At 50.1% G+C, this 288,358-nt stretch overlaps 1 protein-coding gene, 1 non-coding gene and 1 pseudogene across 3 annotated transcripts; all 3 read right to left on the minus strand.

Annotated features, from left to right (window-relative positions):
* Nucleotides 1-19,260: 19,260 nt before the first annotated feature.
* Nucleotides 19,261-210,598, minus strand: pxdc1b (PX domain containing 1b). Of its 2 annotated transcripts, none has more exons than XM_072509994.1 (5): nt 209,887-210,598; nt 182,051-182,142; nt 179,745-179,862; nt 175,316-175,427; nt 19,261-19,435 (listed from the first exon to the last, which is right to left on the minus strand). In XM_072509994.1, the coding sequence occupies exons 1-5, from the start codon at nt 210,134-210,136 to the stop codon at nt 19,297-19,299; spliced, it is 711 nt and encodes a 236-aa protein (XP_072366095.1). In that variant the 5' UTR covers nt 210,137-210,598; the 3' UTR covers nt 19,261-19,296. The 2 variants fall into 2 exon arrangements, with proteins under 2 accessions (XP_072366095.1, XP_072366096.1); XM_072509995.1 differs by lacking the exon at nt 19,261-19,435 and adding an exon at nt 154,740-155,915 and having other exon boundaries at nt 209,887-210,589.
* Nucleotides 36,887-37,219, minus strand: LOC140425826 (large ribosomal subunit protein eL37 pseudogene; annotated as a pseudogene).
* Nucleotides 210,599-213,235: 2,637 nt separating the features above from the next.
* On the minus strand, nt 213,236-213,427 carry LOC140425899 (U2 spliceosomal RNA). The gene has a single exon (XR_011948057.1). It is a non-coding gene; the product is annotated as a U2 spliceosomal RNA (small nuclear RNA).
* Nucleotides 213,428-288,358: the final 74,931 nt, after the last annotated feature.

The following is a 288,358-nucleotide window of genomic DNA, read 5'->3' on the forward strand; positions in this document are numbered from 1 at the left end:
AAATTGTGTCAGGCTAAGCCTGGCGCAAGAGGATAAAGAATTAACCCTACCCAGGGCATCAGCCCACAGACCCTCATCTATCTCCTCCCCAAGCTCCTCCTCCCATTTACCCTTTAGCTCCTCCACCGAGGTCTCCTCCTCTTCCTGCATCTCCTGATAGACCGCCGAGACCTTGCCTTCTCCAACCCACCCCCCGAGAGCACCCTATCTTGAATCTTATGTGCTGGAAGCAGCGGAAATTCCCTCACCTGCCGTCTCACGAACGCCCTCACCTGCATGTACCTGAAGGCGTTTTCGGGGGGGCAGCTCAAACTTCTCCTCCAGCGCCCCAAGGCTTGCAAACGTCCCATCTATAAACAGGTCACCCAGCTCAGAAACCCCGCATCCATTCTCCGCGGGACGAACCGATGGTTCTCTCGGATCGGGGACCAAACCGAGGCCTCTACCTCACCCCTGTGGCTCCTCCACTGCCCCCAAATTTTCAGAGTCGCCGCCACCACCGGACTCGTGGTGTACCTTTTCGGCGGGAGCGACAGCTGTGCCTTCACCAGCACTCTTAGACTCGTGCCCACACAGGACGCCATCTCCAGTCTCTGCCACACCGCCCCTCCCCCTCCATTATCCACTTATGGATCATCGCCACATTGGCAGCCCAGTAATACCCACATAGATTGGGCAACGTTAGCCCTCCTCTGTCCCTGCTACGCTCCAGAAACACCCTTTTTAACCTCGGGGTCTTATTCGCCCACACAAATCCCATGATGATCCTGCTGACCCGTTTAAAAAAGGCCTTAGGGATCAGGATGGGAAGGCACTGGAACACAAAGAGGAACCTCGGAAGGACCGTCATTTTCACCGACTGCACCCTACCTGCCAATGAGAGTGACAGCATATCCCACCTTTTAAACTCCTCCTCCATCTGCTCCACCAGCCGTGTCAAATTGAGCTTGTGCAGGGCCCCCCAACTCCTAGCCACCTGGACCCCCAGGTACCAAAAACTCCTTTCCGCCCTCTTCAGCGACAGCTCGTCCATCTCCCTTCCCTGGTCCCCTGGGTGTATCACAAAGAGCTCACTCTTCCCTACGTTAAGCTTATATCCGGAAAAGTCCCTGAACTCCCTGAGGATCCGCATAACCTCCGGCATCCCCTCCACTGGGTCCGCCACATATAATACCAGGTCATCAGCATACAGCGACACCCGGTGTTTCTCTCTCTCTCTCTCTCTCTCTCTCTCTCTCCCCCCCCCCTTCCCCCCCCACCCCACCAAACCAGTCCCCTCCAGTTCCTGGACTCCCTCAGTGCCATGGCCAAAGGCTCAATTGCCAATGCGAACAACAAGGGGGATAGGGGACACTCCTGCCTCGTCCCCCGGTACAGCCAAAAGTATTCCGACCTCCGCCGGTTCGTGGCCACACTCGCCACCGGGGCTTTATAAAGTAGCCTAACCCAACTGATGAACCCTTCCCCGAACCCAAAACTCCTCAGCACTTCCCAAAGATACTCCCACTCCACCCTATCGAAGGCCTTCTCCGCATCCATAGCCGCCACTACCTCCGTTTCCCCCTCCACTGCAGGCATCACTATTACGTTGAGGAGCCTCCGCACATTGGTGTTCAACTGCCTACCCTTCACGAATCCCGTCTGGTCCTCGTGAATCACCCCCGGGACACAGTCCTCAATTCTGGTAGCCAACACCTTCGCCAACAACTTCACGTCGACGCTGAGGAGCGAGATCGGCCTGTACGATCCACACTGTAATGGGTCCTTGTCCCACTTCAGGATCAGCGAGATCAGCGCCCTGGACATTGTTGGGGGCAGGGCCCCCCCTCCTTCGCCTCATTTAAAGTCCTCACTAGTAGTGGGCCCAACAGGTCCATGTACGTCCGGTAGAATTCCACCGAGAACCCCTCCGGCCCCGGGGCCTCCCCTGCCTGCATGCTCCCCAACCCCTTAACCAGCTCCTCCAGCCCAATCGGTGCTCCTAGCCCAACCACCTGCTCCTCCTCCACCCTCGGGAACCTCAGCCGATCCAAAAATCGGCGCATCCCCCCCCTCCCCTGTTGGGGGCTCAGACCTATACAGCTCCTCATAAAAGTCCCTGAGTACCCCATTTATTCCCACCGCACTCCGCACCGTGTTCCCCCCTCTATCCCTAACTCCCCCAATCTCCCTCGCTGCCTCCCGCTTCCGAAACTGATGTGCCAACATCCAGCTCGCCTTCTCCCATATTCGTACACCGCCCCTTGCGCTTTCCTCCACTGCGCTTCTGCCTTCCTGGTAGTCAACAGGTCGAATTCGGCCTGGAGGCTTCGTCGCTCCTTGAGTAATCCCTCCTCGGGGACCTCTGCATACTTCGTATCCATCTTTAATATCTCCCCCACCAATCTCTCCCTCTCTCTCCTCTCCTTCCTCTCCTTATGGGCCCTAGTGGAGATTAGCTCTCCCCTGACCACCGCCTTCAGCGCCTCCCAGACCACCCCCACCTGCACCTTCCCATTGTCGTTAGCCTCTAAATATCTTTCAATGCACCGCCGGATCCGCCCACTCACCTCCTCATCCGCCAACAGTCCCACAGCGAGGCGCCACAGCGGGTGCTGGTCCCTCTCCTCTCCCAACTCCAGCTCCACCCAAAGCGGGGCATGATCTGAGATAGCTATGGCCGAATATTCCGCGCCCTCCACTCTCAGGATTAGTGCCCTACTCATAATGAAGAAATCTATCCGGGAGTAGGCTTTATGGACATGGGAAAAAAAGGAAAATTCCCTGGCCCCCGGCCTGGCAAACCTCCATGGGTCCACTCCCCCCATCTGGTCCATAAACCCCCTAAGCACCTTGGCCGCCGCCGGCCTTTTACCCGTCCTGGACCTGGAGCGGTCCAATGCTGGGTCCAACACCGTGTTGAAGTCCCCCCCCCCATTATCAAGCTCCCTGTCTCCAGGTCCGGAATCCGACCCAACATGCGCCTCATGAATCTGGCATCGTCCCAATTCGGGGTGTATACATTCACTAGTACCACCCGCACCCCCTGCAGCTTACCACTCACCATCACGTAACGGCCTCCATTATCTGCCACGATGTTCAGCGCCTCAAATGACACACGCTTTCCCACCAAGATCGCCACCCCTCGATTCTTCGCGTCCAACCCCGAGTGGAAAACCTGCCCGACCCACCCCTTTCTTAGCCTAACCTGATCTGCCACCTTCAGATGTGTCTCCTGGAGCATAACCTCATCTGCCTTCAGTCCCTTCAGGTGCACGAACACCCAGGCCCTCTTGACCGGCCCATTCAGGCCTCCCACATTCCAAGTTATCAGCCGGATCAGGGGGCTTCCCGCCCCCACCCCCACCCCCCACCCTGCCGACTAGCCATCTCCCTTTCTAGGCCAGCCACATGCCCGCGCCACCCGCACTTTCCATTACCCCCAGCGGCCGCCCCCCGCCCCGACTCTCTCCGAACTCCAGCTCCCCTTTGGCCAATGCAGCAGCAACCCATTCCTCCCCCCCCCCCTCCCCCAGCTAGGTCCCCCCCTAGCTGTATTGCTCCCCCCGTGGCACTCCCGTAAGTCAGCTGACTCCTGCTGACCCTGGCCTCTCCCGCCACTCCGTCGACCCACCAGTGTGAGAATCTCTCCTCCCCCTCCTGGCAGTCAGCGGGCGCTCCTCTCCAACACCGCCCTTCCCTCCGGCCCCGCCCCCTTCCTTCTCTAGCGCGGGAAAAAGCCCGCGCTTTCCTCAAGCCGGCCCCGCCCTCTCTGGCGCAGCTCCCTTTTGCGACCTTATCTCAGCTCCCCACCTCGGGCCTCCCATTCCCCCTCCCCCTGGCGGGGCCCCGGCCTTCCAACCACCGACGCCCACACTCTCACACAACCCCCACTTCGAACCATTTACCCAACCCCACCCAGCACCAAAGAAAACAGAACAGAGCATCCCCCAAAACACAATACCCACAATAACCCCCCCTCGACACCCCCTCCCCACAGACCCTCAGCCGTGTCCAACGTTTCGGCCTGGATAAAGGTCCACGCCTCCTCCGGCGTCTCAAAGTAATGGTGTCGGTCCTTAAGCGTGACCCACAATTGCACCGGCTGCAGCATCCCGAATTTCACCCCCTTCCGATGCAGTACCCGACCCTCTTCTTGGCCACCTCCGCCCTCCAGTCCTGATATATACGGATCTCTGCATTCTCCCACCTGCTGCTCCGCTCCTTTTTAGCCCATCTCAGGACACACTCCCTGTCCACAAAGCGGTGGAACTGCACCATTACCGCCCGCAGCGGCTCGTTGGCCTTGGGCCTCCTCGCCAGGACTCGGTGAGCCCCATCCAGCTCCAGGGGCCTCGGGAAAGCTCCCGCGCCCATCAGCGTGTTCAGCATCGTGACCACATATGCTCCAGCATCCGACCCCTCCACTCCCTCCGGGAGGCCCAGAATCGGAAGGTTCTCCCTCCTCGCCGATTCTCCATGTCTTCAAACTTTTCTTGCCACTTCTTGTGCAGCGCCTCGTGCGCCTCCACCTTCACCGCCAGGCCCAAGATCTCGTCAGATCTCGTCCTCGTTCTCCGAGGCCTTTTGCCGCACCTCCCGGATTGCCACCCCTTGGGCCTTCTGGGTCTCGACCAGCTTATCGACCCATGCCTTCATCGTGTAATGGGCGAGGCGTTTTCAGAACCCCAAAATGTATCATGGAGTTCAACCAACCTCTCCCTTTAATGTATTTGTTGCTTTTCCTAGCACACGGCTTGTTCCCTAGGAGTGGGATTACAATTATGGACACGTGGGTTTTTAAACACAAAACAATGTTTATTCCATGAACTCAACTTAACATCTTAAATAAACATTGGATCTCTTAACACCCCTTACTTCAAAGATAACTCAGAAAATATTGCAACAGTAAATAATTCCTCAAAATGTTCCTTCAAACTTCCAAGAGACTTAACACCTTTAAACAGAATCATATCAGGTTAAAGGCTTTACTATTATGAGTTTAAATCACCCAAATGATCCAGAGATAGTCTTTCATGGCAGAGATCCAGCTCACTGCAAACACAGATGCTCCTAAGCTCTTTTCAAACTGCAAAACTAAACTGCAAAATGGCTGACCTGACCTCAGCTCCACCCACTCTCTGACATCACTGTTTTCTTAAAGGTACATTGCTTAAACATCCATGTCTTAAAGGTACTCTCACATGACACCTCCCCCCAAGAAAAAAAAACCCATCAACTTCAAGATGGTTTCATTTTTCACTTTTGCACCATCCACTAAGAAATGTACACAGTAAATATACCTTTTCGTTTAAAAAAAAACAAAAAACAACACATGCAAACGGGGATAATAATATAGTCCATTTTTCTTTGTTCTTCCTCCTCCAACCGAAATCCTTTTCGATTGACAGTCTCTTTGAATAAAGTCTCTGCACAATCCATCCATTCCTCTACTCCTCAGCATTTCTCTTCAGAATCAGATAATTTAGTTCAATCTGACCACAGAGCCCCTTGCAATTCTCCAATACAGGAACATTGGTTACCACAGCTTTCAGGCAGTCAAATGCCTGTTGAAAGTCCGCTGTCCATTGAAGTTTTTTACGTTTCTTTAGCAAGGCCATCAGTGGAGTAAGCACGCCACAAAACCTTTGCACAAATGTTTGATCAAATCCACTCATGCTAAGAAATCACATTATTTCCCTTTGTCTTGAGGGTATCGGAAACTCCGCAAGGAAAGTGATTCGGGCTTCTCCAAATTCACTTTCGGCTAGGTTCATCACCAAACCCACCTCCTGAAGTCGATCGAAGAGCTCCATACGATGTTTTAAATGTTCTTTCCATGTCTGGCTGAAAACTACCAGATCGTCGATGTATACCGCACAATTGGGTAATCCTGAAATAACTGTATTAGTTAACCGTTGAAATGTTGCTGGGGCGTTTTACATGCCAAATGGCATAACTTTGAACTGGTATATACCATCTCGAGTCACAAAAGCTGAAATCTCCTTCGCCCTTTCAGATAAAGGTACTTGCCAGTAACCTTTCAGTAAATCCAATTTGGAAATAAAAGCAGATTGTCCCACTTTCTCAATGCAATCCTCCAAACGTGGGATAGGATTAGAGTTTGTTCTTGTAACTGCATCCACCTTTCGATAGCCCACACACAACCGTTGGGTACCTTCTGGTTTAGGTACCATCACTATGGGTGAGCTCCATTGGCTGCAACACACTTCAATTATGCCATTCTTCAGCATACTCTCATTCTCTTTGTTAACCTGTGCCAATTTTAAAAGAATTAAGTCTATATGGATGTTGTTTGATAGGAACAGCATTTCCCACATCTACTCAGATATAGCCATTTTAGTACTTCCCAATTTATCTCTACAAACTTGCCCATGTGATATCAATAACTCTTTCAGGTCAGTTCGATTTTTCTCTGGAAGGTAACTTAACAATTCATCCCAATTTTTAAGAACATCCTCATTTTACAATTTAATTTGAGGTATGTCAAATTCACAGTAATCTGGATTTGGTTCATCACTTTGAGTTAGAATCATTAAAACCTCCTTTTTCTCTCCTTCCCTTTCAAAGGACCTTTTAAGCATATTCACATGACACACTCAGTGAGTCTTCCTTCTATCTGGTGTTTTTACCACATAATTCACCTCACTTAATTTCCTTTCAATCTGATACGGTCCACAAAGCCTAGCTTTTAAAGGCTCCCCTACCACTGGTAACAACACTAAAACTTTATCTCCACTGGCAAAACTACGAACTTTGGATTTCTTGGCCGCTACCCGTTTCATCACATTTTGTGCAACTTTCAAATGTTGTCTAGCCAATTCACTTGCTCTATTTAATTGTTCCCTAAAATTTGACACGTAATCCAATAGTGTAATTTCCGATTTCTCACCCACCAATTTTTCCTTAATCAATTAAAGTGGTCCTCTTACCTCATGACCAAAAATTAGTTCAAAAGGACTAAATTTGATAGACTCATTAGGTGCATCCCTAATTGCAAACAATACGAATGGAATTCCTTTATCCCAATCCTCTGGATAATCCTGACAATACGCCCTCAACATTGTCTTTAATGTCTGATGCCACCTTTCTAATGCTCCCTGCGATTCTGGATGGTACGCAGTTGATTTAAATTGTTTTATTCCTAAGCTATCCATAACCTTGAAGTAAAATTTGATCCTTGATCCGATTGAATTTCTGTGGGTAGTCCATATCTAGTAAAGAATTTAAGTAACTCCTCCACAATCCTTTTAGCTGTAATATCACGTACTGGAATGGCCTCTGGAAACCTAGTAGACACATCCATTATAGTCAAAAGATATTGATTCCCACTTTTTGTTTTAGGAAGCGGTCCTACACAATCAATTATGACCCTCGTAAAAGGTTCCTCAAATGCTGGAATGGGTATTAAGGGCGCTGGTTTTATCACTGCTTGAGGTTTCCCTATCACTTGACATGTGTGACATGATTGACAAAATTTAACTACATCTTTATGTAGTCCAGGCCAATAAAAATGTTTCTGGATTTTAGCTTGAGTTTTCCTTATTCCAAAATGACCTCCCACTGGTACCTCATATGCAACTCGCAACACCTCCTTTCTATACCCTACCGGCAATACTACTTGATGAACTTCTGCCCACTTTTCATCCGCCTGCATATGTACAGGTCTCCATTTTCTCATCAAGACATCATTTTTATGGTAATAACTCTCTGGTATACTCTCAGATTCCTCTTCCCTATATGCTTTCTGATATATCCGTTTTATTTCTACATCTTTCCATTGTAACTCCGCCAATTTTCCTGAACTAAAAATATCCTCCACCTGTTCTTGTTCTTTTTCAACTATCTGATCAAAAATCGTTTCTGATAATTGCACTTTAACTTCATCTTCACTCTTTGATTTCTCCTCTTGTCTTAACCTGTGACTTTGCGACCTTGTTACTACACAATGCGGAAAAATCCCAGGATATTTGTCCTTCAACCCTTCAGTTGTCTGATTTTCCACTGGCTTATCAACCACAGTAGGCATCACTCCCACCTGCGATCCAGCTATATCATTACCCAAGATAAATTATCTTGTCCAGGAATACAGTTTATCTGTTACTCCTACTACCACTTCACCACTCTTCACTGGACTTTCCAACCTTACCTTATATAATGGAACGCTACTCCTCTCACCCAGAATTCCACATATCACCACCTTTTCTGGCAACATTCTTCCCAAACTACATAATTCCTCATCTCTTACAATTAAAGATTGACTGGCCCCTGTATCTCTTAAAATTGTGACTTCTTTACCTGCTCCTCCTGATACACATGAGCAAACTTTACCCACACAAGTAAATTCTTCATATGCATCTGGCACCTTCTTAGCAATTACTTCTTGAACAGGCTGTACAATCATTTGCACCTCCTTCGCTTCCCTTGGGCTTTCCTTTACCACTCTAACAAACCCCACTGTCTTATCCTGTTTTACCATATCTGCCTTCCCAGTGCTTTTCTTCAACCACCAACACTGTGACTTTACATGGTCTAGTTTATTACAGTGAAAACATTTGAAACTTTTCACTTCTTTTCCACCCTCCTGGATTTCTTTTTTAATCTGAGGTACACTCTCTTTATTGTCTCCCATCAGATCACCTTTACCACTTGAGTATTTCTCATGTCCCCCGTTTCTATCCCTCACTGGCTGAAACTGATGTTGGAAACCAATCTTTGATTTATGAACTAATTCATAATCATCTGCCATTTCCGGTGCTAATCTCGTAGTTTTAACACTCTGTTCTTCCACATGAGTTCTCACTACATCAGGAATTGAATTTTTAAACTCCTCCAAAAGTATAATTTCTCTGAGTGCTTCATACGTTTGGTCTATTTTCAAAGCCCTTATCCACCTATCAAAATTACCCTGTTTGAGCTTTTCAAACTCCATGTATGTTTGACCAAATTATTTCCTTAAATTTCTAAACCTATGTCTGTAAGCTTCAGGCACTAGCTCATATGCACTTAAGGTGGATTTCTTCACCTCCTCATACGTTCCAGATACCTCCTCCGGTAGTGATGCAAACACTTCACTAGCCCTACCTACCCGCTTTGTTTGAATCAGTAATACCCACATGTCCTGTGGCCATTGCATTTGTTTAGCTACCTTCTCAAATGAAATGAAAAAGGCTTCTACCTCCTTCTCGTCAAACCTTGGCAATGCTTGGACATATTTAAATAGATTCCCACCAAGCCTTCGACTATGACGCTCTTTCTCACTATCCTCATCACTATCATCCAACTGTACGTTTCCCTTTATGTCTGCCAATTTTAACTGATTGTCATGTTTCATGGCCATTTTCTGAAGTTCAAACTCCCTCTCTTTATCTTTTTCCCTGATCTGTATCTACCTTTCTTTTTCTTTTTGTTCTGCTAAGGCTATTCTTTCTTTTCTCCTTTCTTCTCTCTCCTTTTCTTTTTCCTCTCTCTCTCTTTCTCTTTCTTTTTCCTCTCTCTCTCTTTCTTTTCCCTCTCTCTCACTCTCATATCCAAGCCGCTTTAATTCTTTCTCATGTTCCATTTGTTTAATTTGCAACTGAATTTTTGCCATTTCCAATGAGTCAAACTCTATCTCAGGCAACTTTAAGTGCTTAACCACCGCCATAATTACCCCATCTTTTCGCATTTTGTCAGGTAATGTTAACTGCAATGTTCTTGCCAAATCTAACAGTCAGCTTTTTGTTTCTGTCCGTAAAGTACTACGCGTGACATTCTCCACCCCCAAGAACTTCTGAGCCTCTGAAAGAGCCATTGTTCACAACACCCTCCCCACTTAAACTAAAATACCACACCGGAAAGGCAACAATCCTTCACTGTCTTTAAGTTCACAAAAGGCAATCCAATAGATAGACTTTTATCACCCTCGAGCCCCCAATTGTTATGGGCGAGGGGTTTTCAGAACCCCAAAATGTATCATGGAGTTCAACCAACCCCTCCCTTTAATGTATTTGTTGCTTTTCGTAGCACACGGTTTGTTCCCTAGGTGTGGGATTACAATTATGGACACGTGGGTTTTTACTCACAAAACAATGTTCATTAATTCCATGAACTCAACTTAACATCTTAAATAAACATTGGATCTCTTAACACCCCTTACTTCAAAGATAACTCAGAAAATATTGCAACAGTAAATAATTCCTCAAAATGTTCCTTCAAACTTCCAACAGACGTAACACCTTTAAACAGAGTCACATCAGGTTAAAGGCTTTACTATTATGAGTTTAAATCACCCAAATGATCCAGAGATAGTCTTTCATGGCAGAGATCCAGCTCACTGCAAACACAGACGCTCCCAAGCTCTTTTCAAACTGCAAAACTAAACTGCAAAATGGCTGAGCTGACCTCAGCTCCACCCACTCTCTGACATCACTGTTTTCTTAAAGGTACATTGCATAAACATCCATGTCTCAAAGGTACTCTCACATGACAATCGGCTCCAGCAGCTCTGCCTTCAGGTCCGCAAAACAGCGCTTGAGGAACTCCTGCTGCTCTTGCGACCATTGCGCCTACGCTGTCTGGTCTCCACCCGCCGCCATCTTGGTTCTCCTCCCTCGCACTTTTCGCTGCACCGAAATCACTTTTTTCACCGCTCCACTCCTGGTCCAATCCATACACTGCCGGGGGAATCGTACTGTCGCCTTCCCACACTGGGAACCGTTGAACAAATGCCGCTGGGGCCCCTAACAGGAGCCCAAAAGTCCGTTTCTGACGGGAACTGCCGAACGTGCGACTTAGCTCAGCATAGTCGCAACCGGAAGTCTGAGGCTAAGTGTTGACGCCGTTGGAATCGCCGTCGCATTTCTTGACGGCGTCAACACGGCCTCAGGATCAGCAATTCTGGCCCCTACAGGGGGCCAGCACGGTTGATCCTGATCCTGGTGTGAACTGAGCATCGCAGGGTCCGCGCATGCGCAGCGGCCCCGGCGCCAACGCGCGCAGTGGCTCTCTTCAACACGCCGGCCCCGACGCAACATGGTGCAGGGCTACAGGGGCTGGCGTGGAAGAAAGGAGGCCCCCAGCCAGAGAGGCCGGCCCGCCGGTCGGTGGACCCCGATCACGGGCCAGGCCACATCGGAGGCACCCCCCCCCCCCGGGGTCGGACCCCCCCCCCACGCCCCACTGTGTTAACCACTTATCTGCTCACGGAATATATCAGAGGTGAACCTGATTGCATCCTCATCCAATGTCCAAGCTCCTGGCAGAGTTGCTGAATAACCATCAGGAAATGGAAATGGGAAGGAACCATGGCAGCTTAATTGCTCCAGGAGCCAAGAGGCTGATTTCAGTGCTCCTTGCTAATCTAACAGCACAGATTGGCAATGTGCATAACTCTGCAATACAACACACCTTGCATTTTACCCTCAAAGTCCCCCGGGTGATATCGTTCTCATATTCTGACAAGTTTTCTAATCTACTCCAAAGTTAATGATAAATATGATTCAGACCTCAGGGTATCTGGTCGCCACATAAATATTAAACGTAGCTGATTCATCTGAGCAACCCAGTGAACTATCCCGATTTATGCTATGGTCATCATCCCTCCATGTCAGTCTATCGATTTCAGAATATGAAACCGAAGCAATACTCGGTCGGCAGTAATCAAGGAGGCCTTGCATTATATTTACTCTTTTGCATATGACCAATTAGGCCTCTTGTTATATAGGGTCCAGATGTTTGATTGCTAAGTGAGTTTTCAATTGTCAGTTTTGTTCAGCTTGGAGTTCATGTGTAAACTACACTCCCTTCGCCAGGCAACTTTGAAAGGTACATTGCTGAATAGATGCAATCCTTTGGATGAGGTGTTAAACTAAGGCCCAGTCTAGCTAGTCCAATGGTTTGGGTAGGTCCTGTGGTGCCATTTCTAGAAGTACGGATAATTCTCTCAGTGCTCTGACCAATCTAACAAAAAAGATCTGGGCCGGGATTCTCTAATAATGGGGCTATGTCCCCACACCTGGCAGAAAACAGGCGCGAATCACTCCGGATGTTTTTCTAAAAAAAGTCCGGAATGATTCTCTGACTTTAAGGGGGCTGGCAGGGCCCCGGCGTGCGCCGCACAGCTCTCGGTGCCGATACGAAGCCCTGCACGTCCAGCCGCGGGTCCGCGCCTGCGTTATTCAGCTTTTCTGTGGTCCTTGTACTGTAACCTTCCTCTCCTCTATCCCTCCCTTTACTTTGTGAACACGCAGTGGGAAGTTGCAAACACTCTTTATCGCGGGCTTTGCATGTGTGAAATGCAAATCGGGTTTACTGTGACATTATTTGTAAAATCGTATCACGCAAAACTGAGGAGTTTGAAAATATGTCACCACTTATTCTAAAAAAACTAATTCAAAACATCTTGGTACTGCCATGATAGGGCAGGTGCTGAGGTGCGGAGTGGTGTGGGAGCAGGTACCCATGTAGATCCAGCAAGTTTGGTTGTTTCTGATTTTCACGTTTGCTGTTTTCTTCAAATGTTCCCTGAAGGACAGGGTCCTATATAGAGTCATTTCTAAATTTGTTGGGTTGGGATTTTGCTTTGTCCTTGGTTAGCACAGTTGCTTCACAGCTCCATGGTCCCAGGTTTGATGCCCGGCTTGGGTCACTGTCTGTGCGGAGTCTGCACGTTCTCCCCTTGTCTGTGTGGGTTTCCTCCGGGTGCTCCGGTTTCCTCCCACAGTCCAAAGATGTGCAAGTTAGGTGGATTGGCCATGGTAAATTGCCCTCAGTGTCCAAAAAGGTTAGGTGGAGTTACTGGGATAGGTTGGAAGTGTGGGCTTAAGTTGGGTACTCTTTCCAAGGGCCGACTCGATGGGCTGAATGGCCTCCTTCTGCACTGTAAATTCTATGATCTTCTGCGTAATGGGCAGGCGGTAAGAGGAAAACAGTTTGATTTGAGCTGACCCTTTCTGTACATTCCTCCGATGGTTTAAACGCTTTGCCCAGGAACAGATGCAAACCTGTCAAAATGTGTCAAATAAAGATTGCTTATTTAAATCACCACTACTGTTAATTAAAAGACCCATAATTTCAAAGGTGCTGATTAATGGCAACATTTAAACATTAATGCTCATATCCAAAAGATTCAATTATACCCAGACAGATGTTATTAAAGGCAGAGTTTTCTACAGCCTATATGTCATGAAGTATTTCATCTATATGTCATGAAGTGCAGATTTCAATCTACTCCTGGTGAACAGCAAGCAACGGCTCCAACTTCCATGACGTCAGTATTGGCCTAAGTTCAATTGTGTACTTCTTGTTTGACTGAATTTCTGTCAAGATTACTTCTATGAAAAGGCAGGAACAGCCTTTTGACAATAGCCTGCCTGGATGGTTGATGGTGAAGAGGGAAACAGTTCACAATAAAATGTTTCCTGCTGGTTGACCTTTACACTCGAGAATTTGATCAGAGTGTTATACTTTGCAGCAGCGTCCTCAACAAGTGTTGCCATTGTCGAGTTGAATAAGAGATAACCTTTGTTCATAACCTTATTTCACCCATTCCTTTGTTGAGATCTGTTATTTCCCCCTCTCCTCCTTGTAGTCCTTCTATGCAATGCAACATCTTCAGTTGAATCTACCATTACAGACCTTACGATCAGACCTTATTGTCTCCTTATGTTTCTGGGCAATCTTTTACTTAAAGGCAGGGTGATGCGGAGAATGCCCAGTGTCAAGAGCAGCTCCCTTCTTGTGAATACAAGTATTTACTGTCTGCACTAGTTTGAACTGGTACCACAGCATGCATGGCATTAAAAGCATTTTTGACTGTCAGCTACGAAGTTCATGTTGAATGGTGCAGCAGGCTCGAGGGGTCGAATGGCCTACTCCTGCTTCTATTTTCTATGTTTTCATGTTTCCATGTGCAGAATTAGGGACAAATATCTTTGTGAGAATGACCATCTCAGGGTGCAATTCTCCCCCAAAATTTCGAAGTTAACTTGTGGTGGATTATTCAGGGAAATTCCTGCCGGGAATTCAGTCACTTTTTTGGGCCCTGGGGGGTTTCTCACCAGTTTAGGCCACACTTCGAATTTTGTTTAGCATTGGGGAGCTGAACTCGGTGATTGCGTCGCCATTTTGAAAGGGTGCCCCAGTCTCTAAGTGAGTCCCCCCCACCCCCCCCACCCATGGGCAATGTCACCCCCACAAACATGGACACTACCCCACGCACCCCAAGTGAGGACATCCCGCTATCGGGTTCCTGGGGGTCCCCTCTCTTCAGGCCCCCCCAAGCTCCCTTACCTGTCCCTTCTAGGACCCCACCCATCACCCTCCAACCTCCCCGGAGGTCCCTACTTTCATGCCCTGCGCTCCCCCACCCTTCAAATACCCCCTCCACCCTCGTTTCATGGGCATGCCCCCCCCCATGGCCCTTGGCAGTGCCATCCTGGCACTCGGGCACCCTTGCACTGTCGCCCTGGCACCCAGGCAGTGCTCCTGCTGGCTTGGCAGTGCCATTCAGGCACCTTAGCAGTGCCATGGTGGCAGTGCCAAGGTCCCACATTACAGGGGCAGGGAGCCACCCTGCACTTACCCTGACCACCCAGGGGTCTCCAATGGCCCGGGAGACCTCCGGATGCCATTCTGCCTGGTCCACGTTTGTGTTGACCAGCACTGATCGGCGCCTGGCTGCAGCCTCCCTGGGGAGGCCAGAGAATCGAAGGAGGCTGCTGGATCCCATGCAGATAGGACTTTCTTTTATTTAAAATAAATTTAGAATGCCCAATTCTTTTTTTTTCCAATTAAGGGGCAATTTAACGTGGTCAATTCACCTACCCTGCACATCTTTTTGGGTTGTGGGGGTGAGACCCACGCAGACACGGGGGAGAATGTGCAAACTCCACACAGACAGTGACCCGGGGCCGGGGTCAAACACGATCCTCGGCGCTGTGTGGCAGCAGTGCTAACCACCGTGCTGCTCCTGCGCAGGAGGGTCTTAAGTAGGGATTACAACCTCCTTCGCGAGCCCCATTTGGGGCGGAGTCCCATCTCCGATGTCTCACGGGACTTCGGAGAATCTCGCGAGGCGCGGAGCCTGTCGGGAAGCTCGCTTGCAGGCCTCTCCCAGGACTCTCTGGCCGCGTTGTACTCTCGCTCGAGCGCAATGCAGTCGGAGACTCGCGCCCTCAGTGTTTTTATTTTATTGCTCCTTCACAGGTGTTGCTCTGTGTTTGGAGCACGGTGTGCATGCTATGGCCAGAGAGTATATTGATAAACTGGGAATTGGCCTTGGCATCCTTCCAGTGAATGGTTTACCGATTCCTCCCGGGGTGTATCAATGTCAGAGGCTCCTAAAATACTTCCTGTATGTTGTGTTGCAGTCAGGTGTGACCTTCGACCCCACATATGACTGCAAATCACTACCGGAAAAGGAAAAACAGCAAAAACGGGGAAATAGGAATACTGGTCTGAACTGGTCTTGTATACCTGAAAATGGAGCACCAGTAAAAACTGGGAAATAAGAGGACTGGTCCAAACTCTTTTTTCCTATTGGGTACCCTCCCCCCGATGAAATTCTTCCCACTGAACATTAAAATTTTCTTTCATGAAAGGGGCCTACTAGTTCTGGTCACATTTCCTGGTCCACTTTCCACAGCTGACCTGGACAATTACCTGGGGTGAAAAATCTAGCTGCCTGGCAGTGGAAACAGCAGCTCCTTGAGAGTGGCTGGTGTCCGGATTCCCTGTCCATTGTCAAACTGTTGTGTTCAGAAATGTACAGAGGGAGCGTATTCAAGTTACATTCATGAGCCGACTCGACTCCCCAAACTAGAGCTCTTGAATTTGGCCCCATCCTTCTTTCAACAGTAGAGCAATTCCGAAAGTCAGACCAATTGAAACTACTCTAGGATGTGACTTTGTCATTGTGATTTCACCTCAAAATAACAGGGGGTGTGGTTCTCCGATCTCACCTGTGGCGGGACCCAATGCGAGTGAGAAGGGAAGATTTGGCATTCCCACTAAAACCCCACCCACTGTCAGCGGCACCGGAACATCCCAACCGTGAACGAGGAAAGAGGATTTTTTAAAATACATTTACAGTAGCCAATTTTTTTTTTCCAATTAAGGGGCAATTTAGCGTGGCCAATCCGCCTAACCTGCACATCTTTGGATTGTGGGGGTGAAACCTACACAGACACGGGGAGAATGTGCAAACACCACACGGACAGTGACCCAGGGCCGGGATTCGAACCCGGGTCCTCAGCGCCGTAGTGCCAGTGCTAACCACTGCACCACGTGCCGCTCTCGGAAAATACAGTTAGCGCCTTCTCTTTATTCCTCTTTTGCCATGCAGGTCCCCCAATCTTAAAGGGCTGTCGTGGCCTTCAAATGGTTATTCCATCAATCAGCCTATGTGTCGCTGTAACTTCCAAAGAGTAGATAGTCCTGTTACAGGTGCATTGTTTGAGGCCTCAAAGGCTTTTACTTTTGCTCATTTTCTTCTTCGCTGAAGATATCAACATCCTGCTGGGATACAAACCCACATAGCAGTTCTTCTACCATATTCCTTACACTTGTGCTCTTTGTGTGTCAATCAATGTTGACTGCATATATTGGCAGGATGTTAACCAAAGAGGCCATTGATGCTAAACCTGATCCTACCATCAGCCACTACATAACCGTGCTGCCCCGGAAGGAGGATTTTGACCAATATCCAACACAACTTATTTATTTTCCATTTTTCCTGAAGCCCATAATTTTTCGTTGAATATTTGTTTTTAGGCGTTGCTGGAAAGGCCTGCATTTAGAGCCCACCCCTAAGTGACATTGAGAAGGTGAAGGTGAGCCACCTTCTTGATTGCCATTGAATGGCTTGCTAGGGCCAGGCCATCTAGAGGGCGGTTGAGACATAGGAGTCAACCTCATTGCACATACCGGCTGGACAGGGTGAGAATGGCAGATATGTTTCCCACAAGGTCCTTGGCGACGTAGATGGAGCTTTTAACCACAATCTATGCAGCTTCATGCTCTCCATTACTGACACTAGCCTTTTATTCTGGGTTAATTTCATTAATTGAGTTGAAATATTGCAGCTGCTACTGTGGTGGGATTTGAACTCATGTCTCCAGCTCATCGTTTAGACCTGTGGATTACTAGTCTTGTACCATAACCACCATGCTACTGTACCCCATGTTTCCACATCTGGTGATAGCCCTCTGATGCAGAACGGCCATGATGGCAGGGTGACAACGTCTACTTTACTCTTGGCCTCCCCCAGTTTTACAGCAGGAGTCACTGGATTTTGAGCTTTGGGTGATTTTTATGATCATAGAATTCCTACAGTGCAAAAGAAGGCTATTCGGCCCATTGAGCTTGCACTGACCCTCTGAAAGAGCACCTTACCTCAGCACACTCCTCCACCCTATCTCCGTAACCCCACCCAACCTTTGATCACTAAGGGGCAATTTAGCATGGCCAATCCACCGAACCTGCATATCGTAGAATCATAGAATCCCTACAGTGCAGAAGGAGGCCATTCAGCCCATCGAGTCTGCACCAGCCTGCCGAAAGAGCACCTCACCCAGGCACCACACCCCCGCCCCATCCCCATAACCCCACCCAATCTGCAAATCTTTGGACCGTGGGAGGAAACCGGAGCACCCGGAGGAAACCCACGCCGACACAGGGAGAACATGCAAACTCCACACAGACAAGGCTGGAATTGAACTGTGAGGCAGCAGTGCTAACCACTGTTTAATGATGAGAGATTCTGAAGCCAATTGCGTGAGTTCAGAACAAACGCCTTGCTGGTCTGTATTACCCACTGCCTCACATTTACCAACTGAGCTATTTGAATATCTTTGCTTTATATTATGTTCAATACAAAATAAAGACCAGGGAGCAAGTCACAAATCTGAATCGTAGGAACAGAGTACTGCAATATAAACATCCGAACATACAAATTTGGAGTAGGAATCAGCCATTCCCCACCCACCCCCGAGCCTGCTCCACCATTTGACACGGTTATGGCCTCAACTCCACATTCCTGCCTACCCCTGATAACTTTACACTTCCTTGTTAGTCACCTATCTACTTCAGTCTTAAAATGACCCAGTCTCCACTGTCCCTTGGGGCAGAGAAAATTCCAGAGGCTCATGATTGCCTGAGGGGGAAAAAATAATCTCCATCTTAAATACCGGAGACCCTGCGATCTTTAAACTGTATTCCCTAGTCCTGTTCTCTCCCATAAAGGGAAACGTTCTCTCCGTATCCACCCTGTCAAATCCCCTCGGAATCTTGCATGTTCCAATGTGATCACCTCTCATTTTTCTAAACTCCAAGGGTTACAGGCCCAACCTTTCTTCATAAGACCATAAGACATAGGAGCAGAATTAGGCCACTCGGCCCATCGAGTCTGCTCCGTCATTCAATCATGGCTGATACTTTTCTCATCCCCATTCTCCTACCTTCTCCCCATAACTCCTAATCCCCTTATTAATCAAGAACTATCTATCTCTGCCTTAAAGACACTCGGTGATTTGGCCTTCACAGCCTTCTGGGGCAAAGAGTTCCACAGATTCACCACCCTCTGGCTAAAGAAATTCCCCTTCATCTCTGTTTTAAAGGGATTGTCCCTTTAGTCTGAGGCCCTTGGGTTCTAGTTTTTCCTCCTAGTGGAAACATCCTCTCCACATCCACTCTTTACGACACACTTCCCATCCTAGGAATCAGGCGATTAAAAAAATATATATATATGAATAAACACAGCTCCTCAGTTGCTTTGAAACAACGTCCAAGATTTCAGCTGAGGTTTTCCAGCCCTTCCCGCTGGCAGGATCTTCCAGTCCTGCCGATGGATTCCCCCAGCCTGCTCCGCCTTCCCTGGAAGTGGAGAGGCCTACAAAACCCAAAACCCTAGACTTCAATGGGACTGGAAGATCCAGACACCAGCCAATGGCAGGCTGCCCCCACTCCTGGGAAATACGTCCTGGGGGGGGTCAGGAAAATCCCTCCTGTTGCATCCAACTTCCTAACTCCAGATCTATTGTTTCCTTAGTCAAGTGGGCGGCTTTTAAGCTACGAATACAGCCTCACAGCTCAGTCGGAGGTCTGTTATTCTGCAGGTACATGGTTTTCTCTGCCTCACACACATGAGAACACCCTGTTGTACCTTTTCCAATCTTCCCAGTTTTTGTACCAAGAATGTCTTTTTCCTTTAAGGGCCGTTGACCTTGAGGAGCTTTGCTAAACGTTTCACCTGGCAATGAACACCAATCAATCCTTATGTTTATTTGCATAAAAGCCTTCACCATAGCAACAAACATTTCAAAAAGAGGTGTTTCCAGGTTGCAACTGAATTGTAAGCAGACTGACGTTGAATAGAAGGGGCAACTTATTTGCATGCTTTTCTGGAGTCTGTTTCTCAGAAACCTCCATTTTCAGGTAAAAGCAAGACATTGGAAATCTGAAACAAAAACAGAAATTGCTGGTTAACAATAATCTTAATTAGTATCACAAGTAGATTTACATTAACTCTGCAATGATGTTACTGTGAAAAGCCCCTATTCGCCACGTTCCAGCGCCTGTTCGGGTACACAGAGGGAATATTCAGAATGTCCAATTCACCTAACAAGCATGTCTTTCGTGGGAGGAAACCGGAGCACCCGGAGGAAACCCACGCCGACACGGGGAGAATGTGCAGACTCCGCACAGACAGAGACCCAAGCCGGGAATCGAACCGGGGACCCTGGCGCAGTGAAGCAACAGTGCTAACCACTGTGCCGCCATACTCAGCAGGTCTGGCAGCATCTGTGGGGAGAGAAGCACAGTTAACGCTTGAAGTCCATATTACCCTTCTACAGACCTTCTATCCACGAAGTGGAGATGTCATACCCGCAGCCTAGCTTCTTGGGGTGAGTTCAAAGCTCTTGGTTTCTCATTTTAGATCCCGAACATTTCAGTCAATGGCCATTTAATAAATTTTAAATTAGGCACTGGTGTGAGCAGAACAGTCCTGTCGGACACAGACCCGTGACTTAAAGACCATCTGGCTTCAAACAACAGACATGTCACTCAATGAGCCCGGAGGAGTCCAACATCCAGTCAGAGGCATGATTCCCACTAAGACATGGCGGCAAACAAATCTTGGAGCTGATGTACGTCACCCGCCACCAGCCTTTCTCTCTCTTGAACAGAGGTGCCTGTGTAGCGCTAAATCTTCTCAAAATGCAGAAGATGTCAAGACAACAACTGTCATTATTCAGACAGAACTGCAAGTTCCTGGGTACTGAAATGAAAAAGAACTTCCTGACGGGGACCTCAGCTCTGAACCGTCTTCTCTCTTCGTAGAGCAGGTTTGTCCATTCTTGTTACAGGTGCTGGAAAAACCTCTGTATCGGACCAGCCAACCACCCTGGAGGTAACCACGATGCCGCCAGTGGAGGAAGTAAAGAGGGTGATCGGCAGGCCGATGAGCCTCAAACTCCGGCTCTGATGGCGGTACAGCAGGTCAACACTGCAACCTCTGAACATACACTGGGACACCCAGCCTGCACGTCAAAGCCTCAGAAGCTGCTGGAGCCAGAAAGCAGCTGTCCATGGCCGACAGCGGAATGCAGAGATGAGCGTATCACTAAACTTCATTCTAGTCACAGGAATGCTCGACCCCCGCCGCAGAGGACATCGGCATGACCCACACAACACCAGAGAAAGCACAAGAAGCGACAAGGGGCTGAGCGCAATGTTCGTCCACACCACAAGAAACAGGTTTGGTTGGCACCACTGGCCAGCGCTACAGCCAAACCGACCGAGTGCAGTTCAACATGAAGGAAGGGTAGAAAAGGATAGAAAGGCTCCCAGAAGCCAGAACAGCCTCCATACCTCCAGAAAGAACCAGCGGTGACAGAGCCTACCTCTCCTTCAACTGTATGAACGGAACGTGGAAGAGTTATAAGGCTTCCAGGCTGAACCTGAACCTTTGAATTCAAGGACTCAAAGAGGGGAGATGGGGTAATGATAATGATGTAAGATGGAAGATTTTGTAAGGGCCTGGAAGAATCCAGCACGAGTTTATAGAATCGAAAGAAATAACTTTATTAACAATTACACATATACAACAGCAGCAGTACACCACTGCTCTCTCGTCTCTAGCTGGTTCCACACTGGCCAGCTCTATTTATGCAGGCGACTCTGCTAATGATTTCTCCGCCCTCCTCATTGGGAGAGCACGTACTCACTAAGGATTGTAGGATAGGCAATAGTCCCCAGCCAGTAGTAGTCAGGCAGGTTGTAACATAAGGTAAACTATAATAACTTATAGACTTGGGGGGAGGTGCAGCATAAGGGTCTGGCTCATACAGGGTTAATGTGGGGCTGAATACAGTACCGCGACACAATGATGTAAGAGAGCACATGACCCAGACCAGGGTCGGTCGAGTGTTAGCCGTGTGTACCAGCAAGCATGGAGATAACTCCTAGTTTGTACGCTTTACTCTATATTTTGAATAGTTCTAGAGTCAAGAAAGACCTACAGTTAACCTAAGTATGGCTCAGAGGACTTCTTCATACCTACAAACTGTGTCCGACACCCTACAACACGTTGTGGCTGGAGCAGGTTCTGGGAGCAGTGGCTGTAGCGAATCTGACCTGGGGAAGAGTGAGGAATGGCTCAACAGGGGAGAGAGCAGACTCCAAGGTTTTCACACTGAAGATCTTGATGGAGGAGGTGGAAAGGAGAAGAGATATCCCTTATTTGCTGGGTGGGGGAGGATAGAGACCCTCCAGACACATGGGGCGGGATTCTCCACTCCCACGCCGAAGTGGCCGTGCCGTCGTGAACGCCGTCGAGGTTCACGACAGCGCGGAACGGCCCCGGTCCCGACCGATTCAGGCCCTGACAATGGGCTAGGATTGAGGCCGCGTCATCTACCCGCGCCAGGCCTTGTCGCCCGCGTAAAAGCGGCGCCGCATAGATGACGCGGCCGGCACCGCATAACGGGTGTCATCCGCGCATGCGCAGGTTGGCCGACGCCAACCCGCGCATGCGTCGTTGTCGTCCTGTCTAAATCCGCACCGCAAGAAGATGGGGGACGGATCTTGCGGGGCCGTGGAAGGAAGGAGGTCCTCCTTCAGAGAGGACGGCCCGACGATCGGTGGGCACCGATCGCGGGCCACCCCACATTCCAGCTGAAGCCCGGTGCAGGATCCCCCCTCTCCCCCCCCCCACAGGCCGCCCCCCCCAGCTTTCACGCACCGCCCACGACTGCAGCGACCAGGTGTGGTCGGCGCCGGGGGGAACCCGCCGTTTTGGCCTGGCCGCTCGGCCCATCCGGGCCTCAGAATAGCGGGGGTGCCGGAGAATCGCCATTTTGGGTGTCTCCGGCGATTCTCCGGCCTGCGGCCCATGAAACTCGACCGGGCCATTCCTGCCTCTTGGGAGAATCGCGGGAGGGCGTCGGACCGGCGTCCCCGGAAATTTTGGCGGCCCAGGCGATTCTCCCAACCGGCGTGGGAGTGGAGAATCGCGCCCTCGGTCAAAAGACAATGGGTGTAGATAACAGGAGGACAATGTTAATATTAAATGCTAGAATATGATGGAGGAATAATACAGCAGCTTGTCTTTTACCTTCAGCAAGTTTATTGTGCTTCCAACTTTGTTGGGGTACAAACTGCATATAAAATCCCCATAGCAACTGTTCCAGCTGTGTCGACTTATACACCTTTTGAGTTGAGCCAATAATCATTACCTATTTTTAATCTATCAATTAGCTTAAAAATGTAACTGTCACAACATGCACTTGTTGATACATTGACTGACAATGCGAGGAGTCCAGCCCCAAGGGCCCTGGCGCAGTGGCCCAAGTGTGACCAAGGCCAGTGAATCCATCTTAAAAACCTTTTCCTATCAGGTGCAGCAATAGCCGCAGCCTCGACACAATTCACCTCATCGACTAACTATCTCTACCAATCAGGTCTCTTACCCCACCATCCTACCTCTCACCTCACCCTAATCCATTTAGCACTGCTCAAGCCTTCCACTTGCATTTCAGAGGCGAGCAGCCTCTCTTTCATAGGCAGGGAGCCTTAAGACCAGGAGGATGGCCGGATCATGTGACCAGTAACCAATGCTGCCAGGCCCCCTGCCGAGTGCACAGGCAGCTTTGAAGATCAGAAAAGCAGCGGTTGAAGCAGTGAGGCAGCCAGTCAACTCCCGCGCCACAATCAGGGAAATGGGACGGTATAAAGTTTCATTGTAGGAAGACGTCTGGTGGCGGCCATGGAGCGTGTGGTCGCACATTTGGCGGCTCCCTCTCAAGGCAGATGTTTTCAGCCTTTTACCTGCCCAAGGGGTGAAGTATTTGAGGGTAAAAGATACAGGAGTGCCCGGGGAAGGTAATACTCCTCTGGTGCGGCTGGTGGATGGATTCGGAGGCAAGGAGTGGTGCAAGGAAGAGCTGCAGGAGCAGGAGAGTCTTTGCGGTGCACCGCAGGAAAAGATGGCGGAGGGTAAACGGAGCGCGCTGCCCGCCCAGTGGCAGACGGAACAGTTGGTAGAGTTCCTCAACAATAAGTTCTTGCAGAAGAGGAAGGAGGCCCTGGAGGACAGGCCAAGATGCTGGAACCGCTGAGATCTGGGATTAAGTGAGTTGAGCAGAGGCTGGGGTCCCAGGGCTGGGTGATCCAGAAAGTGGAGGAGGCGGTGGGGGAGCAGAAAGAGCAGTGGCGGAGGTGGGATAACCAGGAGAGGCCGGGGGAGAAGGTGGAGTATCTGGAGAATCGCCTCAGGAGGCAAAAATTAAGGATTGTTGGGATGCCTGAAGGCATCGAAGATGCGGCGGCTGCTGTGCACGTGGCGAGGATGCTGGAGAAATTGATGGGGGAGGGGGCCTTTGATCGGCCTCTGGAGGTGTAACGTGCGCACAGGGCGCGGAGGAGGAGGCCGCAGGCAGCGAGCCGCCGAGAGCGGTGATGGTGCGGTTGTACCATTTTCAAGACAAGGAGAAGATCCTTTGATGGGCTAGGCAGGTCAGGAAATGTACCTGGGAAGGAAGCAAGCTGCGGATGTAACAGGATCTGGGGGCGGAGCTGGCAAAGAGGAGGGCCGAGTTTCACCGGATTAAGGAGGCCCTCTTTGAAAAGGGGGGGTGAAGCTTGGGCCTGCCTGCGGGTGGCTTTCCAGAAACAGGAGCTTTATTTTGACAGGCCAGAGGAGGCAAAGGAATTTATGAGGAACAATGAGGAGGAGCGCGAGGACATTGAACTTTGGAGGAGTTTTGTGTGCTTTTTAAAGAGTTTGATGGTGGTTGTTTTGGGGCAGTGTTTTGGCGGGGGAGCAGCGATGGTAAGTGTCCCTTTTGTTACTCTTTAGGGGTCGAAGGTTGGGATGGTCGGGGTGGGAGGGAAACTGTAGGCGGAGGGTTGTTGGAGGTCTTGGGTGGTGCCACTGTGCTAGCTGACAGGCTTGTTAATGGGAGTTAAGTGGGGGTTTGCCAGGAGGAAGATGTGGGGGGGGGGGAGGAATGGGGTTGGTTTTTGTTTGAAGGTAGGGTGAGGGGAGTGGGGGGGGGGGAAGCTGCTGACATGGGTGTGGTTGGTGTGGCACATTTGGGAAGGGATCGATGACGGTGGGCATTCGGGGGTGGGCTTGGAGGGGTGAGTGACGCAGGCCGGGGGCTGGCGCAGAAAGGGGTATGGCTGATCGAAGGGGAAGGGGACAGCGAGCCCCCTGACCAGGCTGGTCACGTCGAATGTGAGGGGGCTGAATGGGCCACTTAAACGATCATGTGTGTTCACTCATCTGAGGAGTTTGAAGGTGGACGTGGCATTTCTGCAGGAGACGCACTTGAAGCCAGGGGACCAGGTGAGGCTGAGAAAGGGATGGGTGTGGCAGATGTTTCATTTCGGGCTGAATGCAACATCCAGTTTAAGGTCATGCAGTTTAGGGTTCATATGATGGTGGCGAGGACGAGTAGGTTCTTTGTGGGGGTAGGGGATAGGTGTGGGCGGTGCGCGGGGGCGGGCTGCGAATCATGCCCACATGTTCTGGGCTTGTCCGAGACTGAGGGGCTCCGGCAGGGGGTCCTCGGACGTGATGTCTGAGGTGCTGGATATGGAGTTGGTTCCAAGTCCCGAGGTGGCGATGCTCGTGGTGTCAGATGACCCGGGGTTCCAGGGGCTGATATTCTGGCCTTTGCCTCTCTGATATCCCGGAGACGGACTTTACTAGGATGGCGGGACTTGGTGCCGCCGGAAGCGGGAGTGTGGGTGAGCGACCTGGCAGAAGTTCTGAGGCTGGAGAAGGTAACGTTCGGTTTGAGGCGGTCGGCAGAGGGGTTCACCTGGAGGCGGAAGCCATTTATCGATTTCTTAAAGGAGGATTGAGGTGTCAGCAGATGGTGGGGGGGGAGCAAGCGAGTTAAAATGGGGAAGGTGGGATGCGATGTGGGGCTGGCGTCAGGGGGCAGGTGGGGTGTGGCTGTTCATTGAGTTGTTCTCTTGTTCTTCTGATTTGTTTGTGTGTGTATGTGAAAATGCCTTGAATAAAATATTTTCTAAAATTGCATTGTCCCACCTCAATTAGCAACTCCTATACCCTAAAATTGGCGCACATCAATTTTGAACCCTATTTAATTCTATGTATGTTTTTGGAAAATTGCACACAGCCCGGTTCCAATTTCCCAATACAGGCTGCTTCTGGATAATGGTCTCTGCTTCCTCCTCCTTAAAGTTCAAAAATTACTGCTCTGACTTCCACACACTTCTAGAGTGTTCATGGGGTCCATTTCCTGCAGGAGGTGCGTGCACCCTCGCTGTGCAATTGTGATCAGAGAGAAGATGCTTTCCCAGAAAGAGGAAGGGAAATTTCGGAGGACGATTTATCCTCAGCTGTTACCATTCAGTGTCTGCCAGTCAACACTGAAGAGGCCTTTCGGCGGACAAAGGTTACCCGGGTGGATGGGTTAATGAAGGAGTGTTGGATATCTAGGCTTTTTACTGTTGTGTCAGCTGTGACTCAGCTGGTAGTGCCTCTGTGTCAGAGGATTCTAGTTTCAAGTCTCACTCCATTATATGATTCTATAAATTGAAGCCTTGCTATGTAACTCTGAAATCCTGTGGACTATAGCTGATTTCAAAGTGCTGAGCTATGAAATATGCTGCCTGGCTGGACTCAGCTCACCCTTGCAGCGTGTTTATTGATTCAAGTTTATGTTTTGACATTCCACAAGTCAGATTTTTATTGTGATAAAATTTAGAAGTTATTTTGCTGCAATGCTGGAAAGGTTCTGTTGTGTAAATGCACGCTCTATCTGCACATTAGTCTCGACAGACTGCATTTTCCAATTACATCTAATTTTCTTCCCATTTGAGGCAAAGAATTTAATTTGATTTAATTCCATCCCTCTATCCTGAAGGTTACTGATGATTGACACCTTGGCCCCAGGATCACTTGGGCCACTGATTGCTGTTGGTTATTTGACCATACACGACCCTCCAGTCTTATTCTCATTTGATGTCCACACACTTTCCAGCCAGTGGCAGTGAACAGTTTGGGGGGCAGGACTCCCCAAAGCCCATCCAACATCGCTGCAAGGTACAAGTCAAGGGTGTGATGGAATACTCTCCGCTTACCTGGTCAAGTGTAGCTCCAATGATAACCAAGAAGCTCAACACCATCTAGGACAAAGTAGCCCAACCATCAGAACCCAATCCACTATTGATTAACAGTTACAGCAGTGTGCACCATCTACAAGACGCACTTACAGTAACTCGCCAAGGCTCCTTCGATAGCACGGTCCAAACCCACGACTTCTACCACCTAGAAGAACAAGTGCAGCAGATGCATGGGAACACCACCACCTGCGAGTCCGCCCCCTCCCCCAAAATGACCCGTCACCCTGACTTGGAGCTATATCACTGTTCCTTCACTGTCGCTGGGCCAAAATCCTGGAACTCCCCCCACCCCCCCCCCTCCCCAACAGCACTGTGGGTGTACCGACTGTCCGTGTGGAGTTTGCACATTCTCCCCCTGTCTGCGTGGGTCTCACCCCTACAACCCAAAGATGTGCAGGATAGGTGGGCGCCTTGCCCTTATGTGGTTTGGTGCAGCGCTCCTCAGTGCAGGAAATGAAGGTAAGTCTGGCCTCGGCAGGGCTGTCCCATTTGGTTTGACAGCTGGTTCATGTTGCGGAGAGAGGACACCAGCGCGGGTTCAGTTCCCGTGCCGGCTGAGGATATTCATGAAGGCCACGCCTTCTCAACCTTTGCCCGTTGCCCGAGATGTGGTGATCCTCAGGTTAAACCACCATCAGTCAGTTCTCCCCCTCAAAGGGAAAGCAGCCTCTGGTCATCTGGGACTATGGCCACTTTACTTACGTTACTATTTATTTAAAGGGTGGATAATTTATTTTGTTCATCTCTTCATGAGGTTATGTTTTCCCTTTTAGGTTTGCCCTCCCTTTCCCCTCTCCTGAAGTCACTGCCCATACTGGAGTCTGGTTTCATGTTCTCTTTCTCCTTATAATAGTCACGCCTTTCCACAAATGATTCCTCATGAATCATACGGTGTCCAGATTCACCAGCAGTATATGGATAGTGAACAATTGAGATTAGCCAACTCCGCACTAAACCAAGATTGGATGTGGCACCCTTCTGTCTTTATGGCCCAATTCCACAGAAAATAGAGCAGTTGCCAACTGAACCATCGGGAGAATTGTTTCTGGATATATCTGCGGTTTGCATTATGAAATAGTTCTGCTTCTGTGCAATATAATCTCAGTGCCATAGAGTAAACCTTCAGTAACAGAGCCAGTGGTGAATTTGTCGAGTGCCGCATTCATTGTTCTCATAGAAACGGGATTTTTACAAACCCACCCCACCAGCATATTTGCAGAGCAGGCGAGACAAGTGAAATATGATGGTTGGCTAGCCCACTGCCTTTTTGCCCAATCCCTCTCCCTCCCCCAACAACCCACCCCCTCCCTGAACTGTTCCCCATAATACAGTGGGCTGGGAAGGAATCAGCCAGCCCACTCTTAGGCCTTACTGAGGCCCTTATGTTAGACGTTTTAGTTGCTGTGATATGAAGAGTCTAAAGTTCAGTTCCTTTTTCACAAACACACATTATTTTCATTCCAACAGCCTTTGCACAAAACTCTCCGTATACATCACCTGACAGAGGCCACCTGAAGCCCCTTTACATATCAGTGTCAATTAATGGATACTTAACATAAATGAGACAACTAATTGCAATGTCTCTTAACCCATTACTTAACAGTCTCCCCTTCCTTGGAGAAAAAAAAAATTAGGTGAAAACAAAATTTCAAGAAACTCAAAAACACACACATGATTTCCCCCCCCCTTTTTTTGTTTGGCGAGAAAGAAGAAAAAAAAACAGTCACAGAAACAAGCGCCCTTCATTAACAATATCCAAAAGTTTCTGTGAACTCGCCCCTCTTTTCATAAACAGTCTGACAGTTGATAGCTCCTGTCGACCCATTTAATTTTTGTTATTTCCCCTCTGTCCAACATCTGCTTCAAACTTGCGATGTCTATCCGTAACCTCGTTTCATTGACACTTTTTGTAGAGTGCATATTTTCCCATAGGGATTTATTGTCAATGTGACAGTCAATAGGTATATTATCCAAATCCCCTAATCCCAAAATTTCTGTCAATATCATACTTATATAAAAGGCCACATCCACCGCCTCTACAAGACTTAATGTCTCAGCAGCCAAAGTGCTTTTTACCACTCTCCTTATTTTCTTTGTTTCCCACACAAGTGGGCAACATTTACCATTGTTCCCCAAAAGGAAAATTATAAAACCTCCTGCGCTTGAAACCCCATCACATAAATTTGCGTAGGATGCATCACTATAAACTATGAGTTTCAAGTGCCTAAGGTCACCTAAAACCGGGAACTTCAAAACACACTCCTGCATTTTTAGTTTGGCCAACGCTTTATTTGCTCTTATTATGTCTTCCACTTTGGGATCATTCATTTTTGTACTCAACTCTAAGACATCAAAACTCACGTCCGGTCTAGTCTGTCTACCTAACCAGTTCAGTTGCCCAATTAAACTTCGCAGTTGCTCTTTTTCTATCTTTGAAACCATTGCATCTTTTTGTGAAACTCGGCCACTACTAATTGTTATTGGGCTGAAGCTTTCCAAATAAGATTGCTGACGTAAAGTTGCCCCTAATTTAGTCTGTCCAATTTCCAGTCCAATATATTTAAATGCACCGGAAGCCTGACTTCCAACCGTGAATTCTTTCCTCAAACCAGAGATTACAATAGCTTCAAAATCACTAGTCCCACCCCACAAAAAATCATCGACATGCATCATAAAGATGCCAGAATGATTTCCTTTATAGTGCCAGTCAAACATTGCAGGATCTGCTTTCAACTGGCAACAGCCTAACTTTAACAAAACTGACCTTACCGAAAAATACCAGACTCTAGATGCATCATTTAATCCATATACACATTTGTTCAGCTTCCAGAGTACCCCTTCTGTGTTAGCTGCTTCTTTAGGAGGACAGAGAAAAATGTCTCTCTGGAGCTGATGCCCCTGCAAAAAGGCAGCTTTTATATCTATAGATTTGCATTCCCATGCCTTTGTGGCTAATAGAGCCAAGAAGATCTTTAAAATAACCTTTCTTGCTGTAGGTGAATCTACCCTTAAATCCTGATCTTCTAAGTTTTCTTCAAATCCCCTTGCCACAAGCCTGGCCTTTGCCTTATAAGTTCCATCTGGAAGAACCTTTTCCGTGCAAATCCATCTGTGGGATAGAGCTCTTTGTCCCCTATCCGGTACTTCTGTGTATACCCCAAATTCACTCCAACTATGCAAGTCTTGCTGTTTAGCTTCTTTGATAACTTTTTCATCTAATTTATTTGAAGCCACCAAAATCTCACGTGCATGTGGGCTTCTACTCCTATTAGTATTCGTAGTCTTACTCATGTTCTGAGATCTTGATAAACTACGTCCTCTCTCCCGCCTGGTATCTCGTTCTGCACTGCTACTGCTTGATCTTTCCCTTCTGCTGTGGGATGTCCTTTCAATAGTTCTCGACCTTTTCTTGCAGACCTGTTCACTATCCGATGTACTATCTGAACTGGCACTGCGTTTCTGTGCCCTCCATTTTTGAACTTCGTTTTCCCAATCCATTGCCTTGACTCCTTCCCCTGAATGCTGTACATGTTTATGCTGTACCAATGTTTATACTTTCCAGTGGTCTTCCCTGCTCTACTAATAACAGTTGCATCCTTCCATTGACTAGACCCTTCAGGCAAGTATGCCACTTTTGTACCAACTTTTGGCAGTTGCCCTTTCGGAAAAATGGCCTGTTCTAATTCATCAGAAGTGTTGTGTTCCTCCACAGAAACCCTGTCTATATCAGTGAATTGGTCCTCACAGTTCTGTAACACATGCGTATCAGATGACTCTGGTTCCTCATCATGTCTGTCTGTTCTGTCTAAATTTGAAAATGTGTAATCTGTACCCATTATCCTTGATGAATGTACCCTAACAGTTTGATTACCATGTTGCAAAATAATTGTTTTGCTATCTATACCTATGATCTTCCCTGGGCCTTTCCATTCATTAGAATTGTCTCTCTTATAGTATACCATGCCTCCTTGCTGAAAAACGGCATCTGATGGTCGTACGTTATGTCTTAAAGCTCTGCGAATTCTTTCAGAGACTTCTGCTTCCTAAAAAGCTTTTCTACTGCTATATAATGCATTTAAATGTTCAGCAAAACCAGAGATAATTGTAGTCCCCTCCCAAGCTGGAGGCTGGTCATCCAAAATGGACGGAATTTTAGGATTTCTACCAAACACTAATTGATAAGGACTATAGCCCCCAACCATCTACAATTAATTCTTTGCATGTACTGCCCATGCTAAAGCTGAATTTAGCCTGCAATTTGGTCGATCTGCCACAATTTTCCAAAGCATGTCATCGATGACAGCATGATTTCTTTCACAGACACCATTACTAAATGGGCTTTCTGCAGCCATATTCATAACTCTGATACTCATGTTTTCACACATATCCGTAAACTCATCATTAGCAAATTCTCCCCCATTGTCCGTAAGGAATTTTGCCGGTGGACCCATTTCTGTCCCTATCCACTTTTCCATGATTTGATCCAGAATTACTCTCTTTTCTTTACTTCGTACAATCGTTGATTGACTAAATCTGGTTGCTAAATCTACAAAATGCAAAATAAATATATTATTTGCTTTATCCCAGATCTGAAGATCCATGGCCACAATGTTGTTAAAATCCCTGGCCAAAGGTAGGGTTACTATCGGTCGTGCTGGTGTCCTTCTGTAGTTCCTACAAATTTCACAGCGGTCACTAACCTGTTCTATCAGTTTAGTTTAGTCGTCATCCCTTACCCCTGCATCCTTTAATACATTTTTCAGCCTCCGAGGAGACAGATGTGCAAATTGCCTATGCAGTTTTAATACCACAAGCTTTTTATCAGCTAAAGTCCCATTTTCAACTGCCATTAACACATCCTTAACCACTCTACTTGAAATATTATTTGTCAGTAATGGAATACAATAATGTCCCGACTGTGTAAATTGTAAGTCCACCGTCTTTCCAAAAACTGTTGCCTTATCCTGTTCCATATCCAGTTTCATGTGTGCTTTCTTCATCGATGGTCTGCTCAGAAGCAAAGGTATCTCACTTGATACAATATCCGTGCTAATGAAATGATTCACTCCGGCAATATTGCAAGGGATCACCACTCTTTTCAGCGACTTCAGAGTATTATCATCCCCAAACCTGAAACTTGTGGAACTTTCAAATTCCTTAATCTTGTTACGATTTTCAGCATTCAAAGAGTCCAGGTAACATTTTAACCAGTCAATTCCACACACAGTAGATGTGCAGCCACTGTCCAATACAGCACGGTTGAAGGATTCTGCAACCAACACCCTCATCACCGGCGTAAAACTGCTTGTCAATAGATCAATGCCTTCTTTCTGGTCACTATCTTTTTCCTCTTCTGACTCTTCCGTGTCATGTGTTGCTTCAAACACTCTATCATAACGAGTTGGACAGTTGAAAGCATAATGGTATTGAGAGTCACATCAAAAACATCGATTTATCATGCCCCATGCATTTCTGGGGTTCATCTTCCTATTGTAGGTTCTAACTGGGTTTCTGTCTTCATAATTTCCTTGTCTCGGTCTCCTTCTACAGTCTTGAGCCCTGTTCGTAGCCATACAATTTCACCATCCTGTTAGTAGTGTATCTTCCATATTCTGCCTTATTGCAGGCTGACCTATTTGGGTCATCAGAGCCATCGGAATCGAATGTTTCCCCAGAAACTTTTGTAAAGCTTTTGTCATCTGTTCGAATAAGGTATCCTTATCAGTAACCTGAACTCCTGTCAAAACCAGGAGCCTATCCATGTTGCTCACTCTAGCACAGTCAAGTAATTTAAAGGCCAACACAGACTGTGGAAATTCCAGGTTGTGTTTCTGCAGCCTTTTATATAGTCTGCCAAATTCCATTACATAGTCTTCCATGGAGATATCCTCCAATTTCCGGAACTTATCAAAATCCGACCATGCTTCATACGCACTTAACAAGTCATCTTTCTTATCAATCTTATCCATATAATGTAATAAAGTCTCCAGACCTTCTTCTGAGTCTAACTCTTCCAATTCCAGCTCAGAAAGCACTTTGTTTTGGATTTTACTGTCATTAGGTAGAGAAAGAGCCAATGCCATACCTTATTTTCTCTTTCCCAAAGCAGTTACTTAGTCCACATAACTACTGCACTTCTCCATTGGTTGTACGATTCCCTTTCAGAAAATAAGGGAGGATAGTCATATCCAGCCATCTTTATCCTCGGTTCAGCCATATATCACTTTTTCTTTTTCTTTTTCTTTTCTCACTCACTCCTTCGTTTGATCTGGAAAAGTTGTATCTTTCAACCCTTCAGATTTACACAGCAACCATCCTCTGCTACCAATTGTTAGACGTTTTAGTTGCTGTGATATGAAGAGTCTAAAGTTCTGTTCCTTTTTCACAAACTCACTTTTATTTCATTCCAACAGCCTTTGCACACAACTCTCACTATACATCACCTGACAGAGGCCACCTGAAGCCCCTTTACATATCAGTGTTAATTAATGGATACTTAACATAAATGAGAAAACTAATTGCAATGTCTCTTAACCCATTACTCAACACCTTACACCGGAGTTGATTGGTAAATTAATTTTTTGTTCTGGATTTTGAGGTGATGTTTACAAAGTAAATCTGAAATGAGGGAAACCAATCAGATGGAGGGTTATACAAAAAGTGGTCGGGGCTGCGGAAATGTTGAGTGCGCCGGGAATGGGGGAGCTGATTCTGGTGAAGTGCTCCTCCATGGTCCCCGCTCTGACAGCTCCGGTGGTTCTCGGCTTTCTATCTCCCCCTCCTCCATTTCCTCTTTCCTCCCTTTTGTTGTGATCCTGCCTCTCGTGTCACCCAGGTGGTCTTAGAGGCCCACCCCTCGTGACTGTAAGGCATGCTGTCCGGATGGCACTGGTCAGGGGACCTTCCTGCCGGCTAATGCCATATTGTGGTAACCATGGTGACTGAAGAACTTGGTCATTCAAATACTGGCACTGGGTCACGCAAGAAACGCAGAACTCTGATTTTCTTAAATTATTTTTCAATGATTTCCAGTAAGTTTAACTAATCAAGGGATTAGTGCCACATCAGAAGTGCTCTTTTAATTAATTATTTTTAATGCAGATACTAATTGACATGATGACCAGAACATTGAGATAAACCAACTGACAGTTTATAATGAAACAACCTTTGGCCAGCCACTTAAACATTTGTTCATATTGCTACACTTTAAGGTTTTCGCTCTCGTTACGTTCCTCGTGTCTGTGGTTTTGGGTCACTCCCAGGGGTAATCCCTTTCTCCCCCAATACCTGGCTAAATTGTTACATATCCCAGGAACTGAACAGAAATATTTCACTTTGCTGATTATATCACATGTCATTATGTGACTTACTTCAAATTTGGTAGGCTAAAGAATAAACAGTTCATGAGACTGTGACTTAGGCTCCGACTGTCAAACATAATTTCAAACGGTAAATGGATAAATGGTGATGTAACAGTGATACATTGTCAATTTTATATTGATTATAAGTTTTGGGTGTAATAGTCACATCCACTGTGTTAAACTTCAATGTAAGTATTAACCTTATCATGGCAGCTTCTTTGCTGAGCTCCCACAGAGTCTCTCGGCCAGTGGGCAGGCTGTGGCCCAGGGACTACATGCAGCCCATCTGGGTTTTGAGTCTGGCCCATGAGACATTTTGTTGACCATTGCCCCCGTGAAGTGTTGCCACATTCTGCTGATTTACATCCGTATGACTGAAGTGATTCACACATAAAAGAAGGGGAAGTGAAGCGAGGTGCGTGCTGATTGCTCACGACATTGACTGTGAGAGCCATGAGCTCCCACTGCATTCAAAGTGTAAATATTTATTTTGTTTTTATCATTTGAAGCTGATGACCGTTCTATTAATAGATAAATGATTAAGCATTTTATATAACTCGCTATGAAATATTCAGCGGGTATTAAATATACTTAATCTTATTTACTTAATATATATATATATATCCTTGTGGCCCACTGAGATAAAGGAGGACCACTCGTGCGGCCCACTCACCAGCTTCGCTTGTCCATAATTGCTTTAGGCCATTTTCATCTCTTTCTGTTTGCTTCACCGACTATTTAACCTTATAATAAAGGTTGAGAGGTGTTTTTCAAAAAGGACTGTGACAAAGCAAATCTTCAAAAGAGCTGGAGTGATACCAGTCAACATTGCACAGAAGCAGGATAGGGACCTGCTGATAATTGTATTTGAGTTCAATGGCATGTCCCCCCCGAAATCACCCAGATTCCCAGTCCAGGCATTAACACTGGGTAATGCGCCAAAATAAACCGGGCCTTTCATGGATAATAAAACAGAAAATGCTGGAAGCGCTGAGCGGGTCTGGCAGCATCTGTGGAGAGATAATCAGAATTAACGTTTTGAGTCTGTATGACTCTTCTTCAGAGTTAAAGAGATGGAGAACTGTGATGGATTTTATTCTGCTTGTCCTTGGCAAACTCTGGCAAGCTGGCATTGTGCGATGTCTTCCTCCAACATAACTGTCATGATATGCAGGCACACACACACACATAATGATATACAGACAAGCAGCTAATGGACACAGAGAACAGGACACGACCAATAAGCAGGCAGGACACTCAGGGGTGCGATCTGACTATAAAAGACACGAGGCACTCACACTCCGCCTCTTTCCACTGATGAACATCTAGAGAGTCAGTCAAGAGTGTTGTTACAATCTCACACCTCCACCACATGGCTAAGAGGTAGTCTGGTTCAGTCAGACAGAGTAACCACACTTAAGTTAGCAGAGAGTCGAGCTCACAGAGAACTGTGCTAACTGTGCTACTGGTTCAATAAACCTGATTGAACTAACTTCAAGGTCTGGAGTATCTTTCTGATCTAAGCTGCATCCTGTTGCAGCCAGTGTTAGACCAGTGTACCTAACACGACAATAACCAATTGGCACAGTTTTACTCTGCCCCCACCCATGATGACAAGCTCACTGTCTTTGAGAGGGAGAGAGGATATTCGGGCAGATCAAGTTGCTTGTGGCCTTCCTCTGCCAGAAAGCAGGAAGAGGGTTGGTGAGAGTGAATGGAGAATGTGTCTGCCATGGGGCAGTTTAGCACAGGGCTAAATCGCTGGCTTTGAAGGCAGGCCAGCAGCATGGGTCGATTCCCATAACAGCCTCCCCGAACAGGCGCCAGAATGTGGCGACTAGGGGCTTTTCACAGTAACTTCATTTGAAGCCTACTTGTGACAATAAGTGATTTTCATTTCATATTTGTAAAATGAGTTGCGGCCAAGTGAGAATTGTAAAAGAGATGAATATGTGAGGATGAGGAGAATGGTGCAGTGATTGTGGGGTATAAAGGGAATAAGGAAGGGGATTCCTGGGTGTAATTGGATTGCTAAGCTATCAAGGATATTTTCCCCTTCACCATATGAATATGCATAACCACAGAGATGAAAAGCAGGGTTATGAGAATTATCAATATCACCATCAGAAAACTAATCTATCACCCTCTTTCAAAGTTACGTAACCTGTTACACATTTCCAGCACTTTCTGTTTTACAATTTTTTTCTCCGGCTTGAGATTTTTCTTTTTCTTTGTAACAAATTTATGTTGAAAACCATCTTGTTTTTAAAAATAAAATAAAAAAATTTAAAGTACCCAATTCTATTTTTTTTGCCAACTAAGGGACAATTTAGCATGGCCAATCCGCCAACCCTGCATATCTTTGGGTTGTGGGGGTGAGACCCACTCAGACACGTGGAGAATGTGCAAACTCCACACAGACAGTGACCTGTGCCGGGATTGATCCCGGGTCGTCGGCACCGTGGGGCAGCAGTGCTAACCACTGCGCCACCGTGCTGCCCTTTGAAAACCAACTTGGCCTGAGTTTCCCGTTGCCTTGGAAACCCTGGTGTTGGGACCAGATGGAGGTTCAGAACCTGCATTTGCTGGAGGCGAGACCAGCGCAAGGATAATCCCGAAAGTGGACTCCTAATTGGCTGCCTCTGAACTCGCTGCCCAATTAAGGGTGCGGAGGTGGATGCGGCTGACGCAGGTGGGAGATCAAGAGGGTGCCTCTGAAAAATTATTTGGACTTGTCGTTGGACTGAGGTACAATTTCAAAACATGCAGATGATGTCACGTCGCAGGTGATTGGTGATTAGTACAAAAGTAAACCGTGACAAAATACTGGAAAACATTATTTAATTTTTAAAAAAATGTTTCCAAACTTTATGAAAAAATGTGTAGATACACTGGTAGTTTATGCAGTGCTGGAGGAGGAAGCCATTGCGGAACGTCTGGGCTGCGGGGTGGTCCCTTCACGGAATCCATTCCGGAATCGGCGATACACCACCTTCAGGTGCCTCATACGGCCTGTACCAGTTGTGTTCCTTCTTTTGGCCTTGGCACTCCAGTTATACTTCCTCTTTCTCTTGGCAGGGTAGGCACATTTACCACAGGTTGATTTCTGCAGGTGAAATGCTTTAGCCCCACATCGCCGGCAAAGAGTGTGGGTCTTGTTCCGCCTCTTACCAAATGACGATGTTCCCTTCGTCATTTTCCCTGCCCGCCCGAGAGCTGGAAAACGTTATTAAACTTGCAGAATGGATGTGCAATTGGAAAATGAACTTCACTGTCGCTAAGTGTGGTGTAGTCCAGTTTGGTAGGAAGAATAAGGGGAACTATACACTTTGGAGGATACAAGCAGTAGCACAGACTAATGAACCCCAATGCTTTGTTTGCTTTCCTCGTGGCCTCAAGGGATAGAATTGAAAAGCAAAGTTAAACTTGTAGAGAACATTGGTTAGAGCACATTTTGAATACTGTACGCACAGTTCTGGTTCCCATATTGTTAAACGGATTGAAAGGCACTGGAATGATAAACGGAAATAAAAGCTATCAGGAAAGGTTGGACAGGCTGGAGTTCTTTTCCCTTGAAAAGAAAAGATTTCGGGGTGACTTGATTAGGTCTTTGAGACTGTGAAATGGCTTGATCGGGTAGAGGTCGAGATGCTTTCACTTGCGGGAAAGACAATAAATATTAGTTCGGTAATAGTAAATCCAAAAGGGAATTCAGGAGAAACTTCTTGACTGAGGGAGTGGTTAGAATGTGAGACTTGCTATCACAAGCTTTGGCTGAGGCGACAAGCAAAGGTTTATTTCAAGGCAAGTCAGATAAATATATGAGGGATGGAGGAATATAAAGATATGTTGATGGGATTAGATGAAGAACGGTGGTTCATGCAGAGGATAAACACAAGCAGGGACCTGTTGAGTTGAACGACCTGTTTCTGTTCTGTAAATAACATGCATCTATGTAATGCTATGTAATGTTTCTACATCATGGCTGCGATTAAAGGTTATTTCCAACTCTGCAATCAACTCCGGGGAGGTATCACAGCAGGCTGAGTGACTCAGCCTCTGAGACCTCCTCCCTCTCCGTCTGGAATCTCCCAGCTCCTTTCCAGTACCTCGTGCTCTGCCAAATGAAAGGATTCACAGCTCAGGGGAGGCGGGGAACACCCTGTCCCCTGGCGGTGGCCCTTGAATCGGCCTCACACTTGCGGTAGCAGCAAAAAAGCAAAACAAATGCAACAAGGAGGGCGGGCTGAGCAGAACATTGGAAACTGGAGCATTAGAGACTTGAGGTGCCAGAACTATGGCACCAGCAAGGGAATCTGAGGCAAGTGGAAGAGGGGGAAAATAAATTGATGATCCATTAAGGAATGGATGTCAGAGACAGTTGGACTAAACATTGCGTCTGTCTTCATGCAGGGAAATACAAAAAAAACACCCAGAGCACTTGAGAACCAAGGGACTAGTCAGAATGAGGAACTGAAAGAAGCTGCTGTTAGTAAATCGTATTACTGGAGAAATGAATGGCGCTGTTAAATCCCTGCGACCTGATGATCTACGACCCCAGAGATCGAAGGAGGTGGCTGAAGAAATGGTGGATGCATTAGTCGTCATCTTTCAAATTCTATAGGTTCTGGAATGGTGCCTGCAGATTGGGAGCTGACAAATGTCGCTCCACTATTTACAAAAAGAGGGAGAGGGAAAATGAGAATTGCGAGACTTGTTAGGCTGACATCAGTTAGGGAAAATGCTAGAATCTATTATAAAGGATGTGATAACCGGTCAGTTATGGATTTATGAAAGAGAAATCACGTCTGACAAATCTGTTGGACCTTTTTGAAGATGAAACTATCAGAATTGATAAGGGAGAACTGATGGATGTGATACATTTGGGGCGGGATTCTCCACTCCCACGCCGAAGTGGCCGCGGCGTCGTGAACGGCGTCGAGGTTCACGACGGCGCGAAACGGCCCCAGTCCCGACCGATTCAGGCCCTGACAATGGGCCAGGATCGGGGCCGCATCATCTACCCGCGCCAGGCCTTGTCGCCCGCGTAAAAGCGGCGGCGCATAGATGACGCGGCCGGCGCCATATAACGGGCGTCATCCGCGCATGCGCGGGTTGGTCGGCGCCAACCCGCGCATGCGTGGTTGCCGTCCTCTCTAAGTCCGCCCCGCAAGAAGATGGCGGACGGATGTTGTGGGGCCGCGGAAGGAAGGAGGTCCTCCTTCAGAGAGGACGGCCCGACGATCGGTGGGCACCGATCGCGGGCCATCCCACATCTGAGGTACCCCCCGGTTCAGGATCCCCCCTCGCCCCCCTGCAGGCCGCCCCCCCCCCCCCCCCAGCGTTCACGCACCGCTCACGACTGCAGCGACCAGGTGTGGACAGCGCCGGGGGGAACCCGCCGTTTTGGCCTGGCTGCTCGGCCCATCCGGGCCTCAGAATAGCGGGGGTGCTGGAGAATCGCCATTTTCGGTGTCTCCGGCGATTCTCCGGCCTGCGGCCCGCGAAACTCGACCGGGCCATTCCCGCCGCTTGGGAGAATCGCAGGATGCCATCGGACCGGCGTCCCGGTAAATTTTGGCGGCCCTGGCGATTCTCCCAACCGGCGTGGGAGTGGACAATCGCGCCCTTGGTATTTCAGAAGACTTCCATAAGGTCTCAGACAGCGGGTTAGTAAACAAGATGGCGGGATTCCCGCTGGCTGGTGCCGAAATCGGGGAATGCGATTGGGCGGAGAATAGGTTCCGACGGCAAAGTCACGCAGGCGGCGATTTGATTCCAAATCGCAATTCCCCGTCACCTCGACAGCGGCGTCAATGCGGCCCAGGACACATGAACAGTAAACACCGTTTGCATGTCATTAGCGAGCCAGACCTGGTATTCTCTGGGGCCTCCATGATGCTCCGTCTCTGATGGGCCGAGTGCCCGACTCAGGGCACGGTTCGCTTGTACTTTTAAAAAATCGTGAAAATGGCATTGTGGCTGCTGATGGAGAGAGGGGGGGGGGGGACGGAAAGTATCCAACCAGTTGTGCCGCTGGCCGGTGGGGCTTTTGTCAGGGCCGGGAGGGGTGGGGGGAGGATGGCCAGGATGTGGGCTGTGAGGTCCGGGCGGACGGGCATGGAACACCATTGATGCAGCTGCAAGGCCGCTGACAGCCCACTGTGAACAGAGGGCCACAGGTCGTATAGCTGCCCCCCCAGGCCACCCCCCCCTAGACGCCCTCTGGTCCTAGCCGACCCATCAGCTATATGGGCGTACTCCATCACAACCAGTGCCACCTAGTTGGCTGGGCTGAGTGTGTGTGGGGAGTGAAGTGTGTCTGTGCGGCTGCAGCTTGTCAGCCTCCCGAGTGTAAATCACGGACCCGGTGAATCCCGCACCGTTTCTCATTGGAATCGATGTAGCGCCAGTGTTGCCCCTCCCCACTTGCTGAATCATCTGAAGGTTCAGCGCCAGTTTGCTGTTGCGAAAGTCCACGAATCCTGCATTGGCGTCAACACTCAGTCTCAGAAACGGAGAATCCTACCCAATAGGTCTAGGGTTGAGAATTGGTTAATGGACAGAAAACAGAGTACAAATAAATAGTTCATTCTCAGGTTGGCAGGCTGTGACGAGTGGTGTACTGCAAGGATCAATGCTTGAGCTCCAGCTATTCACAATATATATCAATGATTTGGATGTGGGGACCAAATGTAATATTTTCAAGCTTGCTGATGACATAAAACTAGGTGAAATGTGGTGGGAATATGAGTTGTGAAGAGGATGCAGAGGCTTCTAGAGGCTTCAACTTAATCAAGTATGGCCACACACACAGGTCAATAAGTGGGCAAGAACATGTGCTCCAGTACAACCAGTGCCATCCTATTGGCTGGGCTGAGTGTGTGTGGGGAGTGAAGTGGGTCAATGAGGCTGTATCTTGTCAGCCTCCCGAGTGTCAATCACATACCCGGCGAATCCTGCACCGTTTCTCATTGGAATCGATTGTGTTCCCCGTGGCGCAGGTACTAGCCCCTCAACGGTAGCAGAATCAGCCCAGATTCGGCACTAGCTTTGCTGTCGTGAAATTCCACGAATCCTGGGTCTGCGTCAACACTTAGTCTCAGGAACGGAGAAACCGTCCCCAGCTTAAAGACTGTCCACAGACAATTCACAAGACAGAAAATTGAACACTGGACAGAAAGAGGGGAATCCCAGGGAAGACTAAAATCACAGCCAAAGAAATGCTTTTTTTTAAAGGTTTATATTACTAGTCAAAACAAAGGTCTTGTGGTTACTGTCTGTGCATTTGGAGATAAAAAAAGATCTATATCAATATCATGACCTTCACAGAGAAAAGAGGACTACAAGCTGATCTAGGGCACGATTCAACCAAGCAATTTCTCTCTGGTTTCCGCGGTTACTGCAGCGCAGGGAAACACCCCAATATTCCACTATTCAACGGCACTTAGAGTGATTTGAAAAGCTCCTCGCAGATTGGGGCGCTGTTATATGTGGAACTGAGATGAGAAGGCATTTCTTCACCAGAGAGGGTGGTGAAACCCAACTGCCATGAATTAGTGCTCGGACCGTTTTCGAAGGCAGCACCCCCATTTTTGCCACCCCAACCTTGGGGAGGCCCCTGGGAACACCCTGTCACCCTTCTCCACCTGGTAAGGCCCACCTTGGGCCCAATCCCTGGCAGTTCCAACCTGGCACCCAGGCACTACCAGGACCCATTGGGTCTCGCGAGACATTTTGGGCGTCTCAAATCTTCAACAGCCTCACCCTAACATCCAAGTTGTGTGCAGCGAAGCCGCTGAATTGCACCCCTAAATACAATGGGAGATGGTCCAATTGATAGATGTCTTTTAATGTTGATCAATGTACATCATACATATGAATGGGGCAAAACTATGCATGTGTATGTCACAGGCTTTATATGAAATTAAAGTCTGTTGCATGGGTTAGAGAGCTATGAGCTACACAACTCTGGGGAGAACCTTATACAGTGACAGTGGCGTTGTGGTAAAGTCGCTGTTTCTTCACACAGTCGAAGAGTCTGTGGGGCCATCCCCAGCACCCAAAGAGTCGATGGGGAATGCATCCTGCCAATTGGGCTGTGCACAGCCATTTTAACATCCACGGGCTAAGGGTGAGACATCCCCCCCTCTCCCCTCCCCCCCCAATCTGGGGAGGAAGTCCCACCTTAAAGATCTGTAGTCCAAGCTTAGTCACTCGGCAGCCATCACTGGAACATCATGCCAGTCCCCGAAGAAGAGGAGTTACTGGGGGGCCGGACCTCAAGTGAGCCTGGGGTATCGACAGGGGAGTGAGGGGTTTGGTAGGTCAGGAGGGATAGGGTTAAATGGCATTGTGTGTGTGTGTGGGGTGGGGGGGGGTGGTGCTATGACCTTGTGGGCTCTCGCTGGGCACCGGGGACCCCCAAAAGAAGTGCCACCCTTGCCCAACATCAGCTGCCCAATTGGCATGGGTCACTCCTGCTGCGGGTAAAATAGTGGCACAGCCACCTCAGGGCCTCTATAGGTCCAATGCCTCATTTCCACTGCCCCAGTGGGTGAGAAAGGGATTTTCCAAATCCCCTCCTCCACTCCCTGCAACACTACTAGTTTACTCTGCTGCAGGAGATTACAGGACACCTCAAAGTGGGAATGCTGGGAGCCACGATGCCTTGCCACATTGTTACTGGGGCAGGCTCGATGGATGCCCGTCTTTCTCTGCCCAAGGGTTTTTTTTTTTAATTTAGAGGACCCACTTCATTTTTTCCAACAAAGGGGCAATTTAGCGTGGCCAATCCACCTCGCCTGCACATCTTTGGGTTGTGGGGGCGAAACCCACGCAAACACGGGGAGAATGTGCAAACTCCACACGGACAGTGACTCAGAGCCGGGATGGAACCAGGGACCTCGGCGCCGTGAGGCAGCAGGGCTAACCCACTGCGCCACTGTGCTGCCCTGCCCAAGGGCTTTTGATAAGAGGGTCAGCTGACTGATTTTGAAAGAAAGTTCCAGAGGGGAAGCAGTGTTTGAATGATCAAATCCCAAAAGTGAAAGAGAGGGGGCAAGATTCAGGCAGCAATCTGGAATGGGTGCAGGCACAGGGCAGATAGCTGCGGATGATTGCACACATACAGGTGTTGGTGGGGGAGAGTTGAGGCCTGTTAGGAGGGTAAGGACACACGTCACAAAATGGATTGACCAGAGCACAGGAAAGCAGTGGAGCTTGACAAAGGTTGTGAATAATGGACTGCAGGATTTTACATCGGCAAGGGCATGGACCACGGAATCTATGAAGGGCATAGGTCAGTTAAAAGAAGATTTGAAAAGTCGAACTTTGACACAATAAAGATGTGGATGAGAAAATTCCAGTGTCCTGTTTTCTTCAGCTGTTGTCTTTCCCTCTAAACTTGAATTCGAATCAAATATTCGTCCACTTCTATTTTTAAGGAATTGCTAACACTGCAGCCTGAGGATTTGCTCAGGGACAGAGAACATGCACCTGGTTGTGTGTTCCCCAGACTGAATTTTACCTCCTGGAAATGATTGAGACCTGCAGCCTCTGCTACCCACTCCATCTATTGGCCTCGCGCCTGTTTTAAGATGCCTTCGAAAGGCAGCAAACATGGGCAGCATGGTAGCACAGTGGTTAGCACAGCTGCTTCGCAGCTCCAGGGTCCCAGCTTCGATTCCCAGCTGGGTCACTGTCTGTGCGGAGTCTGCACGTTCTCCCCATGACTGTGTGGGTTTCCTCCGGATGCTCCGGTTTCCTCCCACAGTCCAAATATGCGCGGGTTAGGTGGATTGGCCATGCTAAATTGCCCTTCATGTCCAAAAATGTTAAGTGGGGGTTACTGGGTTACGGGGATAGGGTAGATTCGTGGGCTTGAGTAGGGTGCTCTTTGTAAGGGCCGGTGCAGACTCGATGGCCAAATGGCCTCCTTCTGCACTGTAAATTCTATGATCTATGAATAACTCTTTAAACCTCCTGTAGGGCCGGTGTATCTGGCTGCAGACGGGAGGAAATGTTTGGAAGACGGAATGCAAAAAAGGTTCACCAGACTGATCTCTGGGATGGCAGGATGGTCCTGTGAGGCGAGATTGGGAAAACTGGGCGTGTATGGTCCAGAGTTTAGGAAAATGAGAGGTGATCTCAATGAAACTTTTTCAGGGCCCGAAGAGCAGGCGCAGGAAGGATGTCTACCCTGGCTGGTGGGGTTCTAGAAGTAAAGAACAGTCTCAGAATAATGGGCAGGTCATTTAGGACTGAGATGAGAAGGCATTTCTTCACCAGAGAGGGTGGTGAAATCCAACTGCCATGAATTAGTGCTCGGACCGGGTGCAGGGCTTCACATGGCGAGGAACATCCAATGATGTTCACCTGCTGCATGACCCCACCTCCCACCACTACCCCCTCTAACCTACCCAAATCAACTCCTGCCCAAAACCCCAATGGGAATGTCACTGATAGTTCAATATATTCTTATATGTACAGAAGATTGTTGTTTGTGATGCTTGTGAAGTTCAAGTCTTTTGGGTGTTGCTGTCTGGATATTGCATAGGATCTTATTCAAAGAAACAGTGATAGTTGCATAATATAACTGTGCCTGGTACTTAATTGACTGTAAAACACTTTGAGATGAGGAAGCAGAAACAAAAATGGCACCTCTCTCTCCACAGTACTATTGAAATGTAATTATGTTTTATAATAGGCAATGGATACCATTTTTACCACTTTAATTCTATCAATTTATTTTCATGTCTTCCATCGATACGGTTTCCCCTCACCATTGTCTACTCTCCCGCCTCCTCACCCCACTTCACACCCCCCCCCCCACTCCACTAGGACCAATATGTTCCCTGTTCCAAGTTCTACTTTGACACACTGCTGACCTCTGTTCTGCCATTAACACATTCTGATCTCTTAGTGTGCAACTATCAGCCCCTTCTTAGTCTTGATCACCGCCATTTACATTTCCTTTGTCTTTCTGTCCACGACATCTTTGTCAATCTCTCCCTAGCCGCCATCGATCGCTGGTCTTCTATCCAGCCTGCTGCTCTACGTAGCCCCTCTCAACCCCCCCCCCCCCCCCACACCACCACCACCTCCGCAACAGTATAAATCTGAACCTATTTCCAGTTCTCTCTAACTTTGACAAAGTCGTCCCGACTCGAAACGATAGTTCCCTTCTCTCTCCAATGATGCTGTCAGGCCTGCTGAGGTTGTCCAGCGTTTTCTGTTTTTTGTTTCTTTAGAGCCCTGTGTAGCACCATCGATCACACACGAGGCGTAGAGAACTTCAATCGAGGCTTTATTGAGCAGACTTGTTCAGACTAGGGGCAGCACGGTAGCATTGTGGATAGCACAATTGCTTCACAGCTCCAGGGTCCCAGGTTCGATTCCGGCTTGGGTCACTGTCTGCGGAGTCTGCACATCCTCCCCGTGTCTGCGTGGGTTTCCTCCGGGTGCTCCGGTTTCCTCCCTCAGTCCAAAGATGTGCAGGTTAGGTGGATTGGCCATGATAAATTGCCCTTAGTGTCCAAAATTTCCCTTAGTGTTGGGTGGAGGTGTTGACTATGGGTAGGGTGCTCTTTCCAAGAGCCGGTGCGGACTCGATGGGCCGAATAGCCTCCTTCTGCATTGTAAATTCAATGATAATCAATGACTTGTTCCCCAGCAGCTCAGTCACAGAATGCAGCTGCGGGGAGTAAACCGGGTTCTTATACCCCGCCTATCTGGGTGGAGCCCAGTAGGCAACAGATCCAATCGGGACCCAGCATCTGTCCTCCAATAGCTCCTCGGCATTCATGGTGTACCGTATTACCCCTAATACATACCACCACACCCTGTCTTTGTCAAGTACATCTGGAAGAGAGCATGACAGCCCCTTTTAACAACGTGTAAAATATCAACGTCATTTACTGAGTTTCAGAAACATTCCAATGCACGATTTGTGAAAGAAGTTAAAATGCGAGCCAGTCCAGGAAGACATGTTCTGTCCCCAGGCCAGGCAATTATTTCTGAGATTTCAGCTTGTGCTCCAAAAGCTCATTATAGCTATAGTAATGATGCCGAGGCAGTGAATGTCGGGCGGCCAGTTGACCTTACCAGGATGTTAGGGTTAAACCTGGTAATCTGACATCCATGTGCACTTTCCACAGAAGGAATAATAACGAGGAAGCGAAAGCTGATCACCCTACCTTACCCGTGAGAGGAAGTCTAACCAAATTGTCCATTCACTAACACTGAGGAAAGTTCACCCTCCCCCACCCCTCCCATCCTACCCCACGTGGTTGAAACAAGTTAACTCAGCACACAGAGGGGCAGCACGGTAGCAACAGTGGTTAGCTCAGTTGCTTCACAACTCCAGGGTCTCAGGTTCGATTCCAGATTGGCCATGCTAAATTGCCCTTGGTGTCCAAAAAAGGTTGGGTGGGGTTACTGGGTTGCAAGGATAGGGTGGAGGTGTGGGTTTCGGTAGGGTGCTCTTTCCAAGAGGCGGTGTAGACCCGATGGGCTGAATGGCCTCCTTCTGCACTGCAAATTCTATGATTCTATGAAACGTGACTTCAATCTTCCTGATCCATATGGCTCAATTATTCATCGACTGAGGGGTAGGGAGTCCTGAATAACAATGGAATCCCATTTATATAGTGAAATCAGCATTTCACTATGTAAATAGTAAGTACCTTTAAGTAAGTCAATCTTGTACCTTTGAAGAACAGCATTAGGCCAGTTAGACCAGTGCTGCAGATACATTGAATGTGGAGATTGTCTCAGAGGAGAGGGAGAAATAGGGAGAGTGTAAATTTCCAAAATCATTATTGCAATTTCAAAGATCAATGTTGAAATAATGGCTTCGTTGCAAAGCTAGGTATCATTAATTTTTGAACAAACGTTTTACCTTCCAGAAAAATACGCAATTTTAGTACACCACCACCTGCTGGATATTTGTGAATAAATGGGCAGTTAATAGTCCTCCAACAAAGTGCCTTCATTTATTACGGCAGTGCATCTAACAGTGTCTGTCATGAGTTAGACCTGCACTTGTACATTGAAGTTTTAAAAGTTTTGCGCGTCTAATTTGCTGTAAGTGCGAGTTGCTGATTATTTTGTTGTTTTATGAATGTAAGGTACCCAATCCTTGTTTTTTTCAATTAAGGGGCAATTTAGCGTGGCCAATCCACCTAGCCTGCATATCTTTGGGTTGTGGGGGTGAGACCCACGCAGACACTGGGAAAATGTGCAAACTCCACACTTAGAGTGACCGGGATCAAACCCGGCTCCTCGGCGTTGTGAGGCAGCAGTGTTAACCACTGCGCCACCGTGCCTCCCCGTGAGTTGCTGATGTGACAGTGAGGAAACAAGGTGTCTGGCACATGAGTCAGCAGGGCAAGTAAATCCTTACTCATTTAGGTTAAAGGATTAGAAACAAAAGCAAATGTTGGCGAGTATGCTGGAAATCTGAAATAAATGCAGAAAATGTTAGAAATACTGAGCAGGTCAGGCAGCAGGGTGGAGAGGGAAACAGAGTAAACATTTCAGGTAGATGATCGTTCACCAAAGCGTGAAATACAGCAGGTGAATTCAGTGTGAAATCAGGTACAGAAAGGAAAATAAACTGAGGGAAAGAAAGAGTGGATTAAGAGCGAAAGAAATATTAGACAGTAAAGGTAAAATATATTTTATTAATTTTCAATGACATGTTTAAAATATCTACAACAATTAAAATCTGGAGAAACAAGTCTCATCGACATGTTTAGTGTCCGAGAGATTGGCTGGCAGTAATTAACTTGTATCAGGTGATGAACAAGTACCTAGACTTAGAATGATTTGAATTAACTTTCTACAGCGAGTTTAGTTCGTATCTGCTATGCAAGGTAGATTGGCACGTGTGGGGAGGGTGGGAAAGTGATATTTACACTTTTCCCCATGGCTGGCAGGAAGTGGACATGGGACGGGATTCACTATGGAGCCCCCGTCAGATTTGGGGCACCCCCTCCACTGGGATGTTGGAACTCCAGAACCCCCGTTCCTTCCCTCTGACCTATTCCCGATGCTGCTATTGCGAATGCTGAACGCTTGCCATCTTCAAAATTCTACCCCAGGAATTAGTCTTCTGATAGAAGGGACAAAGCGATGGCAATGTAACCCATGGCAATGAGCTTTTCGCAAGAAATCCACAGACCACAGTAACAAAGAACACAGACTGAAGGGCTACCCTGGACTGGTCCTTCAATCTTCTCTGATGAATAACACATTTTGTTTAATTGCATATTACATTAAAGCCCATAGCCCTCTCATGTTTTTCTATGTAAACAATAGCCCACTTAATTGCGCCTGTTTAAATGCGCAAACTACCTTATTGCTTAAATCTGTGGCCACTTGCATTCTCATTTGTAAGGACCCTCATCAGAAGTACCATGTCCCTGTGAAAAGTAACCAACCATTAAGATTCAGCCTCACCATGCTATTCCAGGCATCACTATTGCAACTGTTTCATTAGAGATGTAATTGCTAACTCAGAATGGCTAAGATACATTGAAGTACGCCTTTATGGTTTTAGCATTCTCATAGTTCCACCCTACAATTTCTAAAATTTAGCATTTTATCAATTTCCAACTTGACATTATTATAAAGCCCAGACCAGCGCCGCCAGACTGCTGTGATGTTTTTATTAATGCTGCATTGGCAAAATTAGAGGAGCTCTTTGGGTATTTTAAATTTAAAGGAAGTCATTGGCTGACAGAGGAAATTAACTTTTCAGCATGGGTTTGTGGTTTGAAGATCAACATCCTGGCACTGTTTCAGAATCAACCTGACTGCAGTGTGGATTATCCTATGCTGCATTTTACGATTTATACAGTCAGGCAGCTGTGCTAACCCAATTGACCTCTTATTCACATTGACCAACTCATGTGAAATATAATAAGGGAATCTTCAACTGATTTGCGTGGAGGGGGTGTTGATAGTGGCCATGAGACCAGGGTGGGGATTTGGGGCCGGTGGGGGGGGGAAGGTACTGGTTGCTAGAAGAGTGAAGGGTAGGGCTGGGGTGGAGTGGGGGGTGTACATTGGGCCACCAGAACTTACACCCTATCTTGTGGAGTCACCTTGCTTTTCAAACTTGCATTCCTGTCCAAACTCCCCCTGGTGGCCAATGGCCACATGTGCACATGCTCGCACAAAATAAAATCAAGGAGGCAAAGGTAAGAAGGGACTCCCAGGTTCAGCCACCCACAGACCACTCTAGAAATAGTAGACACAGTGAGTCTCTTAAGGGACAGGGGGGAAACAGTCAAAAGAAGGGGCAATCTCTTTGTGGTGCCTGTCCCTTTAAGGGTAAGAGTAAGGGTCACCAGGTCTGGGTGACCAATCTGGACTCAGAGCGGGGAATCACCCCAGGGGGACGGGTTCTCCTCTGCAGAGGTATTTTAGGCTGTTTCTGGCCTACTTTTGTGTGCATGGCTTCTCTTATTTCATTTTCCTCCGATGCATTTGTTTTACGTGCAAGCAGGTGATGCGTAGGGTAAGGGTATACTCAAGCCCAGAATCAGTGCTTATCCAAGCGTGGGTAGTACCGCCTTAGCCAAGCCAACATGCAGCTCTTTGCTGTAATGTTCACAGTAAGAAGTCTTACAACACCAGGTTAAAGTCCAAGTTAAAGGCTGTAATGTTCAGATACAGAGAAACCCAGGATGCTCTTGCTGTGAAATGGTAACAACATAAATTCCTGAACAGAGCCAAGACTGCATTTCGCCATTGAGTTGAGGGTGGGACAAGAGCAATTTTAGTCAATTCTAGCTTTGACAGAGGGCTATATTCATCCTCCGTGATAGGTACCTCTGCAACGTGCCATTTTTATTGAGAGTCGCCTTGGCATGTTCAGCAATGTAAATGAGTAAACAAGCAATATTTAATTAAATAAAACCAAGGTGTCGGAAAGGGCCCAACTAACATATGGCAGAGAAGAGACCAGGGAGATGAGTTGAAGGACGATGTGGAAGAGATCTTCGGGTTTGGGAGGTACAATTTTACAAGTCTACTCTATCCAGGGGGATGTTTGTCAGCCAATAATTCAGGACAAGGAGATGAGGAAGCAAGGTATGGGCAAGGTACTCGTGCAGGATTCTGCATCAATGTACAATCCTTCCGTAACAGTCCAAAGAGCAATTTTCTTTGCCTCATAAACCTTTCAGTACGTTTTCCTTGGCTCATGAAAGTTAGCACTTTTTAAAGGACAGATGGTGTACAGAGATAAGTCACAGCGGTCTTCAGAGGCACAGGTAATGTTTAAAATAATAACAAACTGATGAAAAGACTGATTGAAAGACTTGAACCAATGGGGAGCCAGACACGCATTGTTACATTTGACAACTCGGGTAGATGAAAAATCCGAGGCCAGCTGGTGCACCCCCGCGATAGGGATGGCAGAATTACAACTTAATATCCAGAATTAGAAGGCAAAACGGGTAATGATGGTTCCAGCCTTCCCCAGCAGTTTCCATGCAGCCGTGGACAGAACTTCTGTCTACTTTAAAGAAGAAAGTCCTTATTGGAGAGGTATGGTCAGGCAGAAGAGGTGGCCGAAGTCCTGATAGAGAGTGCATTGTCAGAGGAAGAGGATTGGGTCCAAGGCCCTGATAGTGAGGTCATTGTCAGAGGAAGAGGATTGGGTCCCAGGCCCTGATAGTGAGGGCATTGTCAGAGGAAGAGGATTGGGTCCAAGGCCCTGATAGTGAGGGCATTGTCAGAGGAAGAGGATTGGGTCCCAGGCACTGATAGTGAGGGCATTGTCAGAGGAAGAGGATTGGGTCCAAGGCCCTGATAGTGAGGGCATTGTCAGAGGGAAGAGGATTGGGTCTGAGGCTCTGATAGTGAGGGCATTGTCAGAGAGAAGAGGATTGGGTCCAAGGCTCGGATAGAGAGGGCATTGTCAGAGGGAAGAGGATTGGGTCTGAGGCTCTGATAGTGAGGGCATTGTCAGAGGAAGAGGATTGGGTCCAAGGCTCTGATAGTGAGGGCATTGTCAGAGGGAAGAGGATTGGGTCCAAGGCTCGGATAGAGAGGGCATTGTCAGAGGGAAGAGGATTGAGTCCAAGGCACTGATAGCGAGGGCATAGTCAGAGGGAAGAGGATTGGGTCCAAAGCTCGGATAGAGAGGGCATTGTCAGAGGGAAGAGGATTGGGTCCAAGGCTCTGATAGTGAGGGCATTGTCGGAGGGCAGAGGATTGGGTCCAAGGCTCTGATAGAGAGGACATAGTCAGAGGGAAGAGGATTGGGTCCAAGGCTCGGATAGAGAGGGCATTGTCAGAGGAAGAGGATTGGGTCCAAGGCTCTGATAGTGAGGGCACTGTCAGAGGGAACAGGATTGGGTCTAAGGCTCTGATAGTGAGGGCATTGTCAGAGGGAAGAGGATTGGGTCCAAGGCTCTGATAGTGAGGGCATTGTCAGAGGAAGAGGATTGGTTCCAAGGCTCTGATAGAGAGGGCATTGTCAGAGGGAAGAGGATTGGGTCCAAGGCTCTGCTAGAGAGGGCATTGTCAGAGGGAAGAGGATTGGGTCCAAGGCTCTGATACAGAGGGCATTGTCAGAGGGAACAGGATTGGGTCCAAGGCTCTGATAGTGAGGGCATTGTCAGAGGAAGAGGATTGGGTCCAAGGCCCTGATAGTGAGGGCATTGTCAGAGGAAGAGGATTGGGTCCAAGGCTCTGATAGAGAGGGCATTGTCAGAGGGAAGAGGATTGGGTCCAAGGCTTTGATAGTGAGGGCATTGTCAGAGGAAGAGGATTGGGTCCAAGGCTCTGATAGAGAGGGCATTGTCAGAGGGAAGAGGATTGGGTCCAAGGCTCTGATAGAGAGGGCATTGTCAGAAGGAAGAGGATTGGGTACAAGGCTCTGATACAGAGGGCATTGTCAGAGGGAACAGGATTGGGTCCAAGGCTCTGATAGTGAGGGCATTGTCAGAGGAAGAGGATTGGGTCCAAGGCCCTGATAGAGAGGGCATTGTCAGAGGAAGAGGATTGGGTCCAAGGCTCTGATAGTGAGGGCATTGTCAGAGGAAGAGGATTGGGACCAAGGCCCTGATAGAGAGGGCATTGTCAGAGGAAGAGGATTGGGTCCAAGGCTCTGATAGTGAGGGCATTGTCAGAGGAAGAGGATTGGGTCCAAGGCCCTGATAGTGAGGGCATTGTCGGAGGGAAGAGGATTGGGTCCAAGGCTCTGATAGAGAGGGCATAGTCAGAGGGAAGAGGATTGGGTCCATGGCTCTGATAGAGAGGGCATTGTCAGAGGGAACAGGATTGAGTCTAAGGCTCTGATAGTGAGGGCACTGTCAGAGGGAAGAGGATTGGGTCCAAGGCTCTGATAGAGAGGGCATAGTCAGGGGGAAGAGGATTGGGTCCAAGGCTCGGATAGAGAGGGCATTGTCAGAGGGAAGAGGATTGGGTCCAAGGCTCTGATAGAGAGGGCATTGTCAGAGTGAAGAGGATTGGGTCTGAGGCCCTGATGGAGAGGGCATTGTCAGAGGGAAGGGGATAGAGCCCAAGGCTCTGATAGAGAGGGCATTGTCAGAGGGAAGAGGATTGGGTCCAAGGCCCTGATAGAGAGGGCATTGTCAAAGGGAAGAGGATTGGGTCCAAGGCTCTGAAATGAAGGGCATTGTCAGAGGGAAGAGGATTGCGTCCAAGGCTTTGGTAGAGAGGGCATTGTCAGAGGGAAGAGGACTGGGTACAAGGCTCTAATGGAGAGGGCATTGTCAGAGAGAAGGGATTGGGTCCAAGGCCCTGATAGTGAGGGCATTGTCAGAGGAAGAGGATTGGGTCCAAGGCTCTGATAGTGAGGGCATTGTCAGAGGGAAGAGGATTGGTTCCAAGGCTCTGACAGTGAGGGCATTGTCAGAGGGAAGAGGATTGGGTCCAAGGCTCTGATAGAGAGGGCATTGTCAGAGGGAAGAGGATTGGGTCCAAGTTTCTGATTGAGAGGGCATTGTCAGAGGAAACAGGATTGGGTCCAAGGCCTTGATAGAGAGGACATTGTCAGAGGGAAGAGGATTGGGTCCAAGTTACTGATTGAGAGGGCATTGTCAGAGGGAAGAGGATTGGGTCCAAGGCCCTGATAGAGAGGACATTGTCAGAGGGAAGAGGATAGGGTCTGAGGCCCTGATAGTGAGGGCATTGTCAGAGGGAAGATGATTGGGTCCAAGGCTCTGATAGAGAGGGCATTGTCAGAGGGAAGAGGACTGGGTCTGAGGCCCTGATGGAGAGGGCATTGTCAGAGGGCAAAGGATTGGGTCCAAGGGTCTGATAGTGAGGGCACTGTCAGTGGGAAGAGGATTGGGTCCAAGGCTCTGATAGACAGGGCATTGTCAGAGAGAAGAGGATTGGGTCCAAGGCATTGATAGCGAAGGGCATAGTCAGAGGGAAGAGGATTGGGTCCAAGGCTCTGATAGAGAGGGCATTGTCAGAGGGAAGAGGATTGGGTCTGAGGCCCTGATAGTGAGGGCATTGTCAGAGGGAAGATGATTGGGTCCAAGGCTCTGATAGAGAGGGCATTGTCAGAGGGAAGAGGACTGGGTCTGAGGCCCTGATGGAGAGGGCATTGCCAGAGGGAAAAGGATTGGGTCCAAGGCTCTGATAGAGAGGACATAGTCAGAGTGAAGAGGATAGGGTCTGAGGCCCTGATGGAGAGGGCATTGTCAGAGGGAAGGGGATAGAGCCCAAGGCTCTGATAGAGAGGGCATTGTCAGAGGGAAGAGGATTGGGTCCAAGGCCCTGATAGTGAGGGCATTGTCAGAGGGAAGAGGATTGGGTCCAAGGCCCTGATAGAGAGGGCATTGTCAGAGGGAAGAGGATTGGGTACAAGGCTCTAATGGAGAGGGCATTCTCAAAGGGAAGAGGATTGGGTCCAAGGCTCTGATAGTGAGGGCATTGTCAGAGGGAAGAGGATTAGGTACAAGGCTCTAATGGAGAGGGCATTGTCAGAGGGAAGAGGATTGGGTCCAAGGCTCTGATAGAGAGGGCATTGTCAGAGGGAAGAGGATTGGGTCCAAGGCTTTGATAGAGAGGGCATTGTCAGAGGGAAGAGGATTGGGTCCAAGGCTCTAATGGAGAGGGCATTGACAGAGAGAAAGGATTGGGTCTGAGGCTCTGATAGAGAGGGCATTGTCAGAGAGAAAGGATTGTGTCAGAGGCTCTGATAGAGAGGGCATTGTCAGAGGCAAAGGATTGGGTCTGAGGCTCTGATAGAGAGGGCATTGTCAGAGGAAGAGGATTGTGTCCAAGGCTCTGATAGAGAGGGCATTGTCAGAGGGAAGAGGATTGGGTCCAAGGCCCTGATAGAGAGGGCATTGTCAAAGGGAAGAGGATTGGGTCCAAGGCTCTGATAGTGAGGGCATTGTCAGAGGGAAGAGGATTGGGTACAAGGCTCTAATGGAGAGGGCATTGTCAGAGAGAAAGGATTGGGACAAGGCCCTGATAGTGGGCATTGTCAGAGAAAGAGGATTGGGTCCAAGGCTCTGATAGTGAGGGCATTGTCAGAGGGAAGAGGATTGGGTCCAGGTTTCTGATAGAGAGGGCATTGTCAGAGGGAAGAGGATTGGGTCCAAGGCTCTGATAGAGAGGGCATTGTCAGAGGGAAGAGGATTGGGTCCAGGTTTCTGATAGAGAGGGCATTGTCAGAGGGAAGAGGATTGGGTCCAGGTTTCTGATAGTGAGGGCATTGTCAGAGGGAAGAGGATTGGGTCCAAGGCCCTGATCGAGAGGGCGTTGTCAGAGGAAAGAGGATTGGGTCCAAGGCTCTGATAGTGAGGGCACTGTCAGAGGGAAGAGGATTGGGTCCAAGGCTCTGATAGAGAGGGCATTGTCAGAGAGAAGAGGATTGGGTCCAAGGCACTGATAGCGAGGGCATTGTCAGAGGGAACAGGATTGGGTCCAAGGCTCTGATAGAGAGGGCATTGTCAGAGGCAAAGGATTGGGTCTGAGGCTCTGATAGAGAGGGCATTGTCAGAGGAAGAGGATTGGGTCCAAGGCTCTGATAGAGAGGGCATTGTCAGAGGGAAGAGGATTGGGTCCAAGGCCCTGATAGAGAGGGCATTGTCAAAGGGAAGAGGATTGGGTCCAAGGCTCTGATAGTGAGGGCATTGTCAGAGGGAAGAGGATTGGGTACAAGGCTCTAATGGAGAGGGCATTGTCAGAGAGAAAGGATTGGGACAAGGCCCTGATAGTGGGCATTGTCAGAGAAAGAGGATTGGGTCCAAGGCTCTGATAGTGAGGGCATTGTCAGAGGGAAGAGGATTGGGTCCAGGTTTCTGATAGAGAGGGCATTGTCAGAGGGAAGAGGATTGGGTCCAAGGCTCTGATAGAGAGGGCATTGTCAGAGGGAAGAGGATTGGGTCCAGGTTTCTGATAGAGAGGGCATTGTCAGAGGGAAGAGGATTGGGTCCAGGTTTCTGATAGTGAGGGCATTGTCAGAGGGAAGAGGATTGGGTCCAAGGCCCTGATCGAGAGGGCGTTGTCAGAGGAAAGAGGATTGGGTCCAAGGCTCTGATAGTGAGGGCACTGTCAGAGGGAAGAGGATTGGGTCCAAGGCTCTGATAGAGAGGGCATTGTCAGAGAGAAGAGGATTGGGTCCAAGGCACTGATAGCGAGGGCATTGTCAGAGGGAACAGGATTGGGTCCAAGGCTCTGATAGTGAGGGCATTGTCAGAGGAAGAGGATTGGGTCCAAGGCTCTGATAGTGAGGGCATTGTCATAGGAAGAGGATTGGGTCCAAGGCTCTGATAGTGAGGGCATTGTCAGAGGAAGAGGATTGGGACCAAGGCCCTGATAGTGAGGGCATTGTCGGAGGGAAGAGGATTGGGTCCAAGGCTCTGATAGAGAGGGCATAGTCAGAGGGAAGAGGATTGGGTCCATGGCTCTGATAGAGAGGGCATTGTCAGAGGGAACAGGATTGAGTCTAAGGCTCTGATAGTGAGGGCACTGTCAGAGGGAAGAGGATTGGGTCCAAGGCTCTGATAGAGAGGGCATAGTCAGAGGGAAGAGGATTGGGTCCAAGGCCCTGATAGAGAGGGCATTGTCATAGGAAGAGGATTGGGTCCAAGGCTCTGATAGTGAGGGCATTGTCAGAGGAAGAGGATTGGGTCCAAGGCCCTGATAGTGAGGGCATTGTCGGAGGGAAGAGGATTGGGTCCAAGGCTCTGATAGAGAGGGCATAGTCAGAGGGAAGAGGATTGGGTCCATGGCTCTGATAGAGAGGGCATTGTCAGAGGGAAGAGGATTGGGTCCAAGGCTCGGATAGAGAGGGCATTGTCAGAGGGAAGAGGATTGGGTCCAAGGCTCTGATAGAGAGGGCATTGTCAGAGTGAAGAGGATTGGGTCTGCGGCCCTGATGGAGAGGCATTGTCAGAGGGAAGGGGATAGAGCCCAAGGCTCTGATAGAGAGGGCATTGTCAGAGGGGAGAGGATTGGGTCCAAGGCCCTGATAGAGAGGGCATTGTCAAAGGGAAGAGGATTGGGTCCAAGGCTCTGATAGTGAGGGCATTGTCAGAGGGAAGAGGATTGCGTCCAAGGCTTTAATAGAGAGGGCATTGTCAGAGGGAAGAGGATTGGGTACAAGGCTCTAATGGAGAGGGCATTGTCAGAGAGAAGGGATTGGGTCCAAGGCCCTGATAGTGAGGGCATTGTCAAAGGAAGAGGATTGGGTCCAAGGCTCTGATAGTGAGGGCATTGTCAGAGGGAAGAGGATTGGTTCCAAGGCTCTGATAGTGAGGGCATTGTCAGAGGGAAGAGGATTGGGTCCAAGGCTCTGATAGAGAGGGCTTTGTCAGAGGGAAGAGGATTGGGTCCAAGTTTCTGATTGAGAGGGCATTGTCAGAGGAAACAGGATTCGGTCCAAGGCCTTGATAGAGAGGGCATTGTCAGAGGGAAGAGGATTGGGTCCAAGGCTCGGATAGAGAGGGCATTGTCAGAGGGAAGAGGATTGGGTCCAAGGCCCTGATAGAGAGGACATTGTCAGAGGGAAGAGGATTGGGTCTGAGGCCCTGATAGTGAGGGCATTGTCAGAGGGAAGATGATTGGGTCCAAGGCTCTGATAAAGAGGGCATTGTCAGAGGTTGGAGGACTGGGTCTGAGGCCCTGATGGAGAGGGCATTGCCAGAGGGCAAAGGATAGGGTCCAAGGCTCTGATAGAGAGGACATAGTCAGAGTGAAGAGGATAGGGTCTGAGGCCCTGATGGAGAGGGCATTGTCAGAGGGAAGGGGATAGAGCCCAAGGCTCTGATAGAGAGGGCATTGTCAGAGGGAAGAGGATTGGGTCCAAGGCCCTGATAGAGAGGGCATTGTCAGAGGGAAGAGGATTGGGTACAAGGCTCTAATGGAGAGGGCATTGTCAGAGAGAAAGGATTGGGTCCAAGGCCCTGATAGAGAGGGCATTGTCAGAGGGAAGAGGATTGGGTACAAGGCTCTAATGGAGAGGGCATTGTCAGAGAGAAAGGATTGGGGCCAAGGCTTTGATAGAGAGGGCATTGTCAGAGGGAAGAGGATTGGGTCCAAGGCTTTGATAGAGAGGGCATTGTCAGAGGGAAGAGGATTGGGTACAAGGCTCTAATGGAGAGGGCATTGTCAGAGGGAAGAGGATTGGGTCTGAGGCTCTGATAGAGAGGGCATTGTCAGAGAGAAAGGATTGGGTCTGAGGCTCTGATAGAGAGGGCATTGTCAGAGGCAAAGGATTGGGTCTGAGGCTCTGATAGAGAGGGCATTGTCAGAGGAAGAGGATTGGGTCCAAGGCTCTGATAGAGAGGGCATTGTCAGAGGGAAGAGGATTGAGTCCAAGGCCCTGATAGAGAGGGCATTGTCAGAGGGAAGACGATTGGGTCCAAGGCCCTGATAGAGAGGGCATTGTCAAAGGGAAGAGGATTGGGTCCAAGGCTCTGATAGTGAGGGCATTGTCAGAGGGAAGAGGATTGTGTACAAGGCTCTAATGGAGAGGGCACTGTCAGAGAGAAAGGATTGGGTCCAAGGCTTTGGTAGAGAGGGCATTGTCAGAGGGAAGAGGATTGGGTCTGAGGCTCTGATAGAGAGGGCATTGTCAGAGGAAGAGGATTGTGTCCAAGGCTCTGATAGAGAGGGCATTGTCAGAGGGAAGAGGATTGGGTCCAAGGCCCTGATAGAGAGGGCATTGTCAAAGGGAAGAGGATTGGGTCCAAGGCTCTGATAGTGAGGGCATTGTCAGAGGGAAGAGGATTGGGTACAAGGCTCTAATGGAGAGGGCATTGTCAGAGAGAAAGGATTGGGACAAGGCCCTGATAGTGGGCATTGTCAGAGGAAGAGGATTGGGTCCAAGGCTCTGATAGTGAGGGCATTGTCAGAGGGAAGAGGATTGGGTCCAGGTTTCTGATAGAGAGGGCATTGTCAGAGGGAAGAGGATTGGGTCCAAGGCTCTGATAGAGAGGGCATTGTCAGAGGGAAGAGGATTGGTTCCAGGTTTCTGATAGAGAGGGCATTGTCAGAGGGAAGAGGATTGGGTCCAGGTTTCTGATAGTGAGGGCATTGTCAGAGGGAAGAGGATTGGGTCCAAGGCCCTGATCGAGAGGGCGTTGTCAGAGGGAAGAGGATTGGGTCCATGGCTCTGATAGTGAGGGCACTGTCAGAGGGAAGAGGATTGGGTCCAAGGCTTTGATAGAGAGGGCATTGACAGAGAAAAGAGGATTGGGTCCAAGGCACTGATAGCGAGGGCATTGTCAGAGGAACAGGATTGGGTCCAAGGCTCTGATAGTGAGGGCATTGTCGGAGGGAAGTGGATTGGGTCTGAGGCCCTGATGGAGAGGGCATTGTCAGAGGGAAGAGGATTGGATCCAAGGCTCAGATAGAGAGTGCATTGTCAGAGGGAAGAGGATTGGGTCTGAGGCCCTGATAGAGAGGGCATTGACAGAGGGAAGAGGGTTGGGTCCAAGGCTCTGATAGAGAGGACATAGTCAGAGTGAAGAGGATTGGGTCTGAGGCCCTGATAGAGAGGGCATTGTCAGAGGGAAGAGGATTGGGTCCAAGGCCCTGATAGTGAGGGCATTATCATAGGGAAGAGGATTGGGTCCCAGGCCCTGATAGTGAGGGCATTGTCAGAGGGAAGAGGATTGGTACAAGGCTCTGATAGAGAGGGCTTTGTCAGAGGGAAGAGGATTGGGTCCAAGTTTCTGATTGAGAGGGCATTGTCAGAGGAAACAGGATTCGGTCCAAGGCCTTGATAGAGAGGGCATTGTCAGAGGGAAGAGGATTGGGTCCAAGGCTCGGATAGAGAGGGCATTGTCAGAGGGAAGAGGATTGGGTCCAAGGCCCTGATAGAGAGGACATTGTCAGAGGGAAGAGGATTGGGTCTGAGGCCCTGATAGTGAGGGCATTGTCAGAGGGAAGATGATTGGGTCCAAGGCTCTGATAAAGAGGGCATTGTCAGAGGTTGGAGGACTGGGTCTGAGGCCCTGATGGAGAGGGCATTGCCAGAGGGCAAAGGATAGGGTCCAAGGCTCTGATAGAGAGGACATAGTCAGAGTGAAGAGGATAGGGTCTGAGGCCCTGATGGAGAGGGCATTGTCAGAGGGAAGGGGATAGAGCCCAAGGCTCTGATAGAGAGGGCATTGTCAGAGGGAAGAGGATCGGGTCCAAGGCCCTGATAGAGAGGGCATTGTCAGAGGCAAGAGGATTGGGTACAAGGCTCTAATGGAGAGGGCATTGTCAGAGAGAAAGGATTGGGTCCAAGGCCCTGATAGAGAGGGCATTGTCAGAGGGAAGAGGATTGGGTACAAGGCTCTAATGGAGAGGGCATTGTCAGAGAGAAAGGATTGGGGCCAAGGCTTTGATAGAGAGGGCATTGTCAGAGGGAAGAGGATTGGGTCCAAGGCTTTGATAGAGAGGGCATTGTCAGAGGGAAGAGGATTGGGTACAAGGCTCTAATGGAGAGGGCATTGTCAGAGGGAAGAGGATTGGGTCTGAGGCTCTGATAGAGAGGGCATTGTCAGAGAGAAAGGATTGGGTCTGAGGCTCTGATAGAGAGGGCATTGTCAGAGGCAAAGGATTGGGTCTGAGGCTCTGATAGAGAGGGCATTGTCAGAGGAAGAGGATTGGGTCCAAGGCTCTGATAGAGAGGGCATTGTCAGAGGGAAGAGGATTGAGTCCAAGGCCCTGATAGAGAGGGCATTGTCAGAGGGAAGACGATTGGGTCCAAGGCCCTGATAGAGAGGGCATTGTCAAAGGGAAGAGGATTGGGTCCAAGGCTCTGATAGTGAGGGCATTGTCAGAGGGAAGAGGATTGTGTACAAGGCTCTAATGGAGAGGGCACTGTCAGAGAGAAAGGATTGGGTCCAAGGCTTTGGTAGAGAGGGCATTGTCAGAGGGAAGAGGATTGGGTCTGAGGCTCTGATAGAGAGGGCATTGTCAGAGGAAGAGGATTGTGTCCAAGGCTCTGATAGAGAGGGCATTGTCAGAGGGAAGAGGATTGGGTCCAAGGCCCTGATAGAGAGGGCATTGTCAAAGGGAAGAGGATTGGGTCCAAGGCTCTGATAGTGAGGGCATTGTCAGAGGGAAGAGGATTGGGTACAAGGCTCTAATGGAGAGGGCATTGTCAGAGAGAAAGGATTGGGACAAGGCCCTGATAGTGGGCATTGTCAGAGGAAGAGGATTGGGTCCAAGGCTCTGATAGTGAGGGCATTGTCAGAGGGAAGAGGATTGGGTCCAGGTTTCTGATAGAGAGGGCATTGTCAGAGGGAAGAGGATTGGGTCCAAGGCTCTGATAGAGAGGGCATTGTCAGAGGGAAGAGGATTGGTTCCAGGTTTCTGATAGAGAGGGCATTGTCAGAGGGAAGAGGATTGGGTCCAGGTTTCTGATAGTGAGGGCATTGTCAGAGGGAAGAGGATTGGGTACAAGGCTCTAATGGAGAGGGCATTGTCAGAGAGAAAGGATTGGGACAAGGCCCTGATAGTGGGCATTGTCAGAGGAAGAGGATTGGGTCCAAGGCTCTGATAGTGAGGGCATTGTCAGAGGGAAGAGGATTGGGTCCAGGTTTCTGATAGAGAGGGCATTGTCAGAGGGAAGAGGATTGGGTCCAAGGCTCTGATAGAGAGGGCATTGTCAGAGGGAAGAGGATTGGTTCCAGGTTTCTGATAGAGAGGGCATTGTCAGAGGGAAGAGGATTGGGTCCAGGTTTCTGATAGTGAGGGCATTGTCAGAGGGAAGAGGATTGGGTCCAAGGCCCTGATCGAGAGGGCGTTGTCAGAGGGAAGAGGATTGGGTCCATGGCTCTGATAGTGAGGGCACTGTCAGAGGGAAGAGGATTGGGTCCAAGGCTTTGATAGAGAGGGCATTGACAGAGAAAAGAGGATTGGGTCCAAGGCACTGATAGCGAGGGCATTGTCAGAGGAACAGGATTGGGTCCAAGGCTCTGATAGTGAGGGCATTGTCGGAGGGAAGTGGATTGGGTCTGAGGCCCTGATGGAGAGGGCATTGTCAGAGGGAAGAGGATTGGATCCAAGGCTCAGATAGAGAGTGCATTGTCAGAGGGAAGAGGATTGGGTCTGAGGCCCTGATAGAGAGGGCATTGACAGAGGGAAGAGGGTTGGGTCCAAGGCTCTGATAGAGAGGACATAGTCAGAGTGAAGAGGATTGGGTCTGAGGCCCTGATAGAGAGGGCATTGTCAGAGGGAAGAGGATTGGGTCCAAGGCCCTGATAGTGAGGGCATTATCATAGGGAAGAGGATTGGGTCCCAGGCCCTGATAGTGAGGGCATTGTCAGAGGGAAGAGGATTGGTACAAGGCTCTGATAGAGAGGGCTTTGTCAGAGGGAAGAGGATTGGGTCCAAGTTTCTGATTGAGAGGGCATTGTCAGAGGAAACAGGATTCGGTCCAAGGCCTTGATAGAGAGGGCATTGTCAGAGGGAAGAGGATTGGGTCCAAGGCTCGGATAGAGAGGGCATTGTCAGAGGGAAGAGGATTGGGTCCAAGGCCCTGATAGAGAGGACATTGTCAGAGGGAAGAGGATTGGGTCTGAGGCCCTGATAGTGAGGGCATTGTCAGAGGGAAGATGATTGGGTCCAAGGCTCTGATAAAGAGGGCATTGTCAGAGGTTGGAGGACTGGGTCTGAGGCCCTGATGGAGAGGGCATTGCCAGAGGGCAAAGGATAGGGTCCAAGGCTCGGATAGAGAGGGCATTGTCAGAGGGAAGAGGATTGGGTCCAAGGCCCTGATAGTGAGGGCATTGTCAGAGGAAGAGGATTGGGTCCAAGGCTCTGATAGAGAGGGCATTGTCAGAGGGAAGAGGATTGGGTCCAAGGCTTTGATAGTGAGGGCATTGTCAGAGGAAGAGGATTGGGTCCAAGGCTCTGATAGAGAGGGCATTGTCAGAGGGAAGAGGATTGGGTCCAAGGCTCTGATAGAGAGGGCATTGTCAGAAGGAAGAGGATTGGGTACAAGGCTCTGATACAGAGGGCATTGTCAGAGGGAACAGGATTGGGTCCAAGGCTCTGATAGTGAGGGCATTGTCAGAGGAAGAGGATTGGGTCCAAGGCCCTGATAGAGAGGGCATTGTCAGAGGAAGAGGATTGGGTCCAAGGCTCTGATAGTGAGGGCATTGTCAGAGGAAGAGGATTGGGACCAAGGCCCTGATAGAGAGGGCATTGTCAGAGGAAGAGGATTGGGTCCAAGGCTCTGATAGTGAGGGCATTGTCAGAGGAAGAGGATTGGGTCCAAGGCCCTGATAGTGAGGGCATTGTCGGAGGGAAGAGGATTGGGTCCAAGGCTCTGATAGAGAGGGCATAGTCAGAGGGAAGAGGATTGGGTCCATGGCTCTGATAGAGAGGGCATTGTCAGAGGGAACAGGATTGAGTCTAAGGCTCTGATAGTGAGGGCACTGTCAGAGGGAAGAGGATTGGGTCCAAGGCTCTGATAGAGAGGGCATAGTCAGGGGGAAGAGGATTGGGTCCAAGGCTCGGATAGAGAGGGCATTGTCAGAGGGAAGAGGATTGGGTCCAAGGCTCTGATAGAGAGGGCATTGTCAGAGTGAAGAGGATTGGGTCTGAGGCCCTGATGGAGAGGGCATTGTCAGAGGGAAGGGGATAGAGCCCAAGGCTCTGATAGAGAGGGCATTGTCAGAGGGAAGAGGATTGGGTCCAAGGCCCTGATAGAGAGGGCATTGTCAAAGGGAAGAGGATTGGGTCCAAGGCTCTGAAATGAAGGGCATTGTCAGAGGGAAGAGGATTGCGTCCAAGGCTTTGGTAGAGAGGGCATTGTCAGAGGGAAGAGGACTGGGTACAAGGCTCTAATGGAGAGGGCATTGTCAGAGAGAAGGGATTGGGTCCAAGGCCCTGATAGTGAGGGCATTGTCAGAGGAAGAGGATTGGGTCCAAGGCTCTGATAGTGAGGGCATTGTCAGAGGGAAGAGGATTGGTTCCAAGGCTCTGACAGTGAGGGCATTGTCAGAGGGAAGAGGATTGGGTCCAAGGCTCTGATAGAGAGGGCATTGTCAGAGGGAAGAGGATTGGGTCCAAGTTTCTGATTGAGAGGGCATTGTCAGAGGAAACAGGATTGGGTCCAAGGCCTTGATAGAGAGGACATTGTCAGAGGGAAGAGGATTGGGTCCAAGTTACTGATTGAGAGGGCATTGTCAGAGGGAAGAGGATTGGGTCCAAGGCCCTGATAGAGAGGACATTGTCAGAGGGAAGAGGATAGGGTCTGAGGCCCTGATAGTGAGGGCATTGTCAGAGGGAAGATGATTGGGTCCAAGGCTCTGATAGAGAGGGCATTGTCAGAGGGAAGAGGACTGGGTCTGAGGCCCTGATGGAGAGGGCATTGTCAGAGGGCAAAGGATTGGGTCCAAGGGTCTGATAGTGAGGGCACTGTCAGTGGGAAGAGGATTGGGTCCAAGGCTCTGATAGACAGGGCATTGTCAGAGAGAAGAGGATTGGGTCCAAGGCATTGATAGCGAAGGGCATAGTCAGAGGGAAGAGGATTGGGTCCAAGGCTCTGATAGAGAGGGCATTGTCAGAGGGAAGAGGATTGGGTCTGAGGCCCTGATAGTGAGGGCATTGTCAGAGGGAAGATGATTGGGTCCAAGGCTCTGATAGAGAGGGCATTGTCAGAGGGAAGAGGACTGGGTCTGAGGCCCTGATGGAGAGGGCATTGCCAGAGGGAAAAGGATTGGGTCCAAGGCTCTGATAGAGAGGACATAGTCAGAGTGAAGAGGATAGGGTCTGAGGCCCTGATGGAGAGGGCATTGTCAGAGGGAAGGGGATAGAGCCCAAGGCTCTGATAGAGAGGGCATTGTCAGAGGGAAGAGGATTGGGTCCAAGGCCCTGATAGTGAGGGCATTGTCAGAGGGAAGAGGATTGGGTCCAAGGCCCTGATAGAGAGGGCATTGTCAGAGGGAAGAGGATTGGGTACAAGGCTCTAATGGAGAGGGCATTCTCAAAGGGAAGAGGATTGGGTCCAAGGCTCTGATAGTGAGGGCATTGTCAGAGGGAAGAGGATTAGGTACAAGGCTCTAATGGAGAGGGCATTGTCAGAGGGAAGAGGATTGGGTCCAAGGCTCTGATAGAGAGGGCATTGTCAGAGGGAAGAGGATTGGGTCCAAGGCTTTGATAGAGAGGGCATTGTCAGAGGGAAGAGGATTGGGTCCAAGGCTCTAATGGAGAGGGCATTGACAGAGAGAAAGGATTGGGTCTGAGGCTCTGATAGAGAGGGCATTGTCAGAGAGAAAGGATTGGGTCAGAGGCTCTGATAGAGAGGGCATTGTCAGAGGCAAAGGATTGGGTCTGAGGCTCTGATAGAGAGGGCATTGTCAGAGGAAGAGGATTGTGTCCAAGGCTCTGATAGAGAGGGCATTGTCAGAGGGAAGAGGATTGGGTCCAAGGCCCTGATAGAGAGGGCATTGTCAAAGGGAAGAGGATTGGGTCCAAGGCTCTGATAGTGAGGGCATTGTCAGAGGGAAGAGGATTGGGTACAAGGCTCTAATGGAGAGGGCATTGTCAGAGAGAAAGGATTGGGACAAGGCCCTGATAGTGGGCATTGTCAGAGGAAGAGGATTGGGTCCAAGGCTCTGATAGTGAGGGCATTGTCAGAGGGAAGAGGATTGGGTCCAGGTTTCTGATAGAGAGGGCATTGTCAGAGGGAAGAGGATTGGGTCCAAGGCTCTGATAGAGAGGGCATTGTCAGAGGGAAGAGGATTGGGTCCAGGTTTCTGATAGAGAGGGCATTGTCAGAGGGAAGAGGATTGGGTCCAGGTTTCTGATAGTGAGGGCATTGTCAGAGGGAAGAGGATTGGGTCCAAGGCCCTGATCGAGAGGGCGTTGTCAGAGGAAAGAGGATTGGGTCCAAGGCTCTGATAGTGAGGGCACTGTCAGAGGGAAGAGGATTGGGTCCAAGGCTCTGATAGAGAGGGCATTGTCAGAGAGAAGAGGATTGGGTCCAAGGCACTGATAGCGAGGGCATTGTCAGAGGGAACAGGATTGGGTCCAAGGCTCTGATAGTGAGGGCATTGTCAGAGGAAGAGGATTGGGTCCAAGGCTCTGATAGTGAGGGCATTGTCATAGGAAGAGGATTGGGTCCAAGGCTCTGATAGTGAGGGCATTGTCAGAGGAAGAGGATTGGGACCAAGGCCCTGATAGTGAGGGCATTGTCGGAGGGAAGAGGATTGGGTCCAAGGCTCTGATAGAGAGGGCATAGTCAGAGGGAAGAGGATTGGGTCCATGGCTCTGATAGAGAGGGCATTGTCAGAGGGAACAGGATTGAGTCTAAGGCTCTGATAGTGAGGGCACTGTCAGAGGGAAGACGATTGGGTCCAAGGCTCTGATAGAGAGGGCATAGTCAGAGGGAAGAGGATTGGGTCCAAGGCCCTGATAGAGAGGGCATTGTCATAGGAAGAGGATTGGGTCCAAGGCTCTGATAGTGAGGGCATTGTCAGAGGAAGAGGATTGGGTCCAAGGCCCTGATAGTGAGGGCATTGTCGGAGGGAAGAGGATTGGGTCCAAGGCTCTGATAGAGAGGGCATAGTCAGAGGGAAGAGGATTGGGTCCATGGCTCTGATAGAGAGGGCATTGTCAGAGGGAAGAGGATTGGGTCCAAGGCTCGGATAGAGAGGGCATTGTCAGAGGGAAGAGGATTGGGTCCAAGGCTCTGATAGAGAGGGCATTGTCAGAGTGAAGAGGATTGGGTCTGCGGCCCTGATGGAGAGGCATTGTCAGAGGGAAGGGGATAGAGCCCAAGGCTCTGATAGAGAGGGCATTGTCAGAGGGGAGAGGATTGGGTCCAAGGCCCTGATAGAGAGGGCATTGTCAAAGGGAAGAGGATTGGGTCCAAGGCTCTGATAGTGAGGGCATTGTCAGAGGGAAGAGGATTGCGTCCAAGGCTTTAATAGAGAGGGCATTGTCAGAGGGAAGAGGATTGGGTACAAGGCTCTAATGGAGAGGGCATTGTCAGAGAGAAGGGATTGGGTCCAAGGCCCTGATAGTGAGGGCATTGTCAAAGGAAGAGGATTGGGTCCAAGGCTCTGATAGTGAGGGCATTGTCAGAGGGAAGAGGATTGGTTCCAAGGCTCTGATAGTGAGGGCATTGTCAGAGGGAAGAGGATTGGGTCCAAGGCTCTGATAGAGAGGGCTTTGTCAGAGGGAAGAGGATTGGGTCCAAGTTTCTGATTGAGAGGGCATTGTCAGAGGAAACAGGATTCGGTCCAAGGCCTTGATAGAGAGGGCATTGTCAGAGGGAAGAGGATTGGGTCCAAGGCTCGGATAGAGAGGGCATTGTCAGAGGGAAGAGGATTGGGTCCAAGGCCCTGATAGAGAGGACATTGTCAGAGGGAAGAGGATTGGGTCTGAGGCCCTGATAGTGAGGGCATTGTCAGAGGGAAGATGATTGGGTCCAAGGCTCTGATAAAGAGGGCATTGTCAGAGGTTGGAGGACTGGGTCTGAGGCCCTGATGGAGAGGGCATTGCCAGAGGGCAAAGGATAGGGTCCAAGGCTCTGATAGAGAGGACATAGTCAGAGTGAAGAGGATAGGGTCTGAGGCCCTGATGGAGAGGGCATTGTCAGAGGGAAGGGGATAGAGCCCAAGGCTCTGATAGAGAGGGCATTGTCAGAGGGAAGAGGATTGGGTCCAAGGCCCTGATAGAGAGGGCATTGTCAGAGGGAAGAGGATTGGGTACAAGGCTCTAATGGAGAGGGCATTGTCAGAGAGAAAGGATTGGGTCCAAGGCCCTGATAGAGAGGGCATTGTCAGAGGGAAGAGGATTGGGTACAAGGCTCTAATGGAGAGGGCATTGTCAGAGAGAAAGGATTGGGGCCAAGGCTTTGATAGAGAGGGCATTGTCAGAGGGAAGAGGATTGGGTCCAAGGCTTTGATAGAGAGGGCATTGTCAGAGGGAAGAGGATTGGGTACAAGGCTCTAATGGAGAGGGCATTGTCAGAGGGAAGAGGATTGGGTCTGAGGCTCTGATAGAGAGGGCATTGTCAGAGAGAAAGGATTGGGTCTGAGGCTCTGATAGAGAGGGCATTGTCAGAGGCAAAGGATTGGGTCTGAGGCTCTGATAGAGAGGGCATTGTCAGAGGAAGAGGATTGGGTCCAAGGCTCTGATAGAGAGGGCATTGTCAGAGGGAAGAGGATTGAGTCCAAGGCCCTGATAGAGAGGGCATTGTCAGAGGGAAGACGATTGGGTCCAAGGCCCTGATAGAGAGGGCATTGTCAAAGGGAAGAGGATTGGGTCCAAGGCTCTGATAGTGAGGGCATTGTCAGAGGGAAGAGGATTGTGTACAAGGCTCTAATGGAGAGGGCACTGTCAGAGAGAAAGGATTGGGTCCAAGGCTTTGGTAGAGACGGCATTGTCAGAGGGAAGAGGATTGGGTCTGAGGCTCTGATAGAGAGGGCATTGTCAGAGGAAGAGGATTGTGTCCAAGGCTCTGATAGAGAGGGCATTGTCAGAGGGAAGAGGATTGGGTCCAAGGCCCTGATAGAGAGGGCATTGTCAAAGGGAAGAGGATTGGGTCCAAGGCTCTGATAGTGAGGGCATTGTCAGAGGGAAGAGGATTGGGTACAAGGCTCTAATGGAGAGGGCATTGTCAGAGAGAAAGGATTGGGACAAGGCCCTGATAGTGGGCATTGTCAGAGGAAGAGGATTGGGTCCAAGGCTCTGATAGTGAGGGCATTGTCAGAGGGAAGAGGATTGGGTCCAGGTTTCTGATAGAGAGGGCATTGTCAGAGGGAAGAGGATTGGGTCCAAGGCTCTGATAGAGAGGGCATTGTCAGAGGGAAGAGGATTGGTTCCAGGTTTCTGATAGAGAGGGCATTGTCAGAGGGAAGAGGATTGGGTCCAGGTTTCTGATAGTGAGGGCATTGTCAGAGGGAAGAGGATTGGGTCCAAGGCCCTGATCGAGAGGGCGTTGTCAGAGGGAAGAGGATTGGGTCCATGGCTCTGATAGTGAGGGCACTGTCAGAGGGAAGAGGATTGGGTCCAAGGCTTTGATAGAGAGGGCATTGACAGAGAAAAGAGGATTGGGTCCAAGGCACTGATAGCGAGGGCATTGTCAGAGGAACAGGATTGGGTCCAAGGCTCTGATAGTGAGGGCATTGTCGGAGGGAAGTGGATTGGGTCTGAGGCCCTGATGGAGAGGGCATTGTCAGAGGGAAGAGGATTGGATCCAAGGCTCAGATAGAGAGTGCATTGTCAGAGGGAAGAGGATTGGGTCTGAGGCCCTGATAGAGAGGGCATTGACAGAGGGAAGAGGGTTGGGTCCAAGGCTCTGATAGAGAGGACATAGTCAGAGTGAAGAGGATTGGGTCTGAGGCCCTGATAGAGAGGGCATTGTCAGAGGGAAGAGGATTGGGTCCAAGGCCCTGATAGTGAGGGCATTATCATAGGGAAGAGGATTGGGTCCCAGGCCCTGATAGTGAGGGCATTGTCAGAGGGAAGAGGATTGGTACAAGGCTCTGATAGAGAGGGCTTTGTCAGAGGGAAGAGGATTGGGTCCAAGTTTCTGATTGAGAGGGCATTGTCAGAGGAAACAGGATTCGGTCCAAGGCCTTGATAGAGAGGGCATTGTCAGAGGGAAGAGGATTGGGTCCAAGGCTCGGATAGAGAGGGCATTGTCAGAGGGAAGAGGATTGGGTCCAAGGCCCTGATAGAGAGGACATTGTCAGAGGGAAGAGGATTGGGTCTGAGGCCCTGATAGTGAGGGCATTGTCAGAGGGAAGATGATTGGGTCCAAGGCTCTGATAAAGAGGGCATTGTCAGAGGTTGGAGGACTGGGTCTGAGGCCCTGATGGAGAGGGCATTGCCAGAGGGCAAAGGATAGGGTCCAAGGCTCTGATAGAGAGGACATAGTCAGAGTGAAGAGGATAGGGTCTGAGGCCCTGATGGAGAGGGCATTGTCAGAGGGAAGGGGATAGAGCCCAAGGCTCTGATAGAGAGGGCATTGTCAGAGGGAAGAGGATTGGGTCCAAGGCCCTGATAGAGAGGGCATTGTCAGAGGGAAGAGGATTGGGTACAAGGCTCTAATGGAGAGGGCATTGTCAGAGAGAAAGGATTGGGTCCAAGGCCCTGATAGAGAGGGCATTGTCAGAGGGAAGAGGATTGGGTACAAGGCTCTAATGGAGAGGGCATTGTCAGAGAGAAAGGATTGGGGCCAAGGCTTTGATAGAGAGGGCATTGTCAGAGGGAAGAGGATTGGGTCCAAGGCTTTGATAGAGAGGGCATTGTCAGAGGGAAGAGGATTGGGTACAAGGCTCTAATGGAGAGGGCATTGTCAGAGGGAAGAGGATTGGGTCTGAGGCTCTGATAGAGAGGGCATTGTCAGAGAGAAAGGATTGGGTCTGAGGCTCTGATAGAGAGGGCATTGTCAGAGGCAAAGGATTGGGTCTGAGGCTCTGATAGAGAGGGCATTGTCAGAGGAAGAGGATTGGGTCCAAGGCTCTGATAGAGAGGGCATTGTCAGAGGGAAGAGGATTGAGTCCAAGGCCCTGATAGAGAGGGCATTGTCAGAGGGAAGACGATTGGGTCCAAGGCCCTGATAGAGAGGGCATTGTCAAAGGGAAGAGGATTGGGTCCAAGGCTCTGATAGTGAGGGCATTGTCAGAGGGAAGAGGATTGTGTACAAGGCTCTAATGGAGAGGGCACTGTCAGAGAGAAAGGATTGGGTCCAAGGCTTTGGTAGAGAGGGCATTGTCAGAGGGAAGAGGATTGGGTCTGAGGCTCTGATAGAGAGGGCATTGTCAGAGGAAGAGGATTGTGTCCAAGGCTCTGATAGAGAGGGCATTGTCAGAGGGAAGAGGATTGGGTCCAAGGCCCTGATAGAGAGGGCATTGTCAAAGGGAAGAGGATTGGGTCCAAGGCTCTGATAGTGAGGGCATTGTCAGAGGGAAGAGGATTGGGTACAAGGCTCTAATGGAGAGGGCATTGTCAGAGAGAAAGGATTGGGACAAGGCCCTGATAGTGGGCATTGTCAGAGGAAGAGGATTGGGTCCAAGGCTCTGATAGTGAGGGCATTGTCAGAGGGAAGAGGATTGGGTCCAGGTTTCTGATAGAGAGGGCATTGTCAGAGGGAAGAGGATTGGGTCCAAGGCTCTGATAGAGAGGGCATTGTCAGAGGGAAGAGGATTGGTTCCAGGTTTCTGATAGAGAGGGCATTGTCAGAGGGAAGAGGATTGGGTCCAGGTTTCTGATAGTGAGGGCATTGTCAGAGGGAAGAGGATTGGGTACAAGGCTCTAATGGAGAGGGCATTGTCAGAGAGAAAGGATTGGGACAAGGCCCTGATAGTGGGCATTGTCAGAGGAAGAGGATTGGGTCCAAGGCTCTGATAGTGAGGGCATTGTCAGAGGGAAGAGGATTGGGTCCAGGTTTCTGATAGAGAGGGCATTGTCAGAGGGAAGAGGATTGGGTCCAAGGCTCTGATAGAGAGGGCATTGTCAGAGGGAAGAGGATTGGTTCCAGGTTTCTGATAGAGAGGGCATTGTCAGAGGGAAGAGGATTGGGTCCAGGTTTCTGATAGTGAGGGCATTGTCAGAGGGAAGAGGATTGGGTCCAAGGCCCTGATCGAGAGGGCGTTGTCAGAGGGAAGAGGATTGGGTCCATGGCTCTGATAGTGAGGGCACTGTCAGAGGGAAGAGGATTGGGTCTAAGGCTTTGATAGAGAGGGCATTGACAGAGAAAAGAGGATTGGGTCCAAGGCACTGATAGCGAGGGCATTGTCAGAGGAACAGGATTGGGTCCAAGGCTCTGATAGTGAGGGCATTGTCGGAGGGAAGTGGATTGGGTCTGAGGCCCTGATGGAGAGGGCATTGTCAGAGGGAAGAGGATTGGATCCAAGGCTCAGATAGAGAGTGCATTGTCAGAGGGAAGAGGATTGGGTCTGAGGCCCTGATAGAGAGGGCATTGACAGAGGGAAGAGGGTTGGGTCCAAGGCTCTGATAGAGAGGACATAGTCAGAGTGAAGAGGATTGGGTCTGAGGCCCTGATAGAGAGGGCATTGTCAGAGGGAAGAGGATTGGGTCCAAGGCCCTGATAGTGAGGGCATTATCATAGGGAAGAGGATTGGGTCCCAGGCCCTGATAGTGAGGGCATTGTCAGAGGGAAGAGGATTGGTACAAGGCTCTGATAGAGAGGGCTTTGTCAGAGGGAAGAGGATTGGGTCCAAGTTTCTGATTGAGAGGGCATTGTCAGAGGAAACAGGATTCGGTCCAAGGCCTTGATAGAGAGGGCATTGTCAGAGGGAAGAGGATTGGGTCCAAGGCTCGGATAGAGAGGGCATTGTCAGAGGGAAGAGGATTGGGTCCAAGGCCCTGATAGAGAGGACATTGTCAGAGGGAAGAGGATTGGGTCTGAGGCCCTGATAGTGAGGGCATTGTCAGAGGGAAGATGATTGGGTCCAAGGCTCTGATAAAGAGGGCATTGTCAGAGGTTGGAGGACTGGGTCTGAGGCCCTGATGGAGAGGGCATTGCCAGAGGGCAAAGGATAGGGTCCAAGGCTCTGATAGAGAGGACATAGTCAGAGTGAAGAGGATAGGGTCTGAGGCCCTGATGGAGAGGGCATTGTCAGAGGGAAGGGGATAGAGCCCAAGGCTCTGATAGAGAGGGCATTGTCAGAGGGAAGAGGATTGGGTCCAAGGCCCTGATAGAGAGGGCATTGTCAGAGGCAAGAGGATTGGGTACAAGGCTCTAATGGAGAGGGCATTGTCAGAGAGAAAGGATTGGGTCCAAGGCCCTGATAGAGAGGGCATTGTCAGAGGGAAGAGGATTGGGTACAAGGCTCTAATGGAGAGGGCATTGTCAGAGAGAAAGGATTGGGGCCAAGGCTTTGATAGAGAGGGCATTGTCAGAGGGAAGAGGATTGGGTCCAAGGCTTTGATAGAGAGGGCATTGTCAGAGGGAAGAGGATTGGGTACAAGGCTCTAATGGAGAGGGCATTGTCAGAGGGAAGAGGATTGGGTCTGAGGCTCTGATAGAGAGGGCATTGTCAGAGAGAAAGGATTGCGTCTGAGGCTCTGATAGAGAGGGCATTGTCAGAGGCAAAGGATTGGGTCTGAGGCTCTGATAGAGAGGGCATTGTCAGAGGAAGAGGATTGGGTCCAAGGCTCTGATAGAGAGGGCATTGTCAGAGGGAAGAGGATTGAGTCCAAGGCCCTGATAGAGAGGGCATTGTCAGAGGGAAGACGATTGGGTCCAAGGCCCTGATAGAGAGGGCATTGTCAAAGGGAAGAGGATTGGGTCCAAGGCTCTGATAGTGAGGGCATTGTCAGAGGGAAGAGGATTGTGTACAAGGCTCTAATGGAGAGGGCACTGTCAGAGAGAAAGGATTGGGTCCAAGGCTTTGGTAGAGAGGGCATTGTCAGAGGGAAGAGGATTGGGTCTGAGGCTCTGATAGAGAGGGCATTGTCAGAGGAAGAGGATTGTGTCCAAGGCTCTGATAGAGAGGGCATTGTCAGAGGGAAGAGGATTGGGTCCAAGGCTCTGATAGAGAGGGCATTGTCAAAGGGAAGAGGATTGGGTCCAAGGCTCTGATAGTGAGGGCATTGTCAGAGGGAAGAGGATTGGGTACAAGGCTCTAATGGAGAGGGCATTGTCAGAGAGAAAGGATTGGGACAAGGCCCTGATAGTGGGCATTGTCAGAGGAAGAGGATTGGGTCCAAGGCTCTGATAGTGAGGGCATTGTCAGAGGGAAGAGGATTGGGTCCAGGTTTCTGATAGAGAGGGCATTGTCAGAGGGAAGAGGATTGGGTCCAAGGCTCTGATAGAGAGGGCATTGTCAGAGGGAAGAGGATTGGTTCCAGGTTTCTGATAGAGAGGGCATTGTCAGAGGGAAGAGGATTGGGTCCAGGTTTCTGATAGTGAGGGCATTGTCAGAGGGAAGAGGATTGGGTCCAAGGCCCTGATCGAGAGGGCGTTGTCAGAGGGAAGAGGATTGGGTCCATGGCTCTGATAGTGAGGGCACTGTCAGAGGGAAGAGGATTGGGTCCAAGGCTCTGATAGAGAGGGCATTGACAGAGAAAAGAGGATTGGGTCCAAGGCACTGATAGCGAGGGCATTGTCAGAGGAACAGGATTGGGTCCAAGGCTCTGATAGTGAGGGCATTGTCGGAGGGAAGTGGATTCGGTCTGAGGCCCTGATGGAGAGGGCATTGTCAGAGGGAAGAGGATTGGATCCAAGGCTCAGATAGAGAGTGCATTGTCAGAGGGAAGAGGATTGGGTCTGAGGCCCTGATAGAGAGGGCATTGACAGAGGGAAGAGGGTTGGGTCCAAGGCTCTGATAGAGAGGACATAGTCAGAGTGAAGAGGATTGGGTCTGAGGCCCTGATAGAGAGGGCATTGTCAGAGGGAAGAGGATTGGGTCCAAGGCCCTGATAGTGAGGGCATTATCATAGGGAAGAGGATTGGGTCCCAGGCCCTGATAGTGAGGGCATTGTCAGAGGGAAGAGGATTGGTACAAGGCTCTAATGGAGAGGGCATTGTCAGAGAGAAAGGATTGGGTCCAAGGCTTTGATAGAGAGGGCATTGTCATAGGGAAGAGGATTGGGTCCAAGGCTCTAATGGAGAGGGCATTGTCAGAGAGAAAGGATTAGGTCTGAGGCTCTGAAAGAGATGGCATTGTCAGAGGCAGAGGATTGGGTCTGAGGCTCTGATAGAGAGGGCATTGTCAGAGGAAGAGGATTGGGTCCAAGGCTCTGATAGAGAGGGTATTGTCAGAGAGAAAGGATGAGGTCTGAGGCTCTGATAGAGAGGGAATTGTCAGAGGCAAAGGATTGGGTCCAAGGCTCTGATAGAGCGGGCATTGTCAGAGAGAAGAGGATTGGGTCCAAGGCCCTGATAGTGAGGGCATTGTCAGAGGGAAGAGGATTGGGTCCAAGGCCCTGATAGTGAGGGCATTGTCAGAGGGAAAAGGATTGGGTCCAAGGCTTTGATAGAGAGGGCATTGTCAGAGGGAAGAGGATTGGGTACAAGGCTCTAATGGAGAGGGCATTGTCAGAGAGAAAGGATTGGGTCCAAGGCTTTGATAGAGAGGGCATTGTCAGAGGGAAGTGGATTGGGTCCAAGGCTTTGATAGAGAGGGCATTGTCAGAGGGAAGAGGATTGGGTACAAGGCTCTAATGGAGAGGGCATTGTCAGAGAGAAAGGATTGGGTCCAAGGCTTTGATAGAGAGGGCATTGTCAGAGGGAAGAGGATTGGGTCCAAGGCTCTATTGGAGAGGGCTTTTTCAGAGAGAAAGGATTGGGTCTGAGGCTCTGATAGAGAGGGCATTGTCAGAGAGAAAGGATTGGGTCTGAGGCTCTGATAGAGAGGGCATTGTCAGAGGCATAGGATTGGGTCTGAGGCTCTGATAGAGAGGGCATTGTCAGAGGCAAAGGATTGGGTCTGAGGCTCTGATAGAGAGGGCATTGTCAGAGGAAGAGGATTGGGTCCAAGGCTCTGATAGAGAGGGCATTGTCAGAGGGAAGAGGATTGGGTCCAAGGCCCTGATAGAGAGGGCATTGTCAGAGGGAAGACGATTGGGTCCAAGGCCCTGATAGAGAGGGCATTGTCAAAGGGAAGAGGATTGGGTCCAAGGCTCTGATAGTGAGGGCATTGTCAGAGGGAAGAGGATTGTGTACAAGGCTCTAATGGAGAGGGCACTGTCAGAGAGAAAGGATTGGGTCCAAGGCTTTGATAGAGAGGGCATTGTCAGATGGAAGAGGATTGGGTCTGAGGCTCTGATAGCGAGGGCATTGTCAGAGGAAGAGGATTGTGTCCAAGGCTCTGATAGAGAGGGCATTGTCAGAGGGAAGAGGATTGGGTCCAAGGCCCTGATAGAGAGGGCATTGTCAAAGGGAAGAGGATTGGGTCCAAGGCTCTGATAGTGAGGGCATTGTCAGAGGGAAGAGGATTGGGTACAAGGCTCTAATGGAGAGGGCATTGTCAGAGAGAAAGGATTGGGACAAGGCCCTGATAGTGGGCATTGTCAGAGGAAGAGGATTGGGTCCAAGGCTCTGATAGTGAGGGCATTGTCAGAGGGAAGAGGATTGGGTCCAGGTCTCTGATAGAGAGGGCATTGTCAGAGGGAAGAGGATTGGGTCCAAGGCTCTGATAGAGAGGGCATTGTCAGAGGGAAGAGGATTGGTTCCAGGTTTCTGATAGAGAGGGCATTGTCAGAGGGAAGAGGATTGGGTCCAGGTTTCTGATAGTGAGGGCATTGTCAGAGGGAAGAGGATTGGGTCCAAGGCCCTGATCGAGAGGGCGTTGTCAGAGGGAAGAGGATTGGGTCCATGGCTCTGATAGTGAGGGCACTGTCAGAGGGAAGAGGATTGGGTCCAAGGCTCTGATAGAGAGGGCATTGTCAGAGAGAAGAGGATTGGGTCCAAGGCACTGATAGCGAGGGCATTGTCAGAGGAACAGGATTGGGTCCAAGGCTCTGATAGTGAGGGCATTGTCGGAGGGAAGTGGATTGGGTCTGAGGCCCTGATGGAGAGGGCATTGTCAGAGGGAAGAGGATTGGATCCAAGGCTCAGATAGAGAGTGCATTGTCAGAGGGAAGAGGATTGGGTCTGAGGCCCTGATGGAGAGGGCATTGACAGAGGGAAGAGGGTTGGGTCCAAGGCTCTGATAGAGAGGACATAGTCAGAGTGAAGAGGATTGGGTCTGAGGCCCTGATAGAGAGGGCATTGTCAGAGGGAAGAGGATTGGGTCCAAGGCCCTGATAGTGAGGGCATTATCATAGCGAAGAGGATTGGGTCCCAGGCCCTGATAGTGAGGGCATTGTCAGAGGGAAGAGGATTGGTACAAGGCTCTAATGGAGAGGGCATTGTCAGAGAGAAAGGATTGGGTCCAAGGCTTTGATAGAGAGGGCATTGTCACAGGGAAGAGGATTGGGTCCAAGGCTCTAATGGAGAGGGCATTGTCAGAGAGAAAGGATTAGGTCTGAGGCTCTGAAAGAGATGGCATTGTCAGAGGCAGAGGATTGGGTCTGAGGCTCTGATAGAGAGGGCATTGTCAGAGGAAGAGGATTGGGTCCAAGGCTCTGATAGAGAGGGTATTGTCAGAGAGAAAGGATTAGGTCTGAGGCTCTGATAGAGAGGGCATTGTCAGAGGCAAAGGATTGGGTCTGAGGCTCTGATAGAGAGGGCATTGTCAGAGGAAGAGGATTGTGTCCAAGGCTCTGATAGAGAGGGCATTGTCAGAGGAAGAGGATTGGGTCCAAGGCTCTGATAGTGTGGGCACTGTCAGAGGGAAGAGGATTGGGTCCAAGGCTCTGATAGAGCGGGCATTGTCAGAGAGAAGAGGATTGGGTCCAAGGCCCTGATAGTGAGGGCATTGTCAGAGGGAAGACGATTGGGTCCAAGGCCCTGATAGTGAGGGCATTGTCAGAGGGAAAAGGATTGGGTCCAAGGCTTTGATAGAGAGGGCATTGTCAGAGGGAAGAGGATTGGGTACAAGGCTCTAATGGAGAGGGCATTGTCAGAGAGAAAGGATTGGGTCCAAGGCTTTGATAGAGAGGGCATTGTCAGAGGGAAGAGGATTGGGTCCAAGGCTTTGATAGAGAGGGCATTGTCAGAGGGAAGAGGATTGGGTACAAGGCTCTAATGGAGAGGGCATTGTCAGAGAGAAAGGATTGGGTCCAAGGCTTTGATAGAGAGGGCATTGTCAGAGGGAAGAGGATTGGGTCCAAGGCTTTGATAGTGAGGGCATTGTCAGAGGGAAGAGGATTGTGTACAAGGCTCTAATGGAGAGGGCACTGTCAGAGAGAAAGGATTGGGTCCAAGGCTTTGATAGAGAGGGCATTGTCAGAGGGAAGAGGATTGGGTCTGAGGCTCTGATAGAGAGGGCATTGTCAGAGGAAGAGGATTGTGTCCAAGGCTCTGATAGAGAGGGCATTGTCAGAGGGAAGAGGATTGGGTCCAAGGCCCTGATAGAGAGGGCATTGTCAAAGGGAAGAGGATTGGGTCCAAGGCTCTGATAGTGAGGGCATTGTCAGAGGGAAGAGGATTGGGTACAAGGCTCTAATGGAGAGGGCATTGTCAGAGAGAAAGGATTGGGACAAGGCCCTGATAGTGGGCATTGTCAGAGGAAGAGGATTGGGTCCAAGGCTCTGATAGTGAGGGCATTGTCAGAGGGAAGAGGATTGGGTCCAGGTTTCTGATAGAGAGGGCATTGTCAGAGGGAAGAGGATTGGGTCCAAGGCTCTGATAGAGAGGGCATTGTCAGAGGGAAGAGGATTGGTTCCAGGTTTCTGATAGAGAGGGCATTGTCAGAGGGAAGAGGATTGGGTCCATGGCTCTGATAGTGAGGGCACTGTCAGAGGGAAGAGGATTGGGTCCAAGGCTCTGATAGAGAGGGCATTGTCAGAGGGAAAAGGATTGGGTCCAAGGCTTTGATAGAGAGGGCATTGTCAGAGGGAAGAGGATTGGGTACAAGGCTCTAATGGAGAGGGCATTGTCAGAGAGAAAGGATTGGGTCCAAGGCACTGATAGCGAGGGCATTGTCAGAGGAACAGGATTGGGTCCAAGGCTCTGATAGTGAGGGCATTGTCGGAGGGAAGTGGATTGGGTCTGAGGCCCTGATGGAGAGGGCATTGTCACAGGGAAGAGGATTGGGTCCAAGGCTCTAATGGAGAGGGCATTGTCAGAGAGAAAGGATTAGGTCTGAGGCTCTGAAAGAGATGGCATTGTCAGAGGCAGAGGATTGGGTCTGAGGCTCTGATAGAGAGGGCATTGTCAGAGGAAGAGGATTGGGTCCAAGGCTCTGATAGAGAGGGTATTGTCAGAGAGAAAGGATTAGGTCTGAGGCTCTGATAGAGAGGGCATTGTCAGAGGCAAAGGATTGGGTCTGAGGCTCTGATAGAGAGGGCATTGTCAGAGGAAGAGGATTGTGTCCAAGGCTCTGATAGAGAGGGCATTGTCAGAGGAAGAGGATTGGGTCCAAGGCTCTGATAGTGTGGGCACTGTCAGAGGGAAGAGGATTGGGTCCAAGGCTCTGATAGAGTGGGCATTGTCAGAGAGAAGAGGATTGGGTCCAAGGCCCTGATAGTGAGGGCATTGTCAGAGGGAAGACGATTGGGTCCAAGGCCCTGATAGTGAGGGCATTGTCAGAGGGAAAAGGATTGGGTCCAAGGCTTTGATAGAGAGGGCATTGTCAGAGGGAAGAGGATTGGGTACAAGGCTCTAATGGAGAGGGCATTGTCAGAGAGAAAGGATTGGGTCCAAGGCTTTGATAGAGAGGGCATTGTCAGAGGGAAGAGGATTGGGTCCAAGGCTTTGATAGAGAGGGCATTGTCAGAGGGAAGAGGATTGGGTACAAGGCTCTAATGGAGAGGGCATTGTCAGAGAGAAAGGATTGGGTCCAAGGCTTTGATAGAGAGGGCATTGTCAGAGGGAAGAGGATTGGGTCCAAGGCTTTGATAGTGAGGGCATTGTCAGAGGGAAGAGGATTGTGTACAAGGCTCTAATGGAGAGGGCACTGTCAGAGAGAAAGGATTGGGTCCAAGGCTTTGATAGAGAGGGCATTGTCAGAGGGAAGAGGATTGGGTCTGAGGCTCTGATAGAGAGGGCATTGTCAGAGGAAGAGGATTGTGTCCAAGGCTCTGATAGAGAGGGCATTGTCAGAGGGAAGAGGATTGGGTCCAAGGCCCTGATAGAGAGGGCATTGTCAAAGGGAAGAGGATTGGGTCCAAGGCTCTGATAGTGAGGGCATTGTCAGAGGGAAGAGGATTGGGTACAAGGCTCTAATGGAGAGGGCATTGTCAGAGAGAAAGGATTGGGACAAGGCCCTGATAGTGGGCATTGTCAGAGGAAGAGGATTGGGTCCAAGGCTCTGATAGTGAGGGCATTGTCAGAGGGAAGAGGATTGGGTCCAGGTTTCTGATAGAGAGGGCATTGTCAGAGGGAAGAGGATTGGGTCCAAGGCTCTGATAGAGAGGGCATTGTCAGAGGGAAGAGGATTGGTTCCAGGTTTCTGATAGAGAGGGCATTGTCAGAGGGAAGAGGATTGGGTCCAGGTTTCTGATAGTGAGGGCATTGTCAGAGGGAAGAGGATTGGGTCCAAGGCCCTGATCGAGAGGGCGTTGTCAGAGGGAAGAGGATTGGGTCCATGGCTCTGATAGTGAGGGCACTGTCAGAGGGAAGAGGATTGGGTCCAAGGCTCTGATAGAGAGGGCATTGTCAGAGAGAAGAGGATTTGGGTCCAAGGCACTGATAGCGAGGGCATTGTCAGAGGAACAGGATTGGGTCCAAGGCTCTGATAGTGAGGGCATTGTCGGAGGGAAGTGGATTGGGTCTGAGGCCCTGATGGAGAGGGCATTGTCAGAGGGAAGAGGATTGGATCCAAGGCTCAGATAGAGAGTGCATTGTCAGAGGGAAGAGGATTGGGTCTGAGGCCCTGATGGAGAGGGCATTGACAGAGGGAAGAGGGTTGGGTCCAAGGCTCTGATAGAGAGGACATAGTCAGAGTGAAGAGGATTGGGTCTGAGGCCCTGATAGAGAGGGCATTGTCAGAGGGAAGAGGATTGGGTCCAAGGCCCTGATAGTGAGGGCATTATCATAGCGAAGAGGATTGGGTCCCAGGCCCTGATAGTGAGGGCATTGTCAGAGGGAAGAGGATTGGTACAAGGCTCTAATGGAGAGGGCATTGTCAGAGAGAAAGGATTGGGTCCAAGGCTTTGATAGAGAGGGCATTGTCACAGGGAAGAGGATTGGGTCCAAGGCTCTAATGGAGAGGGCATTGTCAGAGAGAAAGGATTAGGTCTGAGGCTCTGAAAGAGATGGCATTGTCAGAGGCAGAGGATTGGGTCTGAGGCTCTGATAGAGAGGGCATTGTCAGAGGAAGAGGATTGGGTCCAAGGCTCTGATAGAGAGGGTATTGTCAGAGAGAAAGGATTAGGTCTGAGGCTCTGATAGAGAGGGCATTGTCAGAGGCAAAGGATTGGGTCTGAGGCTCTGATAGAGAGGGCATTGTCAGAGGAAGAGGATTGTGTCCAAGGCTCTGATAGAGAGGGCATTGTCAGAGGAAGAGGATTGGGTCCAAGGCTCTGATCGTGTGGGCACTGTCAGAGGGAAGAGGATTGGGTCCAAGGCTCTGATAGAGCGGGCATTGTCAGAGAGAAGAGGATTGGGTCCAAGGCCCTGATAGTGAGGGCATTGTCAGAGGGAAGACGATTGGGTCCAAGGCCCTGATAGTGAGGGCATTGTCAGAGGGAAAAGGATTGGGTCCAAGGCTTTGATAGAGAGGGCATTGTCAGAGGGAAGAGGATTGGGTACAAGGCTCTAATGGAGAGGGCATTGTCAGAGAGAAAGGATTGGGTCCAAGGCTTTGATAGAGAGGGCATTGTCAGAGGGAAGAGGATTGGGTCCAAGGCTTTGATAGAGAGGGCATTGTCAGAGGGAAGAGGATTGGGTACAAGGCTCTAATGGAGAGGGCATTGTCAGAGAGAAAGGATTGGGTCCAAGGCTCTGATAGAGAGGGCATTGTCAGAGGAAGAGGATTGGGTCCAAGGCTCTGATAGAGAGGGCATTGTCAGAGGGAAGAGGATTGGGTCCAAGGCCCTGATAGAGAGGGCATTGTCAGAGGGAAGACGATTGGGTCCAAGGCCCTGATAGAGAGGGCATTGTCAAAGGGAAGAGGATTGGGTCCAAGGCTCTGATAGTGAGGGCATTGTCAGAGGGAAGAGGATTGTGTACAAGGCTCTAATGGAGAGGGCACTGTCAGAGAGAAAGGATTGGGTCCAAGGCTTTGATAGAGAGGGCATTGTCAGATGGAAGAGGATTGGGTCTGAGGCTCTGATAGAGAGGGCATTGTCAGAGGAAGAGGATTGTGTCCAAGGCTCTGATAGAGAGGGCATTGTCAGAGGGAAGAGGATTGGGTCCAAGGCCCTGATAGAGAGGGCATTGTCAAAGGGAAGAGGATTGGGTCCAAGGCTCTGATAGTGAGGGCATTGTCAGAGGGAAGAGGATTGGGTACAAGGCTCTAATGGAGAGGGCATTGTCAGAGAGAAAGGATTGGGACAAGGCCCTGATAGTGGGCATTGTCAGAGGAAGAGGATTGGGTCCAAGGCTCTGATAGTGAGGGCATTGTCAGAGGGAAGAGGATTGGGTCCAGGTTTCTGATAGAGAGGGCATTGTCAGAGGGAAGAGGATTGGGTCCAAGGCTCTGATAGAGAGGGCATTGTCAGAGGGAAGAGGATTGGTTCCAGGTTTCTGATAGAGAGGGCATTGTCAGAGGGAAGAGGATTGGGTCCAGGTTTCTGATAGTGAGGGCATTGTCAGAGGGAAGAGGATTGGGTCCAAGGCCCTGATCGAGAGGGCGTTGTCAGAGGGAAGAGGATTGGGTCCATGGCTCTGATAGTGAGGGCACTGTCAGAGGGAAGAGGATTGGGTCCAAGGCTCTGATAGAGAGGGCATTGTCAGAGAGAAGAGGATTGGGTCCAAGGCACTGATAGCGAGGGCATTGTCAGAGGAACAGGATTGGGTCCAAGGCTCTGATAGTGAGGGCATTGTCGGAGGGAAGTGGATTGGGTCTGAGGCCCTGATGGAGAGGGCATTGTCAGAGGGAAGAGGATTGGATCCAAGGCTCAGATAGAGAGTGCATTGTCAGAGGGAAGAGGATTGGGTCTGAGGCCCTGATGGAGAGGGCATTGACAGAGGGAAGAGGGTTGGGTCCAAGGCTCTGATAGAGAGGACATAGTCAGAGTGAAGAGGATTGGGTCTGAGGCCCTGATAGAGAGGGCATTGTCAGAGGGAAGAGGATTGGGTCCAAGGCCCTGATAGTGAGGGCATTATCATAGCGAAGAGGATTGGGTCCCAGGCCCTGATAGTGAGGGCATTGTCAGAGGGAAGAGGATTGGTACAAGGCTCTAATGGAGAGGGCATTGTCAGAGAGAAAGGATTGGGTCCAAGGCTTTGATAGAGAGGGCATTGTCACAGGGAAGAGGATTGGGTCCAAGGCTCTAATGGAGAGGGCATTGTCAGAGAGAAAGGATTAGGTCTGAGGCTCTGAAAGAGATGGCATTGTCAGAGGCAGAGGATTGGGTCTGAGGCTCTGATAGAGAGGGCATTGTCAGAGGAAGAGGATTGGGTCCAAGGCTCTGATAGAGAGGGTATTGTCAGAGAGAAAGGATTAGGTCTGAGGCTCTGATAGAGAGGGCATTGTCAGAGGCAAAGGATTGGGTCTGAGGCTCTGATAGAGAGGGCATTGTCAGAGGAAGAGGATTGTGTCCAAGGCTCTGATAGAGAGGGCATTGTCAGAGGAAGAGGATTGGGTCCAAGGCTCTGATCGTGTGGGCACTGTCAGAGGGAAGAGGATTGGGTCCAAGGCTCTGATAGAGCGGGCATTGTCAGAGAGAAGAGGATTGGGTCCAAGGCCCTGATAGTGAGGGCATTGTCAGAGGGAAGACGATTGGGTCCAAGGCCCTGATAGTGAGGGCATTGTCAGAGGGAAAAGGATTGGGTCCAAGGCTTTGATAGAGAGGGCATTGTCAGAGGGAAGAGGATTGGGTACAAGGCTCTAATGGAGAGGGCATTGTCAGAGAGAAAGGATTGGGTCCAAGGCTTTGATAGAGAGGGCATTGTCAGAGGGAAGAGGATTGGGTCCAAGGCTTTGATAGAGAGGGCATTGTCAGAGGGAAGAGGATTGGGTACAAGGCTCTAATGGAGAGGGCATTGTCAGAGAGAAAGGATTGGGTCCAAGGCTTTGATAGAGAGGGCATTGTCAGAGGGAAGAGGATTGGGTCCAAGGCTTTGATAGTGAGGGCATTGTCAGAGGGAAGAGGATTGTGTACAAGGCTCTAATGGAGAGGGCACTGTCAGAGAGAAAGGATTGGGTCCAAGGCTTTGATAGAGAGGGCATTGTCAGAGGGAAGAGGATTGGGTCTGAGGCTCTGATAGAGAGGGCATTGTCAGAGGAAGAGGATTGTGTCCAAGGCTCTGATAGAGAGGGCATTGTCAGAGGGAAGAGGATTGGGTCCAAGGCCCTGATAGAGAGGGCATTGTCAAAGGGAAGAGGATTGGGTCCAAGGCTCTGATAGTGAGGGCATTGTCAGAGGGAAGAGGATTGGGTACAAGGCTCTAATGGAGAGGGCATTGTCAGAGAGAAAGGATTGGGACAAGGCCCTGATAGTGGGCATTGTCAGAGGAAGAGGATTGGGTCCAAGGCTCTGATAGTGAGGGCATTGTCAGAGGGAAGAGGATTGGGTCCAGGTTTCTGATAGAGAGGGCATTGTCAGAGGGAAGAGGATTGGGTCCAAGGCTCTGATAGAGAGGGCATTGTCAGAGGGAAGAGGATTGGTTCCAGGTTTCTGATAGAGAGGGCATTGTCAGAGGGAAGAGGATTGGGTCCAGGTTTCTGATAGTGAGGGCATTGTCAGAGGGAAGAGGATTGGGTCCAAGGCCCTGATCGAGAGGGCGTTGTCAGAGGGAAGAGGATTGGGTCCATGGCTCTGATAGTGAGGGCACTGTCAGAGGGAAGAGGATTGGGTCCAAGGCTCTGATAGAGAGGGCATTGTCAGAGAGAAGAGGATTTGGGTCCAAGGCACTGATAGCGAGGGCATTGTCAGAGGAACAGGATTGGGTCCAAGGCTCTGATAGTGAGGGCATTGTCAGAGGGAAGTGGATTGGGTCTGAGGCCCTGATGGAGAGGGCATTGTCAGAGGGAAGAGGATTGGATCCAAGGCTCAGATAGAGAGTGCATTGTCAGAGGGAAGAGGATTGGGTCTGAGGCCCTGATGGAGAGGGCATTGACAGAGGGAAGAGGGTTGGGTCCAAGGCTCTGATAGAGAGGACATAGTCAGAGTGAAGAGGATTGGGTCTGAGGCCCTGATAGAGAGGGCATTGTCAGAGGGAAGAGGATTGGGTCCAAGGCCCTGATAGTGAGGGCATTATCATAGCGAAGAGGATTGGGTCCCAGGCCCTGATAGTGAGGGCATTGTCAGAGGGAAGAGGATTGGTACAAGGCTCTAATGGAGAGGGCATTGTCAGAGAGAAAGGATTGGGTCCAAGGCTTTGATAGAGAGGGCATTGTCACAGGGAAGAGGATTGGGTCCAAGGCTCTAATGGAGAGGGCATTGTCAGAGAGAAAGGATTAGGTCTGAGGCTCTGAAAGAGATGGCATTGTCAGAGGCAGAGGATTGGGTCTGAGGCTCTGATAGAGAGGGCATTGTCAGAGGAAGAGGATTGGGTCCAAGGCTCTGATAGAGAGGGTATTGTCAGAGAGAAAGGATTAGGTCTGAGGCTCTGATAGAGAGGGCATTGTCAGAGGCAAAGGATTGGGTCTGAGGCTCTGATAGAGAGGGCATTGTCAGAGGAAGAGGATTGTGTCCAAGGCTCTGATAGAGAGGGCATTGTCAGAGGAAGAGGATTGGGTCCAAGGCTCTGATCGTGTGGGCACTGTCAGAGGGAAGAGGATTGGGTCCAAGGCTCTGATAGAGCGGGCATTGTCAGAGAGAAGAGGATTGGGTCCAAGGCCCTGATAGTGAGGGCATTGTCAGAGGGAAGACGATTGGGTCCAAGGCCCTGATAGTGAGGGCATTGTCAGAGGGAAAAGGATTGGGTCCAAGGCTTTGATAGAGAGGGCATTGTCAGAGGGAAGAGGATTGGGTACAAGGCTCTAATGGAGAGGGCATTGTCAGAGAGAAAGGATTGGGTCCAAGGCTTTGATAGAGAGGGCATTGTCAGAGGGAAGAGGATTGGGTCCAAGGCTTTGATAGAGAGGGCATTGTCAGAGGGAAGAGGATTGGGTACAAGGCTCTAATGGAGAGGGCATTGTCAGAGAGAAAGGATTGGGTCCAAGGCTTTGATAGAGAGGGCATTGTCAGAGGGAAGAGGATTGGGTCCAAGGCTCTATTGGAGAGGGCTTTTTCAGAGAGAAAGGATTGGGTCTGAGGCTCTGATAGAGAGGGCATTGTCAGAGAGAAAGGATTGGGTCTGAGGCTCTGATAGAGAGGGCATTGTCAGAGGCAAAGGATTGGGTCTGAGGCTCTGATAGAGAGGGCATTGTCAGAGGAAGAGGATTGTGTCCAAGGCTCTGATAGAGAGGGCATTGTCAGAGGGAAGAGGATTGGGTCCAAGGCCCTGATAGAGAGGGCATTGTCAAAGGGAAGAGGATTGGGTCCAAGGCTCTGATAGTGAGGGCATTGTTAGAGGGAAGAGGATTGGGTACAAGGCTCTAATGGAGAGGGCATTGTCAGTGAGAAAGGATTGGGACAAGGCCCTGATAGTGGGCATTGTCAGAGGAAGAGGATTGGGTCCAAGGCTCTGATAGTGAGGGCATTGTCAGAGGGAAGAGGATTGGGTCCAGGTTTCTGATAGAGAGGGCATTGTCAGAGGGAAGAGGATTGGGTCCAAAGCTCTGATAGAGAGGGCATTGTCAGAGGGAAGAGGATTGGGTCCAGGTTTCTGATAGAGAGGGCATTGTCAGAGGGAAGAGGATTGGGTCCAGGTTTCTGATAGTGAGGGCATTGTCAGAGGGAAGAGGATTGGGTCCAAGGCCCTGATCGAGAGGGCGTTGTCAGAGGGAAGAGGATTGGGTCCAAGGCTCTGATAGTGAGGGCACTGTCAGAGAGAAGAGGATTGGGTCCAAGGCACTGATAGCGAGGGCATTGTCAGAGGGAACAGGATTGGGTCCAAGGCACTGATAGCGAGGGCATTGTCAGAGGGAACAGGATTGGGTCCAAGGCTCTGATAGTGAGGGCATTGTCAGAGGAAGAGGATTGGGTCCAAGGCCCTGATAGAGAGGGCATTGTCAGAGGAAGAGGATTGGGTCCAAGGCTCTGATAGTGAGGGCATTGTCAGAGGAAGAGGATTGGGTCCAAGGCCCTGATAGAGAGGGCATTGTCATAGGAAGAGGATTGGGTCCAAGGCTCTGATAGTGAGGGCATTGTCAGAGGAAGAGGATTGGGTCCAAGGCCCTGATAGTGAGGGCATTGTCGGAGGGAAGAGGATTGGGTCCAAGGCTCTGATAGAGAGGGCATAGTCAGAGGGAAGAGGATTGGGTCCATGGCTCTGATAGAGAGGGCATTGTCAGAGGGAACAGGATTGAGTCTAAGGCTCTGATAGTGAGGGCACTGTCAGAGGGAAGAGGATTGGGTCCAAGGCTCTGATAGAGAGGGCATAGTCAGAGGGAAGAGGATTGGGTCCAAGGCTCGGATAGAGAGGGCATTGTCAGAGGGAAGAGGATTGGGTCCAAGGCTCTGATAGAGATGGCATTGTCAGAGTAAAGAGGATTGGGTCTGAGGCCCTGATGGAGAGGGCATTGTCAGAGGGAAGAGGATTGGGTCCAAGGCCCTGATAGTGAGGGCATTGTCAGAGGGAAGAGGATTGCGTCCAAGGCTTTGATAGAGAGGGCATTGTCAGAGGGAAGAGGATTGGGTACAAGGCTCTAATGGAGAGGGCATTGTCAGAGAGAAGGGATTGGGTCCAAGGCCCTGATAGTGAGGGCATTGTCAGAGGAAGAGGATTGGGTCCAAGGCTCTGATAGTGAGGGCATTGTCAGAGGCAAGAGGATTGGTTCCAAGGCTCTGATAGTGAGGGCATTGTCAGAGGGAAGAGGATTGGGTCCAAGGCTCTGATAGAGAGGGCATTGTCAGAGGGAAGAGGATTGGGTCCAAGTTTCTGATTGAGAGGGCATTGTCAGAGGAAACAGGATTCGGTCCAAGGCCTTGATAGAGAGGGCATTGTCAGAGGGAAGAGGATTGGGTCCAAGGCTCGGATAGAGAGGGCATTGTCAGAGGGAAGAGGATTGGGTCCAAGGCCCTGATAGAGAGGACATTGTCAGAGGGAAGAGGATTGGGTCTGAGGCCCTGATAGTGAGGGCATTGTCAGAGGGAAGATGATTGGGTCCAAGGCTCTGATAGAGAGGGCATTGTCAGAGGGAAGAGGACTGGGTCTGAGGCCCTGATGGAGAGGGCATTGTCAGAGGGCAAAGGATTGGGTCCAAGGGTCTGATAGTGAGGGCACTGTCAGTGGGAAGAGGATTGGGTCCAAGGCTCTGATAGAGAGGGCATAGTCAGAGGGAAGAGGATTGGGTCCATGGCTCTGATAGAGAGGGCATTGTCAGAGGGAACAGGATTGAGTCTAAGGCTCTGATAGTGAGGGCACTGTCAGAGGGAAGAGGATTGGGTCCAAGGCTCTGATAGAGAGGGCATAGTCAGTGGGAAGAGGATTGGGTCCAAGGCTCGGATAGAGAGGGCATTGTCAGAGGGAAGAGGATTGGGTCCAAGGCTCTGATAGAGATGGCATTGTCAGAGTAAAGAGGATTGGGTCTGAGGCCCTGATGGAGAGGGCATTGTCAGAGCGAAGGGGATAGAGCCCAAGGCTCTGATAGAGAGGGCATTGTCAGAGGGAAGAGGATTGGGTCCAAGGCCCTGATAGTGAGGGCATTGTCAGAGGGAAGAGGATTGCGTCCAAGGCTTTGATAGAGAGGGCATTGTCAGAGGGAAGAGGATTGGGTACAAGGCTCTAATGGAGAGGGCATTGTCAGAGAGAAGGGATTGGGTCCAAGGCCCTGATAGTGAGGGCATTGTCAGTGGAAGAGGATTGGGTCCAAGGCTCTGATAGTGAGGGCATTGTCAGAGGCAAGAGGATTGGTTCCAAGGCTCTGATAGTGAGGGCATTGTCAGAGGGAAGAGGATTGGGTCCAAGGCTCTGATAGAGAGGGCATTGTCAGAGGGAAGAGGATTGGGTCCAAGTTTCTGATTGAGAGGGCATTGTCAGAGGAAACAGGATTCGGTCCAAGGCCTTGATAGAGAGGGCATTGTCAGAGGGAAGAGGATTGGGTCCAAGGCTCGGATAGAGAGGGCATTGTCAGAGGGAAGAGGATTGGGTCCAAGGCCCTGATAGAGAGGACATTGTCAGAGGGAAGAGGATTGGGTCTGAGGCCCTGATAGTGAGGGCATTGTCAGAGGGAAGATGATTGGGTCCAAGGCTCTGATAGAGAGGGCATTGTCAGAGGGAAGAGGACTGGGTCTGAGGCCCTGATGGAGAGGGCATTGTCAGAGGGCAAAGGATTGGGTCCAAGGGTCTGATAGTGAGGGCACGGTCAGTGGGAAGAGGATTGGGTCCAAGGCTCTGATAGAGAGGGCATTGTCAGAGAGAAGAGGATTGGGTCCAAGGCATTGATAGCGAAGGGCATAGTCAGAGGGAAGAGGATTGGATCCAAGGCTCTGATAGAGAGGGCATTGTCAGAGGGAAGAGGATTGGGTCTGAGGCCCTGATAGTGAGGGCATTGTCAGAGGGAAGATGATTGGGTCCAAGACTCTGATAGAGAGGGTATTGTCAGAGGGAAGAGGACTGGATCTGAGGCCCTGATGGAGAGGGCATTGCCAGAGGGCAAAGGATTGGGTCCAAGGCTTTGATAGAGAGGACATAGTCAGAGTGAAGAGGATAGGGTCTGAGGCTCTAATAGAGAGGGCATTGTCAGAGAGAAAGGATTGGGTCTGAGGCTCTGATAGAGAGGGCATTGTCAGAGGCAAAGGATTGGGTCTGAGGCTCTGATAGAGAGGGCATTGTCAGAGGAAGAGGATTGTGTCCAAGGCTCTGATAGAGAGTGCATTGTCAGAGGGAAGAGGATTGGGTCCAAGGCCCTGATAGAGAGGGCATTGTCAGAGGGAAGAGGATTGGGTCCAAGGCCCTGATAGAGAGGGCATTGTCAAAGGGAAGAGGATTGGGTCCAAGGCTCTGATAGTGAGGGCATTGTCAGAGGGAAGAGGATTGGGTACAAGGCTCTAATGGAGAGGGCATTGTCAGAGAGAAAGGATTGGGTCCAAGGCTTTGATAGAGAGGTCATTGTCAGAGGGAAGAGGATTGGGTCTGAGGCTCTGATAGAGAGGGCATTGTCAGAGGAAGAGGATTGTGTCCAAGGCTCTGATAGAGAGGGCATTGTCAGAGGGAAGAGGATTGGGTCCAAGGCCCGGATAGAGAGGGCATTGTCAAAGGGAAGAGGATTGGGTCCAAGGCTCTGATAGTGAGGGCATTGTCAGAGGGAAGAGGATTGGGTACAAGGCTCTAATGGAGAGGGCATTGTCAGAGAGAAAGGATTGGGACAAGGCCCTGATAGTGGGCATTGTCAGAGGAAGAGGATTGGGTCCAAGGCTCTGATAGTGAGGGCATTGTCAGAGGGAAGAGGATTGGGTCCAGGTTTCTGATAGAGAGGGCATTGTCAGAGGGAAGAGGATTGGGTCCAAGGCTCTGATAGAGAGGGCATTGTCAGAGGGAAGAGGATTGGGTCCAGGTTTCTGATAGAGAGGGCATTGTCAGAGGGAAGAGGATTGGGTCCAGGTTTCTGATAGTGAGGGCATTGTCAGAGGGAAGAGGATTGGGTCCAAGGCCCTGATCGAGAGGGCGTTGTCAGAGGGAAGAGGATTGGGTCCATGGCTCTGATAGTGAGGGCACTGTCAGAGGGAAGAGGATTGGGTCCAAGGCTCTGATAGAGAGGGCATTGTCAGAGAGAAGTGGATTGGGTCCAAGGCTTTGATAGAGAGGGCATTGTCAGAGGGAAGAGGATTGGTACAAGGCTCTAATGGAGAGGGCATTGTCAGAGAGAAAGGATTGGGTCCAAGGCTTTGATAGAGAGGGCATTGTCACAGGGAAGAGGATTGGGTCCAAGGCTCTGATAGATAGGGCATTGTCAGAGAGAAGAGGATTGGGTCCAAGGCTTTGATAGAGAGGGCATTGTCAGAGAAAAGACGATTGGTACAAGGCTCTAATGCAGAGGGCATTGTCAAAGAGAAAGGATTGGGTCCAAGGCTTTGATAGAGTGGGCATTGTCAGAGAGAAGAGGATTGGGTCCAAGGCTTTGATAGAGAGGGCATTGTCAAAGGGAAGAGGATTGGGTCCAAGGCTCTGATAGAGAGGTCATTGTCAGAGAGAAGAGGATTGGGTCCAAGGCACTGATAGCGAGGGCATAGTCAGAGGGAACAGGATTGGGTCCAAGAGGATTGGGTCCAAGGCTCTGATAGAGAGGGCACTGTCAGTGGGAAGAGGATTGGGTCCAAGGCATTGATAGCGAAGGGCATAGTCAGAGGGAAGAGGATTGGATCCAAGGCTCTGATAGAGAGGGCATTGTCAGAGGGAAGAGGATTGGGTCTGAGGCCCTGATAGTGAGGGCATTGTCAGAGGGAAGATGATTGGGTCCAAGGCTCTGATAGAGAGGACATCGTCAGAGTGAAGAGGATTGGGTGTGAGGCCCTGATGGAGAGGGCATTGTCAGAGGGAAGAGGATTGGGTCCAAGGCCCTGATAGTGAGGGCATTGTCAGAGGGAAAAGGATTGGGTCCAAGGCTTTGATAGAGAGGGCATTGTCAGAGGGAAGAGGATTGGGTACAAGGCTCTAATGGAGAGGGCATTGTCAGAGAGAAAGGATTGGGTCCAAGGCTTTGATAGAGAGGGCATTGTCAGAGGGAAGAGGATTGGGTACAAAGCTCTGATAGAGAGGGCATTGTCAGAGGGAAGAGGATTGGGTCCAAGGCTCTAATGGAGAGGGCATTGTCAGAGAGAAAGGATTGGGTCTGAGGCTCTGATAGAGAGGGCATTGTCAGAGAGAAAGGATTGGGTCCAAGGCTCTGATAGATAGGGCATTGTCAGAGAGAAGAGGATTGGGTCCAAGGCTTTGATAGAGAGGGCATTGTCAGAGAAAAGACGATTGGTACAAGGCTCTAATGCAGAGGACATTGTCAAAGAGAAAGGATTGGGTCCAAGGCTTTGATAGAGTGGGCATTGTCAGAGAGAAGAGGATTGGGTCCAAGGCTTTGATAGAGAGGGCATTGTCAAAGGGAAGAGGATTGGGTCCAAGGCTCTGATAGAGAGGGCATTGTCAGAGAGAAGAGGATTGGGTCCAAGGCACTGATAGCGAGGGCATAGTCAGAGGAAACAGGATTGGGTCCAAGACGATTGGGTCCAAGGCTCTGATAGAGAGGGCACTGTCAGTGGGAAGAGGATTGGGTCCAAGGCTCTGATAGAGAGGGCATTGTCAGAGAGAAGAGGATTGGGTCCAAGGCATTGATAGCGAAGGGCATAGTCAGAGGGAAGAGGATTGGATCCAAGGCTCTGATAGAGAGGGCATTGTCAGAGGGAAGAGGATTGGGTCTGAGGCCCTGATAGTGAGGGCATTGTCAGAGGGAAGATGATTGGGTCCAAGGCTCTGATAGAGAGGGTATTGTCAGAGGGAAGAGGACTGGGTCTGAGGCCCTGATGGAGAGGGCATTGCCAGAGGGCAAAGGATTGGGTCCAAGGCTTTGATAGAGAGGGCATTGTCAGATGGAAGAGGATTGGGTCCAAGGCTTTGATCGAGAGGGGATTGTCAGAGGGAAGAGGATTGGGTACAAGGCTCTAATGGAGAGGGCATTGTCAGAGGGAAGAGGATTGGGTCTGAGGCTCTGATAGAGAGGGCATTGTCAGAGAGAAAGGATTGGGTCTGAGGCTCTGATAGAGAGGGCATTGTCAGAGGCAAAGGATTGGGTCTGAGGCTCTGATAGAGAGGGCATTGTCAGAGGAAGAGGATTGGGTCCAAGGCTCTGATAGAGAGTGCATTGTCAGAGGGAAGAGGATTGGGTCCAAGGCCCTGATAGAGAGGGCATTGTCAGAGGGAAGAGGATTGGGTCCAAGGCCCTGATAGAGAGGGCATTGTCAAAGGGAAGAGGATTGGGTCCAAGGCTCTGATAGTGAGGGCATTGTCAGAGGGAAGAGGATTGGGTACAAGGCTCTAAAGGAGAGGGCATTGTCAGAGAGAAAGGATTGGGTCCAAGGCTTTGATAGAGAGGGCATTGTCAGAGGGAAGAGGATTGGGTCTGAGGCTCTGATAGAGAGGGCATTGTCAGAGGAAGAGGATTGTGTCCAAGGCTCTGATAGAGAGGGCATTGTCAGAGGGAAGAGGATTGGGTCCAAGGTCCGGATAGAGAGGGCATTGTCAAAGGGAAGAGGATTGGTTCCAAGGCTCTGATAGTGAGGGCATTGTCAGAGGGAAGAGGATTGGGTACAAGGCTCTAATGGAGAGGGCATTGTCAGAGAGAAAGGATTGGGACAAGGCCCTGATAGTGGGCATTGTCAGAGGAAGAGGATTGGGTCCAAGGCTCTGATAGTGAGGGCATTGTCAGAGGGAAGAGGATTGGGTCCAGGTTTCTGAAAGAGAGGGCATTGTCAGAGGGAAGAGGATTGGGTCCAAGGCTCTGATAGAGAGGGCATTGTCAGAGGGAAGAGGATTGGGTCCAGGTTTCTGATAGAGAGGGCATTGTCAGAGGGAAGAGGATTGGGTCCAGGTTTCTGATAGTGAGGGCATTGTCAGAGGGAAGAGGATTGGGTCCAAGGCCCTGATCGAGAGGGCGTTGTCAGAGGGAAGAGGATTGGGTCCATGGCTCTGATAGTGAGGGCACTGTCAGAGGGAAGAGGATTGGGTCCAAGGCTCTGATAGAGAGGGCATTGTCAGAGAGAAGAGGATTGGGTCCAAGGCTTTGATAGAGAGGGCATTGTCAGAGGGAAGAGGATTGGTACAAGGCTCTAATGGAGAGGGCATTGTCAGAGAGAAAGGATTGGGTCCAAGGCTTTGATAGAGTGGGCATTGTCACAGGGAAGAGGATTGGGTCCAAGGCTCTAATGGAGAGGGCATTGTCAGAGAGAAAGGATTAGGTCTGAGGCTCTGAAAGAGATGGCATTGTCAGAGGCAAAGGATTGGGTCTGAGGCTCTGATAGAGAGGGCATTGTCAGAGGAAGAGGATTGGGTCCAAGGCTCTGATAGAGAGGGCATTGTCAGAGAGAAAGGATTAGGTCTGAGGCTCTGATAGAGAGGGCATTCTCAGAGGCAAAGGATTGGGTCTGAGGCTCTGATAGAGAGGGCATTGTCAGAGGAAGAGGATTGGGTCCAAGGCTCTGATAGAGAGGGCATTGTCAGAGGAAGAGGATTGGGTCCAAGGCTCTGATAGTGAGGGCACTGTCAGAGGGAAGAGGATTGGGTCCAAGGCTCTGATAGAGAGGGCATTGTCAGAGAGAAGAGGATTGGGTCCAAGGCACTGATAGCGAGGGCATAGTCAGAGGGAACAGGATTGAGTCCAAGGCTCCGAAAGTGAGGCCATTGTCAGAGGGAAGTGGATTGGGTCTGAGGCCCTGATGGAGAGGGCATTGACAGAGGGAAGAGGATTGGGTCCAAGGCTCTGATAGAGAGGGCATTGTCAGAGGGAAGAGGATTGGGTCTGAGGCCCTGATGGAGAGGGCATTGACAGAGGGAAGAGGATTGGGTCCAAAGCTCTGATAGAGAGGACATAGTCAGAGTGAAGAGGATTGGGTCTGAGGCCCTGATGGAGAGGGCATTCTCAGAGGGAAGAGGATTGGGTCCAAGGCTCTGATAGAGAGGACATCGTCAGAGTGAAGAGGATTGGGTGTGAGGCCCTGATGGAGAGGGCATTGTCAGAGGGAAGAGGATTGGGTCCAAGGCCGTGATAGTGAGGGCATTGTCAGAGGGAAAAGGATTGGGTCCAAGGCTTTGATAGAGAGGGCATTGTCAGAGGGAAGAGGATTGGGTACAAGGCTCTAATGGAGAGGGCATTGTCAGAGAGAAAGGATTGGGTCCAAGGCTTTGATAGAGCGGGCATTGTCAGAGGGAAGAGGATTGGGTACAAGGCTCTGATAGAGAGGGCATTGTCAGAGGGAAGAGGATTGGGTCCAAGGCTCTAATGGAGAGGGCATTGTCAGAGAGAAAGGATTGGGTCTGAGGCTCTGATAGAGAGGGCATTGTCAGAGAGAAAGGATTGGGTCCAAGGCTCTGATAGATAGGGCATTGTCAGAGAGAAGAGGATTGAGTCCAAGGCTTTGATAGAGAGGGCATTGTCAGAGAAAAGACGATTGGTACAAGGCTCTAATGCAGAGGGCATTGTCAAAGAGAAAGGATTGGGTCCAAGGCTTTGATAGAGTGGGCATTGTCAGAGAGAAGAGGATTGGGTCCAAGGCTTTGATAGAGAGGGCATTGTCAAAGGGAAGAGGATTGGGTCCAAGGCTCTGATAGAGAGGGCATTGTCAGAGAGAAGAGGATTGGGTCCAAGGCACTGATAGCGAGGGCATAGTCAGAGGGAACAGGATTGGGTCCAAGAGGATTGGGTCGAAGGCTCTGATAAAGAGGGCATTGTCAGAGGGAAGAGGATTGGATCCAGGTTTCTGATAGAGAGGGCATTGTCAGAGGGAAGAGGATTGGGTCCAAGGCCCTGACCGAGAGGGCATTGTCAGAGGGAAGAGGATTGGGTCCAAGGCTCTGATAGTGAGGGCACTGTCAGAGGGAAGAGGATTGGGTCCAAGGCTCTAATGGAGAGGGCATTGTCAGAGGGAAGAGGATTGGGTCCAAGGCCCTGATAGAGAGGGCATTGTCAAAGGGAAGAGGATTGGGTCCAAGGCTCTGATAGAGAGGGCATTGTCAGAGAGAAGAGGATTGGGTCTGAGGCCCTGATGGAGAGGGCATTGTCAGAGGGCAGAGGATTGGGTCCAAGGCTCTGATAGAGAGGACATAGTCAGAGGGAACAGGATTGGGTCCAAGAGGATTGGGTCCAAGGCTCTGATAGAGAGGGCATTGTCAGAGGGAAGAGGATTGGGTCCAGGTTTCTGATAGAGAGGGCATTGTCAGAGGGAAGAGGATTGGGTCCAAGGCCCTGACCGAGAGGGCATTGTCAGAGGGAAGAGGATTGGGTCCAAGGCTCTGATAGTGAGGGCACTGTCAGAGGGAAGAGGATTGGGTCCAAGGCTCTGATAGAGAGGGCATTGTCAGAGAGAAGAGGATTGGGTCCAAGGCACTGATAGCGAGGGCAGAGTCAGAGGGAACAGGATTGGGTCCAAGAGGATTGGGTCCAAGGCTCTGATAGAGAGGGCATTGTCAGAGGGAACAGGATTGGGTCCAAGGCTCTGATAGTGAGGGCACTGTCAGAGGGAAGAGGATTGGGTCCAAGGCACTGATCGCGAGGGCATAGTCAGAGGGAACAGGATTGGGTCCAAGGCTCTGATAGTGAGGGCATTGTCAGAGGGAAGTGGATTTGGTCTGAGGCCCTGATGGAGAGGGCATTGTCAGAGGGAAGAGGATTGGATCCAAGGCTCTGATAGAGAGGGCATTGACAGAGGGAAGAGGATTGGGTCTGAGGCCCTGATGGAGAGGGCATTGTCAGAGGGAAGAGGATTGGGTCCAAGGCCCTGATAGTGAGGGCATTGTCAGAGGGAAGAGGATTGGGTCCAAGGCCCTGATAGTGAGGGCATTGTCAGAGGGAAAAGGATTGGGTCCAAGGCTTTGATAGTGAGGGCATTGTCAGAGGGAAGAGGATTGGGTACAAGGCTCTAATGGAGAGGGCATTGTCAGAGAGAAAGGATTGGATCCAAGGCTTTGATAGAGAGGGCATTGTCAGAGGGAAGAGGATTGGGTACAAGGCTCTAATGGAGAGGGCATTGTCAGAGAGAAAGGATTGGGTCAAAGGCTTTGATAGAGAGGGCATTGTCAGAGGGAAGAGGATTGGGTCCAAGGCTCTAATGGAGAGGGCATTTTCAGAGAGAAAGGATTGGGTCTGAGGCTCTGATAGAGAGGGCATTGTCAGAGAGAAAGGATTGGGTCTGAGGCTCTGATAGAGAGGGCATTGTCAGAGGAAGAGGATTGGGTCCAATGCTCTGATAGAGAGGGCATTGTCAGAGGGAAGAGGATTGGGTCCAAGGCCCTGATAGAGAGGGCATTGTCAAAGGGAAGAGGATTGGGTCCAAGGCTCTGATAGTGAGGGCATTGTAGAGGGAAGAGGATTGGGTACAAGGCTTTAATGGAGAAGGCATTGTCAGAGAGAAAGGATTGGGTCCAAGGCCCTGATTGTGGGCATTGTCAGAGGGAAGAGGATTGGGTCCAAGGCTCTGATAGAGAGGGCATTGTCAGAGGGAAGAGGATTGGGTCCAGGTTTCTGATAGAGAAGCATTGTCAGAGGGAAGAGGATTGGGTCCAAGGCCCTGACCGAGAGGGCATTGTCAGAGGGAAGAGGATTGGGTCCAAGGCTCTGATAGTGAGGGCACTGTCAGAGGGAAGAGGATTGGGTCCAAGGCTCTGATAGAGAGGGCATTGTCAGAGAGAAGAGGATTGGGTCCAACGCACTGATAGCGAGGGCATAGTCACAGGGAACAGGATTGGGTCCAAGGCTCTGATAGTGAGAGCATTGTCAGAGGGAAGTGGATTGGGTCTGAGGCCCTGATGGAGAGGGCATTGTCAGAGGGAAGAGGATTGGATCCAAGGCTCTGATAGAGAGGGCATTGTCAGAGGGAAGAGGATTGGGTCTGAGGCCCTGATGGGGAGGGCATTGTCAGAGGGAAGAGGATTGGGTCCAAGGCTCTGATAGAGAGGACATAGTCAGAGTGAAGAGGATTGGGTCTGAGGCCCTGGTTGAGAGGGCATTGTCAGAGGTAAGGGGATAGAGCCAAAAGCTCTGATAGAGAGGGCATTGTCAGAGGGAAGAGGATTGGGTCCAAGGCCCTGATAGTGAGGGCATTGTCAGAGGGAAGGGGATTGGGTCCCAGGCCCTGATAGTGAGGGCATTGTCAGAGGGAAGAGGATTGGGTACAAGGCTTTGATAGAGAGGGCATTGTCAGAGAGAAGAGGATTGGGTCCAAGGCTTTGATAGAGAGGGCATTGTCAGAGGGAGGAGGATTGAGTCCAAGGCTGTAATGGAGAGGGCATTGTCAGAGAGAAAGGATTAGGTCTGAGGCTCTGATAGAGAGGGCATTGTCAGAGGCAAAGGATTGGGTCTGAGGCTCTGATAGAGAGGGCATTGTCAGAGGAAGAGGATTGGGTCTAACGCTTTGTTAGAGAGGGCATTGTCAGAGGGAACAGGATTGGGTCCAAGGCTCTGATAGTGAGGGCACTGTCAGAGGGAAGAGGATTGGGTCCAAGGCTCTGATAGAGAGGGCATTGTCAGAGAGAAGAGGATTGGGTCGAAGGCACTGATAGAGAGGGCATAGTCAGAGGGAACAGGATTGGGTCCAAGGCTCTGTTAGTGAGGGCATTGTCAGAGGGAAGTGGATTGTGTCTGAGGCCCTGATGGAGAGGGCATTGTCAGAGGGAAGAGGATTGGGTCCAAGGCTCTGATAGAGAGGGCATTGTCAGAGGGAAGAGGATTGGGTCCAAGGCTCTGATAGAGAGGACATAGTCAGAGTGAAGAGGATTGGGTCTGAGGCCCTGATGGAGAGGGCATTGTCAGAGGGAAGGGGATAGAGCCCAAAGCTCTGATAGAGAGGGCATTGTCAGAGGGAAGAGGATTGGGTCCAAGGCCCTGATAGTGAGGGGATTGTCAGAGGGAAGAGGATTGGGTCCAAGGCCCTGATAGTCAGGGCATTGTCAGAGATAAGAGGATTGGGTCCAAGGCCCTGATAGTGAGGGCATTGTCAGAGGAAGAGGATTGGGTCCAAGGCTCTGATAGAGAGGACATAGTCAGAGGGAACAGGATTGGGTCCAAGGCCCTGATAGTGAGGGCATTGTCAGAGATAAGAGGATTGGGTCCAAGGCTTTGATAGAGAGGGCATTGTCAGAGGGAAGAGGATTGGGTACAAGGCTCTAATGGAGAGGGCATTGTCAGAGAGAAAGGATTGGGTCCAAGGCTTTGATAGAGCGGGCATTGTCAGAGGGAAGAGGATTGGGTACAAGGCTCTGATAGAGAGGGCATTGTCAGAGGGAAGAGGATTGGGTCCAAGGCTCTAATGGAGAGGGCATTGTCAGACAGAAAGGATTGGGTCTGAGGCTCTGATAGAGAGGGCATTGTCAGAGAGAAAGGATTGGGTCCAAGGCTCTGATAGATAGGGCATTGTCAGAGAGAAGAGGATTGAGTCCAAGGCTTTGATAGAGAGGGCATTGTCAGAGAAAAGACGATTGGTACAAGGCTCTAATGCAGAGGGCATTGTCAAAGAGAAAGGATTGGGTCCAAGGCTTTGATAGAGTGGGCATTGTCAGAGAGAAGAGGATTGGGTCCAAGGCTTTGATAGAGAGGGCATTGTCAAAGGGAAGAGGATTGGGTCCAAGGCTCTGATAGAGAGGGCATTGTCAGAGAGAAGAGGATTGGGTCCAAGGCACTGATAGCGAGGGCATAGTCAGAGGGAACAGGATTGGGTCCAAGAGGATTGGGTCGAAGGCTCTGATAAAGAGGGCATTGTCAGAGGGAAGAGGATTGGATCCAGGTTTCTGATAGAGAGGGCATTGTCAGAGGGAAGAGGATTGGGTCCAAGGCCCTGACCGAGAGGGCATTGTCAGAGGGAAGAGGATTGGGTCCAAGGCACTGATAGTGAGGGCACTGTCAGAGGGAAGAGGATTGGGTCCAAGGCTCTAATGGAGAGGGCATTGTCAGAGGGAAGAGGATTGGGTCCAAGGCCCTGATAGAGAGGGCATTGTCAAAGGGAAGAGGATTGGGTCCAAGGCTCTGATAGAGAGGGCATTGTCAGAGAGAAGAGGATTGGGTCTGAGGCCCTGATGGAGAGGGCATTGTCAGAGGGCAGAGGATTGGGTCCAAGGCTCTGATAGAGAGGACATAGTCAGAGGGAACAGGATTGGGTCCAAGAGGATTGGGTCCAAGGCTCTGATAGAGAGGGCATTGTCAGAGGGAAGAGGATTGGGTCCAGGTTTCTGATAGAGAGGGCATTGTCAGAGGGAAGAGGATTGGGTCCAAGGCCCTGACCGAGAGGGCATTGTCAGAGGGAAGAGGATTGGGTCCAAGGCTCTGATAGTGAGGGCACTGTCAGAGGGAAGAGGATTGGGTCCAAGGCTCTGATAGAGAGGGCATTGTCAGAGAGAAGAGGATTGGGTCCAAGGCACTGATAGCGAGGGCAGAGTCAGAGGGAACAGGATTGGGTCCAAGAGGATTGGGTCCAAGGCTCTGATAGAGAGGGCATTGTCAGAGGGAACAGGATTGGGTCCAAGGCTCTGATAGTGAGGGCACTGTCAGAGGGAAGAGGATTGGGTCCAAGGCACTGATAGCGAGGGCATAGTCAGAGGGAACAGGATTGGGTCCAAGGCTCTGATAGTGAGGGCATTGTCAGAGGGAAGTGGATTGGGTCTGAGGCCCTGATGGAGAGGGCATTGTCAGAGGGAAGAGGATTGGATCCAAGGCTCTGATAGAGAGGGCATTGACAGAGGGAAGAGGATTGGGTCTGAGGCCCTGATGGAGAGGGCATTGTCAGAGGGAAGAGGATTGGGTCCAAGGCCCTGATAGTGAGGGCATTGTCAGAGGGAAGAGGATTGGGTCCAAGGCCCTGATAGTGAGGGCATTGTCAGAGGGAAAAGGATTGGGTCCAAGGCTTTGATAGAGAGGGCATTGTCAGAGGGAAGAGGATTGGGTACAAGGCTCTAATGGAGAGGGCATTGTCAGAGAGAAAGGACTGGATCCAAGGCTTTGATAGAGAGGGCATTGTCAGAGGGAAGAGGATTGGGTACAAGGCTCTAATGGAGAGGGCATTGTCAGAGAGAAAGGATTGGGTCAAAGGCTTTGATAGAGAGGGCATTGTCAGAGGGAAGAGGATTGGGTCCAAGGCTCTAATGGAGAGGGCATTTTCAGAGAGAAAGGATTGGGTCTGAGGCTCTGATAGAGAGGGCATTGTCAGAGAGAAAGGATTGGGTCTGAGGCTCTGATAGAGAGGGCATTGTCAGAGGAAGAGGATTGGGTCCAATGCTCTGATAGAGAGGGCATTGTCAGAGGGAAGAGGATTGGGTCCAAGGCCCTGATAGAGAGGGCATTGTCAAAGGGAAGAGGATTGGGTCCAAGGCTCTGATAGTGAGGGCATTGTAGAGGGAAGAGGATTGGGTACAAGGCTTTAATGGAGAAGGCATTGTCAGAGAGAAAGGATTGGGTCCAAGGCCCTGATAGTGGGCATTGTCAGAGGGAAGAGGATTGGGTCCAAGGCTCTGATAGAGAGGGCATTGTCAGAGGGAAGAGGATTGGGTCCAAGGCCCTGATCGATAGGGCGTTGTCAGAGGGAAGAGGATTGGGTCCAAGGCCCTGACCGAGAGGGCATTGTCAGAGGGAAGAGGATTGGGTCCAAGGCTCTGATAGTGAGGGCACTGTCAGAGGGAAGAGGATTGGGTCCAAGGCTCTGATAGAGAGGGCATTGTCAGAGAGAAGAGGATTGGGTCCAAGGCACTGATAGCGAGGGCATAGTCACAGGGAACAGGATTGGGTCCAAGGCTCTGATAGTGAGAGCATTGTCAGAGGGAAGTGGATTGGGTCTGAGGCCCTGATGGAGAGGGCATTGTCAGAGCGAAGAGGATTGGATCCAAGGCTCTGATAGAGAGGGCATTGTCAGAGGGAAGAGGATTGGGTCTGAGGCCCTGATGGGGAGGGCATTGTCAGAGGGAAGAGGATTGGGTCCAAGGCTCTGATAGAGAGGACATAGTCAGAGTGAAGAGGATTGGGTCTGAGGCCCTGGTTGAGAGGGCATTGTCAGAGGTAAGGGGATAGAGCCAAAAGCTCTGATAGAGAGGGCATTGTCAGAGGGAAGAGGATTGGGTCCAAGGCCCTGATAGTGAGGGCATTGTCAGAGGGAAGGGGATTGGGTCCCAGGCCCTGATAGTGAGGGCATTGTCAGAGGGAAGAGGATTGGGTCCAAGGCTTTGATAGAGAGGGCATTGTCAGAGAGAAGAGGATTGGGTCCAAGGCTTTGATAGAGAGGGCATTGTCAGAGGGAGGAGGATTGAGTCCAAGGCTGTAATGGAGAGGGCATTGTCAGAGAGAAAGGATTAGGTCTGAGGCTCTGATAGAGAGGGCATTGTCAGAGGCAAAGGATTGGGTCTGAGGCTCTGATAGAGAGGGCATTGTCAGAGGAAGAGGATTGGGTCTAACGCTTTGTTAGAGAGGGCATTGTTAGAGGGAAGAGGATTGGGTCCAAGGCCCTGATAGTGAGGGCATTGTCAGAGATAAGAGGATTGGGTCCAAGGCCCTGATAGTGAGGGCATTGTCAGAGGAAGAGGATTGGGTCCAAGGCTCTGATAGAGAGGACATAGTCAGAGGGAACAGGATTGGGTCCAAGGCCCTGATAGTGAGGGCATTGTCAGAGATAAGAGGATTGGGTCCAAGGCTTTGATAGAGAGGGCATTGTCAGCGGGAAGAGGATTGGGTACAAGGCTCTAATGCAGAGGGCATTGTCAGAGAGAAAGGATTGGGTCCAAGGCTTTGATAGAGAGGGCATTGTCAAAGGGAAGAGGATTGGTTCCAAGGCTTTGATAGAGAGGGCATTGTCAGAGGGAAGAGGATTGGTACAAGGCTCTAATGGAGAGGTCATTGTCAGAGAGAATGGATTGGGTCCAAGGCTTTGATAGAGAGGGCATTGTCAGAGGGAAGAGGATTGGGTCCAAGACTCTAATGGAGAGGGCATTGTCAGAGAGAAAGGATTGGGTCTGAGGCTCTGATAGAGAGGGCATTGTCAGAGGCAAAGGATTGGGTCTGAGGCTCTGATAGAGAGGGCATTGTCAGAGGAAGAGGATTGGATCCAAGGCTCTGATAGAGAGGGCATTGTCAGAGGGAAGAGGATTGGGTCTGAGGCCCTGATGGGGAGGGCATTGTCAGAGGGAAGAGGATTGGGTCCAAGGCTCTGATAGAGAGGACATAGTCAGAGTGAAGAGGATTGGGTCTGAGGCCCTGGTTGAGAGGGCATTGTCAGAGGTAAGGGGATAGAGCCAAAAGCTCTGATAGAGAGGGCATTGTCAGAGGGAAGAGGATTGGGTCCAAGGCCCTGATAGTGAGGGCATTGTCAGAGGGAAGGGGATTGGGTCCCAGGCCCTGATAGTGAGGGCATTGTCAGAGGGAAGAGGATTGGGTCCAAGGCTTTGATAGAGAGGGCATTGTCAGAGAGAAGAGGATTGGGTCCAAGGCTTTGATAGAGAGGGCATTGTCAGAGGGAGGAGGATTGAGTCCAAGGCTGTAATGGAGAGGGCATTGTCAGAGAGAAAGGATTAGGTCTGAGGCTCTGATAGAGAGGGCATTGTCAGAGGCAAAGGATTGGGTCTGAGGCTCTGATAGAGAGGGCATTGTCAGAGGAAGAGGATTGGGTCTAACGCTTTGTTAGAGAGGGCATTGTCAGAGGGAACAGGATTGGGTCCAAGGCTCTGATAGTGAGGGCACTGTCAGAGGGAAGAGGATTGGGTCCAAGGCTCTGATAGAGAGGGCATTGTCAGAGAGAAGAGGATTGGGTCGAAGGCACTGATAGCGAGGGCAAAGTCAGAGGGAACAGGATTGGGTCCAAGGCTCTGTTAGTGAGGGCATTGTCAGAGGGAAGTGGATTGTGTCTGAGGCCCTGATGGAGAGGGCATTGTCAGAGGGAAGAGGATTGGGTCCAAGGTTCTGATAGAGAGGGCATTGTCAGAGGGAAGAGGATTGGGTCCAAGGCTCTGATAGAGAGGACATAGTCAGAGTGAAGAGGATTGGGTCTGAGGCCCTGATGGAGAGGGCATTGTCAGAGGGAAGGGGATAGAGCCCAAAGCTCTGATAGAGAGGGCATTGTCAGAGGGAAGAGGATTGGGTCCAAGGCCCTGATAGTGAGGGCATTGTCAGAGGGAAGAGGATTGGGTCCAAGGCCCTGATAGTGAGGGCATTGTCAGAGATAAGAGGATTGGGTCCAAGGCCCTGATAGTGAGGGCATTGTCAGAGGAAGAGGATTGGGTCCAAGGCTCTGATAGAGAGGACATAGTCAGAGGGAACAGGATTGGGTCCAAGGCCCTGATAGTGAGGGCATTGTCAGAGATAAGAGGATTGGGTCCAAGGCTTTGATAGAGAGGGCATTGTCAGCGGGAAGAGGATTGGGTACAAGGCTCTAATGCAGAGGGCATTGTCAGAGAGAAAGGATTGGGTCCAAGGCTTTGATAGAGAGGGCATTGTCAAAGGGAAGAGGATTGGTTCCAAGGCTTTGATAGAGAGGGCATTGTCAGAGGGAAGAGGATTGGTACAAGGCTCTAATGGAGAGGTCATTGTCAGAGAGAATGGATTGGGTCCAAGGCTTTGATAGAGAGGGCATTGTCAGAGGGAAGAGGATTGGGTCCAAGACTCTAATGGAGAGGGCATTGTCAGAGAGAAAGGATTGGGTCTGAGGCTCTGATAGAGAGGGCATTGTCAGAGGCAAAGGATTGGGTCTGAGGCTCTGATAGAGAGGGCATTGTCAGAGGAAGAGGATTGGGTCCAAGGCTCTGATAGAGAGGGCATTGTCAGAGGCAAAGGATTGGGTCTAAGGCTCTGATAGTGAGAGCATTGTCAGAGGGAAGAGGATTGGGTCCAAGGCTCTGATAGAGAGGACATAGTCAGAGGGAAGAGGATTGGGTCCAAGGCTCTGATAGAGAGGGCATTGTCAGAGGGAAGAGGATTGGGTCCAAGGCTCTGATAGAGAGGGCATTGTCAGAGAGAAGAGGATTGGGTCCAAGGCACTGATAGCGAGGGCATAGTCAGAGGGAAGAGGATTGGGTCCAAGGCTCTGATAGAGAGGGCATTATCAGAGGGAAGAGGATTGGGTCCAAGGCTCTGATAGAGAGGGCATTGTCAGAGGGAAGAGGATTGGGTTCAAGGCTCTGATAGAGAGGAGATAGTCAGAGTGAAGAGGATTGGGTCTGAGGCCCTGATGGAGAGGGCATTGTCAGAGGGAAGGGGATAGAGCCCAAGGCTCTGATAGACAGGGCATTGTCAGAGGGAAGAGGATTGGGTCCAAGGCCCTGATAGTGAGGGCATTGTCAGAGGGAAGAGGATTGGGTCCAAAGCCCTGATAGAGAGGGCATTGTCAGAGGGAACAGGATTGGGTCCAAAGCTCTGATAGTGAGGGCATTGTCAGAGGGAAGAGGATTGGGTCCAAGGCTTTGATAGAGAGGGCATTGTCAGAGAGAAGAGGATTGGGTACAAGTCTCTAATGGAGAGGGCATTGTCAGAGGGAAGGGGAAAGAGCCCAAGGCTCTGATAGAGAGGGCATTGTCAGATGGAAGAGGATTGGGTCCAAGGCCCTGATAGTGAGGGCATTGTCAGAGGGAAGAGGATTGGGTCCAGGGCCCTGATATAGAGGACATAGTCAGAGTGAGGAGGATTGGGTCTGAGGCCATGATGGAGAGGGCATTGTCAGAGGGAAGGGGATAGAGCCCAAGGCTCTGATGGAGAGGGCATTGTCAGAGGGAAGAGGATTGGGTCCAAGGCCCTGATAGTGAGGGCATTGTCAGAGGGAAGAGGATTGGGTCCAAAGCCCTGATAGAGAGGCATTGTCAGAGCGAAGAGGATTGGGTCCAAGGCTTTGATAGAGAGGGCATTGTCAGAGGGAAGAGGATTGGATCCAAGGCTTTGATAGAGAGGGCATTGTCAGAGGGAAGAGGATTGGGTCCAAGGCTCTGGTAGAGAGGGCATTGTCAGAGGAAAAGGATTGGGTCTGAGGCTCTGATAGAGAGGGCATAGTCAGAGGGAAGAGACTAGAGTCCAAGGCTCTGATAGAGAGGGCATTGTCGGAGGGAAGAGGTGACTGAAGCCAGGAAACCCCTCATTGCTGGAAGAACAACAGCAGCTGGTAAACCTCTTGAGATACACCAGGTACAGCTGGGTCTCTAACTAAGCTTAGCCGAGGATTGCAAGTCTGAGTTGCGCCCTGGACAACCCTTCGTCAAGTAATCCTTTCAGAGATAACTGTTCTAACACTTGATATATGCTTCCAGAGACAGCCTTGGCAAACACGAATTGTTGCATCTTCCACTCGACTTACCATCTCTCACTACAGGCAATACCCTACAAACACCCATGCTCCACGGGCCCACTATTTTATTAAAAGGTGCCCTGTAACCTCGGGCAGGGTTTGGAACTGGGGTCAGCAGCTGGTACATCCTAACTTGTGCATTTTCAGGACGAAGAAACATTCTTTATTGGGGTTTCCCACAAAACAAAGAACAAAGAACAAAGAAATGTACAGCACAGGAACAGGCCCTTCGGCCCTCCAAGCCCGTGCCGACCATACTGCCCGACTAAACTACAATCTTCTACACTTCCTGGGTCCGTATCCTTCTATTCCCATCCTATTCATATATTTGTCAAGATGCCCCTTAAATGTCCCTATCGTCCCTGCTTCCACTACCTCCTCCGGTAGTGAGTTCCAGGCACCCACTACCCTCTGCGTAAAAAGCTTGCCTCGTACATCTACTCTAAACCTTGCCCCTCTCACCTTAAACCTATGCCCCCTAGTAATTGACCCCTCTACCCTGGGGAAAACGTCCAAGTTGGAATTATTAAAGCAAAATGTCCATATTGGGAAGGAGATTACTTATCACAACAGAATCTTCAGGAGCACGACTTTTATGTTATTATTTTAGAAATTGTTCCACCCTCTTTCCATCTCACCATTTCACAGGAAAACAAAGGCAGAGTTTAGGGATTTTAATTTGTTTGGGAAACATTAGAACTAAAGTATAGTTTTAAGTGGGTTTAATTTAATGTTTCTGTGCCTGGAAGGGTAAAACATTTAGTTAGATTCATGCTGGGCAAAGGTATTTGTATGTGTGGGGGTTGGTTTCAATCCCAACTGTGATTCTATTGTACTTAGAGAGGACTATGACATGAAAAAAAAATTAAATGGATAAGCATGTGGATGTTGCATACCAACTGGGGCCTTGTAAAGTAGAGAAGCTTTTAAGGTTTAGTGGAACTAATTTCTTGGTAGCTGGAGACGGGACTCGGGGAGTGAACATGTCTCAGTTCAATTGTGCTTAGAGAGGGATACGGCGTGAAGAGTAAATAGGCCAGCAGAAGTATGCAGGTGTTGCTTAGCAACTGGAGGCCCTTTTAAAAAATATATATTTTTATTCAGTTTTAACATTTTATACACAAACCAAAACAATGCAAAACAACAAGACAATAACCCCCTCCCTACCAGACAACACCCCCAAAAAATAATTGCCCCTCCCTCCCTCCCCCCCCCCCCCCCCCCCACCCAACTCGCCCCCTCCACCTAGCAGCTGACGGTAACCAACTCTTTAAAACAAAGAATAAACAGACCCCATCTCTTGTGGAACCCCTCAATCGCCCTCTCAAGGTAAACTTAACTTTCTCCAAATACAAAAACTCCATCAGGTCTCCCAACCACACTGAGGCACTGGGCGGAGAGGCTGATCTCCACCCCAACAGGTCCCGCCTGCGAGCAATTAGCGAGGTGAAGGCTAAAACATCTGCCCCTGCTCCCGTCTGCAGCTCCGGCAAGTCCGACAACCCCAAACATGGCCCCCAGGGGACTGGGCTCCAAATCCAAGTGCACGATCTTCGACATAGTGCTGTAAAACAACCCCCAAAATTTCTCCAACTTCAGGCAGGACCAGAACATATGTACATGGTTAGCCGGACCGCTTACACACCTCTCGCAAGCGTCATCCACCCCTCAATCAGCTCATCCTCGATCTCGTCAGGTGCGCCCTGCGCACCACCTTTAATTGTATTAACCCCAGCCTGCCACACGAGGTTGAGGCATTTAGTCTCTGCAACACCTCACACCACAACCCCTCCTCCAATGTCACCCCCCAGCTCCACTTCCCAGTTGGCCTTAACCCCCTCAAGTGAAGCCATATCCACCTCCAAAATCTTCCCATAAATCACCGAGACGACCCCTCCCTCCCCAACCCCACCTGGAGGTTGGGGAAGTGCTTTATTAATATGTTTATTCTCTCCCACTGTTCGTTTTCAATATGTTAAGGCTTTTGTATATGGCCTTTTTTCTCTGTAAATGTTACAAATCTGTTTTAAATTTAAAAAAAAAGAATAGTTCCGGATGTGGGAGGTCGGTACATTATGGTCAGTGGGAAACTGGAGGGGGTGCAGGTGGTATTAGTAAATGTGTATGCGCCAAATTGGGATGATGTGGAGTTTATAAAGAGGATGCTGGGGATGATACCGGACCTGGAGTCGCACAGGTTGGTCATGGGAGGGGACTTCAACACAGTTGTTGACCCCGGCTTGGACCGGTCAAGCTCGAAAACGGACAGGGTGCCAGCAATGGCAAAGGAACTAAAAGGGTTCATGGAGCAGATGGGGGGGGGGGGGGGGGGTGAATCCATGGAGATTTTGGCAGCCGAGGGTGAAGGAGTTGACCTTCTAATCACACGTGCATAAAGTGTACACCCGGATTGATTTCTTTATTTTGAGCAGGGCCTTACTGGCAGGGGTGTTGGAAACGGGGTACTCGGCGATCACAATCTCAGACCATACTCCGCACTGGGTTGACCTGCAGGTTAGTAAAGACAGTAACCAGCGCCCGCACTGGAGGTTAGATGTGGGACTTTTGGCTGAAGAAGGGGTGTGCGAGCGGCTGAGGAAATGTATTCAGAACTACCTGCAGGTCAACGACACGGGGGAAATTTCAGCAGCGGTGGTCTGGGAAGCACTGAAGGCGGTGGTCAGGGGGGAGCTGATCTCGATACGGGCCCATAGGAAGAAGGTGAACAGGGCAGAGATGGACCGACTGGTTAAGGAGATACTACAGATCGATAGGAAGTATGCGGTAACCCCAGAGGCAGGGCTTTTATGGGAACGGCGGAGGCTATAGGCGGAGTTTGGCTTGTTAATCACAGGGAGGGTGGTGGAGTAGCTGAGAAAGGCGAGCGGGGCCATCTATGAGCATAGAGAGAAGGCCAGCAGAATGCTTGCACAGCAGCTTAGAAAGAGGGAGGCAGCCAGGCTGATAGGGAAAGTAAATGACAGAGATGGGAACCTGGTCGGAGATTCAGCAGGGGTGAACAAGGCGTTTAGGGATTTCTATAGTAGGCTGTATAGGTCGGAACCCCCTACGGGGCTGGAGGGGATGAGGCACTTCTTGGAGGGGCTGAATTTCCCAAAGGTGAACGGGGAGCTGGTAGAAGGGCTGGGAGCCCGGATCGGGTTGGAAGAGATAGTGGAGGGTCTGAAGACCATGCAGTCGGGTAAAGCCCCAGGGCCGGACGGGTACCCAGTGGAGTTTTATAAAACGTTCTCTGTGATATTGGGGCCGGTGTTGATGAGGATGTTCAATGAGGCAAGGGGAAGAGGGGCGCTGCCCCCGACGATGTCACAGGCCACGATTCGCTGATTCTGAAGCGGGACAAGAACCCGGAGCTGTGTGGGTCCTCCAGGCCGATATCCCTGTTGAATTTGGATGCCAAATTGTTGGCCAAAGTTTTGTCCTCCAGGATTGAGGATTGTGTCCCGGACGTTATTGGGGAGGACCAGACGGGGTTTGTTAAGGGTAGGCAGTTGGTGGCCAATGTAAGAAGATTGTTAAACGTGATCATGATGCCCCCGGAAGGTAGGGAGGTGGAGGTAGTGATCGCAATGGATGCAGAAAAGGCTTTTGATCGGGCAGAATGGGATTATCAGGGGGAGGTACTGGGACAGTTTGGATTTGGGCGGGGCTTTATTGACTGGGTCAGGTTACTGTATCAGGCTCCTGTGGCAAGCGTACGGACGAATAGGACAACATCGGACTATTTTAGACTGCACCGAGGGACGAGACAGGGATGCCCTCTCTCCCCACTGTTGTTCGCGCTAGCTATAGAGCCGTTGGCAATTGCTCTGAGAGCCTCAAGGGGCTGGTCCGGGGGTGTGTGGAGCACAGAGTCTCGCTCTATGCAGACGATCTGCTTCTGTATGTATCGGATCCAATAGAGGGGATGGAAGAAATCATGAGGATTCTGGGGGAATTTGGCCAGTTTTCAGGGTATAAGCTAATTATGGGGAAAAGTGAGATGTTTGTGGTCCAGGCGAGGGGAGAGGAGAGGCGATTGGGGGAGCTGCCGTTTAGATTAGTGGGGGGAAGCTTTAGGTATCTAGGCATTCAAGTGGTGCGGGAATGGGACCGGCTGCATAAATTAAATCTGGCCGGACTAGTAGACCAAATGAAGGACGATTTTCGGAGGTGGGACGCGCTTCCGTTGTCACTGGCTGGGAGGGTGCAGACGGTGAAGATGACGGTCCTCCCGAGATTCCTGTTCGTGGTTCAATGTCTCCCCATCTTTATTCCGCGGTTCTTTTTTAAACAGGTCATCACTGGCTTTGTTTGGGCGGGCAAGACCCCGCGAGTAAGGAAGGTAATGCTTGAGCGGAGTCGGGGAGAGGGCGGGCTGGCACTGCCAAATTTTAGTAACAATTATTGGGCGGTGAATATAGCCATGATCAGGAAGTGGGTGGTGGGGGAGGGGTCGGCATGGGAGCGTATGGAGGCGGCTTTATGCAAGGGCACCAGTTTGGGGGCATTGGTAACTGCGCCTCTGCCGTTCCCGCCGGCACGGTACTCCACCAGCCCCGTGGTGGTGGCGGCCCTGAGAGTCTGGGGACAATGGAGGAGACATGTGGGAGCAGAGGAAGCATTGGTCTGGTCTCCAATCTGTAATAATCACCGGTTTGCCCCAGGAAGCATGGATGGGGGGATTCCGGATATGGCGGAGAGCAGGGATTGAGAGGATGGGGGATATGTTTATAGAAGGGAGCTTTTCGAGTATGAGGGCGCTGGAGGAGAAGTTTGAGTTGGCGAGGGGAAACAAATTCAGGTATCTGCAGGTGCGGGACTTCCTACGTAAACAGGTGTCAACCTTCCCGCTCCTACCGCTAAGGGGGATTCAGGACAGGGAGCGTCTCTGACATTTACAAGAAACTTATGGTGTCAGAGGAGACGCAGGCCGAGGAGCTGAAGCGCAAGTGGGAGGAGGAGCTGGAGGAGAGATGGAGGATGGTCTATGGGCAGACGCATTGAGTAGAGTCAACGCGTCCGCAACATGTGCCTGGCTCAGCCTGATACAATTCAAGGTCGTTCACTGGGCTCACATGGCAGTGGCCCGGATGAGCAGATCCTTTGTGGTGGAAGCCAGGTGTGCAAAATGTGCGGGAGGACCAGCGAACCATGTCCACATGTTCTGGACATGTCCGAAGTTTAGGGGATTTTGGCAGGGGTTTGCAGATGTCATGTCCACGGTGTTAAAAACAAGGGTGGCACTGAGTCCAGAGGTGGCGATTTCCATGGTGTCGGAAGACCCGGGAATCCAGGAAGAGAAAGAGGCAGATATTCTGGCCTTTGCTTCCCTGGTAGCCCAGAGACGGATACTATTAGCTTGGAGGGACTCAAAGCCCCCAAAGTCGGAGACCTGGCTATCAGACATGGCTAGCTTTCTCTGTCTGGAGAAAATCAAGTTTGCCTTGAGAGGATGACGGTTAGGGTTCACCCAGAGGTGGCAACCGTTTGTCGACTTCTTCGCGGAAAATTAATCGTCAGCAGAAGTGGGGGGGGGGGGGGGGGGGGGGTTAGTTTAGCTTAGAGTAGGGTGTTAATAAAGGTGGGACCTGTAAGGGAGGGAGACGGCTTTCGCACTATATTTATAGTTTCATGTACATTGTTTGTTTTGTTGTTATAATACCAAACATACCTCAATAAAATGTTTATTAAAAAAAAATGATTTTGTGTTAATGAGACCATTAGTCCATGTTAATCTTAAAATCTGTGTGTATATGTTAAACTAAGGGGGGTAGTAAAGGAGCATTGAATTATAATCCAACGTTTCATGTTTAATAAATGGTTTTTCCTTGTCAAAACTAATTAGTGGTCATGTGACTCTGTTCTTCTACGTTTTATAAAAAGAAGTAGACGTTACGGTCATTTGAGCCAGGGTTCCATTCTGGAATCTTCCCATCCAGTTATAACATCAACTGGGATTGTAACAAAGACAGGTAGATGACTTGTCCTTTTGCCCCTGTCCATGTAGTTTTGTAATCTACTGTCATGAAGTGCAGAGCACGGGCAGCACGGTGAGGCAAGTGGTTAGCACGGTTGCCTCACGGCGCCGAGGTCCCAGGTTCGATCCCGGCTCTGGGTCACTGTCCGTGTGGAGCTTGCACATTCTCCCCGTGTTTGCGTGGGCTTCGCCCCCACAACCCAAAAGAAAATGTGCAGGCTAGGTGGATTGGCGACGCTAAATTGCCCGTTAATTGGAAAAAATGAATTGGATATTCTAAATTTATTTTTAAAAAATAAAATAAAGTGCAGAGCAATGGCTCAAAGGGTTGATTTCCCCTCCCTTTTCATGGGGAGCAATTTCCCCGTGTATCTCTCCCTGACCCAAAATGTAGGGCCAGGTGCCTTTGACAGTTCCTTCGCTTATTCAGCATAACATTAATGGTAGGGCCATTGGAAATCAGGGAACTCCCACATAAATTCAGCCTCTTACACTTTGAACAGCCCAATCTATCTGTTCGCAATGACATGTTTTATGCATTGGAAAAAGAAAAGTTTGAAATCAACAAATGATTTATTTCATTGTGTTACTGCCCATTTGATTATTGCTGAAAAGAGAGACATGTAAAAGCTTCTCATCTTGCACCCATCAGGATACGTCAAAAGAATACCAGTCTGGTAGGGGTGTTCCATGGAGAATGCACCAGATGACAGTGACTGACAGTTAACTTTCAAGCAGTGAAATGAAAAGTGAAAATGAAAACCGCTTATTGTCACAAGTAGGCTTCAAATGAAGTTACTGTGAAAAGCCCCTAGTCACCACGTTCTGGCACCTGATCGGGGAGGCTGGTACGGAAATTGAACCGTGCTGCTGGCCTGCCTCGGTCTGCATTAAAAGCCAGCGATTTAGCCCTGTGCTAAACCAGCCCCTAATGCATTGATTGGCATTTAAAGCAGAAAGCTTGGTTTTGATTGGTCAAGTGACCAATCAGAGTTGGTCAAGTGACCAGAGTTCAATTGCCAACCAATCAACACTCGCTTCTCATACAGAATAAACTGTTGTTTGTCATTATGTGGCGACACGGTGGCATAGTGATTAGCACTCCTGCTTCACAGAGCCAGGGACCCGGGTTCAAATCCGACCTTGGGCTACTGTCTGCGAGGAGTCTGTACGTTCTTCCTGCGCCTGCATGGGTTTCATCCGGATGATCCGGTTTCCTCCCACAGTTCATGTGCAGGTTAGGTAGATTGACCATGTTAAATTGCCCCTGAGTGTTCAAAACGTTAGATGGTGTTACAGGGATAGGGCGGGGGTATGGGCCTAGGTAGGGGGCTCCTTTGGAGGGTCGATGTTGACTCGATGGGTCGAATGGCCTCCTTCTGCACTGTAGGGATTCTATGATTCTACGGTTATACTGGTATTCTTGCCAAGTGTCCGGATGAGAAATAAATGAAAAGCTTCGATGTGCCTCTCTTTTTCTTTGCAACAATACCCGAGTTCTGTCCTACCAAATGACTATTTACTATTTATTTCTTAATTTTGAAAGGTAAGACAATACACCTCACTACCGTACAGCACACCTTGGGTTTTCGGATTTGTACAACTGTAACTTAGGCAGACCCAGTCATAAAACGTGGACGGATGTTCCATCACCCCAGAACTCTGCTCAAATTTGTATTCATGGCAATTTTCAAGATTTTGGGCCATATTTCTCTCACTTTTAAAAAATGGGCAACCACAGTTCAGCACTTAGCAGAAGGTGAGATGGAAACTTTAAGTCTGCAGCATTTAGAGCAGGTGTTGGCGCAGTGGTATTGTCGCCTTACTAGTAATCCAGAGACCCAGGGGAACTCTGGGTGCCTGAGTTCGAATCCCACCATGGCAGATGGTGGAATTCGAATGATGGAATTTATAAACCCAATAAAACATCTGGAATTAAAAGTCCAATGATGACCATGTCGAATGGCGTAAAAACCCAACTGGTTCACTAATGTTCTTTCGGGAAGGAAATCTGCCGTCCTTACCCGGTTTGGCCTACATGGGACTCCAGACCCACAGCTACTCTTACATGCCCTCTGAAATGGCCTAGCAAGCCACTCAGTTGTATCAAACTGATACAAAGGAAACAAAAGGGAATGAACCTGGACGGACCACCCAGCATCGATCCAGACACTGGAAACTACAAAGGCAAGCAACAAGGCCTGTTGACCTTGCAAAGTCCTCTTTATTAATTAGTCAAGCAACAGCCTGAAGTAGTCATAATCATGGATTTCCCATATACCACTATCACCATTCCTGACCCAGCAGAGGTGGCGGTACTGTGGTATACAGTCAGGAGGGACTGCCCTGGGAGTCCTCAAAGCCTCTTTGCTTCAGGTCAAAAATGAGCAAGGAAACCTCCTGCTGATTACCACGTACTGGCCGCCATCAGCTGATGAATCAGTACTCCTCCATGATGAACACCACTTGGAGGAAGCACTGAGGGTGGCAAGGGTTCATAATGTAGTCTGGGGTGGGAGACTTCGATGTCCATCAATAAGAGTGGCTCAGTAGTATAACTACCGACTGAGCTGGCTGGGTCGTAAAGGATGTCGCTGTTAGACCTGGATTGTGACAGGTGGTGAGGTAACCAGTAAGGGGGAAAATCATACTTGACTTCATCCTCATCAACCTGCGTGCCACAGATGCATCTGTCCATGACGGTATCGGTAGGCGTGACCACTGCACAGTGTTTGTGGAGATAAAGTCTCATGTTCATATTGAGGGTGTTGTGTGGCACCACCACGGTGCTAAATGGGATAGGCTTCAAACAGATTTAGCAACTCAAGGCTGGGCATCCACGAGGCACTGTGGGCATCAGCAACAGCGGAATGGCACTCAACCACAATCTGTAACCTCGTGGCCTGGCATATCCCCCCAGCCAGGTTGCAGGAGGGCATGCCAGGATCAACACCAGGTATACCTAAAAATGAGATGTCAACCTGGTGAAGCTACAACACAGGATTACTTGTGTGCCAAACAGCGTAAGCAGCAAGTAATAGACAGAGCTAAGCGATCCCACAACCAATGGCTCAGATCTAAGTTTTGTCGTCCTGCCACATGTGAATAGTGGTGGACAATGAAACAACTCACTGGAGGAGGAAGCTACACAGATATCCCTATCCCCAATGATGGAGGAGCCCAGCATTTCAGTGCAAACCATGAGGCTGAGGCCTTTGTAACAATCTTCAGCCTTAAGTGCCGAGTGGATGATCCATCGTAGCCTCCTCTGGAGGCCCCAGCACCACAAATGTCAGTGTTTAGCCATTTCGGTTCACTCCACGTGATGTCAAGAAACAGCTGATGGCACTGGATACTACAAAGACTATGGGCCCTAACTATGGGCGCGATTCTCCCAGCCCCGCACCAGGCCGCAGAATCGCCGCAACCGTGCCACATCGCCCCGACGCCGGTGCGCGATTCTCCAAGCTGCAGATAATCGGCCCGGAGCGGCCGCGCGGGGACTCTGCGCGAAGGGTCGGGGGGAAGCCTGTGGGGGGGGGGGGGGCGCCTCACGCCTCCGATGGGGTCTGGTCCGCGATCGGGGCCCACCGATCGGCGGGCCAGCCTACCCCCACCCCCCCCGGGCCTATTTTGTTGCGCATCTGGCCCCAGAACCCCCGCAATGTTGCGTCGGGAGTGGCGCGTTCCGTAAAGCCACCGCGCATGCCTGGGTTGGCGTATCGGCATTGTGCATGTGTGGGTTGGCGCCACCCCCAGTGCGTGCCAGGAAGTGAGGCTGGAGCGCCGTGAACCGCTCCAGAGCCGTGCGAATCGCTAGTGCCCGCGCCCGTTTCGTGCCATCGTGAAACGCGACGGCGTTCACGACGGCACGGACACTCTGTCGCGCGATCAGAGAATCACGCCCAATATTCCAGCAATAGTACTGAAGACCTGTGCTCCAGAACTTGCTATGCCCCTAGCCAAGCTGTCCAGTGCAGCTACAACATTGGCATCCACCTGGCAATGGTGAAAACTGCCCAGGTATGTCCTGTACACAGGAAATAGGACAAATTCAAATTCAACCCAACCAAATACCACCCCATCAGGCTACTCTCGATCATCAGTCAAGTGATGGAAGGTGTCATTAACAACATTATCAAGCGGCACTTATTCAGTAATAACCTGCTCATGGACACTTAGTTTGGGTTCCACCAGGATCGCTCAGCTCCTGACCTCATTCCAGCTTTGGTTCAAACATGGGCAAAAGAGCTGAATGCCAGAGGTGAGGTGAGAGTGACTGCCTTGGGGTCAAAGAACAAAGAACAAAGAAAAGTACGGCACAGGAACAGGCCCTTCGGCCCTCCAAGTGCCGACCATGCTGCCCGTCTAAACTAAAATCTTCGACACTTCTGGGATCCCAAACTAAAACCCAAACTCCTGCCTCTGGTATTGCATGGATGTAATTTGCTTTCGTCCCCACTTCAGCTGGGATCTGGGCCCCTGTATCAAATACGTATCCTTGAATATCAGTCCAGATTTAGTGTAAATTTAGCGAAATATTGCGGATGCCGGAAATCTGCAATAAGATCAGAAAATTCTCGACAAACCCGGCAGGTTTGGCAGCAGCTGTGGAGGGAGAAACAGAAATAACGTTTCGAGTGGAGTATGACCCTTCTGGAAGCTGTGGAAAAGGCCAGACGGACTCGAAACATTAGCCCTGTTACGCTCTCCACAAATGTTGCCAGAGCTGCTGAGTTTATCCAGCACTTTCTGTTTTTATTGAATATATAAAATATCGATTCAAGAACACACGATTATGGATAAGTACACTCTCTCAGCAGACATGGACAGTAACAAGGTGGTGTTGGAAAACAAAAGGAATAATGGAAGTAGGAGCCAAATGTCATTGTTCCCTCCAAGGGTTGGACTAATTCCCACAGAAATATGACTTAAAAGCCATTAAATGTGTCAGGTTGGCCGCATCATGTGAGACGAACCTTTCAAGGCCTACTTGATCTTATGTCCACTGTGGATCATATTGTGCCAAATACAATTTACAGTTCTTTCCCTTGAATTTTCTGTACTCCTTATCCTCCTGGACCTTGTCTGGTTGACTATTATGCAGCATGATCAGAGTTTGGGCCAGTGAGACTAGTAAAGGGAGGTATTGTGGGGCAGTGGGGTAGCGTTCCTCCCCCCCCCCACTCTGAACCAGGAACTCCGGGCTCGAGTCCCGCCCCAGGATTTGATGGCCGAGGAAGGTGCATTCATAAACATGGTCAAAAAGTCTGAGTATGTCAACCTGTAAATGCTTCCAAACACGCCGATGGCTGGATGTAAGAGCGAGCGAGACTCCTGGTCAGTCACGCTTTATGTGGAGTGACACCCCTCAGGTTACAAGCCCCTGGCGACAGACCGGCGACCGGTTCCAGGAATTACCAGCTATGGAAACGTACGGAAATCTGCCTCCAGGCAGCACGAGGTGCGGGATTGGAATTGGAATACTAGTCAGGGAGCTGAGCTGATGTCGACATTTGCCCTTGCAAGCAGCGGCCATTAAATAATGATCAGCAGAAAGAATTAGTCACTGCCCTGTGAGTCGTAATCACCTTTGAACATCCAGGTTAAGATGAGTTAATTCGCCACAGATCAGAGATCTGTTTTGAAAATACATTAGGTCAAGTACTTACCCACAGCGGCATCAGGGAACTTAGTCGCAGTTCCTCATTCCATTGATAAATTTAGAGCCTGGAAGTTGCACAATTGATTTCCCAGCAGCCTAATTCCAGGGTTAGATGAAGGGTTTAGTCTCCCGATCATGGCTGATCAGCCATGGTCGTGATAAATGGCGAGACAGGCTCAAACGTCCAAAAGGCCTTCTTCTGCTCCTCTCTTCTATGTATCTGTCTGAAACCCAAGCTACCACTTTACGCCCAAAATGTGAAAGCTGAGAAACCTCTCACACTGGAAATACAACACTTCCCTTAAGTGCACAGTTTTTGCACAGACTTGTAAGAGCTGACCCCAAACCCAAAATCGCCAGACCTGTGACCAAAATACTGTAGCGCACAATGACTTGCACAAGTCGAGAAGTGATGAAGTCTAGCGAGGCTTTATTAAGCAAGACTTGTTCCCCTGCAGCTCAGTTACAGAATGCGGCTGCTGGGAGAACTCGAGCTCTTATACTCCACCTTCTGGGCGGAGCCAGCAGACGGCAGATCCAACCAGGACCCGGGACCTGTCAGCCAATAACCTCGCGACTTCACAGGTACCGTACTACCCCTAATACATACCACCACATTCACCCCTTGTTAAAAAAAGAACCCAGCGGGGTGGTGGTTCGCATGGTGGTAGGGGTTTACAAGGCTGGTCCTGGAACAAATTTCGAACAGTGGCTATGCATTTCGCCCAACAGTTAACTATGTACAAGTTTTAGCCAGAATCATTATGTACAGGTTTTGTCGGAGTTGGTTACAAGTTTTTCTGGTGTCACGCGGATTCCACGAGTCCTCGTCGCCCTGGTCGTCCTCGTCGATCGCCTCAGCCCCGGTCGTGGTGCAGGTGCTGGCTCGGGCACTGTCGTCTCTGGGAGCGTTGCGCTATTCGTTCCTGTTTCTTTACTCCTGGACGGGCACGGGAGGAGGACCGATCCACCCGGGAAGGGGGCGGCCGTGGGGTGCGCCGGTGGGAGGGAGGGGGTGATTGGTGTTGGGGGGGGGGGTTTCCGGCGGGCGCCAGGTCCCGCAGGGAGACTAAGTCCTGTCGGCTGTCGGGGCACGTACTGAGGGTTTGCGTGGAGCAGGTGAACCCTCTCTACCAACGGGTCCGATTTGTGCGCCCGCACATGCTTTCGGAGCAAGATGGGGCCTGGGGCTGCCAGCCAGGTCGGCAGCGACGTTCCGGAGGAGGACATCCTAGGGCAGACAAGGAGGTGCTCGTGAGGCGTTTGGTTAGTGGTGGTACACAGCAACGACTGGATGGAGTGGAGGGCGTAAAGCGTTTGATAAGGTTCCCCACGGTAGGCTATTGCAGAAAATACGGAGGCTGGGGATTGAGGGTGATTTAGAGATGTGGATCAGAAATTGGCTAGCTGAAAGAAGACAGAGGGTGGTGGTTGATGGGAAATGTTCAGAATGGAGTTCAGTTACAAGTGGAGTACCACAAGGATCTGTTCTGGGGCCGTTGCTGTTTGTCATTTTTATAAATGACCTAGAGGAGGGCGCAGAAGGGTGGGTGAGTAAATTTGCAGACGACACTAAAGTCGGTGGTGTTGTCGACAGTGCGGAAGGATGTTGCAGGTTACAGAGGGACATAGATAAGCTGCAGAGCTGGGCTGAGAGGTGGCAAATGGAGTTTAATGTAGAGAAGTGTGAGGTGATTCACTTTGGAAGCAATAACAGGAATGCGGAATATTTGGCTAATGGTAAAGTTCTTGGAAGTGTGGATGAGCAGAGGGATCTCGGTGTCCATGTACATAGATCCCTGAAAGTTGCCACCCAGGTTGATAGAGTTGTGAAGAAGGCCTATGGAGTGTTGGCCTTTATTGGTAGAGGGATTGAGTTCCGGAGTCATGAGGTCATGTTGCAGCTGTACAAAACTCTGGTACGGCCGCATTTGGAGCATTGCGTACAGTTCTGGTCACCTCATTATAGGAAGGACGTGGAAGCTTTGGAGCGGGTGCAGAGGAGATTTACCAGGATGTTGCCTGGTATGGAGGAAAATCTTCTGAGGAAAGGCTGATGGACTTGAGGTTGCTTTCGTTAGAGAGAAGAAGGTTAAGAGGAGACTTAATAGAGGCATACAAAATGATCAGGGGGTTAGATAGGGTGGACAGTGAGAGCCTTCTCCCGCGGATGGAAATGGCTAGCATGAGGGGACATAGCCTTAAACTGAGGGGTAATAGATATAGGACAGAGGTCAGAGGTAGGTTCTTTACGCAAAGAGTGGTGAGGCCGTGGAATGCCCTACCTGCATCAGTAGTGAACTCGCCAACATTGAGGGCATTTAAAAGTTTATTGGATAAGCATATGGATGCTAATGGCATAGTGTAGGTTAGATGGCTTTTGTTTTTTGACTTCCCATGTCGGTGCAACATCGTGCGCCGAAGGGCCTGTACTGCGCTGTATCGTTCGATGTTCTATGTTCTATGACTTCCTGCCACCGGGAAACTGGGAGATTTCTGGACCGTAGGGCCAGTAGGACGGTCTTCCAGACTGTACCGTTCTCCCTCTCTACTTGCCCGTTCCCCCAGGGGTTGTAGCTGGTCGTCCTGCTCGAGGCAATGCCCCTGCTGAGCAGGAACTGACGCAGCTCGTCGCTCATGAAGGAGGACCCCCTGTCGCTATGGCTGTACGCGGGGAAACCGAACAGTGTAAAGATGGTGCCGAGGGCTTTAATGACTGTGGCCGCTGTCATGTCGGGGCAGGGAATGGCGAAGGGGAAACGGGAGTACTCGTCCACCACGTTCAGGAAGTATACGTTGCGGTCGGTGGAGGGGAGGGGGCCTTTGAAATCCAAACTGAGGCGTTCAAAGGGACAGGAAGCCTTTATCAGGTGCGCTCTATCTGGCCTGAAAAAGTGCGGTTTGCACTCTGCGCAGATCTGGCAGTTCCTGGTGACTGTACGGACCTCCTCCACAGAGTAGGGGAGGTTGCGGGACTTTATGAAATGGTAGAATCGAGTGACGCCCGGGTGGCAGAGGTCCTCATGGAGGGTTTGGAGGCGGTCTACTTGTGCGTTGGCACATGTGCCGCGGGATAGGGCATCGGACGGCTCGTTCAGCTTTCCGGGACGATACAAGATCTCGTAGTTCTAGGTGGAGAGCTCAATCCTCCACCTCAAGATCTTGTCATTCTTGATTTTGCCCCGCTGTGCATTATCGAACATAAAGGCTACCGACCGTTGGTCAGTGAGGAGAGTGAATCTCCTGCCGGCCAGGTAATGCCTCCAAGATCGCACAGCTTCCACTATGGCTTGGGCTACCTTTTCCACTGAGGAGTGGCGGATTTCTGAGGCGTGGAGGGTCCGGGAGAAAAAGGCCACGGGTCTGCCCGCTTGATTGAGAGTGGCCACCAGAGCTACATCGGATGCGTCGCTCTCGACCTGGAAGGGGAGGGACTCGTCGATCACGTGCAGCGTGGCCTTTGCGATATCCGCCTTGATGCGGCTGAAGGCCTGGCGGGTCTCAGTCGACAGGGGGAAGGTAGTGGACTGGATTAACGGGCGGGCCTTGTCTGCGTACTGGGGAACCCACTGGGCGTAATACGAAAAGAAGCCCAGGCAGCGTTTCAGGACTTTGGAGCAGTGGGGGAGGGGAAATTCCATGAGGGGGCACATGCGTTCGGGGTCGGGGCCTATCACCCCATTGCGCACTACGTATCCCAGGATGGCTAGACGGTTGGTGCTAAAAACGCATTTTTCCTCGTTATATGTGAGGTTCAGGGCGTTAGCGGTCTGGAGGAATTTTTGGAGGTTGACGTTGTGGTCCTGCTGGTCATGGCCGCAGATGGTTACGTTGTTGAGGTATGGGAACGTGGCCTGCAACCCGTGCTGGTCAACCATTCGGTCCATCTCCCGTTGGAAGACCGAGACTCCGTTCGTGACGCCAAATAGGACTCTTAAAAATTGGTAGAGCCGCCCGTCTGCCTCGAAGGCCGTGTACTTGCGGTCACCTGGGCGGATGGGGATCTGGTGGTAGGCGGACTTGAGGTCCACGGTGGAAAAGACCTTGTACTGTGCAATCCGATTGACCATGTCGGATATGCGGGGGAGAGGGTACGCATCTAGCTGCGTGTACCGATTGATGGTCTGACTATAGTCTACGACCATCCTCTGCTTCTTCCCGGTCTTCACAACTACCACCTGGGCTCTCCAGGGACTATTGCTGGCCTGGATTATGCCTTCCTTCAGCAGCCGCTGGACTTCGGACTGGATAAACGTCCGATCCTGGGCGCTGTATCATCTGCTCCGAGTGGCGACGGGTTTGCAATCCGGGGTGAGGTTCGCAAACAAGGAAGGCGGTTCAACCTTGAGAGTTGCGAGGCCGCAGATAGTGAGTGGGGGTATTGGGCCGCCGAATTGGAACGTTAGGCTCTGGAGGTTACACTGGAAGTCTAACCCCAGTAATGTGGGCGCGCAGAGTTGGGGAAGGACGTAAAGCCTATAGTTCTTAAACTCCCTCCCTTGCACTGTTAGGTTCGCGATGCAGAACCCTTTGATCTCTACTGAATGGGATCCCGCAGCCAGGAAAATCTTTTGAGTGCTTGGACGAATGGAAAGAAAACAGCGTCTTACCGTATCCGAGTGAATAAAACTTTCCGTGCTCCCAGAGTCGATCAAGCATGGCGTCTCGTACCCGTTGACCAGCACCGTTGTTGTTGCCGTTTGGAGCGTCCGGGGCCGCGATTGGTCCAGGGTCACCAAAGCCAGTCGTGGTAGAAGCATCACGGCGTTTTCTTCAGACCCCATGGAGCCGTCTATGCTAAGGTCCTTGACTGTTAGCCAAGATGGCGGCGTCCATGGATTGCACGCGGTCGGGGGTGGACAAAATGGCCGCCCCCATGAATCGCACGTGGCCTGGGGGGTCACAAGATGGCGGCGCCCATCCTCCCCACATGGTGTCCGGGACGCAAAATGGCGGCGCCCCTGGGTCGCGCATGGATCGTTGGGAGGGTTGGGGGGGGGTTTGATCTGCTGTCCTTGTTCTTCCCCGGGGATTGCGGCGACCCCCCGGGACCGGCACACCGCCGCGTAATGGCCCTTTTTGCCGCAGCTTTTACACATAGCTGAGCGGGCCGGTCAGTGCTGCCGGGGGTGTTTCGCCTGCCCGCAAAAATAGCAGTGGGCCCCACCGGGATGGTCTGGTGCTCTAGCCGCGCAGGCTTGCGGGGGGTGGGGGGTGCCGGGGAGTCGGTCGCAACAGGAGTCCACGGAGCCCATGGGGCTGCCGCGCGGTCGGGGCCGTAGGCGCGGGCATTTTGTGAGGCCACATCGAGGGAGGCCGCAAGGGCCCGTGCCTCTGTGAGTCCTAGCGAGTCTCTTTCTAAAAGTCTTTGACAAATTTGGGAAGAAGTCATACCTGCCACGAATGCGTCTCTGATTAGCAGGTCCGTGTGCTCGATCGCGCTCACCAACGGGCAGTTGCAGTTTCGTCCAAAATTAGCAGTGCGCTGTAGAATTCATCGAGCGATTCTCCGGGAATTTGCCGTCTCGTCGCGAGTTGGTGGCGTGCGTAGACCTGGTTTATGGGCCGAATGTAGACGTCTTTCAGCATGGCGAGCGCCGTCGGGAAATCCTCCGTGTCTTCGATGAGCGTGTAGATCTCCGGGCTCACCCTGGAATGCAGGACCTGCATTTTCTGATCTTCCGTGGTCCGGCCGGGGGCCGTTCGAAGGTAGCCTTCGAAGCATGCTAGCCAGTGTTTAAACACGGCCGCCGAGATTGCTGCATGGGGGCTGATCCGCAGACACTCCGGGGCGATCCGGAGCTCCATAGTCTTTTAAGCTTGCTTAATAAATTGTAGCGCACAATGACTCACACAAGTCGAGAAGTTATGAAGTCTATCGAGGCTTTATTAAGCAAGACTTCACTTCCGGGTGCGGCGATGACCAGCTAAGTCGCACGTTTCGGCAGCTCCCGGTGGAACGGACTTTTGGGCTCTTAATAGGAGCCCCATCGGCAATTTTAACGGCAAATAACACTGTGCGGTAATCCAGAAGGGAATCCCCCCCGGACACGGATGGAAAAAAGAGAGGAAAGTAGCCTGATTGCGGTGGATCCTCAAGAGCAGCGGCCAGGAAGGCAGGCACAAAGCAAGATGGCGTCGGAAGAAGGCAGTTAATATGGGGCCCTGACCAACAAGAGTTCCTACGGCGTTGCGTAGATGAACTCAAAAAGGAGATGAAGAAGGAGCTGTTGGCCCCGATATTACAAGCGATTGAGGGGCTAAAGGAGGAGCAAAAGACCCAGGAACAGGAGCTTCGGGTCGTGAAGGCAAAGGCTGCTGTGAATGAGGACGACATACAGGGCCTGGTGGTGAAAACGGAGATCCACGAGGCACAACACAAAAGATGTGTGGAAAGGCTGGAGGTGCTGGAGAACAATGCGAGGAGGAAGAACTTAAGGATTCTTGGTCTTCCCGAAGGTGCAGAGGGGGCGGACGTCGGGGCATATGTGAGCACGATGCTGCATTCGTTAATGGGATCGGAGGCCCCGACGGGTCCGCTGGAGGTGGAGGGAGCCTATCGAGTTATGGCGCGAAGACCGAGGGCTGGAGAAACTCCTCGAGCAATAGTGGTGAGATTTCTCCGATACAAGGACAGAGAGATGGTCCTCAGATGGGCCAAGAAAACTCGGAACAGTAGGTGGGAGAATGCAGTGATCCGTGTGTATCAAGATTGGAGTGCGGAGGTGGCGAGAAGGAGGGCAAGCTTTGATCGGGCCAAGGCGGTGTTGCATAAAAGGAAGGTCAAATTCGGAATGTTGCAGCCGGCGAGACTGTGGGTCACACATCTAGGGAAACACCACTATTTCGAAACGGCAGACGAAGCGTGGACATTTATTGTCGAGGAGAAGCTGGAGTGAGCGGGCCAGAAGAAAAAGAACGTTTGGGACAAAAGGGGGGGGGTGAATGTGTGGGATGAAGGGGGGAAAAGGGGGAAGAGAAGACTTCCCAGATTGTTAAACCTGCGACCCTGTAACTTCTCTCTCTTCCCCATGTCGTGGGGGAGGGGGTGAGGGAGGATGAGGAGCTGTGTGCGCCGGCCATTGGGGGCGGGGCCAAAAGGGGAAGCGCGAGCTTTGTTCCCGCGCTATGGTAATCATGGCGGGAACAGGGAAGCAGGAAGGAGGGGGCCTCGCACAGTGTGAGCCGAGGTCACGGGGGGAAGCCGAGGTCGGCCAGAGTTTGCTGACTTCTGGGAGCAACATGGGGGGTGCAATTACGCTAGCTTGGGATCTAGCGGGGGGGGGGGGGCGTTAACTGGGTTGCTGCTGCTGGGGAGAAAGGGGAGCTGGTATGGGAGGGGGGGTCGGGGCGGGAGGGCGCTGCCTGGGGGGGATACAGCTACGTGGGAACCGGGTGAGGAGCTGGATTGAAAAAGGAAATGGCTAGTCGTCAAGGGGGGGGGGGGGGGGGCGTAAAGAGCCCCCCAACCCGGCTGATCACGTGGAATGTGAGAGGGCTGAACGGGCCGATTAAGAGGGTACTCGCACACCTAAAGAAACTTAAGGCAGATGTGGTTATGCTTCAGGAGACGCATCTGAAGCTGACAGACCAGGTTAGACTTCGCAAAGGATGGGTGGGGCAGGTGTTTCATTCGGGGCTGGATGCAAAAAACAAGGGGGTGGCCATACTAGTGGGGAAGCGGGTAATGTTTGAGGCAAAGACTATAGTGGCAGATAGTGGGGGCAGATACGTGATGGTGAGTGGCAAACTGCAAGGGGAGGCGGTGGTATTGGTGAACGTGTATGCCCCGAACTGGGATGATGCCAATTTTATGAGGCATATGTTAGGACGAATCCCGGACCTAGAGGCGGGAAAGTTGGTAATGGGGGGAGACTTTAATACGGTGCTGGACCCAGGGCTGGACAGATCGAGGTCCAGGACCGGAAGGAGGCCGGCTGCAGCTAGGGTGCTTAAGGATTTTATGGTGCAGATGGGAGGAGTAGATCCCTGGAGATTTAGTAGACCTAGGAGTAAGGAGTTTTCGTTTTTCTCCTATGTACATAAAGTATTTTCACGAATAGATTTTTTTGTTTTGGGAAGGGCAAAGGTGACGGGGACGGAGTACACGGCTATAGCCATCTCGGATCATGCTCCACACTGGGTGGACCTGGAAATAGGGGAAGAAAAACAACAGCTTCCACCCTGGAGAATGGACATGGGATTATTGGCAGATGAGGGGGTGTGTTTAAGGGTGAGGGGGTGTATTGAAAGGTACTTGGAAATTAATGATAATGGGGAGGTACAGGTGGGAGTGGTCTGGGAGGCACTGAAGGCAGTGGTTAGAGGGGAGCTGATATCTATTAGGGCACATAAAGGAAAGCAGGAGGGTAGGGAAAGGGAGCGGTTGTTGAAAGAACTGCTGAGGGTGGACAGACAATACGCGGAGGCACCGGAGGAGGGACTATACAGGGAAAGGCAAAGGCTACATATAGAGTTTGACTTGTTGACTACGGGTAAGGCAGAGGCACAATGGAGGAAGGCACAGGGTGTACAGTACGAATATGGGGAGAAGGCGAGTAGGTTGTTGGCCCACCAACTGAGGAAAGGGGGAGCAGCGAGGGAGATAGGGGGGGTGAGAGATGAGGAGGGGGAGATGGAGCGGGGAGCGGAGAGAGTGAATGGAGTGTTCAAGGCATTTTATGAAAGATTATATGAAGCGCAGCCCCCGGACGGGAAGGAGCGAATGATGTGCTTTCTGGATCAGCTGGAATTTCCTAAGGTGGAGGAACAGGAGAGAGTGGGGCTGGGAGCACAGATTGAGACGGAGGAAGTAGTGAAAGGGATTGGAAGCATGCAGGCGGGGAAGGCCCCGGGACCAGACGGATTCCCAGTTGAATTCTATAAGAAATATTTGGACTTGCTGGCCCCGCTACTGATGAGAACCTTTAATGAGGCGAGGTAAAGGGGGCAGCTGCCCCCAACTATGTCAGAGGCAACGATATCGCTTCTCCTAAAGAAGGAAAAAGACCCGCTGCAATGCGGGTCATACAGGCCCATTTCCCTCCTGAATGTGGATGCTAAGATCCTGGCCAAGGTAATGGCAATGAGGATAGAGGATTGTGCCCCGGGGGTGGTCCATGAGGACCAAACTGGGTTTGTGAAGGAGAGACAGCTAAATACAAATATACAGAGGCTGCTAGAGGTAATGATGATGCCCCCACCAGAGGGGGAAGCGGAGATAGTGGTGGCGATGGATGCCGAGAAAGCATTTGATAGAGTGGAGTGGGATTATTTGTGGGAGGTGTTGAGGAGATTTGGCTTTGGGGACGGGTATATCAGGTTGGTACAGTTACTGTATTGGGCCCCGATGGCGAGGGTGGTCACGAATGGACGGGGGTCTGACTATTTTCGGCTCCATAGAGGGACGAGGCAGGGATGTCCTCTGTCCCCGTTATTGTTTGCACTGGCGATTGAACCCCTGGCCATGGCACTGAGGGGTTCCAGGAAGTGGAGGGGAGTACTTAGGGGGGGAGAAGAACACCGGGTATCTCTATATGCGGACGATTTGTTGCTATATGTGGCGGACCCGGCGGAGGGGATGCCAGAGATAATGCGGATACTTGGGGAGTTTGGGGATTTTTCAGGGTATAAACTGAACATGGGGAAAAGTGAGTTATTTGTGGTGCACCCGGGGGAGCAGAGCAGAGAGATAGAGGATTTACCATTGAGGAAGGTAACAAGGGACTTCCGGTACCTGGGGATCCAGATAGCCAAGAATTGGGGTACATTACATAGGCTTAATTTAACACGGTTGGTGGAACAGATGGAGGAGGATTTCAAGAGATGGGACATGGTGTCCTTGTCATTGGCAGGTAGGGTGCAGGCGGTTAAAATGGTGGTCCTCCCGAGATTCCTTTTTGTGTTCCAGTGCCTCCCGGTGGTGATCACGAAGGCTTTTTTCAAAAGAATTGAGAAGAGCATTATGAGTTTTGTGTGGGCTGGGAAGACCCCGAGAGTGAGGCGGGGATTCTTGCAGCGTAGTAGGGACAGGGGGGGGCTGGCACTACCGAGCCTAAGTGAGTACTACTGGGCCGCCTCTGTTTCAATGGTGTGTAAGTGGATGGGAGAAGGGGAGGGAGCGGTGTGGAAGAGAATGGAGAGGGCGTCCTGCAAGGGGACTAGCCTGCAAGCAATGGTGACGGCGCCGTTGCCGTTCTCACCAAAGAAATACACCACAAGCCCGGTGGTGGTGGCTACATTGAGAATTTGGGGGCAGTGGAGACGGCATAGGGGAGGGACGGGAGCTTCGGTGCGGTCCCCGATAAGAAACAATCATAGGTTTGTTCCGGGGAGAATGGATGGGGGATTTGGAGCATGGCAAAGAGCTGGGGTAGTACAATTAAGAGATCTATTTGTAGATGGGACGTTTGCGAGTTTGGGAGCGCTGACGGAGAAATATGGGTTGCCCCAAGGGAATGCATTTCAGTATATGCAATTGAGGGCTTTTGTGAGGCAACAGGTGAGGGAATTCCCGCAGCTCCCGACGCAGGAAGTGCAGGATAGAGTGATCTCAGAGACATGGGTGGGGGACGGTAAGGTAGCGGACATATACAGGGAGATGAGGGACGAGGGGGAGATCATGGTAGATGAGCTGAAAGGGAAATGGGAAGAAGAACTGGGGGAGGAGATTGAGGAGGGGCTGTGGGGCGGATGCCCTACGTAGGGTAAACTCATCGTCCTCGTGTGCCAGGCTAAGCCTGATACAATTTAAGGTGTTACACAGGGCGCATATGACTGGAGCACGGCATAGTAAATATTTTGGGGTAGAGGATAGGCGTGCGAGATGCTCGAGAGGCCCAGCGAATCACACCGACATGTTCTGGTCATGCCCGGCACTACAGGGGTTCTGGGTGGGGGTGGCGAATGTGCTTTCGAAGGTGGTGGGGGTCCGGGTCGAACCAAGCTGGGGGTTGGCTATATTTGGGGTTGCAGAAGAGCCGGGAGTGCAGTAGGCGAGAGAGGCTGACGTGTTGGCCTTTGCGTCCCTTGTAGCCCGGCGCAGGATATTGTTAATGTGGAAGGAAGCTAAGCCCCCGGGGGTGGAGACCTGGATAAACGATATGGCAGGGTTCATAAAGTTAGAACGGATTAAGTTTGTGTTAAGGGGTTCGGCTCAGGGGTTCACCAGGCGGTGGCAACCGTTCGTCGACTACCTCACAGAAAGATAGGGGGAATGGAAAAGAAGTAGATAACAGCAGCAACCCAGGGGAGGGGGGGGGGGGAGGAATCGGACGGACTCTCAGGGATGTTATTGGATATGTATAGGTATTTGGTATATGTAATTGTATGTTGGACTGTTGGACTATAATTTTGGAGAGTATTTATTTTGGACAAGGCAGTTGCCATTTAGTTTTGTTTTTCTTTTGTTTTTGTTTATATATATTATTTATTTAATTGTTTAAAACTGGCCACGGCTATTTATATTGCTTTATTGTTGTGTAAAAGAAACACTACGTATTGTTATGTTTGGCCAAAAAACTCGAATGAAATATATTTTTAAAAAAAAATTAAGCAAGACTTGTTCCCCAGCAGCTCAGTTACAGAATGCGGCTGCTGGGAGAACTCGAGCTCTTATACTCCGCCTTCTGGGCGGAGCCAGCAGGCGGCAGATCCAACCAGGACCCGGGACCTGTCAGCCAATAACCTCTCGGCTTCACAGGTACCGTACTACCCCTAATGCATACCACCACAAATACATAAGGAAGAAGCACCAATACAAAACGGGAGGCCTTGTGGTGCAGTGCGTTGTATCCTTGCGTCTGAGCCAGATGTTCCGGGTTTGAGTCTCATCCCAGGGCTTGATGATCAAAGATGGTCAAACTGGTTGAGTAACAACCTGCAAAATCCTTCTGACACGCTAATGGGAGGTGGTAAGAGTGGGAAAGACACCTGGCCAGCTGCGCTTGATGCAGAGTGGCAACACGCCCCCTCTCCCCCCAAGCTATAAGCCCCTGGTGACAGGCTTACGACCTGTTCCAGGAATAACATCGCTATGGGAACAGATGAAAGTCTGCCTTGTGCATCACTAGGTGCGGGAAGAGAAACAACAACTAGTAAAAAATAGAGGCTGTCCAAACTAAAAACTGGTTAATTCAGTTAAGATTGATCCTATTTTTATCCATTACATGTTGTGGTATTATCAGGTATTACGGTACCTGAGAGGCTGAAGTACCATTGGTTAAACCTAGGGGTTTTACCATTGGCTGTAGAGTATGGTAGCTCCGCCCCGATAGGCGGTGTATAAGAACTCGTACCGTCCCAGCAGCCCTCATTCTGTACCTGAGCTGCTGGGGAATACTTCTAGCTTATTAAAGCCTTCAGCTGGACTACAACCTCGTTTTAGTAGTTATTGATCGTGCATCAATTTAATAAGCTAGATTTAAGTAGAAAGGATGGAGCTCCGAATCAAGCCGGAGTGTCTGCAACTTAGTCCCCACGCGGCGAACTCAGCGGCGATCTTTAAGCACTGGCTGACGTGTTTTAAAGGCTACCTGGATACGGCTGAAGGCACACCCTCGGGGGAGCAGAAACTGCAAGCCCTGCACTCGAGGGTAAGCCCAGAGATCTACACCCTCATCGAGGAGGCGGAAGACTTTGATGCAGCAATCAAACTTTTAAAAGGACACTATATTCGCCCAGTAAACGAGGTCTACGCTCGTCACCTGCTTGCAACAAGACGACAAAACCCCGGGGAATCGTTGGAGGAATTTTACCGCGCACTACTGGTGCTGGACAGAAGCTGTGGCTGCCCGCAAGTTTCGGCGAACGAGCACTCGGAACTCCTAGTCCGGGACGCCTTTGTAGCAGGTATGAGTTCTTCACTAATCCGCCAGCGCCTTTGAGAAAAAGACACCCTGGGACTTAGGGAGGCATGGGCCCTTGCAGGATCCATGGACGTGGCCTCCAGGAACGCACGAGCCTATGTGCCCGACCGCGCGGCGGCCCCCTGGGCAGCGTGGAATCCCGCAGCGGCCGACCCAGAGACCTTCCCCGTTTCCCCGCAGGCCTGCGCAGTAAGGCGGCCTGCCAACCCCGATGGGCCCCGCCGTTCCTTTTGTGGGCAGGAAAAGCACCCCCGCCAGCGCTGCCCGGCCCGCACATCCATCTGCAAGGGATGCGGCAAAAAGGGCCATTTCATGGGGGTCTGCCAGGCACGAGCGGTGGCCGCGGTCTCCAGCGGCGACTCCGGACCGCCACAGCGAACTTCTCCACGGGCCCCGTGCGGCCAGCGGTCGCCGCCATCTTGTCCCTCGGACACCACGCTGGAAGGATGGGCGCCGCCATTTTGTGCACCCCCGGCCACCATGTGCGACCAATGGGAGACACCATCTTGGATGGGGCCCCAGGACCCCAGCTCGGCCGACCACACACTGCCTGAACAAAATCCACAACTACTGCGTCTGGCCTCAGTGACTCTGGATCAATCTCGACCTCAAACACTCTCAACAGCAACGACGACTGTCTTCATCAATGGCCACGAGATGTCCTGCCTGATCGACTCTGAGAGCACGAAGAGCTTTATACACCCCGATACGGTAAGGCGCTGTTCCCTCCTTATCCACCCTGTTAATCAAAGAATCTCATTGGCCTCAGTTCCCACTCAGTGGAGATAAAGGGGTTCTGTCTAGCAAACCTCACAGTCCAGGGAAGAGAATTCAAAAATTTCCGCCTCTATGTCCTTCCCCACCTCTGCGCGGCTACACTCCAGGGTTTAGACTTCCAGTGTAACCTGCAAAGTCTGACCTTCCAATTTAGGCAGCCCTATACACCCCTTACCGTCTGTGGCCTCGCGACCCTTAAGGTCGACCCGCCTTCCTGTTTGCGAACCTCACCCCAGATTGCAAACCCGTCGCCAGCAGGAGCAGACGGTACAGTGCCCAGGACCGGATCTTTATTAGGTCAGAGGTCCAAAGGCTGCTGAGGGAAGGGGTCATTGAAGCCAGTAACAGCCCCTGGAGAGCTCAAGTAGTGGTGGTAAAGACCGGGGAGAAGCATAGGATGGTCATCGCCTACAGTCAGACCATCAACAGGTTTACGCAGCTGGATACGTACCCTCTCCCCCGCATATCCGACCTGGTAAACAGGATCACGCATTATAAGGTCTTCTCCATGGTGGACCTCAAGTCCACCTACCACCAGCTCCCCATCCGCATTAGTGACCGCAAATCCACTGTCTTCGAGGCAGACGGGCGGCTCTATCACTTCTTAAGGGTTCCCTTCGATGTCACTAACGGGGTCTCGGTCTTCCAGCGCAAGATGGACCGAATGGTCGACCGGTACGGTTTACGGGCAACGTTCCCGTATCTCGATAATGTCACCATCTGCAGCCACGACCAGCAGGTCCACGACACCAACCTCCGAAAATTTCTCCAGACCGCTAAAATCCTTAACCTAACATACAGTAAGGATAAATGCGTGTTTAGCACCGACCGTCTAGCCATTCTAGGCTACGTAGTGCAAAATGGAGTTATAGGCCCGACCCTGAACGCATGCGCCCCCTTATGGAGTTCCCCCTCCCTCACTGCTCCAAGGCCCTGAAGCGCTGCCTAGGGTTTTTCAGTTACTACGCCCAGTGGGTCCCCAGCTATGCTGACAAAGCCCGTCCTCTAATCCAATCCACAACTTTCCCCCTGTCGATAGAGGCCCGCCAGGCCTTCAGCCGCATCAAAGCAGACATTGCAAAAGCCACGATGCACGCCATCGACGAGGCCCTCCCCTTCCGGGTCGAGAGCGATGCGTCTGACGTAGCTCTGGCGGCCACCCTCAACCAAGCAGGCAAACCCCTGGCCTTCTTCTCCCGTACCCTCCATGCTTCCAAAATTCGCCATTCCTCGGTCGAAAAGGAGGCCCAGGCTACAGTAGAAGCTGTGCGACATTGGAGGCATTACCTGGCCGGCAGGAGATTCACTCTCCTCACTGACCAACAGTCGGTGGCATTCATGTTCGATAATGCACAGCGGGGCAAGATAAAAAATGACAAGATCTTGCGGTGGAGGATCGAACTCTCCACCTACAACTACGAGATCTTGTACCAACCCGGGAAGCTAAGCGAGCCTCCTGATGCCCTGTCCCGCGGCACATGTGCCACTGCACAAGTGGACCGCCTCCGAGCCCTCCAGGAGGACCTCTGCCACCCGGGGGTCACTCGCTTTTTCCACTTTATCAAGACCCGCAACCTGCCCTACTCCATCGAGGAGGTCGGGACTGCCACCTGGGACTGCCAAATCTGCGCGGAGTGCAAACCGCACTTCTACCGGCCAGAGAAAGCGCACCTGATAAAGGCTTCCCGTCCCTTTGAACGCCTCAGCATGGACTTCAAAGGCCCCCTCCCCTCCACCGACCGCAACACATATTTCCTGAACGTGATTGACAAGTACTCCCGGTTCCCATTTACATACACAGCGATAGGGGGTCCTCCTTTATGAGGGACGAACTGCGTCAATTCCTGCTCAGCAAGGGCATCGCCTTGAGCAGGATGACCAGTTACAACCCCCAGGGTAACGGACAGGTAGAGAGGGAGAACGGAACGGTCTGGAAGACTGTTCTACTGGCCCTACGGTCCAGGAATCTCCCAGTCACCCGCTGGCAAGAAGTCCTCCCGGAAGACCTCCACTCCATCCGGTCACTGCTTTGTACCACCACCAATCAGTCACCTCACGAACGTCTCCTTGTCTTTCCCAGGAAGTCCTCCTCCGGGACCTCAGTCCCGACTTGGCTGGCAACACCCGGACCCATCCTGCTCCGAAAACACGTGCGGGCGCACAAGTCGGACCCGTTGATCGAGAGAGCCCATCTGCGGCATGCTAACCCCCAATACACCTACGTGCCGTTCCCTGACGGCCGACAAGATACGGTCCCCTTACGGGACCTGGCGCCCGCCAGAACCCCACGTACATCCCAGCTATCAGTCCCCCCCCCGTCCCCCCTTCCCCACCGCAGCACCTTACAGGAGGATCAGCCCTCCCGCCGCCCCTGCCTAGGCCCCCCCACCCACCGATGCCCCCTACAGGTGCCCCCTTCCCGGGTCAGCCGTTTTTCCCACCAGCGCCGTCTAGGGGAATCTGCCATGGAGGCCAAAGCCACGCTCCCGGAGTTGCAGACACCCGAGCGCCCACCGGAGTCACCACCGAGGCTCAGACGCTCACAGAGGACGACCAGGGCCCCCGACCGACTGATTGCAACATTTTAACTGATCTGTAAATATTAAACACTGAATGTACATGTCTGGCATACTTGTAAATAATCACTAAACACTGTAAGGAGGTATCGCCCTTACTACTCTCTGAGTAAAGAACCTACCTCTGACATCTGTCCTATATCTATCTCCCCTCAATTTAAAGCTATGTCCCCTCGTGCTAGTCATCACCATCTGAGGAAAAAGGCTCTCACTGTCCACCTTATCCAATCATCTGATCATCTTGTATGCCTCAATTAAGTCACCTCTAAACCTTCTTCTCTCTAACGCAAACAGCCTCAAGTCCCTCTTTAACAACCCTCTCAACCTGGGTGGCAACTTTCAGGGATCTATGTACATGGACACAGAGATCTCTCTTCTCACCCACGCTACCAAGAATCTTACCATTAGCCCAGTACTCTGTCTTCCTGTTATTCCTTCCAAAATGAATCACCTCACACTTTTCTGCATTAAACTCCATTTCCACCTCTCAGCCCAGCGCTGCAGCTTATCTATGTCCCTCTGTAACTTGTAACATCCTTCCACATTGTCTACAACTCCACCGACTTTAGTGTCATCTGCAAATTTACTCACCCATCCTTCTACGCTCTCATCCAGGTCATTTATAAAAATGACAAACAGCAGTGGCCCCAAAACAGATCCTTCTGGTACACCACTAGTAACTGGACTCCAGTCTGATCATTTCCCATCAACCACCACCCTTTGTCTTCTTCCAGCTCGCCAATATCTGATCCAAGCTGCTAAATCACCCTGAATCCCATGCCTCCGTATTTTCTGCAGTAGCCTACCGTGGGGAATCTTATCAAACGCTTCACTGAAATCCATATACACCACATCAACTGCCTGCAACAGTAGTGGACTCGCCAACACTAAGGGCATTCAAATGGTCATTAGATAGACATATAGACGATAAGGGAATAGTGTAGATGGGCTTTAGAGTGGTTTCACAGGTCGGCGCAACATCGAGGGCCGAAGGGCCAGTACTGCGCTGTAATGTTCTATGTTCTATCACGATACCTCCATAACTGATTATACCATGTTGTTACATTTTGTAGTTACTGACCACCACCCCCGCTGGACTCTTTTTTAACAGGGGGTGAATGTGTTATTATCAGGTATTACGGTACCTGAGAGGCTGAAGTACCATTGGTTAAACCTAGGGGTTTTACCATTGGCTGTAGAGCATGGTAGCTCCGTCCCGATAGGCGGGGTATAAGAACTTGTACCGTCCCAACAGCCCTCATTCTGTACCTGAGCTGCTGGTTAATACTTCTAGCTTATTAAAGCCTTCAGTTGTACTACAACCTCATTTTAGTAGTTATTGATCGTGCTCCATGTTCCATCATCTGCAGTGTCCCATTCAGTGCCAGGCCCTACTGATGAAGATGTACCAGGCAGAGAAGGTAATTCTTGATTGTATCCGATGCCTGAACGTAACGGAAGATCACTAGTTTTGTGGATGAAGCACTGGACCTTGTTCTGTTGTCACGAAATAATTATATGGCCTGGAAATTCCTGTAGGTCACTACGTTGACAGGGCCCAACCTGACGGGACCTCTACCCTCCAGTCGACTATGGTAGCTACCCTGTTCCACCTCCTGGGGCCAGATTCTGGCACAGCAAGGGTTAATGTGGGACTAGGAAGCAGAACCACCTACATTGTGGTGTAAAGAAACACGTGGCCCAAGGTTAGAGACAGCTGTGGACAGAGACCTGTGTAGAAACAAGCTCATAGCTTGGGCCGTACCCTGCATATGTGCATGTTGTTATGTATTATGAATAAACACTTCTAGTGTTCAACCATACAAGAATCAGAATCTCTTTGTGAGATTTAGTGAACATACAGCTCCTATAACAATAGAATGGGTACAGCAGAGAGCACGGCCATTCAACCCATTGTGTCCGTGTTGGCACATTGCAAGAATAACTCAGCTGGGACCACCTTCCCCATCTTTTCCGTGTGGCATGACAATTTCTTTCTCTTCAGGCAATTACCTGGTTCCCTTTTGAAAGTCACAATTGAATCTACCTCCACCACACTCTCAGGCAGTGCTTTTCAGATCCTAACTGCTCGTCTGCGTCGAAATGGCATTTCCTCATGTAGCTTTTCCTTTATTTTTGTCCTCTGGTCCTCGACTCTCCCGTCAATGGGAAAAGTTTCACCCCATCTACTCTATCCACCCTGTTCGTGGCGTTGACCACCTCTAACAAATGTCCTCTCAACCTCCACATCTCCCAAGGAGAACCACCCCAGCTTCACCAATCTGAATCGTAACGGAAGTCACCCATTCCTCGAACCATTTTCTGCATCCTCTCTAATACCTTCACATCCCTCTGGTAGGAGGGGATCAAAGCGACGGGAGAAACTAAGATGGGGAAGATTTGCACATCCCCACGGGATGTCTGATCCTGTAGAAGCAACAAAGCTTAAACCATAAGATGCCAATACCTATTCCAAGGAACATTAGCTCGAACACATTTAGAGCGAAGGAGAAATGAAATGCAGAGGCATTGAAGCCTGTGACTTGTGAACTCTATTTTAAGGATTTAATAAAAATCTCCATTAGATTTTTTAATGTACAATGGCAAGTCTACAGTGCCTGAATATGACCTTCATTCTGTAGAGTCTCACCGAACTCCCTTGCTGCCTTTCCACTGTAAAGAATCAAATTTAATTATGAGCTGGGGAACAGTGAGTTGCTAAGGTTTGAGCGATACCTCATTCTTGTTGAAATCCTAATTTATAAAATTTATTAGGGATCGAAAAGAATTTCCAAGGGGAAATTGATTTCACATACTGTCCGCGCTCGTTGTATTTGTCCAGGAAAACCCCAGGTCTTAAATTCTTGAGGACACGACTCTCAGAGGGGTCATTGCAATGGTAAGCGTAGCAAATTGGTAGCAGCATTTTACATCCTCTTTGGAAACATTAAAAATTCTCATTTGCAGAAAATGTTAACGCATCACCAGCTGCAATCTGTCCCCGATGGAGGAAGATTCTCCACATTCCTTTCCCAGAACTTTTAAATTGCATTATTGACATTTATACACAAAATGCCCAAAAAGCAATTAGTATATTAATAAGAAAGAACAAAGAAAAGCACAGCACAGGAACGGTGGGCCCCAAACGCGGGCCAGGCCACCGTGGGGGCACCCCACGGGGCCAGATCGCGCCGCGCCACCCCCCCCCCCCAGGACTCCGGAGCCCCGCCCGCGCCGCCAGTCCCGCCGGGAGGGTAGGTGGTTTGATTCACGCCGGCGGGACCGGCATTACAGCAGCGGGACTTCGGCCCATCGCGGGCCGGAGAATCGCCGGGGGTGGCCCGCTGACCGGCGCGGCGCGATTCCTGCCCCCGTTGAATTTTCGGTGCCGGAGAATTCGGCGGCCGGCGGGGGCGGGATTCACGCCGCCCCCCCAGCGATTCTCCGACCCGGCGGGAGGTCGGAGAATCCCGCCCCCCCTGTATAGCAATTGTGTTATATATTCTGCTGAGTTTGCCGCCATGAGTTGTATAAGCTTCAAGTAACTAAATATGGTTATTTATCTAACAGCTGTCTTCATTAGATATGTCTATCTAATGACCACTTGGTGGAGTGTCGGGGATTGGTGGAGTCAGAGATTGGTGGAGTCAGACATTGTTGGAGTCGCAGATTGATGGAGTCGGAGATTGTTGGGGTGTCGGAGATTGATGGAGTCGGAGATTGGTGGAGTCAGACATTTTTTTTGGAAAATATATTTATTAAAGTTTTTTAACAAAACAAAACAATTTTTTCCCCTTACAAACAATGAACACCCCCTTCCCCCCGTAACAAAATAACGCAAAATCGCCCTGAGCAAGATATATACATGGTATGATGATATATTTACATAGCTTTATACACTGGCTCTTGCCCGTTCGTGCCAGTTCCCCCCACCCTCCATGTTATCCCCCGCTCGTCCGTCCCCTCAGACAATCTCTCCCACCCCCCCCGGGTTGCTGCTGCTGCTGACCGACCTTCCTCTAATGCTCCGCAAGGTAGTCTAGGAACGGTTGCCACCGCCTGTAGAACCCCTGCTCAGACCCCCTTAAGGCAAACTTAATCCTTTCCAACTTTGTGAACCCAGCCATGTTGTTTGTCCAGGCCTCCACGCTAGGGGGCTTCGCCTCCTTCCACATTAGCAAGATCCTTTGCCAGGCTACTAGGGACGCAAAGGCCAGAATGCCGGCCTCTTTCGCCTCCTGCACTCCCGGCTCGTCCACTACTCCAAATATTGCTAGCTCCCAGCCTGGCTTGACCCGGACTTTCACCACCTGAGATATTGCTCCCGCCACTCCTCTCCAGAACCCCTCCAGTGCCCGGCATGACCAAAACATCTGGACATGGTTCGCCGGACTCCCTGAACACCTTCCACATCTGTCCTCTACCCCGAAGAACCTACTCAACCTCGCCCCCGTCAAGTGCGCTCTGTGAACCACCTTAAATTGTATCAGGCTGAGCCTGGCACATGAGGAGGAGGAATTGACCCTACCCAGGGCATCAGCCCACAAACCTTCCTCGATCTCCTCCCTCAGTGGAGTCAGACATTGTTGGAGTCGCAGATTGATGGAGTCGGAGATTGGTGGTGCCAGTGATTGATGGAGTCGTTCCAGTTACAAATCCTGATCTAATGATTCCTGTCAAAAGTGTGCACATGGACATGAGCTGATTGCTAGGACCATGTTTAGCAGCCATGGCCTCTTTGGTTAACATCCTGCCAATACATACAGTTAACATTGGCACATAAAGAGCACAAGTGTAAGGAATATGGTAGAAGAACTGCTATGTGGGTTTTTATCCCAGCAGGATGTTGGTATCTTCAGCGAAGAAGAAAATGAGCAAAAGTAAAAGCCTTTGAGGGCTCAAACAATGTGAATGCACCTGTAACAGGACTATCTACTCTTTGGAAGTTACAGCGACACATAGGCTGATTGATGGAATAACCATTTGAAGGCCACGACAGCCCTTTAAGGTTGGGGGACCTGGATGGCAAAAGAGGAATAAAGAGAAGGCATTGGGTGAGATTCTCCGACCGCGTGCCAGGTTGCTCTACGCGGCCCTCCCGGCGATTCTCCGCCCGCAATGGGCCGAGTGGCCGCCGAGTCCTGCCGGCGCCGTTTATGTGTGGTCCCACACGGCGGGACCTCGCCGTTCATCCTGCGGGGGGCGGCCTGGTTGGGGGTCCGACCCCGGGGTGGCCTCCACCGTGGCCTGGCCCGCGATCAGGGCCTACCGATCGACAGGCCGGCTTCTCCTGGTGGGGGCCTCTTTTACTCCGCGCCGGGCCCCTGTAGCTCTCCACCATGTTGCGTCGGGGCCGCGCAGAGAAGGCAACTAGCGCGCATGCACGAGTTCGCGCTGGTCATAATGCACATGAGCGAATTCGTGCCGGCCATAGTGCGCATGCGCAGACCCGCGACGCCGGTATCGGCAGCTGGAGCTGGGTGAGTCGCTCCAGTGCCGTGCTGGCCCCCTGTGATCCTGGGGGCCTGTTGACGCCGTTGTAAAACGCAATGGCGTTTACGACAGCGCCAACACTTGATCCAGCCCATTAAGTTTGTATTATCTGAGGGCGGCACGTGGTGCAGTGCTTAGCACTGGGACTACGGCGCTGAGGACCCGGGTTCGAATCCCGGCCCTGGGTCACTGTCCGTGTGGAGTTTGCACATTCTCCCCATGTCTGTGTGGGTTTTACCCCCACAACCCAAAGATGGGCAGGGTAGGTGGAATGGCCACGCTAAATTGCCCCTTAATTGGAAAAAAAATAATTGGCTACTCTAAATTTATTTTTTAAAGTTTGTATTTTCCTTGTGACGGCCAACTGTGTTGTAGTGACTTTGTGCCTTGCACGTATGGAAATGAAAATTATTTTTAAAGAATAAATTTAGACAACCCAATTATTTTTTTCCAATTAAGGGGCAATTCAGCATGGTCAACCCACCTACCCTGCACATCTTAGGGTTGTGGGGGTGACACCTATGCAGACACGGGGAGAATGTTCAAATCCCACATGGAAAGTGACCCGGGTCGGGATCTAACCCTGGTACTCGATGGCGTGAGGCAGCAGTGCTAACTGTCGTGTTGGGTGCTCTGCTACACAGATGAACCAACACGGTTGCGGATGGTACAACTCAGTTTTATTACTAACAATAACAACATCTGTAAAACTGGTTACTGTGGTTCGTTCATTACCCTCTAACCTGTGGACCCAGCCCTAACACTATCTTGGAGAAGCACTCAGCACATGGTGAATGTCTGAGTGGCTTGCTGTGAGCTCTGTGCCCTGAGCGGTCTCCTGCTGGAATGAGCGGGAAGTGTCGTGTTCCCCGTTTTATAGTGTGTATGCTCTTGCCTGTGATTGGCTGTGATGCTGTGTGTGTATTGATTGGTCCGTTGATCTGTCTATCAGTGTGTATGTATGTTTGCACCATGATGTTTATCTGAATATCATGACATCCCTCCTTTTTTTATAAGAATATGTGCCTATGTGGTAATAAATATAGATGTGTACTGAGTGCAGCTGAATGTGTGTGTGCAATATCTACAACATGTACATGAGGCTAAACTATATACATAGGAAGGCGTCAGGTGCAGCATAGCAACGAGGTTGTACCACAAACAAAACACGTGCAAACATCAAGCATCAAAACAAACTCCTGTAACGAAAAAAAGAGAAACATATTAACATTGTGGCATAATACACCAGTGAGTTCAGTGTTCAAACAGGCTCATAGGTCCAGCCTAGTAGGTGGGTGACGAATTCGGGTTGACCACCTCAAGGGTGGGTCAGGATCCACCGGCTGAGGAATGGGCCTGGCCACAGGCAACAGAGGAATGGGCATGGTGGCAGGAAGCTCCACGAAGTCGACATCAGGAACAACAGGAGGGCGTGGCACCAGTGTATGATCACGTAGCGAGCGCGGAAGCAGGCGAAGAGCCCGGCGATTATGCCGGCGAATGGAGCCATCAGGCATGCGAACCAGGAACGAGCGGGGAGCCACGCGTCGGAGAACTTCGGCAGTTGCCGACCAGCCACCCTCTGGTAGGTGGATGCTGACGTTGTCTCCAGGCACCAGGGCAGGAAGATCAGTTGACCGAGTGTCATGTGCCACCTTCTGCTTACCACGCTGCTGTCGCATCCTTTGCAGTACTGGAGCATGGTCGGGTGTAGGAACAAGAACGGATGGCACAGTGGTCCTGAGGGCGCGACCCATCAACAGCTGGGCTGGTGAGAGGTCAGTGGCTAGTGGGGCCGAGCGATAGGCCAGCAGGGCTAAGCAGAAATCCGATCAGGCATCAGCAGCCTTGCAGAGGAGCCGCTTGACGATGTGAACGCCCTTTTCCGCCTTGCCATTTGACTGGGAATGCAGAGGGCTGGACGTCACTTGTGTGAAGCCATACGAAGCAGCAAAAGAAGACCATTCTTGGCTTGCAAAACAGGGCCCATTGTCCGACATGACAGTAAGCGGAATGCCATGGCGAGCGAAGGTGTCTTTGCATGCCCTGATGACAGCGGACGATGTCAAATCGTGCAGGCGTATGACCTCTGGATAATTCAAAAAGTAATCTATGATGATGACGTAGTCCCTGCCAAGCGCATGAAAAAGGTCCACACCCACCTTCGCCCAGGAGGACGTCACAAACTCATGGGGCTGAAGTGTCTCAGGGGGTTGCGCCGGCTGAAACCTTTGGCAGGTGGGGCAGTTGAGCACCATATTGGTGATGTCATCGCTGATGCCCGGCCAGTATACAGCTTCTCGGGCCCTCCATCTGCACTTCTCAACCCCCAGATGGCCTTCCTGTAGTTGGTCGAGGACCAGCTTGTGCATGCTGTGTGGAATCACAATCTGGTCCAGCTTTAGGAGGACACCGTCAATGACGGCCAAGTCGTCCCGGATATTGTAGAATTGTGGGCACTGTCCTTTGAGCCACCCTCCCGTCATGTGGCGCATCACACGTTGTAGAAGGGGGTCAGCCGCAGTCTCCCGGCGAATACGGGCCAGACTTGAATCATCAGCTGACAGATTGGCCAATGTGAAGGCCACCTGCGCTTCGACCTGACAGACGAACCCCTCCGAGTCGGGCGGTGTGCTCACTGCTCTGGATAGGGCATCCGCAATGATGAGGTCCTTTCCCGGGGTGTAGACCAGCTGGAAGTCGTACCTCTGGAGCTTGAGCAGGATGCGCTGGAGGCAAGGGGTCATCTCATTCAGGTCCTTGTGTATGATGCTGACCAGGGGGCGATGGTCAGTTTCCACGGTGAACCGGGGGAGACCGTACACGTAGTCGTGGAACTTGTCTATGCCGATTAACAAACCCAGGCACTCCTTCTCGATCTGCGCACAGCGCTGTTCTGTGGGGGTCATGGCCCGCGAGGCATAGGCGACCGGGGCCCATGATGCAGTGTCATCCCATTGCAGGAGTACCGCCCCAATGCCGGACTGGCTGGCATCAGTTGAGATCTTCGTATCACGAGAGGTGTCGAAGAATGCCAATACCGGGGCTGTGGTGAGCTTAATTTTGAGCTCCTCCCATTCCTTCTGGTGTGCGGGCAGCCACTGGAGTTCCGTGGAATTCTTTACTAGGTGGCGAAGAGCCGTTGTGTGGGAGGCAAGGTTGGGAATGAACTTCCCCAGGAAGTTGACCATGCCTAGAAAGCGTAGCACTGCTTTCTTGTCTGCCGGCTGCGGCATGGCTGTAATGGCGCTCACCTTGTCTGCATCCGGACGCAATCCTGACCGGGATATGTGGTCCCCCAGAAACTTTAGCTCAGTTTGGCCGAAAGAACACTTGGCTCGGTTGAGGCACAGGCCGTGTTCCCGTATCCATGCAAAGACACGCTGGAGACGACTGATGTGCTCCTGTGGTGTGGTGGACCAGATGATGACGTCGTCAACATAGACGCGCACCCCTTCGATGCCCTCCATCATCTGTTCCATGATTCTGTGAAATACCTTGGATGCCGAGATGATGCCAAACGGCATTCTGTTATAGCAGAACCTGCCGAAAGGAGTGTTGATGGTGCACAGCTTCCTGCTGGACTGATCCTGTTGGATCTGCCAAAAACCGTTCGAGGCATCAAGCTTTGTGAAAATGTTAGCCCGGGCCATTTCGCTCGTGATCTCTTCCCATTTGGGTATGGGGTAGTGTTCCCTCATTATGTTGTTGTTCAGGTCTTTCAGGTCGATGCAGATCCGGAGTTCGCCAGAAGGCTTCTTAACGCACACCATGGAGCTGACCCATGGTGTGGGCTCCGTGACCCGGGATAGCACCCCTGGGTCCTGGAGATCCTGCAGCTGCTGCTTGAGGCGGTCTTTGAGTGGTGCTGGGACCCTGCGAGGTGCGTGAATGACCGGGGTGGCGTCCGGTTTGAGCAGTGTTCTGTAAGTGTAGGGCAGTGTGCCCATGCCCTCGAATGCCTCCTGGTTGTGGGTGAGGAGCGAGTGGAGCTGTGCCCTAAATTCTGCATCCGGGAAGTCTGGTGTGCCTTCTGGACACAGAGCGTGTACCCGCTTAACGAGGTGGAGAACCTTGCACGCCTGTGCGCCTAGCAGGGAGTCCTTCGATGATCCAATTATCTCGAAGGACAGTGTGGCCATGTATGTATTGTGTGTCACCTCGAGTTGGCAGGGTCCCATGGCCGGGATAACGTTTCCGTTGAAGTCGACCCTCTTACAGCGGGATGGCCGAATCGGTGGTCTGACCTTCAAAGCGTAGAAGGCTGACCATGCTATTAGGTTGGCGGAGGCACCACTGTCCAAACGGAATGTTATTGGTGATCGGTTGACCGTTAGGGTGGCACACCATTCATCACCCGGATTGACACTGTTCACTGGCATCGGCTGGTGGGTCCTGCTTGGGGACATCCGGTTCCTGTCAATGACCGCAACGCGGAAGGGTTCCCGGTCGTCTGTATCACCGGTCTGTATATCGTCCGGGTATGACAAGGAGTATGGAGGCTGAACGGTCCGCACGTTCCTGCGAGGCTGTCGGAATTGGGGAGCGTTGGCAGGTTGAGCTGCTCGACAGCAGGCAGCGTAGTGGCCCATCTTGCCACAGCGGGGGCATTGTCGGTTCTTTGCCGGAGATTGCCGCTTTAAATGTGCGGATCCACAGTTGCGTGACGTAATGGCGTTCGTTGCGCCACCGCGCATGTGCAGTTCGGTCCTGCGTAGAGCGCGCCTGCGCGTCACGTCCCTCTGCGTCGACGTCTCTTTTGCCGCGTACAAGCGCGGGAGGCCGCGGAAAGTGCGCAAAATGGCTGCCCTCGTCCGGGCCGCGGGCCGGGAGGAACTCGATCGCCTGGACCCGCTCGGCCTCGTAGGGCCCCTGCCTTGCCGATTCGGCCTCGTAGGGCCCCTGCCTTGCCGATTCGGCCTCGTAGGACCCCTGCTGTGCCGATTCGGCCGCGTAGGACCCCTGCTGTGCCGATTCGGCCGCGTAGGACCCCTGCCGTGCCGCTTCAGCCGCCTGGAATTGGGAGTAGCGGCTAGTCACGTTTTCATGGAGGACGCAGGCTTCGATGGCGGTGGCTAGGGTGAGGCTTTTAATTTTGAGGAGCTGCTGGTGTAGGGTGCCCGAGGTGACCTCAAAAACAACCTGGTCCCGAATCATGGAATCGGAGGTGGCCTCGTAACCGCAGGACTGCGAGGATACGGAGGTGTGTAAGGAAAGATTGAAAGGGCTCATCCTTACCCTGCAGGCGCTGCTGGAAGAGATACCTCTCGAAACTCTCATTTACCTTGACGCTGAAGTGTTGCTCGAGTTTGAGAAGGACCGTCTTGTACTTCGTCTTGTCCTCACCTTACGCGAACACCAGGGAGTTGTAGATGTGGATGGCGTGTTGCCCTGCCGTGGAGAGGAGGAGGGCGATTGTCTTGGTGTCCGAAGCATTCTCCCTTTCTGTGGCTTCTAGGAAGAACTAGAAGCGCTGTTTAAACAGCTTCCAGTTGATGCCGAGGTCTCCAGCGATTTGGAGCGGCTGCGGCGAGCTGATGGTGTCCATGGCGCAGGATGGCGGATCCCTGAGGATGCGTAGGTAGGTCTCACAGTTACTGGGTTCCAATCCTGGTACTATGTCGTGTTGGGTGCTCTGCTACATAGACGAACCAACACGGTTGTGGTTGGTACAACTGTTTTATTACTAACAATAACAACATCTGTAAACTGGTTACTGTGGTTCGTTCATTCCCCTCTAACCTGTGGACCTAGCCCTAACACTCTCTTGGAGAAGCACTCAGCACATGGCGAATGTCTGAGTGGCTTGCTGTGAGCTCTGTGCCCTGAGCTGTCTCCTGCTGGAATGAGCGGGAAGTGTCGTGTTCCCCGTTTTATAGTGTGTATGCTCTTGCCTGTGATTGGCTGTGATGCTGTGTGTGTATTGATTGGTCCATTGATCTGCCCATCAGTGTGTATGTTTGTACCATGATGTTTATCTGAATGTCATGACACTAACCACCGTGCCACCCTGGAAATAAAAATTCTACAAACATAAATGTGTCGACAATTATTCCAGCTGGCTGGAACGCGATATAGAATGATGCCAATGGTGCAGGTTCAATCCTCATGCTGGCTCTGGGATTCCCCTGTCCCAGCGCCGTGAGGCAGCAACGCTAACCACTGTGCCACCGTGCTGCCCTCCCTATACTATATCTAACCAATTGTCTCTCTCTATAATGTAGACTGATGCCTTTGGTCATGGACTATGGCTAATTACTTCCTTATTCTGCAAAACACAATTCCTTCATAATTGTGACAGCATTATTTAACGAATGATTTGACCACATGACCTATAATAAACTTCCAAAGTAGGCTGTGACCTAGATCCCGACTTCCTAGATTGAACCATTTTTCTTGTGCCACTTATTCTGTTTATAGCGTACAACTGCAAGGAAGTATTGATGTTTTCAAAAATGCAATTACCTTTTTAAATATACAGATAGAAATGAATATGTTTGGCCATTTCCCTGGAGACAGAGTGTTATTAACTTCATTTGCTAGGCTTGGTAAATTCAGTGCTTGTTAACGAACATTACCTAATTTCCACTGCATTCACCTATAGAGCAAGACATCCAGCAAGATTGAAAAGAATACCAGCCAAGATGTGCAAGGTGTAGTGGTTTGGTTTTACAATAATGTGGAGAATAATACAAAGAGAATTTAATGGAGGGAGGAGTTCCATCATAGCTGAGATGAATTGGGTCCTCATCCATCGTAATTCCCCATGTCCAATCCACACGTTTCCAATCCCTCGCATGCCCCATATCCAATCCACTCATTCCCAATCCCACACACTTTCCCCATATCTAATCCACACATTCCCAAACCCTCCCACTCCCCCATATCCAACCCACTCATTCCCAATCGCTCCCACTCCCCCATATCCAATCCACACGTTTCCAATCCCTCGCATGCCCCATGTCCAATCCACTCGTTCCCAATCCCACACACTTTCCCCATATCTAATCCACACATTCCCAAACCCTCCCACTCCCCCATATCCAATCCACTCATTCCCAATCCCTCGCACGTCCTCATTTCCAATCCACACATTCACAATCCCTCCCACTTCCCCCATATCCAATCCACTCATTGCCAATCCCTCGCACTTTCCCCATATCCAAACCACTCATTCCCAATCCCTCAAACTTCCCCACATCCAATCCACTCATTCCCAATCCCTCAAATCTCCCCATATCCAATCCATTCATTCCCAATCCTTCCCACGTCCCCATATCCAATCCACTCATTCCCAATCCCTCCCACTTCCCCATATCCAATCCATTCATTCCCAATCCCTCGCACCGCCTCATATCCAATCCACTCATTCCCAATCCTTCCCACTCCCCCATACCCAATCCACTCATTCCCAATCCCCCCCACTTCCCCATATCCAATCCACTCATTCCCAATCCCTCCCACTTCCACATATCCAATCCACTCATTCCCAATCCCTCCCACTTCCCCATATCCAATCCACTCATTCCCAATCCTTCACACTTCTCCATATCCAATCCACTCATTCCCAATCCCTCCCGCTTCCCAATATCTAATCCACTCATTCCCAATCCCTCCCACTTCCCAATATCCAATCCACTCATTCCCAATCCCTCACACGCCCCCATATCCAATCCACTCATTCCCAATCCCTCAAACTTCCCAATATCCAATTCACTCATTCCCAATCCCTCCCAATTCCCCATATCCAATCCACTCATTCCCAATCCCTCAAACTTCCCAACATCCAATCCATTCATTCCCAATCCCTCCCACTCCCCCATATCCAATACACTCATTCCCAATCTCTCGTACTCCCCCATATCCAATCCACTCATTCCCAATCCCTCCCACTACCCCATATCCAATCCACTCATTCCCAATCCCTCAAACTTCCCAACATCCAATCCAATCATTCCCAATCCCTCGCACGTCCCCATATCCAATCCACTCATTCCCAATCCCTCGCACTTACCCATACCTAATCCACTCATTCCCAATCCCTCCCAATTCCCCATATCCAATTCACTCAGTCCCAATCCCTCCCACTTCCCCATATCCAATCCACTCATTCCCAATCCTTCACACTTCTCCATATCCAATCCACTCATTCCCAATCCCGCGCACTTCCCCATATCCACTCCACTCATTCCCAATCCATCTCACCTTCCCCATATCCAATCCACTCCTTCCCAATCCCTCCCACTTCCCCATATCCAATCCATTCATTCCCAATCCCTCCCACTTCCCCATATCCAATCCACTCATTCCCAATCCCTCCCACATTCCCCATATCCAATCCACTCATTCCCAATCCCTCCCACTTTCCCCATATCCAATCCACTCATTCCCAATCCCTCCCACTTCCCCATATCCAATCCATTCATTCCCAATCCCTCCCACTTTCCCCATATCCAATCCACTCATTCCCAATCCCTTCCACTTCCCCATATCCAATCCATTCATTCCCAATCCCTCCCACTTCCCCATATCCAATCCACTCATTCCCAATCCCTCCCAATTCCCCATATCCAATCCACTCATTCCCAATCCCTCGCACGTCCCAATATCAACTCCACTCATTCCCAATCCCTCCCACTTCCCCATATCCAATCCACTCATTCCCAATCCCTCCCACTTCCCAATATCCAATCCACTCATTCCCACTCCCTCACACGTCCCCATATCCAATCCACTCATTCCCAATCCCTCAAACTTCCCAATATCCAATCCACTCATTCCCAATCCCTCCCACTTTCCCCATATCCAATCCACTCATTCCCAATCCCTCCCACTTCCCCATATCCAATCCATTCATTCCCAATCCCTCCCACTTTCCCCATATCCAATCCACTCATTCCCAATCCCTCAAACTTCCCAATATCCAATCCACTCATTCCCAATCCCTCCAAATTCCCCATATCCAATCCACTCATTCCCAATCCTTCCCACTTCCCCATATCCAATCCACACATTTCCAATCCCTCACGCTTCCCCATATCCACGCCACTCATTTCCAATCCCTCTCACTTTCCCCATATCCAATCTACTCATTCCCAATCCCTCAAACTTCCCAATATCCAATCCACTCATTCCCAATCCCTCGCACGTTCCCATATCCAATCCACTCTTTCCCAATCCCTCAAACGTGCCAATATCTAATCCACTCATTCCCAATCCCTACCATGTCCACATATCCAATCCACTCATTCCCAATCCCTCACACTTCCCCATATCCAATCCACTCATTCCCAATCCCTCCAACTTCCCCATATCCAATCCACTCATTCCAAATCCCTCCCACTTCCCCCTATCCAATCCACTCATTCCCAATCCCTCCCACTTCCCCATATCCAATCCACTCATTCCCAATCCCTCGAATTTCCCCATATCCAATACATTCATTCCCAATCCTTCCCACTTCCCCATATCCAATCCACTCATTCCCAATCCCTCCCAATTCCCCATATCCAATCCACTCATTCCCAATCCCTCGCACGTCCCAATATCAACTCCACTCATTCCCAATCCCTCCCACTTCCCCATATCCAATCCACTCATTCCCAATCCCTCCCACTTCCCAATATCCAATCCACTCATTCCCACTCCCTCACACGTCCCCATATCCAATCCACTCATTCCCAATCCCTCAAACTTCCCAATATCCAATCCACTCATTCCCAATCCCTCCCACTTTCCCCATATCCAATCCTCCTCATTCCCAATCCCTCCCACTTCCCCATATCCAATCCATTCATTCCCAATCCCTCCCACTTTCCCCATATCCAATCCACTCATTCCCAATCCCTCAAACTTCCCAATATCCAATCCACTCATTCCCAATCCCTCCCAATTCCCCATATCCAATCCACTCATTCCCAATCCTTCCCACTTCCCAATATCCAATCCACACATTCCCAATCCCTCACGCTTCCCCATATCCACGCCACTCATTTCCAATCCCTCTCACTTTCCCCATATCCAAGCTACTCATTCCCAATCCCTCAAACTTCCCAATATCCAATCCACTCATTCCCAATCCCTCGCACGTTCCCATATCCAATCCACTCTTTCCCAATCCCTCAAACGTGCCAATATCTAATCCACTCATTCCCAATCCCTACCATGTCCACATATCCAATCCACTCATTCCCAATCCCTCACACTTCCCCATATCCAATCCACTCATTCCCAATCCCTCCAACTTCCCCATATCCAATCCACTCATTCCAAATCCCTCCCACTTCCCCCTATCCAATCCACTCATTCCCAATCCCTCCCACTTCCCCATATCCAATCCACTCATTCCCAATCCCTCTAATTTCCCCATATCCAATACATTCATTCCCAATCCCTCCCACTTCCCCATATCCAATCCACTCATTCCCAATCCCTCCCACTTCCCCATATCCAACGCACTCATTCCCAATCCCCTCCACTTCCCCGTATCCAATCCACTCATTCCCAACCCTCGTGCTTCCCCATATCCAATCCACTCAATCCCAATCCCTCCCACTTCCCCATATCCAATCCACTCATTCCCAATGCCTCCCACTCCCCCATATTCAATTTACTCATTCCCAATCCCTCGCGCTTCCCCATATCCAATTCACTCAATCCCAATCCCTCCCACTTCCCCATATCCAATCCACTCATTCCCAATCCCTCGCACGTCCCAATATCAACTCCACTCATTCCCAATCCCCCCCACTTCCCCATATCCAATCCACTCATTCCCAATCCCTCCCACTTCCCAATATCCAATCCACTCATTCCCACTCCCTCACACGTCCCCATATCCAATCCACTCATTCCCAATCCCTCAAACTTCCCAATATCCAATCCACTCATTCCCAATCCCTCCCACTTTCCCCATATCCAATCCACTCATTCCCAATCCCTCCCACTTCCCCATATCCAATCCATTCATTCCCAATCCCTCCCACTTTCCCCATATCCAATCCACTCATTCCCAATCCCTCAAACTTCCCAATATCCAATCCACTCATTCCCAATCCCTCCCAATTCCCCATATCCAATCCACTCATTCCCAATCCTTCCCACTTCCCAATATCCAATCCACCCATTCCCAATCCCTCACGCTTCCCCATATCCACGCCACTCATTTCCAATCCCTCTCACTTTCCCCATATCCAATCTACTCATTCCCAATCCCTCAAACTTCCCAATATCCAATCCACTCATTCCCAATCCCTCGCACGTTCCCATATCCAATCCACTCTTTCCCAATCCTTCAAACGTGCCAATATCTAATCCACTCATTCCCAATCCCTACCATGTCCACATATCCAATCCACTCATTCCCAATCCCTCACACTTCCCCATATCCAATCCACTCATTCCCAATCCCTCCAACTTCCCCATATCCAATCCACTCATTCCAAATCCCTCCCACTTCCCCCTATCCAATCCACTCATTCCCAATCCCTCCCACTTCCCCATATCCAATCCACTCATTCCCAATCCCTCTAATTTCCCCATATCCAATACATTCATTCCCAATCCCTCCCACTTCCCCATATCCAATCCACTCATTCCCAATCCCTCCCACTTCCCCATATCCAACGCACTCATTCCCAATCCCCTCCACTTCCCCGTATCCAATCCACTCATTCCCAACCCCCGTGCTTCCCCATATCCAATCCACTCAATCCCAATCCCTCCCACTTCCCCATATCCAATCCACTCATTCCCAATGCCTCCCACTCCCCCATATTCAATTTACTCATTCCCAATCCCTCGCGCTTCCCCATATCCAATTCACTCAATCCCAATCCCTCCCACTTCCCCATATCCAATCCACTCATTCCCAATCCCTCCCACTTCCCCATATCCAATCCACTCATTCGAATCCCTCCCACTTCCCCATATCCAATCCACTCATTCCCAATCACTCCCACTTCCCCATATCCAATTTACTCATTCCCAATCCCTCGCACGTCCCCAGATCCAATCCACACATTCCCAATCCCTCGCACTTCCCAATATCCAATCCACTCATTACCAATCCCGCCCACCTCCCCATATCCAACCCACTCATTCCCAATCCCTCGCACGCCCCCATATCCAATCCACTCATTCCCAATCCCTCGCAGTTCCTCATATCCAATCCACTCATTCCCAATCCCTCGCACTTCCCCATATCCAACCCACTCATTCCCAATCCCCTCCACTTCCCCATATCCAATTCACTCATTCCCAATCCCTCGCACTCCCCCATATCCAATCCACTCATTCCCGATTCCGCCCACTTCCCCATATCCAATCCACTCATTCACAATCCCTCGCACGTCCCCATATCCAATCCACTCATTCCCAATTCCTCGCACTCCCCATATCCAATCCACTAATTCCCAATCCCTCCCACTTCCCCATATCCAATCCACTCATTCCCAATTCCTCGCACTCCCCATATCCAATCCACTAATTCCCAATCCCTCCCACTTCCCCATATCCAATCCACTCATTCCCAATCCCTCCCACTTCCCCATATCCAATCCACTCACTCCCAATCCCTCGCACGTCCCCATATCCAATTTACTCATTCCCAATCCCTCCCACTCCCCCAAATCCAATCCATACATTCCCAATCCCTCCCACTTCCCCATATTCAATTTACTCATTCCCAATCCCTCGCACTCCCCCATATCCAATCCACTCATTCCCGATTCCGCCCACTTCCCCATATCCAATCCACTCATTCACAATCCCTCGCACGTCCCCATATCCAATCCACTCATTCCCAATTCCTCGCACTCCCCATATCCAATCCACTAATTCCGAATCCCTCCCACTTCCCCATATCCAATCCACTCATTCACAATCCCTCCCACTTCCCCATATCCAATCCACTCACTCCCAATCCCTCCCACTTCCCCGTATCCAATCCACTCATTCCCAATCCCTCGCACGTCCCCATATCCAATCCACTCATTCCCAATTCCTCGCACTCCCCATATCCAATCCACTAATTCCCAATCCCTCGCACGTCCCCATATCCAATTTACTCATTCCCAATCCCTCCCACTCCCCCATATCCAATCCACTCATTCCCAATCCCTCCCACTTCCCCGTATCCAATCCACTCATTCCCAATCCCTCCCACTTCCCCAGTTCAAATGCACTCATTCCCAATCCCTCTCACTCCCCCATATCCAATCCACCCATTCCCAATCCCTCGCACTTCGCCATATCCAATCCATTCATTCCCAATCCCTCGCACGTCACCATATCCAACCCACTCATTCCCAATCCCTCACACGTCACCATATCCAGTCCACTCATTCCCAATCCCTCGCAATGCACCACATCCAATCCACTCATTCCCAATCCCTTGCACGTCACCATATCACTGCAGATTTTCTCCTGTAGATATTTATCTAATTTCCTGTTGAAAGTTACTTTTGATCTATATCTACCACCCCATTCCAAATCCTAATCACTCTGTGTATCACTCTATGTATCGGGGATGAGCGACCATAACATGATAGAATTTTTTATTAGGATGGAGAGTGAAGTAGGTAATTTGGAGACTAAGGTGCTGAATCTTAACAAAGGAATTTATGAAAATATGAGCTGTGAGTTGGCCTTGATAGATTGGGGAGAGTTACTTAAAGGATGCCAGTGGATAGGCAATGGCAACATTCAAGGAACGCATGGAGGAACTGCAACAACTGTTTATTCCTGTCTGGCACAAAAGCAAAATGGGTAAGAGGGCCAAACCATGGCTTACAAAGGAAATTAGAGATTGTATCCAATCCAAGGAAGAAGCATACAGATGGGCCAAGAAAAATAATGAGGATTGGAGCAGTTTAGAATTGAGCAAAAAAGGACCAAAAAGGGGAAGGAGGTTCTTGCTCTTGAGGGAGTGCAGCGAAGGTTTACCAGGCTGATTAAGAAGGGGGATATACAGTACGAGCATCAGCTTGCAGGGAACGTAAAGACTGTCACTTACAGTTTCTGTAAGTACGTGAAGAGAAAGAGATTGGTGAAGACGAATGTAGGACCCCTACAGACAGATCTTGGGAATGTGTAATAGGGGACAAAGAAATGGCTGAGCAACTGAATACATACTTTGGTTCTGTCTTCACAAAAGAGGACACAACTCAGATACCAGAAATGTTGGAGAATGCATGATTTAGTGAGCGGGATTAATTGAGGGAGATCAATATTAGTAGAGAAATTAGTGGGAAAATTGATGGGATTGAAGGCTGTTAAATCCCCAGTGCCTGCTAATCTCTAAATGGCTCTAGAAATAGTGGATGCATTGGTGGTCATCTTCCAGGAGTCTATAAACTCTGGAGCAGTCCCTGCAGATTGGAGGGTAGCTAATGCCACTCCAATATTCAAAAAGGGAGGTAGAAAGAAAACAGGGAATTATAGACCGGTAAGCCGGACGTCAATATTGGGGAAAATTCTCGAATCCATTATCAAGGACTTTATAGCGGAGCATTGAGAAAACAGTGGCAGGATTAGACAGAGCCAGTATGGATTTATGAAGGGGACATCATGCTTGACAAATCGATTGGAATTCTTTGAGGATGTAACTAGTAGAGTTGACAAGGGGCAGCCAGTCGGTGTGGTATAATTGGACTTTCAGAAAGCATTTGACAAAGTCCCACATAAGAGATTATTGTGCAAGATTAAAGCACATGGGATTGGGGGAAGTGTATTTCAATGGATAGAAAACGGTTTGGCAGAAAGGAAACAAGAAGAGTAGGAATTAACGGGTCCTTTTCAAATTGGCAGGCAGTAACTAGTGCGGTGCCACAGGGATCGGTGCTGGGACCCCAGCTACTCACACTTATGTAAGAGAGATTGACTAGGTTAGGATTGATTTTGCTGGAGTTCGGATGAATCAGGGGGTATCTCATTGGGACTTATAAAATTATATAAGGACTAGATAAGGTGGATGCAGGGAGGAAGCTCCCGATGGTGGGTGTGTCCAGAACCAGGGGCGAAATTCTCCTGAAACGGCGCGATGTCCGCCGACTGGCGCCCAAAACGGCGCCAATCAGACGGGCATCGCGCCGCCCCAAAGGTGCGGAATGCTCCGCATCTTTGGGGGCCGAGCCCCAACATTGAGGGGCTAGGCCGACACCGGAGGAATTTCCGCCCCGCCAGCTGGCGGAAACGGCCTTTGTTGCCCCGCCAGCTGGCGCGGAAATGATATCCCCGGGCGGCGCATGCGCGGGAGCGTCAGCGGCCGCTGACAGTTTCCCGCGCATGCGCAGTGGAGGGAGTCTCTTCCGCCTCCGCCATGGTGGAGACCGTGGCGGAGGCGGAAGGGAAAGAGTGCCCCCACGGCACAGGCCCGCCCGCGGATCGGTGAGCCCCGATCGCGGGCCAGGCCACCATGGGGGCACCCCCCGGGGCCAGATCGCCCCGCGCCCCCCCCAGGACCACGGAGCCCGCCCACGCCTCCTTGTCCCACCGTTCAAAAGGTGGCTTAATCCACGACGGCAGGACAGGCAATTTATCGGCGGGACTTCGGCCCATCCGGGCCGGAGAATCCAGCGGGTGGGGGGGCCCGCCAACCGGCGCGGCCCGATTCCCGCCCCCGCCGAATATCCGGTACCGGAGACTTCGGCAACCGGCAGGGGCGGGATTCACGGCAGCCCCCGGCGATTCTCCAACCCGGCGGGGGGTCAGAGAATGACGCCCCAGGAGTCACAGTCTGAGGATTCGGGGTAGACCATTTAGGACAGAGATGAGGAGACATTTCTTCACCCAATGAGTGGTGAGCCTGTGGAATTCATTACCAGAGGAAGTAGTTGAGGCTAAGATATTGAATACATTCAAGAGGTGGCTAGATATGGCACTTGAGGCGAATGGGGTCAATGGCTATGGGGAGAAAGCAGGATTAGGCTATTGAGTTGGGCAATGGTGGAGCAAGCTCGAAGGGCCGAATGGCCTCCTACTGTTCCTAACCTCCAAGTTTCTATGTTTCTAAACAACTTTTGCCAAGGCCGCCTCTTGTACTTTTGCTAATCACCTTAAAATATCGAAAGATCCGAGAAAAAAGAAATGGGCAAAAGGCAAACTGCTATTTTCATAAAGTTAACTGCGGACCAGCAAAACTCCTATACCATTTATCCAGAAATAAGGAAAATCGCCACTGAACCGCTCCGTTACTTTGACAATAATATGTATCCGCTGTTAAGAAATAACGATTAGCCACAAGGTTGGGACATTGATTAAAATATCATTTAATTGATTAATACTGCTTCCAATAAAATACATTTGAAGATACACTGTATAAAACAATCTAGACTTTAATAATTTACTATTTACATCAGCCAAAAATAGTAAGTTAGTACATATTTGTTTAAAAGACGCTTGCACACTGGGACCTGTGACAGTGCCCTGCATAGTGAAGCAGCAAGGTGCAGACACAGCATCCTCGCTCAGTCAGGCTGCCTTGTCCAAACGGTCAATAATCCCGGTCCTTGGTTCCCATTAGTCGCTGATGCTGCCTGTATGAATACTGATGGGGTACTTCTGTGTTGGCTTCGCAGCAAAAAAAAGCTCTAATCGAGTGCGTTGAAAGGCAAGCAGGGCCAGGGCCAGGGTCACGACGAGAGAGATCCGTCCAGGAGCTGACGCAACTCGAGTTGCGATCATTACTGTTCCTCATTTATTTTATCAGCAGGTGAGCAAAGTGGCCTGGCAGGCAGATTGTCCAAGGCCCGTCTGCTGACTGTGAATCCTTCCCAGATACAAACAAAACACCTTCACACTGAAGTTAATGTTGTGGCTTAGGACAATTCTCCAATAGATCTGCTTCAAAAATGAGAGGACGGGGAGGGTTGAGACTTGCCTTTTCCCCATGGTCTACATTTTACGACTGTTTGATTACCATGCGTTTTGTTTTCTGAATTGGAGGAAACATCTCTTGCTTTTCCTGAACATGTCTGTGTGGATTTCTGGTATCTTCAAGAGTTAGCCAAAGACCAAGGGGGGGTCGGGGGGGTGGGGGGTGGGAGGGGGGGAGTCAAAAGCAGCTTTTCACATGTCACTTTGTTTTGTGTTCTGTAAACATTTCAAAGGAACGAGAGAGACTGAAATAAGATGGTCACTGAATTCAAGTATCCTTCATCAATTGAACCAGCCAGCTGAAAGAGGTGTCCAAGGCGAACATTCTGATCCTTGGCTGCGAGGGAGGGGGAACCAGAGGGTGGAAAGAACGAGGCACGGGGCGGCGGGGGTGGGGGGGGGGAATGAATGTTTAAATACACCCCGCGCCAGAATCACTCCAAGATATCAGTTTCAAAAGGGACTAGCTGATAGTAGGACAAGTTTGTAACGTAGGCGCTGGGGTCATTGCTCTCGGCTTCTTCAGCATACTCGCTTTCACTTTCAAATCTGCAAGAGAACAAGTTTGAGTCACTAGGGTCAGTGGGTGGACACATGAGAGAAGCATACAATCCACATCACTATCAGCGACATAGCGAAACCTCCCCAGTCCATCCACAACTGTTATTTCGCACCCGTAACAGCAGCGACTGGACTTACTTATTGTCTGTGAAACATTTGTGGGCAATCCTGAGAAATGACCCAGGTTATTTTCTTTATTCGAATGATTTGAAAGTTAGCTCCTCTCCCTGAGCGTCTCAGATCTTCATTCCCCTGATTTAATTGATGCAATTTGTGTGACAGCAATTCAGTAAATAGCCCTTCTCCCAAATGTCCCCTCCCTCACCTGCCCTCAGTTGGGAATGTGCCTGGTCTTCAGCTTGAGTATCGTTCGGCCCATCCCGGCCGATTGCATTTCAGATTTCAGATCATTTGGGTTTTGTGGGAAGGCAGTGGAATGGTGGTATTGTCCCTGGACTAGTTACCCAGAGACCCAGAGTACTGCTCTGGGTCCTAAGGTTCAAATCCCGCCACTGCAGATGGTGAAAACATTTAATTCAATAAAATCTGAAGCCATTGTCGATTGTTGTAAAAACCCATCTATCTGGTTCACTAATGTCCTTTAGGGAAGGGAATCTGCCGTCCCACATGTGACCCACAGCAATGTCATTGACTCTTAACTGCCCCTCAGGGCAAATCGGGATGGGCAATAAATGATGGCAGAGCCTGCAATGCCCACATCCAATGAATAAAAAAAAGATACCAGGTGTAAATGCAAATTTACATTACGATAGCCAATAAAATGGCGAGTAAAGTAAGTTGTATCATTGAATAATAAATACAGGGGGCGGGATTCTCCGCAATCGGCGCGATGCCCGCCGACCGACGCCAAAAACGGTGCGAATCAGTCCGGCATCGCGCTGCCCCAAAGGTGCGGAATTCTCCGCACCTTGAGGGGCCGAGCCCTCACCCTGAGGGGCTCGGCCCGCACGGGAGTGATGTCCGCCCCGCCGGCTGGTGGTAAAGGCCTTTGGCGCCCCGCCAGCTGGCGCGGAAATGACTTTGCCGTGCGACGCATGCGCGGGAGCGTCAGCGCCGCTCACGGCATACCCGGGCATGCGCAGTGAAGGGGGCCTCTTCCGCCTCCGCCATAGTGAAGACCATGGCCAAGGCGGAAGGAAAAGAGTGCCCCCACGGCACAGGCCCGCCCGCGGATCGGTGGGCCCCGATCGCGGGCCAGGTCACCGTGGGGCACCCCCCAGGACCGGATCGCCCCGCGCCCCCCCCCAGGACCCCGGAGCCCGCCCGCGCCGCCATGTCCCACCGTTCGAAAGGTGGTTCAATCCATGCCGGCTGGCATAGGTTGACAGCGGCGGGACTTCGGCCCATCATGGACCGGAGAATCGCCGGGGGATTCCCGCCGACCGGCACGGCACGATTCCCGCCCCCGCTGAATCTCCGGTGGCGGAGAATTCGGGACACAGCGAGGGCGGGATTCACGCCAGCCCCGGCGATCCTCCGACACGGTGGGTGTTCGGAGAATTGCGCCCAGGGTATCCATAACAATGATTCAACATTCATTATAGCTCCAATAGTTTGTGCAACCCAACCCATTGATCCAGATTTTGAAAGTAATTCAATAATTAACGCGGCGGATAGTCGATTATGCTTGCTGACAACCTCTTAGGACCGATTTAAGGAGGCTGCCTGGGATTTTTCAGTCTGATTCCTGGGGCGTAATTCACCGTAATCGGCGCGATGTCCGCCGACCGGCGCCAAAAACGGCACAAATCAGTCCGGCATCGCGCCGCCCCAAAGGTGCGGAATCCTCCGCATCTTGAGGGGCCGAGCCCTCACCCTGAGGGGCTAGGCCCGCGCCGGACTGATTTCCGCCCCGCCAGCTGGCGGTAAAGGCCTTTGATGCCCCGCCAGCAGGCGCGGAAATGACATTGCCGGGCGGCACATGCACGGGAGCGTCAGCGGCCGCTCACGACATCCCTGAACATGCGCAGTGGAGGGGGTCTCTTCCGCCTCCGCCATGGTGAAGACCGTGGCAAAGGCGGAAGGAAGAGTGCCCCCACGGCACAGGCCCGCCCGCAGATCGGTGGGCCCCGATCGCGGGCCAGGCCACCGTGGGGGCACCCCCCGGGGCCAGATCGCCCCGCGCCCCCCCCAGGACCCCGGAGCCCGCCCGCGCCTTGTCCCGCCGGTAAGAGAGGTGGTTTAATCCACGCCGGTGGGACAGGCATTCTAGCAGCGGGACTTCAGCCCATTCGGGCCGGAGAATCGCCGGGGGGGGGGCCCGCCAACCGGCGCGGCGCGATTCCCAACCCCCGCCGAATCTCCGGTGCCGGAGAATTCGGCAACCGGCAGGGGCGGGATTCACGCCAGCCCCCGGCGATTCTCCGACCCGGCAGGGGGTCGGAGAATCTCGTCCCTGGTCCCTGCAGGCAGCAGAGGACAGTTTAGAAGCCTGGAGGTCACCTCCTGGTGGCAGACCAGGGGATCTGCACTCCAGGCATGCTTAGAATCCCTGCCTGCATGGATGCCGCAGCAACAGCTGGAGGCCACCCTGTGGAAGGGTCCCTTCTCCACCCCTCCCCCTCCTCCCCTCCCCCTCCTCCCTCCCTCCAAACCTCTCCCACAATAATGAACCGATGGCAAAAACAACTTTTTATTTCAACTTTGAAAAACTTGGGAGAGAATGCCCTCTATTTCGAAGCCTGCTGCTCCTCACAAGCCAGAAGGCTTCTGATTGGCCCTCCAGCTTTGAGAGCCCTCCCCCATCCATAATTGCACTGTGAGTCTACCCTCTGGCCATTAATTTGGTCGTTGCTAGGACAATCACATTTTGTGACTGTTTCCCGTCACAATACGGCCTCCTGACCACTCCAACACCCGCCACCTTTTGAGTCACAACAGCGGGTTGCGGAAGCCCCCCACCCCAAGGTTTCATCTGACTGAAATACATATTTGTAAATCATAGAATTTACCGTGCAGAAGTAGGCCATTCAGCCCATCCAGTCTGCATCGGCCCTTGGAAAGAGCACCCTACCTAAGCCCATGCCTCCTTCCCATCCCTGTACCCCAGCAACCCCATCTAACCTTTGGACACTAAGGCTGGGATTCTCCGACCCCACGGCGGGTCGGAGAATCCCCGGGGGCGGCGCGAGAAACACGGCGCGCTGCCCTGACGCCGGCTCGCCGATTCTCCGCTGCCGATTTTCGGGCGCCCGCGGGATCGCCGCCGCGCCGGTCGGCATCCCGCCGATTCTCCGGGCCTCGACGGGTCGAGTGCCCGCCAAGTTTGGCCAAGTCCACCCGGCATGGGTTACTCAGGTCCCACGCAGCGGGACCTGGAAGGTAAGTCTGCCGTGGCTGCCCTGGAGGGGGGGGGGCCTCGATGGTGGCCTGGGGCCTACCGATCGGCGGGCGGGCTGGTTCCGTGGGGGCCTATGTTCCTCCGCGCCAGGCACCCGTTGGGCTCCGCCATATTGCCCGGGGGCTGGTGCAGAGATGGGAACCCACACGCATGCGCAGAATCACGCCAGCCGTGGCGCGCATGCTCGAACCTGCGCCGGTCGTGCCGCGCCGGCTGGAGCTCCGGGGACCACTCCGGCGCCTACCTAGCCCCTTAGAAAGGGGAGCACACCGGAGAATTGAGGACCATTGACGCCGGAGTGGTTCACGCCGAAGTCAGAACTTGGCCGCGGGATTGGAGAATCCCAACCTCAGGGGCCATTTAGCACAGCCAATCCACATAACCTGTACACCTTTGGATTGAGGAATGGAAACCAGAGCACCCGGAGGAAGCCCACGCAGACTCGGGGAGAAAGTGCAAACTCCACACAGTCAAAGAACAAAGAACAAAGAAATGTACAGCACAGGAACAGGCCCTTCGGCCCTCCAAGCCCGTGCCGACCATGCTGCCCGACTAAACTACAATCTTCTACACTTCCTGGGTCTGTATCCCTCTATTCCCATCCTATTCATGTATTTGTCAAGATGCCCCTTAAATGTCACTATCGTCCCTGCTTCCACCACCTCCTCCGGTAGCGAGTTCCAGGCACCCACTACCCTCTGCGTAAAAAACCTGCCTCGTACATCTCCTCTAAACCTTGCCCCTCGCACCTTAAACCTATGCCCCCTAGTAATTGACCCCTCTACCCCGGGGAAAAGCCTCTGACTATCCACTCTGTCTATGCCCCTCATAATTTTGTAGACCTCTATCAGGTCGCCCCTCAACCTCCGTCGTTCCAGTGAGAACAAACCGAGTTTATTCAACCGCTCCTCATAGCTAATGCCCTCCATACCAGGCAACATTCTGGTAAATCTCTTCTGCACCCTCTCTAAAGCCTCCACATCCTTCTGGTAGTGTGGCGACCAGAATTGAACACTATACTCCAAGTGTGGCCTAACTAAGGTTCTATACAGTCACCCGAGGCCGGGAATTGAACCTGGGACCCTGGAGCTGTGAGGCAGGATTGCTAACCACTGTGCCACCATGCCGCCCCTGCCACTGACCTCAGTGCCCGCCCATGGCACCCAGGAGTCTCTCGAAAGGAGAAATGGACGAAAATCATGCAGGCGCTGCATCTGAATTGCAGCAGATTCACCCCGGCCAGTGCCAATTCAGAAATATTACCCCGGTATATCTTTCCCCAAGAAAAGCAGCATGAGCTAATCGACCTTTCTGCTCAAAATTCCTATCTCATTCTGGGGAATATTTACTGCCCAAACAAACACTAAGCCTTGAGCAATATTAATGGCAAAATAAGCAACAAACTGCCCTCTTGTGGAAAGTGTAGCATTCCCCAATATTAGCATATATATTGGCTGCTTTAAAAATACTTCAATCTACCCCGTTTCATCTTAATTATCTCTGTTCCTGAAAAGACTGACTCTTGTTGGAGCATGGGTCCAGTAGCTTCTGGTAAATCATTCATCTTACCACTCTTCACCATGTGTGAAGAAGCCAAGAAGCCCTTTCAATTCTTACTCATGTGTGCTATTCCTTGTAAAAGTATCCTGCTCCCTTCTCTCACTACACTTCTATACTTATATAGTGGGGCCAGTTTAACTCACTTGGCTAGACAGCTGGTTCATGATGCAGCGCAGGTTCAATTCCTGTGCGGGCTGAGGTTATTCATGAAGACCCCACCTCCTCACCTGAGGTGTGGTGATCCTCAGGTTAAATCACCATCAGTCAGCTCTCCCCCTCAAAGGGGAAAGCAGCCTATAGTCATCTGGGACTGTGGCAACTTTACCTTACATACATAGTCAAATATTCTCAGTCTGTTATGTTATCAGACATAACAGTTAAATTACTTCAATCAAATATTAAAATTTGCTGAAGAATAGACTGAGGGAAGTTCCAGAGATCTGAGATTCTGGTGAAAAGGGGACAGGCTGGCTCACTGGCTAGACTGTGCTTCTAAACGACACCAACAGTGTGGGTTCGAGCTCGGTACTGGCTGTGATAGTTCATAGAGAGCTGTCTCCTTGCCTAACCCTGTGCTTGATGTGAAGTGGTGCCCCTCAAACTATGTAACCTTGCGGCTCTCTCTAATGGGGAGAGTTGCCTCTGTGGACCAATTACCCAGAAGTCTTGAATTTAGACAATGCAGATATAAGTCAGCAGAGGTTTATGCAGATTAGGGAGTGTCTGGAAGAGGAAAAGGAGGTGAGCAGTGATAAAAGTAAAGAGAAGAAAGTTGCTAGGAAGAGAGACTGGAGCCTGTAGGCATGAGAGAGGGATTGTCCATCAGCTAACAGGATTAGTTTGTTATACCCTGGTGAGGAACGCTTGAGGAGGTAAACTGAGAAGATATAGCAGCAATAAAATAGACTTGAATGGACTTTGTCTTCGTTGGTTGTAAGAGACTTTAAAGGGAAATTACATTTTTAAAAAAATAATCTTTATTGTCACAAGTAGGCTTATATTAACACTGCAATGGAGTTACTGTGAAAAACACTCCAGCGCCTGTTCGGGTACAAAGAGGGAGAATTCAGAATGTCCAAATTACCTAGCAAGCACATCTTTCGGGACTTGTGGGAGGAAACTGGAGCACCTGGAGGAAACCCACGCAGACACAGGGAGGACGTGCAGACTCCGCACAGACAGTGTCCTAAGCTGGGAATCGAACCTGGGATCCATAGCTGTGAAGCTACAGTGCTAACCACTGTGCTACCGTGCTGCCCAAGCGGCTGCCAACCTCTTTGATCTTCTTCTCAGGCAGTCGCTCGGGGTCGAAGATGATTTGCTTCCACACTAAAAATAAGTTGTCACAGGAGGGGCAGACGGTGGTTGGAGGAGCGGGTGGGTGGGGTGGGTGGGTGGGGTGCCCGGGTGGGTGGGGTGCCGGGTTGTTATGTGCTCCTTTCGCTCCCGACAGTTGGCTTCAGCTTGCTTTCTCAAGGTGGTCAGCTCTTCCCAGATCCTTTGCCTCCACTTTGGATGGTCCTGGGCCAGGGATTCGCAGGTGTGGGTGGGGATGTTACGCTTGTTCAAGGAGGTTTTCAGGATGTCCTTGACGCATTTCTCCAGCCCTCCCGGGGCTCACTTTCTGTGTTAATGCCCAAGTAGAGTGCTTGCTTCAGGACTTTCGGGTCAGACCTGCGGGTAATGTGGTCCGCCCAGCAGAGTGTGGTCAATGCTTTGGTTCCGTGGATTTTAGCCTGACTGGGTACACCAACGATATTGCATCTATCCCACCAATGAATTTGCAGGATCTTGCGGAGTCAGCACTGTGGTACTTCTCCAGGGTTTTGAGTTGCCTGCTGTACATAGTCCACGTCCCTGAGTTATATAGGAGGGCGGGTATTACTGCTGCTCTGTGGACCATCAGCTTGGTGCTGGGTCTGAGATCCTGGTCTTCGAACGCCCTCTTCCTCAAGTGATCGGAGGCTGCGCTGGCCCACTGCGAGCCTCGATATGAAGCAACATAAGACAAAGGAGCGGGAGTTGGTCATTCGACCCTCTAAGTCTGCTCCATCACTCAATAAGATCATGGCTGATCCTTTACCTCAACTCCACTTTCCAATCCAATCTCCAAATCCCCCAATGACCTCAGTCCCCGAACCTCTATCATTCTTGAATATACTCAACCGACTGAACACCCACAGCCCTCTGCATCAGAGAATTCCGAAAGAGTCACAACCGCTTGAGTGAAGAAATGTATCCTCATCTCTGCCCTAAATGGTCGACCCCTTATTCTGAGATTGTGACCCCTGCATTCTAGATTTCTCAGCCTGGTAAACAAGTTTCTCCAGTATGTAGACCATAAAGCCCTTTAAAGAATTGTATGTTTTGACGAGACCACCTATCATTCCTCTAAACCCCAGAGACTAAACCCAGTTTATTCACAGGGCAATCCTCCCATCCCAGGAGTAAGTTTGTTAAACCTCTGTTGCACTGCCTCTTAGTCAAGTATATCTTTCTTTATATAAGGAGATCAATAAGGAACCAAACACACAGATCTCCCCAGTTTAATGAAACAATTTATGATTCGCATTCATACACAGCCTACCATTCCAAAATACTTCACATACAATGGCTTACTCTAAAGTGAAGTCGCTGTTGTCACGTAAGCGCATATGGCAGCCATTTTAAAAGTAGCACGACATCTCAGCAGTGACAAGCCATTGGTCAGGTTTCCAGTTAGCTGCTTGAGGAAAAGATATTAGCCAAACACTGGAAGAACTCCTTCTTCTTAGCACAGTTCTGTGGGATGTGTAACACTCGGCTGACCCACTGGAACAGGCAGACAGGGCTCCAGTATAATGCTGAACCCAAGGAGTGCCAATTCCACCAATACAGGCATTACTGCTTCTCTGAAATATATCCAGCATCAAGTGCAAGTGACAACTAATAACAGGACCAGCGTAAACATCCATTGTATTTAAATGAGACAGCACGGCATTGGCAGTGTCGCGCACCCCTCTTTTCCAACTCGTGCCTGCTGGAAAAACGCCCAAAAGCGAACAGGAAGAAGAGGAAAATTTGGGCTTGTGTCTCCACTGTCATTTCATTCTAGCATTCGGCCTGTCGCCAGGGGCTGAGCAGAGGCCCTGCACAGACTCGCTTGTTCTCACTTGTGTTCGTGCGACATATTTCGAGGGTTGATAGGTTTGATGAGCTGGCACGCCATCTGTTTGTGGAATATGCTCCACTTAATACTGTTTGTTTGCTTCAGCACACATGGAACAAGTATTCCAGCCGGTCAATGATGGCTCGGGCAGTTAGCCCGATGGGTGGCTTAGCCACAGGTCAGGGAGATCCAAGGTTTGACGTATGCTGAAAACAATGCTCCCGGTTAGAAAGGCAGTAGGAATTTGCCTCAGTGCCTCTCCGTTGGGGAAGCTCATGTGTGTTGTGAAAATGTCTAATTTCATGATTCATTGGTTTTTGGAATAGAATCGTTAGTTCGGGTGAAATTAAGTTTGTAAAATCATTGAAATTCTTCAATTCAGCAGTTGCCAGAGCACCCAAGATTTTTAAGTGTCAAAGGTCCTCCCATGTGTACTTACAAGGTCAGAGTTAGAAGGGTGGGAGCCATAAAACAGCAGTTGAGCCCATTGACCTAGGGAACTGAAGGGAGTAAATCTGAGGAGAACAGACCAGCATTCATTAGAGTAGCAAGTTATTCTTGCCATTCCACAGATCCTAGATCTGAAAAGCAAGGGGGTCTAAAAGTATCCATATACTTTTCAGATCAAAAGATAAATTTGGCAATCTAAGTTAAGTAACTAAAATTGCTAGCTGGGACATCCTAGGTGTGCCACATTGCCGTGGGAATAGGTTTCATGGAGGCAGCCTTTTGCTTTGGGTGTATGCTTTCTCACAGAAATGGTTTGTCAGCTTGGGAGAAGGCAGTCCTGTTTCTGCCAGCAGCCAGAACAAGAAGCAGAGTGGCCATGTCCCTGGGTTGGAGTCATGAAGCAGTAATTGCGAGGGGGGCGGAATGAAAAATCCAAATACATGATGAATTAAAATTGTTAGATCTGCTTGATAAAGCAATGGAAGAGAGTGACAGTGGAATTCCCACAGGGACGGTGGGGTCTGGAAGCCCTAGTGCCAGACTGGGAAAATCAAAGTTAATTCCTGAGAGCTGTGGCATACCTTTGTTTGGTCTCCAGAGAATTGAAGGAACCGTCAAGGTCCTAGAAGGTATAGGGAAACTCTTGGGTAGAAATAAAAATAGAGTAGCGAGTCACCCATTGATATTTTCAGGCTTAAAAATAAGGGTTTAAGAAATACAGTGTTAAGTTAATAGTACTTGCCTTGTTTAATTCTTGTATACTAAACGTTTCTTTGTTTAAAACGTAAAATCCTGTGGCATAGTTCTTTCAGGTAATAACTGGGAGTTTGAATTTTTTTTTAAAGTTAAAGATCTCCCTTTATCATAAAATTGTGCATGTCAGTTAATGGCAGGACTGAGTTCAACTATAATACAGCTGTCCAACCACTTGCAAGTAGCTCCTTGTTGATTTCCCATGTTCCTTTCCTCTAGTAGGCTCAGGCCTGTGCCATGCTGTTGCTCCTCTTATGCCAGAGTAGCTCTCTGGTCCTGAGCCCACCCTTCAATTGTCAGTTGAGGAATGAAGGCTGGGCCACTCTGCACAGCTGCTCCCGCTCTGCCAGTGTTGCTTCACTGGAGGTGCAGGTGAAACCCTCGCTACATCTATAAAACAGGGCTGCACCTCTGGGCGAAGTGACACTGGCAAGACTCAAGCAGCAGTCCAGGGATTCCCAGCTTAAAGTGCCGGGAAGGCATCTTCAGGAACTTTGAGAATTCCTGTTGCGCTTCAAGCCCAATTTCTGTGGCAAGTCTGATGGAATTCCACTGCACAAAAACGTTGATTGTTCAGTAAAGATAATCTTTATTATTGTCACAAGTAGGCTTACATTAACGCTGCAATGAAGTTACTGTGAAAATCCCCTAGTCGCCACATTCCGGCGCCTGTTCGGGTCACAGAGGGAGAATTCCGAATGTCCAATTCACCTAATAAGCACGTCTTTCGGGGCCTGTGGGAGGAAACCGGAGCACCCGGAGGAAACCCACGCAGACACGGGGAGAACATGCAGACTCCGCACAGACAGTCACCCAAGCGGGAATCGAACCCGGGACCCAGGCGCTGTGAAGCAACAGTGCTAACCACTGTGCTACCGTGCAGCCCATATACCCAGGATGCACCACTCCTCAGTCTGAGTGTAACAAATACCCTTTTCAAACAAAAAACTGCTGTTCAAAACGACCCACACTAATGGGGCCGGCGTCTCCCTTTCTGCGACTAAGTGTGGACGCCAACGGGGAATCCGTGGATTTCTACGCCAGGATAATCTGTGCCGCACCTGCGCTGATTCTGCTACAGGTGAGGGGCGTGCACCGGCACCGCGCAGAACACCATCGATTCCCCTGAAAAACGGTGTGGGATTCGCCGGGTCCATGATGGACACTTGCATGGCTGACAAGCTGCAGACGCACATAAACTATACACCCCCCCACACACACTGATCGGGGCCGAAAAGATGGGACAGGTTGCGCTGGAGCACCCATACAGCTGATGGGCCGGCTGGGGCCAGAGGACACCCAGGGGGTGCCCCGTGGGGGTCACCTATACGACACAGGGCACCAGATTTACAGCCGGATATCAGCGATGTGCGCAGCCGCATGGCTGACCTGCCGGCTGCGGTAATGGTGTTGCGTACCCGTCCACCCCGACCCCTCCTGGCCACCACCCCACTACTCCCCACAGCCCTGGCAGAAGCCTCCTGGCCAGCGGCACGACAGTCGGCAAAGTATGGCGGTGCTGGACATTGTCCGTATGCCCTCTCTCTCTCCCAGCAGCCACCACGCCAGGTTCACGGGGCAGGATTCTCCGACCCCGCCCACCAGGCTGGAGAATCTGCGGGGGGCCACGCGGATCGCGCCAGGCCGCCCCAAAGCCATTCTGCTGCCCGTGAAAAAACGGGCGGGCGCGCATGGCGCCGGGTCGCACGGAGAATCGCCGCAAGCGGCCTTGGCGGCGATCCTCCGGTGGCGCCGCGGTTCTCCAGCCCTGATGGGCCGAGCAGCCGTCCGACAAAATCCGAGTCCCACCGGCGCCGTTCTAACATGCTCGGGGCTGAAGGGTCCGGGGGCGTCCTGTGGGAGTGGAGGGGGGGTCCAACCCCAGGGAGGCCCTCCGTAGTGGCCTGGCCCACGATCGGGGCCCACCGATCGCCGGGCCGGCCTCTCTGGCTGCGGACCTCTTTTCCACCGCATCGGCTCCTGGATCCCTGCGCCATTTGGCGCCGGGGCACGAGCGGGAATGACGGGCAGTGCGTATGCGCTAGTTGGCGCCGGCCCAACTGAGCATGTGCGGACCCCGCGGCGCCGAGCGACGCCGGGACCGGCAGCTTGAGCAGCGTGGGCCGCTCCAGTGCTGGCCCCCCCCAGGACCCGGGAATCGGCTCTCGAAACCGGCGCCGGTGTATAGCACTCCCGTCTTTGCGCCGGCACTCTGGCGCCGGACCAGAGAATCGCGGCCATGATGTTCGAGAGCACACGTGGACTGTGCCGTCAGGAACTCAGCCCATCGGAGGCCGAGAATTGCGGGTGGGCCCACTAATGATATTCAAACGGTGACTAAATTACACGCAGCAAGCGTCGCATTGATGCCGTTTTCGAGGTGACGGAGCATTGCAATTTGGCGTCAAACCAGTGCCTGCCACGATTTTTGCATCGGACGTTATACACCGCCCGATCGCACACCCCGATTTCGGCATCGGCTAACGGAGGATCCTTCCCATGGTTTTCACTGAGTTAAGTCGAGCACTTCGAAATGGGCCGCCTGTGGTGGGGTTTATTTACCTTGGTGGTTGTTTGTAGTGATAGCTGACACTTCCTATTAAATCTGCTAGGTGAGGTGTAAAATGTTAATTATATATTAATTGTGTTTAATTGTGGGCAGGTGGTGGACATTAACTGGGATTTCCCTTGAGCACATATAAAGCTGCTCATTGCACAATCCGGGGAGGCAAAGGTGAGGACATTTTAGAGACAAGTCTAACAGTTCGGGATGGGGAAGAGCAACTTGTGTAACACTGGGAATTACGGCTTTGGGATCCGGGAACACATTGATCGGGGCATCAAGTATGATCCTAGCATTGGAAATTAATGTCCGGATTTCTACGTGGTCATGGAACGGCCTGGTTTCAACACCTCTGCTAAAAAGGCGAAGAAGCGGGCGCACTGGGCCCAAGGAGGATTCAGTGAGAGGGTTCCAGCAGAAATGTGATGGTCTCCTCCTGCCTGGGAAATTATTTGAAGAGCATGGGAAACGTTCAATAAAAGCCAATGTGTCACAGGAAAAAATAAATAAAGCAACAGCAGTGACTGGTTAGCTGAGTTGGTTAGAGTGTGATGCTAATAATGCCAGAGTCATGGATTCAATCCCTGCACTAGCCAACCTGCTTGTTCTGGGAAATAAAAACGTGCCACCCCAGGTTAGCGGCCTCATTTCCTACAATATAACAATGACTACACTTTAAAAATGATTAATTAGCTTCAAAGTGCTAAGGTCCTGAAAGAAGGGCAAGGTAGCACAGTAGTTAGCACTGCTACCTCACAGCGCCAGGGACCTGGGTTCGATTCCGGCCTCGGGTCACTGTCTGTGCGGAGTCTGCATGTTCTCCCCCTGTCTGTGTGGGTTTCCCCCCGGGTGCTCTGGTGTCCTCCCACAATCCAAAGATGCACAGGTTCGGCGGATTGGCCGTGATCAATTGCTCCTTCGGTTGGGGTTGCAGGAATACGGTGGGTGATCGGGCCTAGATAAGGTGGTCTTTCAAAGGGTGGGTGCAGACTCAATGGGCCGAATGGCCTACTTCTGCACTGTAGGGATTCTATGAACTAATCTATATATCAACGAGCCTTCAGCTGAGTGGCTAGTCTCGGGCTTCTGAGTCACTAAGTTCACGTTTCGAACCCCACTCCTAACAGAAACACAAATCTGTGGACAGGGACAGAGTTAACGGGGTGGATTTTCATCCGAGAGGCGAGGAGCAGAATCGGGAAATTTCCCGATTCCGCCTGCCTCGGGAGGAAGTGCCTGCAAAGTCAGGACTTTCATTGCAAGGGGTGGGTGAATGCTAGAGGCAAGCCTGCCGTTCTCGCAAAGGATTGAAGGCCTCACGGCACGGAGGGTTTGATCCCGGCTCTGGGTCACTGTCCGTGTGGAGTTTGCACATTCTCCCTGTGTCTGCGTGGGTCTCACCCCCACAACCTAAAGATGTGCAGGGTAGGGGGAGTTGCCACGCTAAATCGCCCCCGAATTGGAAAAAAAAGTAATTCGGTACTCTTAATTTATTTAAAAAACGAAATTAAATGGGACTATAATCAATTGTATTTCAAAGTTTGCATTGCAAAGTAGAATGGTGACTTTTAACTGCCTACCAGAACTGAAGCAGTTTCTATGGGAAACCCTCAAGGAATTCCAGGGTTTGTCAGTTAACTTAGTTACTTAATGTTATATTCCAGAAGTATTGGATTATTAAAATGTATTCTTTCTGGGATGTGACCATCGATGGCATGGCCAGCATTAGTAGCTCATCCCTAATTGCCCTTCAACTGAACATAAGAACTAGGAGCAGGAGTAGGCCGTTCTGCCCCTCGATCCTGCTCTGTCATTTAATACGATCATGGATGACCTCCTCTCGGCCTCAACTCCACTGTCCTGCTCGTTCTCCATAACCCTTCAACCCATTACCAATTAAAAATCTGTCTACCTCCTCCTGAAATTTACTCAATGTCCCAGCATCCACCGTACTCTGGGGTAGTGAATTCCACAGATTCCCGACCCTCTGAGGGAAGTAATTTCTCCTAATCTCTGTTTTCAATCTGCCGCCCCTTATCCTAACACTATGACCTCTCTCGTTCCAAATGGCCTCACAAGAGGAAGCATCCGCTCCACGAATACTTTATCCATACCTTTTATCATCTCATATACCTCAATAAAGATCTCCCCTCATTCTTCTAAACTCGAGAGAGTCTAGGCCTAAACTGCTCAATCTCTCCTCATAAGACAAACCCCTCGGGCAGGATTCTCCCTTCTGGGGACTAAGTCCCCACGCCAGCAGGGAAACCGGCAGCAACGACTCCGGTGCCAACAGCCCCTGAAAGAGAGGAATTCTGCCAATTTCCGGGGGCTAGGTGGACGCCGGAGGGGTTGGCGGCGCTCCAGGTGCGCCGAAGGGCCGGCGCGAGTTCACACAAGTGCGGAACGGCCGGCGTTATCTCACGCATGCGCAGACCGGCCCCGCGACCCCCGAGGACCGGCCCCGCGACCCCCGAGGACCGGCCCCGCGACCCCCGAGGACCGGCCCCGCATACTCACCTGCCAGGCCCCGCCTTAAGTGAGGTGAGTAATTCACGATGGTGGGACTGGCCAAAACTGGACGGCTGCTCGGCCCATCGGGGCCCAGACCGGCGTGGCGGGAAACCCGCCGCCGCCCAAAAAATGGCGCCGGCGAATAGGGCAGCTGGCGGTGGGGCGGGATTCTCATCTCCCCCAGCGGGGTGGGGGTCTGAGAATTCCGGCCCTCATCTCAGGAATCAATCTAGTGAACCTCCTCTGAACTGCCTCTAATGCAACTACATCCCGCTTCAAATAAGGCGACCGAAGCTGCTCTCATGTGCGGTCTCACCAATGCCTTGTACAGTTGCAGCAACACTTCCCTACTTCCATACTCGATTCCTTTAGCTATAAAGGCCAAAATTCCATTCGCCTTCCTTATTGCTTGCTGTACCGGCATGCTAGCATCCTGCGACTGAGTAGCTGTCTGGGCCATTTCAGAGGGAGGAAGTGAGTCAACCACATTGCAAGTGAGCCTGACTGGGTAAGGGTGGCAGATTGACCTCAATGCAGCGAACCACATGGGTCTTTGCAACAATTGATGATCTTTTCAAGGTCACTGAGACTAGCTTCAGAACTCCAGATTTTTAGGGATTGAATTGAAATTCAACCATTTGAACGCATGTCCCCTGAGCATTAGCCTGGGCCGCTGAATCACTGGCGCACTGAATTTAGCACTAACGCCACCCTCTCCCCCTGCCACACTCAGCTCAGCTGTGAAGTGTGAGCGGGTTGACTGGAGAAAGGGGAGGTTTTGAAATGCCAGTCAATGATGGGCTGCATTAATTACTGGCCATTTCACACTTCAGCAGAGAGAGGCGCATTTGCTGTTAAACAACTTCCCTTTTCTATTAAAAACCAATGGAATGAATCAGGTTGAAGAATAACTGAGAATAGAACAGTTTCAGATGAGCGATTAACAGAGACAGGTTAATAAAGCATGCAGCAGCTTGGCCTTTATTGAGAGGGGCATAGCGTACAAGAGCAAAGAAGTTGTGTTAAACTTTTATAAACCACTTGTTTGGCCGCAGTTGGAGTATTGCATCCAGTTCTGGGAATTGCCCTTTGGGAAGGATGGGAAGGCATTAGAGAGGGTGCAGGAAAGATTCAGCAGATGTGGGTCCTGGAATGAGAAACTTCAGCTATGTTGGTAGATTGAGGCTGTTCGGACTGTGCTCCTTGGAGAAGAGAAGGTTGAGAGGAGATTTGGGTCGAGGTATCCAGCATCACGAGGGGTCTGGACAGAGCCGATAGGGAGAGACTGATCCTGTTGGTGGAAGGATTCAAACGAGAGGGCACCGAAGAAGCAAATGGAGACATTTTTCAGTCAGAGAGTGGTTAGGATCTGGAATGCTCTGCCTGGGAGTGTGGCGGAGGCCAGGTCCATCGGGGCTTTCTAGACGGAATTGGATTTTTACCTGGAAAGGAAGAATGTGCAAGTTTACGGGCAGCCGGTGGAGGAATGGCACTGGGTTAATCACTCATTTGGAGAGCTGGCACTGACACAATGGACAGAATGGCCTCCTTGGGTGCTGCAATCATTCTGTGATCTGGGAGCCGGCACCTCACTCACAATGCTGTCTTGGAGAAGTGGAATGGAGCAGAAAGCTCGACCAGCACATCGTCCTCAGCGCTCGTACAGGGTCTGAACAATTGTTGATTCGTCCACGCGCAGTTCTTCAGCACGAGGACTGCAGGCAAGCTGGTCCCAGGACTCAGGCCATGATGTTTCCTAACTGATGTGCCGTCAGGTACCAAACCGTCTCTGCCTTCTTGTCAAGGTCTGACTTCCATTCTGCGCCTCCCCAAATTTTCTTTGCGCGCAATCTCAGGAAACAGAGGCACAAACCTGCATCCTTACCACTTTGTGCCCCAGTCTAAATCAAGCAGTGTTACTGCTCTCTTCTAGAACTATGTAACTTCAAAGAATATTGCATTTTGATAGCACCATTCACAGCCTCAGGACATCCCAAAGCACTTTACAGCCAATGAAAAATGTTTGAAGCATAGTCACTCATTGTGCAGGAAACACGGCAGCCATTTTGTGCACAGCAAGCTCCCACACACAGCAATGTGATAATGACCAGATCGTCTGCTTCAGCAGACAATGGTGTCAGACCTCCCGAGATTTAATCGGAGGGGAATTTCGCTCATCCAGTACTGGGTGCTGGAAAAGCAAAAAAAGGAAATCGGTGAGAGTGGAAGCATTGATTGAGTCGGAGGTAGAGCTGGGCCCTCGACAAGGGTGCAAGTGGAAACCCATGTGGTGTTTTTACAATTGTGCCTCCGAGGGGCAGCATGCGGATGCCCATGCAAAAATGAGGTGGGGGTGTGGTGGGGCAAGAGTTTGAGCCTCAATCCACCCGGTCCACAATACAATTCAATGCTGAAAGGCGGCTCAGTGTTACCCGGGGGGGGGGGGGGGGGGGGATGTTACGTTACGCACCCACACTCCCCGAGGTTGCCAGTGAGATACTATGGGAGGCGGCCTGGGGCCTTTCAACAGCTGCGGGATGTAAACCAGCAGTCAGTCTGCCACACGGTGGTGAGAAAAACCATGGGCGCGATTCTCCCAGCCCCACGCCAGGCCGGAGAATCGCCACACCGCCCCGACGCCGGCGTGCGATTCCCTGAGGTGCGGCGAATCGGCGCCACCTGCGCCGTCTATCGTATTTCTCCAGTCGATATTCTGCTCTTAGCGCCCGCCCTGCCCCCTCCCCCGCTTTCTCTTGAAGGAGGCGAGTGGGATTTGTCGCTGTTGGCACTTCCGGCCCACCAACGACAACAACTTACATGGGCAGCTTTAACGCGATAAAATGTCCCAAGAAGCTTCGCTGGAGCGCCACAAAATGAAGTACGACACCGAGCCCAGTCGGGAAGCGTTAGCCCAGGTGACCAAATGCTTGAGCAAATAGGTAGGCCTCACAAAGGAGAATGTGAGGCGGAGAGGGGTCGGGAGAGAATTCCGGAACCGAGGATCAGGCCAACAGGATGAAGGCACCAATGGTGGAGCGAGTAAAATCGGAGATGCATAAGAGTGCCAGAATTGGAGGAGCGCAGATATTTTGGAGGGTTATGAAGCTAACATCTCCACATTAACTCATACCCACTGTGTGTTGGCAACTGTGTCGAAGTCAGTGGCTGCGTAACTGAGCTCAGTTCTTTCAGGGGTTGGTACGGCCACACACACACTCTCTTGCTCTCTAGTCGGGGCTCCTCTGGGTTGCAAACAAGAGTCAGCCTTTGTTCTTTCCCTCTCGCAGCTCCACCCAACTGGTGCCCAACTCTTAAGAAACAAAACAAGGGACACTTTGAATGTGGGACTGGAGAGCCGGGGTGAGGGGAGGCAGCTAGTGACTATAAGAGCAGAGGTGGTTTTGGGCGGGGGAGGACTGGTGACTTTACCTCCCCCTGGTGGCCAGCAGCCTCAGTGTGCGTGCTCACCAAAAAGAGATAAAGCAAAAGATGACTGTCAGCTTCGATCTCCCAGCGACTGCCCTAGAAATAAGGGACATATGGGATGCAGGACAAACAGTCAAAATCATCGGCAATCGTATCAAATACATCCCGTTGCTCATCCAGAGCTCCATCAACCTCAAAAGGCATGTCCCAACTACCAGCTGCTTGAGTCAAGACAACTTAAGAAATCCGTAACCCTGGCCTATGGACAGGAAAATCCAGCCACGCTTCCCTGCCCCTGATCAATTCTCAGTGACCTCTGGTTCAAAGCGCACCTTTGGAGTCGCCGAGTCTCGGGCTAGGATGGAATTCAGCTGCGATGACTTCCATAGTTAAATAGCCTGCACCTGCCAATCACCGTCTAGGTGGCAAATGGCCACTTGGGCGAGATGCCAGAGGGTCCTCGGAGGGATGAAACAGTCATCCACCCAACTCAGCACCTTCAGGAGGGAAAGCTGTGGAGGTTGGAATTACCTCTGGTGTTGTTACGAATAAGCAAGACAGGGGCCGGGATTCACCCTCAACCGGCTGGCGGGGCGTACCGGCGCCAAAGAGCGGCGTGAACCACTCCGGCGTTGGGCCGCCCGCAAGTTGCCAGATCGGTGGGCCCCGATCGCGGGCCAGGCCACTGTGCCCCCCCCCCCCGCCCCCGAGGACACCACAGGCCGCCCTCAGAGCCAGGTCCTGCCGGTAAGGACCTTGTGTATTTCACGCCGGCGGGACTGGCCGAAAATGGGCGGCCACTCGGCCCATCGGGGCCCAGAGAATCGCCAAGGGGGCCACTGCCAATGGCCCCCGACTGGCGCGATGTGATCCCCGCTCCCGCCAAAAAGCCGGCGCCGGAGAATTCGGCAGCTGGTGTCAGAGCGGCGGGGCGGGATTCACGCCGCTGCCTGGCGATTCTCCGACCCAGCGGGGGGTCGGAGGTTGGTGTCTGTCGGGCATGTTGCCTTCAGAAAGGAGGTCCTGTAAACGTTGTTGTCATCTATATTTTTCCCCTTTGGGCGAAGCTATTACACAGCTTATTCATACAGGAAGAAATAGTCTTCTAACCTGCTGTAACCTCCCGATGCTCTACTTCAGTTGAAAATTAAAGTTTACCATAGTTTCTATTGTATCCTTGAACGGTTTTACACAGAAACCTGACTGCTCGGTTAACAGGCAACGCGCTCACCAAACTACAGCCTCTGCCACCTCCATTCAGGACAAGGTTTCTATCATCATAACCTGTTCTCCCACTCCCTCCGTTAAATGATTTTGCTCAGCCCGTTTCCCACTGGCAAGGAGATCCCCTTTATTTTAGGGAACTAACAGAGCATAACTATGTGTAGAATAATAAATGTCTGGTGGCGAGTTGAGAGCTATAATCTGATCTTGTGGGTTCTGCAGAGGTCCATAAATTATTTTCGATTTGGTCTGGACGGCTCGACTCGATTACAGACTTGAATTCTCGAGCTTGCTATGTGGCATCCCATAATAAACCAACTTCAATTATCCATGATAATTCCACATTATAAAAGCACATGTATACTAAAGTCACGTAAAGATATACTCACAGATTTTCCGTGGAATCTGCTGCTAAATGCTGGTCTTTTCCATTGGGAATATTGTGGTCAAAGACTATTGTTTCCGTGTTCGCTAAGCAAAATCCATTCGAACGCATAATTTCTATGGGGTGAAAAAACATTGCTAGTTTGTTTCAGGTAATTGGGAAGTGTATAACTGGCTTCAACCGTGGCAAGGTGAATTTTCATGGTGAGTTCTAAAGATGTAGGGTATGGGTACTTAGCTAAGGCACAGGAGACTCTTTGGAAAGAGTAGTGGTTACCTCATAATGTCCTCCCTCTTCCTGAATTTACTCTCACCTCCCCCTTCTAAGGTGTTGACGTTCCCTGGCTGCCATTCCTCGGGGGTCTGCTTTGACTCAGTGGGTGGCGGTCCCGCCACTGGGTCAGAAGGTCGCAGGTTCAAGTCCCACTCCAGGGACTCGAGTCCATAACCGAGGCCGATGCTCCTGTGTGGTGCTGAGGGAGCGCTGCATGGTCAGAGATACTGGCCAGGAGTTACCAGCCCTGCCAGGGGTGAGCATCGTCGCCCGTCAATGGCGGGACTGGCACACATCGTCGGCTGTCACCTCGCAGGTGAATATTAAAGATCCCACGGCCTGGCGGCACGGGTCCCGGGTTCGATCCCGGCCCCCTGTCCGTGTGTCTGCATGAGTCTCGCCCCCACAACCCCAAGATGTGCAGGGTAGGTGGATTGGCCACGCTAAATTGCCACTTAATTGGGAAAAAAAATAATTGGATACTCTAAATTTAAAAAAAATCCCACGCCACTATTTCAAAGAAGACTCGGGGGTTACACCCTGTGCCCTAGCCAATATTTATCCTTTTGCCAACATCACTGAAAACATTAATCTTTAATGGGCTTTATGGCTGTGCGTAAATCATTGTTCTATATTACATCAGTGATTATTTCATTGGTTGCAACAGTCTTTGGAACATCAGAAGGTTGTGTGAGGTGCTATATAAATACAAGCCTGTCTTTCTTTACCTCGTGTGCAAACCTAGCCAGCAGGTGGAAGCACTTGGGTCAACCATGACCTTGACACAACCCTGCACACATGCACCATTCAGCAGCAACCACTGGATGGCGATCAAGGGCTGGTATTTCCCATTCAGCCAGATGTGTAAAATCACACACACTCCTGCAGGTTGTCATCAGCTTAATTCAGCACAGACGAGAGATTGTCCTGGTACCTTCCCTGCCTTCATGGTTTATCCCCACAATGGGTACTGTGTACACCCACCCAACAAACCAGGAATCACTCGGTCAGTTGAATAGCGCTTCAACAGAATCTCCATCTTCTAACCAGGCTGGTCACTCTGAATTACACAGGCGACCAGCTACTGCAGGGGCACTTCACCCGGCTGTGCGAGGTGGTGCGGTCTACAACTGTTCCACCTGAGGCGCATCAAACCTCTTCCAAGTAGTAAAACCCTTCTGACACTGATTACCTTAAATTGGGGAAGGTTTGAGGAAAGGCCCTTTGAAGGCAGAAAATATGCTCCCACCAACATGGTGTAAAAATGACAGGAGATTTTAGTGGGAAGGGAGGGAGTGGGGGGGAGAGGAGGGCAGCAGGAAAGCACCGTGAACACCCAACCTCGCTGTCCTTTGAACAATATTCACGCCAGACAGGTGGAATTAAAATCCAGGCCTTCGTAACGAAAAGCAGGTATCGCTCTATAAAGTAGTGACAATGTTATTTTAATAAGCACGTCCATACAGAGTAAGATAAGAAACAAAGTTTTTATTAACACAAGCTATTTGTACACTGCCTGGCAGACCCCTGCCGATTTCCTGCTGAGGTTGGTACCTTAGTGGCCGACCTTTTATACATCCCGAGCGAGGGAGCTCGTACTCCGCAAGGAGCTCCGGAAAGCCAAGCATTCTCGCCCCATACGTTCCGTGCGAGATATCACAGTTATGTCAATTGTATTGTTAACTTTAAGGATAAACAGGTGGAGGGTATAGATTGGCTAAGTATCTTGGGCACCTATAGGGCAGGATTCTCCGGCCTCCCAGCCGTGTGTGGCTCAGCAGCGGGAGGCGCCGCCTGTTTGCACACAGCGGGATTTTCTGCTCCCGCCACTGTCAATGGGAACTCCCACTGAAGCCACCCCACGCCCCGGGACACCCGCAGGGGGTGGCGTGTTGCCGACAGGATCAGAGAATCCCTCCGCCAGCGAATGGACAGAGAATTCCGACCACGGAAAGGTATTCCGTGACCGGTGGGTGCCACGGGCGCTGGGGCACATCATCGCCCTCGGTAATGATATTTTGGTTTAGTTAGTTAAGTTTCCTTGATTTGACAAGGGGTCATCTGGACTCGAAACGTTCGCTCTTTTCTCTCCCTACAGACGCTGCCAGACCTGCTGAGATTTTCCAGCATTTTCTCTTTGGTTTCAGATTCCAGCATCCGCAGTAATTCGCTTTGATCATTTGCCACGTCTTGCTTTGGTTTATGTTCAAGAAGCTTAAATTCTGCGGGGCCGAGTCTATCCTTCTGCCTAATCGCCCATTAACAAAATCAAAAATGCCAACGTGACGCCTTCGTTCTTTTTATAGATTAACATAGAATTTTTTTTAACATAGAATTTACAGTGCAGCAGGAGGCCATTCGGTCCATCGAGACTGCACCGGCTCTTGGAAAGAGCACCCTACCCAAGGTCAACACCTCCACCCGATCCCCACAACCCAGTAATCCATCCAACACGAAGGGCAATTTTGGACACTAAGGGCAATTTATCACGGCCAATCCACCTAACCTGCACATCTTTGGACTGTGGGAGGAAACCAGAGCACCCGGAGGAAACCCACGCACACACGGGGAGGATGTGCAGACTCCGCACAGACAGTACCCAAGCCGGGAATCAAACCTGGGACCCTGGAGCTGTGAAGCAATTGTGCTATCCACAATGCTGCCGTGCTGCCCGTTATGTGTGTCATCAATGGCGGAGCAACGAAGGAGAACTTTTGGGCCATTGATGTTGGCAGATTGAGGTGAATAGTTTAGTCCCGATTTCACTAATTTGTATTTGCAAATATCCACTGCCGATAATACCCTCCGGATTCTGAATCACTCTCACTGCTGCATGTTCAACCACAAGGTGGCGGTAACGGGCCCACAATAAACCCTCCTGAAAGCAGAGGCCCAACTAAACCAGATAGGAGTCTGAAATTGTCAAACTAATAACAATAATTTCAATAAATTTAGAGTATCCAATTCGTTTTTTCCAATTAAGGGGCATGGCCTTTCCACCCAGCCCGCACATCTTTTTAGATTGTGGGGGCGAAACCCACGCAGACACGGGGGAGAATGTGCAAACTCCACACAGACAGTGACCCAGAGCCGGGATCGAACCTGGGATCTCGGCGCCGTGAGGCTGCAGTGCTAACCACTGCGCCACCGTGCTGCCCTTTGATTAGTCTTGTTGAATGCAGACTGCTGCTTACTTTCGTCAGCGATCAACAATCAGACGCAAACATCAAGCGATCGGACAGCAATTCTCAAGGTCGAGCTGGGCAGGGTGACAGATCCCGGTCTGTGACATGGCTCTCTGCTCCAATGAAATACAAGGGAGGCACGGCCAGGCCAGGCCAGACTGGAACAGGCCAGCGGTTAGCACTGCTGCCTCACAGCGCCAGGGACCCGGGTTCGAATCGACCTCGAGTGACTTTCTGTGTAGAGTCTGCACGTTCTCCCCGTGTCTGCTTGGATTTCCTCCGGGTGCTCCGGTTTCCTCCCACAGTCCAAAAATGTACAGGTTAGGGGGACTGGCCATGCTAAATTGCCCCTAAGTGTCCAAGGGTTAGGTGGGGTCATGGGGTCTTTCGGAGGGTCGTTGCAAACTCAATGGGCCAAATGGCCTCCTTCTGAACTGTGGGGATTCTATGAAACACTGCCTCTGGTGGTTAAAAACTACTGAAACCCCCCCCCCCCAAATAAGTACTTTAACCTCAACGACATTCGAGGTTGGTGTTTTGAATGCATCTTCCTCACTGATGTAAGTCGAGCGGTACATCTGGCAGTTCACTCAGCACAGAATGAATCTTGTTAACTAGTATGTTCCTGGCAGGAACACAGGACAGCAGGTGGGCTTTGACTGATTCAGTCTATGATACAATTAATACCACCATGAGCGTAATGGGAAAATAAGTTGTTTTAATAACCCCTGCATTGGAAATGCTTTGTAATAACTAAAATATTCCAGGCATGGTTTTGCAGAGTTTATTTTTAAATCTTTGATTGCACAAAAGCACACACTCAACTTTTGAAAGCAGAGACTCACAACACTATTAACGGACAGTCTTTTCTATTCGGCTACAAACCAGCAATTCACGAATCCTTTTGGAAATTGTACCTGGCCCACCCTGGGGCAGGCCAGTGAAGCAGGGAGCATTGCGAAAACTCTCACTCACCTGATATTTTGACGGGACTTTGGAAACTCATCTGGACCTTTTGGATGGTGTCATTTTTTAATACTTGGTCTATTGATGATCTTTCGAAAAAGGTGAGGACAACCTCTGACCTGGAATACTGAACGCAGGGACAGAGAATGAGTGCGTGAGGTTTGATAAACTCAACTATCGTAAGCCAAGTACCTGTATGAGGTTTGTACAAATCATTGAATTTTCTTCCCATCGCTCGTTAATGTGGCATCTTTTGGATGCACTGAGACAATGGCCGATACTTCCGTCCCGCCCCACTGAATGCGACCTCCACCCCCACCCCACACACACACACCCCCACCCCCACCGCGGATTCTTTGGCGGCAGAAGATGTGAACAACAGGAAAACCCGTTGACAGCGGCGGAACTGGAAGATCCCACTACTGACTAATGGCAGGCAGCTTCCAGGTGGGGATGGGGCATGGAAAATCCTGCCCAGTGACTTTAGGAATAGCTCAGGGAGCTACAGTTGTTACTAGGGGATTTTCACAGTAACTTCATTGCAGTGTTAATGTAAGCCTACTTGTGACAATAATAAAGATTATTTATTTATTGGTATATATAACGCCTACGGTGTATCAGCAATATTGCACACACAACAAGAAGCTGACGGATGTAGAGTTTTTCTCTGATGGGTACAGCTGAGCGAGCATTGTTAGTTCAGGCAGAAATGTTCATCTGTGAATTTTTTAACAAAATTATTCATTTATGGGATCGGGTGTCGCCAGCTCGGCCAATGTTCATTGCCCACCCCTAATTGCCCTTGAGAAGATGGGGGTGTTCTGTCTTCTTGGCCTGCTGTAGTCCATGTGGTGTAGGTACACCCATATGGGAGGGCGTTCTTTGAATGAGTGATTTTTAACAGTCTCAGGAGAAGGGATTGGCCACCTTGATAGTTGTGCCGGTTGAATGTCAATTCTCTCAGCTCCAGGGCATCACTGCAGGAGTTCCTCAGGGTCGTGTCCTAGGCCCAATCATCTGCAGCTGCTTCATCTATGACTTTCCTTCCATCATAAGGTCAGAAGTGGGGATGTTCACGGAAGACTGCACAATGTTCAGCACCATTCGCGATGACTTAGGCACTGAAGCAGTTCATGTCCATATGCAGCAAGACCTGGACAATATCCAGGCCTGAGCTACAAGTGGCAAATAGCATTTGTGCCACACAAGTGCCAGACAATGATTATTTCCAATCAGAGAGAATCTAACCATCGCCCCTTGCTATTTAATGGCATTACCATCGCTGATCCCCCACTATCAACATCCTGGGTGTTGCCATTGATCAGAAACTGAACTGGACTAGCCACATTAATACAGTGGCTACAAGAACAGGTCAGAGGCTGGGAATCCTGCAGCGGGTAACTCATCTCCTGACTCCCAAAAGCCTGTCCACCATCTACAAGCACAAGTTAGGAATGTGATCGAATGCTCCCCACTTGCGTGGATGCGTGCAGCTCCAACAACACTCAAGAAGCTCAACACCATCCAGGACAAAGCAGCCCGCTTGACTGGCACCCCTTGCACAAATATTCACTCTCTCCACCAACGAAGAACAGTGGCAGCTATGTGCACCAACTATAAAATGCACTGCAGGAACTTGCCAAGGTTCCTTAGGCACACTCTCCAAACACACGACTACTACCATCTAGAAGGACAAGGGCAGATACCTGGAAAGCCCACCACCTGGAGGTTCCCCTCCAAGTCACGCACCATCCTGACTTGGAAATATATCGCTGTTCCTTCACTGTCGCTGGACTTACATCATGGAACTCCATCCCTAACAGCACAGTGGGTGTACCTACACCACATGAACTGCAGCGGGTCAAGAAGGGAGCTCACCGCCACCTTCTCAAGGGCAATTATGGATGGGCAATGAATGCTGGCCAAGCCAGCGATACCACATCCTGTAAATCAATAAAGAGGGTTATAGATGCTCCGTCATTGAATTTGTTAACATGGAGGCCAATACATACTAGCAAATGAAGGGACTCTAAGGAAATGGTGACAAAGAGAAAAGTGGAATTGATGTATAAGTTCAGCCTTGAATCTATTGTATGCTGGAGCAGGCAGTAGGGAGATCACATAACCCACTGCTGCTCTTATTTCTTGTCCGCTTATTATGTTTACAGCAATCAGTAGCAGAATACTGAAATGTATGGACTTTGGCGAATTAATTCTTTCCAGATTTCACACGGTTGAAAGCTATGAATATACTTTTGGTACTCTTGAGGGCAAGGAGCAGTTAGTAATAGTGAGGAGCGCGCAGTGATACATACTTTGCAGGGCAGGGAGATTATAATCTTCAGAACTTTCTCAATTTCATTCAGCCTTGCTTCAATGTCACGGGCTTCCTTCACTGCAACTAGTCCTGGAAGGAAAGAAAGAGATGATAAGAATTACAGAATGGGGTATTCCACAAATGCTGCATCTGCATTCATTTTCTGAGTTCAATTGGCAACAGTGCAGAGACAAATGAATTTGGGTAAACTAATTCAGTCTCAAATGTAAAGGTTTTAAGATTAGGAAAAGCTCAATTCGCCCAGACTCGTTTTCTGATCATGCCCTCCGATGATTTCCCTCCCTCCAGAGGCACATCGATGGTTTTTAAATTCATTTATAATCTCCCTTCCTGGTCACTTTATTCCTCAACTTCCTGATCTCTTGGCTGAAATAGCAACAGGAATTCCTGCTGCGATTTCATGATGCATGTTGCTGTTGCATGGAGCTCTGATTTGGAAGCTTTGACTCATTTTGCCAATTCACCGGGTTTTGTTTCTATCTATCCCATCATTTAGTCAGGAGATGAGTTATTCACTGCAGGAGTCCCAGCCTCTGACCTGTTCTTGTAGCCACAGTGGCTGTCCGTCTGGTCCAGTTCAGTGGTAACCCCCAGGATGTTGATAGTGGGGGAATCAGCGATGATATATACAATCGCTGGCAACACGGTCACACAAGTGGATAGCACTGTGGCTTCACAGCGCCAGGGTCCCCGGTTCGATTCCCCGTTGGGTCACTGGCTGTGCGGAGTTTGCACGTTCTCCCCGTGTCTGCGTGGGTTTCCTCCGGGTGCTCCGGTTTCCTCCCACAGTCAGTCCAAAGACGTGCAGGTTAGGTGGATTGGCCATGATAAATTTCCCTTAGTGACCAAAAAGTTTAGGAGGGGTTATTGGGTTACGGGGATAGGGCGGAAGTTAGGGCTTAAGTGGGTCAGTGCAGACTCAATGGGCCGAATGGACTTCTTCTGTGCTGTATGTTCTATGTTCTAGCCAGCGCGGTAACACAAGTGGATAGCACTGTGGCTTCACAGCGCCAGGGTCTCAACGACGTGCGGTTAGGTGGATTGGCCATGATAAATTGGCCTTAGTGACCAAAAGGGTTAGGAGGGGTTAAGGGGATTGGGTGGAAGTGAGGGCTTAAGTGGGTCGGTGCATACTCGATGGGCCGAATGGCCTCCTTCTGCACTGTATGTTCTATGTTCTAACAAAACATGGGGCGCCTAAGGCAAAATTTACAGATGACACAAAACGTGGAAGTATTGTGACTGCGAGGAGGATTAACTTCAAGAGTTCACTGACAGGCTGGTGAAATGGGTGGACAGGTGGCAGATGTAACTTTTTGGAAATAAATTTAGAGTACCCAATTCATTTTTTCCAATTAAGGGGCAATGTAGCATGGCCAATCCACCCAGCCTGCACATCCTTGGGTTGTGGGGGCAGAACCCACGCAAACACGGGGAGATTGCGCAAACTCCACACGGACAGTGACCCAGAGCCGGGATCGAACCTGGGACCTCGGCGCCGTGAGGCAGCAGTGCTAACCCACTGCGCCACCGTGCTGCCTTCGTGGCCGATGTAACTTGATGCAGGGAAGTGTGAAGCGATTTATTTTGGTAGGAAGAATGAGGAGAGGCAATATAAAATAAAGGGGACAATTCTAAAGGGGGTGCAGGAGCAGATGGACCTGGATGTATAGGTGCACGTCATTGAAGGTTGCAGGACAGCTTGAGAAAGCGGTCAGTAAAGTGGAAGGTGAATGCTTTGCCTGGGAGGGTGGGGCAGGCAGGTTCAACAGCGACCTTCAAAAGGAATTGAATAAATGATCTACAGGGCTACAGGAAAAACGTGGGCGGGTGTCACTTGGTAAGCTGGCCTTCCAGAGAGCCAACATGGACATGAGGGACCGAATGGACTCCCTCTGTTCTGATAACTATTCTCTGATTCAAAGAGCATAAATACAGGGCTGATATTTGTTAGGAGATAGGAACGCAGTTTACAATGGCCGTCGAGCTCATTGGGCTGGGTTTCAGTTCTCAGCCCATCCACCCGCCATCTGGCTGCCCTATAGCAATATGATGCTGGCGCGGTGGCCACTACAGATAGCCCCCGAGGAAGCACAGTTGCCAGGGTACCCACTTTGCCTCCGTCTTCCCCTGTCGCATGTAAGGCAGCAGCAGAGACAGAATGAGGCCCAAGTGGCCATCGAAGGCCTCAATAGACATCAGGGCAGGCAGCTGCCTAATTAATGCCTTGCGTACCCACATAATATAGGAAACAGGACAGGTTGTGGGCGGGAAGACCACCCACTGTAATTTACAAGCCCCCTGTGACCCCCCCCCCCTTTCAAATGAGGCGGGGGGAGGGGAGGTTCAGCCCGCGGTGCCACAATACACAGGTTAACTCCTCAGTTGATTCTTCACATACGGACAGCTGATGAAAATGCTTCAGAAGTGACTAATAAAAACAGTCTTGCCATCATTATGATCATTTGGCCAATCATTGGCTTCAATCGCCTCATTGTTCAACATGAACCTAACCCACAGCTGACTGTTGGAAGGAGCAATACAGCAGCAGGAATGTCTGCACATTCCACTGCGTAAACAAACCTGTTGATCTCCCTCAAGCACAGATGATGTGGAAGCTCGAGTCCAAAGTGCTACTGTGATGTAATCAAAATATTTCAAGTGCAGCCATCGCATTAATGACAGCGCTTTGAAAGGATCTTTACTGCCCCCTCAGCGAGCTCTCGAATTGGCTGCGGTGGCAATTCGGGCGTAGTGGTCTGATTTGAGCCCCTCGCAACATCAGCGATATGTTGAAATATGTTGCCCGAGGAGGATTCCCTAAAACAGAACTTTGCATTGCCGATAGCTTACATCATAGTGTTCCACTTTTATAGTGCTACAGAGATTGATTGGCCATCCACAGGCTAAGGTCAGGCTCCAGACTGGAACCCTTTCTGACTGGCCGCTCAGTAGGGAGTGACCCTAAAGGATTAAGGCACAGTGCTTAGCGTCAAATAAATATCTGTCTTAGTAACGGAGCACTGTTTGATTCTGCAGCCAACGTAAAACTGTCTATATTTTTAAAGCTTAAGCCACCTTGACTTGAAAGAACCAAACAAGATCAAGTGGCCTTCTGTCTTGTAGCTAATATTTAAAAATCAGGCAGCAGCTTTATTGGTTGCCTACACTATAATAACAATCTTTATTATTGTCACAAATAGGTTTACATTTACACTGCAATGAAGTTACTGTGAAAAGCCCCTAGTCGCCACATTCCGGCGCCTGTTCGGGTACACAGAGGGAGAATTCAGAATGTCTAAATTACCTAACAACACTTCTTTCGGGACTTGTGGGCGGAAACCGGAGCACCCGGAGGAAACCCACGCAGACACAGGGAGAACGTGCAGACTCCGCACAGACAGTGACCCAAGCGGGAATCAAACCTGGGACCTTGGCGCTGTGAAGCAACAGTGCTAACCACTGTGCTACCGTGCTGCATAGAATTATATCGAGTTTTGCAGCACAGAGACCCAACTGCAGCATTCTGCTCTTTCTCCTCCACGAAAGCCTCCTCCTCCTCCTGCTCTTCATTTAACTTGACCAGAATATTTGTCATTCCTCGCTCCCTCATGTGCTCATCTAGCTTCTCCTTAAATGCATCTACATCATTCAACTCAGTTAATCCATGCGGTAGCAGGTTCCGCACTCTACCGGCTTTCTGGGTATTGAGGTTTCTTTGGCGAGGCACCACTTAGAGCAATGGTGGGCAACCTAGGCTGGCGAGTGGCCACATGAGTGGCTCCTTCATCTCAAATTGGGCACAAGATTGAAATCGGGCTTGTTCAGGAACTTTGACCCCACAAATAAGATTAAATAATCCAAAGCATGCCGAATATTTCATAATGAGCTGTAGAAAATGCTTAATAATTTATATGAAATGAAATGAAAATCGCTTATTGTCACAAGTAGGTTTCAAATGAAGTTACTGTGAAAAGCCCCTAGTCGCCACATTCCAGCGCCTGTTCGGGGAGGCTGGTACGGGAACCGTACCAATTAATAGAACTATCAATTTCAATTGGTAAAAACAAAATAAATATTTACACTTTGGACGCAAAGAGAGTGCACGGCTCTCACAGTCAACGCTGTGAGCAATCAGCACGCACCTCGCTTAACGTGCGAATCCCTTCAGACATACCGGTAGGAAAAAAAACTATGTGGATGGATATCAGCGGAATGTGGCAACCCTGCGTGTGGGCAACGGTCAACACAATGTCTCCTGGGCCGCACTCAGAACCCAGATGGGCACATGTGGCCCCTGGGAAACAGGTTGCCCACCACTGATGTAGAATGACAAGAGCACCTGATGCATGGGAAGACCACCAACTGCAGGGTCTCCTCAAGCCGAATTGGGAATATAGCACCGTTCCTTCACTGTCACGGGGTCAGAAGCCTGGAGCCCTTGTCACGAGAGCATTGTGTGGGGGTACCTGCACCAGATGGACTGCTGAGGTTCAAGGAGACAGCTCACTACCTCCTTCTCAAGGGCAGTTAGGGATGGGAAATGAATGTTGGCCTTGCCATGGAAGAATTTTTAAAAAAATCACTTCCCAAGTTTATTAATGAAGTGCTGTATGGTCTTCCAGAGAGTTTCCAAACCTATTGCTCATCATACTGGCTACTCCTAATTTTCTCCTAGAAATTAGGTGACGATTGTCCAAAGTAACTGTTCCTTCTAATTCGGTGAATATCCTGCTGTTACAAAGTAGGACTTGCCGAATAGTCATCTCAGAATGTTGAGTGCGTCTCACTTCAACAATACAATGTTGAGGGGCAGCACGGTGGCTTAAATTTTTTTTAAACAATACAATGATGAATTCACTCTTTGGTAAATATTTACTGGTCATTTCGTTTTTCATTTGGTACCACTCCTTATTCTTCAGGGAGTTACTGAACTGCTCCACCAATCATTTTGTTGCTAAGTGCCAGATTAACATCATAACCAATTTCTGAAGCTCAGCACGCAGTTTAAGTGATGTCCCCAAAGAAATTAGGGCTTCTGGTTTGTCCTTCTCCTCCTCTCGTTCTCCCGCCGCTCCACTAGGACCCTCCAGATTGCCCGGGGGTCTCCAGAAATTGAAGATCAATCTCCAGTACACGGCTGTGTGCAAATCATCGGGACATTAAAAAAGATTGTTGCTTTTGTCATTTTTTTGTGATCATTTGCCAGATATCAAAATATTAAAAATGGGAAAAAGATGGTTTGACTGACATCAAGCATCGTCCAGCTGGGTAATTAGTATTTTTGCTTTCCAGTTGGTGGAGTATCGCAGGGCGCCAAAAGGATAGAAGTGGGGGCAAGTCATGTGGTGAAACCTCCAGGAAAATGGTTAATCCCAGTTGGCAAGTCCACTTTGCTGTTTAAAGCACATGGATAATATTGTTCCATGGGTGGCAGGCAGTTTTCTGGTGACTTGTCAAGCAGTCCATTCCTTACGTATGGACCTGGAAATGAACGCTGTCAAGATATTTAACTCCAGGGCAGCACGGTGGCGCAGTGGTTAGCACTGTTGCCTCACGGCGCCGAGGTTCCAGGTTCGATCTCGGCTCTGGGTCACTCTCCGTGTGGAGTTTGCACATTCTCCCCGTGTCTGCGTGGGTTTCGCCCCCGCAACCCAAAGATGTGCAGGGCAGGTGGATTGGCCACGCTAAACTGCCCCTTAATTGGATAAAATGAATTGGATAGTCTAAATTTAAAAAAAGATATTTAACTCCAGAGAGCCTGACAGCCAGCTCAGGTGTGTTCCAGAAGCCACCCTTCCCTGTCTCACTGTCGCCCCCGTTTGTCTTACGCCATCATCCCTTTTGTCATTTAATCCCGCCTGCCCTCCAACCGTCCTCACCAACACCCCGCCACCACCCCATCCTGCTCCAGTCTTTTTCTCTGGACCGAGAATTGCTAAACAAAATGCTGTGCTTCCGGTTCTGATGGAAGGTCATCAACCTGAAACATTACAGGTAACTTTAAACCCCTTCCCTTTCGCACCCACTTTCACCATGCCAAATATCTAGGTTTGGGTCAGCTGGGAGGTTACAAAAATGTTAATCTCAAACAGGAACCTAACCCACCTCCAATTCTTCCACTTCTGGTTTTAACAGACGGGGCAGGCGGTATTCACTGGATTTGGTAAGTTGTTGAAACCTGCTGGGATTCACCATTGGAAGAATGGTTCAATTTTTAACCTTGGTTTGCCAGACCATGGGAAACATGGCAGGTGAAAGGTGGCAAGAATGGGCTGCATCCATCAGGTCAGTACATATATTGCACTGCTTGTGGGCCAAGAGGGACAGGACTGTATCCTCCTGGCCCCACATGCTTATCTGACAAAGCCATCCCTCATATAAATCTGATCTTTAATCACCATCTGTCTGCCCCCCGCCCCTCAACTACCATCTCCCGCACCCCGTAAATACCTCCCTTCTTCCCCCTAGATTCCTGTTAGCAATCTCTCCCTATTTTTTGTTCCACTGTATCCTTCTCCTGCCGGCCCCACCTGATAGACATGCAGTCAATCAGGCAGGAAACCTGGAGAAAAAAGATGAAAAGATGTTCAGGAAACCTGTATTTCTGGGTTTCCCTTCTTTATCCCTTGGTACCCGTAGCTAGGAAATATTCATCAATCTCAGTATTAAAAATGTCAATTGACCCAGGAAGTACAACCTTTACCCAGAGTCATAGAATTGTTACCCCACAACAGGAGGCCATCCAGCTCGCAATGTTAGAACATAGAACATACAGTGCAGAAGGAGGCCATTCGGCCCATCGAGTCTGCACCGACCCACTTAAGCCTTCACTTCCACCCTGTCCCCGTAACCCAATAACCCCTCCTGACCTTTTTGGTCACTGTGAAGCCACAGTGCTATCCACTTGTGCTACCGTGCTGCCCCAAAATGTCGGTGCCAGATCTCCGAATGAGCAATGCACCTAGTGCCGTCCCCCCTGCCTGCTCGCCTTAACCCTGCACATTCTTCCTTTTCAGATAACCTCATTCCCTCTTCAAGGCCTCGATTGAACCTGCCTCCACCACACTCTCAGGAAGCGCGTTCCAGAACCTAGCCATTTTAACAAATCTATTGCAGGAGACAGTTACAGAGGCCCAATAGCAATTGTTGGGCAATAGATGTTCAATTATTTCACTCCTGCATGATCCAGCTCTAATTTTCAAATTGTGCCCCTTGAACTGGATTTCCCCGTCTGAGGAAACGGTTTCTCTGCATCTGCTCTATCGTATTGCCGTATCATTTTAAATGCCTCAGTTGGATGATTCTTCAAAACAGATGAGATGAGGAGAAATTACTTCACTCGGGGGGTCGTGAATCTGGGGAATTTACTACCCCAGAGTGCGGTGGATGCTGGGTTATTGAGTAAATTTCAGGAGGAGATGGACAGGTTTTTAATTGGTAATGGGGTGAAGGGTCAAGGAGAACGGGCAGGAAAGTGGAGTTGAGGCCGAGAGGAGACCAGTCAAGATCGTATTGAATGACGGAGTGGGCTGAATGGCCTACCCCTGCTCCTAGTTCTTATGTTCAACCTTCTAAAAAGAACAGAATACAACTCACATTTGTGCAACCTGTCCTCATGATTTAACCCATAAAGCCCCGATGATACCCTGGTCAAACTGCACAGCACCTCTTCCAAAAAGCCAATGGGTGGGATTCTCCGTCCAGTTGCACCGGTTTTCTGTTGCGTCTCGTCCCCCGCCGGCGGGATTCTCCGTTGTGGGCACCCTCACGCCGTCGGGAAATCCCCGCGCGTTGGTGCGCTGCCGGCCCAACGGAGAGTCCCGACAGCGGATAATCCAGCCCAATACATCTTTCCCAAAGTTAGGTGCCAAACCTGAACACAGTATTCCAAATGGGCCCCGACCAAGATTCCCAAGTATCACTTCTTCGCTTTCGAATTCCAGCCACCTAATGATTATTTTTGCACTAACATTGAATGTACGAGGGTACACAAATCCTTTTGCTCCTTCACAGCTCTCGGTCTCTCTTCGTTCAGAAGATATTCCTATTTGCTTTTCTCCCAGGCGGATGAACTCGCATCTCTCCACAATGAATGTCACCTGCCATCGTTGAGACCACGCGCTTAGTGTCCCTGAGTAAACGGATGCTGCTCCCATCTACGCAGAAAATTGGTGAGTGAGAAATGAAGTGTGATGATATAATAGCCTAGGCAGCCAGGCGGGATTCTCCGCTCCCGCAGGCCGGAGAATCGCCCGAGACACCCAAAATGGCGATTCTCCGGCACCCCTGCTATTCTCAGGCCCGGATGGGCCGAGCGGCCAGCCCAAAATGGCGGGTTCCCCCCGGCGCCGTCCACACCTGGTCGCTGCCAGCGGGAACAGCGCGGGAACGCTGGGGGGGGGGCGGCCTGCGGGGGGGGGGGGGGGGGGGGGGGGATCCTGCACCTGCAAATGGGGTGTGGACCGCGATCGGTGCCCACCGATCATCGGGCCGTCCTCTCTGAAGGAGGACCTCCCTTCTTCCGCAGCCCCGCAAGATCCGTCTGACATCTTCTTGCGGGGCGGACTCGGAGACGACGGCAACCACGCATGCGCGGGTTGGCACCGGCCAACCCGGGTGACGGTAGATATGCGGCGCCGGCCGCGTCATGTATGCGGCGCCGCCTTGACGCGGCTCCAAGGCCTGGCGCGCGTAAATGACGCGGCGACGCTCCTAGCCCATTATCGGGCCCTGAATCGGTCGGGATAGGGGCCGTTTCGCGCCGTCGTGAACCTCGACGGCGTTCACGTCGGCGCGAACACTCTGCCTCCATTTCGGAGAATCCCGCTCCCAGTGTCCTAATGCCAGTGAGTCCAGTATCTCCCACAGTAAAGCACTGTGCTCATCAGGTGCTGCTGCTAATTAGAAGTTGGGTGCTTCACTGCAGAAGGGAAAGGAAGCATTGCTCCAAACTCACATTCCCTCCCCAACTTTGTAACCAGTCTAGGAGACGCCGCCTACATTTCCTTTTGGGCTGTGCTGGCACGTGGTGAGGGGACTGCACAGGAGAGAGAAAATAATAAATATTTTGCAGAAGAAGGAATTTAAAGTATGTGTTTATATGCAAGAGCCCTCAGAGATATGCATGAGGATTTGGCACATTATAGGGCTGCCTACACTCATGGTATTTTAAATTCTAGCATGGAAAATGTAACAAACATTGTGGAGTAAGAAGGATACTGGCTCTGGTCAACAAACACCTTTTCTAATTAAGAACATAGCAAAGTGACTGTTTGAACTGGGGATGTCGTAACCCTATCTGCAACAGTCGGGTCAAGTAGGAATCTCTAAATGTCTTTTTTGTTAAAATCACATAAAGTTACGTTGTTGCTCAATATATAAAACTATTTCCTCGTGTATTCAGTTCCTTAACCCACCCTTTCCACTGAGGGGAGATGGGGTTAGGTTAGTGTTCGGCAGCCTGGACACTTCCTGTCCCTGTGCTGGATGCCAATTACTGAGCAGCAAAGGTGAAGGCCTCGGAGCAGGTATCGTGACGTTGCATAGTCATAGCACAGAGACACAGGGAACTGTGGGAAGTGGATATAAAAAACAACTTGCCAAAGGAAAACTTTGTAGATAAGGAGGAGGATGAACAAAAAGACGCTGGTAATAATGCAGGGTGAGCCCTTCTAGATAGGAACACTCTAGCTTTGATCAGATAGAAAGACAGAAAAAAAATAAGCGCGAGGGGAGAGCAAGAGATGACATAATCCCACTTGATCTTTCCCTACTGCCCACTTAACAGGTGCAGCCTGTCACTTTTAATTATGTTCATGTTTTTGGTACGGGATGATAAGTCAGGTACCTGTCTTGTGACCGGCACTGGTCCCCGTCCCACACTAATTCCCCATGAACAATCTCAGCCGCGATCTACCAGCTACGCCGCGCCTGAGCAGGAGCATGAGGTAGATGCCGGGACAAGGCACCTCAGGCTTCCTGGTAGCCAGTACACCTCGTGATATCCATCCAGACCTCACAAGGCGTTCAGAATCCCGCACAATGGACTTGACCAGGCCGCACTCGCCTAAGTCAGTTTTAAATCCACTTCGGCGTGCCCACCCAGGATCCACCGGCCTCCCGGCATCTAACAGCCTCCCCAGGGAATCCCCAGCCAGGCGTCGTTCAGTACTGGTCCACACAAATAACCAGGTGGAACGGCACCCGGGATTCTCCCGGGCCAGCGAAGGCTTCTGGGCCGTCTGGGGCAGGGCAGGGTGGCCCTCTGGCTCTCCCCTGGAATGTGGGCACATTGGCACTGCCAGGCTGGCACCCTGCCACTTCCAAGATGCCCAGTTGGCACTGCAAAGCCAGCAGGAGCACTACCAGGGTACCACGGTGGCATTGCCAAGGGTCAGAGCCTGGGGGGAGCCATGCCATGAAAGGAGGGGGGTATGAAGGTTGGGGGATGCCTGGCAGGTTTGAAGGTTTGGGGGGGTGGAGGGTGGGGGCCCTAGAAGTGGGGGCAAACGAGGTGTGGCAAGGCCTGAAAAAGAGCCCCTCAGTGACCCCATGGCGGCATGTCATCACTTGGAGGGGTGTGAGGATAATGTCCATGTGTGTGGGGGTTGGCATGGCCCATTACAAGCCTCCGTAGAGATTGGGGCACCCTTTCAAAATGGCGCCCCGATCTCTGAGGAGAAGGTCTGTCTAGTGGATTCAGCTCCCCAGAGATCAAAATAATTCTAAGTGCGGTCTTGACTCTATTCCTGGAGGGGAGGGCGGACGCCCTTGCCTTTGCCTCCCTGATCACCCGCCGTAGAATCCTGTTCGGCTGGCGGTCAGCAGCACCACCCAAAGCTGCGGACTGGCTGTCCGACCTCTCGGAATCTCTCCAAATGGAGAAAATCAAATTCGCCAACCGAGGGTCAGACGACGGCTTCCACAGAACGTGGGGGCCATTCGCCCAATTGTTCCGGGACTTGTTTGTGGCCAACGAACAAGCAGAAAAATAGCCAGGTAGCCAAGAATCAGGGGAAAGTAGCCAAAGCATGAGAAAGAGAGATAGACCGGGGTGGGGGGGGGGGGGGTACGACAGCTAAACCTAAGAGGAAAGAAAGGCGAACCACAGGAGGGGGGAGGGGACGGAAGTGGGGGGGGGGGGGGGGAGAGCGAAGGGACAGGGAACAAGAGAGGAGAACCAGGGAGGTGGGGGAGGGGAGGCAGGGAAATGACAGCCGGAAGGAGGGCACGGGATACAATAACAAACTTGGCATCTCCAGGAACAGAGAACAAGGAGAATACAGGCGAAAGACGGGAGGAACAGCTGAAGCGGAGGTGAGCGCGAGACGACAACGGCAGCGAGATCCGTCCGGGAGAAGCAAGTGACAACACCAACACCAAACCCATTCGAGTATTGCCCACTGGAATTGTTTCTCCGGCACCCAAATGTATATTTACCTTCCCAGTCTCCATCCCCCCCTCTTCCCCCCACCCCCCGCCAAACAGTCGCCTACTTAAGTGTTGTAAATAATTTTGCCAGTTGTACAGAGTTGCTGCTGTTGAGCTGGTGCACAATACCCGACCAGTTATTCCATTTTATTTTTTATTATATTTTTTATTATTACTTTTTTTGGGGTATGTTTGGGTTTGCCCTTCTCTTCTGTATATGTATTATTATATATATATATATATTTCTTATTCTGTGTACAAAACGGTAAATGTACTTTGTTCAGAAACCCAATAAAAAAAAGTGTGGTCTTGACAGGGGGAGAAATCCCAGGGCCCAAAAAGTGACTAAATGTGGTCAGATGGCGGTAGAGAACGCGCCGACCGAGCCGCGGGTAACTTCCAGTAAAACCCGCCACAAATGACACTTAGAAACCTCTCTGTTAGATTGCACCTCTCATCAACAGGGGATGGCACGGTAGCGCAGTGGTTAGTACTGCTGCCTCAGAGCACCAGGGACCCAGGTTTGATTCTGACCTTGTGACGAGTTTGCACGTTCTCCCCGTGTCTGCGTCGGTTTCCTCCGGGTGCTCCGGTGTCCTCCCACAGCCCAAGGATGTGCAGGGTACATTGATTGGCCATGCTAAATTGCCCCTTAGTGTCCAAAGATGTGCAGGTTAGGTGGGGTTACGGAGATAGGGAGGGGGATTGGGCCAAGGTAGAGTACTCTTTCGGAGGTCAGTGCAGACTCAATGGGCCGAATGGCCTATTTCTGCACTGTAGGGATTCTATGGAAATGACTCTGTGAAAAATCCCTTTCTGGCCCAGCTCCTCTCTACCTCTGTAACCTTGTTCAAACTCTTCATCACATTCACTGTTGTCCCTTGCACATTCCCTCCCTTCGCCTGAACGTCAGAGATTCTGAAGTTGCTTTTCTAAGGGTCGTGACTGCGCAGTTTGGAAACTATTGAGCAGAGGCTAGGAGTTCCTCCTCAGGGTATGTGAAGGGAAAATGGGAGATTGGGCCATCCATTGCTGCTTCCCCACATCTACTTGTAGGCAATATGAGGAGGATGAATTTATATTTATTTTCTCTCAAACAGGAAATGGCGACAACAGCAACAATAATAACTTGTGTGTACATCGAGCCGTGAACATAGTAAAACATCCCAAGGTGCTTCACAGGAGTGGCATCCAAGCAATATGTGACACCATGCCACGTGAGCTATTGGGACAGGCAACTAAATACTTGTCAAAGAGGAGGGTTGAAGGAGTCTCTTAAAGAAGGGAAGGAAGGCACAAAGAAGTTTAAGGAGGGAATTCTAGGTCTTTGGGTCATGGCAACCGAAGGCAAGGCCACCAATGGTCATGTGATTAAAATTGGTGGGGGCCGGGGGGGGGGGGGGGGGGGGGGGGGGCTGCTCAAGAGGCTAGAACTGGATGAGCACCAATGTCTGAGACTTGTGGGCCTGTAAAGGATTACACAGAAAGAGAGATCAGGGAGGAATCTGAAAACAGAATTTAAAAATAGAAGTGTCACTTAACCAAAGGCCAGTGTAGGTCAATGAGAACAAGGGCGATGGGTAAATGGGACTTGGTGCAAACTGGCAAATGGGCAGCAGAGTTTTGGATGGTGTTTTTAAGGGGAAAGAAACAGAACAGATGAACCACAAAGCGATGTGTCTGTAACAAGCTCTTTGCATGGGCTTAAGTAGGGTGCTCTCTCCGAGGGCTGGTGCATACTAGATGGGCCGAATGGCCTCCATCTGCACTGTAAATTCTACGATTCTATGAAATTAACAATCTCACGGTATTTTAAAACAGTTTAAAATTTTCACCACTACATGTGCTAAACATACTTTTGAAAGCTTAGACGTGGATAATCCTGCCTTACCATTCAAACTGACTTTCGTTAACAGTGGAGCCGCTGGGAGTGTTTGACTAGAATTTACAATGAGAAGCGTTTGAATAGGTTTCTCTACGTTGGTGGGTTTAGCCAGTGAAGAATGCACAAAATCAAGAATAAATAAATATTGCATCTGAGGTAACTAACAGTGATCTAGGATAACTGCTCCATCCCACCTATTACTTCCAGGATATTGACAGATGGAAGTGACTTTCAAGAAAGGAAAACTCAAACTGAAATAAAATGATCCCACATTTCAGGAGTGCGCCTGCATTGCATCAATATTGTCTTGGGAATATTTGATTTCTACATTGAGGATTGAGCTTTTGAGGAGGGTCAATTCTCAGTATTCCTGTGGGAAGCTTTAATTAAGCTTCCAAAATGGCTTTGCGAGTCCACGCACTCCCTAGGCTATTGCAAGCTCATGGCAGGCACAAAAGTCCGGTTTCATTCCTGGGTCCCGAAATTCCTGAATTCAGGGAGACTGGAAAAGAAATCTTCAGCCGCGGTTGGGAAAGACATTTGGGGAAGAATGCAATTTCAACACGATTCCCTGAATTACCCCTTTTAAATTCCAGCAGGGATATGAGTGAGCGGATCTTTCACTTGATCCAATAACCCCCACACACTATCAACATTCTCCTCACAGACCTGATGAAGACTCAGACTTTGCCCTGGAGTTTTGTTTGCTCCATTACAGATCTTTCTAATTCTATTCAAATATTTGCCCGTTCAAAAATGTCAACCCATCCTTCCTCTCTGACCTTCTGCATGCTCTTAGCAGTTTTGGTTCCTATTCCTACTTGAAGCCATAAATTCGTAAGACGCGGGAGCAGAAGTGGGCCATTCGGCCTGTCAAGTCTGCTCCGTCATTCAATGAGATCACGACTGATCTGATGCGATAATCCTCAACTCCACTTTCCCGATTTACCCCCATAACCCTGGATTCCCTTGCTCATTCTAAACCTGTCCATCTCGGCCTTCAACATACTGAACAAGCCAACCTCTGCAGCCCTCTGCGAAAAATAGTTCCACACATTCACTACCCTTCATAGTCTCAAAGTTCCCTTGAGGTTCTACCGCTGTCATGACAGAACTAATGGTGGACGACCACTGTTACCTGGCAGTGAATGGGGTGCTGGTAAAACGGATGGTGTGGAGAGAACAATGTGACATGTGGACCCCGGTAGTGGAACCCATGCGATTTGTACTTTCAAAGAGGGCAACATATGAAGAAAAACCATTTTGTCAATTGGCTCACTTGCTCAGGGGCTATGAGCAGCGGAGTAGGTTGCACCCAATTTGGGGTGGGAGGGATTACCTGGGCAACACCTTCCAGAGGTGAGTGACTGCCCAATTTCCAGCTGCATGGGACAAGTGGGCAGCGCCCCGATGGGAGAGAGTGTTGAAGGGTACGAACGTGTACGAAGCTGGCACACCAGGTTGTGATTACAACCCATGGAATTTTAGAACACTTCCTTTGATAATGTCAAAGTTGTCTGATCTTCACTCATTGCACACTTCCTTTGCATTTCAAATTATCCTTTACTTGTGTTGTGCCCTTTCCAACAATTGTATTTCCAAAATTATACACCGTACTCCAACTGAGGTCTGGCTAAAGTGTGCTAGAGCTTCAGCTTAACCTTTGCAGGTTTAAACTGTATTATTCTGGTAATATAACTCAGTCTATTTACCCTTCTCATTACTTCTCCACACTTACCCAACAACTAATGTATTGATATGGTACAGTTGCCAAGGAACTTTAGTGATGCTGCAAAGTTGTTGTATAAATCCACAGCCAGGGTTCAACCTGACTTGAGCAAAGTAGTGCGACACTGTCTCGGGAAGGTAGTATCACATTATTTGGGTCACATGGAGCATAATTCCAGCTCCCTGTCACATTAGCCTTCCTGGACACTTTAGCTAGAGCTAAATTAAGTGTTTGGACATCACTGCTGCCTATACTCATTGAACATTTCAATTATAATTACAAGAAATAGAGATCTATGAGTGTGTAATTATACAAACACTGAGATCTCTCCTACCCAGGTAGAGGAGGACTTATACTTTTGGGGGCCCCTACATCGTGCCCCACCCCCTGGTGACATGGCAGCCCGCCCCCAATGATGTCAAACCCAGCCCCCATGATACCAAGCCCCGCAACCAATGACATCAAAGCCCTCCTGACCCCACCCTCAGCTCATGCAATACAAGGCGCAGAAACCCCAAATCACTGCTTGACTGCTGTAGTGCTCTTTAACCTATGACAAAAAGAAGCCTGTACTGTAATTGATACATTGAAATCCAAGTCTACCTGTTGTCAGTGTGATGGTAGAGATGGTAAATACTGTGATCCGAGTGTCTTGAGGCGAACAAACATGAACTAGTTGATGAGCAAAGCGATGGACCAATCAGCCGATGATATGACTGCGGCACAGCCTAGGCCAGTGCAGGACAGAATGAGCGAGACGAAGTCCACTCTAGGAGCAAATACTCCAGTGAAGTGGAGTGTCCACCTCTGTTCTTTGTCCAGACGGGAAGAGACATTCTGAAGGTCGGTATTGAGAGTGATGGTGGGTCCATCCACCCAAAAGGCAGTGAATGCAACATGCAAAAACAAGTGAAGGTGTTGATAGTTCCGCACCAGTGTGGCGAACAGCTCTGTAAGGTTGGGCCAAGTACAGGTTTTAAGAGACAGCCCAGCAAAAGCGAGCAAACTACACGTGTCCAGAACTCCAACAGAGCTGCAGAGGAACTGGCCCCCAGGATGAGCACAGTAGAAGCATCGGCAAATTCAGTCAGGTTTCAAAACGCCATGACAAAAATACACCCCCACTGTGTCATCCTGCAAAGAGACTGTGCGCATTCAATCCCAAATTATTCCCGAGAATTCAAATCTTGCCAAACGAACCTTGCAGTTGAAATGTCCGAATGGACGGAGCCACCCGTTATTGACTCCCAAGCCGGGCCCACACCAGTTGAAGGTCATTTGCTGGGTAAAATGGAAATCTATGGGAATTTCCCATCCAACTGGAATTACATGGCGACTCCCAAGAAGATGGATTGTTTGTTGGGGAAGAAACAGGGACGGGAACGATACTGGAATTTCCCATCGACTTCCTAATCGTAGAATCTGCTTTTGATCCTCGAATGGCAGAATTCTCGGACAAGCCCCAAAAAGTGAAAATTGCCCTTGCTTCCCATACAGTGGACTCTGGGCGAAAGCCAACAGGCGAAATCCACCACTGAACGACAAGGAACAGAGAGCCAAGTTGAAAATCAGTAGCCTCAACAATCCCGGTATGAATTCAGAACGGTCAAAAATCGAACGGCCAACAGTAAACATGCTGGATCAGGAATGGGATTTCCTAACCGGTTTCATAAGTTGGATCCTCCAGCTCCTCTCAGGATAACTAAACCGCCACCCCGCCCCGGGGGCGGTTAACCCCCAGCAGATGGAGCTGCCGATCGCCGCCTCGGAGAAATCATCGCTCATTAACACAAGACTGGAAGGTCTTTATCGAAGTGTCACGGTAGAATGCTCCATTAATCGTTCTCTGCAGAATCCCAAATAGGAGAATTCACGGAATTGGATCACAGCATGGATTGCACTTCTGTTTTGCAGACAGTAGAAAATGGACCTCCTGTTGAATTAAGAATAACTGGATTCCAAGTCGACATTCCAAAGGGTAATCAGTTTCCACCCCGTCCTCTCATTCTCAGCCGTGGCCTCTGGCTCTGGTCAAGTTTTCCGACTGGCTGTTTGTTCGAGTGACTGGGCCTTGAGCCTCGGCGTCTGCATGTGCTCCTGGCTTTATCTGGGCTGGCCTCTGTTAGTTTGGTGCCCGCCTTCCCTCCCTCCTCAGCCCTAGCCTGGAGGCCGCGAGTCACCCCGCTGCTCTCCTCAATGACCGTTGGTCAGTGCCTGTTCTTCACCTGGCCGAAGACTGCGCAGGCTCACAACCCAAAGTTAGGCCGGAGACCTCACTTTTGCCCCAGGCTGCCCCCGGTGGCTGAATATCAGAAACCTGGCTGCTGCTTCACTCAATGAAAGTTCAGAAACCTCACCCCAATTCAGGAGATCCGTCTGAACTGCTCTAAGTCTCCACCATGTCTCAATGCCTGGCAAACTGTTCTCTAGCTCTAAAGGGGAATCCACCAATTACAGCCTGAGATTATTCTGTATTTCCAGCTGATAGGTTTAAGCCTATCAGCAAATTCAGAGCTACCAGGCTCTGATTGGTGCTCTCACACCAGTCACCGCTCAGTATGGGGCCCCCACATTGGCCAGGGCCCAGCACTGCAGTGCTGAGTGTTGTAAGTCCGCCTCTCTACCCAGGAGCATTGGAGTACAGTCAGGCACACACCTACAGTCCATGTGGTGAAGGTACATCCACAGTGCTGTTAGGGAGGGAGTTTCAACTCGACAGTGAAGGAACAGCAATGACGTTCCATGTCAAGACGGTGTGTGACTTGGAGGGGAAACCTCCAGGTGGTGTTGTTCCCCTGTGCTTACTGCCTTGTTACTCTGGGTGGTGGAGGTCACAGGTTTGGAAGGTGCTATCGAAGAACCTTGCCAGGTTTTAGTTACTACTTGCCTGCCTGTCACGTTACATCACTGAGCTAAGTCTCTCCTCATTAACTGCTCCTCCTCTTTCCATTCTTCTCCCCATATCAGTGACTGCTGACAATTTAATGTTTAAAACCATATTTTGCATCCAGATAATAGAATTATCAATAAAGGAACAGGAGCCCGAACACTGACTCTTTGTATTTTACCCAGAATGTTTTCCTCCAGCTCTCTCAAGGGTACACAAATCTTACCCAACGATTTCCTCAGTCGGATTTTTTTTGTTGACGTTTTGAACTGGGACTTTGTCAAAGGCTTTCAAAAAATCAAACAAGCTAGGTCACAGGGGGCATCACTCATATTTGTAATATTTGCAAAGAAGTCAAGAGATTTTTCCAAATCTATGCTGGCTACTTCTCGCTAAAGCATCATGACGCAAGTACTCCTCCAGCCTTTTCTTCAGAATATTTTCTTTCATCAACTGTTGATGTAAGACTCTGGAAATTGCTCCGGGGGGGGGGGGGGGGGGGGGGGGGGCATTGGCGGGAGGGGAGGGGGTGGGGGGAGATCTTTTCCTCTTTGTGATTAGGACTCAGATATTGTGGAACCCATCAGTAGAAAAGCCAGTGTCCACAATTCCCTTCCTGGGCACATCCTCCTAGGATAAAGCCATTGGATTGGATTGGATTTGGTCAAGCCATTGATAAAGCCATTTGGTCCATTCACTCCGTGATGCTCGATCAATAACTCCAGAGGCGAGATTGGATGACAATTGAAGGCTTTATTGGACTAGATGCTTCCCCCAGCAGCGCAGGTACAGAATGCGGCTGCTAGGGAGACACAGACTCTTATACTCCGCCTAACTGGGCGGAACCAGCAGGCAGGCTTCACCAATGATCTTCCTGTCTCAGGTACCTCCCACACCAATGGTCTTACAGCCTCAACCTAGGTACTGTAATACCCCTAATACTGACTACCACACGTCTGGCCTGTCATGGGTCATGTGTTCTCTTGCATCACTGTGTGGGCGGTATTGTGTCCAGTCCCACATTAACTCTGTAATTTCCAGACTATTATCTACCAACTAGGATTTCTCCAAAACTACTTTGGAAATAACAGAGATCAACAGAGTTTAACCTGCCAACTGAGCCAGGACCCCATTTTCCCTTTATCACAGAATCGTACAGCACTGAAGAAGGTAATTCATTCAAATCCGCACCCAAACCCAGGGTCAATGTAGTGTTGGACAGAGATGTGCCTGGATACAAACTTGAAGATAGCTCCTAACTTGTACCTTTCACTGTACCTGTGTGCAGTTCTAGTAGTTAATAAGGGCTTCCAGTCAACCTACGGAAGACCACAAGGTCTTCTTGAAACACGCTGATCTGTAACCAACATCCCAAAGCAGTGCAGAACTAAATAATTATTCACTTCCAAAGAGCAATCCAGTTGGTCCCCCTCGCCTGCTCTTTTTCCATTTCCCTTCAATTATTTCTCCTTCAAGTATTTATTCCACTCATAAACTTTCTATTAAAGGTCAGCGTTAATCCTGAAAGAACTATTCCCTAGCTCTTATCTTTAAATGCCCAGATAATCTGCCTATACTCACGTTTGAACATCCCTGACTCCTCCCTCGGTTCTGCCACTTATTCCCACGTGGGCGATTGCCATCAGCACCTCTCCTGTTGCCTGCATTAGCCAATCTCAATGGCCCATCGCTTCCGGGTTTCCCAGCGTCGCATTTAAGGGGTGCCCCTCGAGGAAGTTGCCATGTGAGGGTTTACCCGGCAATTGCCCAGAAGTGCCAAGTTGCTCTGACAATTCCGCAGGGCTGGGAATCATCCGACAGAAGCGATTTAAGTTTCTAACTTTGGATGGTTCTGCCAGTTTTACCCTGATAATTACTCTCTCTATACATCTACTACGTTAGGCCAAGTAAACTAATGAGGGCTCCATTTGTTTCATCATTACAACACAAAGGCCGCGATTCAACTAAATGAGAAGGAAGTCCCATAGCGAGCACGTTTAGCTGGGTTTGTCTCGGTGCTCACAGCGCCGAGAAACACATGGTTATACAGCGGCACTCGCATTAAATAAGCGGACTCAGTGGGGAACGCGCGGCCGAGGCTGCACATAGCCCCATTTTCTACTGAGGAGCTCCACTCGCTGGGACTCCTTAGTGTAGCGAGAGATCAGGAGACCATTTTTAAATGGCACACCTGGCCCGATCGTCAACACACAAAGAATGCCAGCTTGGCACCTTGGCAGTCCCAATCTGGCACCCTGGCAGTGCCCTGAAAGCTGGCAGTGTCACCTGGGCACCTTGGCAGTGACAGGCTGACACCAAGGTGGCACTGCCAGGGTGCTAGGGTAGCACTGCCAGGGTGGCTGAGTGGCACCAGCAGTGCTAGGGTGTCACCGTGCCCAAAGGGCATGTCCTGGGGGCCTCCGATCCCCTGGGATCCCCGTTTCGTCTGATCCCTGTTTGGGGGATGGGGAACAGTGCTGAACAGCGCTCGCCCAAAGTCTACGAGGCGAAGCCGATGGATCCCAACGCCTCGCGTACCTCGGGAATCTAGAGTGAGACTCGCTGTCTCGCTCTAAATATGCAGATTTTCTAAAAAGTGATCCTGCCCACAATGGGCGGGATTTACATCACACCATCTCAGGAGATCATGTTAGATCTCGAGAGGTGTTGCGAGCTGGGTAGATCCCGGGAATGGAGTCTCCCGACTTTTACCGGCCAAGTTGCGCTGCGGCAAGCTGCTTTTCGGGCGCAGCGTGGCCGTTGGATCGCGCTCAAAGAAATCATCACAAATCCCATCACTGAGTCCTTACCATTACTAACCTCGTTTAACCTCTTCCAAACTCTTGCCTTACTTTCAAAAGTTGATAAACCTCATAACCCTTCCCTTGACCAGGGGAATGGAACCCGGGTGATTTGTTTCATCCTCTGGTTTTCTGCTCTAGTTCATATTGGCACTTACATTGTTGCATTCCAGGTATTGAAGGTTGTAGTGATGTGGTGCAACAGTAAGGGATCACTGGCATTGGAACTGAGGGGCAGCAGGAGAAGAGGGGGTGGAGGAGGCCGATTATTCATTAGCTTGAGATGTTGCAAAGTGGCAATACATCCTCCAGTGCAGATAATCGACACAGGTTTGAGGGCGTTTATGAAGCTCTACTCAGAGCAAGACAGTCGCTTAGGAATTCCGAACCATGCAGCGTCATTGCCCAATGCAGGGATGTAAGATCAAAGTGTGAATATTGCAGGGCAAGGCTGGAAAGCTAGAAGTTCCAAGTGATGAAGTTAATTTACTCGGGTTAGTCTGCTCCTGCTGCCTGGCTATCTCTACTATTGGTCCCCAGTTGCTAGCCCATTTCATGCAGCACACAGGAATGCAATACAAGTGCTTTAAACCTTTTGTACATTATTTTCAGCGATTAGAATTTTTATCCTGGAATATTGAGGAATTACGAAGGGGTAGACAAGAGATTTATGAAAAGGTTTGGGCTGCTGGTTTATTGAATTTATTCAGCGAGTGGTGAAGCCATTCAAAGAAAGATACTCCCGGGTTTAATCCCCAGCGTGTCCCTAATGGATATCAGCTAGAATGATGGTAAAGGTGCTACTGCTGGCCTGATTAGCCCCAACGTTAATCAGGAAATCAGGCAATGTGCCACACTCTTCATTGTTACCAGGAGAATGTGTGGACATCAACAATGTTTGCTGATAGAACAACACAATGCAACAAAATGCCAATGGACTTCACAAATGGAAAGGGGCAGGTAAACTGTGCAAAAGCAGATTATGAGGGATGACTGGTTGAAAAGACAGGATTGAGAGTCTTTTCAAAGAGCATGAGGGAGAAAGGGAGAGATGGAGGGGCAGAGCGTGGCGTTCCGAGAATGGCTCCAAAGCAGCCGAGGTGAGGAGAAGATCATAAGAATCACTACAGTGCAGAAGGAGGCCATTCGGCCCATTGAGTCTGCACCAACCCTCTGAAAGAGCAGCCTACCTAGGCCCACTCCCCCACCCTATCCCCATAACCCCGCACATTTATCACGGCCAATCCACCTAACCTGCACATCTTTGGACTGTGGGAGGAAACCGGAGAAAACCCACACAGATACGGGGAGAACGTGCAAACCCCACATGGTTGCCCAAGGCGAGAATCAAACCCTGATCCCTAGCTCTGTGCGGCAGCAGTGGTAACCACTGTGACAACACACTGATTTATTCCAGATTTATTCCAACAATCCGCCTACCAGCATTCACTGACAAAGCTTCAACTTGAGTTCCAGTCATTTGGATAAGGGGTCAGAGAGCACTTAATGCCAGTGAAAGTACACCCTAATAAGCAATTAACATCTTCATAAGGGAGGAGAGCGGGAAAGCAGTACACATCCGCGATATTGAGCTGGATTGAGCTGCTTTGCTACATTATAGGAAATCCTGTGTCATGATTTCTTTCAGGTCAGCTGCGTCTTCTCAGTTCCCTTTCAATTTACTTCAGTGTTTCATTCATTTGCCTTGTCTTGTGAGTTAGAACTGAAATTAAAAACCACTGACAGAGCCTCACACCAATTACTTTGACCAATTATCATTTCTGGAGCCCACTGTTCTCACCTTGTGTCTGCTGCCTGGACAAGCTTCCAGAATCTCTCAATATTCTGACTCACAGCTACCAGGGTGGCTTACAAATTAAAATTAGTCAAAACTCATGAGTGACATGAATGTGAGGCAAACGGATCTATTCTTAGATGATCTGTTTCAACTGGGGAGATCATTATCAGGACTTTTCTTTTGGTCAAAGGCTCAGGGCTGGAAGGAAAAATACTCAACAAGAGTTGGAAGGGCTTGGAGAGAGCGATGGGTAAGGTTATAATGTTGGAAAATGCTGAAAAGATATCTAACACCATTCATGACCAAAAGCACTTCAGAGTCAACAAAGTACTTTCACCATCATGGTTGCCTGTAGGATACACAGCAGGCAATTTGCACACAGCAAGCTCCCACAAGTGATAATACCCAGATGATCTGTCTTTAGTGATGTTGATTAAGGAATTAACATGGGCCAGGACACCAGGGATAACTCGCCTGTCACCCAAGAAGGCAACATCTTACCCAAAAGACTTCCAACAGTGCAGCACTCCTGCAGTACTGCACTGGAATATCAGCCTTCATTTTATTTGGTGTTCGGGCCCTGGAGTGGGATTTGCACCCGAGGGCCTTGTGAACCAGAGCCAAAAGTGTTACCAACAGAGCCATAGCAAGACTGAATGTGCCGGTGCTAGATAGCGGCACTCCCATCAAATTGGCCCCCTCCAGGCTGAGCAGCAGGAGCCAAAGTACAAAGATAACTGTGAACAGCTGACGAGGGACAGAGTGTGGGGGAGCAGTACTGCTCACCATATATTGGCGTACAATTGTACTGAAGGGCCAACCTCCTGTATGAAGAAGCATTGCCCTGACACTTCCTTCATAAATCGTGGGATTAGAAGAATAGTTGGCCATTCGGTCCATCGAGCCTGCTCCACCATGCGATAAGATCATGGTTGAACTGATTGCGCTCTTAACTCCGCCTTCTTGCCTGTCCCCTTTAACCCTCAAGTCTCTTGTCAATCAAAAATCTGTCAAATTCAGCCTTGAGTTTATTCAGTGGCCCCCTGCTCCACTGCTTTCTGGGATAATAATAATAATCTTTATTGTCACAAGTAGGCTTCCATTAACACTGCAAGGAAGTTACTGTGAAAAGCTCCTAGTCGCCACATTCCGGCGCCTGTTCGGGTACACAGAGGGAGAATTCAGAATGTCCAAATTACCTAATAGCACATCTTTCGGGACTTGCAGGAGGAAACCGGAGCGCCCGGAGGAAACCCACGCAGACATAGGGAGAGCGTGCGGACTCCGCACAGTGACCCAGTGGGGAATCGAACCTGGGACTCTGGCGCTGTGAAGCCACAGTGCTAACCATTGTGCTACCATGCTGCCCATATAGAGAATTCCACAGACGAACAACCCTCAGAGAAAAAAATCCTTCTTATCTCCATCTTAAATGACACCCCTTGGCCCATAATTTCCTGGTTCCCCAGCATCACATTTAGGGGGTGCCCCTACAATGTGCTGGGGAATTTCTCGAGGACGTCCCCATGTAAGGTTTACCTGGCAATTATCCAAAAGTGCTAATTTCTTCTGGTCAATTGCACTGAGCTGGGAACCATCCACTGAAGTGATTTAAATTGCTAACTTTGAATGGTTCTGCCTGTTTTAACTGATAGTTACTCCAAAAGAGTTAGAGGATAAAAAAATCACTTCTGGGTAACTATTTAAACTTCCAGATCCACCCCGCACCAACATGACCCCCAGCAGATCTCTCACCCTCACCCTGACCCGCCATGATCTCCCATACGCTCCCATGGCCCGACAACGCCACCCCCCCTTCCCCCTGGTCTCATGCCCCCCTTCACCCAGGTCTCCTACCCCACCCCTCTAGAAAGCTACAGCCCTTTGTAAACTGTGTCTCCCTAGACCCCCCACACACGAGGAAATATTCTCCCAGCATCTATCCTGTCAAGTCCCTCTCAATGGGCGGGATTCTGCGGGAATCGGCAGGGCGGGCAACTCCGGCGGGAAGGAGTGGCGTGAACCACTCCGGCGTCGGGCCGTCCCAAAGATGCGGAATCCTCCGCACCTTCAGGGGCTAGGCCCGCCCCGGAGTGGTTTGCGCCGTGCCGACCGGCGTGGAAGGGGCTTGGCGCCACGGCAACCGACGCCGAAGAGCCTCCGCCGGCCAGCGCGAGTTGGCGCATGCGTGGGAGCGCCAACGTGTGCTGGCATCATCCCAGCGCATGCGCAGAGGGCTTTGTCTCCGCCCCGGCCATGGCGGACCGGTACAGCCGCCGGTGCGGAAGAATAGAGTGCCCCCAGGGCACAGGCCCGCCTACAGATTGGTGGGCCCCGATCGTGGGCCAGGCCACTGTGGGGGCACCTCCCGGGGCCAGATCCCCCCTGAGGACCCCGGAGGCTGCCCGCGCAGCCAGGTTCCGCTGGCAAAATACCTGGTGTAACATACAGTGGCGGGACCCGCCAAGAACGGGCGGCCACTCGGCCCATTGCGGGCCGGAGAATCGCCGAGGGGGGTGGGGGGGGGCGCTGTCAGCGGTCGCCGGCCGGCGCGGTGCAATTCCCGCCCCCGCCAAATCTCCGGCGCCGGAGAATTCACGCCGCCCCCCCCGGCGATTCCTCGGCCCGGCGGGGGTCTCAGAATCCCGCCCAATATGTCTCAATTCTGTTGTGTTACCATGATAAAAAATAACACGTTAATGGCGACTATGGGTGATTCCTAATTCCTTTTTGTCATTTGTTTATGTTAACATGAGGGCCAATGGGGTTTCATGGGAGGATGGGATCGTTGTTATTGATATGGGAATTGACATTACATTCATTGCTTATTATTGTTTATTGTTGGGTGTAAATTTGGGGAAAAATGTGAAAAAGGAGAATAAAAAAATATATTTTTTTAAATGATAAAAAATAACTTGTGTCACTTGCTTCCCTCTCCAACCTATAAAAAGTTTTGTCATGAGAATGTCGCTTTAAGAAATGTTTGGCTGCTCATATTACTGCAGTGATGTCAGAGCGTGGGTGGAGCTGGGCTGTCTGTCAGCTTTTTACTGTTGTTTTAGGCTGTTTGCTGCAGGGTGTATTTTAATTTCATTTTCAGTGTTGGAGTTGAAGCCAAACACAGCAGCTGTACTGCTTGTCTCTCTGCCATCAAAAGACTATCTCTTGATCATTTGATGAATTCAGAATTATAAATGTTTTCAGTAGTAACTTTAACCTAATGTGCTTCTGTTAAAGGTTTTGTTTTTAAGTCGTATGGATGTTAAAAAGAAAGCTTAAGGGATTACTTAGTGTTGTATTCTTTAGGGGTTGTATTTGAATTAATGGTTGCTAAGATGTTCACTGTATGTTTTAAAAAGGTTAACTTGAGTTCATAGAATAAACATTGTTTTGCTTTAAAAAATACTTTTCCATTTCTGCTGTACCCCACCTGTAGAGTGGGCCGTGTGCTCCCCATACCACAATCTATTAAAAGTTGTGGGTCAGGTGAACTCCATGTTACACTTTGGGGTTCTCTAAACCCTGGCCCATAACAGTTTGTTCATTAATTTTCCATAAAGACAGTTGCTCTTTTCAGATCTGTAAACAAATAAGGAATAACCCCCTCCTCCCCGCCACTCCCCCTCAATCCCACAAAAATCCCTGCTGCCTAGTGCAAAGTGACGTTGGAAAAGTTTTTTAAAAAAGATGCAATACCCCCAGCAGCCTGGCAGGGGCGGTCAAGAGTGGGCAGGAGGGCAAAATCTGACCAATGCAACTTTTAACTTCCAAAAGAGGAGATGAGAAAACATGATAGGCGTGGATCAGCTGAAAGGACTTGTGCAAGGACGGTGCCCAGCACTGGGAAATGCTCAAAACTGACAGAAGTGGATGGCGATGGGGCCCTAATTAAAATTTTCCTGATTAAAATCCGCAAGAAACTTCAGAGAGTCGTGAACACCGCCCAGTCCATCACACAAATCTGCCTCCCAGCCATTGACTCCGTCTACACCTCCCGCTGCCTGGGGAAAGCGAGCAGCATAATCAAAGATCCCTCCCACCCGGCTTACTCACTCTTCCAACTTCTTCCATCGGGCAGTAGGTACAGAAGTCTGAGAACACGCACAAACAGACTCAAAAACAGCTTCTTCCCCACTGTCACCAGACTCCTAAATGACCCTCTTATGGACTGATCTCAATAACACTACACCCTGTATGCTTCATCCGATGCCAGTGCTTATGTAGTTACATTGTATATGTTGTGTTGCCCTATTATGTATTTTCTTTTCTTCCCTTTTCTTCTCATGTATTTAATGATCTGTTGAGCTGCTCACAGAAAAATACTTTTCAATGTACCTCGGTACACGTGACAATAAACAAATCCAATCCAATCCAATCCAAAATGTAAAGAGTGAATAAATAGGAAGCAGAGGAGAGGAGGGGAGTGGGACCAGCGGAGGCAGGATCGTCTTCCTCCCAGTTTAGCCTATCAATAATAGAAAGCCGGCTTAATTGGTAACTTTAGACCGGAAAAAGCCATTTTGCCACGCAGCTCACACATGCGTAAGGGATTTCGTATTTCCTTTGCCGGAAAAGAGAGAGAGAGAGTTAGAAAATAATTCTTCTTCTTCATCTTGCCCGTCTGAATAAACAGTGACTCCGAGCAGAGCGCAGCCTCCAGCCTGGGCTGGAGCCTTAGACACTCACTCTGGGTGTAGCAATTCACCCCATTTCAAAATCGATTTGCAATTTCTCGACAAAAAAAGAAATGTTTTGATCTATAAAACCCAATGCTTCCTGCTGCCAGCATTTTCCTGCCTTGAAGGGCGAGAATTTGTTCAAGACAGAAAAATGTACAGGGTTTTTTTTTAAAAAAGTTCCAGGCGAATCTTTTTACCTTTTGAGCAGAAACCCAGCTGCCCCCAGTTCAGACAAAGATTGTGGGGCTGATTAAAACAGATTAAAGATGATCCTCGTATCATCCACACAAGTGCCTGATTCTATATTTACTGACCTGTCTCTGACACCCAAACAAATCATTTACTGCTTGAGGAAAAGGATCAATATTTGCCTCTGTTTTGTTTTTCTTATTCAGTCAAGGATTTTGCATTCATTGATGGAGGCAGAATCAATTTTGGGTGGATTAATATCAAATTGTTGGTCAGTTTCAAATATTTCAAAACTTTGTTTTTTTTAAAAACCGCCTGGTTCCCCCACCCAGCACTTTATTAAAGAGAGGAGTGTTTTTTTTTAAAAACTTTGACAACACTCTGGGATATGAGGTGGGTGAAGTGAGCAAACCTTCGACTAGTGGAGATCGGGAGAGTTCCGCCTTATCTTCCGGGAAAGCGTGGATTAAGCTCTTAAGCACCCGGGTCAAATCGGTGTAACTCCGGTGTAAGTACAGCACGTTCCTGTCTGACCACTCGGTCCTGATCTCGAAGAACTCCTCTTCCCTTCGGTTGACCAGCAGTTTCCTCACTCCATTCACCCAGCAGTCCCTCACGAACATGTTCACCAAGGAGGTTCCTGCAAACACAGCGGATGCCATCCTGCATCAACGCAGCATGTTTGGAAGAGGGGTTGCTGCTCTTGGAGAGGGCCAGGGGTGGGCACCCACACACACACAGCTCCTGTCCCCGGACACAGATCCGAGCTGGACACCCACTCGACTCGCTCAGTCCTGTGTTGTCCAAGCTGCTTCTCCTGGACTCCCGACCTCCCCTTCTCCTCTCTCTCTTCTTCCCGACTCCTCTTTTTGCCTCTCCCTCTCTCTGTCTCACACCCCTTCACTTCGGCTTCAGGATTGTGAATCTGGGGAGTCCGCAGTTGTGTACCTTCGCCCCTTGCTGGAGGCACTGCCCTGCTGTCACAAGGTGCTGCTGTCATTTGGAAAGCATGTCCAACCCCCAACCCCCCTCCCCTCTCTCTCTGATCTCACTCAAGCGCTCAACTTTTCCTGGGGCACCTCCTCCTTCCAGGGAAGTCAATTCCCTTCCGCAGGATCCTTGACATCATTCCCAGGAATGTCTCCCTCCCAGCCAGCCAGCACTCCCTCTCTCTCTCTCTCTATGAATGCTGTGACTGTTCCGTTGCTGAATTAGAGGCGATGCACAAAACACAGTACAGTCCTCACCAAACACTCCCCACACATCAATCCAGCCTGCTGTGTGCTGGAGAGGGGACCACACACCCATATAATGTTCCAATCTGTATAACTGTCCCTGCAACACCTCTTAATGCATTTCAACAGGGGGGGGGGGGAATCAATTAATTGTCAGTTCTTTATAAAGGTTACCCGGATACACACATTCTTTAATCCTATGTAATCAAACCAGGGGGAATTATGTATCTCAAAACCTGAATGATATTTCTACAAAGTGCGAGATGTGCACGTGGCCGAATGTAAACAGTGAAATCCAAAAGTGTATTTTGTACCCCACCCCGCCCAGTTTCAATAGAAGTCACTAATGTGTCTTTTTTTTCATCGGTCAACACACGGTCTTGCAATGGACCCATTCAAAACACACCCGGCCGCAGATGTTTGGCTGAATGAGGTTGGTATAAATCACAGAGCTCCAATTGAAAACAATTCACCTTTCACACTGGAATCATTGCACTCAAACGGACACATCTAGAGAGGGAAGTGCAATCCTGGAAGATATAAAGTAAAGTCGCCACAGTCCCAGGTGACCATAGGCTGCTTTCCCCTTTGAGGGGGAGAGCAGGGGGTGATTTAACCTGAGGGTCGCCACGCCTCAGGTGAGGGGCAAGGTTGAGAAGATGGGGCCTTCACGAATAACCTCAGCCGATACGGAAATTGAACCCGCGCTGCAGGCCTCGCTCTGCATCACAAACCAGCTGTCTAGCCAGTTGAAATGTAAAGAGGAATGGGTGGTGACTCTGGGGGGCAATGTTGTTCCCCCCCTCCCCCCCCCCCATTTGTCACGACTGTTACATTTTCCGTGTGAGCCGCCACGGGCAAGGTTTGCACTGGTTTCAGGAAATTTGAGAGAGTTGCGGGGACATCTTCAGCCGAGACACGGACAAAGAAGTTGAATTCTGAATAGCTTGTAAAATGTGAAATCCCCACTTTGGGGTGAATTGAAGAGGGTGGGGAGATTTCAGGGAGCAAGCCCAACCATGCAGACTTCCGCAGACTCCCAGTGAAGTAAAAACCACCCGGGTTAGGTGGACAGAAAAGTTACATCTCAAAATACTCCCAACTTGTACCATTCACGTACCAGCCTCCCCGAACAGGCGCCGGAATGTGGCGACTAGGGGCTTTTCGCAGTAACTTCATTCGAAGCCTACTTGTGACAATAAGTGATTTTCATTTAATTGTAAAGATAAAAGCTGTATGCATTAAACTTCAATTGGCATTGACACATCCCTCTCCAATCTTCACTGGAAGTCAGACAGCAAGTGACTAAAGGGTAACTTAACAGGTCCCGCATGGGAGATTTGGGCTCCAGGGCAATTTGGCAAATTTGATTCAAAATTGGCAGAGTGACAGGAGGCAGAGGGTGATGGTCGAAGGTTCTCTTTGTGACTGGAAGCCTGTGTCCGGTGCTGTACCATAGGGATCGGTGTTGGGACCCTTGCTGTTTGTAGTGTACATTAGTGATCGAGACGTGGATGTGGGAGGTATGATCAGTAAGTTCGCAGATGACACAAAAATTGGTGGTGCGGTAAATTGGGAGGGGGAAAGCCTTAGATTACAGGATGCCTGTGTGAAGTTTGCACTTTCTCCCGTGTCTGCGTGGGTTTCCTCTGGGCGTTCTGGTTTCCTCCCACAGTCCAAAGATGTGCAGGTTAGGTGGATTGGCCATGCTAAATTACCCTTAGTGTCCACAAAGGTTAGCCTAGGTTACAGGACTAGAGTGGAGGTCTGGGCTTGGGTAGCGTGCTCTTTCCAAAGGCCGGTGTAGACTCGACGGGCCGAATGGCCTCCTTCTGCACTGTAAATTCTATGAAACAGACAGCTGGCCAGATGGGCAGAACAAATGGAATTTAGAGTCATAGAGTTTTACACTACTGAAAGAGGCCCTTTGACCTACCATGTCTGTGCTGGCTATCAAACACCCATCTATTCTAATCCCATTTTTCAGCACTTGCCCCTTGCCTTGTACACTATGGCATTTCAAGTGCGCAAGTGAATGCTTCTTAAACGTTGTGAGGGTTCCTGCCTTTACCACCCTTTCAGGCAGCGAGTTCCAGACTCCCACCACCCTCTGGGTGAAAAATGTTTTACTCAAATCCCCATTAGAGCACCTGTCCCTTACCTTAAATCTATGCCTCTGGTTATTGACCCCTCTACAAAAGGGAAACGTTTCTTCCTATCTATGTTCTTCATAATTTTGTACACCTCAATCAGCCTTCAACCTTCTCTGCTCTAAGGAAAACAACCCTAGCCTAACCAGTCTCTCTTCATAACTGAAACACTCCAGTCCAGGCCACGTCATGATGGATCTCCTCTGCACCCTCTCCAGTGCAATCACATCCTTCCCATAGTGTGGCGACCAGAATTGCACACGGTACTCTTGCTGTGGCTTAACGAGTGTTTTTTGCAGCTCCATCATAACTCCCCGCTCTTATATTCTGTTCCTCGGCACTAAAGGCAAGTATCCCATATGCCTTCTTTTTTCAAAACTTTTTCTGAGTTACCAAGCCAGGGCCCAGAGTGTGGTCAGGGGCAAATCCCCAATCCAGCTCCCCGCCCGCTCCACAAACCAACTCAAATTCAAATTGAATCCAATTCATGGTCCCCACAAGAGAGACACACCAGATCTGAGCCAAAAGGCTACTATACTTGATCTTAGCCAAAAGGCCGAGAAGCGATTCCCATATGCCTTCTTAACCACCTTATCTACCTGGCCTACTGCCTTCAGGGATATTTGGACATGCACCGCAAGGTCTCTCTGGTCCTCTGTCCTTCTTAGTGTCCTACCGTTCATTGTGTATTCCCTTGCCTTGTTCATCCTCCCAAAATGCATCACCCCACATATTTCAGGGTTAAATTGAATATCTCAGTGAATTCAATGGTCAATTGTGCGGCTCAGGGATGACCAACTATTTAACGCATCAAACCTACGATGGCTTCATCGCTATAATGACAGAGCGGCTCAGAAACCAATCAATGAAGTAAAAGATGACAAATACTATTCCATAATAGTTGATTCAACACCAGATTTGAGACCTTGTGGGACAATTAACATTAATTTTAAGATATGTGACCAGTGATGGTCAAGTTGTAGAGCGATTCTTTTGTGTGTATTATCCAGCTACAACCCCACACTCTGAATGTCTGGTGACAACTGTTTTGGAAATCATTGCAAATTTAAGTTTGGACATCAAAGATTGTCGTGGGCAGAACACAAGTACAGAACACTAACTTGTTGTGTTTGTACACAAGTACAGAACACTAACTGGGTATGTTTGTACACGATTATAGAACACTCACTGAGTGTGTTTGTGCACAAATACAGAACACTAACTGGGTGTGTTTGCACATGAGTACAGAACACTAACTGGATATTTTTGTACAGAAGTACAGAACACTAACTGGATATTTTTGTACACAAGTACAGAACATTAACTGTTTGTGTTTGTGCACGATTATAGAATGCTAACTGAGTGTGTTTGTGCACAAATACAGAACACTTAACTGGGTGTGTTTGCACACGAGTACAGAACACTAACTGGATATTTTTGTACACTAGCACTGAACACAAACTGGATATGTTTGTACACAAGTACAGAACACTAACTGGGTGTGTTTGTACACAAGTACAGAACACAAACCCGGTGTGGTTGTACAAGAGCACAGATAATTAGCCGTGTATGGACGCACTTATGGAACTCCGGTCTATCTACCTGAGTGTAATTCCAGTTGGCCAGCATCAGATTTTGCTGGCTATGATGTAGTGTGTAGCCGGGGCATTTTGACCACAGTTTTAAATGGATGAACAAGCCACGGGTTGGGGGGGGGGGGGAGAGGTCAGCATAGATCGATGTGAATTCCATAGTGTCCAATAATTTAAAATGTTATTACCTAAAACATTGTAAACAAGCTCATTTTCTTTATCATCCGAGCTAAACCTAAACTGTATCCCACCAAATGACCAGAACAGTCCAGGTAACAATCAGCTGGGCAGGCCAGAGTGTGCAAACCTTATTTGCATGTAATGACTGCGGTAGTTGTAACATTGTGGAAGAGGTATTCGCTATTAGGATGCTTCCTTGAACCTAACTTCCTGGTCATTCCAGTCGGGTACTTTTCCCGCCAGTTGTGTTTCTTATGATTGCTGTTGCAGTGACCAATGGGATCAAAGGGAGATTAGCTTGAAACTGTACTCACAATATAATAAGATTCAAATTCATACCGTGCAAATATGGAAAGATACACCTTCCGTCTACACCTTGCTCCATGCCCACAGCTACATGACGCTCTGGATGGAGAGGGTATCAGCGGCATGGACTCCATAAAATTCAGTCTCTTCACTTTAAAAATGGTGCATTCTCATTAGTTTCAATCCTTCATTTCCGTACGATTGATAGAATTTAAAATTAAAATAGGTCGGAAAAGGGAATGACATTTGGGGTTTATTCTTGCTTAATAGACAAGACAGCCGACTGACTTCCCTAAAAACTACATGAACAGCTACTCTCCTGTTTACAGAGGCTCACCAGTTCTCCAATCACGTCCCATCAGCCCACACACCGTCTCACATGTACTTTCCCTATCCGAGGCCTTGCTTTACACTTTACCCTCTCCCCACTCCCAACCCACAAATTCGCAGAGACACTTTACTCTCTCTATCACAGATCTAGGTTACACAGGCCCCCTTCGCTGTCCAACCCCCCCCCCCCCCCCCCACCCCCCCCAACCCTTCTCCTGCATCTGCGCTCACTTCCTCCCTGATCTCTGTTCCACCTCCTACCACAATGATCTTGCTTCACTCTGGGAGCAGGTTGCATGGATTGGGCGGAAGTTCCAGACTAGTGACAAGACCAGAAATTCCCTCTTTCAACCACAGGACATAGCTATGCACTGAACCTGCGATCAGCAGTGAGATAGTCACAAAGGAATGAAGGGATGGGTGATTTCCCGCCGCTGCATCCCAAGGTTGGCTGGTTATGCAGTTTGTGTACAAAACAAATGCCATGCTCCATTTCTGCCTGGATCTGTGACAGCATGCAATGCAGTGAGTTGACATTTAAATTGCTCTCCGTGTTAACTCATTCACAAACCAGATGGTGAAGTAGGACACCAGATACCAATCTTTTTGATTAACACTCGATTCCTTTGCAGAATGCAACATTACGTATGTTTACCACCCCCAAAGCAGCACTCATTGTCCCAGGAGTCTTTTAGTTGAATTTAACAAAAAACAATAAATTAAACAAAAATCAAAAAGCATCAGGAGCACTGTAACTAAGCCAAAATGTCAAAATGAAATTTGACTGACTAAACCAAGCTATCACTTCTGGGACTTGTGGTGTACCCCAGCCCCCGCAGTACCCACAAGTCATGAAAGGTCTGAAGCGTACCTGTGGGTACCCCATACCACCACCCCAAGGCCCCCAGCTGCAAATGTAGCCATATAAGAACGGCAGACAGTCGGGTCGGACAACTACACCCCCCACACCTCGCCCATGACTGCCCGCTGCCTGGACCTGTTAATGGCAAAATTGGCCACGCCCAGAAGCAGGCTTATGAGGAGATCCTCCTCCTAAGACGATTGCTGAATGCGAAGAGATTGGGTCGACTGGGTCTATATTCACTGGAACTTAGGTGAAGGAGAGGGGATTTCATTGAAACCTATAAAATTCTGACAGGGCTGGTCAGACTGGTTGCATGGCTGTTGTTTCTTCTGGCTGGGTCTAGAACAAGGGGTCTCAGGACATGGGGTAGGTCATTTAGGACTGAGCTGAGGAGAAGTTTCGTCACTCAGAGGGTGGTGAATCTGTGGAATTCTCTACCACAGAAGGCTGTGGAGGACAAATCACTGAATGTATTCAAGACGGAAATGGATAGATTTCTAGATTCTATCTGTGTCAAGGGGTATGGGGAGGGTGCGGGTGTATGGTGTTGAGATAGAGGATTAGCCATGATCATATTGATTGGCGGAGCGGGCTCGGAGGGCCAAATGACCTCCTCCTGCTTCTATTTTCTGCGTGTCTATGGATCACCTGCAAGTTCCCATCTAAGCCACGCACCACCCTGTCTTGGAATTGTGCCATCAGTCGTTCACTGTCACTGGTTAAAATCCTGGATCCCCCCTCCAACAGCAGTGTGGGTGTGACCAACAATGTACAACAATGGTCCAAGAAGGTATCTCACCAACATCTTCTCAAAGACTGTTAGGGATTGGGCATTAGTACTGGCCTTCTCACCAACACTCACATCTCACATATGATTTTCTTTTTAAAACAGCATTTATCAATTACATTTTTCAACTTTTGATAGATCTGCCATCTTCTAATCAGACTTCACACTTTGGGTCCACTTGATTTCCCCCCCCCTGACTCTCCTGCAAGAACACTGCACATACTTGTTGGGGAGAAAGGCCAAAGGATTGGCGAAGCTAAACATCGGCCGCAGTGAATTCCAGAGAGGAAGGTTTATATGAAATGAAAAGAAAATGAAAATCGCTTATTGTCACAAGTAGGCTTCAATGAAGTTACTGTGAAAAGCCCCTAGTCACCACATTCCGGCGCCTGTTCGGGGAGGCTGGTACAGGAATTGAACCGTGCTGCTGGCCTGCCTTGGTCTGCTTGGAAAGCCAGTGATTTAGCCCAGTGTGCTAAACCAGCCCCTAGGTTATAAAGACCTGTTCCAGGTAAGAGCAATATTTACAAGATCTGGGACACTTCAAAATGAATGAGGCATGACTGTTTTTCCAAAGAGAAAAGGGAAACAATATCACAAGGTTATCCGAGTTAACGGAAATGAAACAGTGTCCCATGTCGATTGTGTTTAACGGAGTGCTTCCCAGCGATGGCAGCGTCGAGAATGACCCCGCTATTAACCGGGACTCTGCTTCATTTCTGAGCCTCCGTGAGGAAGGCCCCACTGAGGCTCAGGGAAGACTAACTATTTAACGCATCAAACCTACGATGGCTCCATTGCAATAATGACAGAGCGGCTCAGAAACCAATCAATGACGTCAACGATGCCAAATACTATTCCATAATAGTTGATTCAACACCTGATTTGAGACCTTGTGGAACAATTAACATTAATTTTAAGATATGTGACCAGTGATGGCCAAGTTGTAGAGCGATTCTTTTGTGTGTATTGACCAGCTACAACCCCACACTCTGAATGTCTGGCGACAACTGTTTTGGAAATCATTGCAAATTTAAGTTTGGACATCAAAGATTGTCGTGGGCAGAACACAAGTACAGAACACTAACTGGGTGTGTTTGTACACAAGTACAGAACACTAACTGGGTGTGTTTGTACACAAGTACAGAACACTAACTGGGTGTGTTTGTACACAAGTACAGAACACTAACTGGGTGTGTTTGTACACAAGTACAGAACACTAACTGGGTGTGTTTGTACACAAGTACAGAACACTAACTGGGTGTGTTTGTACACAAGTACAGAACACTAACTGGGTGTGTTTGTACACAAGTACAGAACACTAACTGGGTGTGTTTGTACACAAGTACAGAACACTAACTGGGTGTGTTTGTACACAAGTAGAGAACACTAACTGGGTGTGTTTGTACACAAGTAGAGAACACTAACTGGGTGTGTTTGTACACAAGTAGAGAACACTAACTGGGTATGTTTGTACACAAGTACAGAACACTAACTGGGTATGTTTGTACACAAGTACAGAACACTAACTGGGTGTGTTTGTACACAAGTACAGAACACTAACTGGGTGTGTTTGTACACAAGTACAGAACACTAACTGGGTATGTTTGTACACAAGTACAGAACACTAACTGGGTGTGTTTGTACACAAGTAGAGAACACTAACTGGGTGTGTTTGTACACAAGTAGAGAACACTAACTGGGTGTGTTTGTACACAAGTACAGAACACTAACTGGGTGTGTTTGCACATGAGTACAGAACACAAACTGGGTGTGTTTGTACACAAGTACAGAACACAAACTGGATATGTTTGTACACAAGTACAGAACACAAACTGGACGCAAATGGACGTATTAGTGAGAGGCAGCATGGTTTTGTGAAGGGGATGTCGTGTCTCACTAACTTGATAGAGTTTTTCGAGGAGGTCACAAAGATGATTGATGCAGGTAGGGCAGTGGATGTTGTCTGTATGGACTTCAGTAAGGCCTTTGACAAGGTCCCTCATGGTAGACTAGTACAAAAGGTGAAGAAGGGTCATGGGTGTGCTGGCAAGATGGATACAGAACTGGCTAGGTCATAGAAGGCAGAGAATAGCAATGGAAGGATGCTTTTCTAATTGGAGGGCTGTGACCAGTGGTGTTCCACAGGGATCAGTACTGGGACCTTTGCTGTTTGTAGTATATATAAATGATTTGGAGGAAAATGTAACTGGTCTGATTAGTAAGTTTGCAGATGACACAAAGGTTGGTGGAATTGCGGATAGCGATGAGGACTGTCAGAGGATACAGCAGGATTTAGATTGTTTGGAGACTTGGGCGGAGAGATGGCAGATGGAGTTTAATCCGGACAAATGTGAGGTAATGCATTTTGGAAGGTCTAATGCAGGTAGGGAATATACAGTGAATGGTAGAACCCTCAGGAGTATTGAAAGTCAGAGAGATCTAGGAGTACAGGACCACAGGTCACTGAAAGGGGCAACACAGGTGGAGAAGGTAGTCAAGAAGGCATACGGCATGCTTGCCTTCATTGGCCGGGGCATTGAGTATAAGAATTGGCAAGTCATGTTACAACTGTATAGAACCTTAGTTAGGCCACACTTGGAGTATAGTGTTCAATTCTGGTCGCCACACTACCAGAAGGAAGTGGAGGCTTTAGAGAGGGTGCAGAAGAGATTTACCAGAATGTTGCCTGGTATGGAGGGCATTAGCTATGAGGAGCAGTTGAATAAACTCGGTTTGTTCTCACTGGAACGAAGGAGGTTGAGGGGCGACCTGATAGAGGTCTACAAAATTATGAGGGGCATAGACAGAGTGGATAGTCAGAGGCTTTTCCCCGGGGTAGAGGGGTCAATTACTAGGGGGCATAGGTTTAAGGTGAGAGGGGCAAGGTTTAGAGTAGATGTACGAGGCAAGTTTTTTACACAGAGGGTCGTGGGTGCCTGGAACTCGCTACCGGAGGAGGTGGTGGAAGCAGGGACGATAGTGACATTCAAGGGGCATCTTGACAAATACATGAATAGGATGGGAATAGAGGGATACGGACCCAGGAAGTGTAGAAGATTGTAGTTTAGTCGGGCAGCATGGTCGGCATGGGCTTGGAGGGCAGAAGGGCCTGTTCCTGTGCTGTACTTTTCTTTGTTCTTCGTTTGTTTGATGTGTTTGTACACAAGTACAGAACACAAACTGGATATGTTTGTACAGAAGTACAAACACTAACTGGGTTTGTTTATACACAAATACAGAACACTAACTGGGGCACAAGTACAGAACACTAATCGTGCGATGGCAGTGTCGAGAATGACCCCGCTATTAACCGGGGCTCTGCTCCATTTCTGAGCCTCCATGAGGAAGGCCCCGCTGAGGCCCATACTTCGTCCCATTTCCTGGGCTAATGGGCTCCACTTGCCAGTGAAGGAAGAGGTCAGGGCACCATTTTTAAATGGCGCCTTGATCTAGACCCCCCACTGCGGCCCCATGCCCCGAATCATCTAGAAGGGGGTAATCAAGCCCCCCCCACCCCAGACTTCATAAGGGCAGGCCAACCCCGGCACAGGCATGATGCCATCTGGCACCCTGACACTGCCCCTGCCAATGTGGCACTGCCAGGATGTCCAGGTGGCATCAGAGGTGCACAGAGTCCGTCTACCCAGGCCCCCCCCCTTACAGACTCAAATGAGTCATTTGAACAAGTGAGTTAAGATGGACCGAATGGCTCCCTTCACCTGAGTTTATCCTCTAACCTTCCGAAATTGGCATTATCGAAAATAATGGGCGCGATTCTCCCAAAACATTTCTAAGTTGATTTGTGGTGGGTTTTTCAGGGAGTGTCCCGCCGGTGAGTTCCACACCGCGATTCAATGACACTGAGTCACTTTTTTGGACCCTGGGGTGTTTCTCACCAGTTTAAGCCACACTTAGAATTTTATTCAGCACTGGGGAGCTGAACTCAGAGATCGGGCCGCCATTTTGAAAGGGTGCCCCGATCTCTAAGTGAGCTTGTGGGTCTCCCACACCCACCACCCATGGGCAATGTTGCCCCCCACCCCACACACACACATGGACACTACCCCCCACCCCCCCCCAAGTGAGGACATCCCGCTATGGGGTCCCTGGGGGTCGTCTCTCATCAGGCCCCCCCCCCAAGTCCCCTTCCAGCATCCCCTCCCATCGAGAAGCCCCACCTGTCACCACCCCAACCCCCCGGAGGCCCCTACTTACCTGCCCTGCACTCCCCCACCCTTCAACCCCCTCCCCCTCCAACCTCAGTCCATGGGCATGGCCCCCTCGCCCCCTGACCCTTGGCAGTGCAGTACGAGTACCCTTGCACTGACACCCGGGCAGTGCTCCTGTCGGCTTGGCAGTGCCATCTGGGCACCTTGGCAGTGCTCGGATGGCAGTGCCATGTTGCTGGCTGGGCAGTGCTAAGGCGCTCACATTCCAGGGGGACGGCCAGGGAGCCACCCTGCACTTACCCTGACCACTCAGGGGCCTCTGATGGCCCGGGAGACCCTCTGGGTGCCATTCTGCCTGGTCCACGTTTTTAAAGAGGAATACTAATCGGTGCCAACGTGAGCACTTGCTGGGGAGGCCACTCAACGATGGGAAGCCATTGAATATGGGGTGGCTCCCGTTAATTGTACGGAAGTGGGGCTTAAGTGGTGATAATTGGTTTCTCGCCGCGCTACTGCGAGAATGCGATTCCGCCTACGGCAGCAGGCCGGTTGCACCGTAAACTGTTTGCCGCCCGGCGCTGATCTCGTTTTTGAATTCCTCCGCTATTCACCGGCCTCGTTTCGCTTGAGCCCGAGTGTAACGAGGCCGGTAGATGGCGGGCAACATTGAATAATACCAGTATTATACCAGACCATAGGGATAGGTTGCAAAATATCCATCCTCAAAAATATTGCATTGAGACTTCGGGTAAGGTCAATATGAGCCAAGGTTTAAATTCTTCATAGATCAGAGGCTTAAAAAGATGGGGGCTATTACTCACGATCACCTTGGTTAAGTCAATTCACAATTTGGGGAGAGTTGTGATTGAACATCAGCTTAACCAGTTCTATACCTCAGGAATGATCTTCAAGCTTTAAAGGGAAATATTTTCTTGATTAAATTTTACAGTCCGACCACATGTGCTGTTGACTAGCAAGACCCAAACACACACTCAACTCAAACAACATGGGTTTTGTGTCTATGTGCTTGAGATAAATATCTTTTGTCCATTCTTTCAAGTGTGTCATTTTGTACAACAATCAGGAAGTCTGATCGAAAAGACCATTCAGCCCAATGGATCACTTTTGTCTTGTTCAGTACTTTTACATCATGGACATGGGTCAGCAAACTATTTACCTTCAGACTTTTCACAGTAACTTCATTGCAGTGTTAATCTAAGCCTACTTTTGACAATAAAGATTATTATATTATTATATATTCCCTCCAGACTTTAAGGTATGGGTAAAAATCCATTCTATTGGATCATGGCTCACCTGTTCCCCAGCCGCATGTTTCCACCTTTGTTTAATGTCAAAGAATTCCTACAGTGCAGAAGAAGACCATTCGGCCCATCGAGCCTGCACCGATCCCACGAAAGAGCACCCTTCCTAAACCCACTCCCCGCCCTATTCCTGTAACCCTGCAACCCCACCTAATCTTTGGACACTAAGGGGCAATTTAGCATGTCCAATCCACTTAACCTGCACAGCTTTGGACTGTGGGCGGAAACCGGAGCACCCGGAGGAAACCCACGCAGACACGGGGAGAATGTGCAGACTCCGCACAGACAGAGACCCAAGGTTGGAATTGAACCCGGGTCCCTGGCGTTGTGAGGCAGCAGTGCTAACCACTGTGCCACCATGCTGCCACGGATATTTCCTGATATCGTTACCCAACAAAAATCTATTGCATTTCAGTCTTTCAATTTCAATTGGTTCAGCAGTAATGGGTTGGGCTAGAGGTTGGAAAACTCCAGATTTCTCTTCCGCTTTGTCTGAAAAAAACACTTCCTGATTTCAGTCTGAAAAGGCCTAAGTTTCAATTTTAAAATGATACCAACTTGTACTGGATACCCTCACCAGCGGAAATAATCTCACTCTTTCTCCCCTGTGGAATCTTACCATTTTAAACAGCTTGATTCAATCGGCCAAAGCTTACTACTAGCCCACCCCCCCCCTACACCCCCACAACTTTCCAAATGGAAGGAAGTCCAAGCCAGCCTTGCCCCCATAATTTAACTCTTTCCCCCCTATTCTGGAAAATTTCTGTTTTACTCCCCCCAAAGCCAATAGATCTTTTTCCCTGAGATAGAGTTCAAGAAACAGAATGCAGGATGTCAGATGGTCTCTGTGCGACTGATACAACACTTCCTCACTTTTGTATTTCTGTCATGATATGCAGACATGCACATAATGAGATACAGACAGGCAGCTAATGTACACAGAAAACAGGACATAACCAATCAGCAGGCAGAACACATTGGGGGTGGTTTCCCACTATAAAAGGCACGAGGCACTCTTTCCACTGGGGACATCTACAGAGTGAGTCAGGTGTATATATCACATAACACCTATAGCACCTGGCTAATAGCTCGTCTGGTTCAGTCAGACAGAGTAACCACACTTAGGTTAGCAGAGAGTCGAACTCACAGAGAACTGAGCTAACTGTGTGACAGGTTCAATAAATCAGATTGAACTAACTTCAAGGTCTGGAGTATCTTTCAGTTATAGCTGCATCCATTTGCAGCCCGTGTTATCTCAGTGTGCTTAACACGCCAATTTCTAGGACCTGCCCATCAGCTTTTGATGATTTGAGTAGATGGACAGCCAAATCTCTTTGCTCCTCCACAGCTCCCAGTCTTTCACTCATTAAAAAATTATTCGGATTAGACCCAAAGCAAATAAGCTCCCATTTTAACTTGTTCAACTTCTAGGGCGACACGGTGGAGCAGTGCTTAGCACTGCTGCCTCACGGCACCGAGGATCTGGGTTCGATCCGGGGCTGTGTGTATGTGTATATGTGTGTGTGTGGTGTGTGTCTGTGTGCGTGTGTGTGTCTATGTATGTGTCTATCTGCGTCTGTGTGGTGTGCGGAGTTTGTACATTCTCCCTGTGACTGCGTGGGTCTCACCCCAACAACCCAGGGTAGGGTAGGTGGATTGGCATTGCTGAATTGCCCCTTAATTGGTAAATTGGTTAAAAAAAAGAATTAAAACTTGTTCAACTCCTGTTTGCCACTTGTGAACAGGAACCATATTCAACTGGAAAAGTCTCCCTCCACAGACGCTGCCGAGTATTTCCAGCACGTTCCTGTTTTTGTTTTGGACGCCCAGCATCTGCAGCATTTCCCTTTTTGCTCTCTGAATCTGCTGAAAGTTCTGTCTAATCCCTGTGAGGCATTGCGAGTTGGGATATTCATCCTTTGGTCGGAAGTGAGTGGGAAGAGGATGGGCCTCAGCTCAGAACAGGGAACAAAGGAGATATGGTCCAATGCTCAGCGCAAAGCCAATTAAAATCCCATTCCTCTCCACTGCAGGGTTTCAGAACCCGAATTTCACCCACTTTGTACTCCTGGTGTCTCACTGCAGCAGCTTTGGAAGCACGAGGGGCAAGGGAAATGTGAGCTTGTCTACACAGGAACAAGGCATCAGCTGCATCATATGTGAGGGACGCAGGAGAGGAGGCAGATATGAGAGAGATGTGTGGCGGCCATGCGTCAGGAGGGGACATATGGTATTAGTTACATTTGCCCTTATATTTCTTGCAATGAAAAATTCCTCTGGTTGAAGTGCTGCTCCCTGTTCCGCTGCCAGTTAGGAACATATCTGCACAGACCACATTACACTAGGAAGTTATATTTAAACTCTATGATTACTTAATTGAGACAAAATAGAAAGAGCTGATCTTCCTTCCAAATAGCTTCGTTGGTAATGCACTCCAAATAGGAGTGAGTCGGGAAGGTATTAGGTGTGAGAAGCCCAAAGCCATTGCCTCCAATGCCAGACATCAGCCTTGTCCCCGGCAGCTGTCTCGGGCTGAACCTTGCTTTTCTGAGACCTTGCCGTCCCATTTGGAGTTTGAATTGCACTTTCAACCCGAGATCCTACTCATCATAAAGATCGCCGACAGCCATCACCATGATAGTTTATCAGCAGCTGAAACTATGTTTTTCCTCAACCCAGTTTCCACTTTCCATAAACTCAAGCTCATCCAAACCTCTTCTGCCCAAATCCTAATGATCACCAAACTGATCATCCGTCACACGCTCTGCTCCCGAAGTTACTAACAGTAGGGCCTGGTTCACCGTCCACGAATGTCTTCTTTCTCATCGCCAGGTTCAAATCTCCGCAATTAAGCCACCCATCCCATTGGCTCAATGTCAATTCTTGTCAATTACCTCGTGTGAAAAGCCTTGGCATATTCTCCTAGGTCAAAGGTGGGATATAAATAAACTGTAAGTTAATGCCAAGTCGGTACTGAATTACCTAATCTTATCAAAACCCAACAGGGCATTATAATTAATCTCAGAACCACCCAGAAAGAGAAATCAGTCAGGATCAAGTTTGTGTTTGAGATTATGGGGTGTGTTTTGTCTCTCTGTGGGTGTAAATGCGTGTGTGTTTATTTGTGTTTGCATGTGTATGCCTCTGCGTTTGTGTGTACATGCATATGTGTATCTGTCTGTGTGCCTGTCTGTGTATTGTTATTGCAAATATGGAAAGATGTGTCATTTGAAACATGGAAGTCTGGCAATATCTGGTCTGAGAGAAACATGAGAGGATACAGGGAAAGATCCCACAAAGGGTTAACAGCAGCTGTCAGGGAAGGATTGTAAAATGGAGATATCCTTGGTCAAGCAGACTTAGCAAACAAGACAAACAGGATTTTGAATGAAGCCAAAAACAATGGCTCACACCTTCATTGAAAGTAACTATCTTAGTAAGGATCTAGAAAAGAATGGATGAGGTTCAGTTGAATTTGGTGATAATTCTAGGTGTGAAAATTTGCTAATACCAGGTTTATCAGTCTACAAGAAACACAATTCAAAGCCAAAATCAAAGTCAAAATTGAGCTGAGGACACAATTGGAAAATAAAACTATAGAAATGACAGGAATTAAAAGTAACACCTCTTGAAGTCAAAGCATTTTGAACATCACAAAGGAAACAATGTAATCAGATCTATGAGATGAGGTTATGTCAAAATGAATGTTTAGACCAAAGATACTTTTTACAATCAAAGTTAATCAAGAGTTACTTTACAATAACGTCATAAAAACTTAATTGTTAGAAAGTGAATATAAACCAAGAGACCAGGGCAGGAAGAACCAGAACAACAACCAGAACTCAGAGGGAGAGAGGTGAGAAGCAGAGACAGATTACAGTCAGCTCGGTCATGGGAAAGAGACAGGGCAAAGCAGCCGTGCTAAAATAGCTAAGTACATCTAAGGAAGACTAGAATTTAAAGAGGAACCAGAGTCAGCTCAGAGATAGCCAGCAGAGTCAGCTCTCACAGCTCTGTACATGGGAAAGATAGGACACAGCAACTCAGCTCATCAGCAAATACATCTAAAGAAGACCAGACTTTAAAGAAGTTTGATTGTCAAGTTGGGCCTGAAGGTCCCTTCAACCAACCAGAAGGATCCAGAAGCAAGATCTTTATACTTTTCTGTAAAGACAGTAATTGCATCTTTTAGAAAAAGAGAAAAAAAATATTATAATAAAATAACTTTAAAGTTTTAACCTGAAACAGTGGTTATTAGTCTACTTTACTTACTTAGCAATGCGGGACCCAGGATCGATGCTACTAAGTGGTAAATAGATGAAATCTTCGGTGAAGGTGTGGGTTATACCGGGGGATAACTTGAAAATATAGTTTGACCTGAATAGCACCCACTGAAGCTTGCATCGGAGTCGGGGAGTGAGAATCCCTGATCACCATTTAGAATGTCGGCCCTTTTTGGTATAGGGGGACTTCTAAGAATAGTGGTGAGTTTTCAAAAACAGTATGCAAATGTATGAAATGAAATTAAAATTAAAATGAAATGAAAATCACTTATTGTCACAAGTAGGCTTCAAATGAAGTTACTGTGAAAAGCCCCTAGTCGCCACATTCCGGCGCCTGTTCAGGGAGGCTGGTACGGGAATTGAACCGTGCTGCTGGCCTGCCTTGGTATACTTTAAAAGCCAGCAATTTAGCCCAGTATGCTAAACCAGCCCCAGTGTGTGCGTGTGTGTCTATGTGTGCATGTTTTTGTGTGACTATGTGCATGGTATTTGTATGTGTGTGTGGTGTGCATTTGTCTGTGTGATGTGTGTCTGTGTGTGGTGTGTGTATGTGTGTGCATGTTTATGTGTGTATGTGTGTGTGCGGTGTTTGGCTGTGTGTCTGTGTGTGTTACTCTGTATGTGATTATGTGTGTATGTCTATGTGGTGTGTATGTGTGGTGTGTGTCCTCTGTGGTGTGCGTGGGAGTGTGTGTGTGTGTCTGTGCGGTGTGTGTACGTATGTATGTATCTATGTGTATCTGTGTTTGTGTGGTGTAACTGTGTGTGGTGTGTGTATGTCTGTACTTATGTTTGTGTGTGTGTGGTGTGTGTTTCTTCTATGTATGTGTCTATGTTTCTGTGTCATGTGTCTGTCTGTGTGGTGTGTGTATACTTATGTATGTACGTGTCCATGTTTGTGTGTCTGTGTCTGTGTGGTGTGTATCAGTCTATATGTGGTATGTGTGTGTGTCTATGTTTGTGTCTGTGTCTGTGTGTCTTTGTGTGTGTGTCTTTGTATGTGTCTATGTGTATGTGTGTGCCTGTGTAAGTGTGAGTGTGGATGTCTGTATGTATCTATGTGTTTGTGTGCATGGTGTGTGTGTGTTTATATGTATCTGTGGATGTTTGTATGTGTGTGGATGTTTGTATGTATCAATGCATTTGTGTGTGTGTGTGTCTATGTTTATGTGTCTGTTTGTGTGTGGTGTGTGTCTGTTTGTATGTGTGTATCTGTGGATGTTTGGATGTGTGTGTGTCAGTCCATTGGAATTTTGTTTTGATATTCCTGATTCAAGGTGAGTTCTGTGGGATCATGTGCTGATGACAGAAACATACAGAGCAGCTTGTGGTTACCTCGGCACATTGAAACCAGGAAAGAAATAGGTTTGAACAGACTTCAATAACTCATAGCAAGTACTGTCTTTTCAACACATTACATAAAATTGGTTAAACCCAATCATCAGACCAATCCATATATTCCTGGTCCACAAAACATCAACAAATGTTATGTAAAATTGCCCTTCACTGAGCAAGCCCCTGAATCCAAGTGCGATCTTTATTCGTCAGCATATAAAATGAATTTAATTGCATTGGCACAAAATGGAAAGTTTGTAATATTGATGACTGTGAACATGGTGTCAGTGAATGCCTGTGAGAGTTGTGGAAACGATGATAATCATTAAATCTGGATGTTTTCCATTAAAACAAAGAGTCTCTGCAATCTCCAAGAGGTGGGACTGGACATCAAGCTTTCAAAGCTCAGAATCTATTTAAGCTGCAACATCCCGGGCAGTTTTTCACCAAGAGATTTGAGAAAGTGTGCTGCCGTAGTAGCTGAACACTAGTCACTTTGTGAGAACTCGTATATTCCTCAGTGTGAGGGATAAAGATCTCTTTTTATTCCCAGATTTAAAACTACAGATAGGAAGGTCTATTCAAAGATATTGCTAAGCAACCAAACCCTTAGAAAGACAGGAAGGAAGTAAACTTGCCATGAAGGAAGCCCAGTACATCATTTAAGACACCGACTGGTCTACCAATAAGCCTCGTTTGTGTTTTAAGATGCTGAATCAGTATTTTCACTGGGAATGATAGAATTTTCATGCTTTTGTGAGTGAATGTGATCATTGACGGTAACATGACAGCGACTCATGGCAAAAGAATGTAGATTGTCAGAGGATAGAGACGTATATGATCGCTGTTTTCAGAGGCTGTCATAACTTCATTAGCAAATCATGTGGACAATCCACACCCATTAAAATATAAACAAATGATTCCAAAGGAAAATTCCCTTTTCTCAATGGGAAAAGGAAGAGCTACTAACAGCCAATAAAAACAAAAAGCCATTGACTCTAGTGAAAGATTGGGTCCTTTCCATTTGCTGTTCAGAATTTCTCCTTTCAAGTGGAGGGGATAGGACCAGGAGAGGGGGTTCTAGGTATGGTCACTGAAATTGCTTACGGTTCCACTTTAATGTTTGGACTTTGGTTGCTTTTAAAATTTACAAATGGAAAGATTTTGCATGTGGGTTCCTCTACCATGCCCGAATAATGTAATAATAATCGCTTATCGTCACAAGTAGGCTTCAACGAAGTTACCCTGTAGAGTCTGATTTTCGGTAGTATGAGCTGTGATAATATGTGCCTGCCTGTATTGTAATGCAAAGGTACTCAGCGGGGCAAGGGTTAATATGAGACTGGAGCGTCGTACTGCCCAGTGTGTGATGTATGCAGTCACATGGTCAGAGGACAGTCTAGAACTGAACTCGGTCAACACCTATCCAGCATGGAATAGCTCCATGCAGGACCATCCTTGGAATTGTGCATAGTTAAAGCCTACCAATAAAAATGTTTGCGTTTAAACTCACAAGCCTCAAAATCTTATCAATGAGCCATCACCACTGTAACATAAAGAACCCAGATTTAGTACATGGTCGTTGAAGTTTGTTACAGTTCCACATCTCCTTGTACTTTAATATTTGGACACTGGCTGCTTTTAAAATCTGCAAGTGGAAGTGTTGGTTCCTCTAACTTGTTAGAGTAATGCAGTGCCTGATTTACTGTAGTATGGGCCACCAGCCAACAGAATAGAAAATGTACTTTCCAATTTAACACTCCAGTGTGATAAAAATAATTTATTGCAAGTTACTGCCAACTGAATTGATGAGGAATGGCAATTTTTACTTATTTTTAAAAAAATACCTGAAAGCTGTTAAGGAAGGAATATTTTATTTTTATGCACTAAGATATTAAAATTAAGTTTCAACCAATCTGAGGTGGCATCGCCCCCTCTGTAGGTGACAAAGCCTCAGAGGAGGTGAAGCAAACTTTCCAATGTTGCAAGTGGCAGAAGGATTCTAAGGCTGTCTTGTGTTAAACTCTCAGTAAACAGACAAGTGTCACATCAAAAACTGACAAAGATCAGGTGGCAAGTTGTCAGGTGAAAAAGAAGAGATTTCCTTTCAAATAAAGGATCAACTAGCTTTATTCCATTTGGGTAAATAGGGAGGGATATAGGGAGTGAGAACAGCGAGGTGGGAGAGGGGTAAGATAACGGGCAGGACATATTCCTTTCCAATAACCTCTCGCTAAATATTTCTCCAGGACAACAAGATTGGGAAAGGCACAACTCGCCTCCAGGCACATTGCGGTGCAGCATACAGCTGGGATTCATTGTCCCATCAGAATTGAAGATGGTGGGGCTGGGGGTATAGTGAGCAGCTTGTAGTCTTCCAATTACCCCAAGGCAATTGCACATTCAGTTACCTTCTCAATGCCACACGGCAGTCTAGCCTGTCAGTACCACCATCTAGCCTGTCCTCTATCAAAGTCTAGCCTGTCAGTGCCATGGTCTAGCCCATCAGTGCCACAGTCTAGTCTGTCAGTGCCACAGTCTAGTCTGTCAGTGCCACAGTCTAGTCTGTCAGTGCCATGGTCTAGTCTGTCAGTGCCATGGTCTAGTCTGTCAGTGCCACAGTCTAGTCTGTCAGTGCCATGGTCTAGCCTGTCAGTGCCATGGTCTAGCCCATCAGTGCCACAGTCTAGTCTGTCAGTGCCAAAGTCTAGCCTGTCAGTGCCATGGTCTAGCCCATCAGTGCCACAGTCTAGTCTGTCAGTGCCACAGTCTAGTCTGTCAGTGCCATGGTCTAGCCTGTCAGTGCCACAGTCTAGTCTGTCAGTGCCACAGTCTAGCCTGTCAGTGCCATGGTCTAGCCCATCAGTGCCACAGTCTAGTCTGTCAGTGCCACAGTCTAGACTGTCAGTGCCATGGTCTAGCCTGTCAATGTCACTGTCTAGCCTGTCAGTGCCATGGTCTAGCCTGTCAGTGCCACAGTCTAGTCTGTCAGTGCCATGGTCTAGCCTGTCAATGTCACTGTCTAGCCTGTCAGTGCCATGGTCTAGCCTGTCAGTGCCATGGTCTAGTCTGTCAGTGCCATGGTCTAGCCTGTCAATGTCACTGTCTAGCCTGTCAGTGCCATGGTCTAGCCCATCAGTGCCACAGTCTAGCCTGTCAGTGCCATGGTCTAGCCTGTCAATGTCACTGTCTAGCCTGTCAGTGCCATGGTCTAGCCTGTCAGTGCCATGGTCTAGTCTGTCAGTGCCATGGTCTAGCCTGTCAATGTCACTGTCTAGCCTGTCAGTGCCATGGTCTAGCCTGTCAGTGCCACAGTCTAGCCTGTCAGTGCCATGGTCTAGTCTGTCAGTGCCATGGTCTAGTCTGTCAGCCACAGTCTAGTCTGTCAGTGCCACAGTCTAGCCTGTCAGTGCCATGGTCTAGCCTGTCAGTGCCACAGTCTAGTCTGTCAGTGCCACAGTCTAGTCTGTCACTGCCATGGTCTAGCCTGTCAATGTCACTGTCTGGTCTGTCAGTGCCATGGTCTAGCCTGTCAATGTCACTGTCTAGCCTGTCAGTGCCATGGTCTAGCCTGTCAGTGCCATGGTCTAGCCTGTCAATGTCACTGTCTAGCCTGTCAGTGCCATGGTCTAGTCTGTCAGCCACAGTCTAGTCTGTCAGTGCCATGGTCTAGTCTGTCAGTGCCATGGTCTAGCCTGTCAGTGCCATGGTCTAGCCTGTCAGTGCCACAGTCTAGTCTGTCAGTGCCACAGTCTAGTCTGTCAGTGCCATGGTCTAGCCTGTCAGTGCCATGGTCTAGCCTGTCAGTGCCATGGTCTAGTCTGTCAGTGCCACAGTCTAGTCTGTCAGTGCCATGGTCTAGCCTGTCAATGTCACTGTCTAGCCTGTCAGTGCCATGGTCTAGTCTGTCAGCCACAGTCTAGTCTGTCTGTGCCATGGTCTAGTCTGTCAGTGCCATGGTCTAGCCTGTCAGTGCCATGGTCTAGCCTGTCAGTGCCACAGTCTAGTCTGTCAGTGCCACAGTCTAGTCTGTCAGTGCCACAGTCTAGTCTGTCAGTGCCACAGTCTAGTCTGTCAGTGCCATGGTCTAGCCTGTCAGTGCCATGGTCTAGCCCATCAGTGCCACAGTCTAGTCTGTCAGTGCCACAGTCTAGTCTGTCAGTGCCACAGTCTAGTCTGTCAGTGCCACAGTCTCGTCTGTCAGTGCCATGGTCTAGCCTGTCAGTGCCATGGTCTAGCCCATCAGTGCCACAGTCTAGTCTGTCAGTGCCACAGTCTAGTCTGTCAGTGCCACAGTCTAGTCTGTCAGTGCCACAGTCTAGTCTGTCAGTGCCACAGTCTAGCCTGTCAGTGCCACAGTCTAGTCTGTCAGTGCCACAGTCTAGTCTGTCAGTGCCACAGTCTAGTCTGTCAGTGCCACAGTCTAGTCTGTCAGTGCCACAGTCTAGTCTGTCAGTGCCACAGTCTAGTCTGTCAGTGCCACAGTCTAGTCTGTCAGTGCCATGGTCTAGTCTGTCAGTGCCACAGTCTAGCCTGTCAGTGCCATGGTCTAGCCTGTCAGTGCCATGGTCTAGTCTGTCAGTGCCACAGTCTAGCCTGTCAGTGCCACGGTCTAGCCTGTCAGTGCCACAGTCTAGCCTGTCACTGCCATGGTCTAGCCTGTCAGTGCCATGGTCTAGCCTGTCAGTGCCATGGTCTAGTCTGTCACTGCCATGGTCTAGCCCATCAGTGCCACAGTCTAGTCTGTCAGTGCCACAGTCTAGTCTGTCAGTGCCACAGTCTAGTCTGTCAGTGCCACAGTCTAGTCTGTCAGTGCCACAGTCTAGTCTGTCAGTGCCATGGTCTAGCCTGTCAGTGCCATGGTCTAGTCTGTCAGTGCCACAGTCTAGTCTGTCAGTGCCACAGTCTAGTCTGTCAGTGCCACAGTCTAGTCTGTCAGTGCCATGGTCTAGCCTGTCAGTGCCATGGTCTAGCCTGTCAGTGCCACAGTCTAGTCTGTCAGTGCCACAGTCTAGTCTGTCAGTGCCACAGTCTAGTCTGTCAGTGCCATGGTCTAGCCTGTCAGTGCCACAGTCTAGCCCATCAGTGCCACAGTCTAGTCTGTCAGTGCCACAGTCTAGTCTGTCAGTGCCACAGTCTAGCCTGTCAGTGCCATGGTCTAGCCTGTCAGTGCCACTGTCTAGCCTGTCAGTGCCACTGTCTAGCCTGTCAGTGCCATGGTCTAGCCTGTCAGTGCCATGGTCTAGCCTGTCAGTGCCATGGTCTAGCCTGTCACTGCCATGGTCTAGCCCGTCAGTGCCACAGTCTAGTCTGTCAGTGCCACAGTCTAGTCTGTCAGTGCCATGGTCTAGCCTGTCAGTGCCATGGTCTAGCCCATCAGTGCCACAGTCTAGTCTGTCAGTGCCATGGTCTAGCCCATCAGTGCCACAGTCTAGTCTGTCAGTGCCATGGTCTAGTCTGTCACTGCCATGGTCTAGCCTGTCAGTGCCACAGTCTAGTCTGTCACTGCCATGGTCTAGCCCATCAGTGCCACAGTCTAGTCTGTCAGTGCCACAGTCTAGCCTGTCAGTGCCATGGTCTAGTCTGTCAGTGCCATGGTCTAGCCTGTCACTGCCATGGTCTAGTCTGTCAGTGCCACAGTCTAGCCTGTCAGTGCCACAGTCTAGCCTGTCAGTGCCACAGTCTAGTCTGTCAGTGCCACAGTCTAGTCTGTCAGTGCCACAGTCTAGCCTGTCAGTGCCACAGTCTAGTCTGTCAGTGCCACAGTCTAGTCTGTCAGTGCCACAGTCTAGCCTGTCAGTGCCACAGTCTAGCCTGTCAGTGCCACAGTCTAGTCTGTCAGTGCCACAGTCTAGCCTGTCAGTGCCACAGTCTAGCCTGTCAGTGCCACAGTCTAGTCTGTCAGTGCCACAGTCTAGTCTGTCAGTGCCACAGTCTAGCCCATCAGTGCAACAGTCTAGTCTGTCAGTGCCACAGTCTAGTCTGTCAGTGCCACAGTCTAGTCTGTCAGTGCCACAGTCTAGTCTGTCACTGCCATGGTCTAGTCTGTCACTGCCATGGTCTAGCCTGTCAGTGCCATGGTCTAGCCCATCAGTGCCACAGTCTAGTCTGTCAGTGCCACAGTCTAGTCTGTCAGTGCCACAGTCTAGTCTGTCACTGCCATGGTCTAGTCTGTCACTGCCATGGTCTAGCCTGTCAGTGCCATGGTCTAGCCTGTCAGTGCCACTGTCTAGCCCATCAGTGCCACAGTCTAAACTGTCAGTGCCACAGTCTAGCCTGTCAGTGCCATGGTCTAGCCTGTCAGTGCCATGGTCTAGCCTGTCAGTGCCACAGTCTAGTCTGTCAGTGCCACAGTCTAGCCTGTCAGTGCCATGGTCTAGCCTGTCAGTGCCATGGTCTAGTCTGTCAGTGCCATGGTCTAGTCTGTCAGTGCCACAGTCTAGTCTGTCAGTGCCATGGTCTAGCCTGTCAGTGCCACAGTCTAGTCTGTCAGTGCCATGGTCTAGCCCATCAGTGCCACAGTCTAGCCTGTCAGTGCCATGGTCTAGTCTGTCAGTGCCACAGTCTAGCCTGTCAGTGCCATGGTCTAGTCTGTCAGTGCCACAGTCTAGTCCGTCAGTGCCACAGTCTAGCCCATCAGTGCCACAGTCTAGTCTGTCAGTGCCACAGTCTAGTCTGTCAGTGCCACAGTCTAGTCTGTCAGTGCCACAGTCTAGTCTGTCAGTGCCACAGTCTAGTCTGTCAGTGCCACAGTCTAGTCTGTCAGTGCCACAGTCTAGTCTGTCAGTGCCACAGTCTAGTCTGTCAGTGCCACAGTCTAGTCTGTCAGTGCCACAGTCTAGTCTGTCAGTGCCACAGTCTAGTCTGTCAGTGCCACAGTCTAGCCCATCAGTGCCACAGTCTAAACTGTCAGTGCCACAGTCTAGCCTGTCAGTGCCACAGTCTAGCCTGTCAGTGCCACAGTCTAGTCTGTCAGTGCCACAGTCTAGCCTGTCAGTGCCACAGTCTAGTCTGTCAGTGCCACAGTCTAGTCTGTCAGTGCCACAGTCTAGCCTGTCAGTGCCACAGTCTAGCCTGTCAGTGCCACAGTCTAGTCTGTCAGTGCCACAGTCTAGTCTGTCAGTGCCACAGTCTAGTCTGTCAGTGCCACAGTCTAGTCTGTCAGTGCCACAGTCTAGTCTGTCAGTGCCACAGTCTAGTCTGTCAGTGCCACAGTCTAGTCTGTCAGTGCCACAGTCTAGCCTGTCAGTGCCACAGTCTAGTCTGTCAGTGCCACAGTCTAGTCTGTCAGTGCCACAGTCTAGTCTGTCAGTGCCACAGTCTAGTCTGTCAGTGCCACAGTCTAGTCTGTCAGTGCCACAGTCTAGTCTGTCAGTGCCACAGTCTAGTCTGTCAGTGCCACAGTCTAGTCTGTCAGTGCCACAGTCTAGTCTGTCAGTGCCACAGTCTAGTCTGTCAGTGCCACAGTCTAGTCTGTCAGTGCCACAGTCTAGCCTGTCAGTGCCACAGTCTAGCCTGTCAGTGCCACAGTCTAGTCTGTCAGTGCCACAGTCTAGCCTGTCAGTGCCACAGTCTAGTCCGTCAGTGCCACAGTCTAGCCTGTCAGTGCCACAGTCTAGTCTGTCAGTGCCACAGTCTAGTCTGTCAGTGCCACAGTCTAGCCTGTCAGTGCCACAGTCTAGTCTGTCAGTGCCACAGTCTAGTCTGTCAGTGCCACAGTCTAGTCTGTCACTGCCATGGTCTAGCCCATCAGTGCCACAGTCTAGTCTGTCAGTGCCACAGTCTAGCCTGTCAGTGCCACAGTCTAGTCTGTCACTGCCATGGTCTAGCCCATCAGTGCCACAGTCTAGTCTGTCAGTGCCATGGTCTAGCCTGTCAGTGCCACAGTCTAGCCTGTCAGTGCCACAGTCTAGTCTGTCAGTGCCATGGTCTAGCCTGTCAGTGCCACAGTCTAGCCTGTCAGTGCCATGGTCTAGCCCATCAGTGCCACAGTCTAGTCTGTCAGTGCCATGGTCTAGCCCATCAGTGCCACAGTCTAGTCTGTCAGTGCCATGGTCTAGCCTGTCAGTGCCATGGTCTAGTCTGTCAGTGCCACAGTCTAGTCTGTCAGTGCCACAGTCTAGTCTGTCAGTGCCACAGTCTAGTCTGTCAGTGCCATGGTCTAGCCTGTCAGTGCCACAGTCTAGTCTGTCAGTGCCACAGTCTAGTCTGTCAGTGCCACAGTCTAGTCTGTCAGTGCCACAGTCTAGTCTGTCAGTGCCACAGTCTAGTCTGTCAGTGCCATGGTCTAGCCCATCAGTGCCACAGTCTAGCCTGTCAGTGCCACAGTCTAGCCTGTCAGTGCCATGGTCTAGTCCGTCAGTGCCACAGTCTAGCCTGTCAGTGCCATGGTCTAGCCTGTCAGTGCCATGGTCTAGCCTGTCAGTGCCATGGTCTAGCCCATCAGTGCCACAGTCTAGCCTGTCAGTGCCATGGTCTAGCCTGTCAGTGCCATGGTCTAGCCTGTCAGTGCCATGGTCTAGCCCATCAGTGCCACAGTCTAGCCTGTCAGTGCCACAGTCTAGCCTGTCAGTGCCATGGTCTAGCCTGTCAGTGCCATGGTCTAGCCTGTCAGTGCCATGGTCTAGCCCATCAGTGCCATGGTCTAGCCTGTCAGTGCCATGGTCTAGCCTGTCAGTGCCACAGTCTAGTCTGTCAGTGCCATGGTCTAGCCTGTCAGTGCCACAGTCTAGCCTGTCAGTGCCATGGTCTAGCCTGTCAGTGCCACGGTCTAGCCTGTCAGTGCCATGGTCTAGCCTGTCAGTGCCACAGTCTAGTCTGTCAGTGCCATGGTCTAGCCTGTCAGTGCCACAGTCTAGCCTGTCAGTGCCATGGTCTAGTCTGTCAGTGCCATGGTCAAGCCTGTCAGTGCCACAGTCTAGTCCGTCAGTGCCACAGTCTAGTCTGTCAGTGCCACAGTCTAGTCCGTCAGTGCCACAGTCTAGTCTGTCAGTACCATGGTCTAGCCTGTCAGTGCCACAGTCTAGTCCGTCAGTGCCACAGTCTAGTCTGTCAGTGCCATGGTCTAGTCTGTCAGTGCCATGGTCTAGTCCGTCAGTGCCACAGTCTAGTCTGTCAGTGCCATGGTCTAGCCTGTCAGTGCCACAGTCTAGCCTGTCAGTGCCACAGTCTAGTCTGTCAGTGCCATGGTCTAGTCTGTCAGTGCCACAGTCTAGCCTGTCAGTGCCATGGTCTAGCCTGTCAGTGCCACAGTCTAGTCTGTCAGTGCCACAGTCTAGCCCATCAGTGCCACAGTCTAGTCTGTCAGTGCCACAGTCTAGTCTGTCAGTGCCACAGTCTAGCCTGTCAGTGCCATGGTCTAGCCTGTCAGTGCCACAGTCTAGTCTGTCAGTGCCACAGTCTAGTCTGTCAGTGCCACTGTCTAGCCTGTCAGTGCCACAGTCTAGCCTGTCAGTGCCACAGTCTAGTCCGTCAGTGCCACAGTCTAGCCTGTCAGTGCCACAGTCTAGTCCGTCAGTGCCACAGTCTAGTCCGTCAGTGCCATGGTCTAGCCTGTCAGTGCCACAGTCTAGTCCGTCAGTGCCACAGTCTAGTCTGTCAGTGCCACAGTCTAGCCTGTCAGTGCCACAGTCTAGTCTGTCAGTGCCACTGTCTAGCCTGTCAGTGCCACAGTCTAGCCCATCAGTGCCACAGTCTAGTCTGTCAGTGCCACAGTCTAGCCTGTCAGTGCCACAGTCTAGTCTGTCAGTGCCACTGTCTAGCCTGTCAGTGCCACAGTCTAGCCTGTCAGTGCCACAGTCTAGTCCGTCAGTGCCACAGTCTAGTCCGTCAGTGCCACAGTCTAGCCTGTCAGTGCCACAGTCTAGTCTGTCAGTGCCACAGTCTAGTCCGTCAGTGCCACAGTCTAGTCTGTCAGTGCCACAGTCTAGCCTGTCAGTGCCACAGTCTAGTCTGTCAGTGCCATGGTCTAGCCTGTCAGTGCCACAGTCTAGTCTGTCAGTGCCATGGTCTAGCCCATCAGTGCCACAGTCTAGCCCATCAGTGCCATGGTCTAGCCTGTCAGTGCCACAGTCTAGTCTGTCAGTGCCATGGTCTAGCCCATCAGTGCCATGGTCTAGCCCATCAGTGCCATGGTCTAGCCTGTCAGTGCCACAGTCTAGTCTGCCAGTGCCATGGTCTAGCCCATCAGTGCCATGGTCTAGCCTGTCAGTGCCACAGTCTAGTCTGTCAGTGCCATGGTCTAGCCTGTCAGTGCCACAGTCTAGCCTGTCAGTGCCATGGTCTAGCCTGTCAGTGCCACAGTCTAGCCTGTCAGTGCCATGGTCTAGCCTGTCAGTGCCACAGTCTAGTCTGTCAGTGCCATGGTCTAGCCTGTCAGTGCCACAGTCTAGCCTGTCAGTGCCATGGTCTAGTCTGTCAGTGCCATGGTCAAGCCTGTCAGTGCCACAGTCTAGTCTGTCAGTGCCACAGTCTAGTCCGTCAGTGCCACAGTCTAGTCTGTCAGTGCCATGGTCAAGCCTGTCAGTGCCACAGTCTAGTCCGTCAGTGCCACAGTCTAGTCTGTCAGTGCCATGGTCTAGTCCGTCAGTGCCACAGTCTAGTCTGTCAGTGCCATGGTCTAGTCTGTCAGTGCCACAGTCTAGCCTGTCAGTGCCATGGTCTAGCCTGTCAGTGCCACAGTCTAGTCTGTCAGTGCCACAGTCTAGTCCGTCAGTGCCACAGTCTAGCCTGTCAGTGCCATGGTCTAGCCTGTCAGTGCCACAGTCTAGTCTGTCAGTGCCATGGTCTAGCCCATCAGTGCCACAGTCTAGTCTGTCAGTGCCACAGTCTAGCCCATCAGTGCCACAGTCTAGTCTGTCAGTGCCACAGTCTAGCCTGTCAGTGCCACAGTCTAGTCTGTCAGTGCCACAGTCTAGTCTGTCAGTGCCACAGTCTAGCCTGTCAGTGCCACAGTCTAGTCTGTCAGTGCCACAGTCTAGCCTGTCAGTGCCACAGTCTAGTCTGTCAGTGCCACAGTCTAGCCTGTCAGTGCCACAGTCTAGTCTGTCAGTGCCACAGTCTAGCCCATCAGTGCCACAGTCTAGTCTGTCAGTGCCACAGTCTAGCCCATCAGTGCCACAGTCTAGCCTGTCAGTGCCACAGTCTAGTCTGTCAGTGCCACAGTCTAGTCTGTCAGTGCCACAGTCTAGCCTGTCAGTGCCACAGTCTAGTCTGTCAGTGCCACAGCCTAGCCTGTCAGTGCCACAGTCTAGTCTGTCAGTGCCACAGTCTAGTCCGTCAGTGCCACAGTCTAGTCCGTCAGTGCCACAGTCTAGCCTGTCAGTGCCACAGTCTAGTCCGTCAGTGCCACAGTCTAGCCTGTCAGTGCCATGGTCTAGCCCATCAGTGCCATGGTCTAGCCCATCAGTGCCACAGTCTAGCCCATCAGTGCCATGGTCTAGCCTGTCAATGTCACTGTCTAGCCTGTCAGTGCCACAGTCTAGCCTGTCAGTGCCACAGTCTAGTCTGTCAGTGCCACAGTCTAGCCCATCAGTGCCATGGTCTAGCCTGTCAGTGCCACAGTCTAGCCCATCAGTGCCATGGTCTAGCCTGTCAGTGCCACAGTCTAGTCTGCCAGTGCCATGGTCTAGCCCATCAGTGCCATGGTCTAGTCTGTCAGTGCCATGGTCTATCTTGTCAGTGCCACAGTCTAGTCTGTCAGTGCCATGGTCTAGCCTGTCAATGTCACTGTCTAGTCTGTCAGTGCCACAGTCTAGTCTGTCAGTGCCACAGTCTAGTCTGTCAGTGCCACAGTCTAGTCTGTCAGTGCCACAGTCTAGCCTGTCAGTGCCATGGTCTAGCCTGTCAGTGCCACAGTCTAGTCTGTCAGTGCTACAGTCTAGTCCGTCAGTGCCACAGTCTAGCCTGTCAGTGCCACAGTCTAGCCTGTCAGTGCCATGGTCTAGCCTGTCAGTGCCACAGTCTAGCCTGTCAGTGCCACAGTCTAGTCTGTCAGTGCCATGGTCTAGTCTGTCAGTGCCACAGTCTAGCCTGTCAGTGCCATGGTCTAGCCTGTCAGTGCCACAGTCTAGTCTGTCAGTGCTACAGTCTAGTCCGTCAGTGCCACAGTCTAGCCTGTCAGTGCCATGGTCTAGCCTGTCAGTGCCACAGTCTAGTCTGTCAGTGCCATGGTCTAGCCCATCAGTGCCACAGTCTAGTCTGTCAGTGCCACAGTCTAGTCTGTCAGTGCCACAGTCTAGTCTGTCAGTGCCACAGTCTAGTCCGTCAGTGCCACAGTCTAGTCCGTCAGTGCCATGGTCTAGCCTGTCAGTGCCACAGTCTAGCCTGTCAGTGCCACAGTCTAGTCTGTCAGTGCCACAGTCTAGTCCGTCAGTGCCACAGTCTAGTCCGTCAGTGCCACAGTCTAGCCTGTCAGTGCCACAGTCTAGTCTGTCAGTGCCACAGTCTAGTCCGTCAGTGCCACAGTCTAGTCCGTCAGTGCCACAGTCTAGCCTGTCAGTGCCACAGTCTAGTCCGTCAGTGCCACAGTCTAGCCTGTCAGTGCCACAGTCTAGTCTGTCAGTGCCACAGTCTAGCCTGTCAGTGCCACAGTCTAGTCTGTCAGTGCCATGGTCTAGCCTGTCAGTGCCACAGTCTAGTCTGTCAGTGCCATGGTCTAGCCTGTCAGTGCCACAGTCTAGTCTGTCAGTGCCATGGTCTAGCCCATCAGTGCCACAGTCTAGCCCATCAGTGCCACAGTCTAGCCCATCAGTGCCATGGTCTAGCCTGTCAGTGCCATGGTCTAGCCTGTCAGTGCCACAGTCTAGTCTGTCAGTGCCATGGTCTAGCCCATCAGTGCCATGGTCTAGCCCATCAGTGCCACAGTCTAGTCTGTCAGTGCCATGGTCTATCTTGTCAGTGCCACAGTCTAGTCTGTCAGTGCCATGGTCTAGCCTGTCAATGTCACTGTCTAGCCTATCAGTGCCACAGTCTAGTCTGTCAGTGATAGTCTAGCCTGTCCTCTGGCACAGTCTAGCCCATCAGTGCCACAGAGTCCTGCTGCTATTGGGCCATTTGCTTGTGGTACTTCTCCAGAGATATTGTCTGGGATGGGCCGTCCAAGTCTGAATCATACATGTGGTGCTGTGTGCAGATCACACATTGGGCTTACCAACCATCTTAGAACACGTCGAACCAGAGCAGAAACAAGTCATCCTCGAATTTGGGTTGTCTAACAGTTAAAGAAGGACTCTTGTCTTTTTATGTTTTTGGTTCTTCTCAACATTCAGATGGTTTTGAAGAGGATTCGGGGGGAGGATAACCCTCCAGTGGATGTACTGTCACATGCTCCACTCCCTTCCAAGCCCAATGACCGAAACTGGCCAACCAGGGGGTGAGAGGTGTGTTAGAAGCTCCTGTGTCTGGTGAAGCACATTGTCCCTGAAACGGATGGGTGGTGACAGGAAAGGTCAATCCAGAAGAGGGATTACTGGGATGTAAGTTAACCTCCAAGGTCAGCTTAGATGGTCAGGGCACTGACTCCAGCAGACTCCCAAAGAAAGCTCCTTTCCTCAGGAAAGCCGAACAAGGATTTGCCGTACTATGTCTGAGAGTTTGGAGGAGTCCCTTCTCAACTTGTGTGCTGTCCTTTCACAAGGAATCAGCCTACAGTGTGCTTTAGAGTGTGAGGTTGAAGAGACCAGGGGACACCTTTTAACAACTAGGGTTTTGTCCTCAAATCCCTGCTCCTGCCCCTTACCTTAAATACCCCTGGTTATTGACCCTGCGACTAAAGGGGTAATGTTCCTTCCTACCTCCCCTCTCGCAACATCGAGGGCCGAAGGGCCTGTACTGCGCTGTAATGTTCTATGTTCTATGTCCCTCATTATTTTGTACCCCTCAATCAGATCCTCCCTCAGCCTTCTCTGCTCTAAGGGAAACAACCCCTGCTTAGCCAGCCTTCCATCATTAATAGCCACCTCTGCTACACGTGTAGTTTGACATCTTCCTGTCACCGAAAGGATGTACTTCCTCTAGCTGACCCCCCCCCCCCACCCCCCCGCCCCCCCCCCCCCCCCCCCCCCCCCCCCCGCCCACACACACACACACAACTCCAACGCAACGTTCAAGTAAAGCAGGGTCCATTGTTCTGCCATTGTCCATAATCCTCATTTACCGTTGGTTACATTCATGGTATGTTGTACCTGCGTGAGTCACGCCTTCCATGGGTTGGGGGTGGGGTGACAGATGTGGCAGGGGGGGAGGGGGGTAGCGGCTGGTAGGAATGGAGACAGTTGGAGGATGTAGTAATCTCAGGGCCTGTTAACGGTAAAATCATTGCGCCAAAGCAAAACGCTGGAAGTATTGTGGAAAATTGTTTGCGGTGAGAACGGCAACATAGACAAATTGTAAAACAACATTAACCTGACTTTATCACATTGATCAAACTCTGGAACAGAATAACAAATTGCAAAAGAGTGATACTGCACATTCCCTGTTAAGACAGCGCCTCTGGGAGTGAGAGTCTGTGTCCCTCTCTGCACACAACACCATTTCATTATGACACCCATTTTTATTTTTTGCCAATATGTTACATTTTTATAATGAAAGGTCTCTTTTTATGTCGTGGTATCTAATTTGTTTCGAATTATGCTTCAGTTGGGATTATGTTCTGTACTTAAAGATGTAAATCTGCAGAACATTTCTGACAGAGACTCTTGGTAAGATAAAACTCAGCACTATCTGCCAGTAAACATGGTTTATATATTATACATGAACTTTTATATTATGTACATCTCCCTGGAACATGCTGTAAATTGCACTCTGCCAATGAACTAGTGTAGGCTGCAAAGTGTGATTATAAGTTATCCTTTGTGATATTAAAAATTCAGATGTAATTAAATCGGCCCTGATGTTTGCCATGAGGGATTGGGGGTAGGACTGGGGTTCATAGCAGCTGGGAAACGCAGAAATGTGGGTAACTTGAAGGTTTTGCCGAGTTTAGCATCTGCACAACATTGGATTATTTTTCTCTCCATTCCCACCCAGCGATTAACAAAATTAATCCAGATTAGAGAGAGAGAATGAGAGAATGTCCGGATCAGAGAGAGTCAGAGACTGTCTGTTTTATATATATATATAAGGGATACCGGTGGCACTGTGGGGTTTGAACATAGAACATAAAATCTACAGTGCAGAAGAAGGCCATTCGGCCCATCGAGTCTGCACCGGCTCTTGGAAGGAGCACCTGACCCAAGGTCCACATCTCCACCCTATCCCCATAACCCAGTAACCCCACCCAACACTAAGGGCAATTTTGGACACTAAGGGCAATTTATCATGGCCAATCCACCTAACCTGCACATCTTTGGACTGTGGGAGGAAACCGGAGCACCCGGAGGAAACCCACGCACACACGGGGAGGATGTGCAGACTCCGCACAGACAGTGACCCAAGTTGGGAATCGAACCTGGGACCCTGGAGCTGTGAAGCAATTGTGCTATCCACAATGCTACCGTGCTGCCCTTGGAGAATTTGAGGCGAATGTGATGGGAGAACACAATGTAATTGGTGTTGAAGAAGTCAGGACTTACTTTCTAGTTCTTATTACAGAGATACCAGCAGAGCCTAGCAAGGGTAGCAAAGGATGGTTCCTGCTAGTAAGTAAAAAGGATTGCAAACTAAGATTTCTTTGCTGAAAGACTGTGGGCGGGATTCTCCACAATCGGCGCGATGTCCACCGACCGGCGCCAAAAACAGCGCGAATCAGTCCGGCATCGCGCCGCCCCAAAGGTGCGGAATTCTCCGCATCTTGAGGGGCCAATCCCTCACCTTGAGGGGCTAGGCACGCGCCGGACTGATTTCCGCCCCGCCAGATGGCGGGAAAGGTCTTTGGTGCCCTGCCAGCTGGCGCGGAAATGACTTTGCTGGACGGCGCATGCGCGGGAGCGTCAGCGGCTGCTCACGGCATCTCCGCGCATGCGCAATGGAGGGGGTCTCTTCCGCCTCCGCCATAGTGGAGACCATGGCGAAGGCGGAAGGAAAAGAGTGCTCCCACGGCACAGGCCCGCCCGCGGATTGGTGGGCCCTGATCGCGGGCCAGGCCACCGTGGGGGCATCCCCCAGGACCGGATCGCCCCGTGCACCCCCCCCCCCCAGGACCCCGGAGCCCGCCCGCGCCGCCTCGTCCCGCCGGTAAGAGAGGTGGTTTGATTCTCGCCGGCGGGACAGGCATTCCAGCAGCGGGACTTCGGCCCATCGCGGGCCGGAGAATCGCCGGGGGGGGGGGGGGGGGGGGGGGGGGGGGGGGGCGCCAACCGGCGCGGCGCGATTCCCACCCCCGCCGAATATCCGGTGCCAGAGAATTCGGCAACCAGCGGGGGCGGGATTCACGCCAGCCCCCGGCGAGTCTCCGACCCGGCGGGGGGTCAGAGAATCTCGCCCTGTATTCTGAATTGTAACATAGAAGAGTGATTTAGATAAACATGGAAAACAAATGGCTAATCCAAGTGTAGGGTGTCAGGGTATAACTACCCACCATTGATTGATGAGTGTCAACCCTATGACCAATGGAAGAATGAAGTTACCACGTGGGCATGGGTTATGCCCTTGCCCAAGAAAAAACAAGGAATAGCCTTGGCACTTTCATTACTGTAGAAAAGCAAACTAAGACGCGAGATATTTTCCGAATTACAGCCGGAGCATTTAAACTCAGATGAAGGTTTGGATATATTATTAACTTTCATGGAGGGGACCTTCGGTGGCGGCCATGGAGTGAATATTCGCACACAGACCAGCTTCGGCTCGAAGGTGTTGGGCTTGGCCCTTTTCACCTGTGTTTTGGGCAGATTCGGCAGAAACGTGGAGTGGAGAGTGTCGGAGAAGAGAGTCACCCCTGGATTGGCATCTTTATTGGTTATCAGACCTGGCAGAAGACAGGGCGGATCCTGGCTAAGGAGTTGGAGGAGGCTCGTGGCACATCCCCAATTGTGAAAATGGCGGTGGAGAAGGTCCGGGGGCGGCGGGAAAGCCTCAGATCGAGCAACTGATTCAGCTTCATCCCGGAGGAATTTCCGGAGCAAAGAAAGGAGATGCGGGGTGACTGGTTGAAGGCGGTTGAGGGAGCGGTGGCGGCTCTTCGCGAGTCTCTGCATCGGGTGGAAAAGTGACTCGAAGCGCAGGGGGCGACGATCCGGGAGGTGGAAAAGGTGGTGTCCGAACAGAGTGACCGGATTATGTCTTTGGAGGCGGAGGTGGGGATCCTGGGGGATGGCTGCAAGTCGCTGCGGTCGGAGGTGGAGGAGCGGGAGAACAGGAGCAGACGACAGAACCTGCGGATTGGGGGTCTGCCGGAGGGAGTGAAGGGAACAAGCACCACAAATTATGTTTCGAGGATGTTGGCCAAGTTGTTGGAGGAGAAGGTGTTGGACAAATCCCCGGAGGTGGCCCGGGCCCATAGGTCCTTGAGGCAAAGGCCGAGAGCAGGGGAGCCCCCATGGGCGGTGAATGTGCGGATGCGTAAGCTTTTGGACAAGGAGAAGATCCTAAGGTGGGGCAGGGTTAAACGAGTCTGTGAATGGGAGGGCAATCGAATCCGGATCTACCAGGATGACATTGGAGCGGAGCAAGCTAAAAGGCGAGCGGCCTTCAACAAAGCCAAATGACTGATCCGATTTGGAGAGTTATACCCGGCCAGACTCTGGGTAACTTATGAGGGCCGGGAATATTACTTTGGGACACCGGAGAAGGTGAATAACTTTATCAGGGACCATAAACTGGGGAGAGGTGAGGGGGGGTATGGGATGGAGGCGTTAAGTCTGTGAAAGTTGGGATTTGCTGTTGTTCTGGGTTGCCGAGGGGAGAGATTCTAAGAAGATGTAAGTCTGTAAGGGGGGGGGGGGGGCGATCGCTCCACCCCTCCCACCTTTGTTTTCTTGGGAGGTTGTTTTTGTGTTTTTTTCCATGGAAGGCGTGTGTTCTATGGGGCTCTTTGGGTTCTGTTGATGATTTTGATGTTTTTTAGGGTGGGTGGGGGCCAGTGGTGCAAGCTAAGGTGGGTTTGTAGGGGGAGGGGTGGGGGCGTGTGTAGGGGGGGGCCTTTGCGTGGGGGTTGCCATGCTAGCAAGCAATGCTAGTGAACGGGAGTGTGGTGGGGGAGGAGGCCGCAATGGTTGGCCAGTTTGGGGGGGGGTGGAGATGGAAATGCGACGTGGCAGGTATGGAGGATGAGCGTGGTCATGGGCTGGGTTTAACTAGGGTGAGAAGGGCGAGTTGCCAGGCGTCGATCTCGTTGATCCTGAACAAGGGGAGGACCTACTGGAGTGTGGGTCCTACAGGCCCAGTTCACACGAACATATAAGTTCCGGTGAAGGTTTTGGCATGTAGGTTGGAAGGGTGGGTGGTCTCTGAGGGTCAAACGGGTTTTGTGAAGGATAGGCGGCTCTCCAGTAATTTGACAGGGCTAGTGCAAGAGATTAAGGGGAATCCCAATGTGGGGTGCTTTGCAATTGACGTTGGCAGGGAGGGTACAGGTGATAAAGATGAATGGTTTCCAAGGTTCCTGTTTGTCTTACAGACCCCCCTGTTCTTTCTCCCTCAGACCTTTTTCCAGAGGTGGAGGTGCTGATTTCGGAGTTTATATGGGCGGGGAAGGTACCGAGGATAAAGAGGGCTCTGCTACAGAGGCAGAGACAGAGAGGGGGGTTGGCTCTCCCAAATCTGATGTATTATTATTGGGCAGCGAATGTGGAGATGGTGGCATTGGTGGGGGAGGGTGGGGGGCGGGGGGGGGATTAGGTTGTAGGAGGAGACCTGCAAGGGTTCGAGTCTCATTGCCGATAGCCCCAGGGAAGTATATGAGGCGCCCGCTGGAGTCGACTATATGGAACCAGTTGAGGAGGCATTTTAAGTTGGACAAAATGTCAGTGTTGACGCCTCTGTGTGGGAACCACAGGTCTAACCTCTTTCTCCAAGAAAGTCCAGAGTGATTCGCGTCTGTTTTCTCACGAGCGTGGGGTCATAGCCCCAGTATCAGGGCATTCTGCCCCAGGTGCTTCTCATACATATACATTATAGAATTATGAGGAGCAGATCACAGAAATTGACAGGGTAGCTGAGGTGGGACATAGACTAATCCGGTTGGTCAGAATTACTATTTGACCTGAAGGACAAGTGCCGAAAGTTGGCATCGTAAGTGACATACTTACCAGGAGGGGCAGGTCAGTAGAAGGATGAAACTGTCATTGGTAGAGCAGATAAGGCCACCGGAAAATATGAAAACTGGTTTAATGTGCAAAATAAACGAAGGAGGTTCAGCCCATGGATTGGGGACGTGAAATGCAGAAAGAGAGAGAACAGAAATATAGTATCTGTTCGGACAATAGGTCTGACACTGAACATGCCCATAGGAAGTGATCAAAGACTGTTGAAAGAACATCTCATAATAGGAGAGAGCTATCAAGCAGTAGCAGCCTGGAACGAGACACAAGGTAGGATAGAGGGCGCAGCTTAACAAGGTCAGGGAATATGGTACAGACTAGGAATGCTACAAGGAGCCTGAGTGACTTCCAACAAAATAGATGAATGAATAAAAGATGCAAAACAACAAGGACTGCGAAGCTGGAAAGAATCTGGGGTGTACATGGAGGTCCTAGATAGGGAACAATGAGTTTAATCTCACAGAAGGATATGCATGCAAAGGTTCCTCCTGATGGAACCTATAAGGCCAAAGCCAGGCTGGTGACACAAAGTTTTGAAAAAAACTTGGGTGACCCAGATATAAGAGTAGATTCACCGGCGGCAAACACAGAAACGGTACCCTGGAGACTAAATTGTGTATATGGGTTGAATTAATCCCCCAAAGTTTGGTTGGTTTTGTTAAAGTTGGGCTGTCTTCAGTTGAAAGTAGAACCCGCGATGTTTTATTGGCACCATGGTGGGAAACTTTCAGGTACCTTCATTGGATTGGATTGGATTTGTTTATTGTCACGTGTACCGAGGTACAGTGAAAAGTATTTTTCTGCGAGCAGCTCAACAGATCATGACACATGTAGATGGTATTTTGTGGGGTGGCAGTAGCGAATTTGGAATACTGTTATTAATGGACTCAGAACGGAGTTCAAGATTGGAAGTCAGGCCTCTGGAGCATTCAAGATTGGGTTGAAATCAGCCAGAGAGGTTTGCATGTCACTCCACATCAGCAGCCGTACTGGGAAAATGTTAACCCCATAGCAATTACTCAAGGTGGGGCCTCACAAACGGATATGATGGCTTCGAAACTTGAGTTGAATTGGGCAGCTGAATTGGTTCGGTTGATGAACAAGACCGGACGCCAGTTTTGATGTTTTGGAACTAAGGACTAAAATGAACTATGCTACAGTTGAAGAAATAGTTGGAACAAACAAAACGCTGGCAAAAGTAAAATTGGAGAATTGTGTTTTGAAATTTCCACATTTAGGTGATATTTGACAACTGAAACTGATTGTTAATGGTGACGCTAATCTCTGTGATGCCGTTTCGCATGCAGGAGGTTTTACAATCTTTCTCCTGGGGGAGAAAGGAAATGTTGCCCTTTGGCATGAATAACTAAAAAGATACGAAGAGCGGTAAAAAGTACATTGGCAGTGGAGACACTGGCCTTCATGGAGGGAGTAGATGCGGCATTTTTTATATCCAGTACCCTGGCTGAAATTTTAAATGGAACAGGGTATTCAGAAACAGTACCTATAGAGTGTCACATAGACAATAAGTCCCTTTGGGACTATGCCCACTCTACAAAATGCGTCAATGGAAAGAGACTACAGATTGACGTAGCGAGCCTAAAACAGATGCTAGAGAGCAGGGGGATTGACAAGATCAAGTGGGTCAATAGCAATTAACTAACTATTAACTAAGCAATTAACTAAATTAACTAACTGTTTGACAAAAAAAGGGGCAAGGTCAAAAAAGTTATTCAAAATTGTTAAAGAGGGGCGTCTGTTCCTAGAAGGAAGAGAATGTGAGGATGGATTTTTTTTTTTAATTCAAGAACGGGGAATAGGGTGCATTTATTGTCAAAACTAAAATATATATATTTGTGTAATGGTACTTTGCATCAAACTTAAAGATTATTTTGCTTTAAGAGGGGGAAATAAGTTAGAAAAGAATTAAAGTTTCCCTCCCCAGTGCTGAAGTTAGAATTGGAGCTTTAATTGTTTAATGGATCACACTTATTGTTTGATAGAATAGATAGATAGATAGATAGATAGCTAGATAGATAGATAGCTAGATAGATAGATAGATAGATAGATAGATAGATAGATAGATAGATAGATAGATAGATAGATAGATAAAGGGGATACAGATGGCAACTTTGAGTTGGAGGAGAAGTAATTGTAGAACACAATAACATTGATTTGAAGAAGTCAAGGTTTGCTCAGTTTTTATTACTGAGATACCCACGGATCGAACAATAGAGACTGACGGATTAGAGAGATAGAGACTGAGAGATTGTCTGGTTTAGAGAGAGAGTTAGAGACTGTTCAAGCTAGGGAGAGAAGGAGTGAAAGATTGCCTGGACTAGAGAGTGTTAGGGACTCTCCGGATAGGGACTAGAGAGAGAGAGAGAGACTGCCAAATTAGGGAGGGAGGTAGGGAGACTGTCCGGATGAGAGAGTGACTGGCTGACTGTCTGTCTGCATTAGAGAGAGAGACTGACTGTCCAGATTAGACAGAGAGAGAGAGACTGACTGACCCGGTTAGAGAGAGAGAGAGAGACTGACTGTCCCGGTTAGAGAGAGACACTGATTGTCCGGATTAGAGAGAGAGGGAGAGAGACCGATTGTCCGGATTAGAGACAGAGAGAGAGTGATGCATGATCAATTACACAAAGACGAGAGTAGGATGTAACCGAGGCTTTATTACACTGAGATGTGTGGCCTCCTACAGCAGCTGGTGAAATGGCTGCTGTACTGGGAGCACACATATTTATACTCTGCCTACTGGGCGGAGCCAGCAGGCAGGGATCTACCCCCTGTTGCTAACTTTCCGGTTGGTTCAATTGCTCTGTTTTATTACCTTTGCTCTCGAGTCGCCAGGTATCTTTATGATACCGCCACGAGGTTCAAGTCCAAGTAATGATCAATAACTCAATACGCCGATTAGTAAGATTCAAATCAAAACACATTTATTATACACAGTAATCACTACTCATGCACAAATTCTACGTCTAAGCTACTTCTACAACTAACAGGCCGATACTTAACTTCGGACTGGCCCACCAGGTCAGGGGAACAAATGGCCTTTCGTTCGGGTTCTGAGTCTGCGGGATTCGAAGTTGGTACGGATTGGTAGCTAGGAGCGCCTATCTCGTAGCGAGCGTTGACTTGAGACTTACTTCTTTCGGCGGTCACTGCACCGGTCATGGTCAAGGTTGGTTTGAAGTTGCTGGGTGACCCGGGCAGGAAGAAGAGAGTGAGTTGAACTTGGGGGCTTAACTCTATAGTCCCCAGGGGCTTCCCGCCTTTCGGGGCGGACCCTGTACCTGGTTCTAGGTGATTGGACTTCGTTCCAATCGCTTGGTTCGATTTCTCCAATACTGGAGCGGTTCCCTGATCGATGGGCGGTCTTGAGGTGTCCGTTAATCTCTTTTGTGTTGGCTCCTGCTGGCGCCGGGGAGTCTGGCTTTGCTTTGTGTGTCCCAAATGTTGCTATTGTTCCCGTGGATTGCTCATTAGTATGTAGATGGGCTGCTACATTATTATGCTGATGGTCGCTGGTATCGATGCTGTCTGGGCTTTTAAATACACAGCAAACCAGCACCTGCTGGTTTCTGCCTGTGTTGGCTGAATTTCCCTTCAGCCTTTGCCGTTCGCCATTTTAAATCGGGAGTTGGCCAATTTAGGTGGCTACACCCCATACCTGTAGTACAGGGGCCTTACCGTAAAGCACCTAAATCAACATCCTATATGTACAATATATACATCAGTGGTGACTACCACAGAGAGAGAGACTGATTGTCCAGATTAGAGAGAGGGACTGACTGTCCGGACTAGAGAAAGAGAGAGAGACTGTCCGGAGTAGAGGGCATTTGAGGACCTGGCTGTCGGGCAGGATAGTCCCCTCTTGAAGGTCACAGTAGCGGAACAGAGAGGAGGGAGGGGCACGTTATGAGTCAGGGGGGGATGGTTTGTTGTGGGAGGGTAATTGTGGGTCATGGAGGATCAGAGTTTAAGGTTGATTGGATTGTGGGTCAGAGGGAGGGGATCAGTTGGGAAGACGGTTTGTTCAAGGTCCTGGGAGACGCCGTTCCTGCTCCTTCTGGCTCATCAACAGAACTAGAAAGACATATTCCTGATGGATACGGCTGTGTCTGCGTCCCTCCCGCTGCTGGATTAATTAGAAGGGGAGTCCTGGCCCACATTCGCTAATTGTGAAATCCTGTTAATATTAAGTGTGCACATCCTGACTCTCACATCTGGTTAATGGGCCCCCCTCGGCATTGGAGGTTTTATAACTGGCTTCGTTAAAACGCCAAATTGGAGATGAGTTGTTATCAGTTTTTGGAGATTTACACCTCTACACCCGCCCCTACATGGGAGGTTAAGGTTACTCCTCATGTCTGTTGGTGAGGACATTAAAGTAGTGGACACAGCAATTATATTCAGCATTTGTATGGCAATTCCACCCAGAATCTTTGGGAGAGCCAGAGGGGTGAGGGAGTGAAAGTTGGGAGAAAAATAATCCCAAAATTATAATACAATGAAAAAACAGTTTGTAACATCAGAATCTGCCCCTTCGTGTCAGGTGAGAGTCAAGAAGACTAAAGACAGGAGGTTTGAGAAACAACCAAAACATCTTTACTATCTGTGAAAGGTCCTCACACTCTTTTACATTCTGGTTATATGCTTAGAAAGACATTTATCTTCCACCCTTTTTTCATTGAAATGAGCAGAGTATTGTTCAATTATTCTTTGTCCGATTATGTATGTCTCGTGACTAGTGATGCTCACTAAAGTTGATTGGTTAAGCCTGGGCGTGGACTGAGAGCAAAGGTAGCAACTCTGGAGAAAGACCTGGAACTGTTAGCACGAGGGCAGACATTTTGTGACTGCAGATGAATTTTAAAGCACAGTGAATAAAGTTGTTGCACGTGTAGAAACCAGTGGCCATCTCTACGTTGATCCGAGATATGCAACATTAAAGAGGATGTTCCATCATGAAATGGTACGGAGAGAAATGCCTCTGCAGGTTGACAGCAGGCACGAGCTTTGAGAATCTTCCCTCAAGCTGCACAAACCTCTTGAAAAGCATCATAAAATTGTAATGGAAGTTTCTCTGCTCAGAAGAAACAGCGCGATATCATGGCTGGATGATGTGGATCATTCAGTTTTCATATCTCCTCCTCTTCACGTTTTCTGTTGGTGACACAGGAAGCCCTCGTGCTCCACACACTTCAGCCCTCTGCGATTCCAAGTTAGCCTCAAAAGAGGTTTTTCACTTAACATTAAATTCTCAGCCTGCAGTGGCATGGCGGGCCACGAGATGGTCCCCCTCTTCGCCCAGCTCGCATGCGCCGGACAACCCCCCCACAGTGCCCCCAGCCCCTGATAAAGTCACCCCCCCCCCCGCCTGTGCCCACCACCCCCCCCCCCCCCCCACCCCCCACCCACCGAGTTCCCGACGGATGAGACAACACGCGACCGACGCCATCTGAATTCGGCCGGTCGGGGTCGGAGCATCAGGGCGTGGGGGGCCTGAGGCAATGTCCTGAGGCCGTCCACACATCGCATGGCGTACTCGGCGAGTACTGAACCTGGTTGAGTACAGATCATGGGCGAGATTCTCCGACCCCCCCGCCGGGTCAGAGAATCGTCGGGGGCTGGCGTGAATCGCGCCCCCGCCGGTTGCCGAATTCTCCGGCCCAGATGGGCCGAAGTCCCGCTGCTAGAATGCCTGTCCTGCCGACGTAGATTAAACCACCCACCTTACCGGCGGGACAATGCGGCGCAGGCGGGCTCCGGGGTCCTGGGGGGGGTGCGGGGCGATCTGGCCCCAGGGGGTGCCCCCACGGTGGCCTGGCCCGCGATCGGGGCCCACCGATCCGCGGGCGGGCCTGTGCCGTGGGGGCACTCTTTTCCTTCCACCGTCGCCACGGTCTCCACCATGGCGGAGGCGGAAGAGACTCCCTCCACTGCGCATGCGCGGGAATGCCGTCAGCGGCCGCTAACGCTCCCGCGCATGCGCCGCCCGGAGATGTCATTTCCGCGCCAGCTGGCGGGGCACCAAAGGCCTTTTCCGCCAGCTGGCAGGGCGGAAATTAGTCCGGCGCGGCCCTAGCCCCTCAAGGTTGGGGCTGGGCCCTCCAAGATGCGGAGGAGTCTGCACCCTTGGGGCGGCGCGATGCCCGACTGATTTGCGCCGTTTTTGGCGCTGGTCGGCGGACATCGCGCCGATACCGGAGAATTTCGCCCCATATCAGACAACTCCAAAGTGCAATAAATCACTAGAGAGCATGTGGGGAGCCCTGTAGAAATAGAAAAGTGCAACCCCTACCGTACACCTGAAAACTACTCGTCTGGGGTTATTTATAGTTGAAATAATATACTGAAGCAGAAATTTTGGCAATTTTCTAATGCAGTGCATGAATCAAGAACTTGTCACAAAGTCAATGCTATGATTAGGGATCAGTATAAATCAGCAGTTCTTGATTTGATGGTATCCAATTAAAGTTCCATGGCGTACAAAGGCAAATGGTCTTCTACACAATCCAAGAGCTGCCCTAGACCTCTGGAACATTTGGGAATAATTCCCTTTTGGTGTTAAAGGATGGAATACTAAAATGGTTCCGTGGAGGAGAGATTTCAGGTACTTGGAGAGATTGGGGAGGCTGGGCCTGCATCTCCTGAGGACAGAGATTCGTACGTCGTGTTGTGTGGCACTGCCACCGCGCTAAATGGGATAGACTTTGAACTTCGAACAGCAACTCAAGACTGGGCATCCATGAGCCACTGTGGGCCATCAGCAGCAGTATTATACTCAGCCACAACCTGTAACCTCATGGCCCCATTATACCAATCCCACCAAGCCAGGGGATCAACCCTGGTTCACTGAAGAATGTAGGCGGGCATGCCAGGAGCAATACCAGGCAGACCGAAAAATGAGGTGTCAACCTGGTGAAGCTACAACACAAGACTACTTGTGGGCCTAACAGAAATAGCAGCAAGTAATAGACAGAGCTAAACAATTCCACAAACAACAGATCAGATCTAAGCTCTGCAGTCCTGTCACATCCAGTCATAAATGGTGGTGGACAATTAACAGGAAGAGGAGGCTTTACAAATATCCCCATCCTCAATGATGGAGGAGCCCAGCACATCAGTGCAAAAGACAAGGCTGAGGCATTCGCAACAATCTCCAGCCAGAATTGCCGAGTGGATGATCCATCTCAGCCTCCTCCCGAGATCCCCAACATCACAGATGTAGGTAATCAGCCAATATGATTCACTCCACGCGATAGCAAGAAACGGCTGAAGGCGCTGGATATTGCGTAGGTTGCGGGCCCTGACAACATCCCGGTAATAGCACTGGAGACTCCTGCCCCAGAACTAACTGCACCCTGAACCAAGCTGTTCCGATACAGCCTCAAAGCTGGTGTCCACCCTATAATGTGGAAGATTGCCCAGGTATGTCCTATCCACAAACAACAGGACTAATCCAAGCTGACCCATTATCACCCATCAGTTAACTCTTGATCATCAGTCAACTGATTATCCAACTCAGTAAGCTGTTCCCCAGTGGCACTTACTCAGCAATGACCTGCTCATGAGCGCTCAGTTTGGGTCCCACCATATGAGATCCTGATCTCATTACCTCATTACCTTTATAACAAACATGGACAAAATAGCTGAATTCCAGAGGTGAGGCGAGAAGGGGGACTGCCTTTGACATAAAGATAGCATTTGACCAAGTATGGCATCAAAGAGCCCCAGCAAAACTGGATTTAATGGGAATCAAGCTGGTCGGAGTCACACCTGGCAGAAAGGAAGATAGTTGTGGTGGTTGGAGGTCAGTTACTTCAGTCCCAAGACATCATTGCAGGAGTTCCTCAGGGCTGTGCCTTTGGCCCAATCATCTTCAGCTGCTTCATCAATTAGCTTGCCTTCATCATAAGGTGTGAAGTGCGGATGTTCGCTAATTGCACAACTCCTCGGATGCGGAAGCAGCCCAGGTTCAAATGCAGCAAAACCCAGATACTATCCAGGCTTGGGTTGATAAGTGGCGAGTAATATTCACACCACACAAGTGCCAGGCAATGACCATCTCCAACAAGGGAGAACCTAACCATCGTCCCTTTACCTACAATGGCATTACAATCGCTGAATTCCCCCACCCTCAACATCACCGCCGCAGCGGCAGCCATGTCGTGTGCATCATCTGCAAGATGAACTGCAGCAATTTACCAAGGCTGCTTCAACAGCAACTTCCAAACCCGCAACCTCTGCCGTCCCAAAGGACAAGGGCAGCAGATGCAGGGGAGCACCACCACCTGCAAGTTCCCCTCCAACCACCCACCACCCTGAATTGGAAATATATCGGCAGTCTTTCACTGCCCCTGCGTCAAAATGCTGTGACTCCCCCCTAACAGCACTGTGGGTGTACCTACACCACAGAGACTGCAGCGGTTCAGGAAGGCAATTAGGATTGGGCAATAAAAGTGCTGCCATGGCCAGCTAAGCCCACATCCCACAAAATAATAATAAAATATAGCTTCCACCTTGATAAAAGCTCCAACGTGATCTTTAGACTATGGCCGACAGATTTGAGGGGCACAATGAATTGTGGCTCTTGTCTCTTCCTGAGACTTTGCCGGAACCGACGGCTGCCACCAGACTCATAGCAGGGGCCGCAACTCAAGACTGCAATGGTCGAACCGCCGGGGCAGTCCACATGCCTGCTTGTGCCAGCCTTCCATGTGGCAGGACCAGCCCGGGCTCTGGCCTTCCAGGAATGAGGACATCTCTACCCGGCAGACTGCACAAGACGCACGGCCCATGAATGTGAACTGACTACAGGTTGTCCACTCACCGGCTTGACATCAATTTAGTGATGAGTAATTACTAAATTAGTCAACAGCTTATTGGTGAAGGAATACCAAAATAACATGACCATAACGTGGTAGAATTCAATTGCAGATGGAGAAGTGTGAATCATGAGGTAAGTGTTTAAATTTAGGGAAGGCAGAATTTGGCGACAAGAAGTAAGAATTGAAACTGGACCCGGGCCCCCGGGAGGCCATATTCGGGGTGTCGGACCAGCCAGGGTTGGAAACGGGCGCGGAGGCAGATGTTGTAGCCTTCGCCTCGTTGATCGCCCGAAGGCGGATCCTGATGGGTTGGAGAGCAACCTCTCCACCCTGTGCCCTGACATGGGAGGGGCGTCATCCCCACGCATGTGCAGAGGGGTTCGCTTCCGCACCTGGAATAGCGGAGGACCACGGTCTGTGGTGCGGAAGGATAGAGTGCCCCCATGGCACTGGCCCGCCCGCGGATCGGTGGGCCCCGGCCGCGGGCCAGGTCACCATGGGGGCACCTCCCGGGGCCAGATACCCTCCGCGACACCCCAGGAACCCCGGAGCCCGCCCGCGCCGCCAGGTCCTGCCGGTAAGGGACCTACTCTAATTTACGCCGGCGGGACTGGCAAAGAACGGGCGGGACTTTGGCCCATAGTGGGCCGGAGAATTCGGTCAGCCCAGGAGCCCATTGAGTCGCGTCGGACCCCCCCATTCTCCAAGGCGGGGTCCGACGCGACTCACGCCGGGGCAGTTTTTGGGAGTCGGGAGAATTTGGAGGACGGTGGGGGCGGGATTCATGCCGACCCCCGGCGATTCTCACACCCGGCGGGGGGGGTCGGAGAATCCCATCCAGGAGGTTCAATAGGATAGGTTCTATGTGAAGCAATAGGTTAGTAGACTAAAGAGAGGCCTTAGATTTTTAAAAAACTGAAAACATTTATTTATCTGATAATTCTGCACTGCATCACTTTATGATAGGATTCCTCGGATTATACAATTGGCAGAGTTCCAATGAAGGTTGTTTTCCTTCCTTTTGCAATAGGTAATGGCAGCATTTGTACCAGTTGTTTGCTGTTTTTAAATACATGTTTAGATGACTCATGATTCTGACTGTTTTGTTGCCTGTCATTTGGCAGACCTTCCAATTTGTTTGGAGGATATATCTGTCCAATCACATCTCTTAAATGTGCTTTCCCAATATTTGCGTCCAGCAAAAATACAAATGACATTACACGTGTGTAAAAGCATCATTGAACTGCCCTCCCACATATTCTGTTAATGACTGAGGGAGTGCTGCACTGTTAAAGGGTCAGTACTGAGAGAGTGACGCACTGTCAGAGGATCAGTACTGAGGTAGTGCTGCACTGTCAGAGGATCAGTACTGAGGTAGTGCTGCACTGTCAGAGGGTCAGTACTGAGAGAGTGATGCACTGTCAGTGGGTCAGTACTGAGGGAGTGCTGCACTGTCAGAGGATCAGTACTGAGGGAGTGCTGCACTGTCAGAGGGTCAGTACTGAGGGAGTGCCGCACTGTCAGAGGGTCAGTACTGAGGGAGTGCCGCACTGTCAGACGGTCAGTGCTGAGGGAGTGCCGCACTGTCAGAGGGTCAGTGCTGAGGGAGTGCTGCACTGTCAGAGGGTCAGTACTGAGGGAGTGCTGCACTGTCAGTGGGTCAGTACTGAGGTAGTGCTGCACTGTCAGAGGGTCAGTACTGAGGGAGTACCGCACTGTCAGAGGGTCAGTACTGAGGGAGTGGTGCACTGTCAGAGGATCAGTACTGAGGGAGTGGTGCACTGTCAGAGGATCAGTACTGAGGGAGTGCTGCACTGTCAGTGGGTCAGTACTGAGGTAGTGCTGCACTGTCAGAGGGTCAGTACTGAGGGAGTACCGCACTGTCAGAGGGTCAGTACTGAGGGAGTACTGCACTGTCAGAGGGTCAGTACTGAGGGAGTGGTGCACTGTCAGAAGATCAGTACTGAGGGAGTGCTGCACTGTCAGTGGGTCAGTACTGAGGGAGTGATGCACTGTCAGAGGGTCAGTACTGAGGGAGTGCTGCACTGTCAGAGGGTCAGTACTGAGGGAGTGCCGCACTGTCAGAGGGTCAGTACTAAGGGAGTGCTGCACTGTCAGAGGGTCAGTACTGAGGGAGTGCTGCACTGTCAGAGGGTCAGTACTGAGGGAGTGCTGCACTGTCAGAGGGTCAGTACTGAGGGAATGCTGCACTGTCAGATGGTCAGTACTGAGGGAGTGCTGCATTGTCAGAGGGTCAGTACTGAGGGAGTGGTGCACTGTCAAAGGATCTGTACTGAGGGAGTGCTGCACTGTCAGAAGGTCAGTACTGAGGGAGTGCTGCACTGTCAGAGGGTCAGTACTGAGGGAGTGCCTCACTATCAGTGGGTCAGTACTGAGGGAGTGCTGCACTGTCAGAGGGTCAGTACTCAGGGAGTGCCGCACTGTCAGAGGGTCAGTACTGAGGGAGTGCTGCACTGTCAGAGGGTCAGTCTCGAGGGAGTGCTGCACTGTCAGAGGGTCAGTACTGAGGGAGTGCTGCACTGTCAGAGGGTCAGTACTGAGGGAGTGCTGCACTGTCAGAGGTTCAGTGCTGAGATAGTGCTGTACTGTCAGAGGGTCAGTACTGAGGGAGTGCTGCACTGTCAGAGGTTCAGTGCTGAGATAGTGCTGCACTGTCAGAGTGCACTTATACACTTCACTCCCCACACACACTCATCCCAGCCAACAAGATGGCACTGGTTGTGCTGGAGCAGGCCCACACAGCTGATGGATCAGCTGGGGTTAGAGGGCACCTGCGGGGTGCCTGGGGGGGGGCGGGGCGGGGGGGGGGGGGGGACACCTATAAGAGCCTTGGTCACAGTGGGCTGTTAGCGGCATGCGCAGCTGCATGGCTGCCTTGCCAGCTGCGGCAATGGTGGTCCGTGTCCTTCCACCCTGATCCCACAGCCCACCTCCTGACCTCCCCCTGCTATTCCCCCCGGCAGAAGCCTCCAGCCAGCGGCACAACTATCAGCAAACTATGGCCATGTTGGACACTTTCCTCACCAGCAATGACACCGGTTTCCCAAATTTTAAAAGTACAAGTGAACTGCACCATCAGGAATTCGGCCCATCTGGGGGCTAGCACTATTTGGAGTAGTGGACGAATCGGGAGTGCAGGAGGCGAAAGAGGCCGGCATTCTGGCCTTTGCATCCCTAGTAGCCCGGCGAAGGATCTTGTGGAAGGAGGCGAAGCCCCCCAGCGTGGAGGCCTGGATAAACGATATGGCTGGGTTCATAAAGTTGGAGAGGATTAAGTTCGCCTTGAGAGGGTCTGCGCAGGGGTTCTACAGGCGGTGGCAACCGTTCCTAGACTATCTCGCGGAGCGTTAGAGGAAAGTCGGTCAGCAGCAGCAGCAACCTTGGGGGGGGGGGGGGGGGGGGGGGAGGAGGAGGTGGAGGGGACATCCTGGGGGGGGGAAAGGGGGGACTGCCTGGGAGGGTGGTGAGCAAGAGATAACATGAAGGGTTGGGGAAACTGGCACGTACGGGTGAGGGCCAGTGTACAAAGCTGTGTAAATATATCATTTTGCCATGTATATATCTTGCTCTGCGCGATTTCTCTTTTTTTTTGTTACGAGGTGGAGGGGTTATTGTTTGTAAGGGAGAAAAATTGTGTTAAAAAACATTAATAAATATATTTTTTTTTAAAAAGGAATTTGGCCCATCGGAGGTGGAGAATCGCGGAGACCGTGGAGAATACCAGGTCAGGCCCACTAATGATACGCCAATGGCGTTTACCGGATGTGCATTCCATTCTGCATTGACGCCACTGTCGAGGTGTCAGAGAATTGCGATTTGTCGTCAAATGGACGCTCGCCACAATTTTAGTGTCGGAACCTATTCTCCAACCATTGGCGATTTTGGTGTTCAGCCAACGGGGAATCCCGCCCCCTGAGTGTGATTCTCCAGTCTCCCAGCCCCGCGTTTCTCGACGGCGCGCTGTTTGCTGGCGCCGAGATTCTCTCATCCCGCCCCTTGTCAATGGGATTTCCCATTGAAGCCATCCCACGTTGCCGGGAAACCCACAGGCGGGGGTGCATTGCCGGCGGGAACAGTGAATCCCAACGACCACGGAATACACCCCAAAACACCCAGTTGGATAATTAATGAGGTTGGGGCTGGATGAGTTCCTGCCTCCTGGTTGAGTTTCTGCCTCCAATACTCAGTCCCAGATGGGAGAAGTTTACTTGTATCTATCTTCATGGAGGAAGATACAAAAAAACTCCTTGAAATATTGTTGAGTTGAGGGATTATTGAGATTAAGGATCTAAAAGAAATTAGTTTTAGTCAAAAAGTAGTACTGGAGCAATGAATGGGACTAAAAGTTGGTAAATCTCCAGCAGCTGATCTACATCCCAGAGTGCTAAAAGGGGTTGGTGTAGAGGTAGTCAATGGTGGTCATCTTTCAAACTTCTGGAGATTCTGGAATGATGGCTGCAGATTGGAAGGTAACAAATGTAACCCCACTACGTAAGAAAGAAGGGAGACAAACAGGGAACTACTGAGGCGTTAGCCTCACATCAGTAGTAGGGGAAATGCTAGAATCTAAAGGATGTGATAACTGGGCATTTGGAAAATAACGGCGAGATTGAGCAGAGCCAACATGGATTTATGAAAGGGAAATTATGTCTGAAAAACCTATTGGAATATTTTGAGAATGTTACTAGCAGGATAGATAAGGGGGAACCAGGAGATGTGGTATATTTGGATTTGGTATGTTTGGATGTGGTATATTTGGATCTCCAGAAGGTTTTTGATCAGGTCCCTCACAGGAGGTTAGTAAACAAAATCAGAATGGGATTGGGGGAAATATTCTGGATTTAGAATTGGTTAACGGGCAGAAAATAGAGTCAGAATAAACAGTTCATTTCCAGGTTGGTAGGCCAGGATATGTGGGGGTACTGCAAGGATCAGCGTTTAGGCCAAGCTATTCACAATCTATCAATGATTTGGGTGTGGGGCCCAAGTGTAATATTTCCAAGTTTGTTGATGGTGGAAATGTGCATTGTGAGGAGGTTGCAAAGAGGTTTCAAGGACAGACAAAGTGATTGGGCAAGGTGACAGATGGAATATAATGACTTTGGCAGAAAAAGCAGAAATTCAGAGTATTTCTTAAATGGGGAGAGACTGGGAAGTGTTGGTGTTCAAAGGAACCCGGGTGCCATTGTTCAAAAGTTACTGAAAGCTAACATTCAGGAGCAGCAAGCAATTAGGAAAGCAAATGGTTTGCTGGCCTTCATCGCAAGGGGATTAGAGTACAGTAGGAAAGAGGTCTTGCTGCAGTTATATAGAGTCTTGGTGAAACCAAACCTACAGTGTTTGATCCTTCCTTAGGTAAGGAAAATGGTGAAGAGGACCCGAGGGGCCGAATGGCCTACTCCTGCTCCTATGTTTCTCTGTTTCCTCAGCCGGTGTGTTGGCCACAGAGAGAGCGCAACAGAATTTCACCAGACTAATCCAGGAGGCGGCGGATTGTCCTATGAAGAGGGATCGAGGAAGCTGGGTGTTCTCGAGAGTTTAGAAGAATGAGAGGTGCTCTCATTGAAGTGTACAAAATTCTGACAGGACTCCACAGGGTAGATGCAGGATGAATGTTTCCTCTGGTTGGTGGTGGTGGTGGGGTGGGGGGGGGGGTGGGGGGGGGGGGCGTCTAGAACCAGGGGACACAGTCTCAGAATAAGAGGCATTTAGCACTTAGATGAGGAGGAATATCTTCAGTCGGAGGGTGGTGAATCTTTAGAATTCTCCACCCGAGTGCTGTGGAAGCTCAGCCATTGCGTGTCTGCAAAGCAGAACCCGATAGATTTCTAGATACCAAGAAAGGACATGGGGATAGGGCGGGAAGGTGGGGTTGAGGTAGAAGATCAGCCATTATCCAGTTAAATGGTGAAGAGGACTCGAGGGGCCGAATGGCCTACTCCTGCTCCTATGTTTCCTCAGGCGGTGAATTAAAATGACAAGCGACTGGAAGCTTGGAGTCATGCTTGTGGACTGAACGGAGGTGTTCCTCAAAGCGGGTACCCAGTCAGCGTTTGGTTTGCCAATGTCGAACCTTTCCCTTCCAATCGATGGCTCGGGCTCAGTATCCGGTCTCAATATTGTAAGGAAGATGAAATGGCTTTTCTTTGGAGGGGACAAACAATGCTGGAATGGTTACTGCTTACCCTTCACTCCCCACTCCATGCCGACACCGGAGCATCGGAAACGGGCACGATTCCCATTTTTTCCCCCGATGCTGGATTCTCCGCCGTAGCGGGAACTCCACTACCAGCAGTGGACAGCGGAGAATTCAGCCCAGCAGACCTGGCAGCATCTGTGGAGAGAGGAACAGAGTTAAAGTTTCCAGTCCAGGGGCGGCACGGTGGTGCAGTGGTTAGCACTGCTGCCTCACGGTACCGAGGACCCAGGTTCGATCCCGGCCCCGGGTCACTGTCCGGGTGGAGTTTGCACATTCTCCCCGTGTCTGCGTGGGTCTCACCCCCGCAATCCAATGATATGCAGGGTAGGTGGATTGGCCGCGCTAAATTGCCCCTTCATTGGAAGAAAAAATGAATTGGGCACTTAAAATTTTTTTTTTAAGTTTCGAGTCCGTATGACTGAAAAAGAGTAATTTAAGCTCGAAACACTAACTCTGTTTCTCTCTCCACAGACGCTGCCAGATCTGCTGAGCTATTCCAGCATTTTCTGCTTTTGTTTCAGATCCCACCATCCGCAGTATTTTACTTTTATCATCAGGGCTCCTGCCTGAATGTGACAATTTTGTTCTTTCCGATTGATTTGTGACAGAATGGGGCATTTAATGATTGGAGGCGCTCGGTAAGTAAAGGATTGGACCGGTCTGAGTGGACATCATTCTGCAATCACCCTGGCTTGCAGACACAAGTTGGGCCAGTTTAGCGACAGCGCGAATGACCAAAATGAACAACTTGAGAAGAAAGAACTGTCGGAAATGAAAGAGGGCCGACAAAGTAGGTCCACCAGCTTACAGCAAATAAACATTTCTGCCTCATCTGTGCCAACTTCAAAACTCCAGCACATTTCTACAATCGTTAGCTGCGAGGCAGAGGCTGTTGCATCTTTCAAAGGAAAGGTCAAAAGGAAGCGACTGAAGCAGAAATTGATTTTAAAAAAGGTTACGGGGAAATGAAGAAAGGTTTACATTTATATAGCACCTCTCACACCCTCGGGGTGTCCCAAAATGCTTTTGAGCCAATTAAGTACTTGTGAATTCACAGAATCGTAGAATTGTTACAGCGCAGAAGGATACCATTCGGCCCGTCGTGTCTCCAAACAGGCATCATGTCTTAGTGCCATTTCCCTGCATTTTACCCATATCCCCTGCACATTGTTTCAATTCAAGTACTCATCTAAAGCCCTCTTGAATGCCACGATTGAATCCTGCCTCCACCACACTTGCAGACAGTGCATTCCAGACTTGAACCACGCGAGTGAATAAGTTCTTTGTCACATGACATTTTCTTCTTTTGCAAATCAATTTAAATCTGTGCCCTCCCTTACTTGAACCTTTTATGAACAGGATTGTAGTCGTCGTTGTAAAAGCGGTAGCCAATCTTCACATGGCAAACTCCCACAAACAGCAATTTAATAATGGCCAGGTATGTCTGGTTTTACGATGTTGATTGAGGGATAAGTTATTGTCACCATACCATTCCAACAATGGCTACACTTCAAAAGTAATTATTTGGCTGTAAAGTATTTTGCGAGCCCCAGTGGTCACAAATGGGGCTATATCTTTATTTTTTTTAAATAAATCCACCATGGGACAACTTCTCCTGTATACCCTCCAGAACCGCCTCGTCTAATGCCCAGAAGTACTCAGACTCTTGCTTTATCCAATCTCCCAAGACAGCATTTATTGATTCCTTCATTAAAAAAATCCAACACCTTGGAATTTTATCCTTCTCTGCAGTCAGCTTGTTGTGGTTAGTGGTTCCTTTGGATGTCAGCGCTTCGATTGGAAAGCTGAAATAATGAATAAACACGGCGTGGTAACATTGATCTGAAAATAAGCTTCTCTTATCCACAATTGCGAAAAGATCCTGAGCTAAGTACAAAGTCAACTGCAGTGAAATGTCACTGCTAAATGGGGAAGTATCTGCTGCGACGTCGCAGGATAAGGAGGAGTGGTTAAAGCTCAGCTGGTAAACCCACACACCCTGTCATATACTGTGTGACTTAGGATGCTGCTGGGGTTTAGCTGCAGCGGAGCTTAAAGGGCGCTTCACGTCCAACTTCGATTTTCAGGGGCAAGGGGAAGCCTGGCAGACCCACCCAACTCGGGCCTCAAGCAGGAAAGTTGGGGGTGGGGGGCACCTCCCTTAAGGGGACCCTTCCCACACCATGTGACCCTTGACCCAGCCAGTCCCGCTTGCCGTGGGTGCTTCCTACCCCTCTCATGGGCAGCACGGTAGCATGGTGGTTAGCACAATTGCTTCACAGCTCCAGGGTCCCAGGTTCGATTCCCGGCTTGGGTCACTGTCTGCGGAGCCTGCACGTTCTCCCCGTGTGTGCGTGGGTTTCCTCCGGGTGCTCCGGTTTCCTCCCACAGTCCAAAGGTGTGCAGGTTAGGTGGATTGGCCATGCTAAATTGCCCTTAGTGTCCAAAATTGCCCTTAGTGTTGGGTGGGGTTACTGGGTTATGGGGATAGGATGGAGGTGTGGACCTTGGGTAGGGTGCTCTTTCCCAGAGCCGGTGCAGACTCACTGGGCTGAATGGCCTCCTTCTGCACTGTAAATTCTATCTATCTATGAAGACCCCGCTCCCCACCCCACCCCCGGATCTCATCTCGCCTCCCACTGATCAGATTGGTAAGGTACGTGGGAATTCCTGACGAGTGAGGGGTGGTGGTCCCGTTTCCAGCCAATCAATACTCGGCGGAGCATGTAACGACTGGCGGCGCGCCGTGATTGGCTGGCATTCATTATCCACTGTTGCTTTGGGCGGTGTGGCGGGAAACCTTGCCAACTATCAAGTCCTGTCCCAGGAATAAGATCAAACCTGGAACTTTCTACTCTACACGGCTAAGAAATAACGGTGCCATTAGTCACAAACCACTTGAGAAGCTTTTTCCTCCAATCCGTCCCAGCATTGATTTTTATCTCAATTGAAAAGCCAAATGGAAAATCCCTGCCTGGTGATTTGACGTGGTTCCGTGTGATATTTGGAATGGAAGGGTTGATGCACTTGCTGGCATGAATTTTCCGGACAGCCAGGACTTGCTTCCCACCATCCTTCCCTGCCGACTCCCAGTGTCCCGCAGCCATTACACGTCCGAATGAGCATTAAGTGTCTGCGGGCGGGTCTGAAGTCCCACCTTCGAGAGCTGCCGGCCAAACTGATTGACAGAGCTGCAGTGGACGGCAGAGGAAATGCAGGAGGGTGTCTGAGCACCCCCCCCCCAACCAAAATACACGCCGGTTGGGGAGGGTGAAATTCTGGCCGTTCTAAAAATTATTTGCCCATTAATTTAACAAAGGCTTTCATTTGAAACGGTTCACTTGTTTAGTTAAAGTAATGGACGTATTGGACAGAAGCAGGAGGAGGCTATTCGGTCCTTCAGGCCTGCTTCACCATTCAATAAGATCACGATTGATCTGGTTGTGGTCTCGGCTCCACGTTCCTGTCTGTACCCCCAAACCCTCCACTCTCTTGCCTCAACAAAAGTGCCTCCTCTTCACAATTGAGACTTTGCACACCCACCCCAGTCCCAACGCAAGGTTTGAACCAGCGCAGGGACAAAGCTGCCCGTGGCTGCCAAGGTAACTGCGACCCTTAACTTTGCTACAGGCTGCAGCAGGTGATACCAGCAATATCTCCCAGTGTGTGATCCCCAATACTGCGGGGGGAATCCCAATCCCCTTGGGCAGAGTGAAGCAGGATGAGTGTGGATTAGGCTGTACCCAGATTGCAGATGCTCTCAGGGTTCAAGGTGCTGTTGACTGTGCTCACATTGCCATGTGTGCTGTCCACTACCAGCCTAGCATCTTACTCAACAGATGGGGACCTCAGTTCTTCAATGTGCAGTTGGTTTGCCACTCCGAGCAGTGCATCGGGCAGGCCAATGCCCAGTGTGTTGCTGAAGTTCATACAAACACATCAATATATCCCACAATTCAATTTCAAAGGCATTGGTGTAAAAGTGCCAAGACTCACCTCGCTGTATTTTATTTTGATCTGGTTTTAATGGAGGACTAAATGGGTCCCATTAATGGATTGAAAATGTCAACTGAGCCAATTCTAAGTCAGTGGATCAAATCGGCTGCAGTAATGTGCTATTTTTGGCAGGTATAGAGGGTAGCCTTACACAGTCGATTGTGTTTAATGCTCACTCGTTGTAGAACACCGATGAAACTATCTTGTGCAGGCAAAGCCAGCCAGTGCAGGAAATTATGTAAGTGTGGCCTCGGTGGGATGTTCCTCGGCGAGGCCCAAAAACCGGCAAAGTGCCGTTAAATAGCGGCGACTTTCCCTGCACTGCAGGCACCGAGAAACTCCCTGCTAAACCCGCCCGAACCGGGACTCTGTTTCCGTCACATTAAATCGCACCCGGTGTGTGTCTTTGAGAGTTTTTAAAAATATGTTTTTACTGGAGTTTTTCTATTTTTAAAGTTAATGCAACAAACTCTGAAAATCGGTACAGTGCAGCACGCATATTTCTCCATATATGAATATAGAAAAAGACAGGAGGACACCAACACAGTTGGTTCAGTTTAATCATTATGCCCGGTGCTGCCATTTATACAGAAACACTGAAAGGACAAGCAAGCGGATGGGGGAGAAAAGGGATAAAAGCCAATGAAACATGGCAGTATCGTGCACACCCTAATGTACAGCATGTCAAAGACAGTGTTAATTGCCTGTGCAAAACTTTGCAGGAGCAAGTCAGACATTATGGAACCTATATGTTTGATATAAGGGCCCCATACTTTTCAGAATGCATCCGATTTTGATCAGAGGATACAAGTCAAGAATTCCATTGAGGTGGATTTCATGATAGGTTTATGCCAATTCTGAAACTGAAGGAGATTTATCACTAATCCAGGAGCAGATGATATTCCCCTGAGCTGCAGGTTTTCAGATATTGTACAGCCATTTTTCATTAGCATCAATTATCTTTCATCAGGAAGCCCCAGAATTGAGAACAAAAATTCTACGGTTGTATCAAATGTTTCCCCAAACTCTTTAAGTACACCAGAACAGTCGGGTTTAATTTTGACACAGGACCAAACACAGTGGGCGGGATTTACCGACCAATCCGCCACGTGTTTTTCGGCGGCGGAGGGAGAACGCCAGCGGGATTTACCGACACCGCCGTTGTCAACGGGATATCGTGGAGACTGCACCCCTTGTCATCGGGAAACCCATGCGGCGGTGTGGGACCGGAATATCCCGCCAGCGTAAACAGCCGGCAAAATGTGCACAATGTGTGTAGTCCCCCTTCACTACTTTGCACTTTTGGCACAGCGAGGATATGGTAGGGTCAAACCCGTATCTTAAGCTTGGTGTGATATGCAGATGATGTAATAATTTGAACTGAGTCTTCTTTGTTCTAGTACAGACTGAGATTCTATTGGCATTTTCCCATATGTTCATAGAATCATAGAAATTACAGTGCAGAAGGAGGCCATTCAGCCCATCGAGTCTGCACCGGCTCTTGGAAAGAGCACCCTACCAAGGTCCACACCTCCATCCTATCCCCATAACACAGTAGCCCCACCCAACACTAAGGGCAATTTTGGACACTAAGGGCAAATTATCATGGCCAATCCACCCAACCTGCACATCCTTGGACTGTGGGAGGAAACCGGAGCACCCGGAGGAAACCCACGCACACTCGGGGAGAATGTGCAGACTCCGCACAGACAGCGACCCACGCCGGGAATCGAACCTGGGATCCTGGAGCTGTGAAGCAATTGTGCTATCCACAATGCTACCGTGCTGCCCTGTTGCCCCAGGTCTCCTCATCAATATTCATTGAGAGGTCTTTTCCCCAAGACCGCAGTATATTCATAAGGAACACGTACATTAAGTATCATGAAGCTTGCTTAGGTTCCATGGATATCAGGATTTTTTCTATTGGGGAGACATTAGCATCAAGGTGCAAAGACGTCTTATTAAGAATAAAGTCTTTGAGTTGTAGACACCTGAAAATGAAGTATCATTGTATATCAAATTGTTTTTTATGGAAAATATTTTATTAAGGCATTTCTAATTTTTAACAATTTTCAAGAGAACAAACAACAAAGTAAATAACACCCACCCAACCAACAACCACACCTAGCCAACGTGGCTTACATACACAGTTCCCCAGTCCCCCTTTCGCACTAACTTTTTCCCATCTCAACCAATCTCCCCTGCCTCTCTCTTTCCTTTAACCCCCCCCCCCCCCCTCCACCCTTTGTATCTGCTGACAGCTTAATGTTCCCCAAAGAAGTCGATAAACGGCTGCCATCTCCAGGCGAACCCGAACGCCGATCCTCTCAGGGCAAACTTAATCTTCTCAAGCCTGAGAAACCTGGCCACATCACTGATCCATACCCCCGATTTTGGGGGCTCCGGGTACCTCCATGCCAATAAGATCTGTCTCCGGGATACCAAGGAGGCAAGGCATATCAAATTGTTGACATAGTTTCTCAAAGGATAACAAGGAAACACCACTGAACATATCACCCAGCCGACAAAGACCTCTATCCCTCCAGATATCAAATCCATGGTCCATAAGACCTGGTGGGAAATCCAGATTGTCCAGAATGGGAGAGCGAGCCAAAGTGAAATGAAATCTCCCTTCCAGTTCACAGACTGTCCTCCATGCTCTCAGAGTGTTAACGATTATAGGATTTTCACACAGCCTTGAAACCTCTGAGAAATTACAGGGCCTGTAAGGAGTACACAGACTGGCCAGCTTCAATATCGAGCCACATGAACGAAGGGTCCTCTCTGACCCAGTCTCGGATAAATCTAAGATGAGAAGCTAACTGATACATTTTAATATTCAGCGCTTCTAATCCCCTCTTTGAACTGGGAAGCTGCAGTTTGGCTAGTTTTACGCAAGGTTTCTTTTGTTCAATGTAAAAGAACCCAGCATTGCATTAATTTCCTTTAAGACCTTGGCAGAAAGCAAGGCTGGCAGCATTTGTAAAGGATACAATAACCTTGGCAGCACATTCATCTTGATCAGTGCTATCCTACCCACCCACAATATCGATAAGGAAAACCAACGATGCAGGATTCACTTGACAGACACAGGTAAAGGGGGGGAGGAGGGGGAGGTTTGCCCCATACAAATGCCTGAAAGAGGGGATAACAAAAATACCCAAATAAGTAAACTCTGAGGGGGAACCATCTGAATGGGAAATTAGCAAAAGAGGGGGAGGTCTCCCTCTAAGCCTTCCTGGAGGTGTAGCCTCAGACCTCATGAAATTGATTTTAGAACCCAAGAAAAGGCTAAAACTACCCACCGCATCAATAATAACGGGCCAGAGGGCAGCATGGTAGTGCAGTGGTTAGCATTGATGCCTCATGGAGGCGAGGTCCCAGGTTCGCTCCCGGCTCTGGGTCACTGTCCATGTGGAGTTTGCACATTCTCCCCCTGTATGAGTGGGTTTTGCCCTCACAACCCAAAGATGTGCAGGTTAGGTGGGTTGGCCACGCTAAATAACCCCTTAATTGGGAAATATGAATTGGGTACTCTAAATTTTAAAAAATAAAAATAATAACGGGGGCAGAAACAACCGGTTTAGATACAAATAGCAACATGTCATCCATGTGCAGCGTAATCTTATGTTGCTTTCCTCCATTGAATAGTCCAAGTACCAATGGATCCTGTTTGATTGCCTCCGCTCGGGGGTCAATAACTATTGCAAATAGCGGTGATAATGTGCACCCTGCCTAGTCCCCCGCTGGAGACTAAAATTGCCAGATCTGGTACCGGAGATGGTGGTGTCCATGGACGGGGAGAAGGCATTCGATCGGGTGGAGTGGCGGTACCTGTTCGAGGTCCTGGGAAGGTTTGGGTTTGGGCCGGGATTTGTGGCATGGGTGCGGCTGCTGTATGTGGCACCAAAGGCGAGGATGAATGATATAAGCTTGTGAAGCTTTGACTTATATAGGGGTACGAGGCAGGGGTGCCCGCTGTCGCCTCTGCTGTTTGCACTGGCCATAGAGCCGTTAGCGATGGCTCTCAGGGGTCGGCGGAGTGGCGGGGGTTTATGAGGGGACAGAGAGAGCATCGCGTGTCGTTCTATGCCAATGACCTCTTGCTGTATGTTTCGGATCCGTTGGAGAGTATGGGAAGGATTATGGGCCTGTCGGGGAGGTTTGGAGGATTCTTGGGGTACAAACTGAATGTAGGGAAAAGCGAGGTATTCCAGGTGAATGAGCTTGCACAGCGGGCTAATTTAGGGGGGTTGCCATTTACGGTAACGTGCAATAAGTTTAGGTATTTGGGGATTCAGGTAGCGAGGGAATGGACGGGGCTCCATAAGTGGAACTTAACAAAGCTGGTGGAGGAGGCCAGAGAGGATCTTAAGAGGTGGGATACACTGCACCTAATGTTGGCGGGCGGGTTGTAGCCACCTAAAATGGCTGATTCCCGATTAATTTGGCCAAAACCCGATATAAAACGGCTAACCCAAAAGGCTGATGGGAAAAGAAGCCAACAGGGCACAAACGGACAGCTGCAGACAGAATAGCGTATTCGGCTCTGGGGAAGTCGGCCCAGATCGATACCTGCGACCATTAGCAGCACATCAACCCAGACATCTGCAGTTTAATCGGCTATCCCCGGGAACAATTGCAACATATTAGCAATTGAATGCCGGGCCAGACCTCTCGGCACCAGCAGTGGCCGAAACAAAGACAGGTGAACGACCACCCCCCGATCAAGGAATCGCCCCATTATTGGAGCATATCGAACCCAGTGATTGGGAACAAGTCCAATCACTTGGGACTCAGGGTCAAGGTCCGCCCCGAGAGGCGAGAAGCCCCTGAGTCCTATAAAAATAGGGGCCAAGTTCAGATCGACCCTTCGCTCCCTTCTTCTCCTGCTCGCAACCTTCGCAAGAACCATCGACCAGAAACCGTAAGTTTGACTCCAGCGATCGCTACCCGATAGAGACACCTAGCCATCGACCTGTATCAGCCTTTTGAATCCCGCAGGCCAGACCCAATTCGATAAGCCATTCGTATCCCTGACCTGGTGGGCCATCCCCAAAAGTTAAGTATTGGCCAGTAGTGGTAGGTAGTGATATAGAAAGTAGGATTATTGTGTAAGCATTTATTGCTGTACATAATAAATGACCGTTGATTTCAATCTTACTAAGCGGTGTGCTGTCTTATTAATCATAACTCGAGCTTGAACCACGTGGCAACAGTATGTAGATTGTCCAACCAGAGGAGGGGCAATATTGGATTTAGTACTGGGTAATGAACCAGGGCAAGTGATAGATTTGTTAGTGGGGGAGCATTTTGGAGATAGTGACCACAATTCTGTGACTTTCACTTTAGTAATGGAGAGGGATAGGTACGTGCAACAGGGCAAGGTTTACAATTGGGGGAAGGGTAAATACGATGTTGTCAGACAAGAATTGAAGTGCATAAGTTGGGAACATAGGCTGGCAGGGAAGGACACAAGTGAAATGTGGAACTTGTTCAAGGAACAGGTGCTACGTGTTAGGAAGGAAGATGTGTTGGGCATTTTGAAAAACTTGAGGATAGACAAGTCCCCCGGGCCTGACGGGATATATCCAAGGATTCTATGGGAAGCAAGAGATGAAATTGCAGAGCCGTTGGCAATTATTTTTTCGTCCTCACTGTCAACAGGGGTGGTACCAGGGGATTGGAGAGTGGCGAATGTCGTGCCCCTGTTCAAAAAAGGAACTAGGGATAACCCTGGGAATTACAGGCCAGTTAGTCTTACTTCGGTGGTAGGCAAAGTAATGGAAAGGGTACTGAAGGATAGGATTTCTGAGCATCTGGAAAGACACTGCTTGATTAGGGATAGTCAGCACGGATTTGTGAGGGGTAGGTCTTGCCTTACAAATCTTATTGAATTCTTTGAGGAGGTGACCAAGCATGTGGATGAAGGTAAAGCAGTGGATGTAGTGTACATGGATTTTAGTAAGGCATTTGATAAAGTTCCCCATGGTAGGCTTCTGCACAAAGTAAGGAGGCATGGGATAGTGGGAAATTTGGCCAGTTGGATAACGAACTGGCTAACCGATAGAAGTCAGAGAGTGGTGGTGGATGGCACATATTCAGCCTGGATCCCAGTTACCAGTGGTGTACCGCAGGGATCAGTTCTGGGTCCTCTGCTGTTTGTGATTTTCATTAATGACTTGGATGAGGGAGTTGAAGGGTGGATCAGTAAATTTGCAGACGATACGAAGATTGGTGGAGTTGTGGATAGTAAGGAGGGCTGTTGTCGGCTGCAAAGAGACATAGATAGGATGCAGAGCTGGGCTGAGAAGTGGCAGATGGAGTTTAACCCTGAAAAGTGTGAGGTTGTCCATTTTGGAAGGACAAATATGAATGCGGAATACAGGGTTAACGGTAGAGTTCTTGGCATTGTGGAGGAGCAGAGAGACCTTGGGGTCTATGTTCATACATCTTTGAAAGTTGCCACTCAAGTGGATAGAGCTGTAAAGAAGGCCTATGGTGTGCTCGCGTTCATTAACAGAGGGATTGAATTTAAGAGCCGTGAGGTGATGATGCAGCTGTACAAAACTTTGGTAAGGCCACATTTGGAGTACTGTGTACAGTTCTGGTCGCCTCATTTTAGGAAGGATGTGGAAGCTCTGGAAAAGGTGCAAAGAAGATTTACCAGGATGTTGCCTGGAATGGAGAGTAGGTCTTACGAGGAAAGGTTGAGGGTGCTAGGCCTTTTCTCATTAGAGCGGAGAAGGATGAGGGGCGACTTGATAGAGGTTTATAAGATGATCAGGGGAATAGATAGAGTAGACAGTCAGAGACTTTTTCCCCAGGTGGAACACACCATTATAAGGGGACATAAATTCAAGGTGAAAGGTGGAAGATATAGGAGGGATATCAGAGGTAGGTTCTTTACCCAGAGAGTAGTGGGGGCATGGAATGCACTGCCTGTGGAAGTAGTTGAGTCGGAAACATTAGGGACCTTCAAGCAGCTGTTGGATAGGTACATGGATTACGGGAAAATGATATAGTGTAGATTTATTTGTTCTTAAGGGCAGCACGGTAGCATTGTGGATAGCACAATTGCTTCACAGATCCATGGTCCCAGGTTCGATTCCGGCTTGGGTCATTGTCTGTGCGGAGTCTGCACGTCCTCCCCGTGTCTGCGTGGGTTTCCTCCGGGTGCTCCGGTTTCCTCCCACAGTCCAAAGATGTGCGGGTTAGGTGAATTGGCCAATGATAAATTGCCCTTAATGTCCAAATTGCCCTTGGTGTTGGGTGGAGGTGTTGAGTTTGGGTAGGGTGCTCTTTCCAAGAGCTGGTGCAGACTCAAAGGGCCGAATGGCCTCCTTCTGCACTGTAAATTCAATGATAATCTATGATTAATCTAGGACAAAGGTTCGGCACAACATTGTGGGCCGAAGGGCCTGTTCTGTGCTGTATTTTCTATGTTCTATGTTCTATGTGGCGGTATCAGAAAGATACCTGGCGACTCGTGAGCAAGTTGACATAATCAGAGCTAATAAAACTAAGGCTAATAAGAGCAACATAATTGGCGACTCTGGTGGGACCCGAGATAGAAGTGGAAAACCACGCTGGGAGAACCCCAGAAATTTGAATAGAATCCAATTGGAAACAAAAAAAAACCCACAAGTGTTCAAGCGGTTCTGGTTAATAATTCACAATTCGGAAGTGTGTGTATGCATGCGTAACTAACAGGGTTATAAGGTAAAACTGATAGATTTGGTTGCGTCAAAACTGTCGGAAGCCGGTATTTTCGGAAATTAGCGCAAGCCGTTACCCGCATCTACGACACCACCTTAGCCCCCTGTTCCAAATTCGAACAAAGCAAGCAGATAAGAGAGATGGCCATGCAGGCAATGCAACGCCTCATGAACCCCGAAGAATTTGCGGTCGCACCGATCAGCAGCATTAAAGTGGGACAGTGTCCCATTTGGGAAGTGGAAATTCGGAAATTCCTACAGGGCAAAGGATGGCCCGTGTGGAGCGGTTTCTGCAATAATGACGACTCAGGTCCCGGAAGTATAGGGCATACTTGGTGGGAGAACATGAGCGAAATCCACAAAAAGAATTTAGCGAAAGCGCGCAAGCCGATGGCAATCGTGTCCTGTATGGCACAATTGCGAGGCTCAGAGGAGGTCGTCAGGACGCTCCGGAAAGAAATAGAAGGCATACATCGTATGAGTAAAATCGATGTATGCGAGGTAGAGAAAGAGAACCTGGAATTGAAAAGGCAGTTAGCGGCCAAGGACGTAGAGGTGGCTGACGCCAAATGGGGTCACCAGTCTTGTCTGGCGCATTTAAGCAGTTTCCAATCCCAGTATGAGAAGGCTTATCAGGACACGCAGCGTGCTGTCCTGGTAAAGAAAGAGACAGAAAAGCAGGTGGAGACGCTACAGAAACAATGTAGTGATCTCAAGGCAGCCTTGAGAGCACTCCACGCGGCAACCACGGAACAAAGGCAGGGCACAATAGACCATGCAAAGTGTCGGAAGCAGATTGCAGACCTGCAATCACTGCTTTCTGTCCAAAAAAGGATTCCAAGAAACCTTTGGGGAAAGGTTAGAACAGGAAGACGGCCCTGATTGGGAAGAATTGCAGGAGACAGCGCAGAGATATGCTCAGGGAACATCATAGAATTTACAGTGCAGAAGGAGGCCATTCGGCCCATCGAGTCTGCACCGGCTCTTGGCAAGAGCACCCTACCCAAGGTCAACACCTCCACACTATCCCCATAACCCAGTAACCCCACCCACCACTAAGGGCAATTTTGGATACTAAGGGCAATTTATCATGGCCAATCCACCTAACCTGCACATCTTTGGACTGTGGGAGGAAACCGGAGCACCCGGAGGAAACCCACGCAGACACTGGGAGGATGTGCAGACTCCGTACAGACAGTGACCTAAGCCGGAATCGAACCTGGGACCCTGGAGCTGTGAAGCAATTGTGCTATCCACAATGCTACCATGCTGCCCTTAACATGTGCGCAGGGAAAGCCCCAAAGGAGGAAAGCACCTCCACCCCCCACACAACAGGTAGTTCGGGCTCCCATGAACCCTGTAACAACCCACCGCACAGCCACAGCAGACGAGGCGGAATTCCTAAATTCCACCCCCCTCACAGTGACCCAATTACGGGACGCGTGTGCCAAAAACACACCGTTCCTCCCCGCTTCAGACCCACACCATTTCTTTGCCACCGTCAAACACCAGGCGACCTTGTACGGCCTGGATGAGAAAGAGCAGGTAAAGCTCATGGTCCTAAGCTTAGACCCATCGGTAGCAGCAGCCCTTCCCGACCCACAGAATGTAGGAGGAGGCACCCTTGCAGAAATGCATACCGCGATCCTGGATGCGATCGGGCATAACCGGGGCGACCCCGTAGGTGGCCTAAATAAGTGCAGACAGAAGAAGTCTGAACACCCCACAGCGTTCGCAGGACGCTTGTGGATTCACTTTGAAGCCATTTTCGGAAACGTAGACCATGCCCATTTGTCCGCAGACAATATGGCCAAATGGACCCGCACCCTTATCTCCCATGCCACGGAAGCAGGACAGAATGCCGGAGGAGGCTCATAATGAGAAGTGGGTGGTAAAAAGATTGTCCTGCGTTTGGGAACAGTCTGCTCACAATAAACCCGCCGCTAGAACCCCCGAGGAAAAACAAGCCGCCGCAGACGTGCAGGCAGTAAGAACCACTCTTCACAACCCTGCAGGCAGTAAGAACCACTCTTCACAACCCTGCCTGGGTAAGCGAGGGAAAGAGCAGCCCCCCAGCAAAACCGCAAGAATGCTACAATTGCGGACAGTTGGGACATTTTGCCAAAGAATGCAAGGCCCCTAAAAAACCACAGAGAGCCCAACAGACAGGCACTCTCAATAAGAAAAAGGCAGAGCCCATACATAGCGTTAGCGCCCAGTCGGATCAGACAGACTTGACCGGTACGGACTGAGGGTGTACAGGCTCCCCCAGTTGGGTCTGCGATACCCTTTGGGATAGGTCAGGACGACCCGTAGTCGCAGCGAAAATTCGGGGACAGCCGATCGAGATTCTCTGGGACACAGGAGGGTCCCGCACCACCTTAAATTCCTCCACCCTTGGTAAGGACACGTGGCCCACTACAGCCACTATCACCCTCAGCGGCTTCACAGGCCACTCACAGCAGGGACACATCACAACCCCTGTACCCATCCAAATCGGAACCATTAACACAAAACACCCCGTAGTCTTAGCCGACCTGCCCCAAACAGCAGAACACATTTTGGGAATCGACTTCATGAATTCCCACCACCTCTCTTTCGATCCAGTCAACCAGTTTGTCTGGAAGATGGCGAAATCCACTAGAGCCCCCGCAACGTTCAACATTGGGGACTATATGAACAAAATTAGTGCAGTAGGCGAGTTTTGGTTCAACCCCACCACACTCAGCACGGACTGACAGGTTAGGGCAGTCCTGCAAAAAAACAGGGCAGCATTCGCGACCCACAAGCACGACTGTGGATGGATGACTGGCTCCGTACAAATAACAGGACCGGACCCTAGACCCCAAAAGCAGTACGGATTCCCCCTAGAAGCAGAGGGAGAAATCCTAAAGGTTATAGACAGCTTATTAGAGCAGGGCGTCCTAAGATCGGTAGCCTCAACCAATAATGCCCCGATTTGGCCAGTGAGGAAACCCGACGGATCATGGCGCTTGACCATTGATTATCGGGAACTCAATAAAGTCACCCCCCCGTAGCAGCCCCCACCGTAGCCACAAGTCCCGAGACCATGCTCAAACAGGGACTCCATGCCCGATATTTCACGGTTTTGGACGTCAGTAATGGATTCTGGTCCATTCCATTGGCAAAGGCGTGCCAGTATAAATTTGCCTTCACTTTCCGAGCGCAGCAATACACGTGGACATGCCTGCCACAAGGCTTCCACAACTCCCCCTCCATTTTCCACCAACAGCTGGCAAATGGACTAGCGGATTTTTCTCGCCCTGAATGTCTGGTACAGTATGTAGATGATCTGCAGACAGACACAAAGGAAGAGCACATTGAGCTTCTGTCCGAACTCCTGGAATTATTACATTCCATTGGCTGTAAAGTCAACCCCAAAAAGGCCCAGATATTGGAAGAGAAAGTGGTATATTTGGGTACTATTATCACACACGGCAAACGCGAGATCGAGCACAAAAGAATTGACTCAATCGCTAAATTGCCCCTGCCCCAACACGTTTCTGCCCTCCGGTCGTTTTTAGGACTGGTTGGCTACTGCCGAAACCATATTGACGGTTTCACCAGCAAGGCAGCGCCCCTCTCAGACCTCCTAAAGAAGGGAGCCCCCTGGGAGTGGCTTCCGCAGCATACGGATGCTGTGGAATCATTAAAACAGGCGCTCATAGCTGCCCCCGCACCACAAGTTCCAGACCCGCTTTCCCCTTACGCCATAGAGGTAGCGACCACCGAACGCACCCTTTCAGCCGTGCTCCTGCAGGAACGGCACGACCAGCTAAGACCCGTGGCTGATGCCTCCCGAATTTTAGATGCTGTGGAGCAGGGATTCTCAGCCTGTGAGAGGCACCTGCACGCAGTTTTCTGGGCAGTCCAGTACTTTTCATACATTACCGGACTGAACCCCATCACCATTTTGACCGAGCACACCCCCACCCAACTTTTACTAGACGGACGACTTAAAGACGGTACCGTCAGCCACATCCGCGCTGCTAGATGGACTCTTCTCTTACAAGGACGGGACATCACAGTAAAACGGACAAAGACTCACACATACTTAGCGGACAATCTACAGTACCCCGGAACCCCCCATGAGTGTGAAATCATCTCGCCCCACCATAATACAGGCCCCTTTATAGCTAAAACACCCCCTAGAAAACTAGCCACTCCATCTCAGAGCCCCCCTCACCCGGACACGTGTGATCCCATTAGGATCTATGTGGATGGATCTTCCACAGTCCTGGATGGGCAACGCATAACCGGTTGTGGGATTTATGTGGAAGACGTGCAGGGACGCGCCCTCGAGGAAATCGCATTAAAATTACCCGGACACTTAGGCGCGCAGGCAGCAGAGCTTGCGGCCATCGCTTACATTATAGAGCACCCTGATTCCTTCCCCAGCCCAGCAGACATATATTCAGACAGTCTATACGTCTGCAACAGCCTCACCAAATTTCTGCCCCTCTGGGAAACAAGAGGATTTGTTTCCGCGGATGGGAAACCCCTCCCCTCAGCCCCATTACTCCGCCATATTTTGCAAAAGGCCAAGGACAGGACTTTTGGCATTATAAAAGTCCGCAGCCACCATCGTTCCTCCCCCCTGGAAATGTAAAAGCTGACGCGCTGGCTAAGGCAGGATCCAGACATGGGTACTTTTGGAAGCCCCCCGAGAGCGCCCCAGTGAGTGCGCCAGTGAGTGCAGTTCAGGGCGCGCAGACTAGGATCGAGGATCTAGTAGAGGCCCAGAAGCAGGATAGCGCTCTCCCTGAGATTGCGAAAGGGAAGTTCCCAGCCTCATACGAGAGGTACAGAAATACGATAACCACACATGACGGTGTGGTGCTAAAGGACACCCTTTATGTAGTTCCTGAGCAGGATAGGAACCAATCAATTTGTTTATTCCATGATGGTCATGGACACCAGGGAATCGATCCCACTACAGCCCACCTCAAATAGCTTTGTTGGTGGCCAAATCTCAAGGAAGATGTATCCCATTACATTGAGAATTGCCTCATCTGCGCACAGAACAACCCAGATAGATATGCCAAAAAGGCACAACTCAGCCACACCCGACCCGTTAACGGCCCCTGGACTAACCTCCAGATCGATTTTATAGGACAATTGCCCCCTTGCAGGAATGGCTATAAATATGTTCTGGTGGTCATAGACACTTTTACAAAATTTGGAAGCATTTCCAGCCCGCACCAACACTGCAAAAACCACCGCCAAAATCCTAACCCACCACATCTTTACTCCCCCGCAGTATTGAATCGGACCAAGGTTCTCACTTTACGGGACGGGTCATGCAGAACGTCATCACGATATTTGGCATAACCCAAAAATTTCACATTGCGCACCACACTCAGTCGAGTGGTATAGTGGAGCGCATGAATCGGACCCTAAAAACCACCCTTAGAAAAATGGTCCAGCAGAACAACACCACTTGGGATTCGGTCCTCCCTTTGCGCTGATGTTTTTGCGTAACACTGTTTCCACCTCCACAGGTTACACCCCACACATCCTCATGACCGGACGCCCCATGAAAGGGACAGAGTACTTGTTGGGTTTAGACCTGACCAGCCCTGAAGTTACGGCCCTCACCCACGAGAAAGCCGTTGAGCAATTAGTTGCGAATGTAAAAACGGCTCAGTTAGCAGCCGCTAACTGGGCACCAAAAGAAAACAGAGCAAGACCTGTTTTGGTAAGGCAGTACATGCAATGGAGTATAATATAGGACAACAGGTGATGTTGTCTGTGTATAACCCCAGCACATTTCTGTCTCCAAAATACTCGGGTCCGTACTCCATTGCGGATAAAGTAAGCCCATCGGTATGTAAAATCAAATACCCAAATGGTAAGACTGCGTGGTTTCACATAAAACAGTTAAAGGCTTATGGAGCACAGTCAAACCACGCCCACCACGTCATGCTTGACGCAGCAGCCCACACCCCGCCCACAGCCAACGTAACCAGACCAACCCCCGCCACGTCCAGCCCAAACACGGACTCGCCCCCGACTCCACACCCAAAATCTACACTCCGCCCCGGAACGCCCACAGACTGCAGCAGCAGAGACAGCGACTGTGACTCGGACGATAGCCACAGCACGCCTCCCTACTATCCCCATACAACCGGACCCACACCCAGCGACTCCGATTTCGACTCCAGTGATCCCTCCATGATCACTTTTCTGAACAAACCCCACCACCGACCACCGAACCACACGGACGACCCCGACTTTGTCCCCACACAACTCGACGAAACCCATTGGCACCGCGACAACTCCTACAGACTCATCCGAAACGGCGAAAGCAACCCCAACTCACATCACGCAGCCCTCTCAACATTAATTCACTCCAGGGTTTGGCACCCGGGAGAAGGGGACGACCTCGAATTGGACCCCCAATCCGCCAACCCCTTTGCGACCCTGTTCGCAACAGAGAACTGAGGTGTCCACATGATGATTTAAAGGAGACACTTGGTGAAAAGTGTTGTCCTTCCTGATGGAACCTGCAGGATGTTTTACGTTGTTTGTATGTTTTGTTTAAGTGTTGTTCGTCCAACAGGAGAATGTTTCTCACTGACACACACCCATTCACCTGAAACTTTTTAGCTCTTTCCCACAGACACCCACTGCGGCCAGACTCTTGTTCAGCGGTACCACCTTGTCCACAGATACATGGTCAACAGACCAGACGCTCGTTCAATGGAACTAACTTGTCCACAGATACCTGGTCAACAGACCAGACCCTTGTTCAGTGGAACTAGCTTATCTGCAGATACCTGGTCAGCAGACCACACGCTCGTTCAGAGGAACTAGCTTTTCAGCTGGTACTGGTTCGGGTATCAGACGCCCGTTCTGATTCGAGGGTAGAATCACAGCAGCAACCCCACCATGATGACTACATTTTTGCCCGTTCTTGTCGGCTGCTCAGGCAGTGGAGAAATGGCGTGAGACCCGCCCTGCCTGGGGACCCCCCCCGTTGGTCAAACACGGGGACATACGGTATTGGTAGCCGTCCTACCCGTGGGACTCCATCCAAATCTTACCCGTCGCGGCCCATACGCACCTCATTTGACATTTTCATTTCAAAAAGTTTCATTTTTTTGGCGACCTTTAGGTTGCTGCCTCATGCTATTTACATCCTCGAACATTGGGATGGTAAATCAGCACTGGTCCCTCACTGGGAAGTGTGCCGTGTCCTAAAATTTGTTTTGAAAAAAGAAATGAGGGAGTCACACATAGTGTATAAGGGTATAATTGGCCCCAAAAAGGACAGAGACACTAACATACCGGATATTATACCAAGGTAGTTACAGAGACTATGCTTGCTTTACAGAACTCCAGAAGCTCCAGGACCGGAGAAAACAGAGAACACAAAGAAAGAAAAAGAAAGAGGACAGCCATGAGGACTTTGTTCATCGTGCTCAACATTTTTCTTATGGACCTTTGGTTGCGCGGGAACGCGGACCCCATTACTCCAAACCCCCCTGCCGTTAATGTTTCACTGCCTCGCAGTACCCAAAGCCCAGTCACCAGCGACACTGCATCTTCCTGGTGTGACAGGTTCATAACCTGGTACTCCATGTCTTACGTAATTGAAGCACTGTTAGCATTGGCGATACTCTGCTGTGCAGTGCAGACTATGCGCCTCCGCAAATGGAGAAGGAGAGCGTACCGCGCTCGAACCCCGGTATATCGGATCCGATCCCCTATATTCGGGTAGGACCAGACCCCCGACCCCCGCGACCTATAAAACAATAATTTTAAAAATGCACTTGCGTTTTTCTGTAAATAAAAAAATATACAAAACCCCCATCAACAGAAAATGTATGATCCTGCCAAGCCAGGAAAGAGTATATGGAATGTTATGATTGTTGTTGTATGTTTTAGAGAGATAGGATGATGCAATGCTTGATGAGTGTACTTAGGTAAAATTAGAAGTTCCAAGTTTTTATTTTGTAGATGCATGCCCCTGCCTGACATAGCGCCCTTAAGAATTGTTTAGGTAAATTTTTGTGCACAGCTAGGGTCAGAGTAGTGGCCATGTAGGAGGTGCCCCCGCCCCCCGGTCAGATAACGGAAAGGACAAAATTTAGGTGATCCTTCACGCTTCGTGTTAGGATCACAAGTAGGGATTGTAGCCACCTAAAATGGCTGATTCCCGATTAATTTGGCCAAAACCCGATATAAAATGGCTAACCCAAAAGGCTGATGGGAAAAGCAGCCAACAGGGCACAAACGGACAGCTGCAGACAGAATAGCGTATTCAGCTCTGGGGAAGTCGGCCCAGATCGATACCTGCGACCATTAGCAGCACATCAACCCAGACATCTGCAGTTTAATCGGCTATCCCCGGGAACAATTGCAACATATTAGCAATTGAATGCCGGGCCAGACCTCTCGGCACCAGCAGTGGCCGAGACAAAGACAGGTGATTGACCACCCCCCGATCAAGGAATCGCCCCATTATTGGAGCATATCGAACCCAGTGATTGGGAACAAGTCCAATCACTTGGGACTCAGGGTCAAGGTCCGCCCCAAGAGGCGGGAAGCCCCTGGGCCCTATAAAAATAGGGGCCAAGTTCAGATCGACCCTTCTCACCCTTCTTCTCCTGCTCGCAACCTTCGCAAGAACCATCGACCAGAAACCGTAAGTTTGACTCCAGCGATCGCTACCCGATAGAGACTCCTAGCCATCGACCTGTATCAGCCTTTTGAATCCCGCAGGCCAGACCCAATTCGATAAGCCATTCGTTTCGCTGACCTGGTGGGCCATCCCCAAAAGTTAAGTATTGGCCAGTAGTGGTAGGTAGTGATATAGAAAGTAGGATTATTGTGTAAGTATTTATTGCTGTACATAATAAATGACCGTTGATTTCAATCTTACTAAGCGGTGTGCTGACTTATTAATCATAACTCGAGCTTGAACCACGTGGCGGTATCAGAAAGATACCTGGCGACTCGTGAGCAAAGGTGACATAATCAGAGCTAATAAAACTAAGACTAATAAGTGGTGAAAATGAATATTCTGCCGAGGTTCTTGTTTATCTTTCAGGCTCTCCCGATCTTTATACCAAAGGACTTTTTCCAGAAAGTGAACACGATCATTTTGGACTTTGTATGGGCGGGGAAGGTGCTGAGCGAAGGGAGGAGCTTGCTACAGAGGCAGAGGCAGCCAGGAGATTGACATTGCCGGACTTGTGTCACTACTATTGTGCGGCGAATGTAACAAGGTGCAGCAGTGGTTAGAAGGAGAAGGGGTAGAGTGGGTTAGGATGGAGGAGGAATCTTGTAAGGGCTATGGTGACTGCAGCGTTGCCAATGGCTCCGAGTAGGTATTCAGGGAGCCCAGTGGTGCAGTCCACGGTGAAGATGTGGAATCAATTGAGACATTTTAGGGTGGAAGAGATGTCAGTGCTAACGCCGCTGTGCGAGAAGCATGGATTTGAGCCAGCCGGGGAGGGGGGGGGGCACGGCGGGGGGGGGGGGGGTGGATAGTGTGTAGAGGAGGTGGAGGGAAGTGGGGCTGGTCAAGGTGAGGGATGTGTATTTGGAGGAGGGGTTCGCCAGTGTGGAGGAGCTATGGGAGCGGGTGGAGCTGCCGAGGGGGAGTGAGTTCAGGTATCTGCAGGTTAGGGGCTTTGCGCAAAAGGTCGGGAGGGGGTTCCCTCCATTGCCAGAATACACCCTGCTGGAGCGACTGCTGCTTCTGGATGTGGAACGGGAGGGAAGAATTGGGGATATAAACAAGTGGCTGGGGGAGCAGGGAGGCGAGCGGGTGGTGAAGATCAAGGAGAAATGGGAAGCGGAGTTGGGAATGGAGATCAATTGGGGAGTATGGAGTGAGGCACTGCGAAGGGTAAACGGGACCTCCTCTTGTGCAAGGATGAGCCTGATACAGTTTAAGGTGGTGCACAGGGTGCATATGACTCGGGCGAGAATGAGTGGGTTCTTTCAGGGGGTAGCAGATGAGTGTGAGAGGTGTGGGCGGGGGCCAGCGGATCACGCTCACATGTTTTGGGGTTGTGAAAAATTGGGAAGATTCTGGGCGGGAGAGTTCGCGGTTTTAGCCAGGATAGTGGAGCCGGAGCTCATGGAGGGGAGGAAGGTCGATGTCTTGGCCTTCGCCTCTCTGATTGCACGACGGCGAATTTTGCTGCACTGGCGGTCGGCATCGCCACCGGGGGTAACGGATTGGTTGCATGACCTGTACAACTTCCTGCGGTTAGAGAAGATAAAGTATGAGTTAAGGGACTCTGCATGGGGGTTTGAGGAAAGGTGGGGGATGTTTGTGACCGTGTTTGAGGAGCTGTTCGTCATAGGGGGGTGGGAGGGTGAAAAAGGAGAAAAATCTTACAGACTGTATGGTTGATTGTTGGGAAGTATGTTTCCCGGCGTGTTTATTCGCTGTAACCTGTTTTGATACATGTTTGTAACAAAATACATTTTTAAGAAAACAATTAAAGCACCATCCATTCATTTAGCAACTTATACCAATAAAAAAAAACTGGACTCCATTTGCCTCAATAACAGCCGGCAAACAACCTATTGCTGCTACTGGCGTTCCCAGAATCCTAACTACCGGGAGAGGATTTTCTTTAGTCTCCGTGATTCAGCGTCACCATGATCACAACAGAAAAGATTTGACCTCATCGTTATTTCCAGCACATTCTTTCAACATTGGCCAACATGTAATCATGAGGGGAGTCATTCGCTCATGTGGAGATGTAAGTACTGCTAACCAACCAAATGACGCACAGACTACAAGGGCATCCTGTTCGCTTATCATGCAGGTGGTTTGCGAAGCCAAGTGAAGCATCCATCTGAACAGCGTCAAATTCCTTGGGTCGTTCCCCACCCATTCATCCCGGAATCATTCTGAGTTGGGCAAGGTGACAGACTGCACTCCAACTAATGACATCAACCGGGTACTGATGGAACCACTCACAGGTCACTGCATGCTCCTCCACTGATCACACCTTCGGTATCCTGACGCACAGGTTTTGGGAGCTGGTTAACTCCGAGGGAGAGGTTTGCAAAGCAGTTGAGAAGATTAGTGGTGTTGTTGTGGTGCACAGTAGGCGGCACAGCATCACAATAATGGGGTGTGTTCACCCAGAGATTAGGGAGGAGCCTCCTTATCTGTTCAAGAGACGAGGAACTGCTTCCAGGGTTGTGTCCTCATGTTTGGCAAGAAAAGAAATTAATTTACGTCTGAGACACTTTTAATTGAGGAATCACTCTTGTTGATATCATCTCAGTCCCCCACACTACCTGTTCATTGCTCTTTGCTGCACAGCTTACCTCAACCCACTAACTGTCACTTGTTTGATCAAGGCTAGGCAAGCTTGGGTAATTCTGATTGCCACAAGAGAAAGTTGATGGATGTTATACCTGCATTCGCTTTATTGAACACAATATATAAATGCTCATAACCAGAATTCACAGTAAATGTATTCTCTAAATTGTGCAGCTAGGTGACTAATGAGTGTGTCTCAACCCCATGTCAATCTTGACATTATTAATTTGAGTGTCTATGCTTGCCTGGCTGTTAACCTGTTGAGGCAAGAATATTGCCAGAGACATTAGGAGGATTTCTGTTCCTCAAGCAACGTGATGGGATATTTTGTATCTGCTAGAACATGCAAGAGTGGGCCTCAGTTTAACATGGGTGTAATAGAATACACTAGCCTGAATGAGTGCAGCTCCAACAACACTCAAGAAGCTCGACACCGTCCAGGATAAATGGCCTGCTTGATTGACACCTCAACGGCAAGCATTCAGTCCCTCCATCACTGATGTGCAATAGCAGCCGTGGGTTCCATCTACAAGATGCACTGCAGGAACTCACCAAGATTCCTCAGACAACACCTTCCAGACCCACGATCTCTATCATCTGGGACAGAGCAGCAGACACATGTAAACACCACCAACTGGAAGTTCCCCTAAAAGCCACACACAATTCTGACTTGGAAATATATCGCTGTTCCTTCACTGTCACTGGGTCAAAATCGTGCAACTCCCTCCCTAACAGCACTATGGGTGCACCTACACCACATGGACTGCAGCCAGTTCAAGAAGGCAGCACCCCCCCCCACCTTCCCAAGGGCAATTAGGGATGGGCAACAAATACTGGCCGAGCCAGTGACACCGATATCCCATGAATGAATTTTTTAAAACTGAAGCACAGAAACCTCTGTATTATTCCTTGTGTCTGAATAAAGCTCGTAGTCTTACAGTTGAAGTAGATGCTTTATTGTGAGTTAGTTCTCTCTCCAGCGCTTATACTATGTTACATCTGAGCTGCCTGTCCTGCTCACCAGCTGCCGTTCCTGTGAAGAGTCTCTGACTTCCTGTTTATCTGTGTCTATACGTCTCCCGTGCTCCCTCTAGTGATTGCTTAGTTGTATTGCATTTACATTGACCCCTTGTATATATACACAGATATGCAGATCACTACAACCTCCTCGATTCACTTCTTGTCAGGTAGTGTAACTCATCGTGTTAACTCAGGTTATATTTTCAAGTCCACCGTTTTCTAAACCAGGGATGAGAATGAAACCACCAGAGCTATATTGACATACTCAGACAGGGAGCATAGGATTAGCTGAATTTCTGTTACAGTGAGCCAGCATAGAAACAATGGCCCCAATAGCCTCCTTCTCTACTGTGACCATGACATGATTCTATGGTACACATTGTATTCTTCTCTTTGAAGTTTTAGTGTGAGTCATCCTAAAGTCTGTATAAAAGACAGACAGAAAGCGCACATTAGTCAGCATTGCGCAGGTCAAGGAGACACAGCCTGAGTGAGTGAGACACAGACAGAGTGAGAATTTGGTAATTTGGTGCAGTGAGGTAACCAGGAAAGGTAAGTGGTTAATCTAATTTTGCTGTTTTTCAGATAAAAGTGCAGTGTAGATTAGTGTCTGATTGGCTGAAGCTGCCCCCACCCTAATTGCTGAGAGGCAGTTATCTGGCCGTCACCTGAGGCCTGTTAAGGGGCACAAAGGTACACATTGTATTCTTCTCTTTGAAGTTTTAGTGTGAGTCATCCTAAAGTCTGTATAAAAGACAGACAGAAAGCGCACATTAGTCAGCATTGCGCAGGTCAAGGAGACACAGCCTGAGTGAGTGAGACACAGACAGAGTGAGAATTTGGTAATTTGGCGCAGTGAGGTAACCAGGAAAGGTAAGTGGTCAATCTAATTTTGCTGTTTTTCAGATAAAAGTGCAGTGTAGATTAGTGTCTGATTGGCTGAAGCTGCCCCCACCCTAATTGCTGAGAGGCAGTTATCTGGCAGTCACCTGAGGCCTGCTAAGGGGCACAAAGGTACACATTGTATTCTTCTCTTTGAAGTTTTAGTGTGAGTCATCCTAAAGTCTGTATAAAAGACAGACAGAAAGCGCACATTAGTCAGCATTACGCAGGTCAAGGAGACACAGCCTGAGTGAGTGAGACACAGACAGAGTGAGAATTTGGTAATTTGGTGCAGTGAGGTAATTCGGTGAAGAGTGGGAGAAGGTGCTTTTTCCCTACTGTTTTGTTCTCTCTCTTTCTTCGGGCCTAATTTCGGGAGCCGTTCGGAGGAGGAGGAGCAGTCTCTGTGAGTATAAAAACCTAACGGTAACTTCCTGTTTTCCAGGTTTTTTTCCAAAAGTGACGTCAGAGGGAAGCTGTGATCTGATTGGTTGATAGCAAATCTGCCCCAAATTTAAAAAAAACACAGCTAAACTCGTAAACTTAAATTAAACTAATTAATTAATTTGTGATGGCTGGTCAGGTGATGTGCTTGAGCTGCTTGATGTGGGAGCTGGCAGATCCCATTGCGAGCTGCAGCGACCACATCTGCAGTAAGTGTTGGCTGCTCGAAGAGCTCCGGCTCAGAGTTGATGAGCTGGAGTCTGAGCTTCAAACACTGAGGCACATCCGGGAGGGGGAGACTTACCTGGACACTGTGTTTCAGGAGGCAGTCACACCTGTCAGAGTAAGTAGTTTAAATCCTGCCAGTTGCCAGGGACAGCAGGGTGTGACTGCAAGTCAGGCAGGTAAAGGGAACCAGCAGTCAGGAACTCAGGAGCCTCAGCTCTTGACCCTGTCCAACAGGTATGAGGCACTTGCTCCCTGTGTGGATGGCGAATCATGTGCAGAAGGCGACTGTTCAGCCCATTGAGTCTGCAACGACCCTTTGAAAGACCACCCTACCTAGGCCCAAACCCCCACCCTATTCCTGCAACCCCAGGAGGTGAGAGAGGCCGATGTTTTGGCCGTTGCCTCCAAATAGCCTAGAGACGGATTTTGCTAGGGCGGCGGGACTTGGAGCCACGGAAAG

This window comes from Scyliorhinus torazame, chromosome 6, assembly GCF_047496885.1.
Source record: "Scyliorhinus torazame isolate Kashiwa2021f chromosome 6, sScyTor2.1, whole genome shotgun sequence".
In the NCBI taxonomy this organism is placed as follows: Eukaryota; Metazoa; Chordata; class Chondrichthyes; order Carcharhiniformes; family Scyliorhinidae; genus Scyliorhinus; species Scyliorhinus torazame.

What these genes read in the sequence shown, in the direction of transcription:
- pxdc1b (XM_072509994.1), bottom strand. Translation starts at nt 210,136, where the DNA reads ATGGCATCCGCTGTGTTTGCAGGAACCTCCTTGGTGAACATGTTCGTG. An exon ending in CCGATCTCCACTAGTCGAAG is followed by an intron (nt 182,143 to 209,886) that starts GTTTGCTCACTT and finishes CTTTCCTTCCAG; the next exon opens with GACTAGTTGCAGTGAAGGAA. An exon ending in GCAGATTCCACGGAAAATCT is followed by an intron (nt 19,436 to 175,315) that starts GTGAGTATATCT and finishes TTTTTGTTTCAG; the next exon opens with ATTTCCAATGTCTTGCTTTT.